The sequence below is a fragment of the Myotis myotis genome, unplaced genomic scaffold (assembly GCF_014108235.1).
Source record: "Myotis myotis isolate mMyoMyo1 unplaced genomic scaffold, mMyoMyo1.p scaffold_m19_p_5, whole genome shotgun sequence".
Lineage (NCBI taxonomy): Eukaryota > Metazoa > Chordata > Mammalia > Chiroptera > Vespertilionidae > Myotis > Myotis myotis.
The window spans coordinates 59,838,111-60,126,468 of record NW_023416357.1 but is presented as its reverse complement, the minus strand read 5'-3'; the positions used below and the strand labels follow the sequence as shown (position 1 = coordinate 60,126,468).

The 288,358-nt window shown below is 39.7% G+C and overlaps 2 protein-coding genes across 49 annotated transcripts; one reads left to right on the top strand and one right to left on the bottom strand.

Moving 5' to 3' along the window:
* Positions 1-40,160: 40,160 nt before the first annotated feature.
* NUDT12 (nudix hydrolase 12) lies at positions 40,161-55,815 on the top strand. 5 transcript variants are annotated; one of them, XM_036310172.1, is made up of 7 exons: positions 40,161-40,224; positions 43,153-43,364; positions 43,907-44,493; positions 46,671-46,838; positions 48,635-48,748; positions 51,400-51,599; positions 52,697-55,815. In XM_036310172.1, exons 2-7 carry the CDS (start codon positions 43,159-43,161, stop codon positions 52,805-52,807), a joined length of 1,386 nt encoding a protein of 461 aa, XP_036166065.1. In that variant the 5' UTR covers positions 40,161-40,224; positions 43,153-43,158; the 3' UTR covers positions 52,808-55,815. The 5 variants fall into 5 exon arrangements, with proteins under 5 accessions (XP_036166065.1, XP_036166069.1, XP_036166067.1 ...); XM_036310174.1 differs by lacking the exon at positions 40,161-40,224 and adding an exon at positions 40,225-40,286; XM_036310175.1 differs by lacking the exon at positions 40,161-40,224 and adding an exon at positions 40,302-40,942.
* A 79,772-nt stretch (positions 55,816-135,587) lies between these two features.
* MACIR (macrophage immunometabolism regulator) lies at positions 135,588-285,472 on the bottom strand. 44 transcript variants are annotated; one of them, XR_004967833.1, is made up of 8 exons: positions 285,333-285,472; positions 279,335-279,421; positions 270,610-271,110; positions 239,839-239,939; positions 239,482-239,643; positions 228,186-228,347; positions 212,878-212,951; positions 187,756-187,840 (listed from the first exon to the last, which is right to left on the bottom strand). XR_004967833.1 is itself a non-coding variant. In XM_036311008.1 (8 exons), the coding sequence occupies exons 4-7, from the start codon at positions 271,085-271,087 to the stop codon at positions 212,900-212,902; spliced, it is 879 nt and encodes a 292-aa protein (XP_036166901.1). In that variant the 5' UTR covers positions 271,088-271,110; positions 273,609-273,807; positions 279,335-279,421; positions 285,333-285,472; the 3' UTR covers positions 187,756-187,840; positions 212,878-212,899. The 44 variants fall into 44 exon arrangements, 36 of the variants coding, with proteins under 36 accessions (XP_036166914.1, XP_036166915.1, XP_036166900.1 ...); XR_004967832.1 differs by having other exon boundaries at positions 228,186-228,309; XM_036311008.1 differs by lacking the exon at positions 239,839-239,939 and adding an exon at positions 273,609-273,807 and having other exon boundaries at positions 239,482-239,668.
* Between the last annotated feature and the right edge of the window lie 2,886 nt (positions 285,473-288,358).

Genomic DNA, 288,358 nt, shown 5'->3' with positions numbered 1-288,358 from the left:
TATCAAAAGATCAAAAACACACAATCTCTCAGAAATTCATCAAAACTCTCACGTATGCCTGTGGACTGAGAGGCAGCAACATGGAGACAATAGGGAAAGACTTGATAAAAAGGCCGTAACACCAGCCACAGAATCCTCAGAGAGCAGGCCGAAAGTCAACCTAACTTTCCAGGTTACCACCAGGAGAACACAGCTGGACCCAACAAAGCAAAGGCAAGTGAACACAACTCTGACCATTATCCACTTCCCCTAATAAAGAGACATACAGCTGAGCACCTGGATCCCACCCAGAGAGGCTGTCCTTGTTGAAACAAATGTCCACTTCAACACAAAATGAGCTGGTATCTAATCCTGATTTTACCGATTTGTTCAATTAGGGAGCAAATACTAATTTCCTGACCTAGGAAAGTAAGTTTATGGCATTGCATATTAAAATTCTAGTTTCCTGCATTTTGGAGAAAAAAAATCATCTTATTGACTTTGAATATATTGATATTCATGGTTACTTTTATGAACACAGTGTTGGCAATTCAGGACACAAAGGATAATTTATATAATGTCTCAAACTAACACAATCCTGATCATTTAAAATTTGTTTAATTAGATTTTTACTATTAACTAAATGACTTTAATGACAAATAATTTACTTACTTTGTATCCCAAGATATTATATATATATATATATATATATATATATATATATATATATATATATATATCATATCCAAAAACTGGAGTACATAAACTTAAGCGCAAGTTCAGATCATGAAAATGAAATTCATCTTCATATTATTACCAAGATATAACCAAATATATTTTAACACATTAAGCAACTTATGACTGTTCTAGTTAACTGTCTTTTAAAAACCTAAATTAAACCTTTCTGCCTATTTATCCTTTTGTTTCATTATCAAAGCATTTTGGGGATGCCTACTAGGTTGCAATAGTAAAAATATCTGCTTTCTTCCTGCCCAGTATCACTCAAGCTTTCAGTATTTGGAACATTAACTTTTCAACTCTAAATTCAGCCTACATTAGATGCAGGAACCTAATTTGTACCATAAACACATAGTCCCAAAATTCATCACCAAATCAGCCTATAGTAGCACCTAGACTCTTCTCTTTTTGCCAAAATAGCTATGGTACTTGGTTTCTTGAATCCTAAATATAATAATTGGTTCTGTACCTTTGGCTCAGACATCTAAATTAGAGTCTTGATTCCTTTCCAGATATCTTCTTCTCCTGTCCTATTTACCTAAGATTTCTGTTTTGTCTGGAGCTCAGCTTCATGTTTGCCCCTGAGGTCCACTACTTCATCTGTTCAGGACTGTAACAGACTTCTCTTCTGCCCCTACCACATCCTAATTGACATTTTCTGATCCCAACTAAGACTCAGTTAGCTAAGCTGCAGGACACAGGTCAGATATTAGCATAAGTCATGGCTATGCAAATTACCATGGCTACAACAATAAGGCTCGTATTAATTAGTGATTTGCTTTAACTGATGTTTTTAGGAATAAGCGTTGAAGTTAAAATGCTTTCTTATGAACATCCATATTAAAAGAATGAAAATGTCTTTGAATTTTCTCAAATTTCCAAGTTAAGATATAAACTTTCACATAAAGTAGCCCAAATTATAGTCAACTCTCAATGATCTTGCATGCATATAATCTTTATATAATTCATCTAAGGAAACTATTGATATAGTTGATGACACCTATACTATCCGTATTACTTTAGTTGCTGATATCCCCTTCATCAATAGCTATCATTTACCCCACTCAGTTTCAAGTGAATGCACTGACTCATTTATGTTACCAGGATAATATTCAAAATGTTCTAAAATAGAAGCAGCACTGGCCATGGCTGGGTAGCTCAGCTGATTAGAGCATCGTCCTGATATGCCAAGATTTCAGGTTCAATCCCTGGTCAGGGCACATACTAGAAACAGTCAATGAATGCATAAATAAGTGGAACAACAAACAAAGTGATATCTCTCTCTCTCTCTCTCTCTCTCTCTCTCTCATCAATCAACAAATAAATAAATTTAAAATAGAACTGGCACTAACCAATTTAAATGGAGGCTAGATATAACTTTGGGACACAACAAAATTTTTTCCCTCCTCACATTATACTCCAATTGGGTTCTAAGGATATATTTCTACACTGTGATTCAGAAAGTCAGGCTTCTTCCTTCTAGTGCATTCTCTTCATCATTTGCATCCATCCAAAAGATGAAGAAAGCAAAACATAAGGAATACCTGCTCTTTACCACTTTGGCCTAGAGGTGATATATATCACTTCCACATACATTTCAACAGAAAGAATAAGTTATATGCCCCACCAAAATGCCAGAGGTCTAAGACGTATAGCCTAGAAATATACTCAGTGAGTACAAACCACTTTCTCCACCACGTATAAATTATATTAGAAGATTAAAAGTGCTGGGGGGGGGGGATGAGCAAAAGAAAAAGGGTCACAAATGTAAACAACCCGCTCAGAGTAGGCTTCATTGAATAGGTGACAACTGAGCAAAGGCTTCAAGGTTAAATCAAAGGCTTCAAGGTTATATCCATAGCTGTATTGGGTGGAAGAGCAGCTCAGGAACAGTCAGCTCAAAGGCCAGGATGTGGGACAGTGGCTGATACGTTTAATGAAAATATGAAGACTGTCATGGTGAGAGCAGAGTATTGCAGTGAAGGCCTGAGAACTAAAGGGTACCTGTAGATTTTTGTAAGTTGTTATAGACTAAACATTTGTATCCCCCTAAAGCCCATATATTGAAGCCCTAACCTCCAAAGTGATGGTATTTGGAGGTGAGGCATCTGGAAAGAAATTAGGTTTAAATGAGGTCCTGAGGGTAGAGCCCCATGATGGGATTAGTGCTCTTAAAAGAAGAGGAGAAAACACCAGAGCTGCTTCTCTCCACCATGTGAGGATATAGCAAGAAGGTAGTGGCCTACAAGCCAGGAAGAACTGAATGTGCTGGCATCTCAGCCTTGGACTTCCCAAATAAATAAATGTCTATTGTTCAAGCCACTCAGCTGATGAGTATCTTGTTATAGTAGCCAGAGCTAACTAATATGTAATGCAGCAGTTCTCAACCTGTGGGTTGCGGCCCCTTTGGGGGTGTCGAAGGACCCTTTCACAGGGGTCGCCTAAGACCATCGGAAAACACATGTATAATTACATATTGTTTTTGTGATTAATCACTATGCTTTAATTATGTTCAATTTGTAACAATGAAAATACATCCTGCATATCAGATATTTACGTTACAATTCATAACAGTAGCAAAATTACAGTTATGAAGTAGCAACGAAAACAATTTTATGGTTGGGGGTCAGCACAACATGAGGAACTGTATTAAAGGGTCGCGGCATTAGGAAGGTTGAGAACCACTGATGTAGTGCATTGTGAGGTCTTTTGCTTTGACTCTGAAGAGAATAGAAGTCCTTTGGTGGATCTGAGTTGAAAAGTGATATGATAAGAGTTACATTTTAACAAGACTATTGAGACTATTATTTGAGAATATGCTGCAATATGAAACAAAAGGTATGAAACATAAGAGACCACTTAGTAAATTATTAAAGCAATCCCAATGAAAGAAGGTGGTAGGCTGGACTAGTTAGCAGCAAAGGAGGACTGCGAGCAGTGGCAAAATTCTGAACTTATTTTAAAGGTAGAATATATGTATATACTAACAGAATAGATATAAACTATGAGAGAATAAAAACAGCCCAAGATGACTCCAAGGTTTTTGGGCTGAGCAATTAGAAAATGGGAGTCATCATTAACTGATACGGGGGAACGGTGAGTGAAACAAATTTGGAGGAAAAGAATAGGAATCTATTTTAGACATGTTAATTCTGAAATATCTATTAGACATCTAAATGGAACTGTCAAATAGTCCACTGGATATATGATTCTGGAATAAGGAGAGAGGTCTTGGGCGAAGATATAAATTTAGAAATTGTCAACACATGGATGATATTTAAGCCATGAGGCAGATGAGATCACTAACACAGTAAGGACAGAGAAAGAAAAGGTCCCAGGTCCCAGCCCTAGGCCAAAGAAACATTAAAAGGTGAGGATAAATAAGACAAGCCAAAGGAGAGGTGAGAGAGGAGGGGCAGGAGTAATGTAAAAAGGAATCTAGGAGTGTGGTGTCCTGGGATTAAGTGAAGAAAGAGTGTTCAGGAAAAAAGAATTATCAACTGTGTAAAATGCTGCTAATAGGTCAGGTAAGATGATAACTGAAAATTGGATTTACGGGGCTTTGGGTCTTTGTTGACCTTGATGAGAGCAATTTTGGTGGGATGTGGAGTGGCAAAAACCTGAGAAGAGTGAGTGTAAGACAGATACAAAGAGAGAAATTGGGGGCTGAAATGCAGATAACTCTTTTGAGAACTTTTGGTGCAAAAAGAAGCAAAGAAACTGAGCTGGAAAGTTTTGTTAAAGTGAAAGATTTTTGTTTTAAGATGAGCTAAAACCATGTTGTTTCCAGTATGTATCAGTGGTAAGCTTCTTTAGTCTCAAATATAATCACAGATATACTCAGATTTACACATTTCTTTAGATGCTAGTGATAGTGGCACAATTCTCAGTTCTGCTCTTAGTCAAGAATATAATTATTTTGGTTTCCCTTCAATGATTAACATAGAAAAAAGCTTATTCAACCCTGCTAACAACTTATTACATTTTAAACATAGTCTATCAATTAATGCCTCCTCCCAGTCAACTTAAAGTTAGCACAGTTATCACATTGGGAAAATGTGAAAGGTGTATTTATCTTTTTGTTGTTTGCTGTCAAAATATGTCACACACTAGTGCCTTTCCATTTTTAATATGAATCATCAAACTGTTTCTCTCTTCCAGCCCTTTTGCTTGAAAGCAAGAAAAGATATATCCTCCAAAATCAGAAGAAACTCATATGACTTCAGGTGATTAATCTAAATCTAAAATCTCAGGTCACCCCTCACATGATGTCATCTCATCTCTACCTGTATGTACGCTTAAGGCAACAGAGGACCAGTTGCTGTTCAGCAGCAAGATGCTCCTTGAAAAATGTCTAGCTGTTTCACAGTCTTCCACCCTTAAGAAGAGTTCACATGGCAACAGTGCAATGGACTGTTGACAAGTTTTCATTGAACAGCATAGGACTGAAGCTTTCAAGAACTGATATTAGTAAGACCAGGGGGAAATACTAGAATTCAATTAATATTTACCTGTTTTCCCACAGTAAGCAAAGTCTAACTTTCTGAGCCATTTGGTTTGATCTAGTAAAGCATTCCTGACACCAGAAAGGGTAGGACTGTCTGCAGTCCTGTTGACACTGCATCAAAGCACAACTCCTCCCTCTACTTCCTTCCCTTCTCTTCCATGGTATCCATACCAATATTCTTCCTGTACGCTAATCTCTAGCCCACAGTTTGCATACCTGGGAACCCACTCTCCAACCTCTAACTCTAAGTACAGTAGGATCCAGGTGTTCAAATGATGTTTTCAGTAATCTGTCTCTATCCTTCAGCTCTGCATTAAATTCATTTTAACAAGTCTCATCTCTGTGGTGAAGAGAGGGTTTTAGCTTATTTTACCTAAAACATTTTTCCAAAATCAGTTCTGTGAAAATACATTTCCCTAATAACAATTTTTGTGCTGAAATATTGTAAACAATTTCTAGAAATAAAGTAAGCTCATATGCTATCTGAGGAATTGGTACAAGAAAGCTAAAAATGTCTAGAAGTGGAACAAATATGGCATTTAAAAAAATCATTCAACAAGTGAAAAGTTGTTCTGGTTTCTCACAAAAAAATAATTGAATATATGAACTTGGAAATTACTTTCTAAAAAATGTTACTTAAAATGATAAAATTATTCAAAGTAATATTAGGGAAATTAAAATGACTGGAAATAATTATTGTTATTACTGTAATATACTATATAATTATTTATGTCATATGTGGCACAAATGAAACAAAAATACAAAAATTTGGAGGCTCAAATAGAAATTGGTTAAAAATCCTAAAAAATACATGCTTAAAGTATAACACTAACAAACTGCCTGGCCAGTGTTGCTCAATGATTGAGTATTGGCCCATGTACCAAGAGGGCCCTGATTCAATTCCCAATCAGGGCACATGCCAGGGTTGTGGGCTCCATCCCCAGGAGGCAACCAATCAATGTTTATGCATCAATGTTTCTATATCTCTCTCCTGCTTCCTTACTCTCTCTTTCTCTCTCTCTCTTTAAAATTAATAAAACTAACTAGAAAGCCAAAGGAAAAATCATATTAAATATTAAATTTTACTATTATTTTTTAGAAATAAACTAAAGTTTAAATGCCACATGGAAAACTGGCAGAGGAGCCTGAACAATACCAAGATGCTGATGACATAAAATATGATATTAAATAGATCTGAAGTAAACAGAAATGGAAACAAATTCACATAAAATGCTATTGGTTATTGATAAAGTATTGGTTTCTAAATAGGGAATATGTATTTTAATAAGAAACCTTAGAATTCATCAACTATAACATTCTTTAAAATGTTTACATAAAAAATTTAAACTAAGTATCTTCAAAAGCTTTTAAAAAGCATTCTACCAAGTACAAATATGGTAATCTTTGTTAATAGTTAAAAGAAATAAGATTTTGGTAAACTGGTAGATTTGTCATATAACAAATTTTCATTTGGGAAATTTAATTTCAGAAAATTAGTTTTTGTGGAATTGATTTTCAGGGAGTTTGTCTGACTTCAGCAAGATGGCCACGGGTAGCCACAGTTTTATATTCTACCAAACCAATCAACCATAGCTAAAATGCACACTTATTCCAAGAGTTCCAACTAAACTGTTGGCATTAACATTGACCAAGACAAGACTGCTTGGGCCATGATCTCATTCCTGTGGTCAGTGATATGGAATATGCTGATCATTCAAGACTGATCCTTATGACAATCTCTGGAGCTAGAAGAGCAATCAGGCCCTTCTGAATCACGTGGGCTTTAAACGGAAGAGAGAAAACTCCGGAAAGGAAAACCTGGGTCTATTATCAGAAAAGAGAACATGTTGCTGCTTTCATTCTGAGACTTCAAATAAACTTCTCTCTTGTTTAGCAGCATTTCTCCAACCATTGCTAACGGAACCAAATCTCATCATGGCTTTCAAAGAAGACACCTTATCACACTTTCACCTTTCAATCCACTTGAACTCAGGAAGAGTGCAAATGAAAATTTTTTCAAACAAAAATGTATTTGTTCCCCCATAACATGCTATGAAGGAGAAAAGTTTTCCTTTTTCTCTACTTTATGAGTTCTTTAACCACTCCACATTTTTGCTTGGATTCCAACATTCAAATTAGTATTCTACACTTCTGATTGACAAGAGGGAAGAATGTTCCCAAGTTGAAATAGACACAATTTGATATATGTTTCATATATTTGATAGATATTAGCATTACATACTTCCATTAAATAAAATTTAAAAAATAGACTTCTTGGTACACAGAATTTTCTTTTGCTATGTACTAACATTTTAGTTATTTTGATTCTTTAACATATGAATCATCATTAATTTTCACCATGTTTAATATTCAAATCAATTAACTCTACTCTGGATAATTTAGTTGGTCTATTTGTAATAAAGCAAAATAAGATTACAAGTGTCTAAATTGAGTCTTCAGATGATATTTAAAATGTTCTCACATCCTTCCCTTTAACAATCATTCAATAAATATACATTGTGAGCCAGGCCCTGTTCCAGGCACTAGGAATGTAGCTAAAACAAATGTCTCATCCTCATGGAGCTTACATTTAGCAGAGGAAACAGAGAGCTAATAAATAAATACAACTTATCAAGTGTTGGTAATTGTTCTAAAGAGAAACAAAGCAAAGCAGGGAAATAGAGAGTGAAAGGGGGCTATTTTAGCTAGAATGGTCAGAGTTGGAGGCACTCAATAACACACTTCAGTTCTGTTTCAATTGAGAAAGAAATGAAAAGGCAAATAGGAAATAGATGGCACCTTTTTTGTTAATAACACTGATTTTTGAAAATATGTTTGATATCTGTGGGCAAATAAACTTCCTAATATTGAAGCCCACAATTAGAGAGATCTGCCAACCAGTTTTAGTCAGTGTTGAAAAACTGCAGGCTCCCCCATAGGGTGAGACCCCTCTCACAGCAGCATAGCACCAAGCTCCAGGAACTAACACTTCCTGCAGGCAGCCAGATCCCCAAGCGGGACAAGGGAGATGCTCCCAATTACCCCTTCCAATTGCCCACATAGATAGAGTCACCTCTCCTTAGTATAGAGGGAAGGAGAGGATAGAGACAGAACAAGTATGTTACTAAAGCCCCTCCACATGGAAGGAAACAGGTGGAGGGGGATAAGAAGAACCTTCCTAATATGTTTCTTTCTCCAACTACATTCTGCCGCCAAGGAGGCAGGCAGAGGGCTGGTTGGGCTTAAGCAGGGACACAACCTGATGAGTGGGACAGGAGGCAGGTGTGGGGAGGAGGATGGAGAGAGGGGTGTTGAGCATGTCTGCAAGGTAGTCATTGTAGCAAAGAACCACGGGATATATATTGGATAAGAAGAAAAGCGAGTCCATTAAGCCAGTAATAGGTCATGAATAAGCAGCACAGTAAATGGATTAGATCAAATGTAATCAAATAATGTTGGAGACAGGGAATCACTGACCCAGAAATGTAAGATTTGGTAGAGATCTGAATATGGGCAAGGAGGGAGCAGGATGTACCAATAAATGACATAAATTTCTGGCTGTGAAATGAAAAGCAGGCAAATTCCAAAGTCCAAATTTTGAGGAATAGGTACGCTGCAGCCACCAGGATGGGTCCACGGCAGCAAGGGATTTATTACACGTAACAATTCCCTTCGGTTTATTACATCTTAGAATCATTTTGATATTCCCATCCTGTCTTAGTCAATTCAGGCTGCTGGACCAAAATACCATAAACTGGGTGGCTTAAATGACAGGCATTTATTTCTTAAAGTTCTGGAGGCTAAGAAGTCCATAATCAAGGAGCTGGCAGATTTGGTTCCTGGTGAGAGCCCTCTTTCTGGCCAGCAGAAAGCTGCCTTCTTTCTGAGTGCTCCCCTCACAGAGAGAGAGAAGGCGCTCTGGTCTCTCTTCATCTTACAAAGACAGTAATCCCATCATAAGACCCCCGCCCTCAGGATCTCCTCTAAATTTAATTATCTCCCAACACCCCATCTCCAAATGCCATCACATTCATTTGAATTTTGAGGGGACACTAACGTTCAACCTATAACACAACTTTAGACCTAAGCCAGAATTGAATTACTTATAACACAAATTTAATTCCATACAACTTAAATACAAGATTCTACATGCAGAACAATATGATTTAAAAACAAACAGTTATTCAAAATAATTTAAATATTTAACATTTTAAAATAAAACCTTTTCTCTCAAAGGAAGCCCAAAGTCAAGAGATGGTGATAATAATATTTTTTAAGTTCACCCCATCCCTTCCCCAGCCCACCCCTAAAATAGCTACTTCCCTAAACAAGGATGCTTGTCTCTAACACAAGTTTTATTCTCCAATTCCTATCAATGTATGTCATCTGAAAACTAGCAGCAAGAATGCCCTAGAAGTCCAAATTTACAATGTATCACATTAGAGGAGAATAAAGTACCCAAGATCCAGATAACTTTGGACTTCAGAGTCTGTGGTCAACACCTAAATTTCAGCTGGGATCAGAGCAGGTCACGGAACACTGATGTACATCCAATGGAAACATTAGCACAGCGTGATTATATAGTAATATGATGCATTTCTCATGTTGGTTTCATTAAAATAACATCATATCCACAAAACTTTTAAATAGACCGTCTGTGAAGAGAGTTGTTCAGAATTCTCATCTTATTAAAATGTAACTCCTGCTTTGGTTGCTTTCTCTTGTTTCCTTTAAAGCTCCAAACTATGGTGTATGTGACCAAGGGAACATAGATTATCCCTGAGACTTAACACAGCAAGGCCTTAATATTACACAGAGCCCAGAAGTCTATTTTCCGTGCTTCTTCTTCAAAATGTTTTCCCTTCACCCGACGCCTGTCCACCCTACCCCCAGGGTATCAGTTTCTGAGTTAGGGCTGGGATGACTACTCCAGATTTTAGGTCTAACCCAGCCTCATTCACTTTAAGCCAGCTTTTTTTTTTTTTTTTTTAATCTTCTCTTTTCTGTCACAGAGCCTCAGAGAGTTCTGCACCTGAATGTCATGCCTTGTCATGACCTAAGCTGTGCTCACTGACAGGTGCTTGGGAGAAAATGAGCGAGGAGAAATAGAGGTGACCAGAGGAAAGTCAGAAAGAAAGCTATAGGAAAAAAAAGTGAAAGAAAAGGAGGATATTCTGGAGTTTCTCTCAACCTCTCATTTTCCCAAAATTACATACATTGCCTGACAGCTGTTCTTGCTCTCCTTTCATTTTACATTCACTGGATCATAATGATTCAGGCAGAACACAGGGGAAAGTTAAGGCCGTGACAGGTCATTCATCTTCCCCGTAAGGGGAAAAAAAAATATGCAGCCATCCCCTCATTCTCAGAGTGACCCACTGTAAGTGATGATTTTTATGTCAAACTGGACTTTTCTTCATTCTTTCTTGTATAAATGTATGAGGGCTATTCCACACTGAGATAGGTCACCAGGGTAGCTTATAGATTTTCCTTCCCTTGAGAACTTTAAAGAGATAGATATCAAACTGTCTTTGAAGAATGGCATGGAGTCTTTGCCACACGTTGAGGAATGAATAAAAAACAATAACTTTTTCTATCCCTAGTGCCTTATGAGCTAGGGGAAAAAAACATTTGCTGTAGTCACAATATAAAACAGTTCCTTTTAAACACTAATTCTTTGTTTCCAATATGGTGATTTTTTAAAAATGTCTCTGACATTAAATGTCAAAGTAGCACCAACTGTGTCCAGTTGAGCTACAAAATTAATAGACTACAATGAAGAATATCAATGGAGCATAATGAGCCACAAAAGACCTATATCAACACTAAATTAGAAGACAGATAATAACTGCTCCTAATGACTCAGATATACACAAGTCTGTAGTATCCGTAAATTACTGCAGGGTTACTGGGATGTTTATTAAAAGTACTAGGATATCTAATGTCTTCTTAGTAGACATGGAATCTAAGGTAAAGATAAATTCATTTCTTTAGAACTTTGAGTACTAAGAACTTATTGGTCTTAAAAATAGCAACAGGTTGACCAATGCCTGGGATATAACAGAATGATGAATAAATGCTCTAGAGCTACAATATTTGCTACTTTCATCCTTTTGATCTTTTTTTATTTAATTTTTTTTATTGCTTAAAGTATTATTTTTGATCTTTTTGAAATGACTAGTTACTGCCCCTCACAATATGTTCAGACCTCTCTCTACTTCAGGTATGAAATCTAGATCAATATCTTTGCTTTCTTTTTTATCCAAAGTATAATTGCCTATCTCTAGAGTCCTATTGGCTGGCTCATTTTATACAACTGAGGTTTATGCTATCTTTTGTTATTTCTTGAGATAGGTATGACTCTTCTTAGATCTTCCCAATCATTGCTGAAATACAATTTTTTTGAGAATTCAGAAAGACCATTAATTTTCTTCTCTAAATTGATCTCCTCCATCTCAACTAGAAACTGGAAGGTTGGAATATAAGCTGGATTAGCTCCAGGCATCAATAATAATATCTAACTTTCATATATAAGTCTATGATATTCAGTGATTGTCATTTTATCACCCCAAAATTTATTACAATAATCCTATATAATAAAAGGCTAATATGCAAATTGACCAAACAGTGGAACAATCAGTCCCTATGATGCACACTGACACCAGGGAGCAGATGCTCAATGCAGGAGCTGCCCCCTGGTGGTCAGTGTGCTCCCACAGAGGGAGCACCGCTCAGCCAGAAGCTGGGCTCATGGCTGGCGAGCGCAGTGGCAGTGGCAGGAGCCTCTCCCGCCTCCACAGTAACTCAAAATGTCCAACTGCCGGCTTCTATCAGTCGGATATCCCCTGAGGGCTCCTGGACTGCGAGAGGGCACAGGCTGGGCTGAGAGACCCCTCCCCCTGCATGATTTCATGCACCAGGCCTCTAGTCTACACTAATAAAAGAGAAAAATGGTAATTGGCGTACGACGCTACCCTTTTCATTGGCTAATCAGGGCGATATGCAAATTAACTGCCAACTAAGATTGGCAGTTAACTGCCAACAAGATGGCGGCTAATTTGCATATGTAGGCACAATGCAGGGAGGCGAAAGGGAAAGCAGGAAGAAGCCCCCTGCCACTGACAGTGATCGGAAACCCAGGGGGGAGCTAAGAGCTGGGGGGCAGGGCAAAGGCGGCCCCGGGGCCGCCTTTGCCCTGCCCCCCAGCCATGATCGGAGAATCAGGCACCTTTTCCGCCCTGGCCAGTGATAGCAGGGGTGGAGCCAGCGATGGGAGCTGGGCAAGGTCGAAGCTGGCAGTCCCGGGAGCTAGAGGTCCCTTGCCTGGGCCTAAAGCGAAGCCCACGATCGCAGGGCCGCTGCAGCTGCGGGTCCCCGCTGCCCGGGCCGGACGCCTAGGCCAGAGGCGTTAGGCCTGGGCAGGGGCGGAGCATGCAACCGCGGGGAGCTGGGGGTCCCCTGCCCAGGCCTGACACCTCTGCTGGAGGCCTCAGGCCTGGTCAAGGGGCTGATCCGGTGATTGGTGATCGGAGGGTGATGAGGGTCAACTCCTCTGGCGAAGGCATCAGGCCTGGGTGGGGGGCGGAGCTGGGGATTGGGGGGATATGATGGTCCCCTTGCTCAGGCCTGAAGCCTGGGTCAGAGGCGTCAGGCTTGGGCGGGGGGTGGAGCAAGCGATCAGAGGGAGATGGGGGTCCCCTGCCCAGGCATGATTCCTGGGCCAGAGGCCTCAGGCCTGGGCGGGGGCCAGAGCCAGTGATCGGGGGGAGATGGGGGTCCCCTGTCCAAGCCTGACACCTCTGGCGGAGGCGTCAGGCCTGGGCAAGGGGCCGATCAGGCGACCGGAGGGTGATGGGGGTCTACGCCTGAGGGCTCCCAGTATGTGAGAGGGGGCAGGCTGGGCTGAGGGACACTCCCCCCTCCCCACACCCAGTGCACGAATTTCATGCACCGGGCCCCTAGTTTATATATAATAAAAAGTTGCACTACTGTGAAAAATAGTAGAGATATTGCTGCTATCAGATATCTAGAGATATATTCCAGATAGAAAGAAAGATGGTGATTTTTAGGGGCATCCTGTGGTTCTAAGATCCTGATGATGAAAAAAATGAGGATTACTGTGAGCTTTGGGACATCTCTTGGTATATGACATCCTACAACAAAAAACTGACTTAACATCTCCTGTGAGATTTCATTTCAAAAGTTGATTTTATTTTGAAAAGCTAACATGAACTCACCAAAGAGATTATTTCTAAAGCAGTTCTTTCAGACATAGCCTTAAAACTAAATGTCCAAAAATCATTTATTTTTATTTTCTCTCACAACTAATAATAGAACATACAGTTCTAAATTTTTTTCTAAGGTTATCACAAAACAAACAAACAAAAGATTTTGAAAAAATTTAATCTCATCTAATTGTCCAACTAAGACCAGGCAACAAAAATTTATTAGAACAACTGCTCTAAAAGAGGCACCTCACTTGTTCCATTAATTAACTTTAAATTAATTTTAGGTTCATTGTTTTGTTTAGGTTGGGTTTGTTTCTTAAAATTTGCAAAGGAGTAAATAATCTATTAGAGACAGCCTCACATAATTAAATCACCTAAAATAGGAAGTAATTTTAAGGCCCAAATTAATAAACAGATAGAAACTTTGTTTTGTATTTAGAAGAGATTTTATGAAATTTTTGTCTTTTTCCTAAAATTTTCCCAAAGCTTCTTATTCTAAGAATTAATTTCTAAGAATTAATAAGCTTCTTATTCTAAGAATTAATTCTAAGAATTCTAGGAATTAATTAATTAATTCTAAGAATTACTTTCCTACTCAAAAGTCCCTCTTCATACTGAAAGTGTATAATTAAGGATCTAGATTTCTCTGAAATGGTAATTTATGCCTAAAAAAAACCCCTAGAATCAATTGTTTGAATAGCAGCAACTATAATGATATCCCATTTCAAATACTGCTTTACTGACTTGATCCCATTTAAACTTCTTAAGAATCCAACATAGTGACAACTTGCTCATTCAGAAGATATCAAAAAAAGTAGGATTATACTGAGATGAGCATACACTCACATCATGTTCAACGAAAATGCACTGGAAGCCTTGAATGTTTTCTGAAATGTCAAATATTTCATAATAGACTTCTCTCAGTCACTTCTCATTCTAGGAATAGGGTTTGTTCATTTCTACAATGCCTTTGCACCCTCTTATGGCCATTTCAGGATTTGTTTTATTGGGAGCAATTTACTCAAGGTTATTCAAATGTTTCAAGTTGTAAATTTGAATTTTTAATAGAATGACATTTACACACTCTACACCTTTAAATCCATGATTTTATAATCCCAAATATTAATTGAAGCTCACACTTCTTCACACTGTTGAGAAAACAGAAGTATATAGAGTTGAGGTTACCAGGACAATAATTAGGAAACAATCTGTAATTTCCAATTATGTCTGACATATTAATAAGCTGATAAGAATTTAAGATTCTGCCTTCTAGACACAAAGCAATTCAACAGTAAGGCCATCACTAGGTATCACAGTTCTTATTTCCTTATTTTGAGAAGATAAAGTCAACTTAGAATCTGTTTGGGCCTGTTTATACAAAACATGGAAATGATTAGGACTATTCTATAAAAAGAGCAGAGATGTGGCTGCCCTTCATTACTATATAGCAACAGCAAGATTAAATACACACACACACACACACACACACACACACACACACACACTTTACAGCTTAATTGACTCACACTATCTCAGAACCATTAAATTCATTTAAATCGGAAATCTTAAAAAAAATAATAATAATGGTCAATTGTTATCTTTCTATTATATGCAATTTGACATGCATAATAAAAAGACCGCTCATTCCTTTCTTGACTTAAAATCTCTTTGTATTAGTTATTTAGAAAACGTTTAGAAAAATGTGAAAAGTTTTAATGATTAGCTTTATTTCTGAGTTTGTGCTGCTGCCAGTGATAAGAATACCTACTTTGTGGTGAAGAGAAACAACATTTAAACTGTATATTTGGCAGAAGAACTGTTTAAAGTGTTTATGAGAAGAACTGTTACATTTCCATATAATTTCTTTTCTTTCCAGGCTGACAGCTACACATTTTAAGATATCTTGAAGAGAAGTGTAACTTGAGCATTCTACTGATTTCAAATTCCAAACTTACATTACATTCTATATTTCTGTTAGAAAAGTACTTCAGGACCTATACACATATCTATAAATCAATAACGGTTTCAAAATACATTTTCACATCTGAGTGATTATACATTTAAATACGTTTTTAATGGCACACACACAAAAAAGCACTAATCAAAAGTGCAAGAAATCCCATACTGAGTAACATTTGAGGAGATGGAATATACAATTTCACCAACCCGATGCCATTTAGTATATAGAATGATGCTCCAAATTTTTAAAACATCTATCAATCTTCTAATTACAAATAAAATTTTAAAATAAAGTTTTGGGAGATCCATCTGAAGAATGTAATTATCTCTCACAGTAGTTAATAGCACTTACAAAGATCACCAGTGCCAGCAATGTACCAATCCATAGGTGTCCTGTGTATACATCAGTGTGTCCGATGTGCTGACAGCAAATGCATATTCAGAACATTACAGCTATTGCCAGTCCAAAAAATTCTTTATCCACATTTATACTCTCAAGAAATCTAAACTTCTACAAGTCATCTCGCTCAGAATACTGAATTTTAAATTCCAAATGTATATTGTCTAAAATACCTTGTTCATATTTCATAGAATCTTAAAAATCTGACAGGGAGTTGCCAAGCAAACAACCACCAGCACCGCCTCTCGTATGTGTTCTTTCACAGTAACAATCATTGACAACTGGAATCGCCTTTATAAGTACGTGTATCTTTAAAAAAACAAAAACTGGGTCTGCTTTATGAATGAGCATTGCAAATGCTTGCAATCAAGTGTATCCTGTTCTACAAAAGTCTGATGTGTCTGGTAACTTAAGGTATATTCAAAATATGAAACAATTAAGTCTACTAGCACCAACAACCATTTAGGAATTAGTAATGAGGGTTGTTTGAAAGCTGCATGACCCAGGGGTCCTGAAGTACTTAGCATAAAATTCCAGCCCCTTCAAAATCAGCCACAAGATAATATTTTTTATTTTATACATTTTCACCACTATACATTTTCACATCTGAGTGATTATACATTTAACTAGCTCTACCAGGAATAATTCCCTCTCCTACTAGAGTACATCTATATATATAAAAGACTAATATGCTTAGTGTCCCTCCAACCGGTCGCTATGATGCACACTGACCACCAGGGAGCAGACGCTCAACGCGAGAGCTGCCGTGATGCACGCTGGCCATTTACAAAGAAATGGCGCCAGGTCCACTTGGCTTCCCCCAAGTGGGACACAGGCCCGCCACCACCTCAGAGTGACAGCCCACCAAATCTCAACCAACGCTGCCGAGACCCCATGGCACAAAATGCGGCCCACAGCCCAGCCCAGAAACGGTGGCTATGGGTGCCGGGTAAGGACATCGCGTAGCAATGCCCGGCTTCCTCTCCCTAGTGACTAGCCTCCTTGCAGTTTCTTCAGCCGAGGAACACAACTTGCTTTATAGCCAAGTGCAAACATTTTGCCCTTTAACCAAATGTCTGTGAAGCATTTTCATGCACCTCATCTCATTTGGTCCTCACAGAAGTCCTGGAGTAGGTAGATAGGAGTCATTGAGATTTGAAAAGTTTATAAACTTGACCCAACTGAAAAGAAATGGTTGAACTTGAAAATGACTTCAGGTTTTCTCACTGTGCAGAATAGTCAAACATTGCTGCAATTTAATATTTTACCCTTTGTTCTCTGGGCATGATCTACAATAATAATCTGCTTTGTGTTGATATTTACTGCTGTGTTGCTGACAATTACCTGAAGGAGAAGTTGGGGTGCTTCACTGAGCTGGAAAAAGTTTAGCTACATCAGAAAACAGGTCTAATTAAGCAAGTTTTTATATATATATATATATAGCTCTCGCTAGCACCAATCACACGCGAGTGTTTCCACCTGTCATTGTCCATCGTGAATTTGGTTAACACTTCTAATATAGAGAAAGGGCGAATAGCTATATTAAAATATTTCTTCTAATTAATTTCCTTTCAATGTGCACAAATTCATGCACCAGGTCTCTAATCATTATATATTGGGACTTATCATGTGGGAATGCAAATTATATGTTTGAATGGCTATCTGTCCCAGTAGACGACTATATGAATTGCTTGAAGGCAGGAAATTAGTTTTGTTTTTTTTTTACATCCTCAGTACCTGAAAACTAGTAGGTGACAAAGCAACATGATGCATTTGAAGTCTAAAACATCATTATGAAGAACTGTGTTTTAATTCTAGGCTCAATCAATTAACTTTCCAGTTTCCTTATATTAAAATAAGTAATAATACACCTTTCAGGATTGTTGCAAACCTGAAGATTCCTATAAAGTGACTAGCCCAGTACCTGGCACATAGGAGGCACTGCTACCTGTGCTCAATAAATTTTAGTTAAGTTGATCTTTCCATATAGCTCTTTCCATTTGAGTATTAACTCAAAATCCAGATTTCTCAAAATTTAAACCACTGTCTTATTCCTTTTTACTGTTTCTCATATACCATAATTTAAACATAACCATAGCTATAAAAATAAAGAATTTTACTGTGTATTCAGGCAGTTTAGGCATTTGAGAGCAGTAAGTTCAATTTTTTCCTAAAATAAAATATCCTAAGAAATGTGAACTAAAGTTCAGGGTATTCAGCTTTATTTTTCTCTTCTATTTCTCACCAAATGAGAAAAAAAAATGTTTCAATATTTATAAGTAAGAATAACGGATGTGCATAATTTTGCCTTAGCATACATTCCTGCCTTTTAAACCCAGTTTAAACTCAGTGAAAGGCCAAGAACATAGACTTAATTATGCAGAGAAAGAAAAGATGCTTTAACTGCAGTGCACATTCAATAGACAAAATCCAAAGAAAGCAGTCCTGTCTGAAACGTTTACAAATCAATTCATTATATTGATCTGGAATGAGTTGTGCTGTAATTTAAAACATAGATTACCACAGGCCAAACTTGATAAAGTTCTATTTTTAAGGCACTTTCACTTGGCTATACACTTGACCTGAGAATTTTCAAAAAACACTGATTTGCCTAACCTTAAAAAAAAAAAACTACTGTATGTAAATAACAGGTTTTAAGGTGGTAATAGATTAGGCATTTAATCATAATGAAATTTCAAAAGTATAAAAAATTGTGTGTTAGAGTTAATAACTTCAATAAATCACTGATATTTTATTGAGAACAGGCAATGTGTTTCTATTTGAAAATGATTTAATCCACATACCATTTATAGAATGTTTCCACTTCATTTCCTAGTTCTAATGTAATCTTGGAAGAAAATTTCAAGGTTTGGTTCTGTTTTGTTTGTTTTTCATGGAAAAAGCTGCTCCTCAGGGAATCAGTAATTACACCTAAGAGTCCTTTTGTGCTACAAGTCTCCTGATCACTTACTGTTTTATCCTAATGCAACTTAAATATTTTGTCATTTTTATCATTTATGAATCTTAAAGTGTGGGAATAATAAGAGCTGTCACTACATAGGATAGCTCTTAAAAAGCACAGAAACTAGGGGTTCAGAAAGACTCATCTAATTTTAATTACACATCAAGCAAATGGGGTCATGAAGTCAACTATTCAGTTCATTAAGTGCTAAAACACATGCTTCTTGAAAAAGATAGAATATCTGCTAAAATAATTTTCTTCGTAATAAAATATCAGACCCAGTGGGTTGACACTCCCCATCCTCCACACAACCCTGCCACCACCTCCCAAAAAAACTTGCAGGAGTCCAGAGAATATAAGTAAATAAAATAATAAATTGCAACTGAGTCATTCCTGAACCTACCCGAGAAGCAAGATCCAATGTAGCAAAGTCTTTCCGTAACATTGTCTCCTTCACTGAAATCTCTCCTGGGACTCAGTTTCTTCATATGAGCAATGACCACATGAATTCTCAATTCTACTGTAATTTTAAGTGCTCTGAGCTCTTAATAACTGAAATTAAATTAATAACAGATATCAACTATCCTGCTGTTAGCTAATGTCTAGATGACACATGGACATATTAATATATGAATGTTTAAATAAGCAATATGTAAGTAATTCAAACACATGTACAGATTATTAAAATCCAAGAAACATTAGACAGTTTTAGTTATTGTTTTGTTTTACAAAATGTTTTTATTGATTTTTTTTATTTTTTGATTTTTTTTAGAGAGAGGAAGAGATAGAAACATTGATTGGCTGCCTCCTACACACCCCCTTCCGGGGATTGATGGAACTCACAAGCCCGGGCATGTGCCCTGACAGGTAATTCCTGCAAATTTTAACAGGATTCAAACTACCTAATCTTTCTATTATAAGTATTCAGTTAAAGAATAAGCAAAAAATAAAGATAAAACATGCTGGCTTTCCTCAGTTAAAACAAAATTCAGTCTCTAAACCAGTATTTTTATTTTAAAAATAATCTTACAATTTCAAACTGATTCCTCAAATAATTCTTGATAAAATTAATCGGCAAAAGTGTAAGTCTCTATTTAAAGATTCCTTACTACTTGTATTATTTGTGTAGATTTGAAAGATGTATTCCTTTCCAAGCTGATTATATACCAAATCACAACCTTTGCTAGCACTGCCACCTGCTGTTGACTCTAATTCATTTTCCTGCACATAGAAAGAAATAAAAATAAACGGAATAGCATGAGCAAAATGATCTGGAAAAGCAGCGACACAGATTTTAAAGAGAATTTCTGTGCAAGCCATGATAAAGTTATGTGGGCTCTTTATGGCAACAGAGAAAGTTATATCTATATCATAATAAGCCTCTTACTATAAAAGAGGATATAATGGGTCACTGAGAAGGCCCTTGAGACTTTTTGTTTATTTACATTTGATTGAGGCATATTTTTTACAAGAGTATTATTTATGTGATAAAAAGAAGTGGTTGCAATACCCCACCTCAACCCCCCCCAAAAAAAATTGGAAGTATTAAAATTCTTCCAAGAGGAATTAAGTAATTTCCTTTTAATTGATAAATCATGTCTAATAAGTGAGGGAAGGTTTAAGCATACATGTACGAAGATAATAAGCAAATGTGGCAAAATTTGTAAACCCATCTGAAGGATATATAGGCAATCATTTTTCTATTCTCTCAATCTTCCTTAGATTTACAAATTTGCTAAATAAAATGTTGGAAGAAAAAATATAACCCACTGATATTTTAATCTACTTTATCAGCGAAGCTAAACTTCACAGAATTTAAGATGACACTAAAATTATATGACATTAATTTAATATGTAATTTAAATTCTGACCAAAAAATTGCAATACTTTTATTTAAACAATATTGAGGTTTTTTCCCCTTTCTGTTCCCCCTCCCAGTTCTATTGGAACATGATTTACAGCAGCTGTGGGTCTTACGGGAGATGGCCAGTCACATAGTTGAAGCACAGACCTAACATTGCTTCTTGGGTAAGGCAAGAACAAAGTGTATAAAAGAACATGAGTATACCCATACTTTTTTCTTTTAAAATTTAACAGCGTCAAAGCTAACCTGTTAGGCCACATGCAAAAGAATGACCCTAGACCATTATCTTACAGCCTACAAAAAAATAACTCAAAATGGGATTAAAGACTTGAGTGTAAGACCTGAAACCATAAAATACATAGAAGAAAACATGAGCAGTAAGTTTCTGGACATTGGTCTTAGTGATGTTTTTGTGGATTTGATTCCAATGGCAAGGGAAATAGAAACAAACAAATGGGACTACATCAAACTAAAAGTCTTCTACACAGCAAAGGAAACCATCAACAAAACAAACAAACAAAAACAATCAACCAAATGGGAGAAAATATTTGAAAATTACACTTCCCATAAGGGGTTAATAACCAAAATATATACAGAAGTCATACAACAGAACAACAACATAAAAAAAAAAAAAACCTGATTAAAAAATGGGTAGAGTATCTAGTCATTTTTCCAAAGGAAGATATACAGATGGCCAACAGACACATGAAAAGATGTTCAACATCAATAATTATTAGGGAAATGCAAATCAAAACCACAATGAGGTATCACCTCACAGCTGTTAGAATGGCTATCATCCAAAAGACAAGAAATACGTGTTGGAAAGACTGTGGAGAAAAGGAAACATTTGTACACTGTTGGTGGGATTATAAATTGCTGCAGCTACCACAAAAAACAGTGTGAAGATTCCTCAAAAATTAAGAATAAAACCACCATATGATCCAGTAATTCATATTCTGGGTAATGAATTCAAATAATATAAAAACACTAATTCAGAAAGTTATATCCACCCCTATGTTCACTACAACAATATTTACAAAGCCACAGTATGAAAATGACCTAAGTGTCCATTGATAAATGAATAAATAAAGAACACATGTACATAGACAATGGAATACTACTCAGCCATAAAAAAAGATGAATGTTTGCCATATATGACAACATGGATGAACCTTGAAGGTATTATGCTAAATGAAATAAGTAAGACAGAAAAAAATAAAACCATATGATTTCACTCATATGTAGAACAGAAAACAGAAACACAATCCGTAAACAGTGTATACGGATATCAAATTATAATGTTATATACCTAAAATGTAATATAGAAATCATTTTATTATATTAATATTAAATTATAAATTATTACAAATTATACTAATTAATATTTATATACTATATAAATGTTATTAACCAATGTTACCTAAATTTTTAAAAACTGACCTGTTAGCTGCTTTGAAAGCTTGATTGGTGTGCTATCATTTGCCTATCTATCAAACATCTCAGAACTTCTTTAAAACATGCTAATTAGCATTTTATTACTATTATTGTTATAAAGAAAATTTACTTTAAAGCTGCTTATTTTTTTTTTTTTAGTTTTTTTTCTTTTTTTTTTCTTTTTTTTTTTTTTATTGCTTAAAGTATTACAAAGGGTATTACATATGTGTCCATTTTATCCCCCCGCCCTAGACAGTCCCCTAGCCTCCCCTATCCCCCAATGTCTTATGTCCACTGGTTATGCTTATATGCATGCATACAAGTCCTTTAGTTGATCTCTTACCCCCCTACCTCCTGCTCCGCAACCCTCCCCGGCCTTCCTGCTGCAGGTTGACAATCTGTTTGAGGCAACTCTGCCTCTGTATCTATTATTGTTCAAAAGTTTATAATGGTCTCTATTATCCATGAATGAGTGAGATCATGTGGTATTTTTCCTTCATTGACTGGTTTATTTCACTTAGCATAATGCTCTCCAGTTCCATCCATGACGTTGCAAATGGTAAGAGTTCCTTCCTTTTTAGAGCAGCATAGTATTCCATCGTGTAGATGTACCACAGTTTTTTGATCCATTCATCTACTGATGGGCACTTAGGCTGTTTCCAGATCTTAGCTATGGTGAATTGTGCTGCTATGAACATAGGGGTGCATATATCCTTTCTGATTGGTGTTTCTGGTTTCTTGGGATATATTCCTAGAAGTGGGATCACAGGGTCAAATGGGAGTTCCATTTTCAGTTTTTTAAGGAAACTCCATACTGTCTTCCATAGTGGCTGCACCAGTCTGCATTCCCACCAGCAGTGCACAAGTGTTCCTTTTTCTCCACATCCTCTCCAGCACTTGTCGTTTGTGGATTTGTTGATGATAGCCAGTCTGACAGGTGTGAGATGGTACCTCATTGTTGTTTTGATTTGCATCTCTCGGATGATTAGTGACTTTGAGCATGTTTTCATATGTCTCTTGGCTTTCTGAATGTCCTCTTCTGAAAGGTGTCTATTTAGGTCCTTTGCCCATTTTTTGATTGGATTGTTTATCTTCCTTTTGTTAAGTTGTATGAGTTCCCTATAAATTTTGGAGATTAGGCCCTTATCAGATATGACATTGGCAAATATGTTTTCCCACACAGTGGGTTTTCTCGTTGTTTTGTTGATGGTTTCTTTTGCTGTGCAGAAGCTTTTTATTTTGATGTAGTCCCATTTGTTTATTTTCTCTTTCGTTTCAAGTGCCCTAGGAGCTGTATCAATGAAGAAATTGCTTCGGCATATGTCTGAGATTTTGTTGCCTTTGGATTCTTCTAGAATTTTTATGGTTTCCTGTCGTACATTTAAGTCCTTTATCCATTTTGAGTTTATTTTTGTGTATGGTGTAAGTTGGTGGTCTAGTTTCATTTTCTTGCATATATCTGTCCAATTTTCCCAGCACCATTTATTGAAGAGACTATCTTGGCTCCATTGTATGTTCTTGCCTCCTTTGTCAAATATTAATTGAGCATATTGGTTCGGGCCGATTTCTGGGTTCTCTATTCTATTCCATTGATCTATATGCCTATTCTTGTGCCAGTACCAGGCAGTTTTGAGAACAGTGGCTTTGTAATACATCTTGATATCTGGTATTGAGATCCCACCTACTTTGGTCTTTTTCAGGATTGCTGCAGCTATTCGGGGTCTTTTTTTATTCCAGATGAATTTTTGGAGAGTTCGTTCTAGATCTCTGAAGTATGCCGTTGGTATTTTAATGGGAAGTGCGTTGAATTTATAGATTGCTTTGGGTAGTATGGACATTTTAATGATGTTGATTCTACCAATCCATGAACACGGTATGTTCTTCCATCTGTTTATGTCTTCCTCTATATCTTTTTTCAACGTCCTGTAGTTTTCTGAGTAGAGGTCTTTTACCTCTTTAGTTAAGTTTATTCCTAGGTAGCTTAATTTTTTTGGTGCGATGGTAAACGGGATTGTTTTTATAATCTCTCTTTCTGAAAGTTCACTATTGGTGTATAGAAATGCCTCGGATTTCTTGGGGTTAATTTTGTATCCTGCTACATTGCCAAATTCATGTATTAAGTCCAGTAAAAAGCTGCTTATTTTTTATTAAGAAATAAAGCATAATAGTTTTGGAGTTGTCTGTCTAACCCTCTTTCTGTGGATTTTCCCTCCCACCTCCCCTGTCCACAAAGGTTTAAAGTCAATGACCCTAGCCCAGTGGTTGGCAAACCACGAGCCACATGCGGCTCTTTGGCCCCTTGAGTGTGGCTCTTCCACAAAATACCACGTGCAGGCGTGCATGTACAGTGCGAAGTTGACTTAAAACTTTAAGTAAAATTTATTAAGTTAATTTTAGGGAACGTTGTGGAGTGAAAGAAGATGTAGTGTCGAGGATTGAGAAAGGTATGTTGAGATGGTTTGGACATATAGAGAGGATGAACGAAAGAAGATAGATGAAACAAGTATACAAAACGAGTGTGGATGGGAGAGTTGGAAGGGATCGACCTCAGCGAACATACCTCAATCAGATTGAAGATGTTTTTAGCAAAGGCCAGCTTAGGAGTACCCTAATTAAGTTAATAACAATGTACCTACCTATAAAGTTTAAGTTTAAAAAATTTGGCTCTCAAAAGAAATTTCAATCGTTGTACTGTTGATATTTGGCTCTGTTGATTAATGAGTTTGCCGACCACTGCCCTAGCCGGTCATAACCTACCAGACAACACTTCTCTCTTCTGGGAGAAGAGAACTGGGATTCAAAAAGGATAGTTCAGTCTCAGTGTTTTAAAGTGGTGACAGGTAAACTCAAGCATTATGGGGTTGCCATTGAGAACAAAAGGCATGGAAAAACAGAGAGAAAAGCCCATATACAAAGAGAAAACAAGGAAAAATATGCATAGGAGAGAAAGGAGAGGAGAAAACACAGAAAGGGAGAGATGGAATAATGCCTGACAGCCTTCCATCCCACACGAGCCCAGCAGTGCTTCCTGCCCACAGTTTCCACGACATTCCACTGTATCCACATGGTCCCCATCCCCCATTGTAGTCATACTAGTTTGCCGTGGAATTCTGTTTCTTGAAGCTAAAAGCCTTAACTTCAACAATCTGCTGACATAGGAGATACAGAGAAAATTTTGATATAACAAAAAGATTAGAACTCCCATCTAATAATAAAAACACTGAAAGATGTAGATATTGCCCATGAAATACAATTTTAGAGATAAGCACCCTCCACAGAAAACTGCCATATTTTATCTTGAGCAGAGTCCATACCTAGGACTTTTCATGGCACCTATGGCAGATTGTATTATTTATTCAAAACATTCATTCTTCGTCTTTATAAATGTCCTCCCTAGTGACTCTCTCTATGAAAGAATTATATTTTCTACCACCACAGTCTGAGGCTTGGCCACATGACTTTGGCCTAACCTTAACCCTAATGCTAACCCTTACCCTACACAGTAAGCCCAAGTCACTTGTGCCATTGCCAAATACGAGCTTAAAGGCCATCTTGTCATTTCACAGAGGTTTTCCTTTCTGACTACATGAGAAAGAACAACAAGGTGAGGTTGTTTCAATAATGTGAGGATGTGTTACATGTCAACCTTCAATCTATACTAATAAAAGGGTAATATGCTAATTAGACCAGGTTGACCAGACATCTTCATGTCGTCTGGTCCTCCTTCCAGACAAAGCCATGGTGGCAGGGGCCAAGGCAGAGGTGGCCAGGGGCAATCAGGCCTGCAGGGGAGCAGTTAGGGGCGATTAGGCTGGCAAGGGAAGGCAGTTAGGGGTGATCAGGCCGGCAGGCAGAGGCAGTTAGGGGTGATCATGCTGGCAGACTGAGGGTTTAGGGGCAATCAGGCAGGCAGGCAGGTGAGTGGTTAGGAGCCAGCAGTCCCATATTGTGAGAGGATGTCCCAGATTAGAGAGGGTTCAGGTCAGGCTGAGGGACCCATGCCCTCACCCCATGCATGAATTTTGTGTACTGTGCCTCTAATAGACTTATAACATAATTGAAAAATAAATTCATATTCTTGAGAGTCACTGAAATTTAGAAGTTGGTTGGTACCATAAATAACCTGACAAAAACTGGTGCATGTCTCAAATAGGTTCTCATGATAAATAAGGCCAGTGGGGGGAAAAGTCAATATTTAATTCTTGAGTTCATTTAAATATTGCTAATAAGCTTATATCTTAAATAAATCCTTCTCATTTTTAAAGTTATTCCACTGTTAATTATATTAAGGATCTTTAAACATAATACTAACCAAAGGATAAATTTACTGCTTCTTCCATGTTTCTAAGAATTGCCAACAAATTCATCTAAAAGACATATTTCTTTTAAAAATATTTTTAAAGACACTCTAATGTTAGCATCTGTACTTCACTGAAAAACTGTGACTATGTAAGACTTTTTAAAACAATAATTCAATTGAGAAAAGGTTCATAACAAATTTTATATTCTCTTTTTATACTACAAAAACAACCTGTTACCAAGTATTCTTTCAAATAGTACAAACCAAAAGCAACTGTTAATACCACTCCTATTTTCTTGGTCATTTTATAACACCAATGGCTTTAAGTCTTATATATCCATATATAAATTTTGCTTTTGTTTAAGTCTCTTTTCCTGAGAATAATATGTCATATTTCATAGAGATTTTTGATAACTAGAAAATATGATTAAGTATGAGGCTAACTCTATACAATCTGCCGCTAAGAATAGATGTGTGACCTTAGAGAAGTCATTCAATTTCTCTAAGCTGGTAGAGAGGCTTAGAAAAATGAGGGTAATAGTCAGTGCCTACCGCATAGAGTGCAAACCAACTAACACTATGACTCTTTCCCTAACGTAAGAATGTGGGCCACATGGTCACAACAGAAAAAGCAGAATATAAGGTTACATATCGTTTCCATAAACTTTAGTATGAAGATTAAACTGTTGAAGAATCAAGTAGTGTTGGAGATTACTTCTATTTCTTTACTAAATCACCATTATAACCTACAATAAACTGTATTAATGACAGAATTTTTTTCATGCGATTCACTTATTTATTCTAGGTCATTTGCTGAAAGTCTCCATTTCAAGAAGAACACACTTTAGTTTAAGGGCTTTAATAATAAAGAGATTAAGAATTAACCTCAATTGTTTTAAGGTATATATTAAACAGTTTTTCTAAGCTTTTTACATGTATTTACTCGTTTAATCCTTTAACAATTCTACAAGAAAGTTACTATATATTAATTAGTCCATTATTCAGGTAAGAAAACTGACACAGATTAAGGAACTGGTCCAAAGTCACAGCTCATAATTAGCAGTCAGGTTTTGAATCCTGGCAGGCAGTATTAAAACTCCCTATCAACCAAATGTTACCATACTGATACAAGTGAAGCAACTAGAATTTGGGGAAGAAATGAAATGCCAAGAAAATAATAAACTATTATTTCACACATATATACACCTCAAAAATGTCTTTCAAAAAATTCCATTTACTTAAATTATTGAAGTTTCAAATTGATAGAAATGATGTGAATGCATCTACTAATATAAATGTTGGTCTAAATGCATTACTTCCACTGCAACAATCTCTTTCTTTCACTGTTACTGATGAATCAACTTTGAAAAGCCCATTTTTATTTCAACAGGACTGAGAAATTTTACTCTGTAAGCTAGATTGTGTCCTTAGTAATGCAAAGCTAAGGTTGGAAAAAGTTACATAAAGATGACAATGTAAAAAAGTCCCTAGGAATGACCTGTGTAAATGTATAATAACTCTCTGCAAATACTTAGTGTAAAACACACACACACACACACACACACACACACACACACACACACACTACACACACACACATCTTAGATTGATATTTGAATGTTAAGGACAATTTTTTGTGAGCTATCACTTTTATAAAGATACCAGAGGGCCGGAGCATGAAATTCATGCACGGGTAGGATCCCTAGGCCTGGCTGGCGATCAGGGCCGATCAGATCCTTCCAGCTGCTGGCCGGGGCCTTCCTTCTGGCTGCCAGCCAGGGCCTCCCTTCCCCTACTGCCAGGCAGGGCCTTCCTTCATTCTACGCCACCCCCTGATGGTCAGCACACATCATAGCCAGCGATAGAACTCCCAGTCTCCTGGTTGAATTCCTGCAGGGACACTTTGCATATTAACCTTTTACATATATAGATATATATATAGATGCCACTGAGGAATTTCAACTTGATTTGAGAAATCACTGAATAGCTGAAAAATATTTTTCCAAACTTGAATTGTATTCAAAATCATCAAGAAAGAATCACAAGATTCAGTTTAACTTAAATAACTTAAATTTAACATGTTCAAATAACTTAGAGCTTTTAACTTTAAAGAAATTTTTAAAAATCCTAGCCCCAATATCAAGGAAAGGTGACAAAAAAGGTCATTACTTTCAGGAGAGAAGAGTCAACCTTTTCCAAGGAGGCTATTTAACCCCTTAAAATAACTAATTTGCTATAGTGAGCCAAGTTTTTATAATTGGTCCATTACGAAAAAGTAGATCTTAGGTTCTTATTCCAATTTTTCAAATAAGAAGATTCCAATAGATTGAATACAAAAGAAGAGCCCTACATTTTTACATCTAAATTTGCACAAAGAGAAGATATCAACAGAACAGAAATTTGGTTACATCTAGTGTCACAGAATAACGATTACTACAGTAAGTCAAATAGATAAATATCAGTTTCCGTAAATTCTCAACTTATGGGGGTACAGTAAACTGCATAAAACTAAAACTACTGGGAAATTACTACATTGTAGCTTTCAAGAGGTTTGGTGAGGATCATATTTTTCCCCAGAATGCACCTGTTGCTTTTCTAAGGATATCAATAAGCCCAAGAGCTCATCTACACACATTTCCAAGTTTCAATAACAGCCAAAGCATTAAATAACTAATCCAATATAATGCACTATTCCAAAATACAGTGTTTGGCCAATATCTTCAGAGAGATACTGTAATTGTTTCACTCGATTTTCAATGAATGATCTATAACGAAAGTTGTTTTTTAGGCTTAACCTAGAGCAGCTGTGCCCTGTGGGAAATGAAGAGTCTTTGTAAAATGTGTTACAGTTTACTAATAAGGATGAAGAAGAAGCACAACTGATGAACCAGCAAATCTGCTCTGACTTACTTGGTCTTTGCTGAATGAATTTGAATATCATCAAAATATATTATCCTTATATATAACCTGCTTTCTATGATTCACTGTATCCTCATACTCATTACAAAAGGAACTTTAAGCACTTAAATATTTTAGATACTTGTGCTGGCCCAATGGCAATACATAAAACAATATATTTTCCAAAGGACAAAAATGAAGCTTTCAGTAAGAAAAGGTAACCATGTGAGTATTTAGGATCTGGAAAAAAAAAAAACAGAGAATATTTACATAGCAGTATTTATATTTGATACTGACATGTAATAAACAGAATTTCTCACCTAAAAATAATGCAAAATTACTTTCTCTGAATATTTACCAATCGGCCACTGGGGAACCATGGAGATGTGAATTAAAATTCTACTTATACCAGTAACAAATTGTTTTATCTTGAATGCAGCTGTTAATTTCTCTCTCCCTCTCCACCCCCCTCCTTTCCATCCTTCTTTCTTTCCTTCCTGATTCACTCACGGATTCATTTAACTTTTATAACATGTGCTGGGCATTATGGTTACCTCTAAAGATGAACAAAATAGTTGTTTCCCAAAGGAACTCTTAATCTTTTAAGTAATAGAAATATGTATGTAAAATATATACTATAAAATATTATGAGAGCCGAAACCGGTTTGGCTCAGTGGATAGAGCGTCGGCCTGTGGACTGAAAGGTCCCAGGTTCGATTCCGGTCGAGGGCATATACCTGGGTTGCGGGCACATCCCCAGTGGGAGATGTGCAGGAGGCGGCTGATCGATGTTTCTCTCTCATCGATGTTTCTAACTCTCTCTCTCTCTCTCCCTTCCTCTCTGTAAAAAATCAATAAAATATATTTTTAAAAAAATATTATGAGAAAGGTTTTATTTAGAGTGCTCTGGGAGCAGAAAGGGGATATAATTCAGTTTTTCTAAGATGATGATACATCAACATAGTTTTGAAAAATAGGAATTAGTCAAGAAGTTCTGTGGGTAAGGGGGCAGAGCGAGGCAGGTATTCCTACCAGAAGAAATAGGAGTTCACATGCCACAGGCTCTGCAATTATTTAGTTACAGGTCTAGGTACATAGCAAATAGAGGAATGACAGCATTTCCAAAGTTGGGTTCCTACACCCAGGGGTACATAAGACAATTACAAGAGTACAGGAAGAAAATATTAGAACATTTTTACAATTATTCTTACAACCTCATTTTTCAAAATTCTATTCTATACCTATTACATAATGTACATAATATTTTAGTATTTTAAGCCTTGTACATGTGTATAATTTATAAACAAATAAATATGTATTGGGTATATGTCCTCCAAAATTTTTAAATAATGGTATTATAACTTTACAAAAAAAAGAAAGAACCACATATTCTATATTATCCTAAAGGTGATGCATAGTAATAAAAGATTTTAAGCAAATAAAGAACAATTGGATTTTAACACTCTGGCTATTCCAGGAGGTAAATTAGAAAATGCGATCTGAGACTAGTAAAGCAATTGTGAAGCCACTGTAGTAATTGTAGTGAGAAGACCCTAAGCAATGATGGTGGCACAGTGGAATGCCAAGGAGGAGCAGAGGCAGCCTGGAAGAAAAAAAGATTATAGCCCTAGCCAGTTTGGCTCAGCGGATGGAGCATTGGCCTGTGGACTGAAGGGTCCTGGGTTCAATTCTGGTCAAGGGCACATGCCCGGGTTGTGTGCTCGATCCCTAGTAGGGGGCATGCATGGAGAGGGCCGATTGATGGTTCTCTCACATCATTGATGCTTCTATCTCTCCCTCTTCCTTCCTTCTGAGATCAATAAAAATATATTTTTTTAAAAAGATTATAAACTATAAATCAGATTGACTTAGATCATTCATTACATTTCTTTAAAGTTTTCTTTTATTGATTGATTGATTTTATTGACTGTAGAGGGAGGAAAAGAGGGAGGGAGGGAGGAACATCTATTTGTTGTTTCATTTATTTATGCATGCACTGGTTGATTCTTGTATGTGCACCGACTAAGATTCATTACATTTTGATCCTACCCAATTCCACAAAGATAATTTATACATCCTCCCAAAAGTAGGCTTACAAATTAAGATCTAATGTATTATTATCCTACCAGAGACTCGGTGCACGAAATTTGTGCACTGGGGGGTTGGGAGGGGGGTGTCCCTCAGCCCAGCCTCACCCTCTCCAATGTGGGACCCCTCAGGGAATGTCCAACTGCTGGATTAGGCCCCATCCCCGTGGAATCGGGCCTAAACAGTCAGTCGGACATCCCTCTCACAATCTGGGACTGCTGGCTCCCAACCGCTCATCTGCCTGCCTGCCTGATTGCCCCTAACTGCTTCTGCCTGCAAGCCTGATCATCCCCTTATCACTCCCCTGCCAGCCTGATCGATGCCTAATTGCTCCCCTGCCGGCCTGGTCACCCCTAACTGCCCTCCCCTGCAGGCCTGGACACTCCCCTCCAGCTGCCCTCCCCTGCCAGCCCAGTTGCCCCTAACTTGCCCTCCCCTGCCAGCCTGGTTGCCCACAACTGCCCTCCCCTGCCGGCCATCTTGTGCCCATATGGGGGTGGCCATCTTGTGTGAGGGTGTGATGGTCAATTTGCATATCACCTCTTTATTATATAGTATTTGATGTCATTAAAACTCAAAGATAAAATTATATTCTGATTTCATGACTAGTACTAATATTTGAAAAACAAGGCAATCACTGTCCCAGTTACATCAATCTAGTTTTTCTGATGTAAGCTACATTAAAATCTTGATCACAGGTGGGGGTAAAAGTTACTGGCTGAAATATAGCTAAGATGCTAGGATGAATATGTGATTATTCCATGCTGTCATAATGGTGATGGAACAAAGCTAGTATTGTTTCTGCCTTCCCTCTCTATTTTATGAGATTCCATAGGCCAGGAACTTTTTAAAAATAAATCTGCATCCAATATAGCATAGATTGCCTTTGCTAAGAAAAACAGAAACCAAGCAAAAGAGAATGAATATTAAGATATAACTTTGCTTCCTATTAAGATATAAGTTATGCTTTATCCCCTGGAACTTCAACAACTGGATTTAACAAAATTAGATATGTACATTTTGCATAACTGACCTCCACTAAGCTTAAATTCAGGAAAAGGAAAATATTTGATAATAGAATTTGACTACTTCAAGTATTATTCTCCATTAGCATTTTAAGAACTCTTTACCTGTTTTTGAAGGAATGAATGAGTGAATGTTCCAATTTTATTTCATATCAAAGTACTTGATCCTACATAAGAAGTATCCCATTTATGGTCTTGTTGCCAGAAAAGCTGCAGCTAATTTAAATTTCAAATGTTTTCATCCATAGCAGGTAACTTTTTAACTAGGACAAAATGGACTATTACATAAGGTATCCCTAGTGGCATTTTGTAATAGTTCCTCATCTTGGTTTTTTAAGTATTTCACATGGCCTTCAGTGGCATAGCTCCTCTCTTAAACTACTCTCGTTTTCCCACAGTTCTGTCAGCCCGATTTATATTGAAACTGGCTAAACAGCATAGTGGCAATAAGTGGATTCTCAAGGATATTTCACAAGAACTTAAAATATGTACAGCATCTTTAACATCAATGTTAACAAGTATCACATATAATGTTAAAAATCAGTTTTTTTCATCTTAAAAATATATAAATACCTTTTGGAGTAAAGTGTCTTGTAATATTTCAAAACTAAAAATTTATTGGATTCAGACTGACAGTTCAGTTTAAAGAATAAAAACAAAATGCCAGCCCAGTTTCAAAAAGCGTTTATTAAACATTCTAAATCCATCCCTCATTTTAATGTATTCTGAGAATATTGTAGCAATCAGCAATATATTACTGTTGCAATGATAGCTTTGGAGGCAACAGAAATCCTCTGTGTAACCCTGAAATCAGACAAGTTGGGGGCAGCTGATAGAGCACTTTGGGGGCATTTTGTTTGGAAATCACAGTTAAGGTGCCCTCTAATCATAGTAAAGTCATCTCAGTTTTTCATTCCAGATTTTAGATTTACTTCTGAACTAATCCTCTATGGGGCTCAAATACAGACTATATTCACCTCCAACAGTAAATTAACTGACATGTGAGCACATAACATGTGGCTTTAAATACAGTTCTAAATTATCCATCCTCCACAGAAATAGAATGGACTCTGATTCATAGAGCAGGTAACAAACCTAAGGCTCTCAATCACGGCTGAAGGAATGTACGTGCAGTGCAGACATCCACTCTCGGTAGAAGGTCATCGCTTCACAGCCTGGGAAATAATCCCTGCCAACCGCCTTGCAAAGTGCCTGAGGCATCGCTCCTGAGAGGCGTAACTCCTCTTCTTTCAAGGCTAGAGGTCAGAGCCATGATCACAGCTCAGTCAAATTTTAAGGAAAAAGCATCTGGGGTCAAAAATATCCTAAGGAAAAATACAAGACTAAAACCAAAAAAATAGATACTGTGCTCCTCTGGGCTTCAACATGGTGATGAGAAAAAAAAACCTGTTGCAGAATATTAAATTTAATTTTTTTTTTCCATCGGGTAGCTTCAAAATAACTGAACTAAAACTGAATACAGAACATGACAGGTGCCATGCTGCAATCAGTTTTGAGGACATTTTAAAATGCTACAAATACATTTATAGCCTCATCAGCCTAAGACATTCTACAAAAGAAAAAAAAATCAAGTGTAAGTGACTTAAACACGGAACATGAGCAGCAGCTCGTGATTAGATTACTGAGTCGGTTAACCTGAGTACACAGAGAGAAGGCTGCTCTTTTAAGCATCGTTCCTTCTGCCTCTGACCAGACACCCCCTCACATCATGGCTGCTGCTTCACAAAACACTACATAGGAGGGAAGATCATTTGTAAATAGAGATAAACTGCTATTTGAGAACTCGTTATAAAATACATGAACTAAATTGATGTTTGTGTGGAAAACACTGTCATTTCCTATACTTCTAAAAGTGGAAAACTCTGAAAATTGTTTTTGAAAATCATAAGACGGATGAGATTACCATTAAACTCAACGAAAGTGGCTTGGGCCCCATAGAAATCATAAAGGAGTGTATTTAAAGGTTACGGGCATTTCTGGATGTACACAATGCAAAGGGTAAGGTGTTTTATTTTGGTCATCTCTGCCAACTGCTATTCGATGCTGTCATTTTCAGCAAGGGGAAATGAATTTGCAAAAGAGTGAGCACAACAGGCCTTCAATCAGACAAGTTGGGGACAGCTGACAGAGCGCTGTCCGCGCTCTGCCTACCAGGCCCCTAGAATATCAGGATTTATGGTCTATTTTTCTGACATATCTGTAACTTAGTAGAATCTACAACCTCCTGATCTATTAATATGCTTTGAGCTCTACCTTGGTCCTACCCTGGCAAAAAGGAAAGGAAATGCCCCCCAAAAAAACAGATGTCGTCCTGTCATTGTTCCTGGCTTTTCAAAACTCATTTCGGAGGTTATTGTTGTGTCTTGTGTAACTCTGAATGGATTAAGTCATGGCAAGGTAGTAACTTAACCCCGAAATCTCAGTGGTGTAACCCAAAAGGTTTATTTCTTGCTCCTGCAAAGTCCATTGCGACCCTGGCAGCTCCCCATGGCAGCTCCCTCCCTCCCAAGAAAGAATGCCTTCCTAGCTCCTGGCGCCCTGGTCATCTTCACATTCAATACCTAGTCTTCCATACGAGGTAACAAAGATCTAGAGGGCAATTTACTCTCTCCTGACTGCTTCGGCCCAGAAGAGCACCCCTTGTGTGCACAGTGCATTGCCTAGCTGTAAAGAAGCTCTGGAAAGAGAGGGAATAACACACAGGTAGCACTTTAAGTCTCCACTACACCTTTTCTAACCCTGGCCTGTAAATGTGTTTTCATTTGTCTTCACTCTGTTATAGAGCATGCAATTGTTTATCATCTATTTTACTTCACTAGACAATGAGACAAGGGAACAACTAGATCAATTATTTCCCTGACTAAATTCCATAAACACACAAATAAACATGACCACAGAAAGTTAGATGCATGCCTGCTCAATGTTATGGAGAAATCCTAACTCCCAGGTATGGCAGCAACATCAAAAATATATTTAACTTTATATGAAAACCACCATTTATTCAACATCAACAAATATTCACTTGATATTTCCCATTTACCAATCAAAATTCCAAATACTGAGAAAATAGCAGTAAGTGAGATAAACTAGAGCCTTCTCATGTAGTAGTTCACATTCTAATAGGGAAAAACAATAAATAAGCATCATAAACAAGAATTATCAAAAAGAATGATGCCAAAAATAAGAAAATACTGGTAGGAGAGTTACTGTAAACTGGGTGATCAGAGAAGTCCTCTAAAAATATTTGAGTGATATATGAATGGCAAGAAGGAGACTGCAATTAGAAAATCTAAGGGAAGAGTATTTTTTAGATATCTCCATTTTATTTATTTTTATCACTTACATACAATAAAGTGCATAAATCTAAATTTATAACACATAAATTTTTGAGTGTACAACAAGAAAAAAATACATATATCTATGGCCAGATTAAACCATTCAGGTCAAAATATGGAATTCTTGTAGTGCTCTCAAGAAACTGGGCATAAAGGGAATGTACCTCAACATAGTAAAGTCCATATATGACAAGCCTACAGTTAACATCTAAAATAAAAAAAATCCAAGTTCATAGATACAGAGCACATATTGGTGGTTGCCAGAGGTAAGGAGTGGGCAAAATCAGTGAAGGGAATAAAAAGGTACAAATTTCCAGCTATATAGTAAGTCATGGGGATGTAATGTACAGCATGATTATAGTTAATAATATTGTATCGCATAATAGAAAATTACTAAGAGAATAGATCTTAAAAGTTGTCGTTACAAAAAAATAAAATCTATAACTAGGTAAGGTAACAGATGTTAACTAAACTTACTGCAGTGATCCTTTCACAATATATACAACTATCAAATCATTGTGTATGCACCTGGAACTAATAAAATGTTGTTTGTCAATTATACCTAAATTTAAAAAAGAAAACTGACAAAGCTAATTTATGGAGATAGAAATCAGAAGAGCAGTTATCTAGGGAGGGGAGTACTCTTGAGAGGGGCCCCAGGAAATCTGCCAGAAGAGTATTTTAAAAGGAAGGAAAAGAGCAAACCTGGTGTATTCAAACATGTAGAACTTTGTATGATGTATGTAAACTGTAAATGCCCCTATCTCTAGTTACATGTGAAATTATCTTCTATGAAGGACCGTATGGGGAGCTCAAGATCCCCTCACTTTTACTGAATTCACCTCTCCATTGTGTGGAGTTAAAGCATAGTTCCCAGCATACCTCACCCTGGTCAACCACCAACTGTTAAGTGCCTTTTATGTGAAAAAAAGCAGCTATTACTGTAGAAGGTTTTTAAAATATCTGACACTCTTAATTTTAAATTTTATAATTTATTAGAGAAAAAGGCAAATATATATAAAGCGTTAATACAAAAATTTAAAAGCACTGTGTGGCAAGAATAAGATATACCTCTAAACAGTATAAGGTTAATTACCAAGAAAAATTATCTACATAAACTTTTATTTCTATATTGCCATAAAATCAAGTTTCTTTCTAGTTAAGGGAAAGTGATAATGGATTTTCACTAAATTTGCAGGATAAAATGGTATATTTATTTACATAATGGAACATTACTCGAGTTAAAAAAAAAAAAAAAGAAGGAAATTATGCCTTTGCAACAGCATGGATGGATCTGAAGTGAAATAAGACAGTCAGAGAAAGACAAATACCGTATGACTTCACTTACCTGTAAAATCTAACGGACAGAATATACAAACAGCATAGAAACAGACTCATAGATACAGAAAACAGACTGACAGCTGTCAGAGGGGAGGGAAGCTGGGGGGCTAGAAGAAAAAGGTGAAAGGATTAACAAAAACAAAAGAAAACCTCATAGACACAGACAACAGCATGGTGATTACCAGAGGGAACAGGGAGTGGGGCGAGGTAGAAGAGGGTAAAGGGTGGACAAATGGTGATGGAAAGAGATTGCCTTGGTTGGTGAACACACAATACAATAGACAGATGGTATGTTATAGAAGTGCACATTTGAAACCTATATAATTTTATTAACCAATGTCACACCAATAAATTCCATAAAAATTTTAAAAAAAATTTTTTTGATCCTCACCCAAGAATATTTTTTCCATTGATTTTTAGAAAGACTAGAAGGGAGGGAGGAAGGGAAAGAAAGGGGGGAAGACAGAAAGAGAGAGAGAGAGAGAGAGAGAGAGAGAGAGAGAGAGAGAGAGAGAGAGAGAGAGAGAGAGAGAGAAGTCGATGTGAGAGAGACACATCCATTGGTTACCTCCCGCACATGCCCCACCAGGGCTGGGGATCAAGCCTGCAACCAAGGTACATGCCCTTGACCTGAATTGAACCCAAGACCCTTCAGTCTGAGGGTCAATATTCTAACCACTGAGCAAAACTGGCTAGGGCCAGAATATTTTTAAAAATACGTTTTTAGTGATTTTAGAGAGAGAGAGGAAGAGAGAGGGAAAGAGAGATAAAAACTTTGATGCTAGAGAAACATCGCTGTCTCCTGTACCTCCCTCCCTCCTACTGGGGGATTGAGCCCACAACCTGGGCACGTGCCCTGGACAGAAATCAAACCCATGACCTCTTGGTGCGTGGACAATGTTCGACGAGCCACAATGGCCAGGCAGCATCTGTCCAGAATATTTACAAGATGAATGTAAAATACGTTTTCATGCCAGAAAGGAAGTAAGCTATCAAACTATAGTGGTGTGGTCATAAGAATTTAGCCCACTTGAGGGGTTCTCACTAGCCAAAGAAGAAACAATTTGAACATCAAAATAATAAATATTATTAAAATCCTTTTTAAATAATATCTTCAATGACATAAAAGATACTTAAAATTTTAACATCTATGAATTCATAAACATACTTAAAAACTTGAAGGACAATAAGGAACTAGCTCATTATTCTGAAAACTAGGAAATAAAGGAGAAAACTACACATTTATCCTAATCTTCCTGTATAACTGTACAGATATTTAATGAGGCAAAGTTATTATAAAAGAATTTGTGAGTAAATGTAGAATGAATAATCAAATTGGAATATCATCATTTTGAAACTCTAAATGAAATAATGGACCTATGTGATAATCATCAATGACTGCTTAAACTATTCGCTGAAAAATCCATGAAAAAAATTTATCACAAACTTTATCAGGTTGATAACATCTGAACTCAATAACCAATTATAACATGACAAAAAGAGAGACAACCAGACAGTATTTGCCTCTTAATGTAATACAACAGGAAGGAAATAATAACACCTATGAAATCGTTTTGGGGAAAAAAAAAGGCTTAATCTGGATATTCCTGTAAATTTAATTACCAATTGACAAGAAATACAGCAAAAGGACATCATAGGAATACAATTTGCAAAATTCAGAATGTGGGAAATTCCATAAAGCAAAAGATGATTAAATCATCAAGTGTAATGTGGAGATTTTGTTTAGATTCTGATTTGAGTAAAACATGTAAAATAAAATTTGTGAGATGATAAAATTTGATACTGAATGTCTCATATTACAGAATTATTATAAAATTTAAGTTGCATTAATGATATTGTAGTAATGTTTTTAAATAACTTTTATATTATATATATATATTCATAATTCCAAAAGTTTTATTCTGAAATATTTATTAGTAAAATAACATGGTATCTAGAATTTACTTCAAAAGAATCTAAAGGACTGAAAGATTATATATTAATAATTATTTATGCTATATTATAATATATTAATAATATATTAACTTTTTTTACTAATTTGTTTACTTAACATACGTTGGAATAGCAAGATTGGATATTCCTAGTGAATTAACTAAAACTTAGTATTTCTAACCTCTTGCCTAATCACAGAAATCATTAAGGACTGACGGCAACTATTGACGGACAGAAGCATAAATAAAGCTAAAAAGAGCAGTTGTGAAAGTACAATGTTGACGGGAACAGAAAACTTCACTGTGATAAGCTTCTAATTGATATATTGGGAAGTTAGACAAGAGCAGAGTAGAAAGGATAGGCCAGGTACAGAAGGTCACCAGGGCCAAAGCTCCGGGTGCCTAGCAACAGACAAAACTGGAAACACAGTATTATAGGGTGACCTTTCCTCACCTTGACTATCGCTGGCCGTGTGGTTTAGAACTCCTGACTCCTTAATTGTTGCTGATTGCCCAAGAGACAGTTTAGTAAAGAAAAAATCTGGAAGTTAGAAGACTGCCAACACCTACCTTTGTAATCTCGGACTCACATAACCTCTATAGGTTCTGGAGCAAAATAAACAACAGCGGCAATAATAATTGTGTTGAGGGTCCTAGCTATAGACTTAGCACTGCATGCATTATCCAGTTTAAATCTCACAGCAACCCAAGAAGGTGTGTTGTGGGCACTTGGTGGGCATCAACACATGGCACCATTTTTCACATGAGGAGGCTGAGGTTCAGAGGCCAACAGCTTACTTAGGGCATGTACTGGGAAGTCTTGGTCCAGGTCATATTCCAGTTTTCTTTAACATGAAAGAATGCTTTGAACACTCCATTGCATTGGACTCTATCGACTGGTGCAAACTACTGGAAAACTTAAGTCCATTCCACAGAGCTCGAGTTTCCCAAGCCAGCACCACACTCCACGCATCTCACCTGGAAGACTCACCAGCCCTTCACTTCACTCACCTCCAGGAAGCCTGGTCCTAGCCTGGAAGCCTGTGCGATAGGACTGTCTTCCCCCAAACCCCACCCCTTCTAGGGTGGCGCACGGCCTTGGACCTTCAAACTACATCTCCCATAAAGCCGTGCGAGGTCACCGGCCCTTTACCAAAAGTCAGGAAGTCACCGAGTCACCGGCTCCGGGAAGAGTAAGTGTGTGTTTCCCGCCTCCTGACCACATCCCCTTTTCTGCTCTTCTGGTCTTCGCTGGGTTAGTAGCGGCAGCGGCGAGCCAGGCGGTCGGCCGGGGCGGGGGCCGGGGCCCAGTCTCCATGCCTTCTGCCCCTTCCCCCTCCCTCACCCACCCTCCGAATCGCCCGGCCTGCGGGTCGTGGGGCGCAGCCTCGCCCTGGGCGCGGGCGAAGGAGCGGTGACCCCGCACCCCGAGCGCAGCGCCGCGGGGCCCCTGGGGGCCTTCCCAGCCCGGCCTCTGAAGCGGTGAAAGGAAACGCTGCCTCGATTTGGTTTCACATTAAAAGGACGCTCACAGTAGTGGCGAGAAAATCAACTGTTTCGGGCATTCGACCCTCTGAAGAGACCGGCGTGGGTGGCGCCTGCTGGTTAAAGGGCCGTCCTGGGTGCCAGGAAGGGGGTCGGTTGGGTAGCGGTGGGTGACTGGGGACAGAGCCCCATTGGAGGTCCGCCCTGCCTCCCCTGAGCCAGGGACCGAGTTAGCAACGTCAGAAACAGTGGGTGTTGGTTTGGATCAACTCTAAGACGGTGAAACCTGCGATTCTGTTAGATGGCCTCTCAGAACAGCCCATGCCCCTCGGGAGCGGGGCAGCATTTAGGGAACTGAGTCACCCGCCCTGCCTTCCAGTGCGCACCCCATGGAGGACCTGTCAGTGAGACGGAAAAGTAAACGGGGTGAATAACGGTGCTATTTCTCGGTCGCTTTCATGCCCTGAAGCTAAGGGGGAACGTGTGCGTTTTCAAAGCCTTTCTCCTGAAAACATGTGCTTCCATGAGCCTCGCGCCGGGCTGCTGAGCGGTGCTGTGCTCTGGAGGACAGTTTTGCAGCCCGTGGGGCGGGGGAGGCAGTGAAATACTGCTCCCAGCAAACCTAACTAAAGGACCATATGCTGAGATTTTACAGCACGGAAATTTAAGAGAAAGGCAATGTAGAAGGGAGACGACACATCAGTCTGTGCATAGCAGTGCTTCAAAACAAAGTCCTTAAAAGGTGTGTCTATTAGAATATTTTTAAAGCATTTAGAAAGCTCAATATGAAGACAATGGTCAGGTAAATTTTAAACTAAATCTAAAGAAAATTGTTTTCTAATACCGAAGTCCCTCTCAATTAAGTTATAAACAGATTTTCATTATTAGGTTTTATTCAAATGTTTACATTCCTGTGACTATATTTCACCTATTTATAGTTTTTACCTACTTACAGTGGGGCCTTGACTTATGAGTTTAATTCGTTCTGTGACGGAGCTCGTAACTCAAATTACTCGTATGTCAAATCAACAGTGAACGAGTGAGACACGTGATGCTGGGCTGATGTTGTGGTGTGCACTGTGACGTTCGCTGCGCCAACTAGCGGTGGGGTATCTGAAGCTGGCTCGTAACCCGAATTTTAGCTCACAACTCAAAGCAAAAAATCGGCCGAGAGACGGCTCGTATCTGGAAAAACTCGTTAGCCAGGACACTCGTAAGTCAAGGCCCCACTGTACTTATAAGTAGTACAAAGATACAAACAGGAAAGTTAAACAAAAATAAAGTTACTCTCTTGTCCATTTTCCCCCTACTCATACTATAAAATTAGTCTGCCAAATTTGTAGTGTCAGAACTCTAAAGACAACTGTTTTCAAAAAATATGGATTCTAACCTTTCCTTCTTTTAGCACAGTGGTTCTCAACCTGTGGGTCGCGACCCCGTTGGAGGTCAAATGACCCTTTCCCAGGGGTCGCCTAAGACCATCGGAAAACACATATATAATTACATATTGTTTTGTGATTAATCACTATGCTTTCATTATGTTCAATTTGTAACAATGAAATTGGGGGTCGCCACAACATGAGGAACTGTATTAAAGCAGCATTTGGAAGGTTGAGAACCACTGTTTTAGCATAAATATCTATTGCTTAGAATAGTAGAAACCCAAATATTAACTGCATTTCATAGAAAAAAATACACATTAAAGAAAAGGTACTTTGAGGAATTCATAGCCAACTGAAACATGAACCATTTCCACCAAAAAATAGCTCAGTTTGTGCCCTACCACATTTAACGCATGTTTAGGCAACATTTATTAAGATATGAAACAATTATTTTTTTATATATTTTTTTCTTACTGAAACAGCAGTGTGACAAAGCAGACAAAGTTAAGGGTTTAAAAAGTTTCTGTGATTCAAGGGTAGACAAAGTGACCATTAGAATACTGTCCAATAAAAAAAAAATATGGTCATCTGATTTATGACAAAGATAATACAGTAGTACAAAAGGATAAGATAGTAATTTCAAGAATGAGGCCAAGTCATATGGGTTATTCTATGAGATAAAAATGTATGTTGACCCTTACCTCACACCTTAAACAAAAATCAATTCCAGATAGATTGCAGAATTGTGCAAGGAAAAGCAATACATGGTTTTCATGAGAAACTTAGCTTTTTAATAATTTGTTAAAGGTTCTTAATTTCTCTGAGGATAGGAACCTGTTTCTGGTACCTGCAAATCTAAGGGAAATACTACTTGTCGTCTGCTAAAAACTTCTGCCTTTACTTCTATCTGCTTTAAGCCCTTCTCCCATTGAAGTATGTCTGGTCTACTTCAAATACCTGCTTCTCTTTGTAAAGCTGTTACCTGGTCCCTCTCCCAAGAATATAGCCCCCTCATCTGTATTACCAAAGATCTGTGTTATGTATATATCCCTCATGTTGAATCATATTTAAAATTCCCAACTGATGACAATTTTGAAATGTATGCTGTGATGACAGTTGACTGCTAATTACCTTTTGCTAATTATGTTTTAGAGACCATAATTATTCTAATTATATCAGCACTCAGATAATGATCAATTGTTGATATGAAGAGCAATTGCAAATGAGTTTTTTTTCTATTTTCCTTTTTTTAAGGAAGAAATGTCTTCTATAAAAAGAAATCCAAAGCAAGAAATAGTTTCTCAATTTCACTATTCAGCTGCAGAAGGAGATATTGCCAGATTAACAGTAATACTCAGTCATTCTCCATCTCTACTCAATGAAACTTCTGAAAATGGCTGGACTGCTTTAATGTATGCTGCAAGGAATGGGCACCCAGATGTTGTCCAATTTCTACTTGAGAAAGGGTAAACATTTGAGGCTATATCACCTGAAGGATTATATGGTTTAATTTCTGGGTTACATCTTTTCAAAATTTTCTTGTAGCCATTATTTATATCATCGGACATGTAAATAACTCATTGATCAGTTTTGTGATATAAAAATGTAGCATAATTTCTAACTAAAAGCTTGTAACTTTCTTTACTGAGGAATTAAATTTTCATTCTTAATAGCAAAGCAAACTTAGGAGTTAATCTAATATTTTTTCCAAACAGAAAATGTGAATTTACCCACTATGACTACCATGAATCCCTTGTAAAAGTTTAATATCTTATAGCACATACTGCTTTTTAATTTTATAATTCTCCAGAAAATTGAAATATCCACTATCTATAACTTTTCATCATTTATGATTATTTCTTTTAACCTTCCCACTTGTAAATTATGTAGTAAATGAAAAAAATCTATGTAAGCATTAAATAAAGGAACTATAATATGCATCTGAAAATATTAAGTAAATACTGGAGAAAACATTTTTTTCCTATTATATTTTTCCTTTTATCTATAGGTGTGACAGATCCATTGTCAACAAATCAAGGCAGACTGCACTGGATATTGCTAACTTTTGGGGTTACAAGCATATAGCTAACTTACTAGCTAATAATAAAGGTGGGAAGAAGCCTTGGTTCCTAACCAATGAAGTAGAAGAATGTGAAAATTATTTTGGCAAAACACTGTTGGACCGGAAAAGTGAAAAAAGAAGTAATTCTGACTGGCTACTAGCTAAAGAAAGCCATCCAGCCACAGTTTATATACTTTTCTCAGATTTAAATCCCTTGGTTACTCTGGGTGGCAATAAAGAAAGTTCCCAACAGCCAGAAGTCAGGCTTTGTCAGCTGAACTACACAGATATAAAGGATTATTTGGCTCAACCTGAAAAGATCACCTTGATTTTCCTTGGAGTAGAACTTGAAATGAAAAAAGAGTTACTTAATTATACTGGGGAAGTCCCAAGAGAAGAAGATGGGTTGGTTGCCTGGTTTGCTCTAGGTATAGATCCTGTTGCTGCTGAAGAATTTAAGCAAAGACATGAAAATTGTTATTTTCTTCATCCTCCAATGCCAGCTCTTCTGCAATTGAAAGAAAATGAAGCTGGTAAGAAGTGAACACTCTATACTTGTATTGATGATAATCTGGTCTTTGGAACTCTATTGGAGTTGTATGTATCTACAGTTTCTAGGGGGCATGCTTTTTTTAGTAAGCAATGAAATTAAGCTATATCTTCATTAGAAACCTTGTAAAGCTCTCACCCTAGGGGACTACTCTCCTGGGCAGTTACAGCAGTCTTAATCAGCCAAGACAGATTTCCCCAGAATTAACCCTAAAGCATGATGGTTTCATTTGATTCTTCAGTGAACAGTGAGCACCTGGTGTACAATGAGCATGATGGCAAAGACTTGGACTATTTCGTTTTTTCTGTTGCTGGGTATGCCAGTTCATGTGGGGCCTTTCAAGTCATGATAAGAACCTAGGGATGTTAGTCTAAATTCCATTTAAATATTGTAACCTGACCTATGTTTAAGAAAGAAAAAAAAAAAATCCTCACTTTGGCTGCTTTGTAGATCATGAATTGCAGGCAATTAAGTATGGAAGTCAGTAGTCTTATTGTGAGGTGATTAGCAATTACTGCATGCCAGGTAAGATATTTTATTGGCTTGGATTAGTAGAGTGGCAGGAGAGAGTTTGAGATATTATGGAGGTAGGACTGATAGGGCTTTATCAGTATGTTGAGACTATTATATGTGAGAGGGAGATGATAGTAACTTGGACTATGACCTAAATTAAGGTAATAATATTAGAGATGGTGAAAAGGAGGTACATTCAAGATATATTTTTGAGAGAAAATTAACAGTACTTATTGGAATGAGGATAGAGTATATAATAATGAAGGAAAAGATAAGGAATAACTGCTAGGCTTGAGACTAATAATTTGGTAAGTAGTGATACTATTTATTAAATAAAATAGTATAGGGTGATGAGTAGAACAAGGGAAGCAGGAAAGAGTTAAAGTAAGTAAATCAAGATATTAGTTTTAAGCATGCTAATTTTAGAGGGTATTAGAATCTGGAAAGAGGAGCGGAGAGGCCTGAACTGGTGATACCCATATGGGAGTCATCAACACAAAGATGGTTTTTGAATCCCAGGAAACTACTGAGATTATTTCGAGTTGAGAGCAAGAAAGAAAGAGAATCTCAGAATCGTACCTCAATCCCTCTCAGTTTAAAAGTCAGGTAGAAAGAGAGGAGCCATCAAAAATGGAAACCATGAGAGCAGAGTATTTCTTGGAGGTACTGGTCAAACGGATTGAATGCCGTTGAGAATATGAGTAAGACAAAGACAAAGTTTTTGTGGTTTTTTTAAAAGATCTTTGTTTTGGAGAGTATGACGGTTTAGGTGAATTTGACAAGAGGAGTATCAGTGGAGTGGAAGGAAAGAAGCTAGATTATGATAGAATGAGAAGTTAATGGGAGGTGATGAAGGGGTCACTTGTCAGTGTTCCCCTTCCCTTAGGTCAGTGGTCAGCAAACTGGCCCCTTGAGTGTGGCTCTTCCACAAAATACCACGTGCGGGCATGCACGTACAGTGCGATTGAAACTTCGTGGCCCATGCCACGGGGCCAAAGAGCCGCGGTTTGCCGACCAATGCCTTAGGTAATGGGGAAGGCCCTTCCAAGGATATGAATGTTGTAAACAGCATTATTTTTTTAATATTATGTGCAGTTTCCAGTTGTAAACAGGATAGGTTCCACAGTGACATGGACCAGTAGGGGCTTAGTCAGTCACCAAGGTAGAGATGGGTACCAGCAGTTTGTAATATTGCCTTTTTTGTTCAAGTCCAAGTTAGGAACAGCCTTTGTAATGTATTTTTAGAAAAGTCTCCATTATAAAGTTACTATTTGTAGAGTCACTATACACCTTATATATCCAAAATTTCAAAATCATCTGTAGTAAAAGTCTGAGCTAATACAGTGTGTAAGATGGATGTTAGTACATCTATCTTATATGAGTTATATTTTCTTAGTTCAAATTAAAGTTAAATCTAATTTTCATTTGTCATATGTAGAATTAAATCTTTTACTTTAAAAAAAATGTACACATCATCAAAACAGGAGTACTAAACTCTTGATCACACCGCTATTCAGAAGTATATTCTTTATTATGACTTAAGAACATTTATACCATATGTCTTTATTATGACTCAAGAATATTTTACTTATGATTAATTTGTTTATAATTTTTCACAGAATTAAAACTTTTTGTTTTCTCAAAAAGGAGTTGTAGCTCAAGCAAGATCCGTTCTTGCCTGGCACAGTAGATATAAGTTCTGCCCAACCTGTGGAAGTGCAACGAAAATTGAAGAAGGTGGATATAAAAGAGTATGCTTAAAAGAAGGCTGCCCTAGCCTCCATGGCGTTCACAATACATCATATCCAAGAGTTGGTAAGCCTTTTCTTTTACAGTGAAATCTCAGCCATCTGGAATCTTGAGGAATAAGACATTCTAGAAAGATAAGATTTTCAGTTGCTGAGTGTGGGGAGCCGGCACGGCCAAGGCATACTCAGCCCCAGGCGCCTTATGTGCCATGCCAGCTCAGCCAAGGGTGATCCTGAGTAGGGGGGTGAAAGGATTGAGAAAAGACCGACAAGAGAATGAAAGCTGGGTCTCGGTGGGACACTGCTCCCTGATGAGGAGACAGCGCCAGCGCCCACAAGCCGTGTCTTTATTTTATAGCAGATGCCCCGAGGCATAGTAGGGGCGTGACCACGTTGTTTACAGCATTCTCGTGAGTTTCAGCCTCACTTAACTACATGCACCCGAACTCTATCACAAGGCACTTGGGGCTACGTGTTCGGACCATAGGCTCAAGCTTACAACCACAGCCGTTGGCTATGATTGTGCTGGGGGGGCCCTGCCCTCCAGCTGGGACTTGCATGTGGCAATGAGAGGACCCTGTCCTTTCATTAGTCCGAGGCTTGAGCCTGGCCAAAACACCGTAACCGCGCCCCACAGTTGAGGGGTTGGCCTTTTTGTTAAAAGCATGTTTAATTTAACCATTATGTCTATAAGTATTAAGTTATTGCATACTTTCACGAATTTTAAGTAAAGGACATTGTACATAATTAGCCATTTCTTAACTCTGGGTTAATTAATCAGTATGAATTTGATGTGTTGAGAAACACGATTTCAAAAGCCCACCAGTCTGGGTCCACTTAGTTCAGAGACACCAAAAAAGAAGCCCCAACAATTTAGTACCTGTTTGAGGCATCACCCACGCAGTACAGTCTGGAGCTAGCTTCTCATAACTGCTGGTATCTGCCTATACTTTCTCTGCTCCTAATTGCTTTGAGACTGCTGTTGATGTAGAAATCTGATAACCCAGCCCTATCAAACTGTGGAAAAGAACAGACAGACTAAGTAAGCAACACCTGAAGAGGTCTCCTAGGAGTAAGTAAAGTGCATGGCTTAGTGACATCTATTTTTACTGCTCGGGAACCTTTTACATCTGATTCCTGGATCTCAGTCATGATATAGAGAGGATAATTCACTGGATTAGTGATGTCTGGAGACATGGCTGTATTTAATTTATACGTATATGTATTTTTTAATAGCTTAAATGTAATCACAGAACTACCTTAGCTTTTAAAAACATTTTATTATGGATTAGGATGGAAGGGAAAGGAAAATCCACTACATTTACTAGGGTAAAATTTGAATTTTATTTATGCCATGTATTATCTACTCACACTTTTTTCTTATAAAAAAAATAAGAGCCCTACCTGGTTTGGCTCAGTGGATAGAGTGTCAGCCTGTGGACTGAAGGGTCCTGAGTTTGATTCCCATCAAGGGCACATGCCTGGGTTGCAGGCTCAATCCCTAGTAGGGGGCATGCAGGAGGCAGTCAATCAATGATTCTCTCGTATCACTGATGTCTCCCTCTCCCTTCCTCTCTGAAATCAATAAAAATATATTTTAAAAAAATATGCTTAGCATACCATAAGTACACAATGTTATTAAAATGAGGACAAAATTGATCTTTTACCTTACTGACAGTATTCTATATAACTTCCCTAAAATACTGTCATTAGGTAGAAAGAAACAATCTCTTGTAACTAGACAAGTCTTGTTCTTACAGTAGATATACCTTTTAATTATCCTACTAGATAGTGACTGTATATACAGAATGAGTGGAAATTATTTTTTCCTGTTATTCATACATCCAATTTTTTTTTTAATAGATCCAGTAGTAATCATGCAAGTTATTCATCCAGATGGGACCAAATGTCTTTTAGGCAGGCAGAAAAGATTTCCTCCAGGCATGTTTACTTGCCTTGCTGGATTTATTGAACCTGGTAAGCTTTTTAAAAATAATTTTTGTAATGATTTTTATTTAACATATAATCTCCAAATAAATATTTTAGGCAGCATTTGAGAAATAATCTTTGATAAATTATTGAATAAAATCATATGTTTACATATTTTCTTTGTATTTTAAATGATACAACTTTTGTTTTTACTAATGGAATAATTTTGTGTTTTAAAAATTCAGTACTTGCTCTTTCATATATCTTTCATATATTTCTGTTACCCAAGATATCAGCATGATTTATACCTCACTTCCTTCTGTGCTAGACCCAGCTGTCATCTTTTCAAATATATCTTCCCTGATAGCCCCAAATGCATTCCTTAGCCCCATAGCCTGCATTCACAATTCCTGTTAACCTGCCAGTTTTTTTGCTATAGCACTCATCACCACCTAACATGGTATGTATGTATGTATTTTTGTATGTATCTATAAGGGCAGGGACTTTGTTTTATTCATTGGTGTGTCCCAAACCCTTAAAGCAGTGCCTCTTACATAGTAGGAGTTCAATAAATATTTGCAGAATAAATGAATGAATATATCTATTAATACATGTTTGACCTCAAACTTCCGATATTAATCTGCATTACTAAATAATAATAGTAATAAATATATATTAGAGCCACACTCTGTTCCCAAGGCTTTCCATGTATTAAATCATATGATCCTCAGCAGTTTTATAGATGGGGCACAAAGGCAGAGGGGCTGAATAACTTGCCTCAAATCAAGCAGGTAGTAAGTGATAGGGCAGGGACTTACCTGGGCAGTTGTCTCTGAGTACATGATCTTAATCACTCTGCTGCTTCTCATAGCTCTGGATTACTTTTTCACTGCTGTGTAGTATTCCATTTATGAATATCCTGCAATTTATTTATTCTGCTCTTGGACATTTATTCCAAAGCTCTTGCTATTACAAGCAACACTGCCATTAATATTTTTATACCACTCCTTGTACACATTTGCAAGAGTTATCTAGCGTATATACCTGAGAGTATCATTGTTAGATAGTAGGATATCAGCATCTTAACCTTTGTAGTTATTGCCAAGTTGCTCTCTACAGTGTCCCAGCTAATTTACATTCCTTTTAGTGGTACAAGAAATGTTCAGTTATTCCAAATCTACACCAAATTAGAGTTTTCAAATTTTTAATTTGTCATTCTGGTGGATATGAAATAGTGTGTCACTGTATTTTTCATTTTTATTTCCCTGCTGATGGAGTATCCTTTCCAAATGTATAACAGGCACCCAGTTTTCTTTACTCCTGAGTTGTACATGTTTATGTTGTTTGCCTATTTTTGTTTTTGGTTGTTTATCCTTTTTTCTTATTGATTTTAGGAGTTTTAAAATATGTATTGTTTGCTAATCTTTATTTAGTTATGGTCTTGCAAATATCTTATGCTAGTCAATGACTCATCTTTTCACTCTTTTCTGTGAATATAAGTTAATTTCAATATAGGAAAGGTATTAATCTATTTAAAAAGAAAGCTATATTTAAGTAGCACAATATTTCTAAACTTCCAGATAAACTTAACTTAGAAACCATTCCCTCTATCCTAATTCTCAATTCCAAAAATTCAAAATCTAAAGTACATTTATAGGCATCATTTTATTTTATCAAAGCTGACTCAACAGTCATCTAGAGCAGTGATTTTCAGCCTTTTTCATCTCATGGCACACATAAACTAATTACCAAAATTCTGCAGCCCACATAAAATATATTTTTTGCCAATCTGACAAATAAAGTATGTATACTCTTGATTGATTTACAAAGTATAATAGTAACTACCTATCTTTTTTGCTCCTAAGTGACTTTTTGAAAAATCAGGTGCCTTTACTTGTATATAGTATAGAAGGATTTCTGGTACAAAGAATTAACCAATAAGGCTGAACCTTATTATGCAATATGACCAATAATATGCACCTCTGTTATATGACTTATATATTTATTGTTCAAGACAGGGCATTCACATCAGTCAGCTATTGTTGTGTTGGCTGTTGTCATGTTTCACTTGACAGCCTAAGGGAAAAGAGGTCAGTGCCCCTAACTAAATAGTCATGTATTGCATGTTTTAAAAATTCTTGTAGCACACCCGTTGAAAATCGCTGATCTAGAGGAAAATACTAATGTTAAAAGAAAAATGCTGAATTTCACTTACTGTGGTTTTTAAACTTTTAGTGTTATGTGCTTTCTAACTATTTTGAAAACAGTTATCTGTAATAATTGACAACATAAGAAAAAAAGAGTTGGAAGATTTTAGTGAGGAAAAGACTAGCCATTAAAAAATAGTTATAATTTATAACTATTTAGTAATAATATATTAATGAAATAATATATAAAATGTTTACAGTGTTTAGCCAAATGTAGGTGCTAGATAGTTGTATATGTTATTATTTTTTTATGTAACTAAAAATTTGGACCTTTAAGAAATGAAAAGTTTGTTGGTATTTTGATTTTGTATGTGGTCATAAACTTTAAGAAATAATGTTTTCTTGAACTCCAATCTAGTTTTAGGCTTCTGCTTTCTGATTCTTTGAACTAGGTTTCTGTCCAAAGTGATTTCCAAATGTTTGAACCATTCCTAGCACAGTGTGTCCAGGGCATGTTCATCAGCTGCTTGTTCTTTTGCCCCATTTGATTAGGGGAGACAATAGAAGATGCTGTTCGGAGAGAAGTAGAAGAGGAAAGTGGTGTCAAAGTTGGCCATGTTCAGTATGTCTCTTGTCAACCATGGCCAATGCCCTCTTCCTTAATGATTGGTTGCTTAGCTGTGGCAGTGTCTACAGAAATTAAAGTTGACAAGAATGAAATAGAGGATGCCCGCTGGTTCACTAGAGAACAGGTAAAGTTCAATTTAATTTCCTTCTTCTATTGATTGTTCTCTGACTGTATCGGTTTAAGCATGCAGCAAAGATACTTGTTTTCAGCAAGTTGAATGAATGGCTATGGCCTCTCATCATGCATGGATTACAGTGTAATCAATGTGTCCTATGTTAAGTCATTCTCTGAGATTCTTCTAGTAATGCTGATTCTGTGCCATTTTCTAATCAAATGCCATTCCTTTGGATTAATACCTTTTAATGGACTTAAGGTAGGTAACCATTATTTCAGAGATGAAAAACGGGAATATTGTTTTTAGACATTTTGTATTTTAATTTATAGCTTTAAAACAGTTTTCTCTCAAAAAATCTATAATAATCTATAATAATAAAAGCATAATATGCTAATTAGACTGGACATGCTTCCTTCCTGACAAAGCTGCAGTGGGCGGGGGCCAAGGCAGAGACGGCAGAGGCCCCTGGCCACAGCGGCGGGCGGGGCCTCTGCCCCTGTAGGAATATCGTGTATCAGGCCTCTGGTGTATAAAAAGCTTAAAATCTGTGAAAAATTCTTGTTCAGTTTAAAATATACTTAAGGATAAGAATGAAAAAACTCACAAGAACTTTCTGAAACACCATTAAGTATTATAATGAGAGATAAATTACTTGGCTGTGTTTTGTATAACCCAGAGTATTTGTATAGAAAACAAATGGATATACTTCAGTATTGAACACCTGAAATCCTTCTGACTATGTCTAAATAAAATTAATTTGCTCAACCTCCAAAAGTAGAAATTAGAATTTTTTTTCAGAATTTTGTAAAATGGAACCTATTCCAAAAGTTGACTTTACTTTGAAAATAAGTGTGGAGCATATAACTTAGCTTTTTCATGACCTTATTTACTCGAATATTTTAAAAATTGAATCACAAACTCATTGAAGCAACTAAAGATCCTGTCCTGTACTAAATTTTGCATGTTGAATATGGGTGTTAATCACTTTCTACTGTTGTTATTCACTATAAAAGTTCTCACATTTAAGTTGAATTGTATAAGCATAGAAATAATATTTAAGTATGAGAGTGTTGAAATTCTAATACATTTTATTATGTATATTTTAGGTTGTGGATGTTCTGACCAAAGGGAAGCAGCAGGCATTCTTCGTGCCACCAAGCCGAGCGATTGCACATCAGTTAATCAAACACTGGATTGGAATGAACCCCAATCTCTAAATCAATAACTAGACTTTGAGTACTAATTGATTTCTAATACTACTTATTTCATCATATGATATTAGAAATGTTCACTGCTCTTTAGAATATCACAATACAAAATATCATATTGGGTGTCTAAAATATTTTCAAAGTGTACTTTTCATCTTAACCACAGAATTCTTAACTTTATAAATTATAACATTGCCTCAGATTTTGTTAAATCTGGATCATCCTTCTGTAAAGAGTTTTTTGGGGGTTTTTTTTGGTTGTGCTCCATAATTTTATCTCACAAAACCATATTTCTAATAAGAAAAACCATGTTGTAAAGAACTATGTTCTAAAAATGTAAGTAACCTAAACTCTTGTAAGCATTAGACCAGACATTAAAGACCCAACACTGAAATTAAACATATTCTAAAGGAATTCTCAAATATCAGATTTAAATCTCAAATAGATGTACATCTATATATATATAAAACACTAATATGCAAGTAGACCAAATGGTGGAATAACCAATCGGTCACTATGAAGTGAGCTGACCACCAGGGGGTGCGCGTGGAACATGGCGGGCATTGGCAGCAGGTGGCAAAGCGCAGAACATGGCAGTTGTTGACCACGATGGGATGGTGGAGCAGGTGAGCCAGACCAGGGTGGGGTGCCAGCTGCTCTCATTGGGGCGAGCCTCTGGTGGTTACTGAAAATTCTTTGTTCCCACACACTGCCCTGATCACTCAGTGCCATCAGCGGGTGCAAGTGGCAGCTGCCGGCCCCAATCACCCTTCAGGGCTTCTCCACCTCCCCCTGCTCCTGAGGGGCAAGCAGAGCCGGCAGCCGCCTCTCACACCTACTACCAGCACCAGAGCCGCCACTTGCACCCACTGCTGACACCCAGCACCAGTACCGATTGCTCGGCACCGTCAAAGGGTGCGAGCTGCGGCTCCTGGCCCCGATCACCCCTGAGGGCTTCTCCACCTCCCCCTACTCCTGAGGGGTGATCAGGACAGCAGCTGCCACTCACACCCGCTGATGGCACCAGACCCGCTTGCACCCACTGCTGGCGCCGGCCCCAGTCACTCCCCGCCGACAGCGGGTGCGAGCGGGACTGGCACCTTCAGTGCATGGGAGCAGCAGTGGCAGGAGCAGGGCTGCCAGCAGATGGGACCAGAGGCCACAGTGAGAGGTGCCGGGTGGGGGCATGGAGGATGGGCCAAGACCCGCCCCTGTGCCCACCGCAGCCTCACGGCCCACAGTTCCTTTCAATGTGCACAAATTCATGCACCAGGCCCCTAGTATTTAATAAAAGCTGACTTTATGCCTTATCTTTGAGAAATTAGACAAAATAATTTTAATGAGTTTTGAGCTTGCTTTTTTAATCTTCCCATTACCATAAAGTTTCTTTCAGTTATCAATAGCTGATTTTTTCTCATCTTCCCATTGTAATAAATTGTTTTCTCCTGGTTCCATTGTTCTAGCAGTGGTACAGTTACAGTGCTGCTACTAGTCTATTTCGTCAGTGTTAAGAATTTTCTATTTTGATAACTCTACTAGTGATCAGAATAAGTGAGAGCATACTATTTTATCTGGGACCTCCTCCTTAAACCTAAAATTAACCTATCAATTTATCTGTTAGTTCTACTCAAAGTCTTAAGACAAATCGGGACTCTGTGATTTTTCACTGAAATTAAACATATTTGAAAGGAATGTTCCTTAAAGGTCAGATAGCTTTACATATTTTTAAAAAACACTGGCTTTATGGCATTTTCTGATACGGGTTGTATCTGCATTAACAAAAAATTGTATAACCATTACTCATTTTATTAAACTCAAATATAACATTTTTATTTTTGCCTTAAATCATCACATTCTAAGAAATCTTTGTAAAATAAATATATCTTAGAAATGGATCAGTAAGATTCTAGAGAAAGTATATTGTAGTAATTCACAATTTTGCAATATAGAACTATATTTTACAAGGCTGTTTTGAAATTGTCTTAAAAGCTAATGCTTAAATATATAAATTTATATAATTTGGCTCCATACTATAGTATGTTAGCGCTGGAAGAGAGTTTAAGGACAATATATATAGTTCATTGCCCTTCTTTTATGGATAAGGTAAAAGAAATACTAAAAAGTGAATTTAATTCATTAAAGGTGAATTTAAATAACTCTAATACAATTAATTGTAATTACAATTAAGTAACTTAATTACAACAGTCTATACTGTGTAATCTAGTGCAGGATTCTCCCTCTAATAAGAAGTAGAAACTATTACTAAAAGTATTTGCAGGATGAATCAAAATAACAGATGATAATAAATTTAGTTTACCAAATATTGTTAATTAACATTTTTAGATACTAAAATTTATTAACTTAAATAATTTTATTAGATAAAACTTTATTTTACTGATTAAACAATGGTTTTCTTAGTAATTGATGAAGACTTATTGATAGCAGGACTTTAGACAAAATTAAGACACAGGACATTTAGATACATAATAAAATCTGAACTACATTGATACTTAGAAAATAACTTGCCTTAATTATTATGAAGTATAATGACAAGGTTCAGTTTTATTTCAAGTGTACTTTTAATACATACAGATCCCAAGATTACATAAAAAATTTCAGGTTTCCATAATAGGATAGCAAAGTAAAATACAAAATTATCAACAAAATGTAGTTATAAATTTACTTTTGATATTTAATCCTGTACTCAGGGAAAATCAGTATCTAAGTAAATTATTGTTTTAATAATTATTCTTAAATTGCTAACCTCTGAGAGGTGAATAGCTACATTAAGTAAAAGGAATAGCCAAAAAATGGTAGCAGTTCAAATGCCAAGAATGTATTGTACTGGAAATGAATGTAACAATACATTAAAATTTTTATCTACTTTCTGTTTGGTGTGTTATGTGTGGTTTTTAATGTTTTGATAAATGTCTTCTGAAAAAAATGGAATAAAACAAATTTTAGTCATTATCTGTTTAATCTGTAAATAAAAAGCACAAAAACCTTTTTAAAAGTTATTCTATTGGAAGACTTAAATTTTTTGTTTAAATCTTTTTAATTGTATAAGTTGGGTCATATATATATGTATTGTATTGTATGTATGTATGACACACACTGACCTACATATACATGTCAATAATTTATCTTCACATTTAAAGTTATGTATCTAGTAGTCTAATGTCTGTTTTTATTACTTGTCCAATATTACCAATCTTTGCATTTTAAATTTCTCATTTGTTTATTGTTCAAGGAAGGACTAGAAGAATTAGAAGCCTACATATTTTATTTAGTTGGAAAAATAACTCTTTTAAAGATCAGGTAAGGAATATTGGTAAAGACAGAAAAGAATGGAACAACCAAGGTGAGACCATGAGGTGGAAGGAGAAAGTATAAATTTCTTAATAAACTAAATTAAATATCATATGAAAACAGTACATAGAACTGATCCTTGAACTGTGTTGTTAATGTGTATATAGCAAAATATTAGGGGGAAATGTTCTATAAAGCAAATCTATTATTTAGAATAAAATTTCCACAATGCAAATTTTATTAGGAATGAGAGCATTATTAGGTTCTGAATATTATATATTTAATAAAGGCCCGATGCATGAAATTCGTACAAGAGTAGACCTTCCTTTCCCCGGCTACTGGCCCCAGCTTCCCTCTGACACCCAGGACCCAAAGGTCGCCTGGTCTAATTAGCATATAACGCTTTTATTATGCTACTAGAGGCCCGGTGCATGAAATTCATGCATGGGGGTGGTCCCTCAGCCCGGCCTGCACCCTCTCCAATCTGGGACCACGCGGGGGATGTCCGACGGCCAGTTTAGGCCCGATCCCAGGAATCGGGTCTAAACTGGCAGTCGGACATCCCTCTTGCAATCTGGGACTGCTGGCTCCTAACTGCTTGCCTGCCTGCCTGCCTGATTGCCCCTAACCCCTCTGCCTGCCTGCCTAATCTTCCCTAACTACCTCTGCCTGCCTGATTGCCCCTAACTACCTCTGCCTCAGCCCCCACACCTGAGACCCAGGCATTTCTCCTCTAGCCAGCCACAGGCACCCGGGAACCGGGCTTCCCTCCCTCTGACCGACAGCAGGCACCTGGGACTCAGGCCAGCTTCACCTGGGCCGGCGACAGGTGCCTGGGACTGTGGGCGGTTTCGCCTGGGCCTGCTTTGTCAGGAAGGATGTCCGGGAGGTTGTCTGGAAGACGTCTGGTCTAATTAGCATATTACCCTTTCATTAGTATAGATAGATGCAAATCAACCAAACGGCAGAACCACCAGTCAGTGGAGGGTGGGGCCAGTAAGCAGGCAGCATCAGGCCATCCAAGGCGCGTGCCAGCATGCAGAGGAAGGGGATGGTGATGGGGGGAGGAGGTGGCGGTGACCAGCGGTGGCAATGGGGGGGCGGGGCCATGCTGGCCAGCACCGTCCTCTGATGGGCCACCCAGTTGCCTCCCACAGAGGGAGGCCAGCAGTGGGAGCAGTGGCGGGGTGATGGCGGCGCTGTCCCCTGATTGACCTGCCTGGTTGCCTCCCACCGAGGCCAGACTACAGCTTAGGCCCACTCCCTACAGCAGTGATGGCGAACCTATGACACGCGTGTCAGAGGTGACACATGAACTCATTTTTTTGGTTGATTTTTCTTTGTTAAATGGCATTTAAATATATAAAATAAATATCAAAAATATAAGTCTTTGTTTCACTATGGTTGCAAATATCAAAAAATTTCTATATGTGACACGGCACCAGAGTTAAGTTAGGGTTTTTCAAAATGCGGACACACCGAGCTCAAAAGCTTCGCCATCACTGGCCTACAGCATTTCCTGAGGACTCCCGGACTGTGATAGGGCACAGGCTGGGCTGAGGGACCTCCCCACCACCACCCCAAGTGCACAGATTTTTGTGCACCAGGCCTCTAGTTATAAATATATGTGCATGTATGTGAGGCATGAGTGGGGTGGGCATTGAGTGAAATTTGTGTGTGTGCTACACTTAAAAGGGCCAGTTTTCTTTAGTAGGAAACTAGGACAAAGTAAATTCAAGTCCAAAATTAAGAGTATCTATCTACAAATACAAAAGATCTAGGTTGTGAGACACTTAAAAAGGGATGGAGAGTTTGACTTCAGTGCAGATGGGAAAGGGTGCTCGATAAGGGGGCCAAATGCTTGGGAGCTTTGACACCACAGTGGTAGATGAGAGACAGACACACAGTATATTTTGAGGAGACAAATAATGTTGCCAAGAGCTTCCATCTTCAAAAAGAGTCTCATTGGTCAGGAGACAACTGGAAAGGAATTGTTTGTGAAAATAAACTCAATGCTGAAAATGACTTTTTTTTTTTCCCACACAGCATCTTATCTTCCCCCTGTCTTCCTCCCCTCCCCTTCCCTCTTCCCCCCCCCCCCCCCCCGACTGGGACAGACAAATAATTCAATTTATTTGCCCAAAGTAGAAATGGTCAAAGGAAAGTTAGTCAAGATGGCATGGGGGGAAATGGGTAATTAGAAGCCTGAGTTATTGTTTGAGAAAAAAAAATCTCAACTATAAAATGAATACTTGCATCTATTAATGGGGCAGGCAAGTTCTTAATTCTATTTTCACTAAAGGGTATGCACATGTAATTGCACTCAGTGGAAGCAGCACTTTTCACTTTTCTGTATTCCTTCAGGAATACTCGTTTCTCTTTTGCTGTTAAGCAGACAGCACCTAGCATTGGACAGTGGATATGTCTCCTTTTCACAATTCCCATTATAATGATGCTGTACAGAATAGTGGGGACAGCTATGAAATTTTAAAACACATTTTAAGTTAAAAAATAAACCTTTCGGCTAATGGAAACATTTTTTCTTTCTAACTAAAAGTCTGATAAGAAACAAGCTACAGCATGAAGGATGAAAGCATCCCCTGGCTTCCCATTCCTAGGCTCATGGGAACTATACCAGACCATCCCCTTGTCTCACCCCTGATGGATTAAAAGCAATCCTCTAATCACTTGCGAGGTGGCCTCATACTTAGTAATGTGTAAGTTTCAGCCAGGAGTAGAAATTGAAAATGGTACTACTTATATCTAGTTTAGAACAGAGTAAGTGGACAAGTGGTCCCGTCTGAAGTTTATTTTTGGTTACTTTTTACTCAGCCCATTTTACTTTAGCCCCAAATCATAGTCAGTTGGAGCAGTGTGAGGTTTTGAACACCTCAATAAAATACCTTCTAAGTATTTATTACTGCTTTCAGATAGCAGTAAGCTGAAGTCATCTCTGTCAGTAGGGGCAAAAACGATTTAAAATGCCATTGATCCAACAGCATTGCTGCTAAGAGTTATTTTGCTTTTGATGCTGGGCTTACCTGTTATGAAACAAGTCTGAAAACTCTAGTGCCAAACAGGCTGTATTGTATGGTTTGGAACTCCAAATAAGATGCCCTCACAATGGGTGCAAATTCAAACCTCAGGGGCTGCGATGGTTCTGTCTGCCCTGCGTCTTAGGGCTTCAGTAGGATTGTAGCCATGAGTGGGAAGCCAGGAGGAACTTGGAGTGGGAGATATGCCATCAGTACTAATAAATCGTAAATTTAATTCAACTTCAGATTTCTGAGCCTTGTTAAAATTACTTTTTGCTTGTTCTTTCCGATATATTTCTAAGAACTAATAGATCTCTACTTACTAAGCTCCTAAGAAAATAGAACTCTAACTTATTCTCATAATATTAATACTATTTACATAGGACTTTATATATAGAATGTTGACAATTATTGTTTTTTTAATCCTTAAACAGTCCTATGAAATACTTATTAATACTGTAACATTATCTCCATTTACAATTGGCATAGAGGAGTTAACTTTCTCAAAATCAGCATGTTAATAAATAGGAGAGCCAAAACTTGAACCCAAGTCTTTCACTCCAAATCCTTTCCCTACCAGCTATTTTAGAGAAGTTCCTTAATGCTACATTGGCAAAAGCACATCCAGTCTTGATATCCTCTTTCAATTCCTTAAATTATGGTCATTTTTCAGATTGGGTCTTCTATTATCATCATACTTTTTTTTTTTTTTCCACAACCTCCAACTCCTTATTTGGTTCCCACATTTCTATCTCCAACTGTCTGTTAGACATATTTGTTTGGACATCTCAGAGCCTCCCAAATACTACATATGTAAAATTATCTTTTCTCCCAGGCATGTTCCTGTTTCTACATCCCTATCTCAGAGGTCTTGCAAGGCCATCATGAAACTTTGATATTGTTATCTTTGTCTCTCACCCTACCCTACCCTACAGCCAACCCTTCAACCCTTTTATGTTGTGTCTCTGTCTCTCTCTCTCTCTCTCTCTCTCTCTCTCTCTCTCTCCTCTCTCTGTCTCTCCACTGTCACCACCCTACTCAAGGCTACTCACCTGATTTCTAGCTCAGCTCAGCTTCCTAAATTAATCTCCCTACTTCAAACTTTTACTCCCAATCCATTCTTCACACTGCAGCCAAGGAGATCTTGCTAAAGGGCAATCTAATCTAGTCTTTTACTTACTCTTATTCAGAAAAACTCCTCTGTGGACAAAGGATCAAGTCCAATTTCCTTAGCATAGCAATTTACCTCCAACTCTCTTTCTTCCAACTCCTTATAATTATGTTTTTTGGGGAAAAAGCCACAGACAAGCCTTCTAAAATTTTAAAATGCATAGATAACATTCATTAAGGATCATCTGAATAATTATAACCAATTTCATAAGCTACTGGGTTAAATAGAAGTGTTTCATTCATTCAAAAATTCTAAACTGAATTTCCAAACTATATTTCCATTTGCATACGTCAAAGTATTTAAAAAATTCTAGATCAAGGCCTTTATTATTTATCCCAGTTTTAACAAATAAGCACTTGAGTCTAATAAGTCAAATGACTTCACCAAACAACCTAGGATATGGAAATAGAACTCAAATTTAAATCTTTCTAATGAAAGCCTATAACCTCCACCATACCGTACAACATACTGCTTCTGCCCCGCTATGCACTACACAAAGACAAGTGAATTAGCCAATAAAGAGCCAAACTAGATCATTTAAGTTTTTATTTTTTTCTTGTTTCTTCTCATCTGCACCACGTGAACATCATAGCTGTGTTTCCTAAACGCCCCTACATCCAAGCTCCTAAGCCACAAGAGCACCATTGTGCACTAAAAATATATTTGAAAATAAACAGACTTTAGGAATAGTTAAGATAGATGATAATAGACCGATTAAAGGATGCTAGATCATTCCTGACACTGCATAAGATTAACTATGGTAATCAGATTTTGGATTTAGACAACCCCAGATAAATCCAAAGTAGAACAAGATGAGGTCTTCAAATCTCTACTTCATTTTCTTGCCTTTCAAAATACATATTTGCATTTAATTCATGTCTCCTTCAGAGCTGAGGCATTTATGAAGGCTTTACCCAGGTGAGCTGATTATATGTTCTTTTTACTTTTTTCTTCTTTTCTGTTCTGTTTTGAATGAAGCAGTCTCTATTTTAATCCTTGTTTTCATAAATTAGTTGCTTAGCAAAGGGAAACTTTTTTTAATATTATATATAAGGACACTTTAACAATGTATTTCGTTACAGTCACAGAAAGTCCAACATCTGTTTGTAACTGACTCTGTCATTAGAGAGGATGGATGCATCCTAAAAAGTTCTCAATGGTCAATGTGTCTAGGCTTCTTTTATTTAGGCTAAGAAAGACATCATATGCACAGTTGAATAGCTACCAGCCATATCCTAATTTGGTTATTTGAAATAAATTGTGCATTTGGAAAGCAAGGAAAATGCAATTGACAAGCTAGGCTTCTAAGCATAATTGAAATTCATTCTGAATTCAAGGATGGTCAGTTTCATTTCAAAGCAGTAATGTTTGTTTTGAATTCCTATATTCTGCTTTGTTTCCACTGCAGCATTAATTTACTACCAAATGTAAATTTGATTTTAATAAATCACGAAATGATTTTCTCATCTGGTTTAGTTAGAATTTTTCTTCATTAACTTTACCTTAATTTCACTTACATGTTTTTACTTGATTTTTAAAATATATTAATCACCCAAAACATTGTAATCTGATCTCAAGAAAGAAGACATCAAAGATTACTTTTTCCTATTACAATAATTGCAATTACTCTGAGATTTAAAACAATTTCATAGGCAAATATTCTGGCTAATATTTTTGTGTAAATAATCCCAAATCAAACTTTGCAAAATGATCAGGAATTCAGACAGTCCTTGCCTTCCTCATTCTCACTCAGAATTTAAATATTAGACAGCTATCAATCTCCCTTTTCTTCTTCCAGCATTTAAGCATTAGTTGTTTTTTATTCTAGTGTCAGATTACCCTAAGGTTGAATAAGTACCCTCAAATTATTTATTTGGAAAGAAAGCAAACATAAATTTCTATTGTCTACTTATTATTTTACATATTCCCCCAGTTACTAACAATTCGCTTTTTAAAATTTTTTATATGAAGGCATTTAACTTCTCAAACAAATCTGTAGTACCCATGTGAGTAAATTACAATCAGGAAATCAGCATGCTCATAAATAGTCTTGGTGTTGTTCTTTTCAAGAGGAAAATCATCCAATAACCAAATTTTCAAACAGGTCTTTAAAATGACATACCAGGAACTGAAATGTGATGGGTTAAATTCTCAACCCTCTCAACAGCCACGAAGCCTCTTTCAGAGACTGGTTCCAGATTATTTTTGCAATAGCAATAAAAATTCTCAATATGATCTGACTTGGGAAGGTATACAGTAATTACACAAAACACAATGGTATGTTGCTCCTATCTCATGGGACTGCCCACGCCTCAGTGAATTTGAGAGATGAGATGAAATGTTAGCACTGATTATCTGCCCAATATAAACCCAATCCTAATGTAATTAAATTAACCTGGCAGGTTCAATCTAACCATAATCTATCATTCTAAGCATAATTCTCATCCTTAGCCAGACTGCAATTTACACACTTTTTTTATGATAATGGGCAAAGATACAGCACAGTAGTTCAAGCTATGCAAAAGGAAATCCAGAAAATATCAAGCATAGAATAATGTAAAGTGTCCTACGGGACTTGAGTGAATAGAAATGGCTTTCCCAAGATTGATTCTGAAAGACCCTGTGCTGGTCAGGTCAGAGTAGGAGAAAACTATAATCACAGATTTCTCAGACATAGCAATTGAAAAAAATTCAGAGTAGCTAGCATTCTAATTGCAGTTGAATAGAGTGACTTCTCTTTCTATACTGATATTTAATTTATGCATCATTCTGCATGTGGGATTAGCTAAACTTGCACTCTAATACTCCTTCTAAAACCAAAGAGTAAATTAAGCAAAGCAAAATACACTTCTTTAGGGTTTTCTAGTCTAACAATGTCATGATAATAATACATAGAGTAAGACTGTACCTTCTAAAGTGAGTGACACATACCACTACACTACTGGTATGCAAAGTGGTTTCAGATGGTGCACGATGAAGATATTTTTGTTATTTTTTATTTATTTGTTTTTGTTTTCATGAATATTTGCTACACCCCAGATTTTCACATATAGTACTGTCTAGTATAAAGCTAATGTAAAAAGTTTAATGAATCAATAAACTATTAAGCAAATAACAGCACAGCTATTTCATGGGAGTAGTAAGACTCATGAAAGTAGTACACAAATGACTGAAGTTGGGAACCAATAGTGCAAGTTGCATTCAGTTATTCATTTCTTCATCCAACAAATGTTTATTAACCACTGTGTTCTTCCACATACTAGTATATGGAACAGGAACACATCAAAGTATAAGACAGACAAGATCTTTGTCCTTGTGGATCCTACACTTTGGCCCACATCTCTAGTGCTTCCTCAGAAGAGTAGGACAGTCTGAAGATGTATAGTGTACACTGGGGTGTTTTCTCTCCCTTCGCTGGGCCTCAAAGTAAATTCCCTCTGGAGTTCTGTTGGCTCAAATCAGGTTAACAATGGAGCAGCCAGGGATCTGGTTTAATCCCAGGAAGATAGTCTCACTGGGGGTGCTTCATAAAGAACAATGCCCTATAAATACTGGAGCTCTAAGAAGATGATGGATGCCCTATCATAAAAAGGAAGGTCAAGGTTTAGGTGCCTCACTCACCCCGCCAGACATCCTCCTTCTGAACACTTCCACACTAATCCCATGTACTTGCTGACCATTTTAGCTTACAGACAAAGTCAAACCCAAAATACAGCACAGGAACTCTTTCACTCTGAGAAGCCCAAAGTGAATACAGGGAGACAAGCAGTGAAAATATGACATGATATCTTTCTTACTCTAGTGGCCCTGGCCTACTAGTCTGACTTGCTAAGTCTTTATCTAAGTCATGTTTAGGGCAGATGAAAGCAAGATATTGAGGAATTAACACCTAAGATTGATTTAGGACACAATTTGGGTAGAGCCTCTACACTGGGCTGAGAAAAAATAAAAAATTATCTCTCAAGAAGGTTGTTTTTTCCCCTGTACGTTTGCTGACATAGAAAGAGAATCTTTTGTGCTTAAACCAAAATAATAATAATAAAATTTTAAAAAATAAAATAAAAATTTAAACCTTAGAGGTACTGTCTGGGAGGGGAGGAATATAGAGTGAAAAGAAACGGAATTCATTGAAGGCCTCCTCAAGACTGCCTTAGGCCATTAAATATTTTCTGAATGAGCCTCCATTCCACCTGTTCAAAACTGTTATCTGTTTCAACAGTGTTTCTGAAATCAGAGTCACACGGGGTTGGAGGTTGGGTGCTTATTAAAAATGCCTGTTCCTGGGCCCCACCTCAGAATCTGAATCTACATTTTTAGCAAGCTGCTCAGTGATGCGTAAGCACTCTCACGTTTGAGTAAATCCCTGTGCTAACCTATAAATTCCTTCCCGTTTGTATTATACGTACATTTTTATGTTAAGTTCAGCTCAGAATCTTGAGCCCATAGCAAGCACAGCAGCAAATTCTGAAGGCTACCTCTGTGAGAAGCACGCTGGGGTTTCTCCACTAGAAGTTTGCTCCTTTCCCTTGAATCATTCTATAAGAAAGTGAGAGGGGAAAGGGAGAGTTCTGGAAGCATGTCAGGAAGAGCCTCTACACTTAACACAGTAAAGCAATAAAAACCTGGCAAAAATCGTCAGCAAAAAACATTCCTCACTTTCAGAGGCTTGCCGTGACGGAGAAAGAAGTGAAGCAGCATCTCCGCACTGTTTCCGTGCGCAAGTCATTACGGTACCTCACTCTCAGCTTCCTCTAATGAGAAATGAGGGGTTGGGTAGCGGACCTCACACCTACCTACCCATCCTGTCCAGCAAAGGGTAGACACTTTTGGAAGTGGAAGAGACTCTCATTTTTAGTTCATCCTTCCCTTCCTTTACTGGTATTACTTAATGCATCAAACTTTATTAAATACTGAGTTTAATTTTTTTCTGGTTTACGAATATAAATTTTTACCTAGTTTTTAAAACGTTAATAATAATAGTAATAATAACAATAATATATCCCCACTGCACAATGCTCTCCTCTGTCTGCAATTTATTTCTGCAGGGATTCTGATTTAACTTGTATAAGGTAGGCTTCTTTTTTTAAAATGTTTTATTGAATTTTTACAGAGAGGAAGGGAGAGGGATAGAGAGTTAGAAACAGATGCGAGAGAAACATCGATCAGCTGCCTCCTAACACTCCCTACTGAGGATGTGCCCACAACCAAGGTACATGCCCTTGACCGGAATCGAACCTGGACCCTTGAATCCGCAGGCCGATGCTCTATCCTCTGAGCCAAACCGGTTAGGGCTAAGGTGAGCTTCTTGTTCTTTAAGGATTACCCTCATCTACTTAATTATGTTTGATCCATTATAGGTCAAATGGGGTGATGGCATTCCTCCAAAGCTTATGTTTAAAGATAATTCTTTTGGCCCTGGCCAGTGTTTCTAAGTGGTTAGAGCATCAGGCCTGGGCACCGAAGGGTGTTGGGTTCAATTCCCAGTCAAGGGCACTTACCTGGGCTGCAGGTTCACTCTCTGCCCAGTTGATGTGTCTCACAACGATGTCTCTCTCTCTCTCTCTCTCTCTCTCTCTCTCTCTCTCTCTCTCTCTCTCTTCACCTCCCTCCCTCTCTTCCACTCTCCCTGAAAAGATATGGAAAAAAATATCCTCAGGTGATATCTATTATTATTATTATTGTAATAAAGTGCTTTTATATTTATTTTTATGAATTCTACACATTAACAGATTAATGCTACAATGATTACCAAGAATCTCTTTTGCAGATAGACATGAATATTCTCTGTGAGATTCAACAACTACCCATTGTATGCTCAGGGAGAGGAAAAGTTGGTTTCATTGGACATGAGATTTGGATGTTTCTATTTTAAAATTTTAACCTAATAGATTCTAATATTTTACCAATATGAAAGTATATAAATATAGATATAAAAACAAAAGCTGTTCAGTTTCCAGACACTGGGAAATTTTTATTAATAACTACTGCCTAACAGCCAAGTTCGTTAAGTTTGATCCTTGCATCCCCATAGTGCAAGTCTAAAGTGATGTATGTACAGGTATTATTGAAATAGCTGTTTTCCAACATAACTCTTCTTACGCTTATACATACTTTTTAAAAAAATTTTAGACAAAAAAGAGTAGTTTAAGAATACATGCTATTCAAAAACAGAAATTATAATAGATAAGTTTGTACACTTAAAACATACTTTCAAAAGTAAGTAGAAAATTTACAATTTTCTTCTCTTCAAATATTTTTAAACTTAAACTTTTCATAATTTGTTTTACGCATACAAATTTCTTCTAAACATTTAGTGCAAAGAACAAGGGCTTTGTGATAAAATCATGAAAGTGAAATTATAAAAAAATAGGCAAAAGTTGCTTTCAAATTCTACAGAAAACAGGAGCCAATGGGCATTAAATGCTACCCTGGAAGTTAAGCATGTAACCTTCTGAATTAATTTTGTATTTGGCCTCCTCTAGAATTTTAATAGTGATCATTATTTACAATTTTATGAGTCTTTCTTTTTTTACTGATAACAGAACATTTCCTTTGAATGTTCCAAGGGAAACATTTCAGCTTAGCAATATAATAGAGAATTTTTAAGTAATTTGTCAAAAAAAAAAGTGGCACTAGTAAAATTTCCTAATACTTTAAAAAAAAAAAAAGCACCTTTACATTCTAACAGGTTTCTCAGAATAATGCTATCAATATGTAATTCTGCAGTGGAAGGATATTGTTAGTATTTCCTGTTTACATTTTTTTTCTCATTCTTCTGTGAATTATAGTAATGAGTCAAAGCTCAGTTGGAAAAAAAAAAAAATCCATAAAATCCAATATAAAGGTCTCAAATGTGATAGAATTTGGCTGATATATAACTGCAATCATGGTAACTTTCCTGAGCTTTATTGACAATTTTTCACAGAACAAATAAACATTTATGAAAAATATAAATCCAGGAAATCTGTGGTGAAATTGGTACCTTAATGTATATTCTAAGGCCTAGTGATGATGTATTTTACTGGTGGATAAAATTATACTTTATACATATGTGCAAAAAAAGCTAAAGTGCTTAGAAGTTTGTCAAAGTATAATGAGAGTCCATTAGAGGGTTATAAAAAGGGGATGGCACGATTTAATTTATATATTTTTAAAATCTGGCTCCTATGTAAATAATCTCAAAGGAAGTAAATATAAAAGTAGGAAATCAGTTAGAAAGCCATTGCAGTTGTCCAGATTTAAAATACAAATGAATATATATTTAAACATATTTAAATATATTATAAATATATAAATATATATTTTTAAAGTCTGGACTACCTATGTACATGTACCTGTACACACATATGTATATATGTAGAGGGAGAGGCTTACAATGGGATATTAGTAATGGAGGAAAAAGAAGTAGACATACTAAGGATAGATATTTAAAAACAGAACACAGAAAACTTGCTGATGGGTTTGATGAGGAAAGTAAGTTAAAGAGAAACATCAAGGATGACATCTAGGTGTTTGATTTGAGTGACATAGATGGTGAAACTGTCAACCGAGATTGGAAAGATTCTGGGGAGGAAAGAATTGGAGAAGGCAGGGAACCTCAAGAGCTCTGTCTGTGACATGATAATAGGAGATTACAATTGGACATCCAAGTAGATATGTCAACTTAGCAGTCGAATGTTTAAGCCTAGACTTTGGGGAGGAAGTCTGGGGTAGAATTATGAATTTAGAATCATTTGTGTAGATTATTTTAAAACCACGAAAATGAGTAGGATTTCCTGGGGAGAGAGTTGGTAAAGAAGCAAAAAGAACCCTGAAGATGCCAAAGGTTAGAGACTGAGCAAGAGAAGATCCAGCAAAAGCATTTAAGAGGGAAAAGCCAGTGGAACAAGATGAGGACCGGGAGAGCGTGACGTCAGGGAATCTAAAGGAAGGAGCAGAGTCAGGAGGAGTGCAGTGATCAGTTGCATCAAATTCTGCCTACAGTGCGACTAAGTTGACTACAGAGAAGTGACTGTTGGCTTTGGCAACACAGATGTCACTGTTGATTGGAGGCAAGAGTGCTCTGAGTAGAGTGGTGAGGATAATAGACTTTGTGGAGTGGGTTTGGGAGAAGAATGTGAGGAGAGAAGGTGGAGTCAATATATATAGACGACTCCTTCAAGATGTGTTGCTGAAAAGGTGATCACAGGCATGTGATAATAGATGGAGGGGTCAAGAAATGTTTATATGCCTTTACTAACTATAAACTAATGAATACACAGTAAAAGGGAAAATGCATTTAGAAATACAAGAGGGCACATTTTTGAAAACATAATTAGATAGAGATTGGCGCTGCCTAACCATTTATTCGTGCATATTTATTAGTTGAGATGCCTACTAGGTGTCAGACACTGTGCTAGATACCAGGTACATATTTGACAGCACCTTCTATTTCCTGAAACAAAACTGTAGTGCTCTTTTGTAGCCAAAGTGCAAAGTGATTTAAATTTGTTCTGTGTGATCAGAAACAGTCCCAGGGCATCAATACTGGAAGTGTTGGTTCAGAGAGGAAGTTTGCTTAATTCCTAACAGCCTGGGTTCTCGCCCCGAATTTGCCAATATTAGTGCAATACAGGACGCTAGGACTCTCTGAGTTATCAGTTTTTCTAAAAAGAGAACTTTGGATGAGCTGATCTTGAAAATGTCTATATTTTTGGGGGGGGAGGGGGGTGGTGTCAAAAGGGTTATGGTTTGATTAGCTTTATCTAAGCACTCACTCGCAGCTCTGATATGATGGATAGTCTCTCAAAGTCAGGCACTGCTCAACTCTATGTTTGCATGTATGCTAATAGATTCATTATACTCTAACACAAAGTAAGAATAACAGATGTCATTGACTGGAGTCATCTATAATATAATGTCAGTTGTGTTTCTTCAAGGTGAATCTGTAAGGCGGAATTCATAATTCCATCTTAGGGGCAAAGGCAATTCATCCTACCAGAGACTACAACACTTGCCCAGTAAGCAGCAGAGCCAGACAACAACCCAGAGCTTTTGAGGCAAAGTCCAGGGTACTCTCCATTAAACACAGCACAGCCAGAGGCTGCATTTTGCTATTCAAACTATGTGGGGCCGTAGAGAAGCAATTGATAACCTAGTCAAGTGTCTTTGAACTATATGTCAAATTAGAAAATCCAATATGTGTAAGACAGGGATTTAAGAAAAAAGTAAAATATTAATTATATGTTTGTAATCCTCTCCCAAATCCAACCTCCAAGTTGGCCTTCTAAGAAAATGGATTATTGCTTGCTTAGTCAGCCATAGGAACTTAATTGTGCCTTTTGGAGGCGTAAATAGAAAGGATAATTGGAAGATGCCAGAAGAGTGGCAATTGCTCTCAATAAGAAAGGTAGCCTAAAGAAAAAAAACAATTTTCAGAGAGTTATGAGAATGAGAATCTGTGGAGGAAAAAGGATTTGAAATCAACACTTACTATAATGTAGGAGATTTTGAACTGAGATGAGTTAAGAATTTACATATATTTTTGCAAAAACTGGCCACAAACCAGTCCATTTTATTTGATTTACAGTACAGCAGATAAAAGTTGAGCTTCTCTGCTGAGGTATGTAAAGACACAGACTGCCAAAAATGCACTCACAACAAACTATTTCAGTGGAAGCATTCTCTTTGCATCTTTGCAGACAGTTCAATCTTCTAAAAGTAAAGCAATGGAATCAGGCTTAGCTCTAAGCGTGGGCAGGTCCCTAGTGGATGTGATACCTGGAAAGTTAGGAGGCTGCCTTTCCCCTAAGTACCTCCCCCAAAACACTTTCTGTTGGCTAAGACATCATCAACACAGAAAATAAGCCTTTATTTTGCAATAAATCATATGCATTTAATTCTATATTTAAATATAGTAGATATGATAATAATGTAATTAAGGCAATCTATCTCCTGCTTTACTTAATTTAGCATGGCACAAATCTGATATTAAATTTGGTTCAACTTCATAAAAAATTAGGTATTTCTATTAGGCCAAGAAAATTTGCAATATAAATAATTAATTGAACAGAATGTCATTTTATAATTTGCATCCTACATGTCTACGCATATGAAAATACATGTTTGAATGTTCATGTGGTATAAAATAATGTACTAAATAGTTTGGGGGGGGTGGCGGAATTACACAAAAAGGAAAGGTATAATTTTGATAAAATGTATTCAAAGGAGAACACTGTGGGATATCAGAGAAAGGTACGATGCTGTCAAGTTGCAATGAGTTAAATTAGTAATTTTGAGTGGAAAATAATTTCAAATTTTATGCTTTCAAAGGACGGTGAAAGCTGCAGACCCTCAGCTCCCAAAAATGAGGAGAAAAAGAAGAAAAGCCTATAGAAAATGGAAACTCTTGAATCCCACAATATGTATGTCCAATTCATTGGTTTTATAAGTATGTAAATATGAATTACCCAACTTATGTACTTTCTTCTTTATCACAGGAATGTTTACAAAAGTAGAAAGATAAATGCATATAAATGTTATAAAACTATTTTAAATGTTATAAAAGTATTTAGAAGTTTGATCAATTGTTATTATGTATATATATCTGCATTTACTATTAATGATATTAGTATTGTGAATAAAAATGTAAATAAAATATTTGAGACAAAGGCTATTAAGACCTCTATTCTTAGAAACTGTGTTTAGTACATTGCCATGTAACTATCTCAGTTCTATCTTCTTACTTGCAAAAATTGATGAACCGTCAATTGAAAAAGGCTATAAATTATAAAACTGTAAAGGGCTACAAAGTGAACTGCTCTTGGCATGAGAGTGCTTCTGGAGAATATATTGTAATCTACAGTTCTGGAAGGCAGTTCTATCAGTCTATAAACTGCTCTCATGTACGTGCCGTATTGTAAATGGGTTTTGGAGAGAGTTGTTTCCATGTCTTTTCTCCCAGAACTTCCACATGATAGCTCCAGGTTATAGCCAGACCTGCTGGGCACTGTTTCAGTACTTGTGGTGAAAAAGGCCATTCCCTCGGACTAGAAGAGTGGCAGATGGGAATGGTTAGACTCTTCACGGAAGTCCAGTGCTCTTGGAGAGCACATTGTCAAATCAGAAGTCTGTATACCTCTCCTGAAGTTTGGGAAGTTATGATTCCTAAACCTATGATTCTTTATTTGATTCTGAAACAGCAATTCTTTTTCTGTAGCCCATACTTCTCTGCCACCTCTAGCCAAATTTTAGTGGAATGTTTTTCTTTTTTCTGTTGAAGAGAATTTATGTATTTACTCTTCATATAAGTGTTTATATGTTTGTTTTTATATTTTATATTTAAAATATATAAGTATATATATAAAATCACATTTAAATTAAGAACATCTCAAGTAAATTTATAAATAATCCTTTATAACTTTTAGCTTAATCAATTTATTAAAACTACTAGAGGCCCAGTGCATGGATTCATGCACGGGTGAGGTCCCTCAGCTGGGCCTGCGCCCTCTCGTAATCCCAGACCAAATGATATTTTGCATTCTAAGATAATTGATTTAAAATAAGATGTTTATTAGAAATGCATGTTGTGGGGAATACCATGAAATGTTATTCAAAATATTTACAAAAGATATACACTGAATAGAAAGTTTTCCCCCTGTTTCATCTTTAGGTGAACCTCAGCCTGCTAATCAAGCATGCCAAAAAAATGTAAAAGGTCTGGAAAAGGTCAAAGGAGACACCTCAGAGGCTGTGTCTCATCAAAATAGGACATTAGGGAAATCTAAGGGAAACGGAGATGAGTGTACATCTGCTTCTATGAATGGAAAGCAGAATTCCTCTTTTCTCCCTAAAGATAAGAAGCAACCTCCCTCGGACAGCAAAAGAAGTAGGGAAAAGGAAAATGATGATTCTTCTCCATCCATTTCTCATCAACTAAAGAAAGTCTTACCAGCGATCATGTTTAATGACTGTGAAGGATCATTATCAGGAAAAATTACTCTACAGGATTTCCCAAACACAGTGGAAGGCTCTAAACAAGAAAAAGGCAAAATTATTACAGAAGTAAAATATGGGGATTTTAATGTTCAAGTGGCAAACAAGAGCAGATTTTTCTCTAAAACAGAAATACAGTTCCCAACAAAAAAGAGATGTCCCCAATGTCACCAGTGTTACTCTGTCAGACATATTCCAAGATGTTACTCTTCTAGAAGCTGCTCTTATAAGTACAGGAATATATCGATAGAAGAAATAAAATCAGAGGCTCCATCTAAATATGAAGGAGAAACCGCCAGAACGGAGAGCTCCTCACTGGAAGTCAGCATTGTAGGGAAAGGAATTAAAGTTAAATACATGAGTAAGAAACAGAATATAATAATTAATATCACTCATCCTAAAAGAAGGGGGAAGACAGCTAAATACAGAAACGTTTCCTCTGATCGCACCACTAAAGAACCTCCCAGGTCTTCTGCACAGCCTGGTGCCAGGCTGCCTGAAAAGGGGCGGCTTGGAAACAAGCATCGAAGTCCGGATCCTTTGCACGCCTCTCCTCCTGCTCTGTCTGCTGTCCAGAAGGAGGTGAATCCTGACACAGCTGTGGTTTCTCTGTGCTCAACCCCTGAGAGGAAGAATAAGCCTGACAGGCTATTTTCAGTCTTAGATGGCAAGTTAGAACCTGCCATCTCTCAGCAGAAGGGCTCTAAAATTAACTGGAACACCTCACAAAAGAAACAGTTCTTTGAAGCTGAGGCTCTTCTCAGAAATGTTTTTCCTACTTCACACGATGCCCTAAAGACCACAAGTTTAAGTAACGCAGACTTAAGGAAAATGCCTTTTGAGGATAGAAAAGTCAACTTCGATATCCCAGAAAATATCACAGCAGACTCATACAGGCAGCAAAGCACAGGAGGGAGAAATTATTTGCCAAGTACCATTACTAACATCTCTCCAGTCCAATGTGGCCAAGACTCTGACTTTTATTCTTCATCTTCTCTGAATGGGAAGCACACAGGAGCAAAGGCAGCCAGCATTTATGGCAAAGGCAGCAAAATTCCACCTGCAGACGATGGTGAGAACTCAAAGTGCAAATCTTTCCCTCCCAGTCAAAATACTGTGAAGCCGTCCATTCCATCCCATCCACCCGCCGGGGCCAGCGGACATTCAGAACCTAAGGAAACCCCTGGGCATGCATTTCCCTTTGGTCTCGGTGCTGAGTGTGTGGCAGACGATGAGGAAGAGCACGCTGATGGGACAGGCAGAGACTTCACAACAGCCACTTTACACAGCGACTCTCATACGCACATGCAGCAGCTACTGGAAACGGAGAGTGCTCAGTGTCCAAGTCTCAGCCGTGCGTCCTCTGGCGGGCTTGCCGCTGGGAGCCCACTCAACAGCAGTAGCCACAGCTCTGTGGGATGGAGTCCAACAGGGTCCCAGGCAAGTCATACAGAGATGGCAGCCCCCAGCCACACAGAAGTGTCAGCCGTGACCTCAGTAACTGATGAGTTAGAGCAAAGATTAATTATTCAAAATGATAAAGAAAGCATGGTTGATTCTAATTGTCCCATGGGAATAAAACACCTTAAAGAGTCACCCAGCTTTGGGGGAAATGTTGAAAAAGACGAGCTCCTCCTAAGGCCAGTGGTAAAGACTACATGCCACAGAGAATTTAAAGACCTATCAAACGGTGAAGCCTGTTTTCAAATGAAATTTCCACCGAACACTGCTGAGTTCAGCTCTGCAGTGTATGCTGCAGATAATCTGTTTCTTATTGAGAAACCACTGACCAGTGATGCAGACCAATACAGTGAGCAAGATGAAATAACCCTGGGACTAACCAGCTTTACACAGGAGGCAGCAGAGTGCCAAAGCATTGCATCCACGAGGCCAAATGCTGAAGGAGATAAAAAGGAAACTTACTATCACCAAATGGGCATACTGCATTCCCCTCAGAAACAGAAGGCTTTGAAAGGTGCAGTGCTATACAGAATCCTTGACTTCATTTTTACATGTTTGAGCTTTGGAAAGTCTTAATTTGAGGGCTTTTTTATTGCTTTGAATATTTTTTCTTTATTGCTGAAGATATATTGAGTATTTTAGAGTTAAATGAATATGGGCAAGCATATATCAACCACCCCACCCATAAAAGTGCATAACAAAATTACCAAGGCTACAGTTTAATATAAAGTAAGAAAAAAATCAATTTCTCTTTAAAAGGTTGATGTATTGCCAAATCAATTTTGTAGGAGACATTAGCCTTTTGCCACTCTTAAAAAATCTACCAATTCTTTCCTTCTTGCAAGCTAAGCATGTTTAGAAGAATAGGAAAAATGTGTTTGTGATAAAATGTGTTTTTAAGCCTTGCTGTGGTGTTGCAGAAGTGTGGTACACATGTCTCAGGAGGCCATGTGGAATAGCAATTGAAGCAAAGGACACAAACCAGAAATGGCTATGGCTAATCCTGACCCAGCTGTCCCTGGGGCCTCTGAGCTCAAGCAGACCTCTGACCTCCCTTGTGCATTGGTTGGCCTTGCTCAAACCATTGATAAAACCCAGAAACTCTCCAGGCCTCAAGAGGGCTGAGATGGAAGCTCTTTCCTAAGTATATAATACCGCCTGTCTGCTTTCAATCTTGGGTCCATACTATACCATTTTGGTCACTTCATTAAGACCCCTTGTTGTTTTTCTCAGTAAGTCCAAAATATTTTATATTTAGTGTTAGCATTATGACACATTGTATATTAAATTATATCTTGAACAAATAAACATTTTTATACTGCCAGTAACATTCCTAACTGTTCAAAAATGCAATTTGGAATGATGAAACTTCGAGAAGCCCTCTTTTCTTTGCTATTGTTCTATTCCTAATTTTTAAATAGAATTTAAAAATTTTAGAAGTTAAAGTAAAAATACAAAAAGGACAATTACATAAATGTTGGCATAAAATGTGAAATTTATTGTATGGAGAATAAATGCCTTAAAACAACACAAAATCTATACAGTCACCAGCTTAAGATGAGCACCCTAAGGCAAAGATCCATCAGTTACATGACTGATCCCCAGTGCCAACATACCCTCAGATACCAAGTGAATTGAATGAATCCCAGCATTGGGCTCAGCCCACAATTATTTAGGTCTTCAAGAAGCAGACCTGCAATAAGAGCACTGTGTCTTGTAGAGCAGACACCTGCTCACCTAGATGTATATTCTTCCCATGTGCCTCTTCTTGGACTGCCTCTTCCAGCACAACATACTTCCTTAAGAAGATCAGTAAGTAACTCAAGTCAGAATCCTCCCAAAGCTGATATTGCACCTCACTAGGCTTTGAAATTGTCTCATCTGGTGAACAATTGCTGCGATGGGTTCCCTATGTTACTATGATTCATCAAAAGACTTTCTGTAACTCCTCCTCCTCCAGCTTGAGGTATTCAAGCATTATGCTGATTCAAGTAGTAAACGGGTAGCAAATTTGATTCTGGGAAGTGTCCAAGCTTAGACTGAATGACTACTTTTTCAAAATCCTGTAGAAGTTTTTAAGCATACAAAGGGTGGTTGGACCAAATTACCTTCTACGCTTTTGCAAAGGTGAGATTACACAACTAACAAGCAGGACAATGGGAGTGCTTTGCATCCTGTGGGCATTACAAGCAGTTTTCAAATCAAACTATGAGACATACTGCAGGGCCCATATTTTCTTCTCATGTAAGCAGATATCCTAGACAAACGCTTTTCCCACCACATCCCAGGGCCATATTTCCATCACACACTTCCCTAGGCCCATCAGACTTCTTTTTTCTCCAGCAATTTCAGAAAACAATAAGTTTTAAATGTAAAATATTGACATTAGAAAATTATTCTTCTTATGGATGCCTTCAGAATCAACCTGGACTCTCTATCTCTACAAATAGAGGAACTACAAGGACATTGGAAAAAATAGCCAGAGACCAGTTCTGTGGCCTTTTTTAAAGTTCCACCACTCTGTCAAGCTCCAGAGGATAAAAAGCCATCTTGTTCATAGCTGTAGACCTAGTAGCCAGCACAGTGGAAACTAGATATAGATTCAATTCACTATCAGATTGAAGTATTCAATTACAGTGGAAGCAGCAATAACTATTACAGAATGAATGTCATTTTTCTGTCACCCTATTTCTTTCTAGGGAAGAGGTAGGAGTCAACAGCAGAGTTCTGGAAAATTAGAGGACTGGATAATGACTTTCTCTCCCTTCTGTGTCTTTAGCCCTGACAAGTGAAATTTAAATTATTATGCAAATTGATCACTAATAGTTATACATTAAAATAAAGAAGATGATTTATTCATGGATATATCCTATTTATTATTTAAATAGCTCTGGGAACAAACTTTGATACTGATAAGTTAGAGCTTAATTTATAAAGATCAAGTTTTAAAAACTCCTCTGCTCCTGGGAATAGAATAAAAGTAAAGGTTAAGAGTTGGTCTTTTTTTAAATTGATGTTTACCTTTTCATATAGTACCAAAAAGTTAAAGCAAGTAAAATCTTCACCAATCCCAACCTATCAAATTACGTTCTAAGTATTACATGCTCCGCTATTTGAATACTTTTTATTTCACTCTTTTAGTTACCAGTGTTTTCTTAAATTTTGCTTGTATTACAATTCGTTTATTTGTCATTTTCTTTCTTTTAATTAATACACAGCATTTCAGCTTATGAGGACAGAAGGCAGAAGTTTTAAAGTTATAATTGATATTTATTTAAAAGTTAGTTATCTATTCAAATACAAAATTTTCAAGACTTTCATGCACTCTGGCTTTTTTCCCTCTTTTTCTCATTTTGAACCAACACATGCAGCAAGAAAAGTATCATGAAATTTTTATTCTTGTGATTCATGGAAGTCAAACCATAAAGGACTTGAGTTCAATAGTAAACTTATCATAGATTATCATATAACTAACTCAGGTAATCATATCTTGTCTTCTTATTGAGAATTCAGAGGACATAATTAAGAATTTATTTGCACTTTGCTCCTCCGGAGTAACTAATTAATATAGTATTGTGTATACTACTGCTGCCCAAGAAATATCTGTTAATTGAATCCAACTGAGGCAATGCGTGGTGACCGCCCTTTCCTATGTAACTCGATTTTTCAATTATATGATTCTTCTTTTTTAAGCAATACAAGTTTAGAAAGTGAATCATGAAGAAGGTAAATGAAATTATTCTAATTCTAGTCTCCAGTGACTCTGTTTTAAATATTAGAATATTTGAAATTCTACCTTTTCCTATATAATGTGCTTTAATCTAGATTGGAATTTGCAAATAAATAGCCTCCTCAAGTTACCCCAGGAATTGCCTCCAAGAGGAACAAGGGCCAGTGATGGTTCCCAGAAGGAAGCAATAGACCAGTGGGCCAGGAGGAGGCAGCAATTCAAAGATGGCAAAAGCAGCAGCTCAGCCGGGAGAAGTTCATTCGCCAGCAACATCACAGAAGGATCCAGTGAGTAGACAATTACTTTCTTTTCCAAAACCAGAAGAAACTCAATGACTCACTGAACCTACAGGACTTAGGACCTATCCACATATAAGTTTTCTAGCATTCCTGTCAAAATGGACGTTTCACTATCTCAAACCCACACTAGCAAATAGCTTCCCTTTGCCCCTGTAACTTGCTTTTTCACTTCCTGCCCCAGGAGTCTTACCTCTATGGACTATTTCAACGGGACAATTCATCCTCTGGCTTCCTGTTGGGCTTAATCAACAGAGAAGATCAGCAGGAGCTGGAGGGAGCGAGGAGAGTGAGGTCTTGGACACTGAGGCCCAGAACCACCTATTTCCACACATCTTAGGCTACATTGCATGACCTTATCCTAAGGCTTTTATCAACACAACTTTACTTTCCAGGAAGCTCTTGACTAGGCAAATATTTGTATTGTTCATTGCAGAAACTCGCCCTTCCCCAAAGCCATCAGATTTGCAACAGAAAATACCAACAGATCATTTATTTCCATAGTCTCTTTGAAATCCTTAAAAGCCTCACCTTGCCATGTCTGTAACTCGTGATTCTGGCTCAGTCCTAATCAAGTTCTCACTTTGAAAGACCTGCCTTAAACCCAATTTCTAATCCTCAATAAAATTGGACTTTGCCTCAGACCTCTCCCTGTGGTGTGCCAAGGGCTGTTGGTGTCCCTAAAGCCGCACTGCTGTAAAATGCCCCTCCACGTTGCCTTCTGTGGTTCTGGTTCTGGTCATTGGTACCTGCTCCCTCCCCTTACCTCTTCAGTGTTAAGTGGACTAGTCTTAATTTTACTATATCACACCTGATTTCCTTACATCTTATCCACACTTTGTAAGTAGTATTTTTACTGTCTGTAAATTACTCATTTGAATGTGCCATGTATTTTGTGCCACAGCCTATGCTAACCCAGTGCTCTGTTTTCATATTACAGCAATGACCAGACATCACCAACACTGCGCCAGTGTGCAGACAGAATGGTTTATTGCTTTCAGAGATAAGGGAGGACTCCCCCTCCACAGAGCATTGGAAATGTCTCAGGGGGTGGGAGGGAGGCAAAGTCTATTTTATCGAGAATTAGAGATTTTGTTCTCAGTGTACTCAAAACTTCCTCAGTCTTGAGGTGACTAAGTAGTTGAAATTTCACTAAGATGGATTCCCCAAACTGGATTTCCTAGACAGCAATATCCTTGAAGTGTGTCCTTCAAGTGTTTCTTGACCTTTTGTTTGATAAACTTGCAATCTGGAAATTTTCTGTCTTTTCACCAAAGAATACAAATCTTGTGTTATGCATGTAAGTCAGATACAATAGCCACTAGCCCTACTATTCTGGATCCTCCCCGAAGAATATAGTTACACAAAAGCAATAGTCAGAGAGACAGAGATCTCCTAACGACATCCAAGGAGAGGTTCGGGAGGACATAAATCACATACTCCACAGCAAACAACTGAAACCTTCTTTAGATGCCACAGTACTTCAAAGGCCCGTGTGCTGCGCTTCAGGCACCCAAGGAGGCCCTTATATAGCCCTGCTTTCCTCATATGATACCCGTATTCCTTGAGTTCTATTTTCTCCTTTCTGGGTTTTTCCTTGGACTCTTGAAATTCCTCTCCTTTGTACTGCAGACAATTCAACCGCAGTTCATACCTCTAAACCCATGTAAACAAAATTATCAAAGTGTTCAACAATTAATCAACCCTACAGTAATCAGAACTAAACCATCTTAAAAACTAAGCAGGAAGAATCTGAGGGAAGAACAGTTTGATGATAAATAAGAAAAACAGAAGCAACATTTTACACGGAGAAAACATTTCTTGCTCATGGCAATAGCTTCCATTATTACCTGGAACTATTTATGATTGATCTAAACTAAAAAGACTGAACGGAAGCTTTGTTCAGTCTGATTAACCACAGAGGATCTTCTCGTGGCCTAGAGAAAAGGACCATTTTCCCATGTTTTCAGCTCTTCCTCCTACAGGACCAGTTCTTTCTAGTTCACAGAGTCTGTCAGCTTTCTGGACCCTTTCAGTCCAAGCTCATTTCCTCCTTTGTTTTATGGACAAGTCTGCCTCTACTAGTGCTCTTAGACATTCATGTCCGTTCTGCATTTCTTGACACAAGTGTAGGTGTGCGAGAATCAGCCCACAGTGGTTCACGGTAGCCAACTGTGCACGTTTTTGTGTTTGTTTTTTCTGACACTGCAATTCAGTAGCATCGGGTTGGGAGCTTGAAATGGGCCATGGTGGGAGTATGTACCACAGAAACTGGCAAGCACTACACATCAGGGCTTTTTTATGTTCCTTTTGGGAACTCTAATGTTAAACATTTACCAGTGCCCACTTGAAACAACCCCTGGAATCAGCTGGATAACTTGCACCAATTCAAATTTCAGGCCAAAATTACACAATCATTTTGATTAAAAACAATGATTGTGTTTTCTTTGAGATGACTTCTGTTTTTAATGGAAATTTATACTAACAATTTGTTTTACATTGGACTTAAGGGAATGGAACCATCTGCTATTTTATTTTGTAGTTTATCTAAGCCCCAGACACAAGAGGCATGCTGTATTTCTTCAGCAGCTTTTTAGGAGAGACTGCACTTCACTAAGAGCTGCTGGAGCTAGCATTGTTTAATGTGTGGTTTAAATTTTATCTCATTTATAGAGTCAGGATATGCTACTAATCCGTGACTTGGAACCTGACAGCTTTATCGAGCATCATTACAGCTGGTGCTGTTCAGTCTGTTAATCTCATTCAGCTCTGACTTGCTCCATGATAACTGGAAAAGACATTAGGAATGACATGGTTACGTATGTGGGCACAGCTGATCAATCCATCTAGGCTGTGGGAGTGCTGACTAAGGCTCACCAGGTCAATAACCTGAAGGCTGCAAACTGAAGTCAGAAGGGCCTGCAGGCTCTGATTTTCAGAATCTCAAATGACTCCAGTGTCACCAACAGCTGTGGTAAGAATTTGGGTCTAATTGTGTGAGGCTACTTAAGAGCAATTTTCTTATTTCATCTGTAAAAATTATTATGGAAATGTATTTTCAAACATTAGTTTGCATAGAAATAAGAAAACCGAAGTGCGGGGTGGGGGGACAGAGAAGGAAAGGAAGGTAGGCAAAAGAACTTTAATTTCTAATAATAAGAGCTAAAAATTACATTGTGCTTATTCTTCCAAGTTCTATAACACAATAGCTTATTAATTCTCCCAATAGCACTATGAGCTAAGTACTATATTTTGATCCTAACTTTACCAGATGAGGAATCTGAGTCATGGAGAGGAGAAGTGACTTGCCCAATGTTACTTGGCCATAATTGGTGGTTCAAACCCAGACACCCTGACCAGAGTCTATGCCACTGAACACAACAACTCACTGCTTCTGGTTGGGTCATTCAAATCTGATCATGGTCTCTCTCCAGGGAAGTCCAAACAGGGTCTCCCTTAATCAGATACCAGTTTTTATTATCCTCAAGTAGTACCGTGGAATGAATGAGATATGAGAATGTCTAAAGACACCTGGAACTGAGCTAAGTATTTTATATTTTTTTATTCTGATATCAAAAATAAGGCAAGTATTTCAAGTTCTCAAGAGCACAGAAGTACAAATGCAGTATCAGTAATGCCAACATAATTAAGAGCTCATTGTGTTACTGTTTCATTTATTAAAAAGCTCATCTAGCAAGCCAAATTTTGGTGACAAAGTCACATTTGAGTATGTTTGCTACGTGGCTCAAAGGTCCCCAGAGACAGTTGTTGAGAAATCTAGCAGTTCAAGGCTGCAGCAGGTGTGTGGCTTGCTGCTTCACTGGACTTTAACACAGGTATTATGTCTCAGTTTATGTAAGAGGATGCTGATTAGCTCTGTCTTGGTAACTGAATGAACAGAGAACTGCTCATCCACATAATCAAATCTGCTTGTAAATAAGTGAGCTATTTTAATAGTCCTATGCATGCTGTTAAAAACAAAGATCACTATAATTTAAAGGCCCATCCTCAGACCATAACATAATAGGGGATGATTACATAGCCACCATGGACAGCTACTCCTCAGAAAAAATAAAATAAAATAACATTAAGTCGAGGGGCCCAGGAATGTATGTACATTACAGTCATAAATATTAAAATATAACTGAATATTTAAGGCCAAGTCTATAGAAGATAAATCAAATAAGGGAAGATGCTTTAAATGCCTTTGGGGCTTCTGTAACTTTAGCAACTGCTATGTATGAAAGCATCTTGGATTTAGACTTAAAGCTCAAAAAGATGGGTCAGTAAATTATGATAATACTAGAGGCCCCGTGCACAAAGTTCGTGCATGGGTAGGGTCCCTAGGGGCTGCCGCTGCCAGCCAGGACCTTTCTTCATTTCACACCGCCCCCTGGTGGTCAGTGCACATCATAGTGAGCGATAGAACTCCCAATCAGTCAAACTCCTGAGTGGACACTTTGTATATTAGGCTTTTATATAGAGAGATTTGGGGTTGACATTTCCTACCATATAAAGTCAAATGTCACACTCAGACTTATTCAAAAATAAATGCCAAAAAAAACCCTTAACATATTTTGAAGTATTATGCATGGAAGATGGCATCCCATATCCTGAGTTAAAGTATTCTATTCTAAAGAGTTCATAATTTTATTTCAATAAATAAGATATCCCACAAAATTCTCATATCATTTACATTCCAACTTTGTTAATATGTAATATTCCCATATGTCATCCCCTTTATTTCCACACACCAAAATTATATTTAGTCAGTCAACACGGCCTATCTTTCCAGTACCTATTTCCCCCATAGTAGTGATGGCGAACCTTTTGAGCTCGGTGTGTCAACATTTTGAAAAACCTAACTTAACTCTGGTGCCGTGTCACATATAGAAATTTTTTGATATTTGCAACCATAGTAAAACAAAGACTTATATTTTTGATATTTATTTTATATATTTAAATGCCATTTAACAAAGAAAAATCAACCAAAAAAAATGAGTTCGCATGTTACCTCTGACACACGTGTCATAGGTTCACCATCACTGCCCTATAGCATGTCTATCTTCCTGTAAATGTTGCCCACTCCTCAGGGTCCAGTCTAATGATATTCTTCCTTTAATCGTACCCTTCCCCTATAGCCAGAATCACTACTTCCTCTGAGATCCATATCGTTCTCATCTTTCTATCTCCATTGTGCCTAAAATTGTACCTTGCTCATGACAGAACACTTATTTTAAATTAAATTAATAAATTCATGAATGTACCAGAAACTGTTTAAACTATGGATTAGTGTCAAATGACTAATAAAAATCTTATTTGGTGTACAAACTATAAGAACAAGCATTGTTTCTGACTGCAAGAATCTATGCTTTGTGAATAAACCACCCCTGACCATTTCTACACAAGTTAAACAAATATAGGAGCTAGAAAACTACTGTTACACTTCTGTGTGTCAGGACAACAGCTGGCATTTACACTCTTCAATCCAGTGCTAGGGAAGCAGAAGTAGAAATGTAGGGGCCAGGACAAGAACCATTAGGAACGAGTCTCCAGAGGAACCAGTGAGAACAGCGCCACTCTTCCAGGGGCTGTATCAAACCGACCTGCAGCAGAAGTCCAATGGTTAAGAGACGGGCATAGGAGCAACTACAGTATGCGAGAAGAAATAGAAAGAGAGGTGTTCTTGTTGTTGTTGTTTAAGAAGCATTCTGTGATCTTTAAATCCCACCCTCTTCAAGGGAGTTGAGAAATGCACATAAAGGAGTGATGTTTTGAAATTACATTTTGGTTATGAAATGGAGCTTCTTAATACTGCACCCTTGAAAGACTGGAAGACTTAGGGCATGACTTTATTCATGTTTGAACTCCTGCATGAGGCCACAAAGAAGCACTTGGAAGCTAATATAAAAATGCAATTTCTTTTCCTTAACTGGCACAGTCTTCCACACTATCCAAGAGACTCCCAAATACACAGAAACCCCTAACCTCCTAGGATTGAAATTGTCAGATGAAACTTTATTCTACACATTAAGACCATAGTGAGTTTTTCTAAGCATGTATGGTTATGTTGCTGCACCTTCTTTGAAGCATAGAGACAATAATGATTTTTTTTCCTTGTGCTTGGAATTTTGAAAGGAATGGTAAAGCTTACTCTCAGTCTTGTGTGGCTTTCTCTTGATGCCTAAATACTAATACATGTCTCAACAACCATATTTTCCCATAGTTTTTCTACCAAAATAATAATAATAATAATTTAAAAAAAAATAAGGATTTACTGTGCTATCTGTAGTCTGTTGATTCCTGCAGTGTGGGTCCTCAAGCAATGCCTTCTTCATTTGTGATATCTTCAGATTATGTAAGTTCTTTCCCAGAGAATTGTCTCTCCAGCTTAGCTATTTGCTTCAAGGGTGATGCTCTGCATTCAGCACAGGCTTCGCCCCGCACACATTCATTGGCTGTTTTCTCACTGTGGCCATCAGTGTGTGCTCACCTTCTTTCCAGAGCACAATTCATGGTGTCACCTTTTCTGTTCCTCAGTCACCTCAGAAGAGAGCTGTTCTGTGGACTTTGGCTTTCGAGTTGATATTGAGGAAAAAGGTTTCTACACGGAGATTTTCCATTCAGCAGCCTGGGTTTTTCGAGGGGACGGTGGGAACCCTGAGGACAGCCCCAGATGCCTTAGTAAAAAACCCCGACCTGCAGCTGGTAAGGACTCTATCATTGTGATAAAATGAATGTGTATGTCTTAGAGCAGTGATGGCGAACCTACGACACGCGTGTCAGAGGTGACACGCAAACTCATTTTTTTGGTTGATTTTTCTTTGTTAAATGGCATTTAAATATAAAAAATAAATATCAAAAATTTAAGTCTTTGTTTTACTATGGTTGCAAATATCAAAAAATTTCTATATGTGACATGGCACCAGAGTTAAGCTAGGGTTTTTCAAAATGCTGACACGCCGAGCTCAAAAGGTTCGCCATCACTCTTAGAAACTGTAACCAGGCTTTAGGCAAGTCTCTGAAGTTGGCAAACTTGCACACTGGGTATAGCATTTGGAGAGAAGTATGTGTACTTGAATATATAGACATATATAATGTATTTATTAATAGTGTGAAAGAATCTGAAGCTATTAAAATAAAAACTGTCCTAAGACCTCAGTCAAACATAGAAAGTAATTTCAAAGTTGGAGTAAAGATTACTGGAGGAAGAGTCAAGTCTATTTCATCCTATAAGTAAAAAATACTATTTTTCAAAAATGTACTCAAGAGTATAAACAAGTAACAAATTATAATTTATTGTTCCAATACCAAAACATAACCATTTTATTGTTTCTGCATTGTCTTTTTATTATACACTAGAGACCCAGTGCATGAAATTCATGCATGGTTAGGGTCCCTAGGCCTGGCCGGCAATCAGAGCCGATTGGTGCCTTCCGGCTGCCAGCCAGGGCCTTCCTTCCTGCTGCCAGCCGGGGCCTCCCTTCCCCCAGCTGCCAGCCGGGGCCTCCCTTCATTCCATGCCACCCCCTGGTGGTCAGCGCATGTCATAGCAAGTGATCAAACTCTCGATCGAACTCCCGAGAGGGCACTTGGCATATTAGCTTTTGATATATATAGATAGGTCTAGTCCTGTTTTATTAACATATATGAAATATGCATTTGATATTGTCATGTCTATAGTCTGAAACATAAGAATGTGCTAGTTATGCTGATTGTTATGAAGACTTGAAGTGTTACATATATAAAATGCTTATTTTCTTAACTATGTGATATTGAGAGATCAATAAAGAAGATTGAGATTGGGAGGAAAGGTGATTTGTAGACAAAACCAGTCATTTTTGAACTGAAAAGCATCTTTATTAACCGAATGGTATTTTAAGATGTTGCAGTACTAATTTGTATCTACCAGCATGTATTTTGTGAGAATAAATGTTACGCCTTAAAAATATCCAATTCGTTATTTCCTAAAAGAGCTCTTCTATAAGTTGGAGAAATAGATAAACAAAGGTTTGGATCACTACAAAATTCTATTGCTGGAGCCACAAGAAAAAGTTAGGGTATTTTAACTTTCACATTTAACAAGATGATTCCAAAGTAGTGTTATTTGAGGGGATAAACTACTTGAAGATGAGCCCACACAGTCCCTGAAAAAGACAATAGCATTTATTTGTAGCTTTTCTGCAGATGTGTCATACATTACCCACCAGAGAGTGGCAAGGGAAACCAGGACTATAAATGTTAAAATATGAAAAAATTGTCTTCTGAATGGGGGGAAAGGGAGGGGACATGTTGCAAAACATTTTGATTGTCTTTTCTCCCACAGGAGACTGCTACAGTTGAGTTCACCAGTTAAAGATTTTATTGAATTGTTTATATCTTAACAATTTCATGTTATATGGAAAAACAACAAACAATTTGATTTAAATCAATGGTAAAAATACTTCATTAAACAAATATCTGTTGGGTAATCAATATGTCAAAAGCAGAAGATAGTATCAAGAGGATAACCTATAGGGAGCAAGAAGTTTTGACAAGTGGGGAAGTTAAAAATTATTTCTACAAAGGTCAGAAATAGTTTCCGATTTTCCTTTTTGCCCTGATTAGCTACCAGCCTATTGCAGACTGCTAAAATATACATTTCTGTAGCTTTAAATTTCCCAGTTCTGCTTCTTAAGTTATACTGAAATCCAGTAACTGGCAGCCCAAACAAACATGTAAAATGGCTGCCACAAGGGAAATGTACTAACAAATGATAGAGATCTCCCCAGGAGCATAGAATAGAGCAGAGGGCATAATTTTAGAGCTGGAATATACCAATACCTTCACGGCAACTTGGTATGCTTTTCCAGATGCTGTTTTCAACAACAGAAAAACAGTATTTTTCCCAGGCATTTTGGAAAAACCAACATTCCTTCAGGAATCCACATGAAAAGACTTTATCTTTCCTGTCTTTGTTTGCCAATTTTGGCAGCCAATGTTTATCATGTAAACTCCATGAGAAAAAAGTCTCTTGTCTGTCTTTACCACTACAGTTCTGATGCATAGGAAAACACCTGGGCACATAGTAGATACTCAGTAAATGTTTGTGAAAGACTTCTGCTATTAGGCTACAGGGAACTGTTAAAGACAGAGATGCTTGCTTCCTTGTTGTTATCAGATATTTTTATTCCCTAGCTGACCAGGGAGATGGTCACATCCAATCACATTTGTACAGATTGACTAATCTTTTACTGTCCTTGTCATTTCTTATAGGAAACTGAATTTTTTAAAAGTATTGATTTACCTCAGAATATCTGGGAGGAGTTTTATTAAAATAATGGTATGTCTTCTTACAAATTCTGAAAAATACAATGTAAATATGTAATAACTAGAGGCCCGGTGCATGAAATTAGTCCCTAGGCCAGGGCCAATCGGGGCCTTCTGGCTGCCAGCCGGGGCCTTCATTCATTCTGCACTGCCTTCTGGTGGTCAGCACACATCATAGCGAGCGATCGAATTCCCAGTCTCCCGGTCAAACTCCTGAGGGGACACTTTGCATATTAGTCTTTTATATATATATATACTAGAGGCCCAGTGCACAAAAATTTGTGCACTCAGGGGGGAGGGGAGGTCCCTCAGCCCAGCCTGTGCCCTCTCGCAGTCTGGGATCCCTCAGGGGATGACCACCTGCTGGCTGAGGCCCACTCCCCGGGGGATTGGGCCTAAGCTGGCAATCAGACATCCCTCTGGCAGCCTGGCAGCCATTGGGGGATGTCCACTTGCCAGCAGGGAGCAGGCCTAAACTGCAGTTGGACATCCTTAGCGCTGCTGAGGAGGCAGGAGAGGCTCCCACCACCACTGCTGTGCTGGCAGCCATCAGCCTGGCTTGTGGCTGAGCAGAGCTCCTCCCATGTGAGAGCACCCTGACCACCAGAGGGCAGCTCCTGAATTGAGCATCTGCTCCCTGGTGGTCAGTGTGTGTCATAGTGACCAGTCATTCCCAGTCCTTCTGCTGTTAGGGTCAGTTTGCATATAACCCTTTTATTATATAGGATAGAGTCCTGGTGTGTGGGTGGAGGCCCACTGGTTTGCCCTGAAGGGTGTCCTGGATCAGGGTGGGGGTCCCGCTTGGGTGCCTGGCCAGCCTAGGTGAGGGGATTATGGCTGTCTGCAGCTGGTCACACCCCCTTCAGGGTGGGCGTCCCCACTGGGATGCCTGGCCAGCCTGGATGAGGGGATGATGGCTGTTTGCAGCTGGTCACACCCCCTTCAGGGTGGGGGTCCCCACTGGGATGCCTGGCCAGCCTGGATGAGGGGATGATGGCTGTTTGCAGCTGGTCACACCCCCTTCAGGGTGGGGGTCCCCACTGGGATGCCTGGCCAGCCTGGATGAGGAGATGATGGCTATTTGCAGCTGGTCACCCCCCTTCAGGGTGGGGGTCCCCACTGGGGTGCCTGGCCAGTCTGGGTGAGGGGCTGAGGGCCGTTTTCAGGCTGGCAGGTGACTGAAGCTCCCAACCTCTCCTTTTTTTCTTTTTTCTTTTTTATTCTGGGATTTATTTACCTTCTATAGCTGTCACTGGAACTGAGAGCTGGCTTTAGCTCTGAGGCTCGGCTCCAGCTCTGAGACCTCAGTTGCTGAAAGCAGGTATCTGCTTTTGTTTGGCTTCTATAATTGAAACACTGTTGCAACTCCAACTCTGAGGCTCGGCTCGCTGAAAGCAGGTTTCTGGGGATTGTTTAGCTTCTATATTTGCAACATTGTTTCTTAGACTGCAGCTCAGAGGCCCGCAGTGGTAGGAGGGGAACCTTGGCTTCCTCCTTCACTGGAGCAAGCAAGCCTCCTGCTCGCTTCAGCTGCCTGGCTGCTGGCCGCCATCTTGGCTGGCAGTTAATTTGCATATCTTGCTGATTAGCCAGTGGGAAGGGTAGCGAAGTTACGGTTAATTACCATGTTTCTCTATTATTAGATAGGATAGATAATATATCTCCCAAAGATTAGGGACTCACCCACCTAGAGCACCTGTCAGAGATGACAAGGAAGAGATTCCCCATAAAGTAGAAAGCTGGACTAAGGTCCTTCTCCACTCAAAGTATAACTGCTAAGTCATCTTAAATTCTCAGGATTTTCTTTGACCTCTTGATGGCTTCTAGTTCTATCCATATTTTGTCTACATAGCACATTCTGTAACAGCCTTTAAATATGTAACCTAAAGAGGATGCAACCCTGCAAAGCAGAAATGTTCTTGATATCCAACCCAGAGAAAGATATAAATCTATCTGTAAAATGAGAATCGAAATACAAAAATACAGTAAGTCTAATCTATTCCTATTTTTTAATGAAAGGGTAGTCTAGTAAATTATAATTTTAAGATGATAATTTACCCTGCCCTTATTAATAAATAAGCATTTTTATTTTGTAATTAATTACCTCAGGGAGTTATAACAGGGCTATTACTAATAATTCACTTCTGAGGTTCAGGAAGTTTATCATTATATTTTGTTATGATTCTTTCTTTATTAACATGTTAAGCACCCAGCCTGTTTTGTCTTCCGGATGGAAAGTATAGTGTCAGTCACCAGTGACTGACGGGGCAAAAAGGAAAATTGGAAACTACTTCTGACCTTTGTAGAAATAATTTTTAACTTCCCCACTTAATGTGTTAAAGACTAGAGGCCAGGTGCACAAAATTCATGCACAGGGAGGGGGGGGAGGGTTGTTCCTCAGCCCAGCCTGCACCCTCTCCAATCTGGAACCCTCAGGGGATCTCTGACTGCCAGACATCCCTCTCACAATCTGGGACCACTGGCTCCTAACCACTTGCCTGCCTGATTGCCTCTAACCACCTCTGCCTTGGCCCTTGCCACCGTGGCTTTGTCCAGAAGGAGTCCGGAAGATGTCCATTCTAATTAGCATATTACCCTTTTATTAGTATAGATATTAACAAATGTATACACACACGCATGCACGCATGCACACACACAGAGAGACAAGACTGTATGAGGTAGCAAAAGGAAAGGGGACAAGATACATGGAAAAGCAGACTGAGAAGTGGCTGAGCCACATTAAGTAAAGATCCGTGGACTAATGTAGAAATCCATGGATTCTTACTGTGAAGTCTATGGAACTCTCCACCTTGAAGCCATCACAACTTTACAGTTACAGTTTCTACAGGGCTCAGCCTTTTCTGTTTCTTTCTGAGAAGCTCAGTTGTTCAGCACTCTTGGATTTCTATAAGACCTAAATGTACGGCTAAGAATTCTGTTTTCTTATTTCTACCTTGAAATAAATGTCCCACTATTGACAGATCTGAGTGACAGACCTGTAAGGCTCAGCTGCCTTTTGGGAGTCATGCTGCCTCAGAGTCGTCAGCAGTGTCTCTTCCTCATCCTGTGACTCAGGCGACTTGTTTAACTGCTCTGTGCCTCAGTTTCCTCCTCTCTAAAAATATATTAATAGGCTAATCAGAAGATTAAATTAGATAATATTTGTAAAGTGTTTAAAACATTTTTATTTAGGCCTGGCATGCAATAAACAAGCAGTAAATACTAGACATTTTAATAATCATAATTATGGTACTTAAAGATAAACTCAAAAGGATGTCCTCTTTGCTTCCTCTATAGTTCGAGAGCGAACCCTAAGGCTCTTCAAAGGAACTGATGATTGTCCCTGGGGCTTCCAAATTCAATTCTCCAAACCAATCGTGGTAACAGAAGTGGATGCTAGTAAGTTGTCTCACTCTAGCAGTTTTAATCTAAATAGCCTTTGATATCATAGTCCTGAAAAGCACGCATATGCAATAGAAGCAATTTCTAAATTTCAGTCTATCAGAAACGCATGGTGATTGACAGGTGCCCACAACATGACCAGATGTTTTTTATAAGACATGCTTTCCTGATGGAAAATACTCCTCTGCTATACATAGGGCACTGGTCTCCCTGCCAAAAACTAACCCTACCTGCAAAGAATAACAACCTAGGAGTAGGCTGTTGCTGATTTATTAGTACTTAATATTTTCTGGGAAGCATTCCATTCCCCCTGAATTATTTCCCTACAGCTTTTCAGATCTCCTTATTTCCTAACAAGCAAATTAAGAATTAGTAGGTACCTAGTGAAAGTTGGATCCTTTGCTCCCTAATCTATAACATGAGAGTAATGTGAGATCAATGCTTGGAGGCCAGAACACGAAGACGAGGAGGCATATAAACTAAAGGTGTCCACACCCACATGATGCATTAGGTGAGGCTTAATGAGATTATCACAGAGGGAGGCCCAATGCCACTAGCAGGTTTCTTATTTACATTTCAGTACTTGTCTAGGCTGTGAGTTTCCCAAGGTCAGAAATTATATCTTACACATTATTTTATCCTCAATACTTTCTGCAGTATCCCAAAGGCAACAGAGTAGATGCCCCAAAAAGCTTGTTGAGTGACAGGACGAGCCCTGGGTACCTAAGGGCTGGGGAAGCATAGGGCAGAGAGGAAGGGAGAAGTGCCGTCCAGCAGGATTATGACCCGTCCTGCTTTGTCCTGGTGCTCTAGTCCCTTCTCTGGTGCCCTTATCACCAGGGTCACATGGCGCTTTCCTTGGCCTGTCAGCAGTCAGGTACCAGTCCTCCTCTGCTGTACGCTCTGTGGTTCTACTAGGAGTCAGCTCTCCTATCTGTAAAGAAGTGGCTGGCTACTCAGCTCCGGCAGCTGGGGTGGCAGATGCAGTATATGGAGTTGGTGCCTCCTAGCCCAGCATTTCAGTCATAGGTGGCACCAGTCTGTAGGAAACAATGTGCCCAACCACTATCTTTTATATGAACAGAATTTTCTAATCAAATCTCAGTTCATGGGAATGGAGGCAAGAAATACTGAGTATCTATATAGAATGTGAGATATTCCTGGTGTAGCAACGAAGCTAGGTTTTCTAGTTTTAGGGCCTGCCCTAAGGAAACATCTTACAGGTTATCACTTTTGCCAGGTGCTCAATGGCACAGATTTGGGGTAATCCTGTAGAAGCTTAGTCTCCTTTAAACATGAGGGGATTATCTATGTATTAAGTAACCTGGATATCTATTTCACACTCATTGATGTTTATAAAGAAAGAAATTTACATATTTATAATATCAAAATAGCAATTAAGTGCACGGAAAAGCCTTCAACCCATAATTTAGGACTGGCACCTGTGAAAAGAGAGAGGGAGGGAAGCAGGATTGGGTAGAAAGAACCTCAAACTGCAGTGCAGCTCTGAGAAATTCTGAGACAGACTGATGCGAAGCTCCACAGCAGCGGGTCCCTGATTGAGGTCCCGCAATGGCCCCGCAGCTTGGCTCTAGTATCCTTTCCAACTCACTCACAGGTCATAAACAGTACCTTCCTGGGGAGGATGTAGCCTTAGTGTGAGGTGTGATGCTCAGAAAGTGTGGCAGTTGAAGACTTTTACTCAATTACAAACCTCACATCACATCTCTTGAAGGTGTATGTTGGCAGTGTAGATCCAACACCTCCACGGAGGGTGTGAATAGAAAGCCCTCAGCAAGCAGGAGAAAATTGATAGGAACAATCCGAATAAAGGAGTGACAAATACTAGTTTGAAAATAACAAAATATAGAAAGAAATTTAAGAACATATAAATTAATGGCAGAAAAAACATGTGTATCATTTGTAAATCTTAATGTGTAAAGATGTCAATTCTTCCTTAAATTGATCTGTAGATGTAATCCCAATTAAAATTCTAGTAAAGTAGCTGTTTTAGTTTTTGCTTTTGTGGTAAATTTTCTTAAATTAGATTCTAAAATACTTAAAGAAAGCAAAGGGCCAAGTTATTAAGCTGAAATTTTTTTTTCAGGGAAAAAAGCCTTTTATTCTGAGTTAGATGTCAAAATTCGAATGCATGGATATATTTTTACTTTGAAATGAATGAATTTCAATTAAAGTTTAATCAGTTAATCAAATATTTAAATGATTACTTAACAAATAATTTTCTTATTAAGGGAAGGGAAAGGGAGGAAATTTACCCAAATGTAGGGGGGATTAGGGGGTGGAAGAATGAACCCCAAATAAGTGTGGAAAGGGTAGAATTGGAACATGGTTACAGAACTCAGGTGACAAAAGATAAAGATTGCAAATTTTGTCCAAGGTCAACCTTACTTGGCCCTTTAGTGCCTTTCAAATTAACAAGAACAAAAAACAATTGTGGGATTACTTCTTTATAGACACAAAGACAGGCAACTTTTTATCATCAAGTGGCTTCTGGTTTTTGTCACTACGTTTTTAAAAGGACATCTAGCTTTAAGGATATAAATGTTTATTCATGGGGAATGTATTCATGGATGTTTCTCATCTTCCCACTCCACTTTCTTCTCTCCCCCTCCTCCTCTTACCATTTTTCTCTTCTCTTTCCTTTTCCCCTTTTGCCTACTCTCCTCTTTCTACCTCTGACTTTACAAAATTTGTCTTAAATAAAGAAATAAACTAATTCATAAAGAAAATAAATGACTACCCCTTTTTCTAAAACATCAAATAGGTCTGACTTTATAAGTTTAGTAGATTTTTGCAAACTATCCAAAACCTTGACAGACTTGACTCTGTGCCTGTCATTCTAGATAAAATAACTAAACGCGGTTTCATAAAACGTTATGATCTCTTTAATTTTTGATACCTTTGCAACTGTTCAACTGAAATCTCTGTTAACTGTATCTCATCCATTCAAATGCGAAACAGAAATGTTTGGATTGCAAATGGCTGTATTTAGGAGGCCTTGAGGTTTTGTAATAGGAAAAGCTGCAGCGTGTCTACTGTCGCAGAAATGGTACAATACATAGTTAACCTAGGATTTTATTCAATATCAGAAAGTGCTGCCCTGGCAGGGATTCATGTAGCTGCTGAGTCTACTTCTTTTTTAAAACGTTTCTCAAGAGCAACCTCTGAAACCCATTGTCTAGTCAAATCTACTAAATGAGTGGTTGAGGGACTTCAAAATTACACATATTCTCAGCACTTCTGAGAATCTCATTCACACCACAAAACATTGTTCTGGATGCACCGGAGAGGCTTAATTACACACTGGAGATAAAAAGATAAAGCGGGAGACGTGTAGGTGGGATGGAAGTGATTATCCGTAAGTATAGAGAGAGGGAGCTTGCGTGTAGCTTACATAACTAATTGCCCACACCCACCAGCTGGCATTTGCATGAACATTTTCTATGAAAGACTAAATGCTTGTGCGATCTGTTGGCATAAACAAAGGAACCAGATGTTCCAACTTTGATACCAAGCAAACTTGAAAAGGAAACTATACATTTAGGGATGGACAAACCATACAGGAAATTGTGGACAGGCCCATCTTTCTGGAAGCTCTAGAATTAAAATGCTACCGTTGTAGTACAATTTTTTTTTTTTAATGAAAAGGACAAGCCCCTTTTTTAAATTATAAGGTTTTCAGATTCTGCTTTGTATGTAAATATGCATGAAAGGATAGAGTAGCTCAGCATTTAACTTTTTATAAACCCAGAACTATTTAGTCAAGTATCCTTTTGGAGAAACAAACTTAGAAAATAGTCTTGTTTTTCCACCATGTCATTCCTGCCTGTGTAATATAGGATACACGCTTCTAGCTGCTCCCAAGGCCAAGTAGGGCAACCATCTGTATGGTATATTGCTGGGTCACCTTGAAATAGTTCCCTCCCCCAAGAAGTCCTAATGCCTCAAATTCCTACCATTAATTAGTAGGTAAAGGGAGAATTTGTAAGTTGCATTGCAAAATGGAGCACACATCTATCACTAAAGCTAAAAACAAACTATCAAAAATAATACCGTTACTAGTACAAACAAGAATCCTTTTTACTCTCATAGCTCAAAAATACAAAGATAAATACTGCAACAATTTTTAAATGAGTAAAACATTTAAGTAGACATTTCTCCAACGAAAATGTACACATAGCCAATAAGCACATAACAAAAAATGTTCAACAGTCATCAGGAAAATGCAGAGGACAACCACAGTGAAATGCCACTTCACACTCACTAGGGTGGCTATAATCAAAAAGTCAGAAGCAACAATTCTTGGCAAGAATGTGGAGAAATCCAGAACATGTATGCAATACCAATGGGCATGTAAAATGTAAAACAGTATGACCGCATCTCAGAAAGTTAAACATAGTTACCATTTGACTCACAGTTCCACTCGTGGGTATATACCTAAGACAAATGAAAACATATGTCCACAAGAAAACTTGTGCACAAATTTCCACAGCAGCATTATTTATTCAAAAAGTGGAAACAATACAAATTCCCATCTACTGGTGATGCATAAAAAAATGTTCTATATCCTTACAATAAAATATTTATTCAGCAATTAAAAGAAATGTAATTCATGCTACAATGTGAATAAATCTTTAAAAGAGTTTGCTAAATCAATGACACTAAACACAAAAGATGACATACTATATGATTTCACTTATATGAAATGTCCGCAATAGGCAAATCCATAGAGGAGGAAAAAATAGATAAGCAGTTGCCTGCAGCTGAGAGGCTGGCGGAAATAGAGAGTGACAGCTATTAGTTAGGGAATTTCTTTCTGGGGTAACAAAAATGTTCTAAAATTATATTGTGGTGATGGTAGCACAATTCCAAGAACATAGTAAAAAACATTTAATTATATGCTTTAAATGGGTGAAATATATGGTATGAGAATTAAATCTCAAAGGTGTTGAAAATGAATTATTTCCATATTGGTGGAGCCCTTAAGTCAAAAATTATTGTTTAAAGGCAGAGTTTACTTAGGAGTCAAGATGTATTATCACACACTTATACTTTGATTATAGTAGTTTATGACTTTACCTAGTCAATTATTTAGCAGGTATTGATCAGCACAAATAGCTCTAGCATTTGTCTTCCACTTTCCTCATACCCCTTAAAATTCTTTATCATTTACTTTCCCATCTCCAGAGTTAATCACCTTTCATTGGTTCTTGTTCTTGACTTCTTTAATAGACTGGAATTTAAAAAGCTATTTCTATGGAATGTTTTGTGGTGTCACTGTTGAACTCCATCTTGAAATTCTTCTCTTGCCTTCACTGATCTTATATTCTTGCTTCCATGTTCTCTGGGATCCATCTGCTCCATCTCTATTCTATGTTCCTTTTTGGCTCCTCTTTCCCTCCTCTCCTTAAAGGTGATTATTCATCAAGGATTTGTCCTCAATACTCTGCATTTCTCTCCTTACACTTGTCCCTTTCTTCATACATTCTGAACCCATATCTCAGACCCATCACATATCCTAGGTTTCAAACATATTTTTCTATCAGCCTAATAAACATTTTCAATTTTCTCTTCCATGGTTATTTTAGCATTACCAAAAAACACACATGTTTAGCCAACTTTTTAAATGCCCTACGATGTGCCAGAGATTATACTAGACATGAGAAACACATAGATGGATGGATAGATAGATGATAGATATAGATAAGTAGGTAGGTAGGTAGGTAGGTAGGTAGGTAGGTAGGTAGATGATAGATAGATAGATAGATAGATAGATAGATAGATAGATAGATAGATAGAGAAGATAAATTTTTACCTGCTCTTGAGGTATTCATAGTCCATTAGGTATAGAAAGGTAGATATGCAAATGAGTGAAATGAAGTGGTTTAGGTCCTATGCCAGCATTTTATACCTTCCATTCATTTCCAGTTTGTATTCCCAGAGTCCCATTACAGGCCTGTTTTAATTCTGATAATAATATATCTTCTTCATTTAATCTCTCCCTATTGTAAATCAATCTTCTAAAAACCACTGCATATATATTGTCTGCTCACAAACTTTAATGGCTCTCTATTGTTGAAGGATCAAGTACAAATTCCTCATCTTCACATGGAAGACCCTTTACACACTGGCTAACTTTTTGATCTTCTCCTCCGCACTCACCCTACCCTCCAACAACCTCTGCTGCAGTTGATCTGAGTCACTAACTTTTTGGCATGTCTTAAAACATTCTGCTTGTGTACCTTTGCTCAGAAAACTTCTATTTCTTGGCTTGTTGACTGAGGTTATGCTAGCTTTGGTAACAAAAATATATGAATGGCTTAAGACAATAAATACTCATCAGTCACTCGCATTAATGAGTGACTAGTAGTACAATGTGGATGTTCTTGATTGAATGCTGACTTTGACCTACACAATGTTTCAAGAGCCAGGTGTTTTGTTTTCTTTTGTTGTCGTTCAGTGTTATCATCCCCTAGGGCAGCTGTTCTCAACCTGTGGGTCGCAACCCCTTTGGGGGTCGAATGACCCTTTCACAGGGGTTGCCTAAGACCATCGGAAAACACATGTATAATTACATATTGTTTTGTGATTAATCACTATGCTTTAATTATGTTGAATTTGTAACAATGAAAATGCATCCTGCATATCAGATATTTACATTACGATTCATAACAGTAGCAAAATTACAATTATGAAGTAGCAATGAAAATAATTTTATGGTTGGGGGTCACCACAACATGAGGAGCTGTATTAAAGGGTCGCGGCATTAGGAAGGTTGAGAACCACTGCCCTAGGGCCTTGAAGCTATCTGCATCTGGCAAGCAGATGGGAAAGGAATATGAAGGGTGCTCCCTGGGATGTTTTTGTGGGTCAGGTCTAGCAGTGGCATACATCACTTCTACCCACATTCTATTGGCAGAACTCAATCATACTGCCTATGCAATTGCAAGAGAGTCTGAGAAAAACTGTCCAACTGTTGAGTTCAGGTAGAAGAGGAATTCATTTTGTGAACACCCAGCAGTCTTTGCCACCCTGACCTCCTCATTACTCCCCACTGTGGGGAATCTAGTTCCACCTCCTCTGGAAAGCATTTCTTAACCACTTCAAATGGGAATGAGAATCCCTTTTCTGGGGTTTTACAGTACCTACTGTCTTCGTTACTTACTTTACACTTACCACTCACTGCGTTGCAAATTACTTTTCTTTTTCATTGTGCATATCTTTTCATCCCCAGGGGAATCCTAAGCCCCTTGAATGCATACTTTTGGGCCATTCATTCACTCAATATGTGTTTTATGGACAACCACCATATAGGACTTAATATTTGGTGCCATAGGGAACACAAAAAATGATTTTTTTTAAAAAGTCATTCTGGATCTATATTATCATTTTAGAATTTGATTTAGAATGCATTGACATAACAAGTCCTCTGAGTCCTTTAAAACTATAGAGGAATTCATTTCAATGATCAACCATACCATAATACTTCAATTCATTACAAGGGTGGCATTATGTAAATGAATGGATATATTAAATGTTATTCTTCACTTACCTTTCCACATTGATTGGCCGTAGCTTATCCAAGCAGCAAATACCTTCCCCCCACTACATTGTAAATAGACACAGACAAATTGTGATCATTTCTAAAATTATTCAGAGTCATGTTACCTCACCAATTAAGTCATGCTTTAAGATTAAAAGTCTTTGAGGAGGGTATGACAACCTAGATAAGGACAGCCTGGTAATTCTGCACAATATTCTGCACGCTCATGAACCGTGCACATGCATCCGGCACTGAGAGCTGAGAAAAAGGAAATGGGTTCACACTGAAGTGTAGCAGAAAAAGTAGATTTAAACTGCTGGTGAAGGAATCTTGGTTAAATATATCGAAGATCTTATTAGAAATGAATTAACCTTAAAATGGCTTAAGCCCTCTTTTACCCCTAGAAAATATTAGGTATGTTACAGGAAGTGCAGATACTACAAAACCAGAAGATAAAATAAATAGCCTCTGGCTAGGTCCTCCCCACCCTTCAAAGTCTAAATCCCAAGGCTTAGGCTATTTTTGGTTTCCTTTCAGAACTGAGCCTATACAATGAAAGCAAAAGCAGCTCTTTATTTCTTTTTTTCTTTTTTCTCTGGCTACTCCAAGATCTGTTTTTGCCACAACTTCATAAGTATTTCAATTACTTGTTCCCTCAACAATCCTGCATCGAAGCGCTGCCCCCACCCTCCTTTTTATAGATGAAGATATTGAGGTTAAGTGATTTTCTCAGGGTTACAAAGAGACCTAGCAGCAATGAAGGAATGAGAACTCGCAGTTCAACCTTCTGGTGGATGAATAGATTGAGTTTCTGAGCAGCTGCTATTATATTGCAAAGAGGCCACGTAGATGCCTGGCTGAATGTGCAAAGAAACCGGGTCCAGGAAATGAAAGGGAGGCCGCGAGGACAGCTTTTTCCTTCTTATTAATGATACAGTCCATTGTTTAAAGTTGGAAAGAAAGGCCCTTTAGAGAAAGAGCTTTTTAAAAAGAGGACAAACAGCAGGGCACTCAATTTGGGACCCTGCCTCAATGAGACCCTTGTTGTCTGTCTTCTTGCAGACGGCGCTGCTGAGGAAGCTGGGCTGCAGATCGGAGACGTGGTGCTGGCTGTCAATGGCACCGAGGTCACCAGTGCGGAGCACGCAGAAGCTGTGCACCTTGCGAGGAAAGGTAGGTAGAGCCACAGAGTCTACAGTTAATCTGAGGAAGCACAGAGCCGCACTTCACCAGGGAGTTCCAACAGGTGGAAGAGGCAACGTAATCTTTTCATATGAATAAAATCACATTTCTGCCCATGCTCCTTCTGTAGCAATAGCCAGCCACAATAGTGAAACTAGACAATGGCAGTAAGTCAAATGTGCTCTATTTATTTCCACATATTCAACATATTTCCTTAAATTCCCTCCCTCTATTGTCTCTTTCTTCCTTTTTTCTTACTTTCCATTAGTTGCTAGAGTTAAGAGACTCAGGGTTTAAATTAAAGAGAGAGAGAGAAATGAAGAAATTACAACTTAAAGTTTTTACAGATTCTCCTAGGGCCACTTGAAGCCTGCCCTTAAAGCAATTCTGACACGGATGGAACCAGAGGACAGTAACACATGCCCCGCACCCTGTATCCACTCACATTAAACTCCATGGGAAGGCTAATACCATCTTCCTCTCTGCGAACCAAGTTACTTCCTTTGGTGTGAAGTTACAAATCCTTACCTCCACACAGACCTAAAAGTACGCAGCTGGCAAATGCTTTATTCCATCACCGGCTTCTTTGGTGAGGTGTCCTATGCCTGGCTCCCAAAAGGCTGTATGCATACCTCCCCGCCCCTGGAATATATTATCAGGCAGCGATATTAAAATGTGAGCATTTGAGATAGGCCACAGGTGCCACTTGCTGAGCTGTATCACTTGCCCTTTTTCATGATGCCATTATGCCTGAGGGTTAGCAACAGCAAGAGACTTCTCTAGGGCAGAAAATCACTAACAAATGTTGCCTCCTGATAAGCTATTCTACCTTTTTAAAGAAAAGAATTTAGCTTAGTATTTGGCTACCTCTGAAGGAGTTGTTATGTACTAGATGCACCAGGAACCCAAGGACACGATCAGGTCACATGTGCACAACTACTTGTGAGTCCTACATGTGCAGATGAGGAATCAAGATAACATGGTAATGACTGTACGAATGAATTGGTAGCATCCCATACAATACAGGAAGTTTATCCCATTGCTTTTGGATTTACCTGTTCCTAGGTTCTTTGTCACAAATGATTATTTTTCCAATTTTCTGAGTTAAATAAAACCTGATTTTAGTAATACTTACACTTGTAGGACTTATTTTATTTTCCCCCAAGAAGTTTGATGTTCTTTATAATTCTGAACCATTCAGCCTCGCTATATCAGTTAATGGAACATCTCTAAAACTTGAATGGAAGGTTTTCAGATTTCTAAAAGATGACAAACGAACACTGATACTGAGAGAAGAGCTAAATCTAACACCCTCGCTTGTACTGTTCCTGACAGCCATTTGTAGGATGGGTTTCCCTGCTGCTATATTCTGGCTTCCACCCTACCTTGGTCTCCCTTCCCCAAGAACACACTCACCCTCCCTGTGTCTCCACTCCTTCTCAAACCCAACAGTGGAGATGCTTCAGAAGAAGAAAGGCAAATTGTAGATCTGATGTTCTAAAGTGAGGACAGTAAGAAACTTTTGAGAAGACAATGTCATTGTGGATGTTCGGAGGAGTGGGATCTACAGCCAAGAGCAGAAGAGGGCTGAACACCTCATGTAGGCCCAGCTGGGGGACCCTTTCTTAGTGTTTTCCTCCCTCCTGGCCCCCAGTGGTCAATCCACTATCACTGAAAGCCAGACAAACAGACGCACCTGTTATGGACAGACAGTGGAAACATAAGGTGGCGCATCAGCCCAGCCGGATTAGGGAGATGGTTATTCCTTTCTCAGACTCCATCTCCCACACATCTCTAAGACTAACTGAGAAATAATAAAAAGAAAAAATGCAAATAAACAAAATAAAATAGAAGCAATAGAAAAATAGTTTTAAAAACAATTAAATACTACTTGGAACTATATAAGAATAAATCTGAAAACTAGATAGATAAAAATATTTTCCAAAAACATTTATGGTGCCAAAGTAAGTGCAAGAATAGATAGAAAATTGGTACAGACTATAATACATTTCCATCCTACTCCATCCACCATAAAAAAGCCCAAAATACTAGTCACTTTTATAGGTGAAATTTATTTAACTTTCAAAGAACAAGTAATTCCTATTCTATAGAGTTTTTCCAGAAAAAGGGAAACAGAGAATGCTTCTTGGCTCATTTTATAAGATTATTATAACTTTGATTCCAGAACCAGATAAATATATGATAAAAAATAAAATAATATACCCATTTTACTTATGAAGTGTAAGAACAAAGAGTAGATATCTGAATCAAGCTGTTTATTCAAATTATACATAATACATCATAATCAAGTCAGGTTTAAAGTAAAGATGGCTTATCATAAGAAAATATTTTAACACAATTCATTGCATTAATGGACTAAAGAAAAAACATCACATGACTATCTCAATAGAATAAAAAATCATGTAATAAAGTTCAGCAAATTTATTTAAAATTCTCTAAACAATAGGAACAGAAGTTTCTTTTCATAACTTGATAAAGGGAATCTACCAAAAATCTAACCATGAAAAGAAAAAGTATATGAAAAGAATGTACACAACAACAAAACATTTAATAGAAAAATTTTGGACATATTTTTTTTGAGATTGAGAAGAATAATGCCAATTTTAGCAACCTCTGTTTATCTAATATCAAAGGTCCTGACTTATCCAATAATACAAAAAAGAGAAATAAAGGTGTATTGAAGGAAAGAAATAAAATCATTATTATTTGCAAATTATATAATTATAACAAAATCAATAGACTAATGCTTAGAACGAATTAGGGAAATATTGACCAAACCAAGATCTCCTTATAAAAATCAGTAGTGTTCACCTACACCAGTAATAACCAAAAAGAAAAAAAAAAAGGACAAGAAGATATGATTAAAAATAGAAAAAAAACTACAAGGACTTTGTTTAAAAAAATATGTACAACTTGACCAAAATACATAAAAGAAGACATAAGTATCTGGAGATGTATAGTTATCTTTATAGGTGGAAAAACATTGTAAAGACATTGATTCTCCCCAAATTAATAAAGTGAATAATTAAATTTTATTAAACATATTTGAGTAGCTTGTCAAAGTTATCCTCAAATATATGCAAAAGAATACATGTCTACAAATAATCACATCATTTATGAATGGGGCAAGCAATGGCAAAGAAACATTTTATACAAGATATAAAGGTACATTATAAAACCATAATAATAATAAATAAAAAGTGGTACTGTCACATAAAAACACAAGTGGGATAGAATGGGTTAGAAAACTTAGAAACACACTAAAACAAACTAAATATTTATTAAAACTTGATCTATGATAAATGTATCATCACAAAACAATGAGGAAAGGCCAATTTTTTTTAGTACATCATTTTTATACAGAACTATAAGTATGCTACCTTATACTTTATATCATATACAAAGGTGGACAATAAAAGAAATTGTGGGAGCCCTAACCAGTTTGGCTCAGCGAATAGAGCATTGGCCTACGAACTCAAGGGTCCCAGGTTCGATTCCAGTCAAGGGCATGTACCTTGGTTGCGGGCACATCCCCAGTGGGGAGTGTGCAGGAGGCAGCTGATCGATGTTTCTCTCTCATCAATGTTTCTAACTCTCTATCCCTCTCCCTTCCTCTCTGTAAAAACTCAATAAAATATATACTTTTTTAAAAAGAAAGAAATTGTAGGAGAAAAATTTTGTTAGTGGTCAAAGAAATGCAAATTAACAAGATGACATTTTAGATCCACCAGCTTAGAGGAGGAAATTATAAATGATATGATAGCCAACTTTGGTAAGGATATGAAGAAATGAGAACCCTCATGCACTCTTGTTAGGCTATAGGCATTTCAGAGAGCAATCTGGCAACATCTAGTAAAGTACCTTATCAATCTTTTGCACTAGATTGCACTTCTGGGTTTAAGCCCAAAGAAACTGCTGAGAGGACAAATACAAGGACATTCAATGCAATGTTCTGTGTGGTAGAGAATATTTAGAGGAAGTCTGGTTGACCAATAGATACGTAACATACTTGCATTTCTATGCCACACTTTGAAACAATAAAAGAGATGAGCATTTAGCATCATGGATAGATAGATCCTTTAAAAACGGTTTTGAGTGAAGAGAGAGAGAGAGTAATAGAGTGAGATATTAGCACAATATCATTTATGTAAAATAAAATGACATACACAAAAGAGTGTGCCTTACAGTCCTATGAGTGCCTATTGTGAGGAGCAGAATGTTGGAAGAAAGTTAGGAACAGAGGGAGGCAATAAAGTAAAATAATACAAAACAAAAGGGAGCTTCATTCCAAAGACAATTGTATGCAACAACCTGAGTGTCATGATGGGCTGGGCGGTCTCCACCTAAGTTCAGGAGTGACAGATGAACACCTCCTGAGCAGGGACCCACCCATACACAATTTTACCTCCACCAACATTCTAAAATGTATAGGCAGTAATGGTGAAGGAAGGCAAAAACAAAAGCAAAACTGGATTATTGAGATGCAGTGGGTCTGTGAGAAGATACCAAAAAGAGGAAAAGAAAAGGGAAAAAAATAATAGGAATAAGTTAGTTTTATGTAGTGCTTTACATGTTTGATTTTATTAGCAAGCCTAGAAACTGGTCAGGGTGTCTCTGGAACATAAAATTTGAGACAAGCTTTTGGGTGTCTTCTCTGTGAGAGAAAGTCACCAACTTATCTGTAAAAAGCAATAATCATAAAACAACTGATAGAGCCTTTTGTTTAACTCATCTGATGTATACAGATCTTGAAATATATATTTAAGCATCTATTAAGAGCTTATTTAAAAATCAAAAATAAAATAAAATAAAAATCCAAATGTTTCTGCTTGCCTGTTGTATTTGTTTGCCTAGACTTCTTAAGAGTCTAACTGATATCATTTTGGCTACTATATATTTCTGTACCGTTTCATTCCCATGCATTTGAAATGTTGGTAAAATCCTATTGTATTACTGGTTGCTACTTTGCTTATTTAGACTTATAAACATTAAGTCACTTTTCTCAAAACATTAAATCCTGTATCTAACAGCACGTGAGACCCACCAGAGACACTCTTTTACATACAGAGTTCCTGGTGGCCTGCACATTTGTAGTTTTGACCAGCTCTCCCTGGTGGCTCTTTCCCAGCCAGCTCAGCATCAGTACACAGCCTGGCATTGCGGAGGCATGGCCAGAAGGTGACAGCCATAGATGAGGAGTCTATTTTGTTAGCTTTCTGCGCAGGTGTTACCATATTTCCCTAGACTTGCATTAGAAAGGGGTCCACCGTCTGTTATAAGGTCAATTTTTCAATAATTCTATTGAATAATTCTATTCAGTAATAACCATAGGATAATATAGTAACATATTATATATTACAGACAATCATACTATAAAATAAAAGTATTTGAATAATAATTCTATTTAAAAATGCTACTAATCACACCCACTTGTGCAAATTACCTTAATTGTGCCGCTGGGAAACCCAAAACAGATTTGAGAAAGCATTCAGTGTCACACCGGGAGTGACCATAGTTCCATGTGGATCTTTACCTCATTAAGTCCCTCATATGCTCTAGTTTGGGTTTTATAGAGCTGGTTACTTGAAGACTCACATGGAAGATCTAATGATCAAGGGGCAATGCTGGAAAGACGAAAAGGAGAGGAAAACAATAAAGCTTCATCGCCCTGGAAGCCCTTTGCATCTGTGAGGGCTCCTGGTCTCCCTGTGTGCAGGCTTCCCTGAAAACAGGCAGGGGTGCCCATGGAGCAGGACCTTGGCAGCTGCACCCAGCGCCGCCCACCGAGCAGCCCTGAGGGACCGGAAGGTGCCTGTCTTGCAGCTCTCTCTCCTGCGCCTGCGGGGTGCTGGAGTTTGTCTGACAACAGAGGTGCGACTCTGACACGGTTTAAGATTGGTGGCATAATGGGAAGACAGTGATGCAAGGAGCAAGTGTGAATTAAAAAAAGAAGCCACTTTTCTCTCTCCTGTAGCTGTAAATAACATCACCCACAATTCCTTACTTCCAAAATTCTAGGCCCAAGTGCTACGGCAGTGCTGGCAAACCTTTTGAGCTCGGCGTGTCAGCATTTTGAAAAACCCTAACTTAACTCTGGTGCCATGTCACATATAGAAATTTTTTGATATTTGAAACCATAGTAAAACAAAGACTTATATTTTTGATATTTATTTTTTATATTTAAATGCCATTTAACAAAGAAAAATGAACCAAAAAAATGAGTTTGCGTGCCACCTCTGACACGCGTGTCATAGGTTCGCCCTCACTGTGCTAGGGCATGAGAGTTTGCTAGAGACTTTTTCTTTTTAAGGACATCATCACCAAAGAGCTGTATTTGTTAAAGACGTGATTTTCAAACTCTCCTCCCATGAATAGTTCCCTTGACTATTTCACCTCAAGCCATTCATCTTCCTGTATCCTTCCTCCCACCCACCCCCACACAGCAAGCAAGGTTTCTGGGATGTCTAATAGAAGGCAATGGTTATGTGTGTTCTTTCTCCAGGGTGGAGAGATACTTAGAGAAAGAAGTAACCCATGGAAAAATTAATGATTTTGTGGTTGCAAAATATTGGGGCTGAAAATGAAAGCAGGCAGGGGAAACTAAATCATAGTCAAGCAAAGGAAGAAGCATGGTGGTTGATAATAAAGCTCTGTTTATGAGCAGAGCCTCTCAGCAACTGAGAGAAGCCTGGGGACTTGCTACTCAAACTGTGGTCTGACACCACCTGAGAGCTTGTTACAAATGCGTAATCGCAGGCCTCATCCCAGACCTGAATGAGGACATGCACTGCAACAGACGCACCAGGTAATCTGCATCTGCATTTAGCCTGAGAAGCCCTGAGCTGGGACATTTTAATATTTTAGTGTCCCAGTAAATTAATAGACAAATAATAATAAAACCAGGAGGTTTTAATTGTTTGTACTTTACATTGAGTTTACACACACACACACACACACACACACACACACACACTACAGTAACTACATAAATCATCTAATTTGGAGAGGACATCTAAAGTCTAAAATCTCTGTGAATGCCTGGGTCCCCTGGCCCCTGATGGAATCTGCAGAGGATAGCACCACCATCATCCAGCAGCTGTTTGGAACTCAACAGCTCCCCACGCGTCAGGATCACGTCCTAACTCTGAACGTGAAAAGCGGTATAGATGGCACCATGCTGCAGCAGCACCATTTGCATCCTTGCCCCTGAGAGAATGTTTTTGGTGCACCGAGTCGTGTTGATGGCTGGCTGAAGCTCAAGCTTAGCCCGATCAGCATCAGAGAACCCCACATGCAGTCTGTGTAAGCAAGAGGAACATGACCCCCAGGGCCACCCACTGCAGCAGCACATAAATAAATGGGCAGATGTGTCGATGAGGCACATTAGTCCAGGAGTGCAGCTCTTTGGGGACTGAAGTCCAAAGACAAAGACATTTGTAGTTGCCGGTCAACCTGGAGCATTTCTGCTAATTTTTCTGGATGTGTTTTTGACAGGAGCTTAAGGGCAACTCAATAAATTAAAATGTATTTACATGGCAATGAAGAATTATCTTGACACACAGAGTTATTTAATTACCAAAATACTTTGTGTGCTGCTAAAGTTAAGACTATGTCAGCCTTTCTGGAACAAACCTTTATTTTCAGGGCTGTATGGCTCAGCCAGGAATGATCCCTGAGGTTGGAGCTTGTCATTTGTATAAGAGGAGTCTCCTCACTGACCCCCATTTCCATAAACAGCTCTAAACAGATCAGTAATCTCAATGTCAGACATCATGATGAAGTCAGCACGGCCAAGGCCAAATGTCCCCCTTCTGGGACGCGGACTGCCTCTCAGAGGAATTGTAAATGAAGCCATACCCCATTTGCAGTCTTCAAAACATGTCAGGGTTGCTGTCTGTCTGAATGACATTCAGAGAATTTTCTTGAGGCATCAAGAGGTGGGCGTACGTTGCAAGTCTGTGTCCACGCTGGCAGCATCAAAGCAGTTGTAAACAGTGATCTCATATTACCAGGGACAATTTCCCCTAAGCTATGCACCACCCTGATTCTATTGGAAAGAAGGCCCAGGCTGGAAGGAAGGCACTCTGAGAAGTCGAGGACCAGCACCTGGAAGCTCAGGGTCCAATCCTCAGCACTAAGTTTGGTAGAATTTCTGTCTACTTCCAAGTTCAAAGGTTTGTCATTGATTTTGATCAGAGATAATACTGGTGACAGGTAATATTAGCAATGGTTTAGATCCTCCCTTTAACTAGCTCAGGTCAAGGAGGCTCATTGAATAAAAGTGAAATAGGAAAGCCAAACATTACCTATCTTCCTTCTTAGGATGCATATCAAAATACATTAAAGATTTTGCTTGTCGTTGTTACAGACAGTCAAAATCACTTGAGTGATTCATGATCTGACCCAACTAGGCTGATGGTTGAATAGAGAGAGTTCTGCACCAGAAGTAAGGAAACCTGGGTCTCCCATCTGATTCAACCCCTTGTGAGCAGTGGGGACTCACAAAAGTCACTTTACCTCCCCAGCTTTCATTTTCCTCATCAACGTGAGGGGCTGAATTACTAAAGAACGCTGATTCATTCCAATTGTGGGATTCTATTTCATTTAATCCATTTGTGAAAACGATAATTTCTTTTTCATCCATTTTCCCCCATGAAAAGCAGCAATCCTTCCAGCTGATTGAAAGATTCAGCCACTGAACTCTCCCAAATTCATTCCCCTAGGCCCAGACATCTTGACTCTGGTGGTGGGATCTGACATCAGCCGCTGTCCCAATACCCCTCGGCCCACCTGCCGCAGCTACCTCCATAAGAGGACTCACTCTGGCTTCGTGAAGGGTTGGAGGAAGAGGTGGTTTGTGCTGAAGCATGACGGCTGCCTCCACTATTACAGACATAAGAAGGTAAACTGAGGGCAGGTGTAAGGGTTGGCATGGTTGAGCTCAAGAAACCCTTGGAAGTGCGGTCGGTCCATTACCAATGCCTTGTCTTGCAAGGTGGTGGGATTCTGGAAACCATGTTCTGTTCTGCGACTTTCAAAACTTCTTCAGAGGTTCAGAGCATTGTAATTTATTTTCTCTGCTGCCGCATAAATCGAGGTTGGCATACGTTTCTATCTCATTTATTCCTATTTTCAGTTCCTCTGTGAATACTTCCTTATCAAGCCAAGAAAATAAGAACCAAACTGCATACTTAGTGCCTTAGAGAAATCAAGGTGGGCTAAGGCAAAGCGCAGCCAGCATCCCGCTAGACCGCGTGCCTGGGCACTGTTCCCCAGGTTACAGTCACTGCTAGCAGTGACTGGACGCTGATCCCCCGAGAAAGCCGCCTGGAATACCTTGTTTCATTCCCCAGATTTCGTTAGCGCAGTGATTTCTAACTATAGGTGAAGGTTGGAATCATCTGGGGAATGTTCTCCAATGATGCAAAGCCAGTCCTCCTCCCAGATGTTTCTCATTCTGTCAGTTAAGGATGTAGCCTGGGCCTGTTGGTCTGGGGAAAGCACTTCAGGTGATTCTAGAGAGCAATTCTGAAGAACAACCTGCAGGCTGTGTCTTGTCAGCAGACATTTTCTTAGCCCTATGCAGTACGGTGTTTAATGATTTTAATCTGAAGCAAATATAAAATTCAGAGACTTCATATAGAAATCCCAATTTCCAAATTTGCCTGAAAAATTCCTTAACGACATTTGGTGGAAGCTAAATAGCGCCCCTCTCTCCTAGGGAGCACGGGAACTGTCCATTTCAATAAGGGCCACACTTCCTGTGTCTCCCGCCCTGCTGGCCTCACTCCAGACCACATTTTCAACCCTTAACAAGTGTTAGAAACATGAGTTTGGGTTGTTTACCTTTTTATGACACAATCTTATTATTTCTGCCTTTATCCACTGCCCTAGTTTCTTCATTTTAAGCTTTTTTTATTTTATATATATATATATACACATATATATGTATATGTATACACATATATGTATATGTATATGTATATGTATATGTATATGTATATGTATATGTATATGTATATGTATATATATAGCCCATGTTCAAAGGCTGTTAAATTGTGTTGTTTACCCATATCTTCAGAAAAAAAATCACTTCTGTTGTGGTAAACAACCTGCTTTACTATTTATAATGGTCTGGCCCTCTAGCAACTTCAGCGTGAAATTATAGCTAATTTGCCTACAGACATCAGGTGGTCATAATAATCTGGCCACTCAGTGTATACGTATGTATGTGTATATATATATATATATATTGGATGACCTTAATTCTTTCTAGAACAAAGAATCTATCTATATAAAAGGCTAATATGCTAAGTGTCCTTCCCACTTTCCGACCAGTTGCTATGACATGCACTGACCACCAGGGGGAAGACGCTCGATACAGGAGCTGCCATGACATGCACAGAGAAACGGCACCGTGTCCACAAAGCAACACTCGGCTTCCCCCAAGTGGGACACGGGTTCCATCACCACCCTGGAGTGACAGCCCACCAAATCGCAGCCAACGCTGCCAAAACCCCATGGCGTAAAATGCAGCCCACAGCCCAGCCCAGCCCGAAAATGGTGGCTGTGGGCTCCAGATAATGATGTCACGTAGCAATGCCTGGCTTCACCTCCCTAGTGATGACTAGCCCCCTTGCAGTTTCTTCAGCCCTGGAACGCAGGTGGAAACATTTTACACTTTAACCAAATGTCTGTGAAGCATTTTCCCGTGCCTCATCTCATTTGATCTTCACAGAAGGCCTGGAATAGGTAGATAGGAGACTCAGTGGAATCCTATTTGCTTTTCATTAGCCAGAAAACAGAGATTCAGAAAGTTTAGAAACTTGACCCGACTGAAAAGAAGAAGGAAATGGTGGACCTTGGAAATGACTTCAGGTTTTCTCACTGCACAGAATAGAGTCAAACACTGCTGCAGTTAAATATTTTACCCTTTGTTCTCCCTGCGTGATCTACAATAATAACCTGGTTTGTGTTGATATTTACTGTTGTGTTGCTGACAATTACCTGAAAGAGAAGTTGGGGTGCTTCACTGGGCTGGAAAAAGTTTAGCTAAATCAGAAAGCAGGTCTAACTAAGCAAGTTTATTTTATATCTATAAAAGGCTAAGTTGACTCGCACATGTGAGATACATATAAAGCTCTCGCTGGTGCCAATTGCACGCGTGTATTTCGATCTGTCATTGTCGATCGTGAATTTGGTTGACACTCCTATTATAGAAAAAGGGTGAATAATGATACTAAAATGTCTTCTAATTAATTTCCTTTCAATGTGCACAAATTCGTGCACCGGGCCACTAGTATATCAATAAAGAAATCAACACATATTTTAAAGTGAGGAGTAATTTTGCATATTGAATCCTTGTGAAGACTCTCTGTTCTGTGATTATTTCTCACTTATCTGTGACACAGACTAGGAGGTGTCTGCCTTTCGTGGCTATGTGAGCTGCACAGCTACTTTGGAAAAACTTTGTCTCCCTCCAGTGCAGGAAAATAAGATTCTCTGTAATCAGGATGAGAAATGATGGTTCAGCCTTGTTCTCTGTATTCTGAGTATTAGAGGGGAACAGACCAGAAGTGTCCAATCTGGGTGTGCTTCAGAAGCCCCTGAAGAGTTTTCCAAAGTGCACACGCAAACCGTCTCCTTCTCCCTTACCTCCTGAGTGGGTCCTGGAAATTGGGTGTTCTTTCTTAAGCTTTCAAGGTAGTTAGGATAGACCTGATTTGTAACCTGGCCAAGTCCCACAACAAGGTTTATTTCCATCTATAGTCAGAAGAAAAAAACAGGAGGCAAAAGAAAAGCTTGCCAGTTTTTCTTTCATGGTTCTTTATCCTGAGATTTTGTTCTTTCTACCTCTTGGTGATAATTTTCGCTTTCTCTTATGAAATAGTGACAGCAGTAGATGCTGGCTTTTCTTTAATGGCCTTCCTCAGTAAAATAAATCCATAAAAGCAACCTTTTGTCAAGCACCCCATATTTTAAAATTCCTGTTTCTTGAAAGTCAGAATGGTTCCTGGAGCCAGTGTTTTAGGCCTGGGTTTGCCAGGTGGCAATCACAGGACTGGTGCTGCCTGCAGATGTTATGTTTGGCTTGCACAATATTTTTATAAATTTTTAATTAAATGCATTCAGGTGCAGCACGTACTATCCAACTTGCCATAATCCTTACTACTCCTCATTACCCTACTCTGAGCCCAGTCATATAAACTACCCACTAGACCCTGTAGGGATTTGAGTATTTGAATACTGGGGGTAGAATTCATACGAAAAATTAGTTCTGTGGTTGTATAGTGGTAGGAATTAAAATAGATTTTTTTTAACTGCTTCTAGTCCTCTTTGGAAAAGAAATGTGTGTGGATCTTACAGTAAGTTTGGACACAGCTAAGGAAAAACTATTTGAGTAACTGCAGTTGTGACCATCATTGCCACATAAGTTTTAATGTGGAGATGGTTAAATATAAAAACACAGCTTTATTTTGTTTATAAAGGGCCAAAATCAGATCCCTTGTGTGCTACAGATTCCAGAACACATTATGCCTGATCTTTAGAATAGATAGCAATGACTAAAAGAATTAATGGGGCATAATAAGAACATAACAAAATAAATTAGCAGAAAACTAACTCAGCCATGCAGTATTTATTCATGCAACAAATATGTATTGAGTGCTTTTTATGAGCCAGGCATTACGCTAAGTACTGGGAACACACACACACAAAATAACTGCGGATATTGTACCTGCCCTGTTTGTGCTTATAATTCCATAGGAGAGACTAATATTAAAAAGTGGATTCACAAATAAATATGCAATTATGACCCTGGCCGGGTGGCTCAGTTGGTTGGAGCAATATCCCATATACCAAGGTGGCAGTTTCAATTCCTGGCCAGAGCACATACCTAGGTTGTGAGTTCAATCCCCAGTCAGAGCCCATACAGGAAACAACCAATCAGTGATTCTCCCCCATATAGATATTTTCCTGTCTCTCTCTCTCTCTCTCTCTCTCTCTCTCTCTCTCTCTCTCTCTCTCCTCTCTCTCTATCTCTCTCTCCCTTCCTCTCTTTCTAAAATTAACAAAAACATATCCTAGGGTGAGGATTTAAAAAAATATGCAATTGTGGTTGGTACATAAGTAAAATTACGGAGTAGGTGAAGAGAATTGTGGAAGTCTGGATCCAAGAGATACAATGCCATAGTGATTTAAACAAATGAAGTTTAATATAGAACATTATTAAACTATGAGAAAAAAATAACTATAGGCTATAAGAAAACTGCATGGTACTAAGGGAGAGTCCCAGAGGAAGGACAAACAGAAAGAAAATCCCTCTCTAAGGTTGAGGATTCAGATCTCCTTGGGAAATGCAGTGCAACCACTGGATGGCAGGGCCGCTCACTGGTTTGCTGGGTCAGAGCCAGTCTGCAGTCCCAGGGCAAAGAGGAGGCAACCCTTTGGGGCACGGGAGAGGCAGGGAATCGGAAGCTGGTAGCTGGTGCCTGAGTATGTAAAGGGAGTGGGGATGCCGGTGTGGCAGGAGGCCTGCAGCACGAGGTGTCCTGTCGGGAAGGCGTTGTCTAGAAGGCAGTGATGTGGTCAGACAGACCTAGGGGAGAGAGGAAGCGAGCAGAGCTATCAGGCACCGGGGCTGGCAGGAGACCTGGAGCAGAGGACGGCCACCTGGGAAGGGTCACAGGAACGCGATCACCAGGCCACACTGGGGCTGCAAGGTCTCCAGGGACAGCGTGTTCTTGGGTGCATGGCTGGGACAGAGCACCCCCAAATGTCCACACTCCCCACTACAGACCCACACAGAGCACCTGGAAAGAGCAGGAGGGCCCCTTCCTCCTGAAATGTTCCTCTACCGCCCTCTACTGAGAAAGCGTAACACCATGCTTACTGCACAGGAGTTCCGTCCCTCATTGCAGAGCACACATCAGGGCTGAACTTGGAGCTGAAAAGCAGTAAGTGGACAACTGGCACGCGAGTAAAACAGAGGGTCTAGTATAAATTAAGAGGAGTCGTATTTAATGAATTTCTTCTTGAGGATGTAACATTTCAACTGAGGCCTGGAGTTTGAATAAACGTTAGCCAGACAGAAAGTTGGGATGAGCATTCTCCAGGCAGAAGAGATAGCATGTGTGAAGTCCCTGAACCGGAAAAAAAGCTTGGAAAGTGTAAGGAACTCAGAGGAAGTCCCTTGTGGCTAGTTCAGAGTACAAGGGGGAGAGCAGGGAAGGCAGGGTCAGGCAACTCTGGACCCTGGGTCAGTGACAGGAGCTTTGTATGCTCTTCTAACTACAATAAAGAGACTCTAAAACAGCAGTTCTCAACCTGTGGGTCGCGACCCCTTTGGTGGCCAAATGACCTTTTCACAGGGGTCACCTAAGACCATCCTGCATATCAGATATTTACATTACGATTCATAACAGTAGCAACATTACAGTGATGAAGTAGCAACGAAAATAATTTTATGGTTGGGTTACAACATGAGGAACTGTATTTAAAGGGCCAGAAGGTTTGAGAACCACTGCTCTAAAACATCTTAGGCAGGGAAGTGTTGTTTTTAAGGTGCAAGATACCAGTATAAGTATGAATGCTGTTGAGAGTAGAATCAAGCAGAGAGAGAAAAGTTAAAGGTACAGAAAAAGAGGAATACCTAATGGACACATAGCCATCTATCCTAAAAGTTGGGTATGTAGTCCATAGGTACCATCAGAGACACTGAACTTTATGAAGGATAAGACTGAATGTTCAACCAGATTAAAAACAAAAAGACACGTTCTCTGCACATTGTAGCAGAACAAAGCAGTTTTGTTTTGTTCTGTGAAGCTATGTATGCAAGAACCCACATGTGGGTGTGTGGGGGAGAACCAGGGGCTGGGAGACACTTCACACACTGGGCTTCACAGATGCTCAAAGAAGAAAGCAGTGTTATGCCTTCAATAACTGCCTCTATTCAGGGCTTCTGATGGTCACAGCATATTTCCGTGGCTGTGTTGGAGGAGGAGTCCAAGGGGCTGAACGGCACACAATAGTGTGAGAGTCTTCATTTTGAACAAAGAGTAAAATTTGAAGCATGAAATAAGATTAATTATTTTAGTCATGTGGTCTTGAACTCCTTTTCTAAGTGAGACCTGTTGATGTTTTCCTTTCTTTTATGAAAGGCAAGTGAATGATATGCCTTTCCCAAATGGCCAAGAAGCTAACAATTCACTTTTAAAAGCTGCAAAGCCCTGAAACCAAATGGAGGCTGAGTGAAGTAGAATAGAGTGTGGGCTTTGAAGGCCAACCCAGCTTTACAGACTCCAACCTTAGAATATAATGGTCCCCCTGACCCGCCAGGGATTCCTCCCAGGACACCCAATGAATGCCTGACACTGACGGTAGTACCTAGCCCTAATCCACTTCTGCAATTCTGCCAGCAATGTAGCAGCAGCAGCACAGGCAGCCTCTCCAATCATTTTTGTGTTGTTTTTTCAGACCAAACCTAGTTTTGAGTCTGTGTAACCATCCCTTACTTAGTAAATGGCTTGGTGTCACTTGTTCCAGAGATCCCTTGCTGAAATCTCAGTGCTTTCTGGTGCAACACCTTGCCATCAATGAGAACACATTTTTGGTTCATATCTTCCACCCATAAATTTAATGCCTTTTCCATTTTAACTAAGCACTTAAAATGCACTGTGGCTATAACATTTTGCAGCTTGAGGTGCAATAGCAAAACTAGCAGGAATTTCTTTTTTCATCTTCACAATTTCATGGCTGGAAGATTTATTCTTACCATAGATCTTAGCAACCTCACCATAAGATATTTTTCTTTCCTTATTAAGTTGAGAACTTTCACCTTTTCACTTAAAAGAATCACTTTTGTGGTTTCTCTTTGGCATGCCGAATTGCCAGTATCCCCACTCCTGTGTTTGGGCCATTATTAAATAGAATAAGGGTAATTTGAACACAAGCACGTGATTCCACGACAGTCGACCTGATACGAGACAGCTACTAAGTGACGAACAGGCAGAAGCGCCTCCATTGCGGATAAGATAGATGGGCCGGATGGAGCAGGAAGGTAGGAGATCACTCTGCTCAGAACAGAGCACCCCCAATTTCAGACTTATAAATTGTTTAATTCTGGAACTTTTATTTAATAGCTTCAGATCTCCGTTGACCACAGATAACTGAAACCGCAGAAAGGGAAACCATAGGTAAAGGGGGACTAGTGTAATTTTATACTCCGTCTTTAAGTAAACTAAGAGTCACCAGAAAATTGGGTGACTCCTGGGACTTGCCCTCGAATTGACCCAAGAAGCCGAGGAAAACCCAGCCCACAGAATGGGTTTGAACGGGCAGTGTAAGGCATCAATGCAGTTGATTTCTGATGACACCTTATGGCCCTGCTTGTTACCGACACGAGTCCAGGTGACCATATGGAGGAGACAGAATGCTGGAGCTCAGGGGAGTGATCTGGCAAGAGCTGTGTTAATCATTTGCATATAGAGTTGGCACCATATGCCTTGAGGTCACCCAGAAAGAATGTTGATTACAAGAGAAGAGAGCTGAGGTCAGTCTTGAGGATGAGAACAGAGCCAGTCAGAAATCTGGTGCAGAGAAGAGGATCCGGCATTACCGGCTGAATAGGAACAGCCAATGAGACAAGAGGAAAACCGAGGGAGTCTTAAGTTCTCATAAGACAGAGATGAATGTGTTTCAAAAAGGTGAGAGTGGTCAATGGTTGTCAAATGCTGCTGTGAAGTAATGGCCCGCTGGATACAAGCCTCTTAGTGGGAGAGTGGACCTCCCTTGCTATGACTGGTCCTGTGTGGAACTTACTTTTTCCCTATCTAAACGCGTATTGTCTCAGCCATTCTGAGAGGGCAGGGGAAACTGCCTTGAATGCACAGTTTTGGGGACTAACTTTCTATCTTTCTTACCCCTTTCTAAGGCAACATCTTGGAAAGAGTTATCTAACACTATCTTCCTCCACTTTCTTTCCTAATCCACTGCAATCAGGAGTCTACTTTCATTATATATGTGGCTGCTGAAATCACAATCATGCCAGATTATTCAGGAAGAGAGTGTAGGATGAGAAAAATGTTGGGCCACCAACATTTAATGGGACATGATATCATCTACCTGATAAGACTCAGGTGAATTGAAGTAGCACATATAAACTAATAATATAATCAGGGTCAGCACGCAGTCTCAAATACTATTTTTTCTCCCCTTGACCCACTTTACCCTTTTCTACGTAACCTGCCTGTGGTCACGCAGCTAGTCAGTGAGAACAGATCTAAACTCGCGTCTACTTGGCTAAAAAGATCATGTTCTTTCTTTCCATTATGCCAAGCTTCTGTGCCCACCTACAAGCCACCTGCCCCCAGAAACCTCAATCCCTGGCCCGTTTCCCAGGTTCACCCATAGGAGCTTGAACTCACTCTGCTAATCTGCTTCTACTCCAGGAAGCGGCCTCCTCTGGATGCCCATCTCATTTGTCCTCACGTCCTCACTGAGTCAGCCCCAGAACAAGATGCAGCACAAAAGAGAGGCGAACGTAAAAACTAAGTGAGCTCTGTGAGCATCGTTTACTGAACTTACAGGAATGGGGTGGATGCATACCCCACCAATGAACGAGTGCTTGCGGCACTCAGAAAGCATGGAACGAGTCAGTATGTGCATGTGTCCATATAATAGAGGATCTCCAAGTTTCCAATAGTTCATTCCCAAGTCTCAATACCTCATTGGAGCCTTACTTTGTCATTTAAGAGATGCCCAGTAGGTGGAGCAGCTTACTCACAGATGGTTTTTCAGGGACGGCCATGGATAGGATTTTGAATCATACATTTCTTGTTAATTCAGGAGATTGAGAAACAATAGAGACCAACCTCCTCCTTTTCCACAATACAGAAATGAGGACCAAAGATTATATAATTTTCAACAGCATATCCAGCACTTAAACTAGCTGGCTGATGTTCACCTGAAATCCTGTTTACGATCTATGAATCTCCAACTCGGGGTAACATTCTGTAAGAAGGCCACGTCAAGGCACCAAGCGGCATTCTGGGTTAGGAAGACGTACGGACACACAGTGATGCTGTCTGCTGTTAGATGACCTCATTTCTTAGGCTGATACCCTGTTGGAGCTATTTGCCCTGTATTAATAAGTCCCAATTTTTTTAAAAAAAGGACACTTTAGAAAGGGAAGAGTACACCCTTAGCCTTTTTTACTTTCTCCCACCACCTGCTGCTGTTTCCCCTACAACAAAATCCCACCTGCAAAGTGCATGTTCAGGGTGTAAAGCAGAAGAAAGCCCATTTCCTGAGCTGGCTTCCTTCCTTCCTGGCTTCCTTCCTTGGTGGTCCCAGTACAGTACTTGGAATGCCCAGGGATAAAGGTGGGGCCATGTCCAATGTTAAGAGATATTCACATCCATTCAGTCACCGGCAAAACACTTATTGAAAACTTTCTATATGCCAGGAATGGAGCTGTAAAAAGAGCAGACAAAGCCAACAGCTCTCCTGGAATTACACTTTACTGTGGGAAGAAACAGGAAAACCACAAGATAATTCGGATACTGATAAGTATTTAGAATTGTGAATGCCTGAGGGCTGGGTGGGGCTGAGAGATTATTTTCAAGGAATGATCAAGGAAGCTTGTCTGAGAAGATAATATTTAAAACGCAGATCTGGGAGAATGATTTTGGCAGGGGAAACAGCTAATACAAAGACCTGAGCAGGGAGTGTTAAGCTATTTTCAATTAGTACATTCTCCATAAGCATTAGTTCATCAGGCTGAGCTTTTATTTTTTAATCTGTAAGCTTTCACTTTAAAAATCCATAACACATGGTAATATAACAGTTACTCAACGTGGGATGGGTTTGGTCACTGTGTTCTGAATATTTGAAATATTTTATTAAGGAAGATATTCTATTATAAACAGCTCCGATACGAGTCATGAGATGTCATGGATGCCGGGTGGCTACAAGAGTGTTTGGGGACCATCACAGGGATGCTTAAATACAGCATGCTTTCCTCTAAAAACATAGAAAGTTACTTTTTATGGATGAATTGTGTTTCAATTTGCTACCTCCGGATGGGGAAGGTACCAAGTCCCATGGGTCTGAATCTAAAAGACGAAGCAGCTTTATTTTTCCTTCAGGGACCATGGTATCCAGGGTTTACACTTAGGTTTCAAAGCAAACAATTTCTCTAAGGAAAGGGGAAACATAAGAGAGCATTCTGTTGGAATATCTAAATTTAGCAAAGGAAACATGGGCAAAAAGCCCTGTAAAAGGATAACAATAATTTTAACTGAGCAACTTCATCGCAATAATTTCTAGACCAAAAACCTGTCAGTCACCTCAATGAAACCAAGGCCACTGAAATGTGCTTTGAAGGGCAGGCAGATCACTGGAGCAAGTTCTGACATATTCTTGAGAATTAAAAATGCACGGCGCACACACAGAGGAAGGGGGAAGAGGGCCAACACCCTAAAACAGTGGTTCTCAACCTTCCGAATGCCGCGACCCCTTAACACAGTTCCTCATGTTGTGGTGACCCCCAACCATGAAATTATTTTCGTTTCTACCTCATAACTGTAATTTTGCTACTGTTATGAATCGTAATGTAAATATCTGATATGCAGGATGTAATTTCATTGTTACAAATTGAACATAATGAAAGCATAGTGATTAATCACAAAAACAATATGTAATTATATATGTGTTTTCCGATGGCCTTAGGCGACCCCTGTGAAAAGGTCATTCGACCCCCAAAGGGGTCGCGACCCACAGGTTGAGAACCGCTGCCCTAAAATAACTTGTCTATCGATTTTTAGCTGTAAGTTTTTTAATCACAAAATCACTCACCTTCTATCCTGAAAGATGTGCTCGCCTCTCCTCTGGATGGGTGGCCCTGGCGCTGGCAGGACAGAGCACTGGTCACATAGCACTTGAACTTCAAACCCCAAGGACGGCTCGATGCTGGAGATGTGAGCTGCAGGTTCAGCGGGGAACCCCTAGGACGCAGGCCGAGAAGGCGGGCTTCCTTCTCCACCCCGGGTCTCGGGATGGCTTTGCCCATCTCGCGGGTGGGATCCTGGGAACCGCCCTCCTTCCACGCACCTGCACCTGAGGGTCCCGTAACCCGAGTCTCCTCAAGCGAGCGAGGGCGCACCTGGGAACCATGGGGCTGGTCGGGCCTCCACTGTGGCTGAGCCACGCGGGGCTGAGGGCGCACCTGGGAACCTTGGGGTTGGATGGGCCTCCGTTGTGGCTGAGCGCATTGAACTTCTGAGGCTCCACTGCGGTGACAACTTCTGGGGACCCTGGAAGCCAGAGTCCGGGTTTAATTCTCCCGAAAGTCGTCTTTTTCATTCTGAACTTCCACACTTGCTTCATCTGGAGATACTCCAGGACAAAGGGCGCCTTCGTCTGCTGAGACAATTTTTCTGATGAAACTGGTCAAATTTCTCCTCGATTCCATCCTAACGATCTCTTGCAGAGCCTGGAGGCTATACCCGGCGCTGAAATAGCTTTGGCGAGTGACACTGGCTTCCTAAATATTCCAAGATGATTTCCTTGAAAAAGATCAGCTGTGGGCTCAAAGCGGCCTGGGCTCTTTGAACATGGGGAGGAGTCACTTTGGGGCAGCATCTTCCTGCTTTAGCAGCTCATTTGCCCAGGTTTTTGAAAGCCTCGTTTAGACTCAGTTTTTGTTTTTGCTGAAAGGTCTTCTTGGCCGGTGCTGTTTTTTTTTAAACCCTGGGGGCTACTAGGGCTTGCTGGACCCAAACCCGACTCCCACAGGAAATCAGCCCATCAGGATGTGTTTTGGTTTTTTGTGGATGTTTTTGTTTGTTTGGTTGGTTGGTTAGTAACGTATTTTTTAATCTGATCAAATGGTTACCAGTTGCTGTGAGGCACCTTATACTTTATTTTTTTAATCTTTATTGTTGAAAGTACTACATATGTCCCCCCCCACCCCCCCCACCCCCCCGCATTGACCTCTCCCAACTCTCCCAGGGTCCCCACCCCAGGCCTTCACCCCTATTGCCTGTGTCCATGGGTTATGCATATATGCATACAAGCTCGTTGGTTGAGTTCTTCCCACCCACAAGGGTGCTTCTTAAGTGCTACTTGCTACCTGGTATAAAGAAAATACTGAAGGAGCTAAAACTTAAATGAGGGAAGGGAAAGGGATGGTCCTAAAACACAGCAGCTGTGTCTCCTGTTCCCAGCGGGGAGGTGGGAGGCCACTGAGTCCAGCTGTGTGAGGCTTTCTTCAAAGGTGCAGTATTATTTTTTCTCTGGAAGGTGTAATTTTGTGGGCAGTAAGGTACTCTCCCTAATCGCAAGCGCATTGAGCTCTCTCTCCCCTCGTCCTCTTCTGGGGACACGATGGGCAGAAAGTTCCATTCGTGAGATTGTGTGTTGGGAGGAGGCGATTTCAACACCTGTCCGGACCGCAATGAGAACACAGCAAGTGCATTTGGAATGGAGCTTGCTATCCATTCCTCACGTCTGCTGGTATCTTTGTATTCAATTTAGAAAACCATGGCCAAAAGGCAAGAATAATCTGGACGTCTTACTTACCCACCTCCCATCTGTAATTAGGTATTGAGGTGTGCTTTTTAACTAACCCTTCCATTGACCTGAGCCCAATAAACAAACGAAAGGAGCAGGGTTATTTGGTTGCCTGATACATTTAATGCTTGTTTTTTTTTAAGGTTTTACCATCAAAAACTTGAAGAGAACGCCTATGCCTCTTTCTTCCACATATTTTTCTAGTAGGCCACACGCCCAATAGTAGCAACAGCAACAGCAGTTACTAGTACAGCCGCAGGGCCTTTGCAAAGATGTTTCTTTTTCCGGAAACCTAACAGCCTTTGCTTAAAGACTACTCAATCACTATTCACACTCTTCAAATGCTTTAACTGAAATGTCAGAGGCTACATCCGGGTGGAAATTATTTTATGGTTCCATAATACACTATTTTTCTCTGCAATAGCCTTATCTCCTTATTCCAATAAAATATCTGCGAAATATCAGCAAAAGGAGAATCAGTCAATTAAAGTTTGTATATTTGTTCTTCACAGGCAATTCTCTAGTTCCAAGTCCAAGAATGGACAATTAAGGCCAATTATTCATGAACTGAAGTGCCATTTGCATTTTTCCCTTCAGGATACATTTGTTATCATCACTTACAGGGAGAGTATTTGCTTGCAGATCTGCCCTTTTACCTCAGAAGAGAAGATAATGTTTCTATTTAAACTGAGTCATCCTTGTCCTAAATATTGCAGAGTGGCAAGGACTGCCATCTCCTGTTCCCTTGGGCCAAGCATGATGACAAGGCAAACTAGGCTATGGTCCCTACATTTCTTTGCACTCACTGCCATTTTGTGTGGTGGTCAGATGTGTTTATCATATTGCAGAGAATTCTAATACTGGATGAGTTGCATAAAATTCTACCCAAGAAATTTTAAAATAAAATGCTTGCAAATGAAGTGCCTGTTCAAGGTATGAAAAATGTGTTCTGAAAGCACTGAAGGAACATTTGCAACTTGAAACTTTTCATCAGAAATTGAGAGAACTCAAGGTCAGTTTAATATTAATTCTCCCCCAGCTCTTTCATCTAACAGATATCAAGTTGCATGTGAATCAGTAAAGAGATATGAATTTAGGTCAGTTTAGCCTTCAAAGGATGAATTTCTTGAGAAATATTTTGTATCCATCTAGTTAGTCTTAAGTATCACAGGTTATTCTGAGGTAAAAATGACCAAAAACCTGCCTTTTTCATAGAAATGTAAATTCATTTCTGGTAAGTTGAAATTGCTTTTGAATAATTCATGGGGATAGAGAATTCATCAGGTCTGATAACATCAGCAGCCATGAGATTACCTTGTTCTGTAATGGGTGCTATGGGAACTGAAGAGCTGGAGTTGGTTAACATGAGACTTTCTATCCAGAATCTCATACTGGTTAAAGGCAAGCAACATTTAAGGAAAGTAAAGACTTGGCCAAAATGATGTAAGAAGGAACCTTAACAGAAAATTGCTTCACACTGAACTTGTTCTCTAGTCCTCCCTGCCTGATGCTGATATGCATTCCACTGCAGTTCCCAGTCAATATACTAGTTACTAGTACAAGGCCTCCTCTCTTAATAGCACCACCCTCTCCTCCTTTTCATTAGATGGGGTAAGGAAAACCTCCAATTCATTACTGATAAACTCCCTATTTCTTCTACTCAAATATTAAAATTCTTTCTCCCACTCTTTTAGACCTGCTGCTGAATCTAACTACCTTGAATCCCACCTGAAATTAAAAAATGTATAATCAGGGGACTCTCCCAAAAATCCATGTTTAGTCTTCTTGTTCATTCATTTAAAATGCTATATTGGTCATCCTTTGTGTGCAAAAGACACAGCTAATCATTAGTTTAGAAGCTAAGTTGAATAAGACAAATTTCCTACCTTTAGCATGGGTAGAATTTCTGCACATATAATGTGGGAAAGAAAATTCCAGATGGAAGCAACAGCCTGAGGAAAGTCTGGACTAGAATGTGTTGGAACCCCCAAGTGGGCCAATTTGACTGCATCACGGGGTACATGGAGAAGACCAATGGAAACTTTGATTATAAAGATAGAACAAAGCCAAATGCTAATTAACCTTAAATTCAGAATAAAAAGCTATACCCTATTTGGGAGGCATTGAAGAACCCCTGAATGGTTTTGAACCTCAGACGCATAACTGAAAGATAAAGGAAGTTTTTTCTATTTCATGAGCCTTCCTTGATACATCTTCAGAATGCCAATTCTTCTGTAGCCAAGCATAATCTCAATCTCCATTTGTCCTTTTGTTTGTTTGTTTGTTTGTTTCTTAAAGAATTATTTCTATGCTAAATAAAATGCGCTTCTCTTCCTGGATCTAGTTAGTTTGTTGTTGCTGCATACCAGAAGCCAGCAACTTTTAAAGGTGAATGCCAAGTCTCCACTGATTCACTTCCTTATAAGTGGTAGCAGGAGATGAGAGAGGAATTTCCTTCTGGGAAATTAATGCTGCATAAAGCACGTGGACAAACCTATTGACTGTCCAATGACGTGGAGAGAGAGGGCAGGAAGGAAATTGTTGACCAGAAAATAGACAAGAGGGCATTTTCGGGTACAACAAGTGCACCAAACATGAGTTTCCTCTAGAAATGACTCTGACTGCTCCCACTGAGTGATCTTGTGTGTTAAGAATCTTGGCGCATGTACATAAATTGATAACCTCTGTTACATAACTTCTCAAAGGGCATAGGCTTAGGCCTCACACTGAAAATGAAAGCACAGTAAATATTTTCTTTGCTGACATTGTGATGAAACTAGAATAATTTTAACAGATTTTGTTTTTGTGAAAGTTCCTTCCAATTTACCTCATTTCCTATGACTAAGAGATGGCACTGGTGACAGAGAAAAAATACTATATATACTGTACAACTTTGTGGAGGGTTCCATGTGGGTTTTGTTGTTGTTGTTGTTAGGCTTTCTCCTCTTTTAACTTACATATTAAATGACAAGTGAAAATATAGTTTTCTAGAAGATTGTACACAGAATTTTCATCAGTAGTTTCTCCCATTATTGGAAGAAAATAATATTTCAGTTGCTGTATTTGAACATCTGTAACTTGACATTTTCATAAGTAACCAAGGAACACAGGAATGTGAGGTTTGATCAGTAGATTGGAGCAGCAGATGCAAGGATGAGTGGTATCACAAAAGGTAGACTGAGAATTCAGAGACCAAAAGTGTCAAGGGATTAGAGTGGGCCATAGCATCTGCAAAGCAAAACTAAAGTGAAAAATGCTCACTGTCTGGCCACTGGGACATCATTGTTTCAATAAGGATAGCACCAGGGGTGCTTTACCTGAGCCCTGTGCCCAGGAAGACATGAAGGAGGATAAATGTCACAGAAAAGGTGAACATTCATATAGTATTTAAACACAAATTATTAAAAAGGTACAAGGGATATGACATATTACATTTGGAAAAAAATAAGATTATGAGAATTAGGGTGAACAGACCAATGGTGTTCCCTGGTGGTATTCAAAGAGTCCATGGCAAAAAAGAAAAGAAAAAATTAGAGAACAATGTATAAGCTGTTCATAACGAAATTATTTTCATTTTAGTGGTTTGTCCTTTCTTCTGCAATTACATTCTTCTTAATTTTCTGATGTTAAATTGTCTTTTCTTTTCAAAATACAAGTAATAGATGGCAGTCTTTTCTTAAACAAAAAAAATATTTTAAGAATTGAAAAGTATACCCAATCTTCCCAACTTATGTTAATTTTCCACTTTTAGAATGGGTAGTTCAGACCAGTGATCCCTGAACCTACTTATTACATATGTCTTTCCAAAAAATTTTAGCACACATCCCTAGCATATGGGACTTTATAAAGTACATTCATATTCTGCTCTATAATATATATTGGTATTATTAAACTTACACAAAAATATAAATTTAAAAGGATGAAATAAACATTAAAACTTTATTTATTAAAGATTCAAAAGATACTTTATGCTCTCTCTCATTTTAAAAATATTGTTGAGATTCCCTTATTTGATACATCTGATTTTTTTAAAATCTTAGTATAACACTTTGTGAGACAGGAATTCAGTTTATTTCCCCAGTTTATTTTCTACTGGCTGCCATAACTTAACTGCACACTTTACAAAGACAGCAGAGATCCAAATGGAAAAGTGCCTTATTGGTTGTACTTCCTGAATTATGATATTCATTTTTCAGTCCCATCCACCAATTATGCAAAAGCTTTTCCTTTAAATTTGGCTAGTAAATTTCCATCTGCCCTGATGTCAGTCATTCATCCATGCAAACTAACTGGGCAGTGTTGCATTCTCCTATTTTTAACAAATGGATTCAGAACATCTTATTTGGACATTTTTAAAATTCCAAGTGCCTTAAATGTGGAGCTATGAGTTTTATAGGTGAAACCCACTGTTTGTGGCAACTAAATCATTACTAAGAACAGCATTCCCCAAATGCTTTTTTCATGAGTTTCTTTCAAAAGCAGTTCCTTTCTCATCCATTATTAAAATGTGACCTTTACCTTGAAGAGACAGATCAAGTCTGCTTATTTTTTATATATATATATATCTGCTAGGTAACACACTACTGATAGCTACTTGTCATCGCCAAAAAGGTCAGCAAACCTAGCTCATGAGGGCTTTGTTTTGTTTGATTTTGTTTGATTTTGTTTATAAACATAACCAGCAAACCTCTGTGTTGTGGAAAAGATTTTCATAGCCATTGCCTCATATCCTTAGAAAGGATTCTAAAGATATTTTTAAATATAAGGTAATATAATGTGTATTCCTCTTACCCATATGTTAATTTCACATTGCACTATGCTGACACATAGCGTGGCTGAGCAGTCAACACTTCCAAGTGTGGAACTCCCGCTCTGCCCTTGAGAGGTGGAGTCTTGGTCCAGGTCACTAACTTGTAACTGCTGGAAATGCAGGCTACATGATGATGCCTGGGAGATACAGTCAATGTTTATAAAGCTTACTTTATCATGCTTGTAGATAAAAGTCTAAAAATAGAAGTTCTATTATTTTCTTCTTGCATCTCCATCTCTGAGGTGTACATACAATGAATACCAAGGCCTTAGTTGATTTGGATGTTGTGCTTTTTTATTTTTTGAATTGACTGTCAAAGATCAGTAATTTTAATGGAAAAGATTATTAATTAACATTTTCAGCTGTCTCTATGGACATAGTGGTATATTATATAAAGTGTGGTGTCCACAAATTCTTTAAGTTTTCCAAGAACAAGTTAAGTGTAAGGACATGAAGCCTAGAAAATTAACTCTGGATAAATTAAAATAAAGAATTCCTTTTTAATGAACAGTGTTAAAACAAATTCTTTTAAAAAAATCTTTCTCTCCACATCTTTTCTAAAATATTAAACCGCCTGAGATGAAAGGAAATCTATATAACATGTGTTGGAACCAGACTTTCCTGCTAATCCATGAACACACAGCTTCTGTGCCTGAGTTTTCACAATAAGAACCTAAGCACAGCCTTTCCTGGTTCCCTAATGATTACATTCTCCCTTCAACTAAAAGATGCATTTGATTTCTATTACTACCACCTTTATCAGGATCTTGTGATTATTACTCAAAGTAATCAACCAATGGAAATTAAACACAAACAGAAATTTAATTGAGGATTACTAAAAATTATAAATAGCCTGAAACAAATATCCAAGGAATAAAATAATGAAAACATTAGCCTTTGACATTTTGTTATAATTATTTTTTCACTAAATTGTTAGTTTAAAATTAGCAGATTACAACAAAACACTATAAAAGGATAATCAAATGAAATTAGTATCATTGGGCCATATAAATTTACCAATAAATAACAAGTTGCCAGAAATATTAAACAATACTTTCATATTTGCAAAGGTATATATTCTTATGGTGACTATTGATTAAATAATTAACCTATTATATATAATATAACCTATTATATTCATTGTTACAAAGACAAATTTCAAAAGTACATTCAATTCTCATTATTCTCAGTATTAGATTCTATAAAGTAACTGCAAATGCTGAATTCATGAATACTGAACCACTTCTCCTAGGAGAAACACAAGGTTAGGTTCCTGCAGGCCTCTGATCACAGCATTTTCATCAGCTAATCAATACATCATCTTATTTTATATGTGTTTCTTTTTAAATGTACTTAATATATTATTGATTCATTGACATTGGACTCACAGCTCTCGCATTATAACTCATGCTTGAACGAAGCTTATTTACATGCAGATATTTTCTCCATGAGGTACATCACAGTCTTCTTGCCCTTAGGAACACTAGCCAGCAATTCAACATTCTCTTTGGAGACCATTTTAAAAAGTGAAATTGCCAGCCCAAAAAAACATAAAAATACAAAGAACATGGCAATAAATAGACCAGGAGAAGGGCACTTGTTTACAAAATAAGAGCTGAAATGAGAAGAAAGAGCATTGCTTTGTTTGGCCTCAGCTGAGAACATGGGCATTAGACAACTCGATTTTTTTTGAAACTTTACATGTGTCCATGAATGACCATGAAAGTGCTACAAGTATTGATCTGGGGGTTACAAATAAATTTTAGCAAGCAGGTGGATTCACACATACAGAATCCATGAATAATGAGGACCATCTGTTCCTTATAAAACTTAAAATACTAAGTTAATGGAATAGGGAAGCAAAATATGAAAAATCATTCTTTTTTTATCGTCAAGTCTTATTTAAAAATGGGAGGAAAGTATTGTGGTGAAAATGACAAATGACTCTTTTAAGAGTTTTATTATGAACAAAATAAGACCCTGTTAAGCACTTAAACTTTTAATTACAACAAACCACTAAGGTGGTTAACACTGTTATGCCCATTTACAGATGAGGAAACTGAGGCTTAGAAAAGAAAGCAGCCCTGACCACTGTGGCTCAGTTGGTTGAGAGTCATCCCATGCAGCAAAAGGTCACTGGTTTGATTCCCCAGCAGGGCACATGCCTGGGTTGCAGGCTCTATCCCCAGTAAAAAGTGTGCAGGAGGCAGACTATTTATGTTTCTCTTTCACATCAATGTTTCTCTCTTTCTGTCTCCCTCTCCCTTTCTCTCTCTCTAATACATACATACATACATACATACATACATACATAAATAAATAAGTTTTTTTTTAAAGAAAGAAAAGCATATTCCCCAAGCTCACCCAGCTATTAATTGGCTGATCTAGTACTCAATGTAAGCTCAAAGGTCAGAGTGCTCCTTCAACTCTAGGAAATATGGCTTTCCTAAATTTAATTCCAGGCTCTCATTTTGAAATCAGTTGATAAAGTTACCACAATGCCATTTTTTAGCTAGAATGTAGTTGCTTTTTTTAAAGTTTTTCCTTTGTTCATGTTCTTGTAAACATTCTATCTAAATCATTCATCTTAACCATGCACAGTCATTCTGTTGACATTCTTGTAAACTCCATGGAACATAAAAGAGCAAAATGTAACCTTTCAGGTAACACAATCCTGTTTTTCTTGTATTTGTTCAGGAATACACTCTTTTGTACACAAGCTTACAGTACTTGTAAGAAAGGAGGAAATGTGTTCTTTCAGGAACACAGATGGTAAATACTTGTCGCACCTTAAAAATACTGCTAACTCTTCCTTATATTTTGTTATAAATAATAGGGAATGCTGTCATTTTGTTTAACAAGTTTCAGTTATTTCTTACTATACACAGAACAAAGTAAAACTCCTCAGCCTGGCCTTTAGAGTCCACAACATGAGTCCGACTGCCTCCATAGCATTCCTCGATGCTTACTCTGCTCCATCCAACCCATTCAATTTGCTGCCACTTCAAACACCTTTTCCCTCCAACTCCTGGGTCATTCTTTACACCATTCCTTCTCCTTGTCTCTCTTACTTCCCAATACCTCTAGATGCAAAAATATGGTCCCCGCTATACCATCTCAGTGTCTCCGGGTCACAATTAGTTTATTCCACCTTCATAGCTCCTATATGTACTTGTCTTTAAGAAAGTGACTACACATCATAGAAGTCCAACATATGTTAGTCAAACTGAAACGAAAGAGCCATGAATATCTACGACATAGGCATATCTGTTAGGACATCTTTTACAAAGGACAGCTGAGAAATCATTGCTAATTCTTGTTGGGAAATGATTGAACTTTACATGGGGACAGACTAGCTCTGGGTATTTGGTAATCAATCAATAAATCAACACTTTAATATAGCTCTTTGTTTTTGTTAGCTTTCTCTACATCTTCCTTACTGCCTGACCTACCCAAAGATTTTGGTCAATCCAAATCTTGGGCTAGTGAGATCTAGACCACATCAAGAACTCTCTTCTGATCTGTAAGGGAAGCAGGGATAAGTTTCATTTATTATGCTCTTGGGAACAACATATATGTGCCTACATCCTAGAAGTTAACTCGCAGCGTGAGAATGAAGAGTGACTAATAACACCTTTTCCATGAAGTGGGGAGAGGCTTCTGGATTATGCAAGAGGGTCCAATGTCATTACAAGGATTCCTATTAGAGGGAGGCAGGAGAGTAACACTCAGTAAAGCAGATGTGACAAAAGAAGCAGAGATCAAAATAGGGAGGGGCCACCAGGCTAGGAATACAAGCAGCCTCTACAGCTGGGGAAGGTGAGGAAACCATTCTCCCCTACAACCTCTAAAAGGAAGGCAGCCCTGCCAACACCCTGATTTTAGCCCAGTAAACATGATTTCAGACTTTGGGCTTCCAGATCTATAAGAGAATACATTTATATTATGTTAAGCCACTAAGTTTGTGGTAACTTACTATAGCAGCAATAGGAAACTAATACAATGCCATGGCTTCTGAGTGGAGAATGGCTTGGAGGGGGATCAAAGGTAGAACTGGGAGGCCAGCTGAGATGCTATTACAACAATCCAGACAAAGTAGGTCTGTCCAAGCAGAATGGTAGCTGCAGAGACCTGAGCTAAAGAGACAAACTGGGGATCTATTTTGGAGGTAAGGCTGACAGGACTGGCCAAATTCCCATAGCTCCTAAACCATTCTTTGTCTTGGCAGAAGCTGGAACCCCTAGGTACTATTTGGCACGCTAGAGTCATCAGTCTTAGAAAGTAAGTGCTGCTTTATTAGGTGACAGATTTGACAAATAAATAATTTACTCACCGCCAGAAACATCCAGCCAATGAAAAAAAAAAAAAAAGCTCACAGTCCGGACTAAACAAGTTTCAAGGCAAACTCTTGGGTTCTGTGCTGTCGTAAGGAATGGAAAAGCAAGGTCAGAGAGAGCAGCAGGCGCAAAAGCGGATGCTTCAAGGGGAAAACTGTGCTGTGGCCTAACCCCAGGCTCTGCAGAATTCCCTCTTTACAAGAAGAAAAGTTCTTTTCTCCACCATGGAAAAGAGAAGGAAAGTAATAGCCTTTTCACCCCAGTACTATTTGTCAGACCTCCAGTCCATGCCTCCTGCGGGCCAGGACCCCACCTGGCTGATTGCAGGGAGGCCTTCCTAGAGGCAAGAATCCAAGCTGCGGCCTCTGCCCACAGCGCTCTCGCTGCAGCCCAGGGCTGTCTGAAAGCCCAGCTTGAGCACTGCAGGCCCAGGGAAGGGGGACACCCGCAGGAGACCAGCAATGCTGCCCTGTCACACAATAGACATGTTCATCTCGGGGAGAAGACTAACAGAAGCTCTCACTCCACCAAGCCACCAGGACCTTGCCTGCAGGATTTCCCTAAAATCACCTCCCCAAACTAGCCCACCATCCCACATCATCACGCCTTTTCCTATCAGTACCGAGTTCATCTCAGCTTCCCGAGGATGCAGCTGACCCAGCAGACAGGTCTCAGGGCTGCAGCATGACTCTTATTTACCCCACGGTCTGCATCGTTGCGTGTTGTCCCCGTGTGTGCCACGCACTGCCCTTTCCTCCAACACACTCTGATTTTCTAACTCTCCCTAGAAATGAAACCACTTGTCATCACAACACAGAGGCGCCCCAAACCCAGGGTTTTGCACTGTTGAGAGGGGAGGGGAGCATCCTCATTATCACGTGATCCCTGAGGCTCAGAGCCTCCCACGAGGAGCTCTTCTCCACAAGGGAAGAGGGAGTTAGTTGTGCGAACGAGGTTCAGAAGGCTGCACGCCCTCTCCCCCTGCCTGGCTCCAAATCCCCAGCCTCCTGCATAATTGTCCTGTCCTCCAGCGTTTGGAGATCATTTGCAGCTCTAGTCTCTTTTGTTTGTTTGTTTGTTTGTTTGTTTGTTTTGTTTTGTTTTATTAAGGTATTACATATGTGTCCTTATCCCCCCATTGCACTCTTCCCCCGCACCCCGTTCATGCCCTCACCTCCCTGGTGTCTGTGTCCATTGGTTAGGCTTATATGCATGCATACAAGTCCTGTGGTTGATCTCTCCTCCTTACCCCCTCCCTCCCCTACCTTCCCCCTGAGGTTTGATGGTCTGATCGATGCTTCTCTGTCTCTGGATCTGTTTTTGTTCATCAGTTTATGTTGTCCATTATATTCCACAAATGAGTGAGATCATGTGATATTTATCTTTCTCTGACTGGCTTATTTCACTTAGCATAATGCTCTCCAGCTCCATCCATGCTGTTGCAAATGGTAGGAGTTCCTTCCTTTTTACAGCAGCATAGTATTCCATTGTATAGATGTATCTCCACAAGGGTTTAATCTCCAGCATTTATAGGGAACTCATACAATTTAACAAAAGAAAGATAAACAACCCAATCAAAAAATGGGCACTGGACCTAAATAGATACTTTTCGAAAGAGGACATAAGGAAGGCCAAGAGACATATGAAAACATGCTCAACATCACTAATCATCCGAGAGATGCAAATCAAAATGACAATGAGGTACCATCTCACACCTGTCAGAATAGCTATCATCAACAAATCAACAAATGACAAGTGCTGGTGAGGATGTGGAGAAAAAGGAACCCTCATGCACTGCTGGTGGGAATGCAGACTGGTGCAGCCACTGTGGAGAACAGTATGGAGTTTCCTCAAAAAACTAAAAATGGAACTTCCATTTGACCAAGTGATCCCACTTCTAGAAATATATCCCAAGAAACCAGAAACACCAATCATAAAGGATATATGCAACCCTATGTTCATAGCAGCACAATTTACAATAGCTAAGATTTGGAATCAGCCTAAGTGCCCATCAGCAGATGAGTGGATTAGAAAACTGTGGTACATCTACACAATGGAATACAGCTCCAGTCTCTTATCCTAGAGCTTATGCAGCCTCATCTCAACCCAGCTAAGCTGGTCACAGGCCTAGTGTTCTTACCCAGGATAACCAGAACAGATCACTCTACCATTTTTTAATGCACACCATTTTGACTTAATGGTCCCATTTCTGCCCCAAACCTCTCACTTTCTGGATTAATACCTCACTTGACCTTTTCACATCCCCCAGATACCCAAAATGTTTTATGGGCACCTCCATTTTTATTGATAAGGAAAATCAAAGTGCTTTTTATTGATGAGGAAAATCAAAATGCTTTGCTGAAAGAATAACACAGATGCCCCGTGCTCATAGGAAGGTGCCCTCCAGCTCTGGTCCCTCCCACCAGAACCAGGCCTCATTCCTGGCCTCTATTTTGGGAAGCTTTTCATCCCACAGGCCACAAAGGCAGCCAGTTCCCCGAAGAGAATGGCACTGTGAAGAACACAGAGGTCACACTGGATGCCGTGTGCTGCTAGTTGATTACACCCTTTTCCAAGTCCGTCCTTGGTACAGACACACTGAATGCCTGTGATTCTCGTTCCGGCAATTAGTTTTGATCTCTCTCAGGCTTAATGCTGTGTCCAGTTGTTCTGAAAGAGAAAAGAAATGCTCTCTGCCTCTGCACCATTTATTTTTATATCTGCATTCAATGAAGACTTATTGAAGCTGAGGTCTCTCCCAGGCATTGTGAAGGATAAGAATGAATCATTCCCCACCTTCAAGAAGCTAGTAGCATAGAAGAGAGAAAACGGGTAACCAGTATATGACATACAATATACTCCAGTGTTTGAGGGAGAGAAAGGGCCCTTCCTTTTTTCAACAGATAAATGCTGAGCATGGTTTAAGGCAGGGGGATACGGAAGTGAAGAAGTCAAAAGAGGTCTTTCCCTTCATGGGGAGAGATGATCATTTAACCAATAAAAAAAAGTTAAATATACAAAGTTAATTTAAAAAGTGACCAATACAATTACTAGCAGAGGAATGGGATAGGGTGGGATGGAGGTCAGCTTAGAGCAGGTATTCATTCGGGTGGACCTACCTGGAAGGTGAGCTTCGTCCTGAAAGATGAGTGGGTCCCAGCTGTACAGGCCTAGGAAAGGGAGGAAACAGGTGCCAAGGCCAGGAGTGGGCACAGGCGGGGGGCTTTAGGAGAGAAGTTAAATTGGCGTTTTAAAAACACAATGGCATCAGCAAAGGCACAGAACTGGGAAAGCATGAACTGCATTCCCTTGGCAGCAAGCATGGATTTGAATCAAGGTACGGTGAAGCCTGCAGGCAGGGTGTGGCTAGACTATTTACGGAGCCCCCAGGGCCATGCCGTCTTGGTGAGCAGGGGTACAGTCTCTGGCTTGATAAGAATGTGCTTTAGGAAGATTTCTCTGGCCTTCGCGGGAACTAGCTTTGCCTTTGACAAACAAATATCCCTCTGTGCTTGTCGAAGCTTCCTATTTCCTGGTAAATATTCATCTTCATGCCTAGGTTTCTTGTAAGAGGCTGGGCTATAAAACAGTTTTAAGTGTAGTGGCAATACAATTTGTGGGGCCCAGCGCAAAATGAAAATGCCGGCCCTTTGTTCAAAATGCAGTGTAAAAGCTTTTTCCTTTCTCCAGCCATCTCTGTCACAGCTAGTCATGGTGTTTTGTGTCTGTTACTTAATACACAATAACTCCCTCAGGATGTTCATGGGGGCAAGTGCAGCTGGTCACAGGCACCAAATGCCCCCTCCCTCCACCCCCTGCACCCTCTGGAACCCACACCCAGCGCCCTGCAGCAGGGGAAGGAAACAGTGGTCACTGAGGGGGATGCCCACACCCTGACCACAGAACAGAGACAGAAGTGGAACCACATACAATCCAAGGCTCCCCACCCCCGGCACATGCTCCATTGTTCTCCTATTTCACATACAGCACACAACTGAAAGGCACAATCATTAAGAACGTCATGATGCGAATTGCATCCTTCTGCATATGGGGCTTTGGCACATGTGAAGCCCGCCTTAGTTTGAGGCCTGATGAGAAGGTAACTGCATCTCAACATGGATTTTTCCCCCCCTGGAATTTAAACTCAGTGAGCTACTGTCCATCAAAAACAAACATGCTACCCTCGTTCTGTAAGATGTTGCCAGTGGGAGAACTGAGTGAAGGGTACATAGGGCCTGTCTGTTTTGTTTTGTTTGTTTGTTTTTTCAACTCCTTGTGAATCTACAATTATTTGAAAATAAAGGTTATGTATGCAAAGCCCTCACACGTGCGCTATTTTGCTGAAGGCAATAGGAGAGAAAGAGGGATAAAACGAAGGGAGGAATCGAAGAGCAAGATTGAGGGGATGCAATTAAAGCCACTTGGTACTCAGCCGGACATCACTAGTTATCTTGCAACCTTAGCTGGAAATGCAGACCTTGTCCTTGAGCTGGGAAGGGATAAAAGGACAGTGGTCAGGCTCACATTTCCAAAGGTGAAGGCCTAACCCGCTTGTTTCTGACCACACTCCCCTTTCAGCCTATTCAAATCCATCAAATGGTCGTTTACGGATGGCTCACTGTGTGAGGAATGCACCACACTGCCCTGTGCTCTCTGGGATTACAGTATGAGAGAATTGCCTTTTATGCAAAGAATGTTTTCTCAAGAACTGATGGAGTCCAAGAAGAGCCTTGACAGAGAACGGCAGGTACTTCTAGTTACCAGGTGAAGAAGTACTGCCTTGTGGTAATAGAGTGAAAAGAATTCTTTTGGCCCATATGTTTTGGAATTCTTGTTCATTTTTTATTTAATTTGGGAGTATATCTGATTTTGTGCCTAATGTTTGCATAATATGATTGCAAATTTACATAATTCAAATTGTCATAAAAGGACCTACAGAGTTCCTAAAGGCATATTGTTGGAATTAAACTAACATATATAAAGCATCTAAGCAACCTTGGAAACAAACAGGAAGAAAATTAAAGGTAGTCATTCTTATTGTTGTTATATTCAATAATATTCCCAATAAATCACAGTCTCCAATCCCAAAGAATAGTATCTCTAGGCTATAAAGTTGGGACATTTTTTTATCAGTATGAGTAGAATAAAAGTAGAGCACATAGAGTTAAAACATTTCATAGGAAAATACCGTTTAGCATTGAGGTTCTAAGTGTTTTTCCTCTGAAGGGAAAATTAATACCCAGTTAATTCTTTTGTTTCTGTGCTAATGAGGAACAGAGTAACACATCAAACCTACACATCATCCCAAAGCTTTCATCTAATCAATGATTAAGATACATCTTCCATGATGTTATTTTTCTTTGTCCTCACCATGGGGGAAGAATTAGAGATCAGTGAGGTCTCTGAATGAAAGGCCAACAGTGGTAGAAGCATTCTGCAAGGTCATTCTCTGGACAGCCAGTGAGTAAGGTACCCCCTGAGCATCAGAGCAGGGCCAGCGCACCAGCGTTCAGAGCACCCAGCACCATCCTTATGCAATCCGATGGCAGGCTTCCCTTTGGCTCTGGCCATTGTCATCATTGTCATCTGTCCTGCGTAGCATGTCCTCCAGAGCCAGTCTTTTATCTTGGTGGGACCTTGAAGATCAAAAGAGGCCCAAAGTCACCAGACAAATAGCCTTCACACAATCCCAGGGACAGGAAAATTTTTATGAACACAACTAGGGGGACTTATCTCTGGAAAGGTCATATCATTGCTCTGAAGAAATACAATAAAACACTAGAAACACTAGAAAGTTCGGTATCCCTGAACTGATGCTGGGTTCCAGGACTCTGGGCTCCTTAACAGTTGTCCACCCACCTGAGTATTTCCTCTGGATCCAGCACTGTCTTAGCTACTATCTGGGAAAAACGCAATGTCTCCTCAGGTGGAGCTTGTCTGTACCCTGGTCCATTTACCTACACAAAATAGTCCATCTAACAATAGACTGAGAGCACCTTTTCCGGATTTCATAGACTGGGACCCAGGCTTCAACCCTGCAAATCTGCAACCTGGGCAATTCAATGGAGTTTTCTAAGCCTTAGAAAACTATAGGATGGGGCTAATAACAGCCCTGACCCCCCAAGGTGAAGGTAAACATGAGATGCCTTTATGAAATAAATCTGATTTCACAGAGACAGTCTCGTGTTGTGGTTAGGTGAACCTTGGTTCACATCTTGGCTTTACCGCCTATTAGCTGTGTTTCCTTGGTCAAATTACTTAACCTCATGTGCTCCCCCTCCCCACTTCCTTGTTTGTAGAATGCAAATAATGTAACCCTCATGGTGAGATCATTTTATAACCATGCCCAAATCAACAAGGAGTATTAAGACATCTTTCTGGACTTGTAGAAACAAGACGAATCTGCTGCCGTTTTAATCTTCACTCAAGACTAAGGCTAAACAGCATTCAGAAATCACCTACACTGCATTTACCTGTATGCTGATGAAATTTCTTTTCCTTTTTTCAAAGGTCTGAGTCATTCTGTTTTCTTGAGGTTAGCCAGAAGAGGGTTTGCTAGAAACTTCCAGTAAACTCTATGGACATGACGCAGCAACTACTAAAAGAGGGTTAGGTTTTCTGACCCTTTCTATCACCTCCCTGGGGTTTCACTGTGGATCACAGGATGGGTTATCTCACTGGAGGCAGGTTCAGAAGAAAGGCTTCCCTTTATCATTTACTACAAATACTAAACCAACGGGTGGCTATGCTTTTCAGATGCACAGAGAGATTTCTCACAGGAACATGACACATATTATATGTCCTCTCCCTCATTTGTACCTGTCATTTATCTTCTAAAAAGGGTATGCCCTGACCTCATAATCTCTTACTTAAGAACAAGAGACTATCGTTCAACTTTGCTAATTTCATTTGGTTCCAAAGAAAAATAAGAAAAGTTTTTATTATATGGTGACTCTTGGGGGAGCACCTAGACCCATAAAGAGAGTATTTGATGGAGTATCTCCCACAGGAGATGATTAAAAGTGCACACCATAGTGCAGTGTGCATAAGAACGCAATCTCAATAACTATTAGGAAAAAAATCCACATGAATCACTATATAATTCAGCACTCATTTATATGGCACAGGCGTGCTTTGTAGGAACTTCACTACTACAGTTAAGCTTTCCCTGGCTCCCCCCCGCCCATAATTCCAAATTAATATTTCTTGTCTTGTGTGTCAATTTGTGCATCAGCTCTTTCTCCAAGTCTTTGAACCCGAAAGCCACACTGGCCGTGGCCTTTCACAATTGCGGACATTTTAATTTAAGTTAAATTAATTTAAACAGAAGAAGTTTAATATAAAGAACTATTACCCAATGATAGAACAGTAATCCTATATAATAAAAGGCTAATACACAAATCAACCATATGGTGGAACAACCAGTCGCTATGATGTGCACTGACCACCAGGGAGCAGACGCTCAATGCAGGAGCTGCTCCCTTGTGGTCAGTGCAATCCCACAAGGGGAGCACCGGCTCAGCCAGAAGCCAAGCTCATGGCTGGCGAGCGCAGCGGTGGTGGCAGGAGCCTCTCCTGCCTCTGCGGCAGTGCTAAGGATGTCCAACTAATGGGGAGTGGGCCTAAGCCGTCAGTTGGACATTCCCAGAGGGCTCCTGGACTGCAAGAGGGCACAGGCCAGGCTGAGGGACCCCCCCCACCCAAGTGCATGAATTTCATGCACCAGGCCTCTAGTTATAAAAATAAAGAGAAGAGAACTTTGAAAGGTATCTTAAAGCAAAGAGGAAGAGCAACCACAGAAGCACAAGTTTGAAAGTAGAGGTTCAGACCTCATTGGAGAGGGTGGTTGCAGCTGCTGAACGATGGAGGATTTTGCTGGGTTGCTTGGGCCAGAGCTGGTCCACAGTCTCTGGACAAGTAGGAACAACCTGCTGTACCTCAGGTGATCCAAGGCTGCTGCACAGGTGTGCAATGAGTCAGGAGTGCGGAGGGCATCGGGTGCTACTGTAGGTGGGAGGTCTAGAGAGTATAGTGTCTGCATTGGCACAGACACAAAAACTACTGTCCGCCATGTAGGTGAACCAAGGCCAGGCACACAGAGGCCGTTGGATGCTGGGCGCTGGGGTGCCACAGTGCATGCTGTTAGAACAGGGAACTGGAGAGGCCTCCCTCATAAGAACCTCATGTACTTTTGGGTGCTTCTTAAGCCATGGGGGCAGTCTCCTACAGTGGCACCAGACTGAGGAAAGGGTGTGCAGAGCAGAAACCTGAGAGAGAGTGCAGGCATCACTCCTTGGCGCTCCCCACAATGCACCACTCCCCAAACTGAGAGCTGGGAAATCCTGGGGAAGCCACATCCTGCTGGCACTTAGCACTGGAGGGCACCTCACGGCCGAGGATGCGGAAAAATGCAGTACTCTCCAGGTCCCTTTGAGCTCCCCACAGGAGCCAGGAAGAACAGTCCTCCTGCCGTGTCTCTCCAGTGCTCTGTGCTGGCAAAGGGGAGACATTTAGAAGTCCCAGATCTCTTCTCACAAATCAGGCAACAAGATATAAATTAGGGGCAGAGAGGCAACACGTTGGCAGTGGCACCACGGGCAGTGCAGTGGGAGCAGCCCTGTGTGGGCGGTATCAGATGGTTCCAATTATGTTGTCTAGACTTGACTGGCCTCGAGACGCTCAGGCAGGAGGCTGCTGGAGCGATAAAGGCATGAGATGCCAAGGCCTCAGAGCAAAGTGATGTCAGGAGGAATGAACTAGAAGGTGGAGTGAGATATTTCAAAGGAAAAACAAAATTCTTCCTCAGGTTAATCACCCTGTCATAGTCCATTCAGGTTGCTTAACAAAAATACCATAGACGTGGTGGCTTACGTAACAAACACTTATTTCTCCCACCCAGTTCTGGAGACTGGGAAGTCCAACATCAAGGCTCTGGCAGGTTTGGTGTCTGAGTCATAGACAGCTGTCTTTTCCATGGGTCTTCCCGTGGGAGAAGGGGCACTAATCCATTCATGAGGGTTCGACCCTCAGGACATAATCACCTCTCAAAGGCCCTGCCTTCCAACACCATCGCAGTGATGGTTAGGATTTCAATATAGGACTCTGGCTGGGTGGGAGGGGCAAAAACTTTGGTCTATAACACATCCCAAATTTTTAAAAGTAAAAATGTGAGGAATCTGCAAAGAGCTTAGAGACAGCCACTTTTCCTCTCCTTGGCAGTGCTGAGTAGGCCGTCACGTGTACAGACAAACATCTGAATCCACTGAGAGCAAACCACTGCCCTCAGGAGAACCGGGATCGGACAAGCCCGCCAAAGGACCGTGAGGAAGAATGGGCACGTTGGGTTTGGCGAGTTCCCGTGGTCTAAGAACATGGCCAGAAAGGGGCTGAGGAATTGTCAGGACTGAGACCAGAACTCGGTCTAAGGCAAATGCCGTGTAGGGCCTTAGGGTGCAGCACTTCCGGCAGGAGGCACAGACACTCAGTAAGCATTGGTGGGAGGAAGGGAGGACGGGAGGGTGGCGACAGGAGAGAAATCTTTAAAATGTAGAACGTTAATCCAGGAGGGGCGGGGTTTGGCAAAGGTCTGAAAGGCACCCTCACAGTGTGAGAGCATAGAGGAGGCGGAGACAATGATAAGAGCCTGGCTCTCAGCAGCAGGCAGCCTCTACCTGTGGCCTGTGGGAGACTCTCCATCCACGTGTAACCAGAGGCAGGTCCTGGATCTCTGAGGAAGGGGGAGAGAGCATTCGGTGAGCTCTGTCACCTGAATGACAAGAATCCAGGAAGAGAGCCAACCACTCAGATCATCACAACTCCCTTCCAGGATGTGACAGGGAAGTCACCCAGCCTCCCTCCCCTCTGTCTGCTCCCTCAATCCAGATGGGGTAGTGCTGGGAGGAGGGCCTCGGTGGCCTAGGGCAGGAGCTTTTCTCACAGCTGCCCTGAGTCCTAAAGACAATGTAGTGAAATGTAGTGATGCTTCATTTGCACTTAAACTGAAAGTGGACCCCAGACATAGGAAAGAATCTCCATTGAACAGCTATGTGTCAAACACATTACGTAGATGAACTCATCTCATCCTCAAAGGAAGGTGCTGTTACCCCCCTACCCCCCCACCCCCCCCACCCCGTCCCAATTTTACAAATGATGACACAGATTTCAAGAGATTAAATCCTTCCCCTTGTTCATGCAACCTATTGTTTTTGGAGCAAACAAACAAACAAAAATGACAGATAAAGAAATTTAATTTAAATAGAGTTATCCTGTCACCTATATTAAAGCTTCTTGGTAAACTAAATTTTCTGGGTTCTTACTCTTGACTTTCATCAAATTTCTACATAATAATGAAAGCTAACATATGAAGGGCAAGACAGTGTTCTTAATAACATATATACATATATGTGTGTGTTAATTTTACAGGTAAAGGAAAGTGGGGCACAGAGAGGTTAAGTAACTTACCCAAAGTCACACAAGTGTCCTAATAAGTGGTGCATGAGGATTCCAACCCAGCTCGTCTGGGCGTAGAATTCATCCACAAACCAACAGCACAGTGAGTGCAGAGGGAACCCTTGTGGGACCAACATTCAATGGCAGGGCTTAAGATGTAGAATGTCTTGATGTTATAGGTAACTTGATGGTAACTTTTTTAAAACTTGGAACTAGGTCATAAGTATGACTCAGACTTACTATTTCATAGTCTTTCTGTTGTGATGAGAGTATCGCGTGGTAGCTGTTATACTCTAGGGGACAGTTTAGGAGCCAAGGAAAATGGTGACAAATCAGACATGTGATTGAGGCGGAAGTGTCTCTTCAAAGCTGCAGCATCTGGGCAGCCCCGACCTGCATCCTGAGCAACCCTCCACTCAGCTGCCTCTCCAGCAGGAAGCCTGTCAGTGCCCGCGAGCTCCTTCAGCCTTGGAGATGCCTGTGCTTCCTGGAGCCCAGTCTCCCCGGAGCCGGGAGACAATGTGGTGTTGCCAGCACGCATTTGTCACTCCTCAAATCTGGTCCACCACTCCAGGCAAACGGAAAAGAAAAGCACCACATCTGAGTTTGCAGTCAGTTACCTCTGCTGATGCCAGGTAGCAGGCAGCATTAGAAACCCAGGGAAAGAGCAGTAGTACATTCACACTGGAGAGGTGCTGCGATTGGGGGGGTAATGGAATTGCTATCGTCTCAATTTCGTGACGAAATCAAAAGGAGTGATGTTAAATCCACGAAGCTCTGGCAGGGAACATCCGCCACCTACAAACATGCATCTGACTTGCATGCTCGCTTTACTTTCTGTTCTCTATTCTTCATCCTTTCTTGCCTACCTGGAGGGAAGAAAAGAAAGCATCTATAATAATAAAAGCGTAATATGCTAATTAGACTGAACGGACGAACGACCTTCCGGATGAAGCCGGAGCTTGCACGAATTTCATGCATTGGGCCTCTAGACCAATATAAACAATCACATGCCTACATAGATGCATGTAATAGTCATGAGTGATGTAGCGAGGGGCTCGCAGTGCTCAGAGTCAAGACTTCTATTTAATCACAGGATGAAGGTAGCAGAGTCACTACAGGGAGAAGGCACTCTTGCATCTTTCCCTCCTTCTTGCCTCTGCAGGCTTTGCTGCTCTCCTGATCCTATCAGCCAAGACATGGACGGAGGCCATCCTCTCATAGCTATCAAGGAGTGGTGGTTGTCCATCATCAGTGGGGAAGGTGCCTCCAAACTGCTGCCTAGCGATAAAGGGCCCCCGGCATCATTAATAAGGCTCCAAGAGACACTCATCCTTCAATTTTGCTGCAACCTGCCAGCGTTAAATATAGCACTCTAGCTGTATATGTCATGCACCCTTTCCTGTGGTACATTGCTTTAGGACATGCTTTCTTGTCCTCTAAATTTATCTTGGCTCTGGCTTCCCCTCTGAGATTTAGCTATTTTTCATGGCTAAAGATGCCTTTTTTCCTCCTCCTTAGTTTGTGGATTTTCATGACTATGCCTTGAGATAAAATGAAATGTGTTGGTATAGCTTCCCAGCCTTTTCTCTTTTCTTAGACAATGAGGCCTAACAGTAACAATCAAAAAAATAAAATAAAAAATAAATCTAGCATGTTCAAACCAAAACTTTGACCAAAGCAAACTAACTCCAAAACATCTGTAGGGAATTTTATTTTACTAGAGAGCTGAAGTTGCAGACAGACACAAATGTCCTTGTCTGTGTTTTTCTTTATAAGAAATAATTTAAAGTAGAAGCGGATTCACTCTGGGCTGGGTCTTTGTCATTACTATTGTTTACTGTTTCCCTTTGCTGAGCAGTGTGACCTTTGGGATTACTGCTGTAGAAATCGTATTTCCATGATAGACAATGTCAACATTATCCTGGGCCATCTGGCATAAGCAGCCTAAGTTCCTTTATTCTCCGTGGATAGCTTCTGGACTTCTCTGAGCAAATCCCTTCGCCATCCCTGCTATTTTAATCAATCCTGCACACATGAAGCAGCTGGATCTCTGATTTAGCTCAGGAATTTTTAAAAAATGGAGCTAGAGCCTTTTCGAGTCTTGGAAAGGAGAATATGAAGTTCTGGGAAACCCGTACTGACAAAAGTGAGACTTTTGGCAGAGCCAGAGGGGCGGAATCAAACAGACCCCATTTAAGAGTTATTGCCAAACCGAAAGACTGAGTTTTGCTTAAGGGAGGAGTTGAAAACACCAAGGGCACAGTTGTAAGATAGAAAAAGGATCCTAGTTGTTCTTTATCTCTCGAAAACATTCGATTGGGGACCATGGAACCACAGTCAAAGCAGCATCAGGATTAGACTGAATAGAGAACCTTTTCCAAACTCTGTGTCTCCACAAGATTGGAGCCTCAAGGTGCTTGGGCTGGTGAAACCCAAGGACAGAGTCAGGTGAGTGAGCACAGCTGCAGGAGCACCACCCCTCCCACACTGGCTGTGCCTGTGGTTTTCGTTGCAGCTGTTTCCAGGCCACAGCAGGCTTGTCATCGTGGGCCAAGGTGGCAGCAGGTGAGATCAGTGACAATGGAATCTGGGCCAGGACAGAGACCATTTAAGACAAATAGCCTCATTTTCCATCTGGTTTGTTCACTGCCGGGAGCCGGTCCATGCTTGCTGTTTCAAGGGACCTGGCATATATGGCATACTGTTCTTAATATGTTTGCTCACCTTCTTGGCACTATGTGTTTTAACCAAGGTCTCTGAGAAAGGTTGTTTCCCCAGGTAGGGATTTTCCCCTGAAGTTAGGGAGGGAATAAAACCTCTTAACTAAGTGCCAGGCGGGTAATTAATCACTTTAACTACGAACAATCATGCTTAAGCTACATAATCTTTACTCCCTGGAATGGAGATAAGAAACGCCCTAACCTTTGTAATAGAGATTGATAGGATTGAATCAACTGGTATAAATACAGATGTAATAAGACAGCAAGAGACAGAACCTACACACAGAACTAAGAAGACAGAACCTACACAGAACCTACAGACAGAAGAACTTCGCTGGAGAGAACATGGCAAAAGATCCTGGACTGAACCTGACTACAGAAATTGGCAAGAGAACCTGACTAGAACCTGGTGACTGAACCTGGCTGGAGATCCGAACCAGAACTTCGCTGGAGATCCAGACCAGAACTTGGCTGGAGATCCTGGCTAGGCTGCTGATCAACTGAACACTGTCTCCGTGTCCTTCCTTCTTCGCCGACTCCATCCACGCCTTTGGGGACCCCTGGACCCGCTGGGGTTGGACCCCGGCAGTTCACCAATCATGCATTCTCCCCACACAGCCGCAACTTGAGCAGAGGGGAAGAGCCTCAGGCGTGTGTCATATGCCACATGAGTGTACTCTTTGGCATTTTCCAGCAGCAAAGGATGTGGGAGAACATGGCAGCTCCAAAGTGACCTCAGAGGGCTGACTGTGAGACACCAACATACGATATCCTCTGATCTGCATAATGGGCCCAAACAAAAGCAGACCCAGCGAATATTTGCTATAGCAAGTGAGCAGACGAGAGTGTGATCTCTGGGATTTATTTATGCTTCCCTCCTCTCACTCATTTTTCTTTATTTGTTTAAGATGTTCTTGGGGAAGTTATAGAAATAATTAACCGTGACTTATAGTCATCCAAAGTCTTTTTCCTTATTAAAGCTAATGAAAATATATTCTTCTGATTTCTAATGTCATAGTACTGGCCATATACAACTATTATAAGACGTGCTAACTTCCTAATATTTACTAAAACTGAAAAAAAATTTCACATTTCTGTCTCTATTAAAGAAAACCTGATGACTTCAGGAAATACTCTGTCTTTAAATGTTGACTAAACAGTCTTCATGTGTTGACTCTAGGAGTCAGCAGTCTCCCAAACTGCAGTGGCCCAAGAAGGCAGACATGTGAGAGAAGTAGTGTGGAAGACAGAGCCAGAAGACCCGCTTTCTTTCTCTATAAAATGGTGTAACATTAGCTTTCTACTTTATAGAATAGTTGCAAAGAATAAAAAGATAGAGTCCATGAAAATTTTTATAAATTGAAGTACCATACAACTATGATTTATACCTTTAGAGGAAGAATATCTTTGTATCTTTTCACTAATGAGTTGCAAGACATATTTGCATGTGTGTACATGCATGCACACATACATATGTATTTACATACACATGTAGGTATATACACACATACACATACATGTGTATACAGGCACACAAACATGATTATGCATTTTTGGTGGGGTGTTCATAGTTTTCATCAGCATCCCAAAGGAACTCATTTTCTAAAATTGGTTAAGAACCTCTGCACCTGCCAAAACCGGTTTGGCTCAGTGGATAGAGCGTCGGCCTGCGGACTGAAGGGTCCCAGGTTCGATTCTGGTCAAGGGCATAAACCTTGGTTGCGGGCACATCCCCAGTAGGAGGTGTGCAGGAGGCAGCTGATCGATGTTTCTCTCTCATCGATGTTTCTAACTCTCTATCCCTCTCCCTTCCTCTCTGTAAAAAAAAAATCAATAAAAATATATTTTAAAAAAAACACCTCTGCACCAAATGGGATTCCACATTATCAGCCATTAGAAATAAGCAAATTAAAACCACTAGGAGATACCACTATATACCCAGTAGGACAGCTGTTATCAAAAAGACAAGCAATACAGAGTATTGGTGAGAGTGTGGAGAATCCAGGCCACTCATACACTGCTGGTGGGAATGCAAAATGGTACAGTCACTGTGGAAAACAGCTTGCCAGTTTCCTATAAAGTGAAAGCTAAATTTACCATGTGGCCCAGCAATTTTCACTCTTCGTTATCTACCAAAGAGAATGAAAGCATATGTCTACACAAAGAGCTGTACACAAATGTTCTTAGCAGCATTATTCAAATGGACAAAAACTGGAAAGAAAAGTCCCATCAAATTGTGAAGGGATAAAGTAAATGAGGCATAACCATATAATAGAATACAGAGTGAGGCAAAAGTAGGTTTACAGTTGTGAGTGCGTGAAAAAAAGAGTTTATTCTTGTATTATTATTTATTATTGTATTCTTTTCCAAACAAACAACTGTAAACCTACTTTTGCCATGTCTTGTACAGCTCAGCAAAAGATGTGAAAAACTAGTAAGTGCTATAACATGAATGAGGCTTAAAAACATTACACTAAGGGAAAGCAGCCAGTCACAAAAGACCCCATAATATATGTTACTTAAATGGAATGTCCAGAAATGGCACATTTTTAGGGACAAAAAAGCAGATCTGTGATTGCCTTTGATTAGAGGGGCAAGAATAGCAATTGAATGCACATTGGCTCAAAGAAAATTTAGCGGTTGATGGAAAAGTTCTAAAACTACATTGTGGCAATGGTTTCAGGACTCTATAAATTTATTTAAAAAATCACTGAATGGTCCATGCACATGAATGTCTATGATATGTAAAATATACCTCAATATATTTTATAGCTGTTTTTAGAAAAGGGGTAAATAATGGAGAGGATATTTTGAAATATAACTAAAATAAACATAAATAACAAAATATCTGTAAAATGCTTTAGTCTTGCAAACATATCGTGGTATTCTAAACTATTGTCATTTGAAGAAAAGTGTTCTTTATTCTCGCTATACTGCAGTTTTCTCATCTGTAAAATAGAGATAATAAAAGTAACTACCTCCTGGGCATTTGTGAAGATAAATCAGTTAATGTATGTGAAGTATTTAGAAGCGGTCCTGACACACGAGCATGAAATACATGTTAATTAGACACTAACTAGAGATCTCATGTCGCTACCAATCAGATACACTTTATAATATCAATTTCTTTTGATGTTCTTTTTTCTGATAGAAAAAAATGGGCATTAAAAATTAACGATACTTTCCTGAGATGGCATGGGTAAAATGCATATTAATAGATACCCTTCAAAAGGGATATGGGAAAATATCCTCGCTGGAAATTTGGAGTACCATGGAGTATATCATGGAAAACATAATCTACAAAAACTCATTTTGGTTTTCTTTTTATTCCAGAACAAGCAATCAATTCAAAGACTAACCGGAGTCCTTTCCTCTCTCATTTTCTCCCTTATCTGTTAGTTGCAGCGCCCAGGCTGACCCTCTTCCTTATCAATTGCAGGATGAAGGGAAATGCCCCCCTCTAGAGGTAATAAAATTAGAAGGTGCAGAAGTCGACATTGACAGCAGTTTGGGAAAACCATTTGTGTTTAACTGTGTGCCGCAGTCTGGAAATAGAACTTTTTGCCTCTGTGCAACCTCAAACCAAGAAATGAAAAGGTAATTCGTTCATCTTTTATCTTACCAGATTCATTGGAGGGGGGCTACTTCTTCAACAGCAGGCTTACAGATGATTGGGATTGGAACAGCAAATTCATAGCAGGAGTCAAGGAAGTATCTGTTCCTTAGGTATGAGAAGTCTGGTCCTTCACTATCCCCCCAGGCTTTTCTAACAGAATGTCTAACGAACATAAGCATCTTCTCCTAACTTACTTTGGATCTCCACATTTTCCTAAAAAACTTAGTAATGCCACAGTTCATATCTAGCTTCCCCAAAAGTTACCGAATTTATTTATTTTAAGCTAACTCGATGGGTAATCCCAGGCATAAAAGTAATGTGGTATGGCTATAATTGAACACACTACAGTGAGGCGAGCAACATAAATAACAGTGATGTAGCTCGGTGGGGAATGAATCCAGTTGGCACTTGTCAGCATACAACCCAATCAGAGGGAAGACGTATACAGGCATTCTCAGAGGGTGACCTACAAACTCCATTCATTTAGAGACTTATGATCATTATTCAGTGTATCACCTGCTTTAAGGTTTCTAGGAGTATGATGAAGCCTTCAGAAAGCTCTCAACTAAGGCTATGGGGCGTTTATTCCAATGTTTTTAATTCAAAGTAGAAATTGAGAAGTGCTACAGGAGAAGACAAAGGTGGCACAGGAATGAGGGGAGGAGAGAAGGTCTCTGGTGTAGGGCTGAGGGAGGAGTTTATGAACGGTGCAATATCAAATCAGATAAGCAAACAACAGAAGAAATGGAACAGAGGAGGAAGAGGGACTGACTAAGTCAAACTTTTAGACAAAGAGCAAGCAGTATGGTTTGATGGGAAGTTATGTGGTTCAAAAGGAAATTTTAAAAGATTGGCAAGACGGGATGGGTTGGGGTGGACAGGCTGGGCATGGCTAAGGAGACAGGACTAAGAAAATTCAGTTTGGCAAGTAGAGGCACTAACTGCGCCCTAAAGGAGACCACGATGTCCAAGAGACGCTTGAGAGTGGCTATTTACCAGTCTTCCCATATTTTAACAACCAGTGCCTTGCAGTTAACACATGAGTTGCTACCAGCCCTGCCGGTATTAATAAATGCACATACCTTAGTAACATGAACAATGAATGAGTTTGCTCTAAGGCACTAATTAAACTATAGTAGAGAAGAATAATTTATTTTAAATATGCCTGGCAGGTATGGGATTTGCCACTTAGTAACAGTAATTTTGTAAGAATGTGTTGCCCTTCAACCATGAACTTAAGAGAATAAAATATATGTGAGCCTCAGGACCGTTCTGTCTGGATGATGGGTTTCAGGGAGAACAGCCAGCCCCTCCAAATAGCACTTATCAGGGACCCCCCAGGAAAGCACCCCTCATTTTACTGTCTTTCAGGTGGCTTGAGGCAATGCACAAAGCGGCCCATCCTGTCCGCCAGGTAAGTGTTCTCGATATTTATCTTGGCCTTCATTCTGGTTTTCTTCTCAGAGGGGCAAAGGATCAAGTCCACCCTGGGACTCACCAGATCTGCTCTACAAGCTGGGAAAGAGGATTTTAAGTCAACAGGGTTTCCTACTCAGAGTCTAAGGGGAGCTTGCATTCCTGCTGCTCTTTTTCTTTCCAGGAGTGTGTGTGACACTGCTCCCAGTGAGCTCAGTGGGGAGTCACAAACGGGGGTGGAATTTGTTTCACACAGAGCAATCCTGTAGCTCCCCGAGAGGTTAGACACTGCTGCTGTTTTCTTCTCATTCCCCAAGTCCAAGGCGTCGAGGATGGCTTACGCTGTGGGCCGAGCAGCTGATTAGAAAATGAGTGTCTTAGTTCATATCCTTGTTCTGGAGACATATTAGGCCACCTTTCTTTCACTGTCCTTGCTAGTTCATGATTCCTAGCCTTGGAGCAGTATAATTTTTAACTTAGATTTGACCTATAAACTGACAGATAACTTCATAACACCAACAGGTGAGTCATCACTTTAGCCCTAAGGCATTTGATATTCCTTTCTCTGAGCTCATGCTATGACCTGGGGGAGGGGCGTGCCGGGGGGGGGGGGAGTGAGAGAAATTGCTTTAATACCCAACTGCTCCATTTTTATACTCTGTATATGATTTCTAATGGGGTGATAGATACACGTTCATATTTAAACACGCTCATCTCCTCACAAAATGGCATATAAGCAAAAGGCATTTTCAGTTAATTATCTTCTGTACATATTTTGGCTCTTGTCTATTTTGGAACATTTGCCTCATTTGAGCTTGAGTGCACTGCCCCGTGCCCTGGAACTGTCCTTCCAGAACAATCACTGGCATCATCATATGACAAACAACAGGACTCGTGTTTCATATCACCTGGAACACAAAGCTCACTGCACTCACCCCCCTCTTCAATCTGCGCTCCCAGTGAGCGTCAGTATTTTAAGAGGGATCGTTTCTGCTAATGCCCTCAGTGTCCATAGCCAAGTGAAAAAGGAACAACCGAACCCCCAGGGGGCTCCCACTTCACAGCAACGAATAAAGCCAGCTCCACATTCTGAAATCTTTCGCAATGCCTTGTTAAAACTAAAGAGCAAAAATAAAACTAAACAAAGAGAAACTGGCTGGGCGCCAGGCATGGTGTTCTGATAAAGGGATGAAGTCTGTGTCCTATGCCTCGGGTCAAGTTCCCTGGAAGAACCTGCCTCTAGGCCTCTGGACTGAGGACCACCCTCCAGGGTAGAGGGTCTTGGTTTATTGTGGGCCTGCCACAAGAGCCCAAGGCCCGGTCTGGCCTGGGGCATTTAACCTGTTCCACTGCACACATGGGAGTAAAGCATGAACCAGGGGCTGCTATTAGTCACAGTGGACCTACCTGGAGCAGGGCAAACGGGGACCAACCCTTACAGACAGCGCCATTCCCACTAGTCTTTGCGGAGATGCCTGTTTCCACTTCCTTTTTCTACATCACTGGTGTCCTTTTGATTTCCTCACAGTAGAATCCAAAGAGAAGGGCTGTCTTTGGACATGAAAAGGGAGAAATTCTCTATGGCCAAGAGATGAATTCAGGTTTTCTGGCCAGTTGCTCAAGTATTCACATTGCCTTAGCAATAGAATCGCTGAGGACTGTGGCTTCTCTGAGGTCAAATAGCCTGGGTGTGATGCTGCCGGCTCAGGGACTCTCTGGTGCAGGCTGATCACTCAGCCCAGCCCTTTGTGCCGCACCTGCAGAACCATGTCTGGGAAGATGTTACTCTGCACAACAGTAGCCTCCCACCCCTGGCTATCAAGAACCCGGAGTGCCTGGGCCTTCTGCACCAACTGGACAGAAGCACGGACATGTGGGCCCAGCGCTACTGCATTCTGAAGGACGGCTGCTTGTACCTCTACGCCAGCATTCGCTCCACCCAGGCCTCAGGTATGGACTCAACTTTCACATGAAATAACAGTAATTACAATAATAATAGTAATGACATCTTAGCTTTATGGAGCCCTTACCAAGTCTTGTGCTATGTAATTCACCTAAATGAACTCAATTATCCTCCAAAGAAGAGGTAGTACTATAATTTCCATTTTACAGATAAGAAAACTGGCTGGAAAGTCTACGTAACTTGACAAGATCATATGTAGTAAGCAATGAAGCTGAGCTCTGAGCACGGCCAAACTCCAGAGCCTTACCCCTGACCCCATGCTTTTACTGCCTGGAAATGCGAAAAATCAACTCCATTCTTTCAGACACTAAGGACATTCAGAGTCAATGTAGTGACAGGTAGTGACTCCACCCTTTTCTCACAGTATCCCTAATCTTAGATAAGTGAGTAAAAAAAAGAACTTTAGCTGTCAATTTTCCTTAGGCAAGTTCCTTAACTTCCTAAAACTTTCTTTCCTCATTTATAAAATGGAAACTGCTATCTATTTCACAGGACTATCGTTAAGATCAAATGAGATAATTGCCAATGGAGTGACTTAAGCTCTACATAGAAAGCTCTCTACATAAAAAGCTCTCTATTTTATACATGTATATAGATATATATGCATTTATTATATTTATTAAATTGTATATATTAAAAACTATATATACAAAACAAGTATTTAAAAAATACAACTTAATAATAAAATAATTGTGCCTGATTTCTACAATAAAGATTGCTTAACCTTCTTATAATTTTTGACAAAAGAGATCATTAGTGTTTTGTTTGCAGCTGGACTTTTTCCAAAATGAAAAATCCTTAAATAGTTAGCAGTAGTGAACATTCTGCAATCTCGGCCATTTAATTTCTTTTTGTAGCATTAATGCTTAGGTGTAATTAATCTAGAAAGACATGGCAACTGGGAAATGAGTATCTTGTGACAATTTTCTATCTTCTTGGAAGGGTACAAAAGAGGTACAAAGCAAGCCTGGTCCATTTCTCATCATTCAGGATGAACAATACAATGATTCTCTCCACTTAATCGCCCTTTGGTTTTGAGAGTGAAAACATGACCTAGAATATCATTCAACTATTAACAGGTAGAGGGCATCTCTAAGCACTCACAGGACAGCCTGTTCCTATTCAAGTCCAGATCCACAGCTTCAAGCACCCGACACCAGGGTGGGAATGAAGTAAACACAACAAACCTCCAACCTGGTCATTGCCTGGGACTTTGTTATAAAGTATCATTATAAAAATCTGAACATTTTAATTCCCAAATCAATGAAGCTCATTTTCAAGAGACTGTTTCCATCGCTAGGGAGGAAATGTTTAGGATTGAATGCTCAGACTACTCCAAACTGAAATATCAACACAGTGCTGGCAAACCCCTAGGGCCAGAGACAGCTGTTGATTCCAAAAGTTTAAAATAGCCAGTGGCAGCCAGTAGATGGCTTCCCTTAATCTGAAAAGTCAGAGGAGGCCCTACTTAAAAAGTCCTAGTTGGAGAACTGGAAAACAGCTATTAAAAATGGCCATGGCCAAAGTTGCTGGTTCGATCCCCGGTCATGGTACATACAAGAATCAACCAAAGGCCCGGCCGGTGTTGCTAAGTGGTTGGGGTCGGGGTCCTATTCCTGGAAGGGGCATATGCCCAGGTTGCTGGCTCAGTCCCCAGTGGGAAGCATGCAGGTGCAGCTGATCAATGACTCTCTCATCATGGATGTTTCTATCTCTCTCTCCTTCTCCCTTCCTCTCTGAAATCAATTTTTTTAAAAAATCAAACCAGTGAATGTATCAATAAGTGGAACAACAAATCGATGTTAAAGCACCCTGCACCCTACCCAAACATGGTCACATTCTATTTCCTTAGCACACCCTTGGATGTTTTCTGATCCATCTCTTTGCTTGTGCTAATTCTGTCCCCGGAAACAGTCTCTACCTACTGATTCCCTAACACCAGTTGTCCAGATCCTACCTGTCCTTCAAGTGCCTTTTCCATTGTTAGCTGTCTCTGCTATAAAGCAATCCCAGATGGTCCTGGACAAACAAGCATCTCCCTTTTCTGAACTTGCACACTGACCTATTTTATGACACTTATCACCCTCCACTTTGTATTTTTATCTTTATTTAAGCAATCCTGTCTCTTCTAAGGGATTATATGCTCAGAGATATAATGTGTGTTTAATGAATGAATGAATGAATGAATGACCCATATCACCTCAATTAGCCATTATTCCCATGAAATGTTAGAAGCCTGTCATTCCCTCATTTAATAGTAGAGAAAGAGTAGAAAACTGAAAACCCAATTCAAAGGTAAAACCAAAACTCAGGCCTTCCTGCCATATCCCACTCTTTTCAGCTATCATGAATTACCTAATTTCTAATTCCTTTCTAGAAAATATATTATTTTGCGATTTAAAAAATACTTAATCCAAAGCCATCATTCTTCCTCAGCCTTAAGTCTTGAATATTCCTATCTCCACAGGTCATCAATTTCTAGCCCAAATTATCTCAAATATGGATTGAAAGAACATTTCCCTTGCTGAAATTCCAACAGAAATTGTATATCTAGGCCATGTTCTAAAATAGAGGCCTGTGGTTTTTAGTTTTACATGACTCTGCTCTTCCTTGAATAAAAAAATACCACTTGCCTGAGCACATACCTTGTTCTAAACCAGCCCTGGGCAAACTATGGCCCGCGGGCCAGATCCGGCCCGTTTGAAATGAATAAAACTATTAAAAAAAAAAAAAAAGACCGTACCCTTTTCTGTAATGATGTTTACTTTGAATTTATATTAGTTCACACAAACACTCCATCCATGCTTTTGTTCCGGCCCTCCGGTCCAGTTTAAGAACCCATTGTGCCCCTCGAGTCAAAAAGTTTGCCCACCCCTAAACGGTGCGTGTTACTGCCACCCCCTCCCCACTCCCACCCTGGCAGCTGCTGGGGCCTCACAGAAGCTCTCCAAGGCTTAATCAGGCGGCTGTCTCTTCTAAAGTCTTCACCCTTCCCTAGATTTCAATTTTAAATTGAGGTTTACAATCTATTTTGGAGAGTCCTGCTCAACCATTTTGTACATTTTAACTTCAATCATGACCCGACGTTCACAGCCAGTGATCTGGCACAGTAAAACTAAGACAGGATTGACGCATAGCCACATCCCCGGTGGAACAGTCCCAAAATAAATATGCCCGTCCCCAGTGCCCTGGTTAACCACATTTTTTTAAGAGGACTGGACCACACTGCTCTGGTGTATTGAAGTGGGAAAGTTAGCATGTATTATGGGATGCTCCCTATGTGTCCAGGACTGGATAAGCATTTATGTTCATTACCTAAGACTGATATTTGCAAAATATCCCCTGGTATTTCACCATAATAAGTGAGAAACTAAAGCTTAGAGAAGTTAACAATATCCGGTGGTCACCCAGCTAGTAAGTGACAGCGACAAAATGTGAACAAATGCTATCTGAATCCTGTGCCCCAACTCTTAGCCACAGTGCTACGTGTAGTTCTCCCTGACAGAAAGTAGTCTCTGAAAGTAGCACTCAGTCTAGTGCGCTGTTTGTCTGGTCTCTGTGCTCTGAACATCAGCAGTCCAACTGTTTATCACAAGAGCCACAGGACTTGTGAGGACAGCAGAGACACTTACTGAGAATGGCTGAACCCACGATGTGCCATAAACACTGCAGGCCCTCAGATACGCCATTTAACTTAATCATGTTACATGCACGGAATGTGAATCATTATTATATTCATAGAGATTATACAGAGTCTTAACACTCATTTTCAGTTCTTCCAAGTGATGCCAAGTGAGTGGCCTTTGTTCTGGTCGAATCTAAAATCCCTCCTTTACTTGTATTGTCCAAGCTCTGCTTGGCTCTTGCACATCCCACCCTAGCCTGGTTCCTTGTTCTCCAGCCCTGTGAAGGTCATAACCTTGAAATAGGCCATGATTACCATTTATACCAAATTGCAGGTTTTGATCCCATTACTGAGTCATGCAATCAATGTAGTAGGTTGGGACCAGTATTTAAAACTAGAATATAATAGAATTGAATAGAAAATATTATGATATTTTGTTCTAAATGTACGAAACATTTCATAAAATTTTGTTCTAAATGTACGAAAACATGTAGAGGTCTGTTTTTCTCACAGGCAAAACAGTTGGGAAAATACAAAAATACTGTCTCTGAATATATGCTTATTCCATCAGTTTTCGGTTCAGAATTGTAGGGTACTTACAAGGGCTCTTTCCTTTCTGTTATCTTTATAATATGCCAATCATAATAGTTGACTTCTGTGGCCACCACTTCATAGAGACATGGTCCACTGGCTATAGCATCCTTGTTGCTTTACTGTTTCATTTTTATTTTATTTTTTAATTTACTTTATTTCATTGATTTATGTTCTTTATGGACATTTGCTATTTCTCATTTCTGAAAGTTTCTGTAATATTTTGAGCATGTCTTATTTCTTGTAACAGTCATCTGAGATGCTAAGACAATACTGAGGACAAGAAAGGGAAGACAAGAAGAAATAACAGTGAAATGAGAAAGAGCAAGATATGAGAAGCCACACAGCCCCGATTTCCTGTAAAAACCACATCAGATGCTAATCCCACATTTTACTTTCCGCTAGATAAATATGCCTCTAATGTGTATTGTGGGAGTTAGAAATAGCCGCAGACAGTTCCCTGAAGTCCGCCCTTACTGTCAAGGAAAGTGCTGGTACTTTCACAATATGGATTACTGGCTTGCCTGTGCCTGTTAATACTAAAAAGGTATTGTGTGAGGATTCTAGAAGCCCTTTAGTCAAGTGCCTCTTGACAGGCCTGAGCCCTTTGTCATTCACCATATACTTGATTTTTTTCCCCTTTTATCTCTCTCCAGCCAAAGCTGGAAGTAACAAATTGTGACTTTTAACTATGCTTCCTGAATAAGTCACATCAAGGTCTGTGAGCAAATGGAACACGTAATGCTTACATAGTTTTTGTGAGAAATCTCTGTCCAAAACTTTGCCAGCTTGCTATTTATTGCTGCTATCCAGGAGCAGATAGAGACTAGCCCAATGAGGTCACCTCAATGAGGTAATTGGGTTATAATTGGATGTCTTCACTGTCAATCATTTCTACACTATCACTAGTTAGAAAAGGGGTCCGGTAACCTTCCTGTTTGTAGCAGACACAGTTGGACAGCATCTTCTCTCCATTCTAAGAAAGGGTAGGGATAGGGGAGGGTATTCATATCTGCTCAGATAGATGAGAAAGGGAAATCTCACAAGCAGGAAGATGTCAGAAACCAGTGCAGCAACATATAAATGCTGTGTGCGATAGTTTGGAGCAGAAAATTAAGACAGCAAAATTACCCTCTGATATGTCTTTAGGTAACCTAGAGTCTTGAAACATCTACCACATTGCTTATTCCACTTCTAGCATATACCCCCAAAACACATATCTAAGCAAAATATGTACATGAACATTCATAACAACATTATTCATAACAAAACAATGAAGAAAATCCAATTATCTATCAACTAATGAGTATATGAATAAATAAAATGTGATATATCCAAACAATAAAAAGAAATGAAGTACTGACACATGATATAACATGGATGAATCCTGAAAACATCATGCTAAATGAAAGAAGCCAGTCACAAAAGACCACATATTGTATAATTCCATTCATATTAAGTGTCCCAGGAAAAGCAAATCTATAGAGACAGAAAATAGGTTTGGATTGTCTAGGTTTAGGTTGGGGCAGCAGATGGGACGTGACTACAAATGGGTATGGAGTTTCTTTTTGAGGGAATGAAAATGTTATAAAATTAGATTATGATGATGGTTATACAACTCCATAAATACACTAAAAATCATTAATTATACACTAAAAATGGGTGAATTTTATGATGTGTAAATTAAAGTTGACACATATAATGCAAAGGAAGAGGTCACTCTATGATTTTAGCAAAAACCATTGTACTTAATAAATTACTTAAAAACCATTGGTCTACTTAATAAAAAAAAATCTAACCCTTTCTAAAATGAATATTTTCCTAGTAATTCTAAAATTAACTTTTTTAAATGAAAAAATTAAAAAACTTTAATATTATATCTAAATCCCCTTATAAAATAAACAAGTTTTCCCTTAATTTTTAAAGTCCAAAAGCCACTCATTCAGTTGAAAATATATGACTTCCTGACCATGTACATTGGTGCCAGGTTAACCGAAAGGAAAACAAAAGTCACCCATATTCAAAGGGACCAAATTTTCTCTTGACAGTTCCTTACTAATGCATGGGCATGAAATAGTTACCGTGTAGAGTAGCAAAAATCCAAGTTGTATTTTTGTCAGTACAGTGCACTAAAGTGGCTCCTAGAGGGAGGTGGGGCATGAGAACAAGAGTTAGCAAGAGCAAGAGGGAGGTTTAAACATCTCATCATCGCTGCTAATGATGTTGCCCGAAGTCTCTGCATGAGATGCAGGTTACCTCAGAGCAGTGGTTCTCAACCTTCCTAATGCCGCGACCCTTTAATACAGCTCCTCATGTTGTGGTGACCCCCAACCATAAAATTATTTTCGTTGCTACTTCATAACTGTAATTTTGCTACTGTTATGAATCGTAATATAAATATCTGATATGCAGGATATATTTTCATTGTTACAAATTGAACATAATTAAAGCATAGTGATTAATCACAAAAACAATATGTAATTATATACGCGTTTTCCCATGGTCTTAGGCGACCCCTGTGAAAGGGTCGTTCGACCCCCAAAGGGGTCGTGACCCACAGGTTGAGAACCGCTGCCTCGGAGCATCAAGACATCATAAAAAACAAAACACTCAAGCGTTTGATTTTTCAGCACCTTCTACACTGATATCCTCTCCCAAACCCCCACATAATGGAAAGACATTTCATGCCAAGCAATATGTAACCGCTAACATAGATTCAAAGGACCATGGGGAGGAAATTATCTTTTAAAACCAGTCATTTACTCTCATTTTAATTCGAGTTGGCTCCCTCACTTCACCCTGTGGGTTCATATTTTAAATGTGCTTTGCATTAAATATGCACAAAAAGGTAAGAATCTGTGTTGGTTACAGAAACTGCTGGCAGTCTACATTATTCTTCAGAAAGGATGCCTTGCCTGGCTGGCATGGCTCAGTGGCTGAGCATTGACATATAAACCAGGAGCTCATGGTTCAAGGTTGTGGGTTCGATCCCCAGTAGGGGGCATGCAGAAGGCAGTCAGGCAATAATCATTGATTTTTCTGTCTTTCTCTCCCTCTCCCTTCCTCTCTGAAAGCAATATAAAATATGTTTTTAACGAAAGATGCCTAAATAGTTCTGCCCAGCCAATATTATTAAATTTTCCTCTAATGTGATATTGCAGGTGTCATTCTTTGATACCAAAAATTTTATTTCAAAATGTGTTCCCCAGGTAAAGAAGCTAACTTAGTAGGCCCACAGTAAACCAAAGCGCAATACCAAACATACATTAAGAAGATTGCAAAAATGAAAACCAGAAAACCCAAACTTTATTACCAATCCTGCCATTAATCATTAATGGCAAGACTGAAATAGAACAGCTGGACTAGAGTTTCCTTCAGATGCAAGTTCTTTTCTTGATACCTTTTCAGTCTCATTTTCTCTATTTTAACTCTTTCTCTATTCTCCTCACTTGTTTTTTCTTTTCTTTCACCTTCTATAGGTGGCCTCTATCTACAAGGATATAGGGTCAATGAGCAGACCCTTAGCTTCAAGCAATCAATAATTGAACTCAAACCTCCATCTGAAGAATTCAAGACTTTCTATTTCTGTGCAGAAAATAAAACAGAAAACCAACGGTAAGTCAAGATCTGCACATTTCTTCTTCTTTATTAGTCCTGGCAAAAGCCTTCATAGCAAACCCTTATTCTTATTTCCAACTTCAACTCTGATATTCAATCAAATCTCTCCCCTTCTTTGCATAGTCTCTCCATGGTTACTATTGCCCAGGATTCTTTTTCTTTCAATGTATAGAAGGTGACTCTTCTCAAAATATTATTTTCAAATAAAAAAGCAGATTACAATTTTTCCCAAGGCAGTGACTGACTCAGGCTTCAACATAAAAAATATAATACCATAATCTGTGAGGTTGTAATTTACTAATTCAGATTTGCTGTTTCACCTCCTTTCACGTAACTCCTATTGATATGTCCATCTGAATTTGACCTTTTTTTTTTTATTTTGTCATAAGTCATTGAAGGACACGGGACTTATCCATCTAATTCAATATGTTCATTGTACAACTTGGTATATACAAATGGGCACTTGGTTCATAATGATTCTGGAGAAAAAAAGCACTAAAGTTAACAAAGACAAGACCATGAAGCAGAGGAAGTGTGCTCTGGTGTCTAGAACGTCCTCCTGCATATCTCAAGTCTCCCTGTCCTAACTCCAATCCCCAAGACAGCTGTGCCCTCCAACCACTTGGTGATCATTCCTCACCTCATATGGACACTTTCTCTCAACTAATAAAAAGTATCTAATAAAAAATTCACAGTAATTTATTAAAACAGATGATGTAATAAAATTTCCAGAGACATTTACAAGAACTAGATACACTATTTTAACCCAAAGGAATAAAACTCTGAAAGTAGAATTTCAGGATCTCCAGCAAGTGACCATTTGAGGAAGGGAAAAAGGATCTCCCTACACCTTCTCCCATATGTAAATCTTGTCTGTTTCACTCATTCCTAAGGGCAGACTAGAGCAAGAGGAAAATGAATATAGAATTGCTAGATATTTTGCCAAGATTTTCTTCCTTGGGATGGTACTATACAATTTGGGTGGGAGATGAAGATGTTTCCCTTGAAGGTGAAGCTCCAATTGGCATATACAGGAAACAGAGTTAACTCCTATTCGATATAATGGACTGGCTTCTCTGAGAAGAGGTTGAATAGTTGGATCTCACCACCAAATCCATGAGTGGATATTATCAAAAGGAAACAATATGTAATCATCACAGAAATATTTAAAAGCATAAGAGCAAAGTGGTTCATGGAACTCTGGTTTCACAAGATACCTCACTCACAAAAAATAAGTGTAAGAAATGATACAAAATATTACCCTCTTAGGTAATCACAGGGCACACTAACTTATTAATGTTGCTAAGGCACCCTACCCTGATAGAAAGAATCCTGGTTAGTGCTCCATAATTCCCATTAGCCAAGCTTATCTGACCCAAACCATCTTTTTAATAATCCCTATTAACCACCCTTAGAATAAATGCTATATATGCACATTTAAAAAAAATCATCCAAGAAAATGAAAGGAAGGGAGAGGAGAAGAAAGGAAAGTTAACTGCTGTGGTTTCCAAAATTTAACAAAGAAATATTTGCTCTAATGGCAATATTTGATTGCTATATGTGTGGTCAACTAAACTTTATCTTTAAATAGAAACAGAAATATCTTTTAAAGTCTTATAGTTTCATTATTCACCATTTACAAATATTGTATCCTCTTCTGATTCTATTATTTATATGAACACAGTTTTATTTCAGAGCTACAATTGCATATTTCTCATTTGGTGTTTTACTTTTTTGTTCAATCCAAAACCTAAGGAGCATTGTTCACTTTATTAATTTCAAGCTAAATAACCAAGAGAAACAATTAAAAAGTAAATGAAATGATTGTGTAACATTTCACCTTCCTTGAGTGGGATGGTTTTTTAATGACTTGTCATGCACTGTTATTTCTGCAGCTGGATTACAGCTCTGAAAATGTCTATCAAGAAATGGCTTCCTTTGCATCAGGCTATTCAAGACTTCATCAATCGACCCCTAGAGGAGACCAGAATGTAAAAAGAACCCTAATCTTAAGAGAAAATATCCACAAAATCATCACCAGCTAGTTGTGGGGATAAACAAAAACATTTCTCATTATATAGCTTTTCAAATGAATGTTTCTCCAATATAGTAAAACTTTGTGATAAGATTATAGTTTTGTTTTTTAACTAAAGCACCAAAATCGATGTGACATTCAAATAATCCAACTTATGTCAACATCATTAATCCCCCCCTCATGTTTTTCCCCCTAAGGCTGTACATGTTGGCATCAAAATATACTATGCCCTATCCACCCCGCCCCGTCTTTTGAAAACATAAATACAATAAAGTTGATTTATTTTATTTTCTCTTTTTTATTCTTTTCTAAATGTTCCACTCTGTGCTTTAGCTATAGGCTTCTTAGAATGCCTACAGGCCCTGATGGTGGGAAGCTGATATTTGGGAAAATTAAAATCATGGAAATAAAGTGCCTTAAATGATGAATAAATAATTCAGCTAAACAAGGTCCTCTCTGTTAGGTCATCTTATAATCAACTGACTCAAGTGACTCCTAGGACTTCCCACATGAAAAAAAAAAAAAAAAAAAGTAATATTATTGTTATAAAAATTAAATGAGGAAAGAATTAGACTAAATTTAGGGGAGAAAAATGCAAAGGCATAGGTCTTATTATTACCTGAATATTTATCATCCTATAGGGGGCAAACACAAAATAATTAAAAATGTCTTGCTCTTGATACTGACAGTAAAATTCAGAGAAATTGGAAAGTGAATTCTAATCATTGGGCTAATTTCTCAGGGGAACAATTTTTAAGTGTATCCAAGATGTCAGGATGCATTTGGAAGTCCTATGCCTTCACTAATGGAACACGAAACACAGATTCCAGGGAGTTCAACTACCAGATGCAAGTGCTCTGCAGCAGCTCAAAAATGAAAAAAAAAAAACGAGAAAAAAAAACTGAAATCATGTCTTTTCATAAAATCATAGTATTTCAGAACTCATACGGGCCTTACAATGCAACCCCTTTTCTTCATGGCTGAGGCTCAGGGAGGCAGTAGTCTGTTGAAGATCACATTGGTTGTTACTGGCAGAACTAAAACTGAATCCTGGTCTTCACCTCTCCATCCACTGCTGCTTCCATTCATCCCACGGCTCCTCACTGTGCTCACGAATGCGGTGTATTTTCACAAAAACAATGTGACCACTCTCTCCCCAAAGTTATCAAAGACTTCTAGTCGTTGGCTGAGAACTGAAACATGTCAATCCCAGCAATGTTTGTATTTCCGCAATCTCATGGAAGACTGCATCACCTTTCAAATTATATCCTTTTCCAGCGAATCTTAAATGTGAAAAATATATCAACATTTGAGTCATTTTTCCTATACTCTTCACCGCCACCGCGCGCCCCTCCCGCCCAGCGAACTCTTCAAACAGATGGCTCCAGTTTGCAGCTGCCTTTCAGCAACTCAGATAAAGGCGGCCTGTGAGTAAGCATGCGCGGCTCAGCTGCCATATTAAGAGAAGCGGCCCACAGGAACTCATGCCCAAAACAACACTGTAATACTCTGGCCAACTTAATACCATAATCAAAAATATCCAATTAACAATAACAGATCGCCCTCTGTTCTGAGAATGGCCCCTTTGTTCTCCGGGTATTGACCATGATAATAATGAGGCCTTTCAGCGGGGGCGTCATCAGTAATGCTCATGTCAGAAACCTGGAGCTCACACATATCCGCTCCCAGCAGGGTGCTCTGCGGTTCTGGAGCCGCGCCATGGAACGCAGAAACTGCACAGCCAGCAGTGCCCACAGCCAAGGGCAACACTGACCGGAGCTTCCCCACAAGGAGAGAAACAAGAGCAACTCCCTCAGGAAAGTGTGAATACGATTTTACCTGAATTAAGCAAGCACTCATATACCTTGCTTGCAAGTGAAGGGTATCAACATTCGAAGTTCCAAGTCACAGCCCAAAAACTACTGTTGTTAGTCCTGGAAGGTTCTAGACATCTAAACAATCCCGGACATCATACCAAAAAAATAAAAATAAATGTGCTGTGTATTTTTATGTGGAGAGGATTCTAAGCTTTTATATGGTTTGCAAGGGATATGTGACCCAGAAAAAACTTATTAATTTTAAGATTAAGAACATTTCCCTGGATCCATAGGTTTCCATCTCCAATAGACCCAATGCAGAGGGAAAAGGGTGCAGGGCCAGCCTTCTACATATGCACCATCTGGCTGCACATTTTAACATTAGCCCACCTTTTGGCAAATCAAGAAGAGTTCCCTATGAGCCCGATAGTCACAGAGTCAATAAATGTTCATTGGGCACCTACTGTGGGCCACTGCGGGCTGCCACCCGGCCTACCTTTAAGGAGAGGCAGAAAGAATTGTTCAAAGCATGCACTCTGCAGCCCGAGGGCCCGAGGTCAAATTCTAGCTTTATCACTTCTGTCCATCACCTTGGTTTAACTCTCCCTGCTTTAGTTTCCTCATCTACAAATGGATATGATTATAGCATCTGTCACATGTTTATGAGGATTAAATGACTGGTCCATGAAAAGCACTGAACAGTGAGCAGCCCCAGTGAACTCTCGATCTCATTAGCAAGGATTGCCAGCTGGTTCTATGCAGACCTCCTCCTATCCCTGTGGACAGCTCCAGAAGGAATGCATCTTGCCTCCTTCGCCTCACTACCTGCAGAGGGGAGGATGGCGCGTCCCATCAGGGAGGAGCATTGTCTTAAGTGGACTTAGGAGAAGACCAAGTACTAGTATAGTTTCAGGCTTTCTGAGTCATATGCAGCACAGTGTTGCCTATTTAGAACCCCAAAGACTGGCCTACTGTTGTCAAAACTCTGCTATCCCCCAAGTTGATAAACTTGGAAGAGTTTCCATCAGCATTCCTAGAAGCCCTAAACTAAGCCCCCATTGTTCTCAGGCAGTCCCCGCAGGGCCTACGTTAGTGCTGGTGTAACTCCAGTTCTTGTTCTGCCTCATCTGCGGTCTTAATGTGCACACAGTGAGGAAAACCCGTGGACTGCTCTGTACTTAGGAATTACATTTAGGGATGATAAAGTAATAAACATCAAAGACACAATAATTTGTTCCCATGGAAAAGGAACACTAGAAGCAATCGGTCTATTTCCTTACTTGCCTCACCCACTCAGCCTGAGAAAATGATAGCAATGATCCTTTGCCTTCAAATCACTTCTCAAGCTTCTTCCTGGGTTCGGAACAGTCTCCCCAACCCTCAAAATGAGAATAAATATTTTCCCTAAAGAGGTTTGGCTAACACAGAAGAATTGTCTTTTCCATTCTAGACCACCCAACAACCACGTAACACTCATCTCTAAGACATGTTCATAGCAGGATGTATTTTTTCAAATCTGTCTTTTTAGAATGAAACCATTCTTAAGCAAAGAATTTTCACTGTAGTGACTCTTCATAGGCTATGAATGTCCAGGATGCATAAACAAGGTTCTGAATATACTAGTGGATTATTTCATCCTTTTTTGGAGCAGACTAGGAAGAATCTCATGCCTGTAATTACTGGTTTGATGATTTCACAGGGGTAGGAATAGGAATATGTCTGTCTTACCGTTTTCCCTGAAGCTAGCACAATAACTAGCCTACATTGAGCATTTGATATTCATATGGTAAAAGCATAAATAAATGAATTTCAGGCATTTATTTAATCACAAATGAAAACTAAATTTACTAATTTTGTGCTAGGAATTTAAGGACTGCAAATTACAGAAAGGTTTTAGAGATAAGTTAAGCATAAAGGTATTATAATTATTAAGAAACTAGCCCTGACTAGTTTGGTTCAGTGGATGGAGCATCAGCCTGCAGACTCAAGGGTCCCAGGTTCGATTCCAGTCAAGGGTATGTACCTTGGTTGTGGGCACATCGCCAGTAGGGTGTGTACAGGAAGCAGCTGATCAATGTTTCTCTCTCACTGATGTTTCTAACTCTCTATCCCTCTCCCTTCCTCTCTGTAGGAAAAATCAATAAAATATATATAAAAAAAGAAAGAAACTAGTAGCCCTGTGCACGAATCTATGGGCCAGTAGCTCACCAGTAGTTCGCTGCCACCCTCTAGTAGCTTTCCGCCTGCTGCCCCGCCCTCCTGTAGTTCCTCCTGCCCACCGCCCCCCTCATAGCTTGCTATCTGTCCCCTCCTGTAGCTCTCTGCCACCAGCTTGTAGCTCGCTGACCCACCCTCCTGCGGATCCGTGATCCGGTTGTTATGCGGTCGGTCATTATGCTTCATGGTGTAATGACCATTTGCGTATTACATCTTTATTATATAGGATAGTGGCATATGATGGAACCTAAAGGCAAGAATACACCTCAGAGGGATGCAGCCTCAATAGAGATTGTAGCATAAGAAACCCAAGGTATCTTCTCTCTCTGCTCTACTGCTTGCCATCCACCTACCTCATTCTTCTTCCTGCACGTTGACTTTGTTTGATATGGAGAATGAATGCAGGAATTGGAAGTCAAAACCCCAGTGACAGTCATAGCCTCTAATCAGCATCACCCATGAAGATTGCCTAACCCACATATTCATCAAGTCTATGACCAGAGGAGGGGGTAGCCTAGCCTTTGTAGACTCATATCTAGAGTCAGCATGTTAGAGTCTGCATCTCACCAGCAACAGCAAGGGCCTACCGAGCAACACGTAAGGGAGAACCAAACTCAAAACAGGAGCTTTCCCTTTACCAACGAGGAGCTAGAGGAGCCTTCCTAGTGCCAAGGCGCTTGTTCCCACACAGAGGTAAATGCCATCCCTCCACGCTTTCCAGATGCTTGAAAGCTGTCGCACCCTGGATGATGGTACTCAGAGAACTAGGCAGCTGCTATTCCAGTCGAGCTTCTATCACTTGCCATCAGAGTGTCTGGAGTGATTAAGATAGCCACATGATTTAGCTTCCAAATCAGGACATTTTGAGAAAAGACACTATTTTTTTTAATGTTTTATTAATCCTCACCTGACAATATTTTTTCCATTGATTTTTAGAGAGAGTGGCAGGGAGGGGGAGAGACACAGAGAGAGAAACATTGATGTGAGAGAGACACATCTATTGGTTGCCTCCCGCATGACACCAACTGGGGCCGGGGATTGAGCCTGCAACTGGGGTATGTGCTCTTGACTGGAATCAAACCTGAGACCCTTCAGTCCTTGGGCTGATGCTCTATCCACTGAGCCAAACCCACCCACTAGGGTGAGAAAAGACACTGTTAATAATTACACGGAAACAACAGACACAAGCAGGCAGTGTCTCAGCAAAGTGAAACTCATGCCATCTTACGAATACTGGACAAACTGGTGTTCTCTGCTTCATCATCCACAGGGCGGAACATGATTTTAGCTGACAGCTTCAAGTGTGTATGTTCTCAGGTCCAGTTCCCTGTGAGAGAATGATTTCTCTCTTTCAATACCAATCCCAACAAATTGAAAGAGACCAATTACTCATGACCAAGAAGGTGGGCTTACAATATAAAGAAGTAGATTCTGGAAGCTGGGTAGCCTTAACACTGTTTGTTTGGAGTAGAGCAGAGGAAGGAAGAGCTGGATTTCCAGTAAAATGAAGTCTCTGGGAAGCCAAGGGTTGGGATTTTATTCTACTTCAATAAGTTTAATGGTGAGAAAAAAGACTTAGAAGCCAAAGAATTCAAATGACTATACAACTTAATGAATTAGCCTGCCACAGTTCCATGCGTGCGTGCAGAAAACATGGGATTCTTGTGTGTCTGAAACAAGACTTTTTTTACTCAGTCAAAGCACTGTTGTTGCTATAACTTATGACACTGGTTTCAGCTCTGTCACTAGCTAGCTGCATCGCCTTAAAAAAAAAAGTCATTCGGCTTTTCAGATATTTACTCTCATCACCTTTATTTTTGTGCTATGCAGACGCAGGCCCCGAATAGATTTCAAAACTAATTTACTTAAGCAACAGTTCTTGAGAAATATGGTGGAATAGTGGAATTAATTACCCCACACTTTAAAGAAGTTTCTATATTATACAATAAATGAGAATGTAGTTTGAGATTATGAGGAAGGTATAGTAATCTAATTAAAATTATAAATATGAAACAAGAGACCCCTTTTGGGCAGACATTGTTCAAATAACACTGGAATCAAACTTGACCTTTCACAGAGCTTCACTACTGTGTTGATTTAGCAGCAAAGCAATGAAGTGTTATATTATAAGTGTGAGTTTCAAACAGGAACTCTCTTGGGTGAATGCCATTGAACCACACCAAATCCTTTATTTTACTAAAATCTCCCTCTCAGACAACTTTCCAACTGATTATACATATTTGTCCTTTATGTTTCATCAGTTTCTCAACTTGTAGGTATAAATAAAATGTTTTGTTCACAGAATCTGTTCAATTGTAGTCACTGTAATTAAGACTTTCTTTTTAAATGGTTATGCTGTACTTTTCTATGCTGTAAGATAAATTAAAATTTTGTTTGGGGGAATTTTACTCTATTTCTTGTGCCAACATAAGGTGGTAGGATCCAATCATTTTGTCCTATTTTCATACGGACTTTTCTAGCTTCTCTCACCTTCCTCAGGAGTGTTAATTACCTGTGAAATCTAATACTAATTGGACCAACAGAGTTATATATAGCCCCAGTACTTTCAGCAATATTATATTTACTGTGAATTAGTTAATTATGGATTTCCATGAAAATATACTGATGATGGTATTTTCAGGGTTTTTTTTCCCTTAGTCTCATGAGAATATATTCTTGATCTTTGAAAGGCATGTGTTTGTGTTTTGATCTTTTTTTTTAATCTTTGCTAGTACTTCCTAACTATTTTTTATTGCATGACAGGGTTTTAATTTAACACAATGTTCCTTGATTGCAATAGTGATACTGAAGTTCCCCTTCCACAGAAATATATGTCATTAAAAACTGGAGGTTCCTCTGTGCTCCTACAGCAGTGGTTCTCAACCTTCTGGCCCTTTAAATACAGTTCCTCATGTTGTGACCCAACCATAAAATCATTTTCGTTGCTACTTCATAATTGTAATGTTGCTACCGTTATGAATCGTAATGCAAATATCTGATATGTAGGATGGTCTTAGGCGACCCCCATGAAAGGGTCATTCGACCGCCAAAGGGGTCGCGACCCAACAGGTTGAGAACCGCTGTCCTACAGCATCCATTCTTCTGTCCACGACTGTGGTGCTTTTACTTCAGGAACCACTTAAACCTGGTTTCAAATGCAGTAGCAGCTTAGAATCATGTACACACCATTCAGCTGAAGAAGTTATAGGTACTAAAGAGTGCCTTCATTCCTAGAGAGGTGAAATTTTCAAGTTCTTACCGAGAATTGACGAACATGCCATGTCAAATAAGATCATTACTCCATCATGTTCCGCTACAAAGTTTCCATGCTTCAGGTATCAAGTAAAATAAGCATGGCTCCTGAAAAACCTTCATGGAATTATCTTTCTCATGAACACTGGTTAAAACAGCAATAGGCTTTCATCCAACTGGTAAATAATCAATTGATCAGGGGAAAAAATTATGAGCACAGCATCCATATATTTAGTCAAAAGATAAAATCAGGTTTAACATGTATTCAAATTTTTAGCTTCTATGATCATTCATTCATTCTCAGTATGTGTCAGGCCCTGGAGAACAGTTGCCTGGTGCACAAGGTTGCTGTCCTCACTGCAGAGCTGACCTTCTAGTGGAGGAGTCTAGCATTAAACTAGCAATGCAGTAAATCAATGAATGAAATAAGTACAAAAAGTGATGAATGCAACAAAGAAAATAACCAGCTTATTCTGAGAGAGAAGAAAGTGATCATGTTAGTCAGATAGGATGGGCAGGAAAGGGCTCTCTATTAAACAGAGACCCAGAAGATGAGAAGAAGCCTCTTTGGGAATAGCTGGATTTCTGTCAGAAGATGGAAAACAAGTGAACAAAAAAAGGAGGTTGCAGATGCAGAAGAGTTTGCTAATCATGGAGCAGGAGCTGTGGAGGCACAAGGAGCCAAGGGAGATTGAGTCAGCTTGGCAAGCATATTGAGCCCCCTTAAAGAGACAGATACTGAGGCCCTTACAGAGACAAGCTTATTACTATAAAGACCTGGGCGCTTGAGCTTCATACCACTGCTGAGGTAAACTAGAGAGGGAGGCATGATTAAATTAATTATAATAAATTCTTAGTTAAAAAAGTAAGCATTGTTATAGCATTGAAGCATCACACATTTTGCTGGGAGGGGTGACATCCTACAGTACACCAACTGACTAGCTATTATTAAAGCACCACTGCTCAAATTTGTGATGACATAACTTTTCATCAGTATTTTCAACTAATTATAATAGTTTAAAAATAAAATGTGATAAATTTGCATGACATTTTCTTTGCACTACCAAATCCCTATACCTCTTGGTAGGCTGAGTGCTAATGGATTCTGCTTCCCCACCGCACCTGTACTTTTTCACTGATAAGTACACTGTCATAATATAGTGTTAGAATAACAAAGTATTGTGTCTAAATCATTTTTATGTACCCTGAAACTACTTGGCTCAGGTAGTTACTTGCAAGGCTAGTAGATGTTTTAATAGGTTAAGTACCTTCCTGATTGAATTGGCTTTGTTCTCTTCCAATGCCATAAGTCGCACTCTTACTACAGACAATTTCTGAAAAGACCATGTTGTTTTGTTGTTTTTAAAAGTGCTCTGCCATTATAAAAATAACTCCAAGCACAAGTCCTAAAATCATAGGTCAATTGTGTCACGTGCAAAGGACATTCAGTACATTCTCTTGTCATATCGTAAAGTACTTCCTTTGTACTGAAGCAGAGACATAAAAAAGGTAAGTGACTTACTGAGATCATAAACAAAAACGATGATAAAAAAAGAGAGAGAGACGTGAATACCCAGCCCTGACAGTACAGAGGAAGAAGACTCTAAAAGATAAGCCCTGCCACATGCTCACTAACATGACGCAGAAAGAAATGCCTGGCAATTTACAGGTGAATATGTTAGAACAAGAGGATAAAGGCTCAAGGTAACCACAAGTGGTTTACATCTTTCTTAAAAGAAAAAAAGATGGAAAAGAGTGAGTTTTTAAATCCTCATTTTCAAAATAAAGAAGTTGAAGTCTGTTGGAAGCTGAAAAATCTACAGGTTACCCATGAATAATGGAATTAGAGACACCAGATCCTATAATAACATAGAAGCACTAGTCTAAGCAGCAGAGATTTGCTTAGAGAACCCAATGGTTTATGGAGAAACTCCAGTATAATGTAGAAAACAGAGAGAGAAAAGAAAAGATGGTGACTCGAGAAATGCATTAGGTTCCCTTTTATTCTTTAAGAACTGAAGTCAGTTCATTGACAAAGAACCATAGGTGGAACCTTGGCCAACTGAGAGCTCAGTCATTGAGGTGGTGAGTTCTTGATGTGTCTAAAGAAAGATGAATCCCCAGTGGCATGATGATTTGGTCACCTGAAGCAGCAGGTCTGCTATGGGAATGGCTGTATTACATCATACAAGGTTCCCGAAAATTCAAAGGCCACTGACCAACACAGTAAGAGCGTTTCATCATGACACCAAGAAATGAGATCAAGAAAACACTCTGAATTTAGGGTAGAGTAGAGTCAACTGGCCCCAGTGACAAACCTGTTGTTCTCGCATAGGGCATAAGGGCAGGAGATATAAGTTCAGGCAGCACATCTGGAAAATGTGATAAGTAGTAAATGTCTAGTTCTAGAGAACACTGACCTTCTGCCCCATGAAGGAGGAGCAAACGATCATGAATTACTACACTGGCTAGGAAGAAAGAGCAAAAACAGGCCCACTGCATCAAGGATCTAAAAGTTCACCATCCCAGTACTACAAGCATAATGGGGAAAATGTACTTTCCTTGTTATAGTTTCCATGTCAAAATCCAATCCAACTAAGAATGTCTCTGAAAGACATAAGGTCCCCAGGTGGTTAGTACTGAGGAGCTGAGGCTAAACTATATCAGTCAAGAAGTTATACTCAGCGAGAGCCTTTTAGCTATACATGTTTAAAGAGGCTGAAAATTCCATGGTGATGCCAGCCAGCTTCCTGCTACGTGTCACGTCACTGAAAGAAGTGATGTTGACACATTAATTCCCCTTCCATGGACCTTTGAGTTACAGTGAGAGAAAGCAATTAGTACCTAAAGACACAAGACCATCACATTCTGAACCAAAGTAAGTTGTTCTCTCTCTAGTTAGAGCAGCACTGTCCAATAGGCAGCCTCTCCAGCCGTGGGCAGACTACGGCCCGCGGGCCGGATTCGGCCTGTTCAGCTGTTCTATCCAGCCCGCAGAGCCGAAAGAGCGGAGGGTTCTCTTGCTCTCCCCTCCGCTCCTTCACCAGCAGCAGTGTTAACATGTATTAGTTCACACAAACACTCCATCCATGCTTTTGTTCTGGCCCTCCGGTCCAGTTTAAGAACCCATTGTGGCCCTCGAGTCAAAAAGTTTGCCCACCCCTGCTAGCCACATGCGGTTATTGAACACTTGAAATGTGACTAGTGGTGTGTTGTTAGTGTAAAATATACACTAGATTTATTAGATTTAGTACCAAAAAATGTAAACAATTTCACTAATGATTCCTTATATTTGTTACATGTTCAAACAATAATCTATTGAAGTTATTAGTCTAATTAAAATAATTTTTAAATCTTAGCTATGGTAAATTGTACTGCTATGAACATAGGGGTGCATATATCCTTTCTGATTGGTGTTTCTAGTTTCTTGGGATATATTCCTAGAAGTGGGATCACTGGGTCAAATGGGAGTTCCATTTTTAATTTTTTGAGGAAACTCCATACTGTTCTCCACAGTGGCTACACCAGTCTGCATTCCCACCAGCAGTGCACGAGGGTTCCTTTTCCTCCGCATCCTCGCCAGCACTTAAATAATTTTACCACTTTTTTTTTTAGTTTTCTAATGTAGTTACCAGAAAAATTTTAATTACATATGTAGCTCACAATATATTTCTATTGAACAGTGCAGAGCTACAGCTTCCACATTATACTGATAAAAAAACAAACAAACAAACAAACAAACAAAAAACACCAAACTTGCCCTAGCTGGTTTGGCTCGGTAAATAGAGCGTTGGCCTGCAGACTGAAGGGTCTCAGGTTCAATTCCTGTCAAGGGCACATACCGGGGCTGCAGGCTGGATCCCCAGTGTGGGGTGTGCAGGAGGCAGCCAATCAATGATTCTCTCCAATCATTGATGTTTCTATCTCTCTCTCCCTCTCCCTTCCTCTCTAAAATCAATAAAAAATGTATATTTTTAAAAAAACAAACAAACAAACAGCAATGGAGACACGAGTCTCCTCTTCCAGAAGTCTAGGCTGGAGATGAGCTCTGACACAGTATCACTAAGAAGCTGAGATACGGAAGGCTCCACTTTTCCAGCTAAGAAACTGGGAAGTCTGTGATCCTACAAAAATTAAACAAGAGCTATAAAAGAAACTGTCCATGCTGGAATGAGTATAACTTTTAAAAGAATAAGAGAAAAGGTGCTCAAAGAATCATGGGAATAGACCTCATTCAGGCAGATGCACTAAGATAATTAGTGTGAGGATTGTGCACGTTCAGAGGTAGAAACTGAAGAGAGGCATACTCCAGGATGCATTTGTAATTTGCTGTCAGCACACATCCACATAAACCCAACCCCAAACACAGGGCCTCCTGCTGTGACATAGTGAGGATTAGCTTGCTCTACCTCTATTCCAATGCCCTTTCTGAATTTCCTCCTATGGATAGAGCTAGAAAACTGAAGAAAATGGCTTCGGTTTCAGATGATATTTTTTTGGTTCTGTCAGTCAGACGCACAAATAGGAGACCTGAGTTTGGAACTGCATACACGGGGTAAGAACAGAGCAGTAGCATTTATGTTGCGATCTTACTTCCCAGGCTGATAGATGGGAGGGCAAGAGCATCAGCTGGACAGGTGACTCCACTGGTGGCGAGGGCAGCAGCTCCTTGGCAGCTTAGTTTTGTATGGAGATTTGGGAGCCATTCCAAGAATCTCAGTCTAATCTACGTATGTCTCTTCAACTATAGAATGTACACAAAAATGGTCCGTATCTTATAGGCCATTTTGGCTAGTAATAAACTACTGCCCAAATAAATTTCTTTGTAGGGCTGGCATAGTGATCAGCACCTGTTCGCTTTTATTAGAATGTTCATGTTTGTTATGAGGATTTGAATTCGGGGTTTATCGTGAAGGAGGTTTGAATCGCAAGTGAGATTCTGACCAGAGGTAAAACTGATTACGTTTTCCTCCCACGAAGAACCAAGGGGAAAAGTCCTTAATCTAGTCACACATTGAATAGAAGTTGGAGAAGCACCTTCTTCCATAAATTCCTGAGAGAGGATAATAACACTCTCAAGCAGGTAAGAGTAAGAGACCACAGGCATCTGCCAGGTAGCAATGCTTCAGGAAGCTAATTACCTGGGGCTGTTCATGAAAACGTGTGTGGCTGGAGGGGCCATAAAGAGAAACAGCCATTTCAAAGTAACAACACAGAAAGCAAAATAAACAAAAATTCTTTGCTGCTTAGTTCTCATACTAATGGAGAATGTTACATAAAGGTTGAACTAATTTATTTTCCAAGACTACATTGCTGACTTCATTTCCAGAGGGCACCGTTAATTAATTCTCTAAATGGCTATTAAGCCTCCATGTACCAGGCACTGGGGATTAAAATGTCAGAAAGCAAATCAGTGACCTGTAGTTGCCATGGCAAGGGAAGATAGGAGCTGAAATGAGATAGGAATGGAGTTTGACTGGAAAAGCGTAAATCTTGGAGACAGTTCTTGGGATGAGTAGGATTCAGCGGCATAATGTTCCCCAAAAGTTTTTATCTCTTTACTTACACTTTACATCAGCCTTCTTCCACGTTCCCTTGCCCAGAGGACTAACAACCAATCTAGAAGCGATGCTATGAGCTGCTTGGCAAAAGTCAGGGGAGCAATGTTAACTTTTTAAAACAAACTAAAATTTACAAAAAGTTTATAAGTATTGTACAAAGAAACTTATTCCTGAATCTCCTGAGGATAAGTCACTGCCATGATGCGTCATCATACTCAAATACATTCATGTGATTTTCCTACAAGCAGGGGCATTCGCTACACAGCCACAACACAACAACCAAAACCGGGAAGTTAACACTGATACATTGCCACCAGCTCCTCCTCAGACCCCGTCTGAGTTGCACCAGTTGTTCCAATAATGCCCTTTGATAGGATCCACTTCAGAATCCTGGGTTGCATTTAGTTGCCACATCTCTTTAGTCTCCTTCCATCTGCAACAGTTCCTGACTTGTGAACTGGGCACTTTGAAGATTATAGGTCAGTTATTTTGTAGTATTACCCTCAATTTTGGTTATTCTGATATTTTCTCATGATTATCAAATGGCAAACAATCTCTGTTGGCACCATTTTGACTAACATTCACTTTGAGCAAGGTGGTAATCTGCCAAATTTCTCCATTGCAACCTTATTCTTTATCTCCAATAATTAAAAAGGAGTTTGTGGAAAGACACTTTTAAACTACATAAATAACCCATCCCTCACCGATTATTTTTATTTATTCACTTATTTATTTACTAGTATATCAGTATGCACTCATGGTTTCTGATTTTAATCAGTGACTTATAACCCATATTCTCATGACTTAGCTTGATGTTCAGATTGCCCCAGATTTGGCCAGTGGAAGTTCCTTCAGACTGACTCTGTGTCCAGTTAATGTTGCCCACATCATTCTTTGGGCACTTTTTAACTTTCTGGTGTAACAAGATGTTCCAGATTCATATTGTACTTTCCCTGTCCCATCCTGGAATCAGCCATTTCCCTAAGAAGCTTTGGATTCCTTTTGGTTGAAGGTAATAGTATTGCCAGCTGTCAGCCATTTCAGGGAGTGCCTTAGCTACACATAGCGACCTTGCCAAGGTCACACCCTATTCTGAGCAACCCAGTTGAGGCAGGTGTGGAAGTCTGTCTCAGTGTATGCCTCCTGGAAAACTAAAACTAAAACCAAAGCCCAGATCCAGTTACTAGTTGTTTTCTTTGATATTGGGGTGTTGCTACTCCTAAGCCCTCTCAGTGAGCAGAGAGAGATTTTTTGTGTGTGCGTGTGTGTATGTGTGTGTGTATACACGTAAACACATGTATATTTATACAAGGTGGGGCAAAAGTAGTTTTACAGTTGTGAGTGCATGAAACACAGAGTTTATTTTTATACTGTTTTATGAATTATTGTATTATTTTTCATACAAACAACTGTAAACCTACATTTGCCCTACCCTGTATAGCTATGGTAGGTTTAAATATATCCACAGCTGAACTCTGGAACCTGTGAATGCTACCTTATACAGTTGTTGTTTGTAAAGGAGGGAGCCATTGTAGATATAATTAAGTTTAAACAATCTTGAGGTGGGGGAGTTAGCATGGATTCTCCAGGTGGGGCAGTGTAATCCCAAAGGTCCTTATAAGAGAAAGGCAGGAGGGCAGAATCAGAGCATGAGATATGACAATGGAAGCAGAGGCCAGGGTGACACAGGACCACAAGCCAAGGAATGCCGGCAGCTTCTAGAAGCTGCAAACACAAGAAAATAGATTCTCTTCTGTAGCCTGCAGAAGAAACGTAGCCCTGCAACATTTTGATTGCAGCCCAATGAAACTGATTTTAGACTTCTGGCCTCCAGAACTGTGAGAAAATTCATTTCTGTTGTAAGCCACCAAGGTTTTGGTCGTTTGTTAGCAGCCCTAGGGAACTAATTCAACATCTATCACTACATAGAAGCCTTCCTTACCCAGCTCAGACTCTGATGCCCATAGCAGGTCACCACCCCCTGCATCCTGCGCGCTCCAGCATCCTGGAGTGACATCCTCTGGAGGATGACCATCTCCTCCTGCTCAGATTCAGAGACCGCATGCCAGGCCACACTCTGTACAGACGCTCTCCTCACCCCACGGAGGTTCCAGCTTCCCATGCCCCACACCAGGCTGCCTTTCTGTGCATAAGGGATGCATTACACAGCATAGCTTCGTAGCTTTCTTTGCCTCACTTCCCTTTTTTTTTTTTTTTACCTTCCCCTGCCTGAGCTTATACTGCCCAAACAAAGTGTCAAAACAGGAATCCCTGAGTTAATCTGTTTTTAGAACTGTATTAAAATATATTTCATTTTCAAAATTGAGCTATCAGCTGTTAAAGTGTGTATACATTTTTGGGGACACCTTTGTTGAGACAGAAGATTAATTTCCTTTATAAGTCTTCTGATATTACTGATTTTAAAAATTAACTCTGTATATTACTTTCATAAAATAAAAAATAATTTTAAATTATATGATGACTACCATTATATGCAGTTAAAATTGCTCACATACCTTTCATAAGTTTTCCCCATAGTTCGGAGGAACAAGGTAACAATTATTTTAGTAGTATTCTAATAATGTTGACTTAAATCTCTGCATTTACACACATTTTATAGATTTTTGTAAAAAAAAACAAAAACAAACAACCCTTTTATAAAAAATGAAGGAAGATGTCATCATAAGATCAATACCTCCTTGTATCCTGCTTAAAGTGCTATGTTCTTGAAATGGCAGCAAGTGCTTTATGGCAGAACAGCAATAAGTCAATCTATAGACTCATCTTAATGAATTATAGAGGAAAGAGCAGCAGCTAAAAAAAGAAACCATTTTATTTTTACATTGACTGTCTTTTGAAAAATGGAACTGAGGGTGGAATTAATGATTTAATTAAACCACTTAATGTTTTATTAAAGTCAATATGGTCTAGTGTTCCTGTGCAACCATCAGATTATCAATAAAAGCTCATATTTATTTTTGCCAAAGAAGTCATATTTAGTATAAGATGTGCCTGCATTACAGAGCCTCTAATTGTGTTCAGGGACTTTCCATTGGGGGTGGGGGGGGTGTCACAAAATTCTACTGAAAAAAAATCAGGTCAGGCTCTGAAGGCATGATTTATTCAGCTTGGTTACCACTCGCCACGAGGAGCTCTATTTCTGCTCCGTTCAGCAAAATATCGGCTGGACTTTTACAGGAAAGGAGGGACTCAAGGTCACCAGTGCAAAACACACTTGAGGCTAACATAGCCAGCAGCAAACACTGAAGCACAGGAGAGGATTTTCTCACCAGAACCTGTTAGTTCCTCCCCCTTCTTTGGAATATGTCTTTTCTCATCCCCAACTCGCCATTTCTCTAGCCAATGTAAATTACTGAAAGTAAATGGCCAGTTAAGGGTAGAGGAAGATAGCTTAGGAGAGGCCTCCAAGATAATTTACAAACGTGAGCCTATTTTCATTTGAAGCATTGAGATTCTGTGGGAGCAGTCCTGGCAGAGAGAAGAGTGTGCAAATGCAAATCCAAAAAAGAAAGTGATCCAACGTGTATGCCTTGCCTGCACCCTGCCTTTCCCCTGATGTGGCTTCACTTATGCACCTGCATTTACAAGACCTAGGACAGTTAGACCAATAACCAGCTACCGACACCATGTTTTTACGTCCTATTACTTGTTTTGCTTTGGTCTATATATTGCTAGAGGGAAACTTTCCAGACAAAAGCTGCCTTTTAACCAGAAAGAAGTATCTGTTCCTGTAATGCTGACGTGGATGTTCACAGATCAAAGCCTCAGTGGGGGGGTCATGTTCCCACACTCTCTTCTCGAGCCCCTCATTTAACAGAAAACACAGACACACAGAGGAGTGTGTTCATCAGGTTTATGACACACATGCTTCAGGCCGACCCGATGTTACAGACTTGTTTTCTCCACACTTTGGCCCAAGGTATTTTTATAAGATTTATTTGACACAAATTAATTTGTTTTAAATTCACAGGTTTCACATTTTTTTGTTTTTAAAAATATTAACCAACTGGCTTGACTGACTTTTCACATAATTGACTTGCTTTGTGAAACAAATATGCAAATAAGGCTCACTAAATATATATATCTTAATGTTCAGTAAATAATCTTTTCCCCTAAAATATAGAAAAAAACATCGCCTGCATTCCTACAATCCATCCTCAGAATTGATAACTTTTAATATTGAATTAATTGCTCTAATACTCTTTTCTGTATGGATAATATTAAATAAAACTACACAAGCAACTTATGCTTGTATTATCTTAAGAAAAGAAGGGAGGTGGAAGGGAGAGGAAGGGAAGGAATAAAGTTCTCCTTGACAACCACCAACCTCATTTCTCATCTCCCCTCTTTATTCTCTGCCCCATAGGCAACTCCCCCACACCAGGCAACCCATAGCACAATATACATAATTTTTTCAAATTTTCATACTTATATATGTATCCAGAAATAACATACTGTACATATCCTTCTGCCACTTGCTTTTTTATTCAGCATTAAGTTTTTGAGCTCTAGTCCTGATGATTTATATAGATCTAGGGCACTGTCATTCACATCTTTGTCAAAAGTTCCCTTACTACTTGCTAAGAAAGTAGCACCATTTGCTAAGTACCAGGGACAAGCTCACCCCTTCCACCTACATGAAGTGCTGAAAAATAGAAGTTACTTTGGCAAATTCATAGAAGGACAACTTTACAGTAAAGTCCTGATTTAAAACCAAAATGAAAAGCTTTTCTTTGGAAAGCTTAAATAATTTTACACTTGAAAAAAGCATTTCTCCAGCTGGCTAAATTCAGGCACTACAAAAGTTCAATCCAAGAATACTCCTCAGCTTGAATCCGTTGCCTTTACTTGTAGTTGGAAATCAGATACACTTCCTCCCCAAACGCTCTTGCCAATGTGTACTTTTTTCTAAAAGAGTTAAATAAATGTCAACAGGCAAGCCAGCTCCCTTAATATTTCCTTCATTCGGTAACCTATTTTGGTTGAAGCTTTGCATATAGAGATGCATTCAGTCTCTTTGACACATTTCCAGAAAATATGCAAATAAGGTTCATATTCTTCTAAAGTCTTTCAAGCCACTAATGTTCAATATGTAATATTCCTTCTCTCCACTGCCTGAAGCCTCATTATCTCTTTATTTTGATGCCCTCAGAAAAAGGAAAATGTTTTTAAGACGTTCTTCTCTTTCATCCCTTACCCTGTCCTACTAGGGAATGTTTTAGGAACTGTTTTCAGATAGGATCTACCTTGCTTTCCACTTACTTTGCATTTTTAAGCTCTCCACCTGGACTCCGTTGCTCCTTCACCTTTAGAATTTTGAAAAAAACTCCCAGGAAAGCATACATCTGCACAGAGAGTCCGGCATTGTGCATACGTGTACCAGGAGGGTGGTGTCCCTGAATTCACCCAGCCTTTATCAAGCCATACATCATCACCCCCGCCCCCACCTCGCCCCCATGCTCTTTCTGGAACCTCTCACCTGGCAGAAACAGCTATGCCCCTGCTCTTTCCTCCCACTTTCCCAAACTCTTGCAGTCTCAGTCACAAAAGAAAGTATTTCTAACCAAAGATGCAGGCAAGGTTGCTTGGTGGTCTCATTTCAAGAACCATAAAACCTACCCCCTACACCCTCCTGAAAAGTAATGCTGCTTTCAGCTATTGGTGGGGTAAAAATTGGTGTTTTCAGATGATAAAAAGAAGCACAGTGAATGAAAAGAGAACAAAACTACTACATATTGAATGGTACACCGTATCTGTACAGTTAGACACTCTGGTTGATCCATTTCCCCCCAAATGTTTCCTGCCCCTTTCCTATCCATTCTCTACATCATATTGCTGCTCTCTATCCCCTCTACAAGAAGAACTTGAGTGTCCTGAAGGTTAAGGCCTGCAGGTGTTAAAAGAAGAATTGCTGGTCATGCAAGCTGCCAAGAACCAGCTTACTCCAGATACTCGGGGGCATTCAGTACTGAAAACAAAGAAACATGACCTTTCTGTTTGGGGATATCACTTGCTCTATGTATTTTTTTCCAGGCCTGCCAGGAATTTTTGGTGAAGGCAAGTGACAACTGAGGTAATACCTAGACAGACTCATCGTAAGCCCTTCAATGACTCATCTTTGATTCTACCATCTGTACATTAAGAGAAAAAATATAGCATTTCTTAATTACCTCTATGTATGTTATTCTCCTGAAAATTTGATATTTAAGGTGATTTCCCTTCAACATACTTCAGAAGGAAATTCCCCAGTCACCAACTGGCTCATACTGAGAGAATACAAACTTATAATATCACCCTCAGTGAAACCCACTGTGAGAGATGTTCATGTTGCCCAGAACTATAAACTATATTCTTGAGTCAAAGGTACATAATTTAGGATTTAGAAATTCATTTTGGATATTCTGTACTTATACTACTCTCTATCTAATAGTTAGATACTTATTTTGTAAGTAGATATAATATCTGATAAGTGGGTAATTGGTATCTTATTGTTCACCCCTCAGAGCTTCTAGAATGACTGTTTTTAGTATCAAAAATGAAAACCAATATATGTCTGTAGTGTCCTAGTCCACATAATCCTGTCTCTGTGTCAGAGAAATTGTGGTAAATCTTTGGTGGTCTGGATTATGCAGCCTCACACTAGGGTGAGAATACTGAGTCCAACTGCTCAACACCAAACTCGCCACCTTTCAAACACAGCATCTCATGTAACCCACCATACATCTGTCAACAAATCTGGTCAGATATCCCTAAATACCTTAATTGAAGTCTACATCTTTCTGATTCTTACTGTCATTGCCCTCACGGTTTCCTGTTCTATTAGAACATCAACCTTTCTCACTGTCTCCCTAGTCTTATCCATTCTCTACCTGACTGCTGAAAAATCTTCCTAAAATGCCACTTGTATCCTGTTTCCCAGCAGTGATAGGCAGCATAATGTTTCCCAAAGTTGTCCACGTCAGATATCTGTGACATGTCATGTTATCTATAATAACAAAAGCATAATATGCTAATTAGGTCAGACATCCTTTCAGACATCTTTCCAGACGACCTTCTGGACGAAGCCAGGGCTATGAAGCCGGTGCCGGCGGCCAGGGGAAGGAAGGCCTACTCTTGCACGAATTTCATGCACCGGGCCTCTAGTATGACATAAGAGACTTGGCATATATAATCAAGGCTACAGATGTTAGAATAGGGAGATTATCCTGGGTTACCCAAGTAGGCCCAGTCTAATCACATGAGCTCTTAAAAACAGAGAAGAAAGACTCTAGCTACTAGTACTGTTACTGGCTCAAAGATGAAGGTCAAAATGACAAGGAATGCGGTGGCCTGAAGGAGCTAAGAGATGGTATCAGCTGACACTCAGCAAGAAAACAGGCTTCAGCCCTATGGCCACAAGAAATTGAATTCTGCTAACAACCTGAAGGAGCTAGGAACAGATTCTCCCCCGAGGCCTCCAGCTAAGAGCTCAGTCCAGCCAACCCCTTGATCTCAGCCTTGATTTCAGAGCAAAGAAACCAGACTTCTGACCTACAGGACCATGAGATAATACATTTGTGCTACTGTAAGCCACTGAGTGTGTGGTCATGTGTTATGACAGCAGTAGACTAATCAATCCAAACTCTCCCTGTACTTTTCAAGACACATCCCAGTCTAGGCCTGCTCAACCAATCTTAATTAATTTCCCTCTGCTCACACACACCAGCTCTTGGTTTCTGCCAGACCATGCTCAGCTTTGACACAGAGCTTACATTCTTTGCAAAAGGAAAAAGAAAACAGTGAGAAATAGCTAAACATTATAAATTCAGGGAGTTTGTGGCAGATGGAAAGCTATGCTCTCTAGAAACCCTTCAAGAAAGAAGGTGCTGCCCAGCTGTGGGGAAGTGTGGTCAGAAAGCAACTCCAGCTGTCAGCACTTTCAGAACCCACTTGGGGGACAGAGAGCCACCCTTCATATGGCCATACGCTTTCCAAGGATGTTTGCATCTGATGGTTGAGCAAGGGAGCAGGGATAGAGAGGCCCAGCCATGTTGGCTCAACACAGGCCACTCTGACAGGCAGACTTTACCCCAGAGCTTCCCACAAGGCTGGCGGAGGCTTTATCAGGCCCACATCGCAGTTTTACTTCCTCCTGTGCCCAATCCTGCTCCCTGCTTTCTTTCACAGATTAATTGCTGATAAACAACTTGGAACCCAAAATCTACCTCGGTATCTGCTTCTGTTGAATTCACCCTGTGACTAATAAAAAAAATAAGGCAGGTTAAAGAGATACTGTCTGGGATAGCAACTCAGAGGAATGAATAGCTTGTAAAAATTGTCATGCTACGAAGACTCAGAAAAGTCAAACAAAAACATTTTTAAAATTATGGCTAAGGTCATGTGAAAGTAAGAGATATTCCAAAATGCAAGAAACAAAGGTGAAACTAAAAATCAAAATATTAAGAGTGCAAGCTGACATGGTATGAGTACGGAAATAGCTGGACCTGGAAATAGGACTTGATGGCTAGGAGACTTGATTATTATTCACACACAGGGGCAGAAGAAAAGAACTTAGGCCTATGTGAAGCAGAAATTGAGGCTAAGAACTTGCATAAACCTAGCACCCTAAGAGATCTACATCCTCAGTAGAAGAAAAACTCAATTCATCTTCCAATAAAATTATAGAGAAGCTTGTTTTATGAGTAAGAAAAAGAAATATCCCCAAAATTGCCACAAACATGCATTTGGAGTTCCACTTGAACTATAAGAATTTCCTATACTTAGCAATATAAGAATTTCCAGGCTGAGAATTAAAGTAAGTATGTCATGAGCCAAAATATCTCTGGAGAATCAAGCAACAGCAAATCGTCTGCCCTTGAATCCCTCAGAAAAAACAATACCAGCAGAAGATGCATTCACAAGTTATGACACATGTTAGGGAAGGATCCAGGATGTGAGAGGCAGATAGGATGGAATATAAAATAAGCATAATTAAACTAATACAAGAGTTTTAAAAGGTATAGAAGCTACAAGAAAAGATGCTGAAAAAAGGGAAACCTGACAGATTTGAAAACAAAAACTAAAATAACCCCTAAAATAAAAATCTTAATCATTGACTGTGAAACTCATTCATGGTTAGGTTAAACAGCTAATCAAACAGAACTGCAGAGAGAATTAGCAATGTAGAAAATGAATCTGAGAACATTTGCTCAATATTCCCATAGAGGTGTGCCATGCGGATCTCCCTATAAGATATTCTGTTGAAGAGAGCTTAATTGACCAATATCCCCAACTACTGAACTTCTGGATTCACACTGCATTCACTCTGAGGACTACCTAGTCTCAGGGGTACTAGAGTCAGCTCATTCCCACTCAACATACAATCTTCTAATGGGTAACTTTTGCTCAGAACTCCTCATCAAAATATCCCCAGAATGACCCTTCAGGCTAAGCTTCTTCCTATCAAATCTTTCTTTTCTTCTCACCCTTCACAGTTGTCAGTCTTGCATGAGGGTCTGAAGGCTCTGCCTATCTATTCCTGTTCCCTCCCTCTTTGTCTTTTATTTCCTACAATTGATCCCTTGCATACCTAATCCTACCTTGCCTTCTGCTTCTCAGAGAAGCTAAGCTTATACGAAAACTAGAGGCCTGAAGCATGAAATTTTTGCGTGGATACAATCCCTAGGCCTGGCCTACATCAGGGCCATCTTCCCTGGCTGCCTACAGCCAGCCCCTCCCCACACCACCACCCACCTCTGGTTCCCCATTTGCCATCAGGTGATCAGAGGCTGCCAGCTGTGGGGAGGAACCAAAAGGTCAGCCGTTCCCGCCTGCTTGCTGGCCCTGCCCCCACCACGGGACACCCTTTGTGTGTGGGGTGACCAGTGGGGTGGGGGCCTTGGCCTGGCGCCATCTATGTCCCCGCTACCCACCCTTGGTTCCCCATTCACCATCAGGCAATGGGAGCCTGCCGGCCAGGGAAAGGGACCAAGAGGTGGTCAGTGCGCCTCATAGTGACTGGTCGAGCAGTCATTCTGGTTGTAATGCCATTAGGGTCAATTTGCATATTACCCTTTTATTATATAGGATTATTATGTAGGACACAACTAAAATAACTAAGAAACTTTAGCATTGAATATAGGAGGAAGGAATCAATATTAGTATATTTAATAATGCTTTTATTGTATAAAGGCAAGGAGTTTGCCAGAGAGTTTATTAGATTTATATTTTGTTAAGAATGAATATTTAACTCTTAAAGATTACAAATAAGATTCATTATTATAAACCCAGAACGGAGGAGAAACCTATTCGCTGTATGAAAGAAGACAAAACAAAGTAAGAAAAAAGTGAGATAACTAAAAAGAACAATTTAAGATGGCAGAACAATACAAGCAAAGTAATTACAATAAAATACTGAAACTATTCAGTTTATTAAAAATCAAGCTATATGTGATAACAAGAGAAACACCTAATCTTAAGGTTCCCCAAAATAGAAACTAAAATTATGTAGAAAGATGTTCTAACAAAAGACTTCCTAAAAGAGGGCTGCTTTCTTAATATTAGTAAAGAAAACCAAGGTTAAAAAAATTTTTTTTAAGCATTACAGGAAAAAGGAGGAACATTTAATAATGATAAAAGAAATTTACTAGAAATGTCATAATCCTGAACCTGTAAGCACCTCACAACATAGTTTGAAATACATAAATAAAAATAGGAGGAAAAAATTTCCAAGGGAAATGGAAAATTACACAATCCTGATAAGAATTTGATATACTTCTCTCAGGATCTTAGAAATCAAGTGAATAAAAATTATTGAGGACATAGATTTGAATATATAAGTATATATACAATCCAGCACAAACTATTAAAGAATACATGTTCTTTTTAACTACACAAGGAATATTTACAGTAATTGATCACATTTTGTTGAGCAAAACTCAACAAACACCAAAGCATTGGCATAATACAGATCTCATTCTCTGACTACAATGCTATAGTAAAACTAGATATCAGCAACAAAATAACCCCAAGTCCCATACATTTGACTATTTTAAAACACAATAATTAAATCATCTGTGATTCAAAAATTAAACCATAAGAGACATTTTAAAAATATTTAGAATTGAACAGCAATTTTTAAAACACATTATTAATCAGAACTAATGGGATACAGCTGAAGTGATATGGAATTCACAACCTTAAATTCATGTATTAATGGAAAAATGAAAAATAATGAGTCAAGTATCCAATCAAAGAGTCAGTATAATACTTAAAAAGTAAACTCCCCAAATGTCAAAGTAAAACAATAAAGAAAAAGAGAATGAGTGGGTAGAGTAGAAGTGGTTATTTATTTCAGACAAAATGGTAAAAAAAAAAAAAAAAATAATGGACAGGCCTTTTAGACAGAAATATGCCAAAAGAAAAACTTTCAGATATTAATAAAATACTTTTAAAATAACAATATGCACATTTTGCTTTCTGCTCTACCATAGAAGGTGACAGAAAATTGGCTTACCAGACTGCAGTTCACAGCAGGTGTATATATAGAGTGGAAAAATCATGCATCTCTAGGCTCATGAATCCTCCCTTGGGAATGAAGTCATAAATGCAGTAACTGCGATGAGAATAGACCCCTGGAGGAAAGGATGATGACAGACTGTGTGAAGGGTGTTCATACTCCTGAAATTAGAGAGCCTCTCAATTCTGCCACCCAGTTACCCCAGTGAGAATCAGCAGTGGCAACTTGTGTCCCAACCGCACAACACTCCACCCTGACCTCTTACCAGCAAGTGGGACTGCCCTTCCTGCTGGCAGCATCACAGGACTTTGGTGCCTTGCAGAGGCTTGTGCTGCTAATCCTAAAGCACCTTTTGCTTATCCCTTTGCTCTTGTATCCTGTTGATCACCCCATCGAGTCAGCTGATTACTCACATTCTCCCAACAGATGATTCTCCCATCGTAGTCACATCATTATCACCAATGCAGGTCATCCATCATCACCCAGACATTCATCCCCCTCACCCCCACCTCCCACTATTCAGTAGTTCCATTAATTAAGTCCAACTGTCCACACCTCCCAGCCTTTAGAAAATCCAACATGGAACTCCCCATCACATCTGTTTGACTTCTCTACATAGGACTTATCTAGTCATTTTCTTGCTAATTTATTTGATTGTTTCTTTCATGTCTTCCCCCATGAGAACATAATCTCCATGGACTTTCTGTGTCTTTCTTGTTCACCACCATATATGCCAGCTCACAGGAGTGCTTAGCACCTTGTGGAAACATAATGCATTTTTGAACATATGATCTAAAGTAATGTAAGTAATGAATGAATTTCTTCATGTATATCAGGGAATCTTCTCTCCATATGAAGACAAGAGGGAAGATCATTAGCACTAATGTTCACTCTTTAGTATAATCCTGCCATTTCACAATTTGTAAGCAACTGTAGAGATAATGTTGTGCAGCCCCCTCACGTCCATCTTTCTCTGCCTCATGAGAATTATACTCCTGCTATTCTGGTCCCATGCCCAGATTGAAAGGACTATACTACATCGATTTTAGCTGGGCAAGATGCCAACCAAGGACCATTTGGGAAGAATTCCCCACAGTAGGCAGAAAGTGACACCTCCCAAGCAAGCTTAAACTGCTCTCAGCAGCCAGCGATGCTAAGCAGGCTCCATGTGACACTGCGCTGTGGAGAGTACACCTGGGCATTCTGGGACATGACATCAGCAGCCCAAACTGCTTCTGGTATAAACCCCAACTCTGGCAAACCTACTCACACAGCAGGAAACCTATTACACCCTGTTAATCACAGACGGTTTGCAGGCCCTAATTAATCCCTGCCTCTTTGAAGGATTTCTCTCTGGCATTTACTTACTTCAAAGTTGCCTACCAGTTCAACAATCCACAACTCAGGTGATTTTATTTAGATTATTTTTGTTTTTGTCAGCAAAGATGTGTGTAGATGCAAAAAAATAAAATGGCAATTGAGAAAAGGTGGCCCTAGAATAGTAATGGTATCTTAACCAATAATTTCCCTGCCAAATATTCATACTGTGGCAGAAAACTAATTCTAGCGCTTAATGAATCATTTGGTAGAAATTTGCTAAAGACTAAATTTTAATAGGTAAAACTGTCAGAATTTCAACCTACTTGGCTAGCTTTCACTGACCACTGTAAGGCCAGTCACAGTCAAGTCTAATTGGCTACCTTCCAGGCTTTTCGAATCACCTTAAATTTTGCTTCCTCTAGAAAAAAGAAGGTTCTTTACCCCTTCCAAGACTAATTTAAGTGACCCTGTGTGTTGTTCTTATAGAACCTTCTATTGACTCTTGTTAATTTTTATTAACTCTTATTTCCTCAATAAAATATAAGCTTCTTAAAGATAAGGATTGTGTTTTGCTTAGCGCATGGCCTGGGTTAGGATGGGTGCTAAACAAGTGCATTGGGTTGAACAGATAGATGAACAGATGGCTAGATGGACAAAAGGAGTGATGAGTGAACCAGAGTGAACCAGTATAGCAGACTCCTTAGGTACCCGGTATCACAGGGCTCTCTGGTTTTAGGACCTCTACAGTAGACAGTACGAGAAAGCTCAGACTAAACTCTCTCATTGCATTGCACCTCAAACATAATCTGCATGTCTTTCTGCTCAGAGTCTTCTCTGACGCTGTAGGTGTCCATTCAGCCCAGCACAGGCACAGCAGGAGAGCTTACACCCTCCAGGATCCTCAGGCAATGGGGTGCAGGAGCCACTGAATGGACATCCAGCCTCCTACCCTCAGTAGCATCTGGGCATGTCTCATCAAGTCTCAGCAGAATGGAGCCCCTGTTGCCTACAGCAATGCCCTTGATACTACATCCTCATGCTGTCTTTCACTCTTCTCACTCCTTCACATCTGTCCTGGGCTCATCTGCTCCATAAACTGCCTGCACCCAAGTCTTTGTCTCAGGCCTTGCTTTCATGGAAACCCAAAGAAAAGTGTCATAATGTGAGACTCTCAACCTGAGAAAGATGTCCAAGGACCTAAATAATCTCAGACATGACCACCTCAGAGAACATATGTATCATATCACATATGGTCCACCACTAACAAAATCATGAAACAGCCCAGCCGGTGTGGCTCAATGTTTGAGCATCGACCTATGAACCAGGAGGTCATGGTTCTATTACTGGTTTAGGGCACATGCCCAGGTTTCAGACTTGATCCCCAGTGTGGGGTGTATAGGAGGCAGCCTGTCAATGATTCTCTTGCATCATTGATGTTTCTATCTCTCTCTCCCTCTCCCTTCCTCTCTGAAATAAATAATAAAAAATTAAAAAATGTAAAAAGATAATAATGAGAGAAAGCACCAAACATAGTCCCTAGGTCATAGCAAATGCCTGACAAGTTGTTCCGTCCCTCTTTCCTGGTTAATTCCCATCCTTTCTGCATTGCTTCCTCTATAAGCTCCATGGGAACCCAAAGACATGAGCCTCTCAGCTACTCTCACCACCTTCTATGCAAATGTCTCAGAAGGTTTCTTACTCTAAAAAATGAAGGCTCTTGGTGAGTAATTAGAGATCAAGAGAAGTGATCAATGAAAGTTGCAACAGCTCATGTTTAGTGTAAAAAATTACAAATATACTCTAGTGTTTGTATTTAGATCTTCCACTTTTACAGAGAGTAATAATTGATTAATTAATATTATTGGTTAACTAAATGAATAAACTCAATACCATATTACAAGTACTGGAGGATAGCCATTCTTACCTATACAAAGCTTCATTGCTAGATCCATCAAGTTAAATGTAGATGTAGTTCCCAGGATAGTCACATGTAGTCAAGCCTTATAAATCTGACTCCGCAAAATCAGTGTAGACATTGCCACTTCTCCAAATTGCATTTTCATTTTAGGATTTTACCCGAAGATGTGAGATATCTTAGGGTTTCAGGCATCATGGATAACCAGATGAAGAGATTTTTGGGGACAGATTGACCTAAAATCAAATCACATAAGTATTCCACCTGAGACAAGATCTAAACTATTCCCTGATGAACATTACTATTCCTTTGACATGCCAATAATGCCATTCATATAAATATGAAAAATGCTATAATTTTACTATCTCTTTAACACAGAGTTAGAAAAGCCTTGGATTGTTCAAGCAACCAAACTTAAAGTGAGCAAACATCACAGATCCTGTAAACATCTTGTGTCTTAGGAAAGAAATCACAGCACATGCACAGCTCTGATATCACACTTGCAGTTCTCAACTACTTTTTCAAACACCTTGTTTCTGCAAAGATGGAAATCGTTCCAAGTCTAGGAATTAGTGGTGAGTGAAACTGGCAACATTTGAATTCTTCACGTGTCTAATCTTAACACTATATTTTATGCAAATTAAACTTAAAACAGAAACCCTAAATATATTTTGGACAGAATTTATCAACAGTGGTGGCAAAATTGAATTGCAGTCCTACCACCGTCTCTAACAATACCCCAAAGCCCCCAACAAGCATATGGTTAAGTAATGATCTTTATTGGGCTTGCTATGCAAATGAGGCTTTGAGAGGAGGCCTGTTTTCTCATCAGCATCAAAGTCATCTCTGATAAGCATGCAATCTGGGCTTGCTATGCAAACATAATGTCAAAGCCAATTCTAGCTCTTCCTTCTGACCGTATTGTCATCCTAAACCTGCTTTCATAGACACTCAGGGCCCACTATCATCTACCATTTAATTTTCTAAATTTTGTAAGTGAGCTAAAATTTATAGTAACAATAGTTAGCCAATAATAGATTATGTGATTTTTTAAATACTTTGTTTTCTATTATTATTACATGAGATTTTTCAAGAAACTCTTTGAATGTTTTCAGAACATTTATTTTCATTAAAATATGGAAATAATTCTATTGTGAAAATTAACAATTTAATACCATCGGACTTGACGTAGATTTCCAACCAATTTTGTCCAGTGGGCATTCCTGCCAGTTAAATAAATGCTCTGATCAATTCCAGGATGCATATTTTTGGACCTTCAGCATTGGTTTCCCTACTTCAACAAGGACATAAAAGAAAACAAACTGCAGACTTTCCTCTGTGGTGGGTGCTCTGCCATCCCAACACCCAGGGGTGATTAAACTTTGCTTCTGTCTCTCCATTTATAAATGGGAGCCTGGGTTCTGAGTTGTTCACTAGCTTGCTCAAGGTCACAGTGACAAAGGCAGAACACAGACAACAGAGGTTGAAAATCACTTGCTAGAACTTGCTGTCGCTGATGCCAAAGAGAGTTAATTGGATTAAACTACATGTCTCCCTCTGTCTCATCTCATTGGAATTCGAAGAGGAGCTGCTACGATGCCGTGACTACTGTGTACCACATCTTGTTAGAAGATTCTCTGGGAGTTTACTAGAAAACTTCCTTTGAAACCAGGAACTAGAGATGATTAAAATTAATGAGAAATAAGATCATTGCCCAAATGGGGAATAGCAAGATCGAGGAGTGAAAACAGACACACGGAGCTTGTATGACTATAAAACCCTTAGCAGAAAGTGGTAGCACATCCGTCTAAGAGCAGGAACAGAGAGGGTTGGAGTGTGGAGAACAGTTAAGTGGGAGTTCAGAAGCTATGTCTTGCCAGATGGTAGTTTAGTTCAAGCCTGTCAGTGAGTTTCAAACAATCAGAGAAGAGGAGGAGTGAAAACCATCTTTTCTGTAAATTCTTCAAAACGTACATTTAGCACAAATCACAATGCAGACTAAAATGAATGCTGGGTTTGAAAAATAAAAATAAGCTTATTTTTATAAGCTGTTCCAAGAATCAAACTTCCACTAGCAATCAAGGTCACCTCTCTTCAAGGTCTAAAGGCACATGAAGGTGCTGTGAGCAGTATGTGTGAGCATGAGTAGGAAGTGCTCTCAGGTGACACACCTCCATGCTCTCACAGTCAGTGCCCACAGAGAGCGGAAGACCCGCACGGGGAAAGGGATGCGTGTGCCCTGTTTTGTGAGTCCCCCGACTTGAGAAATATTAATTATCTGGAAAAACAGTACAGTGGCCTGAGGACAGGATTAAATGAAACAAAGATTTCTTCCTGGGGTCGGAGTGGCGGGGGAGGTGAGGAGTGGATAAGCCTCCAAATCCTCATTCCTCAAGGCCAAAATATTAACAGCAAAAAGGAACAAAACACGGGCACACGCCCATTGAAAGGAAGAGCACTGGGAGCCCAGGGTTGCTGTAAACAGCTGCATCTTAGAGTTGAATAGTCCTCAGCCTCTTCAGCCTGCCGTTCTCTTTTCACCCAGGAGCTTAATATGAGCTCTGTGTTAATTATACATTACAATTACACAGAGACATGGGCGCGTGTGCACACACACGCACGCACACACACACTGTAATGATCATGCTGCTATTGCGCACCAGCTCTGGAACTTATTCAGGTCACCTCGGCCCCTGTGAATACAACCTTTGCTGTCTAGTACCTCACCCTTGACTTTCCCCGGAGATGACTACCCGGAAATGAGCTTCCTCCAAAGGGCACACTCTTTGTCAAGGTTTTCCAAGGGAACAGATTACAAATGTCGTATGCTACGCAGTGACTAAAAAATGTGTGTGTGGTGACAAAATCAGAATGTCCTGACCACACATCTTGGGCAAGTGTGGCCCAGTGAGCTGGGAGGGCCTTCCCGTGCGTGTGGCAATGCCTCGCAAGGCGGTCAGATCCAGAGCGTGGCTTTTAGGTTGCAGGGGAAATGGATGTTGAAGGCTCTTCCTGTCATCACAGCAGTTTGGGTGATTGCAAGATGGGCCGGGGAACAAAGACTCGGCAGAAATATCCCTGCACTTCCCCCAAGCCCAGCTGCCGGCCCTTGACATCTCCAAACTGGCACTTCAGTGAGCGCTTAGCCCCTGAGAGCAGTGCACAAAATGTAAGGCCAGAAGCATCTATTTATGAAGCGTGGTCACTAAATTAATCTTTCCCTGTGCCCAGCTGTGAAGTGGAGTTAATGAGGATGAAGCAGAAGCTGAACGGGACATAGTTAGCCTTGGGCTGCGCCTCAAGGCCTCACACCCTTGGCAAAAGAATCAGGACATCTCCCTCCTGACATGGAAAGGGGGTGACAGGGACCCACTGGCAGAGAATCCAGGCAACTTTTACTTCCGTCACCCCACCCCCTCTATTACTGAACACCTGGCAATGTGTGTGCTCCAACACAATGTTGCCTCCCAGGTCTGCAGCCTTCTCACCAGAGTTGGGCTTCTCCATTTGTCAATCGGTCAAATAGTCGTTGTATTGACTGTGCCCCTCCCATGTCTGAGCACGGGGCCATGTGCTGAAGACATGGCAGTGAACAAAGCAAACTCCCTTCTCTCAGAGACCTCGCCGTGCAATGCGAGTAACGAACAAGGATGCAAACAAACACACACAGTTTCAGGCTGTGAGGAGGCCTTGCTGGAGGCTGCAGCACAGCTGAAAAGCAACCCTAGCTGGGTGGTGAGGGAAAGCCTCTCTCAGGAAGTGTTGCTTCAGCTCTGCCAAGCCCCAGTGTGGAGGCCCAAGCACACCCTCTGACAAACAAGGGAGGAGAGATATCGAGAGAGTTAAACACAGCAGTGCTTTGATAAGTGCTCTTGCATTTGATCTCCCCAATCAATTACAGAGAGGTAGTTATTATTAGGGACTCAGCTGTGAAATGGATTCAAGTTGTTTGGTCACTGAAACCCCAAAGAGGCCACATGATGTAATGCAAAGAGACCGGCACAAGTCCAAATTCTCAACGTCCCCGTGGCTGGGTAACTTGGAGCATGTAATTTAATTTCTACATGCCTCAGTTTTCTCACTGGGAAGAGTGGGTTGCTACAAGGATTAAATTACCGAGCATGCAAGAATTACCTGGCATCGTACTTGGCGCACAGTAGGCCCTCCAGGAGTGTTCATCAGAGCCGATAGTTGTGTGTGGGCTAGGTGTGAAGGTAAGCCCTTTGCAGACTTTTTAAAACTTAATTCCCCTAATGGACACTATGCTATCACCGTTTTAAAGATGAGGAAGCAGAAGCCGAGAGGACCTAAACAAATTGCTCCACATGTAAAGCTGGTAGGTGAGAAAGCTGGTACTTGACACTGGTTTGACACGAGAGCCAAGCAATTAGCTCACTTCCCTGTTACAGTGTGCCCATACGGGAAGTGTCTAACCCCAAGCCAAGTTCCACCTCTTCACATGGCATCAGAAGCCATCCACTTTAATATTCCACTGCCATCTCATCTTCCTCTGAGAGGATCAAAAGAAAAAAAGTTCCACTCCATTTTGACCTTTTCTTTTCTGGATTCTTCTCAACTGACAATGTCATGAAACTCAAAGACCTTTAGTTTAACTCTCTTTACTAAGAAAATAGGCGAATAAGCAGAGCTGGGGTGAGATTCCTATTGTTCTGTGTGGGTTACCTCTCTCTCGCTCGATCTCTCTCTCTCTCTCTCTCTCACACACACACACACACACACACACACACACACACACACACACACACAAACTGTCACACATTAGGTCCAGTGATAGAAGTGGCCCATGAACAGTATACCATTTTGCCACTTATCTCCAAAGGAAAGCTGTCTCCATAATGATGAAAACTTTGTCTGACAAATCAGAAAAATGCAAAACAGCAAAAGTTTTAATGAGCTTGTCCATGAAAAAAATCCTGCTTTATTCCATATTCCATTGAGATTAAGAATATACAAGGAATCAGACACTCAGATACACATTAACAAAAATAGGGGAGACAAACCAAGAATTAGTTATTTTAATAATAATAACAACTGTGATGGCTCAATGAGAGTTTAAGGAATACAAAAAGTATCTTGAAAAGTATATGGGTTTTCATTCATTTGACCCACAGAAATTTATTCCTGCATATTATATTCCTGGCACTGCTCTAAACACTGGGGATACAGCAGTAAACTAACCAATAAAAATAGATACCATCAAAATAATAATATCAACAATAAATGCCCACCATCATGGAACTTTATTTGTGCAGATACTGAATATTATACAAATATTCTTCATTTTTTGTTTCCTTTACTTTGAAGTTGACTTCTACTTAAATGTAAATATCTGACAGTATGCTCCTTTAATTGGTTACCAGTCGAGTCAACCTTACCCTTTCATGAATTTCCTGGTGGAAATAAAAAGGAGCGTGTAATGTGAGGGCAGGAGGAGTTTGTGCCAGGTGAGGTGGGGGACGGGTGAGGAAGGAGGAGAATGGTGCCTCTCATAATTTTGCCTACCAAAAACACTGGCAACACAAAAATAATCTCACTATTATTCTAATTAAAACACCGGTGACTGCTTTCAAAAAGGAAAGAAAAAACCTCACATCACACATTTCAAAGTCAGAAACAATAGTTGTATGGTCTGAATTACTATTCCTCCCATTAGCATGAATAATCAAGTTTACTATGTGTTCAATCAAAGCGAGCCCCAAGTGAGTCCTAAAATATAGCATTTGCATAGATTCTTCCCACTCCTGCCCTGCATAATGGGTCCTGAAGGCAAAAGAGTGTTCAAACAGGCAGATGCATAGTTCTAAGTGCGTGGGTAAATCCATAAAAAGTGTAGCATTTTACACTAGGTAGGAGAAAGGCAGGCATGGGTGTGCCCTTCCCTGAAACACCAATAGTCCCTTTTTGGAGGAAGGAAGATGAAGCCAGAGTGACAAGATGAGATCTGATTGGTTGGTTACTCTTTCATCCCCAAAAGAAAATTTCAGGGGATTGAGACCATAGACTAATCCAAATGTCAAGTATTAGTTAGTCAAAAGAAATGTGTGTGTGTGTGAGAGAGAGAGAGAGAGAGAGAGAGAGAGAGAGAGAGAGAGAGAGAGAGAAGAATAAGAAGGGAGAGGGAGAAGGAGAGGAAGAGAGGGAGGGGAGGGGAAGGGAGGAAGAGGGGGAGGGAGGGGGGAGGAGAGGGAGGGAGAGGAGAGGGCGTGTGGGGGAGGCCCTGGGAACTGTCAGATCTCTGGGATAGGAATGGCACCATTATGCCTGCATTTTCAGAAGTGGCCCTCCTCTTATCCTAGTTTCAAAAGAAGCCCCTCTATTCACCTTCTCATTAAAACAGCCTCCAGGAAAAATGCTGAGACCACACAAAGCAGGGCATTCATCACTAGGGCAACCCATGTACTCAATGAAAGCTGGCAAGCACAAAAGGCTCGCTTCAGGCTTTGCAGGGAAGCTGGGTCTCTCTGCTTCAGATCATATTTCAGATTTAACGTTGAACACAGATAGGAAGCATATTCTATTTGGGGGGGGGGGGTTGTACTAGGAGTACTTATGAAGAATGAAATCATCCTTTTAATCTAATTTCACTTTTAAAGCAGGCAACTTCTTGGATAGTATTAAGGACCAATTTTTTTATTTACCAAGACACTACCACCAGCTACAACCCATCCATTTTATATCCATCCCGTATATGCCATCTAAATTTAATGTGGCTAATTGTCTCCGAGGATGGCCTTGAGACTAAATCTTAAGGGCCATTCAGATACACTTCTCAGCTTTGCCCCTACCTGCCCACCCCCACCCCACCGTCACAGTGACTTCCACCCATCCACCCTGCCAAAGACCACACACACACACACACACTCCTCAAGGTCAACAGGAGCCTCTCAGCTATAGCTCAAATATAATGTGTGAAATGACACCAGAGTCTGGATACAGCATTCTTCACACATATAATGGAATTTAATACAAGTCATTTTTTTCTTATATATTCTTTTTAAGGACTTTGAGATATTAAAGTTACCAAAGAAATCTTCATTCCTTGGAGGCAAGGGGCAGACTGTCTTACAGTAAAACCATCATAAACTAAGTTTCAGTTAGTGTATGCACCTGAACAACCCTGCTTTATTCCTGGTCCTCCTTCAATGTCTTTCTTTTCCTGGAGATGGAATAAAATTACGACATTGGGCCGGAATAATTATACTGTATCTCAGCTGTATTTTAATTTGCTGTTGACAGAGCTTCTTCTCGGACACTTTTCACAAATAACATCTCCTAAGAAATCACTTTAGCATATTAGAATCTCAAGCAGAAGTTCCATTGTGGACACCTGGGGCAATTTTCTCAGTGATAGTGCAGACTTCAGCTGGAGTGTGAAATTTGACCCTTTTTTTCTTGTCTTTTTCATGTGTTTTGAGGAGTGGGGCGAGTTGATTTTGTACTCCTGTTTCATAACCTATTCTTTCAGTTTGTTTTAAATCTATACAAATCAGCTAAAAAAGAAATTTGAAAAGAAACTCAGCTGAAATACTAGCTAACTCTTCCATTTACCACCAGAGAATTAAAGAGATTGGGAAAATAACCAGATAGAGTAAATAATAACCTCCCTCCTCCTCCCCCCACCGCCCCCACCCCCCCACCCCCCACCAAAAAAAGTGTTAAGTTCTGAGTCAGGTACCAGGGATTGCAAGATTAGTAAAACATAAATTCTGCTCTTGTGATGTTCATTCTAGGCAACAGAGTATTTATCCATCTGGGAAGAGAAGGTAAACATCTCAGAATAGATAATACCTTGTGGCTACACACATAAACAAGAGCTGTTTGAACTCCTCTATAAGTTTCAAAATTCTAAAAGGGGTCCTGAGATCAAAATGCTTGAAAAAGGCTCTTCTAGGAAATGAGGAAACAGACAGAGAGTAGAAACAATGCTTTCAGGAAGTTTAATGGGAAAACAACAGACAAAGGATTATTGTTAGAAGGGAGCTTTGGGGTCAGAGATGGTGTGTGTGTGTGTGTGTGTGTGTGTGTGTGTGTGTGTGTGTAGAGACAGTATTTAAACTTGAGCATGTTTAAATACTAAGGGTAAATGCCCATTAAGAAGGGAGATACAGCCTGGCTAGCATAGCTCAGTGGTTGAGTGTGGACCTATGAACCAGGAGGTCACTGTTCAATTCCAGGTCAGGGCACATGCCCAGGTTGTGGGCTTGATCCCCAGTGTGGGGCATGCAGGAGGCAGCTGATCAATGATTCTCTCTCATCATTGATGTTTCTATCTCTCTCTCCCTCTTCCTTCCTCTCTGAAATCAATAAAAAGTGTATTAAAATAATAAAAAAAATGAGATACTGTGCAGTTGGAGGATATTGATGTAGAGAAAATAAAATACCTTAGAAGAAATAGAGACTGGAGAATTAGACTGGAGAAAGGATGGCTTAGTCCTTTTAACAGGAGAAAATTAGAAAAGAATTGCTTCTGATGTTGAGAAATTTTTGTTTTTGTGGCAGGAGTGTGAGAAAGCTCTCATCTTATGGCTGTTGATATGCTCTGCGAATTAGAAGGTAACGTTATGTGCTAAGGAGGAGGAGAGGGGTTGGGAGCAGGGGAGGAGTAGGAGTTTGGAGAGAATGTGGAATATTTGAAAGTGTTCCTCTAGAGAATGTCAGGAACATGACGATGAAAACCCAGGCAAGATTGCCAAGAAGTAATGAAAATCCTGTTGCCCTCCCAGGAAGCTATCTAGAATCTACCTTTAATCTCCTCCAGCCTTCACACTCTCCCCATCCCCAGGCCAAAGAGGGCCAGGCCCATGGACACAGAGGCATTGGCCCGTGATTTTCATGGTGGTTGCCAATACTGCATCCCAGAAGCAAAATAACAGACCAGCTCATGGAAAAAGGATTATGGCCACCGAGTCTGAATATCCACAAACAGTCCTGCCAAAAGGCAGATATATTCCTAGACGTGCAACTGTGGATACTACGTGAGATGACCAGTGGAGAAGACTGTTTCTTTTTTAGTTTTTTTATTATTTGATTTATTGAGGAAAACTGTTTCTGAGGAATGTCCTTGCACATCAGCGCTCAAAAACAGGGCCAAAAGAGAATAACAAGGACCACAACCAAAACCACAACAGGCTGCAGGGGCAAAACAAAAGGCAATGCTGCAAACACCAACACACCCTGACACACGCACGCCCGTTCCCACGTCCCCACATCCCGGCAGGGTTCCCAGGAGTTTAGGTTGGCATTAGTCATTGCTCCTAATTCCTGTCATCCAGAGCCCCCTCCAGGTCAAGGCATCATCCCATGACACACGATGTCTTCCTTTATAATGAATGCATTTTCAGTTTTGCCAGTAACAGAATCTGCGGCTTTGGTGTTCTTTTACAGAAACACTGATCGAATTACCCTGGGACCTTTTTGTGTGTTCTGGGTTACTGGGCAGAATTCCAAAAACAAACGCTAACATTATCCTCAGATACAATACCTAATTTTTAAAGACTACTCAGAAGTAGATATTTCTCAGTCATTCCAGGCTTGGCCATTGATAAAGGCACAGTCCACTTGACATCCCGTTCTCTGGCCACTGGGTTGCACAGGCCACGTATAATCTTATAACCTGTAAAACAGTTCCCGTAAAAGCTCTTTGTAGCCAGAGCATCCTATGCTCTGCACTGGAAATGTAAACAGGACGCCTTTCTCTTAGTCTACTCCCTGCACAGTGCAGACTCGTTTCCCAACCTTATTACGTCTCCTTGTTGTTTCCATTCCATTCAATCAATTCACTTAAGAAATTTCTGCCTATTTCATCAAGTGCTCAGGAAAAAGAATCACCTCCTTTTTTCTCCAGTATGTTTCAGCATTGTGCAACATTTTAGAAGTTCTTTCTAGTGGCATCCAGAAAAATCTATCATTTAGAATAGAAATAAGAGTAAAGTCTATGACAATTATGTCGCTTGTCCCCCTAATTTGACAGTCGGAGAAACTGAACCTACAGTTTAAATGACTTGTCCAAGATCAACAGTGTCAGAATCAAGTGCCGTATTCATTCTAGTGGTTTCCTACCATATCCCCCGCATCTTAAAATCTGAACTTTTTTATTTGCTTTATGCTGCCAGGATTCCTATAACTTTTCCTTTTCCTACAAACACTGCTGATTACATGCTTTGCCTGCATCTTCACCAAAAAAAAAAAAGAAAACAAAAAAAAAAACCCAACACATCTTTTTTAAAAATATATAGGACTAACAGAAGCTGACAATTGAATATACATCATGTCAATTTGACCTTGAAGCGTCAGTGTTATTTAATGTGAAGCTATCAAGATGATAGCCCAGCAGATGCTGCCAAATGAAAATTTTGCTGCAATGAGCTTTTTATGAAATATTGAGGCTAAGCAGAGAACCGGTGCCTCTGACAAAAATATTCTCAGTCACTCCCCTCATTAAATCACGATATGGAGTCTGCAGCGACTCTGGGCTTTCCGTGGCCAGCAATGACATCCTGAATGTGCTTCGCTGGGAAACACCCAAGATCAAGAGATAACCTCTCTATTGCAGATTGTGAGATCATCTTCATTCCCATAGACTTACATTCAAGACAAAGGTTTTGTTTTGTGGGGTTTTTTAAAATTAAATGGTATTCAAGAACTTTGTAGGAAGTAAAAAAAAAAAAAAAAAAATACCTCCTACTACCCAGCCGGCGTGGCTCAGCAGTTGAGTGTCAACCTATAAACCAGGAGGTCATGGTTCGATTCCCGTTCAGGGCGCATGCTTGGTTTGCAGGCTCAGTCCCCAGTAGGGAACTTCCGTGCAGGAGGCAGTCAATCAGTGACTCTCTCGCATCCTTGATGTTTCTCTCTCTCTCCTCTCCGCCCCTCTCTGACATATACCCTACTGAGCAGGAAAGGAAGTGGCGGACTTTCTCACTATGGCTGCATCTTGGAAGCATCTTCTCACATCTTGGAAGCACACTGTATTCTCTCTCTGCTGCTGCAGTCCCAGTCAGTCGCCACTCTCCCCTCAGGTGGAGAATCTACAGCACACTTGTAGAGGAACGCCTTTGACCCACTACCAGTGAGGCCAGCTAGGTTTAGAGCAACGGTTCTCAACCTGTGGGTCTCGACCCCTTTGGGGGTCGAACGACCCTTTCACAGGGGTCGCCTAAGACCGTCGGAAAACACATATACAATTACATATTGTTTTTGTGATTAATCACTATGCTTTAATTATGTTCAATTTGTAACAATGAAATTGGGGGTCACCACAACATGAGGAACTGTATTAAAGGGTCACGGCATTAGGAAGGTTGGGAACCACTGGTTTAGAGGAAGAAAAGGAAGTCCTAACTAGAGATGCTGCACTGGGACAACCAGGATGTGCTGCTGTAATAAGGAGTGTGATGGTAAAGGCTTCCTGAGGGGCTCTTCTTGTGTCACCTGGTGGGGACTCTACATCAGATGACATTTATTAAGCAGCCAGTCACTGTTCTGCTGAGGGACAGGTTTAGGAGATAAGGGGTAGGCTGCATTCCTCCACGGATACAGAAAGCCAAAGGTCTCTCCATCCGATGCATGGAGCAGGGACTGGGGTGGAATAAGGCATACAGTCCAGCTACTGTTCAAGGACATGCCCTGAAGACACCATGGTAACCTTTAGTTTTACTGACTGCTATGGCCTCACTGTTCTATTCCTGGAACAATGCTCACTGCTGGCCGGGATTCATTCCTCCCAATTCAGTTCAAGTTGGAGTCACATAGTAAAATGCACAGTGACAAGATTTCCTGAGGCTTTCAGGCGCCCTCGACCTGGCAGGCTGTGAGTTGCTACATTTCTAGATCCAAGGGTTAAAGGAAGGCGCCCATTGATCCTAGACTTCATTTGGAATCCAAACAGATGCTGTCTAGTATTAGCTATTCAGGAGGCAGTTAAAGATCATTTCATTCATTTATATGACAAAATACTTTTAGAGTACCATGTCCCAGGCATTATGCTCAGCCCTGGATGATACAAATATAAATAAGACACAACCAGGAGAGTCAGTCTCCAGGTATGTGAGGGAGAGAGAGAAGTACACATGTAATACAACACGGTGAGTGCAAGATTAGAGATATGTGCAGGGTCCTCAGAGAAAGAGCATCTAATCCAGTCTGAAATGGATAAGAAGACTTTGTTAAGAAAGTCTGGCCAAAAAAAAGGAGGGAAAGTGGGTTAAAGAGCACGGGTTACAGGCAAAAAGAAAAATATAAGCAAAGGGAAGGGCATATATATATATGAAGCAGAATGCTTTGTGCACAGGGTTGCCAAGGACAAGTCATCCAATGTGCGTGCGAGACAGGGATGGCGACCAACCACTAGCTAGGAATTCAGGTAGAGGCCAGGTCAGGAGAAGTGTATGTGCCATGTAAGGAGCTGTATACTATAGGCACTGAGGAGCCATTGGAGGCTTTGAGATGGGGAGGGACAGCCCATTAGCACTCCTGAAAGGTCACTCTGGCACCAGTGTGGAGGAGAGGTCTGGGGCTGAGACTAAAGGGAGGGAGAACAGTTAGGAGCTTATTTCAAAAGCTGAGGTGAGTAACGAGGGCCTGCCTCTTGACCTCTCAAAGAGCTGACCACCACGTCTGGAAACCACAGACATGCCCATTTATGCACAGAGCACAATCAGCATTAAACCCACTGGAGCAAACCTACTGTGTGAAGTGTGGCAGACTTAACCTTCGTATGTCCTCCTAAAGCAGATGGAAGCCAGGGGAGAAAAGGTCCAGACATTTCATGCACACCCTACTCCCTGCCAGTCTCTTTCCCAGTTGCTTAGGCTTCAGGCCCCATTTCCTGAATGCTCAGACCGACCCACACCCGGCTGTGGCCTTGCTTGCTTCTGTTACACAGGGTGCCTCTGCCACATCCGGGTCTGCTGCTCGTTTTTCCTGCCTCTGTTAACTTCTGAGGACTTGCTTCTCATCTGTCTTATGGTCACTGTTATTTCTGCCCATTTCTAAATAAACCTGCTGAGTTGGCCCCTCCACACCAGCTCAGTTCTATGGCTGCTGAATAAAGGCACGGTGGCTACCTCCAATGACATGAGCACATGACCATTCAGTTAGATATGCCCCAAGGTATTCTAAGGGCTGCACCTCTGGCAAGCCCATGACTTATGTCCCAAGGTATTCTGAGGGCTGCACTTCAGGATACACATGACCTATACAGGCTGCAGCTTGCATGGAGAACACTCTGGCTTGGAGGCCAATATTTTTCTTTTCGGGAGATTTGCGATCCTAGGCAAGTGTCCCCGAATAGCAGGTTTAAAAAAAAAAACTAATCAAAAGAACAGAAAATTTTGCACTGGAAAGAACAAGAAAACATGTGCACCCTCTGATAAGAATTCAGCGTGCACTGGAGAGATAGCATCCATGGTGATCTTCAGTGACCAAGATTTGGGCAGATGCTGGATAAAATTGCAAAAGGCAATTTGCTCTCATGCCCTCTCTTTTCCCCACTGGCATCATTTTCATGACAGTTCCCGCCGTGGGGCGCATGACATTGGAAATCATTCACAGCAACATGGAACTTGTGGGGAGATCAGGAATGTCAAGTTACCTTAAGCCTGGCGTGAAGCCAAGCACATGGATCTGAACTGGGGGGACTATCTCAGCTGTACCCAGACAGACCCCATGGTGTCCCACGGGCACAGTTAACTTTAGGCATGATTTAGACAATAATTGGCATCAACTCAAATCTAGCATTTAGGGGAGATTGACTTCTGGCATGGCAGAGTGAGGAGCTCTGCTGACCTACTCCCCAGTGAAACTGGTGAAAATTATTAAAAACAACACACCAACAATCATTTAAAGCCTCTGGAAATGGCCCTACGAGTATACCAAATAGCAAGCTCCCACCACCAACCTGGCTCATCCTAACCCCTTTCCTGCTTTCTCTTTCTCCGTAGTACTTGTTACTACCTGACATACTATATATGTACTTGCTTGTCTGTTAATTGTCTCTCCTTAATAGAATGCAAGTTCTATGAGGACACAGGCTTGTGTTTTTTGCTGTTATATCCCTGGTGCCTAGAACATTCTAGACCACAGTCTCTGCTCAATAAAATATTGTTGAATGAATGAATGAATGAATGAATGAATGAATGAATGAACAAACGAAAGAACCAGGATTCAGTAGCCATAACTGGGCCACTGAATCCCCAGCCTGAGAGCGGACCTTTATATTATGATCATTACTTAATAAGACTGAAGCTGATGCTTGCATCCATAAGAGCACCATACGCTCCTACCCACCCCATTGCTACTCTATATGCATTGCTTCCAGCTGATTTACATTGAACCACTGCTAAAATAATTAAATTGTTATTGGCTAGGTTTAAGGTATAATTCATTTAAGATGTCTATGCATTTTTATTATATCCAGTAAGGATTTGCTGAGTGTCTAGGATATAAGTTTACTATAGGATTGTGCCAAGAGCTTTGGAGCTTCACATATTAGAATAATGATGAAGTTTATAATCTCATCTACAATATCCAGAAAGAACAGCTGGGGATTTAAATGCATTCAAAACTCAAAAAAAAAAATGCAATTATGGTCAAATCAGAGATGGTGGAAGTTTGATCTATAGTTATATATAAATTTATACCCACACCCCCAGTGGTAGGCTAGAGCTGGCTTATATTAGCACCTGAAAGCCAATTGAATTTTCAGAAATTTTGCAAGCCAGTTGTTAAATACAACCATTATTAAAATTAAATTATTTATCTTTAATTAAAGAAATAATATTAAAAAGAAAGGTAGTAAAAGTACATAAAATTATCACTTTCTTATGATTTTATTACATCTTGTTACCAGGTTATTTATATCTATTCTAATGGTGAGCTACTGACCATCTCTTCCAGACTCCACATTCCATGGAGGCCTGAAATCTGCCATGGTGAAAGTGTTCATATCATGCCAATCAGTAAATTGTTACAAAATAGGGCTTAAGTTATTGCTTTGTTGATTGTTGAGCCTTAGGAAAGTGATGGAGAATATGTTAATAGTTTTGATTAAAATTAAGATTGTGACATATCTGCAGCTGTTACATTGTGAAAACTCAAAATGTTCTTCTAGTGTTTGAAATCTATTAGCCGAGTTAATGAAAAGGTAGCTCACATCATTGAGAAATCAGTAAAATTTCAAAATACATCTTTGTTGCTTCACTTAATTCATGTCATAATATAACATTCATGTTATAATTATACATCATCATAATTGATGAAGGATACAAATGTTTGACAGAAATTAATGAAAGCATTCTAAATATATGGCATTTGTAATAAAGAGTTGTATATTTTATTACTCATAATGTAATTTCTTTATAGCAGAAGAAAATGATAATAAACTTATGTATGTATAAATTTGCATACCTTTTTTTCAGCAAGCTGGTTGTTAAATGTTTCCAGCACATTACTTTCCACCCCATCTTCTCCCCTACATTATAATTAAGTAAATTAACTCACTTTGTGTAACATAATAAGAAATATATGTTCAATCTCTGTCCTGAGTTCCTGGCATAGAGCTCCTAAAATCTTTGTAATTTCCTGAAGGATAGGGGGTGAAAGGAGCACCTTTTGTCATTGTAATTGTTCTGCATCCCAGCTTCCTAACACAAGAGCTTCAAGATCCTTGGAATCTCTGGAGCCCCAAGAGTATCTTTTTGTTTGGTCATGAGATGGCTGGTGGCTGCAGGCCCGGGCAGCTTCAGGATGGGGGCAAGGCACAGAAAACCAAGACATGCTTCGAGGGTTGGAACTTTTAGGCCCAGCTCCGGACCTCTACAGCGGGGAAGGGGCTGGAAATCGACTTGATCACCAACGGCTGATGGCTTAATCAATTGTGCGTACATGATGCAGCCTCCATCAAAACACTAAACAATGGGGTTTGGAGAGTTTCCAGGTTCGTTCCCACATGCCGGGAGAGTGGCACAGCCTCTAACTCCAAGAGACAAAACTCTTGTACTGAGACCCTTCTGGACCTCGCCCTGTGTATCTCTTCGTCCGGCTGCTCATCTGTATTCTCTGTTGCATCCTTTACAACAAACCAGTAAATGTTAAGTGTTTCCTTTAGTTCTCTGAGCCATGATAGCAAATTACTGAAACGGAGGAGTGGTTCAATATAAGATGAGCGACCTATAGAAAACTGATAGCCAGATGGTCAGAAGTACAGGTGACAACCTGGGACTTGCAGCTGGTATCTGAAGTGAGACAGCCACTTGGGACTGAGCCCTCAACCTGTAGGGTCTGCGCCAACTCTGGGTAGTCAGTGTCAGAATAAGTTAAGTAATAGATTACAGGACATTCAGTTAGTGTTTGCAGAGAACTGGAGAATACTTGGTGTGAAAAACCAGCACATTTGGTGTCAGAAGTGCTGTGAGTAGAGGAAAGGGTTTTCCTTTGCTTTGTAACTGATTTTACATAAAACCTTCTATGTGAGGCATTTTCTAATCTACATCTATGAGTCTACATAGAATTTTTACAGAAATATATCATAGGATTATCCACATAGCAAAGAGTGTGAATAGTTTGTAGTGGCATATTTTCTCTCCTGCTACATCTGACTAAATCAACTTAAGTGACTTATTAATGCATTTGCATCTGCTAATAACCCTTTCCATTTAGACTTGTAACAGTTCTTTTTGTGATAAGTTATAGTGAATACAAAATAAAAAGACAGTGTATGACTTTCTTACAATTCACACTTTTATAATGCTGCACTTGGAATGTGTGCAACCCTGCACAGAGGCATCATCGGCACAGTGTGGGTCAATGTGTAAATCAAGTAGGTGCCTGAGCATCTCCGGCTCTGCTTTACGTCTCTACAAGGTCATTATCATGAAACACCAAATGAAGTAGCTTGCTTACAATTAAAAGCAATAGAACGTGACACGGTAACTTTGATAAGACTTCAAAAATCTGTTTTGCTTAGCACTCAAAATGGGTCATTAAATGTGTTTCAATGTATATAACTATTAGGTCAAAGCTGTTTTATTTATTTTTTTGTATGATAGGAAAACATTTGCACTTTAAATGCCTTTTTAAATAAAAAGGCACAAAACATTTTTATTCTATCTTCCAATATTTTCAAATAAAACTAAGAATCTTCTGGCCTAGTTTATTGTATAAGCTTTTCTTAAACTATTAGATGTTCACTTTGAGGTCCTTTCCTGATACACCCACATCGATTGAGCAACCTATACACAAAATTATTCTATATATTGTGAGAGGCATCTAAGAAATAAGATTGTGCAGGAATGAATCCTCCCTTATTATCTATACTGCTTGTCTGGGCTTAGTGATGCACTGGCCAGACATTCTGTCCAGCAATTCATAATAATTACCAATTGACTGGTTGTTCAGTCCAATTGTTTGACTGGCTTGAATGTACAGAGCTGGCATGATTTCTCTCAAAGGAAGTTTTCTGGTTGAATTTTCCAAAAATTAGAAAGCATTTTCCTGGAAAGTATTGTGTGTGTCTGGACTTTATTTCCTCCACAATTTTGACAAAGCCTGTGGCTGCTAGACTTCCAGGCACCAAGAACACAGCATCTTTCCAGGCTTTCTGTGTATCTCCAACATATTGCAGAGATGACCTTGGCTCTGGAATATCTCTTCATCTGTATCTCCATGATGACAACCAGCAAAAAAGGGAGAAGTTAAGTCAATCAGCTGATTGTTGTTTTTTATATAACCCCAATAGCTTTGGTAGATTTTCTTCCCCCTGTCTTGGCTGATTGCTTGGAAACTATCAATAAAGAGTTTGCTAAGTGTGAGATTGAGGATTATAGAAGTGACTAGAGGCGCGGTGCATGAAATTCATGCATGGGAAGTGAGGGGGTGTCCTTCATCTCGGCCTGCACCCTCTCTAATTTGAGACCCCTCAGGGGACATCCCTCTCACAATCTGGGACTGCTGGCTCCTAACCGCTGCCTGCCAGCCTGAATGCCCCCTAACTGCCCTCCCCTGCAGGCCTGATAGCCCCTAACTGATCTCCCCTGCCAGCCTGATCGCCCATAACTGCCTCTGCCTCAGCCCCTGCCACCATGGCTTTGTCCGGAAGGACATCCGGAAGATGTCTGGTCTAATTAGCATATTACCCTTTTATTAGTATAGATTAACTTTAATATGATTATGAAAGTCTACTTAAAATTATTTGTACACTGTAGTGTACAAATAAAAAATAACATCAAAATGACTACTATAGGCATTGTAATGAGGAAGAAAAAAAGCAGGAGACTGAAGACACAATTTTTCTTTGTCTTCCATGGGGCATCTTTTTAAAAGACCTGTCTGCACATCTTTCATGGTGGCTGTTAGACTTTCAAAATGATGGTCTAAAAAGAGGACTAGCAACTTGATCTGTTCACTCTGGGCACCAAAATCTTGCCTTCACTCACAGGTGTCCAACTTGGTTGAATCTCTTTTGCTAACATAAAAAGAACTTTTAATGAGTCTTTTAAAAAAATTAAAAATGGTTAGCTGAGAAAAAAATAAACTTCAATAAGGAACAAGAAAACTCTAACTATAGACTATATCTAATAATAATAATGATGGCTGTAATCATTAATTTTATGTATCAACTTGACTGGGTTATGGGGTGCTCCAATATAAGGTCAAACGTTATTCTGGGTATTTCTGTGAGGGTGTTTTTGGATGATATTAACATTGAAACCAGTAATCTGAATTAAGCAGATTGCCCTCCCACTTCGGATGGGCCTCTTCCAATAAGCTGAAGGCCTGAATAGAACAGAAGGCTGGCCCTCCCATGAGTAAAAGGAGTTCTCCTGCCCGACGGCCTTCCAATTATAACATCAGATCATCCTGGTTCTCCAGCAGCTTCCAGCCTTCAGATTTTAACTGCAGACTTGGCCTGACCAGCCTCCATAACTGCATGAACCAACTCCCTATATTAAACACCTCTTTCTCTCTCCTCTCTCGATAGATAGGTAGGTAGATTGGTAGATAGATAGATAGATAGATAGATAGATAGATAGATAGATAGATAGAAATACAGATAGATCCTGTTTCTCTGGAGAAGCCTAACTACTACAATGGCTATAATATACTGAGCACTTACTGTGTCTCCACCACTGTTACGGTTACTACTCTACCATTTCATTTAATTCACACAACCCTGTGAGCTGGGTTTCACACATTATGCCCATTTTACACATGATGAAACTGATTCAAAGCAGATATATTACATTCAGGGTCAGTGAACTAACCCTGGCATTATAGCCAGGGCCTGAAAACAGATGCATTGCTCCCAATCTTGTATTTTTACGTATTTATTATTATCCTATTTTTTAATGTGGCATAAACGATTAGTGCTCACCTAAAGTCCATGTGCTCCTCTACATTTCCCAGCCTTCCTTTCAGTTATGTTGGGCTGTGTGAATAGTGCTGCTCAATGAAATATGTGTGGATGTGACATGTGACCTTATGGAGTAGGCAATTAAGAGCTGATATGGTACCTTCATTTTTCTTTCTCTGATTATTCAACCCTGGAGGACACCTGTCCCAGCTGGCATAGTTACAAGATGATAGCAGCCCAGGTCGCTGAGTCATCTTTTGGATAAGAGCCACACAGGAAAGTCATCTAAGCCACATAGAACTTTGAGTAGGAAATAAACTTTTATTGGGGCAAGCCACTGATATTTTAGTGTTTGTTACCACAGCAAATGTTACACTATTAAATTCCAATTTATACCATTATGAGATAATATAAAAAATGATCAGCAATGGAACAGTTTATGAATTTATGTATATAACAGCATAGCACGGCTTTGGAACCTGGCTACCTAATTCAAATCCTAATTCCACTAAGATTTGAGCTGGGACAAGTGACTGACCTCGGATGAGTTACTGAGCTATTCTGTGCTTCTCATCTAAAACAGGAGTTATTATAACAGGGTGGCTGTAATAATCAGGTGGGTAAGTATGGGCATACTCAGAGATACTGCGGGTTTGGTTCCAGACCACCACAATAAAGCAAACATCTCAACAAAGCAAGTTGTAATCTTTTTTGCTGATGGAAAGTCCTGCCTTGAAACTGTAGAAAACACAACATCTGTGAAGCACAATAAAGCAAAATGCAGTAGAATGAAGTATACCAGTATACTTAAAGCTATATGTTGGTATATATGAAAAGTATAAAATATGAGATATATAAGTAAACAGTAATATACATTGCCAGTGTAAAACAACTTTTTACTACTATTCACTCAAGTTTATCAAACAAACAACAATATATTTAATAAAACCATACAGCCAACACTAAACTAGATTCTGGGGGTAGGAAGATGAATGAATGAAACATGTTTCTATTTTCCAGAGTTCACAACATATTAGAGGAGCCATGTGATTAATATTGCAATTCAATAAGCACCATAAAGAACCATTTTCTGGACTTCACAATTATGCCTTTGTAAAAAATATTTCATTTCCAGTTTGAGATTTTTGGCATGAGTAACCCAGGCAATATTGGTGATATGGTAGAAGGAACACATCTCCCAAGTCACCTTCCAGATTCGATTTCCTCTCTTCAAATCACTTTCTAGACTGTCTGCTAGAACACAGATTTGATTGAAAATGCTACTACTTCTTTAAAGTCTTTGAAGAATCTCTATTCCCTATAGAATAAAGTATTGGAGAGTAGCAAGATGCCCCTGCAGCTCTCCATACTTGCAGCTAACATCCTCTCATGTAGAAGAAGAATGGGTGAGAAGTCATATAAAGAGAACTAGGAACCCTGAAGACAGGCCTAAATTCTACCTCTTATTGTCTTTGAATCCAAACTTCTCTAGATCTCAGCTTCCCCATCTATGAAAAGGAGATGTTACCTGTTCTTATATTTAACAAGGTTGCTAAGAGTCAGATGACATTGTAAATGTTAAAGTGATTTATGATTTATCATACACACACACACACACACACACACACACACACACACACACATAACTTCAGGGCAGGAAAAATATTCTTTCTAGGAAGTTTTTAAATACATATTCACCCAAGTGCTTTCTCCAAAGATCTTAATTCAATAAGTTAATTTGATTTTTTGCCAGACAAGCCAAGTGATTCTGAAACTGGTAGTCAATGGACCACACTATGAAAAATGCTGATGTAAAGTGTCATAAAGTCCAGAAAGATGAGTCCTAACGAACATAAATATGTTTGACCCAACAAAAATATATCTTGGTTAATATCTATTTTTCTATCCTTTATCATTCTAAAAATAGAAATTGTTGTCAGACTACTAGCAAACTGGAAATGGATATAATTATTGAGAAACCCAGAAAGTTTCATAGGCTTTCCCCTCATTTTAGGCCTTGGAAAAAATAAAAGTCTACAGTTATAGTCCAAATTGGTAAGACTTAGATGTGGTAGAAATCTCTAGTGCCATCTGGAAAGGCATTTGAGACTTTTAAAGCCTGAGTAGGATGGAGCCAGAGCTGGCCAGAAGCCAGACTTTGTGGAAGCTCTTGAGGTGTAAAGGTGGCTACTATCAGTGCTGATGAGCTTCAATTCGCAAATCGATATTTTCCCATTACCACTCTGCCTCCAGATTTTGTTGAATCTGAAACATTAAAAATATTGCCTCTATTGTAGTTATTCCTCATTTCCCCAACGCAGCTCGTGTATATGGTAGAATGAAGGCCACAGCTATCCTTAAGGGAGCTAGCCGCATCAAACATTAAGAGACTAATGGCAATAATACTCAAAGTCACTTTCTTTGGTAAAACTCCAAATAAAGCTCCATTCCATCTCAATTGTGAGAAATGTACATAAGGAGCTGAATATATACAAATTTCTTAAAAGCGTTTACTAATAGCCCTTTGGCAAAGATAAAATTAAGCAATCTAAAGCTCTTACATTCTTGCCAGCCAATTATCTTGTTCTTCCTTTTGTTTCTGTTTTTGTTTTTAAACTACTAATATAATAAATGAGAAAGGATCATAAAATTTTTCTGCCCCAAACACACAAAAGTCCTAGTAAAAAGAGAGAACTACCTCTCACACATAGTTTATCTTAATATTACAATTAATAGCTATAATAAAGCATTCTGAAATTCAGAGGGGCATGATGATTGGGGAAAAAATATTTTTATATATAAAAAAATAATAAAGCCAAGATAGTTTTAAGTTCAAACAAACCTTTGTGTGACTTAAGGGAAGCATCATATTTTTATTTACTCCTTGGTATCTGCTTGAAGTAAAGTGGTAATAATTCATTAACAGAAAAAAATTTCAGGAAATGGAGCAAAATAATAAGAAAAACAGAAAAATATTTTAAAAGGAGGAAAAATCCTGTATACTGTTTGTTCTATAGCCCACTATCCACAGATTTTTTTTTAAATATATTTTATTGATTTTTTACAGAGAGGAAGGGAGAGAGATAGAGAGTCAGAAACATCGATGAGAGAGAAACATCGATCAGCTGCCTCCTGCACATCTCCCACTGGGGATGTGCCCACAACCCAGGTACATGCCCTTGACCGGAATCGAACCCGGGACCTTTCAGTCCGCAAGCCGACGCTCTATCCACTGAGCCAAACTGGTTTTGGCCCACAGATTTTTTTTAAAAAAACACAAAAAACACCACTAACAGATGTGCAGCAGAAACAGAGAAATTCTTGCTTGCACTAATCTGAACTAACAGCTGTTATTAGGGCTGACTCTGAAATACTTCTGTCATCACTTCTGAAAACGAGCTTTTCAAATGTGGAAAGGGGAATTTGCAAATATGAGAGGGAAACTTCAGGGATATAAATTTGGCTTTTATCGGTCCTGAAGTTCATCACCTTTTAAACTCACAATCAATATTTTTCCATTATAAGCTCTGCCTCCAGACATTTTTATATGGAAGCTTGAAAATATCACTTCTATTGTGGCTATTCCTCTTCACTATATGGACCACATTTTGAAGGAACTAATACAGAAGTTTAAAATGCTTGCACTGCACATAAACTTCATATGAATATATCTCAACATGTGCATGCTCTGGTGACGCAACCAAAGGGCACTGTGATACAGTGACAAGTAAGTAGCATAGGCTTTACATGCAGATGGCCCACATTTAAATACCACCCTCCCCACTTTGTGACCCTGGATAAACAATGCTAGCTCTTTGCACCTCTATTTCCTTCTCTGACAAATGGTATCTATTAGTAGGTACTAGTATCTACTAATGCCAAGGATGCTTTGAGGATTAAATATTATATCTATGTATATGTATATGTACATGTACATTTGCATATGTGAAGTATAGGTATGTGGGGGGGGGGTGGCTTAAACCCATGCCTATCACAATATACACATTCTTTAAGTGTTAAATGCCGCTGTTGCTGTTATTTATTATTAGTGTCATTATAAAGCTACTATACTGCTTAACCTATAAATCAGACTGGGGCACTGATTAATTCAAAATCTGTGTCTGTAAAACTTAACTCATGAGAAAAGTCCAACTAAACACATTTCATTTTTTTTTTCACTGAGAATTGTTTTTGAAGAACTTAAATTTACTGCCTGTTTGGTGTGGCATACACACATGGAGAATATGGCCGTGATTCATCTCAAAGCTGTTTTCTCAAATTCAGTTCTCAGTCACGAATCAGTTAGAGGGCATCAAAGAGTTTTATGATTTCACATTCAATTGTGGCAACCAGGGGGGTTTGGGTGGGTTAGTTACCTTACCGACACATTTCAATTTGTGCTTATCTAGTATTTTAGCATAAGGTAGAATTTTCTGCTGCATTGTTTGGTGAGGGCTCTCCTGAGGCTGGCACCAAATTGTTAAGTCTCTAAGTGGGCTTGATAGTTAATATGGGGAGTGAGGTGTTGTTTTCCAAGTGAGAGAGATTGTGTTTTTAACCATTTTTTAATAGAAACCAAAGAGCCCTATTCTTTTAGCGTTAGCAATGTAATTTCATTTTAACTTCAGTAACAAAAATATATAGTTTGTATATAAAAAAAAATTGTTACAGGATCATTATTCTTTCTTTTTCCTATTAAAAAATCCCAATTCTTTTTCTGACATACTCTTCTCCAAATAGCTTTTCTAATTCTGCCCTTTTAAAATCGTCTATCAGACATTGATTTTTTTCATCATTTAATGGAATGAAAATTAAGAGGACCACACTGTGTGTGTGTGTGTGTGCGTGTGTGTGTGTGTGTATATGCGTACTTTTTTTAAAAACCCTCACCTTTGAGCTCATTATTTTGATAAAATATGTTTTCAGACACCAATGTATTCAGGTGTGTTAGCTCTAGCTTTGGAAGAAATATGATTTTTCATTACCCCCTTCTAAGTCAGGGGTGGGCAAAGTTTTTAACTCGAGGGCCACAATGGGTTCTTAAACTGGACCGGAGGGCCAGAACAAAAGCATGGATGGAGTGTTTGTGTGAACTAATATAAATTCAAAGTAAACATCATTACATAAAAGGGTAGGGTCTTTTTTTTTTTTTTAGTTTTATTCATTTCAAACGGGCCGGATGCGGCCCGCGGGCCATAGTTTGCCCACGGCTGTTCTAAGTCCACAGGGAAAGGACTGAGTATGAACTTTTACAGAAACTACCAAATATGTGAATTCTTGTATTACTTTTTACATTGTTCAGTAACTCAGTGGTAAATTTTTCCAACTCAATATCCTTAAGTTGAGCCTTGTCTTGAGGCTAAAATTTCAACCGTGGCTCTTTATTTGCCTTGTCATTTTACATATTTCAACAATGCATTAGTTTCAGTTGATTAACAAAAAGCAACTGAAATGCAAAGGATAATAGAATAATAAGGCAATTGATAGCATTCTTCCTGCCAGATAAACATGCCTCACAGAAGGCTTAACTGTTACATACCTACAGTTTCAGCTGTTTGAGAGTTTTGATAATAGCCTGACATGTCAAAATTCAGCTGCCAACACCAAGCTGTCAGCTTTCAAAACGTTCTATGGAGTGTTTGTCCCTTAGGGCATAAATTCCAAGGAGCAACTGAGCTGCCCTACAACTTGACAGCTATCCTAGTTCTGGGAGAGCCTTGCATCTGTGCAAATCTAGGAAATGTAACTGCAGCTTGAAGATGAGGATCTGTGATTGGAGCACAACTGCTCAGAAAATAGCACAGAGGCCATTTGGGTGCTAGCTAATCAAAGGGCTTTTGAGGTCTCTGGAAAAGAAGCTTACTTCAGCTAACTAGCTAGTGCAGCTGGACAGAAAGCACTTACGCAACTGCTTCGGCCAAGATTCTCAAGGTGGAAAATGATATCCTGGAACCACTCTTCCTCTGCTGGTGACCCTGCTAAGTAGAAGCAATTTCCCATATTATGACGGCAATTTCTCATCAAGCATTACATAACCCCTATCATTTCATCTTCCTAAAATAAATTATGCATGGCGTTTGGGAATTCATCTGGGAGTTGCAGGTCAAATGCCCCATTTGCTGCTAAATTACTGTTAACATTTTTCCTTTTCTTCTGAATTATTAGCTATTTACACAGAATATTGCTTGGATATAACACATATTTCCTCAGTGCAGTATTTCTATGAAAAAGCAAATCTTTATTTTCCCCCCAAGGTCAACTTAAGGACTATCAGTGGCCCTGAAAAATAGTAGAGTACCATCCTCAAAAGATTCACATCATCTACAAAAAATTTCTCACCTGACACTTCGAAGTTTTGATGACATAAAATGGCTGTTCTAGGAAGACAGTCTAATGGAAAGTAGTCTGACTGTGGGATTGGTTATCCCAGCTCTTCCATTTCCTGGCTGTGTGACAAGAGGGAATTTATTTCCAACTCTTAGCCTAACTGGTGTCATCACTAACATGAAAATATTGTTAGCACCAGTTTTGGGAACCATTGTAAAAATCGAGTTAGTGAATACATAGAGCAGGGGTGGGCAACCTTTTTGTGAGTGCATGCCAAAACCAGCAAAATCTCTGACTCAAAATTCTTCTGTGTGCCAACCCTAACTTTTTGAGAACATGTTACGCCTACTTGGTATCTCTTAAGGTGTACGTATGTGAAGAACCTTGAAGAAATAATAAAATTCATTCGAGCGACAAAAACACAGTATATGATGATGAAAAATACATTTATTTTTTAATGTATACATGTGCACTGATAGCATTCTTCCTGCCAGCTAAACATGCCTCACAGAAGGCTTAACTGTTACATACCTACAGTTTCAGCTGTTTGAGAGTTTTGATAATAGCCTGACATGTCAAAATTCAGCTGCCAACACCAAGCTGTCAGCTTTCAAAACGACAGAAAACTTTATGAGTCCGTTTGATATTATCAGTGGGACTTTTGCTGCTGCATCACTGATGACAGAGATTTTACATCAGGTTTCTATTTCGTGACCTTCAGAGATATGCACGAGCTACTACTTTCATCCATCAGGCTACTCCTATTATGAGACTTAACAAAATCCATCACTGAGAACAAAGATTCACAATTGTAAATGGAAGATTATAAGAGAGGGTGTCTGTCGCGTGCCAGCAAAAGTTACTGGCGTGCCATGTTTGGCACGCATGCGAGGGGTTGCCCACCCCTGACATAGAGTGTTTATACCACTGCTGGATTTAATTATGCTTGTAAATATTAACTATTATTTTGTACATGCTTAAATTGCCACATTATCCTGACTTGATCTTTCAGGATTCATTATTTTTAAAAAATGATAAATTAGTGAGTCAGCAAACAGCACAATAATGTTGCTTGTGGAATGCGTGTTCCTAATCTAGCCATGGAATCTGAACCCTAACCTACAGGGATTAGTACACTAGATGTCCATGCACGTACCTAGGAGAGGGGGAAGTTGCCCCCTCACTAGGAACAGCAGCAATATAGATTCCTGAGTCTCAGTTCTGACCTACCCAGATGCACATCCTCTGAGGGCCCACCCAAACATCCCTTCTTGTTTATTTCTTGGTTATTTCTTTCATAGATGTAAAAGTATCTGAAATTATCACTTTTTAATTTTTATTTATTTGCTCCTTTATTTGCTGACCACACCCACACATTTTTGACACATTTCTATAGTTCTACTTCTTTTTCCTTTCCACAATATTCGTGGGAAAACATTCCTTCTGCCCATCATGTCTCACCACCTTGCACAAAGGAAGCAATGCATACAACAAACAGACTCTTTTTTTTTTTAAATATATTTTATTGATATTTTACAGAGAGAAAGGGAGAGAGATAGAGAGTTAGAAACATCGATGAGAGAGAAACATCGATCAGCCGCCTCCCGCACATCTCCTACTGGGGATGTGCCCGCAACCCAGGTACATGCCCTTGACCGGAATCGAACCTGGGACCTTTCAGTCCGCAGGCCGACGCTCTATCCACTGAGCCAAACCGGTTTCGGCAACAAACAGACCCTTCAGTGTTCTCCTGCTGCCCATGTGAAGCATCAATGCAAATATGTGTGGCTCTAATCAGAGGAATCAGAACGGTAACAGTTGTCAACCATCATTGTTACATTCCACATTTATGCACCACCACTGTAAACATGTAAAAGATGGCTGAAAAAATGGTATTTCAGCTCTTGTCTCTTGTTCTGAGAATGTTATTCCAGACATAAAAATGTACACTCTAAAACAAGACTATTATTCTGATATTCATCTGGGTCATTCATTTTTAATTAATTAAAATACATAAAAGTAAATATTTTCCTGTTAAATGTGAAGATTTCTAAACATACTGGTCTCCATTAAAGGTATTTGGTCACTGTTCTGTATCCACAGGTGCCTTGCATTTTCTATCTGCCACAAATTTGCTTCCTTTTTTTATGATATTAAGTGATAGCATAGCGATCATCTTTGGCCTTGGATTCAGACACAAAATTATTCCATGTCAACTATGACAACCAGGTGCGATCCAATTTGTTGATCTGAGCATTTTCATGTTGAGCATAGCAAGTTCTTTATGCTGAAATTACTGAGGCACTCCTTTATTTGGTTAGCTTTCATTTGCAAGAGTCCAAATTTAGAAAATATTTTTACAACCATCACTTTTGCATGGGATTGACCAAGGTCATTAGGTGGTGTTCAGTTGGCAGATGAGAGATCCCAAATGGATTCACTCACATATCTGATGCCACAATAAAAGTGGCTGCAAGAGGGCTGTTGACCAGAGTGCCTCTGCAGGGCCTCTCCAGCATGGCAGTCTCAGGGCAGTCTGCATGTACAGTTGCTATTCAACATATGTTTTCTCAATAAATAATGAATACAGTTGTCACATTGATTAAATTTCCATTGGAGCACTCAACTAAGGTTTAAGAATGAGCAATAATGTATCTCAGTGCCCTGAAGTAAAAACCTAGAGCCACAGGGAGCACTTCCTGTCCATACAAAGTACAAGACCCTCTGGTTTGGAGAGCAGTCCTTGAAGGTCCTGCTTGCTTGCTGACTCTTGCAGAAAACCTGCCAGAAGATGACTGAATGGTGGTAATTTACCGTAAAGAGCCATTACCTGTGCACAGCACTGGAAACATTTCTGGTTGGTGGGAAGGAGAAACATAAGGATGCTCTTAAAGACACTGAGCTGGCAGCCAATGACCAAACACATGAAGCTCACTAACTCTCAGGATCACAGCTCTAATATATACTGCGATAATTCAGTGCAGAATCACAGGATGTCGTTTATAAACAGTGGTAGAGGGCAAAAATAAAACAATACTTTGAAAACACAAACTAATTGTACTTTTGGAATATACACTGAGTGGCCAGATTATTATGACCACCTGACATTTGTAGGCAAATTAGCTATAATTTCGCGCTGAAGTTGCTAGAGGGCCAGACCATTATAAATAGGGAAGCAGGTTGTTTACCACAACAGTAGAAGTTATTTTTTCCTGAAGACATGGGTAAACAACACGATTTAACAGCCTTTGAACATGGGAGATATATATATATATCTTACTAAAAGAAGTGTATTCTTTGACAAGATACTTAGCATGAATTTCAGTCCACAATTCTAGGTGTGTAAATAATTCTATATTATTCCTGACTCAAAGCACCAATTCTTTGAGATTGTGAACAACTTAATACCAGCTGTCTTTGCGTTCCCTCTTTAATAGGGTCTGTCAGAGTTCTAGGACCTTTGCCAAGCCAAGGCATGGAGAAGAATGTGGAGAGTAGAGTACCCTGTCCTCAATCACCATTCAGACAGGTTGCTTGTGAGGTATATGATAGCCTTTCAACAGGTTCTTAGGTCTTTGCTGCTTCTGTGGGGAAGCTATCGATGGTTCTCTCTGCCCAGACAGCTTCTCCCCACCCCTACCCCCCAACACCAGGGGATATCAAAAGTAAAGCACAGGTCCTCTTTCAATCCCAGTAGCCATGGATTTTCCTCTCTTCCTCTCATCAGGCTGGGAGCACCTCTTTATCTAAAAGCATTTTCTCTAAACCTATGACTCCTACGCCTGAACTAGGGTGTAGTGGAAATCGCATAAATGGACATTTCATATGCAGATCACTTTTCTGATCATTTTGTACCTAGGGGAAATCAAGCCACTTTTGGTTGATTTGCTAGTCAATTAAGTCTATATTACCAGGACTTAATCTTCAAAATGACTCTGTAAAGGCTGGCTCATGCTTACAGCAACCAGATCGAGGAGGAAACAAGTGTAAGATGCTGGCTGGAGAATGCAGAATCTAAGGGGTGTGCTGTCACTCAGTCCAGACCTGTGGTGAGATCATCCAAATTTCAAGGGATGCTGAAGATTTTTGTGTTAAAGCTCTTAGATTTTTAAAAGCTGACTCATTTGTTGTAACACAGTATGTTCATACATAGTGTGGGCTAAATAAAATACACCCCAAGGTAGATAGACCCAGCCCATGAGCTACCAATTTGCATAATCCAGATATAAGTGTATCACTTGGTCAAAGAACTACTGTACCCAGTAGTATAAAGGATTTCTTTTAATCAGTGATTTGTAAAACTCAGCTCTTTTTCCATTTTATAACAAAACTCAAATTTCTGCTGCTACCAGTTATAAAGGCAGGATGTAAGATTTACTATCATTATAAGGAAATGTGGTATCTCTGGCTCTTTGGACATCACCATAAAGATAAGGAATCTATTTTCTTGGCCTTCTCCTTCCCTTTCTTATCATTGCCACTTTCTTAACCCTTTCAGAACATCACCAGCACAACCCAGTCCTTACTCAGAAACAGAGCCCCATTCCCTCAAGCCTCTTTCAGTACATGTTAGTAACTGCTATGATCCACAGAATCATTTAGAATCAGACCAAAGTACAAAATTGCACCATCCACACAAACAAATCCTTACAGTTACTAAACTGATGATATTCTTTTCCCAGAAACCAAGAATTCATATATATATATACACACACTAATAAAAGACAAAAATGGTAATTGACCATACCTTCACTACGCCCATCAGCCAATCAGAAGAGTATGCAAATTAACCCAACAAAGATGGCCGTTAAATTTGCATACTGCAGGTGGGGCGGGACAGCGCGAGCCGCCACCCACCGTGCTGCCATCCGGGCCTCCCGTGTGCAACCCAGGGCGGCGCAATCTGCCACCCACCCCACCGCCATCCGGGCCTCCCGTGTGCGACCCGGGGCGACGGAGCGGGACAGCGCAATCCGCCGCCCACCCCACCGCCATCCAAGCCTCCCGTGTGTGACCCGGGGGGGGTGCGATCCACTGCCCGCCCTGCCACCATCCGGGCCTCCCTTGGTTAAGCCAGCAGGTGGTCATCCCCCGAGGGGTCCCAGACTGCGAGAGGGCACAGGCTGGGCTGAGGGGGACCCCCCCCTCCCAAGTGCACAAATTTTTGTGCACCAGGCCTCTAGTATATATATATCATATAATCATCCAAAACTTAATCTCTTAAAATGATAGTGATTTAGTATTTCTTATCATTCAGTGCAGGGCTCAGCAGTCCCATCTGGTTGTGCCTGGACTCACTCATGTGCTTTCACTGGGCCAGAGGGGTGGCCAGGCTAGAAGATCCACAATGGCCATACTCACATCTGAGAGTGGGTGCTAGCCATCAGCTAGCTTGCCTTGGTTCTCCTCAGAATAGAGAGCCTGAAATACATACACACAAATATAATACTACTTCTCAACAATGAAGCAAAAGCAATACAAGGGAGCAAAGAGAGACTTTTCCACAAATGGTGCTGGAACAACTGGACATCCACTTGCAAAAAAATGAATCTAGACACCGACCTTATACTCTTCACAAAATTTAACTCAAAATTAATCACAGATCTATATATAAACCACAAAACTATAAAACTCCTAGATGGTAACATAGAAGAAGACCTAAATGAACTTGGGTATAACAATATCCTTTTAGATACAACACCAAAGGCATGACTCATGAAAGAAATAACTGATAAATTAGACTCCATTAAAATTAAAAATATCTACCCTGCAAAAGAGAATGTCAAGAGAAAGCAAAGACAAACCACAGACTAGAAGAAAATATTGGCAAAAGACATTTAATAAAGGACTGTTATCTAAAATATGCAAAGAACTCTTTCAAGTCAACAAAAAGAAAACAATCATATTTTAAAATGTGCCAAAAACCTGAACAGACACCTCACTCAAAAAGAAAAGATGTCCAACAACATATATCATTAAAGAACTACAAAATAAAATAATGATATGCTGCTGCATAACTATTAAAATGGCCCAAATCTGGAACAGTGATAATACCAAATGCTGGCCAGGATGTGAAGCAACAGGACTATCATTCATTGCTGGTGGGAATACAAAAGGTTCTAGCCACTTTGGTGGTTTCTTTCTAAAGACACTTAACATTTGATCTGGCAATTGTGCTCCTTAGTTTTTACCCAACGGTGTTGAAACTTATACACACGAAGAACCTATACATGAATGTTTATAGAAACTTTATTCATAACTGTCAAAACCTGGCCACAACCAAGATGTCCTTTGGTAGGTGAATGAATAAATAAACTGATACATCCAGACAATGGAATATTATTCACCACTTAAATGAAATGATCTATCTATATATATAAAAAGCCAGTGACCAGAATGCTGTAATGAACAGAATGACTGGTCGCTATGACACCCACTGCAGCTAGCAAACCAGCTCGATCTAGGGGTGGGGTCAAGCCGGCCAACCTCCCATGGCCCCTCCTCCAGCCAGCACCACCCATGATTGGCCTCTCCCACCCCAATAGGGGGTGGGCCTGCTGACCAACCTCCTGCAGCCCCTCCACCCAGCCAGCCCCGCCCTCAATGGGCCCCCACCACCCTGATCAGCCCACAGCCCCTCCCCCCAGATTATCCCTCCCACCCCAATCAGGGGCAGGGCTGACCTGCCAACCACCTGCGGACCCTCCCCTCAGCCAGCCCCAAGCCCAATGGGCCCCCATCACCCCAATCAGCCCGCAGCCCTGCCCCCCCAGCCAGCTCTGCCCCTGATTGGCCCCTCCCACTCCAATCAGGGGCAGGACCAGCTGGCCAACCACCCTTAGCCCCTCCCCCAGGCCGCTGGCTCTCAATCAGTCCCTCCACTCCATCTGGGGGTGTGGCCGTGGCTGGCCCACCACCCACAGCCCCTTCCCACAGCCAGCCCCACCTACAAAGGGCCCCCACCACCCCAATTGGCTCACAGCCCCTCCCCCCAACCAGCTCCGCCTCCGATCATCCCCCACCCCATGCAGGGGCGGGGCCAGCTGGCCCACCACCCACAGCCCCTCCCCATGGCCGGCCCCACCCCCAATTGGCCCCCACCCACCCAAATCAGGGGCGGGGCCTGCCAGCCAACCTCCCACTCTCTCCTCCTCCCAACAGGCTGGGCCCTGATCCACCCTGATTGAGGCCGGGCCAGCCGGACCCCACTGGTGCACCAATTCGTACACTGGGCCTCTAGTCAAGTCATAAAAAGACATGGAACCTTAAATGCATATTACTAAGTGAAAGAAGTCAATCTGAAAAGGCTACATACTATGATTCCAACTCTAAGATATTCTGGAAGAGTTCAGTCACACAGACCAATTCTGGCTCTATCATTTAGCCAGCTACTTGCCTCAAGTCAAGTGACTTAATCTCTCTTCTTTTCTTAAATTTCTCACCCATGAAAGGTGACTAAAGGGTGCCTCCCTCATGGGGTTTATCTGAGATAAAGAAAATAATGCATCCAAATTGATTAGCACAGTGTCAGGCAGAAAGCAAGCCCTTGCCAACTCTCTCATGTCTGAGAAGCATCCTTCAATACACTCTAAGAGATACAAAGAAGAAAAAGCATAAAAGTGCCCTCCAGGAGTCCTAATCTAGTAGAAACTATGGAAAGGTACTGACATTAGTTCACAATAAATTTTGTCATAATTATAAATGTGATTTAATCAGGAGTTAAAGGCCTTAAAAGGGAATTTCAGTTGTAATTTATTGTAAGAATAGAAACCTTCAAACACCAGGGCAAGTACAAAGACTGTCTCAGATATTTTCTGACCACATAGTCTTCTGCAGAGCTAAAATCCTGGTATTAGTCAGCGTTATAGCTTTGATGAACATCACAAACAGGAAGCCACCAACTGCTGTGTCAGTGCTATATTTGGTGCTGGTTTGCCCTTACTTAGAGAACCCTATTCCGTATTGATCCTCCTACCTCAGAAATGATATAACTACCCTTGGGGAAGTGAAAATACACAGAGCTATGTGAGCTAAGCTTAGCTCCAGGATTTATGGCTGCAAGATATGAAATGCTAAGTAGGCAAGAAAGCTCAAGAACATATTTTCATCAAAAAGACATAGAGACTTGCAGTCCCTGCTACACAAATAACTCCCTAACAACCATACTGAAAATATGACCACACAAAAAAGACAATGTATCTGAGTTGTTAATATGATTAAAAATATTGACACCCTTGACCCACTAGAACAGGGGTGGGCAAACTTTTTGACTCAAGGGCCACAATGGGTTCTTAAACTGAACCGGAGGGCCGAAACAAAAGCATGGATGGAGTGTTTGTGTGAACTAATATAAATTCAAAGTAAACATCATTACATAAAAGGGTACGATCTTTTTTTTTTTTTTTTTTAGTTTTATGGCCCGCGGGCTGTAGTTTGCCCACGGCTGCACTAGGACCTCCTACAAGCTTCACTGGACAGAGTAGAAATCAGTGCAAGGGAGATTATTAAGGATAAGACATTAACTTTATCCCAAACCAACTACCATAATTACACTTTTAACACTGATGAAACTTTCTTGGTGTGATTTGAAAGATTATTTAGAGTGATGTTCTGACTTAGTTACATGAATTATTTTTAAGCATCACATGGCAGAAGCGTATTAAAGGTAGAATTTTTACTGGATTCAATGAGTAAACCAGTTGTAAAGAGTCACTATCATGACTTCTAAAGCAACACAATTTAATACAGTGTCTAATCAAGACCTTTTAAAAGGTCTAATTAGATATGGCATTAAATTGTATCAAAATTAAAACAAATTTTTAAAAACTTATTTAAATGACATGACACCATATCTGACATTTTATGTTATGCTATCACTTTTTAGAAGCAAAGAAGGGAATAATGGCATATTTGTCTTGGATCATAATTCAAATAATGTAATTTTTAATCCAAAATTGCTCCAGTGGCAAATTTCCATTTTTGCAGAAAACCCATTTGTACAGAGTATCTATGGTCCAAAATCATTGTTTAAAAACCAACTATTAAACATTGTCTTTTTGGGTTTTGACATTTAGAGTCAAAGTCTATACAAGCATAAAAGACATTTGTAGTTGCAGAATGAAATGTAAATGTTAACTTGACCATGTGAAAGCCAATGTGCAACTGATAGGTGGAGGAGGTAGAAATAGAAAAGGAAAAGTGAGAAAAAAAAGTAGGGGTCCTACTACTTAAATGTACTCGTTTTACAAAGCAAGGAATCAAAAAAGTCTGACCCCCCCCCCAAATGAGTTTATGTTATTATTTAAAAATTACAAAGGCTTAGAAAAACTAAAAATAATATTAATATCAAATTTTAGCATAGGAGATGGGGGTGGGAGAGTAATGGAAGTGAGTTATTACCTCATCTTTCATAAAAGGAATTCTATAGGTGTGGTTTATTGATTTATGGAAGAGTACAGGAATAGGCACATTATCTAAAGTTATCAAGGCAATCTCAAAAAAAAATTTTGAAGTAGCAGCTAAAAGATGTTGTCTTTAGGGAGAATAACTGGGAATGGAGAAGTATGGGTGAGAAACTGTTACTTTTCACCAAAAACTCATCTGTACTATTTGATTATTTATCATATGCATGTGGTATTATAAAAGAACATCTTTTAAAAAAACTATATATGCATATTGGCATTATTTATTATATGTAGAGAGAAATGCAATAATAGGTAACTTTAAAAGACAACATTTACAGAAAATTTTCATCATAAGCCACAATACACTTAAAAAACATTCTGAAAAGCTCAGTATTTTCTAATTTATTAATATTTCCCTGATAAAATATGTACATGACAGAAAACATTCCTTTTTAATAGTTGAAAACGATTCAGCAGTGTAATAGAGAAACAAAGAAGAGACTGCACTTCAGGCACAGCCAGGAGTACATGTGTGACATTGGAAAATTCTACCAGGGCCTTAGTTTCCACTGGATGAAAAGGTTAGGCAAAAAAGGCCTTGAAGGCTACTTCAGGCTTGACCTTATATATAGAAAAGCAACTCATTTCATGTAATTAGAATCAAAAATTTCAAAGACTGGAAAAGAGCTTAGAAGTCAGTCTTTCAACCTCATTCTGCAGAAAGAAAAGTGAGGTCTCATAAAACTTCTAGAGCCGCAAGAGCTAAGGGTGGTGGAATTAGAAATAGAACCCATATTCCTAGACTCTCATGCTGCCATAACAAATACCATAGAACCAAAACACCTTTTCTGGAAGTTACAAGTTCGAGATCAGGGTATTGGCATGGTCGGGTTCTAGTGTGGACTCGCTTCTGGGCTTGCAGATGGTAGCCTTGTCACTGTGAGCTCATATGGTCTCTCCTTGGTGCACTTACATTGGAGAAAATCTATTTCTCTTCCTCTTCTTATAAGGCCACCAATCATGTCAGATTAGGACCCCACCCTGTTACCTTGTTAACCTTAATTGCCTCCTAAAAGCCCCTTCTCTAAAAATAGTCACACTGGGGGCTGGGACTTCAACATATGAATTTGGGAGGGAACACAGTTCAGTCCATAGCATCTTCTTTCATAAAATGTATGACACAACTTTTTGTTGTTGTTGTTAATCCTTCCATTGATTTTCAGAGAGAATGGAAGCGGGGGGGGGGGGAGACAGAGAAAGAAACATCGATGTGAGAGAGACGCAATGATTGGTTGCTTTCCACACGCCCTAACCAGGGTCAGGGATCTGAGTCTGCAACCAACATACATGCCCTTGGCCAGAATCAGACCCAGGACCCTTTAATCCCATGGCCAACGCTCTATCCAATGAGCCAAACCGGCCAGGGCAGGATGACACAATCTGTACATATCTCTTCTCCCTGCCAACATAACACAACAACTCTTGTCTATATATTCCAATATGAGAAAATTATACTTGACTATAAAAAAGGAAACTATTTCACAGCTTGATATTGTTTCTCGTTTCTTAGTGATGACTTAAGGAGACTAATTGCATAAAGATTTGCATGTGATATAGTTTGCACTTTCTCTACATCGAAGTGTAAATTCAAAGACACAAACGTAGAGGTGCTAAGTTATCCTGTGATAGCCTTCCATACACACTTATCAGTTGCTCTGACAATATCCCCAAGAGCAAAATATACCCATTAAAGATAATAGATTTCTAGGAAGAAAAATGTTTTGTACTTGGTTGAACATTTCCTTCACAGTCCAGTTTTGTGAAATAAAACCCCAACTCTTCCTTTCAAACCGACAAAAGCAAACAATACAGTCAACATCTGGGTGAGGTAAGGGTTATATTTTCAGTTCAGAGTTGAGGAAAAAGAGCTCATTTGCTAATCATAAAAAGCATATGAAGTTATTGAAATTCCAAAATAAGGAGCTGAGAATAGGAAACTTAGTTTTAGAGGAAACAACTACTTAAATTACAGCGTGTCTAGAAATGGGAAGGAATGCATAAAACCCATGAGGTTGCAGATAGTATAATTTGTTCACTAAAAAAGATTAAAAAAATAAGAGAAAAGGGTGTGCACCATAGATCAAGTAGAAAATACTTTGGGTGAGGTTTTAGAGACAACTACAAGGAGGTTTATATGACTTCATACTCACAGGTCATGTGAGAGGAGATGGTGTAGTCATCCACTAAAACTCCTTTCCAGGGCATCCCCACCCTCTTCCTACTCCCTCTGCAGAGTCAACTAGCCCCTCCTTAGCTCCCAGAGCACCCGGGGTAAACACCTTTGCTGTAACCCTTACATATCGCCTTGCAGTGTTTTTCCCAGTGTGGTTCTCACACCATCTGCATCAAACTCACCTCCACTAATCCCCAGCCCGCCCATCCCTGCATGCTTATTAAAAATGCAGATTCTTTGGCAGCTCTGTAGAGAACATCTCTTTGAGAATGAGCTCAGGAATCTGCATTTTATCCACCTGATTAAACGTATACTACATTTTGAGAATTGCTACTACATGTTAGCTATTAGCTTGTCTCTCACCAAACTGAGAGTGCCTTTGATGACAGGTGCTGTGATTTATCAGCCTCTTTATCAAATGACAAGCTCGAGTAGGTCCTTGATAAACACATGTTGACTGGGACCCTAAGGAGCACCTCCTAGTCAGCAGAAGGCAGGGAAGTGGAACTCACAGAATGACTGACCAAATCTAAAAACTGGCACTCAGTCCTCAAAGTCGAGATGAAATAAGCAAGAAATGATGTTGGGTTCCGATTCAGAACTGACTCAATACTTTGCAAACTGCTTTCGAAATATTTACTAATTTTGCTCTGTGGGAAACCACGTGAGGGCTAGCTGAGGCTCCGAGGAGTCCTGCCACTTGCGTGCAGTGACTTAGGCAGGACACAGCAGTGGTACCAACGGATGCCAGTGAGGAGCAGCAGGGAAGAGGGTCAGCGAAGAAGCCAGGAAGTCCCTCACTTCTGGGGAGTGCCGAGAAGGATTTGCAGCTGAAATTTGAGGTTGAGTCGAAAACCACATGAGAAGCAAGGTGTCGAAATGAAGCCTCTCAGACTCACACAGGAAGCCACACACCAGAGGCTGACCTGGCCATCAAGCTGACTCCTACCGTACATCTGCACTTGGGAAAGTACTCATCGCAAGTACAGATCAGGACTGGGAGCGACTTTTCCAGAAAGAAGAACATTGGGATGACAATTGGTCAGTGGAAAACTAAAAGGGGAATACTGAGATCTTTGTTGAAAGCCGTGAAATCTTGCCTCTCACCTGAATAGGGAGGGCGTAGGGTTAGACTAGGCACCTACTGTAAAAGAACCTTCAGGCTTGCAGAAGCAGAATATGTTACTGTCCAAGGAGAAAAGCTACACAATATAATATAAATGCTAGGTCATGTCCAGTTTTTGTGGTCATGTTGATCAACCTAATTATGATACCAACTTTAAAAAGGACTTACATTTAAGTTTGGTTTCTGGGAAAAACATGCTTGAACTCATTGTTTTGTTTTTATTTGTTGGAAGTCCTACAGGTAGAAAATGTTTAGTCTTTTACAAAAGTCAATGTGTCAGCCTCAGGTACATTCTGTCTATGCTGAGGCTTAAATTCAGATAGCAGCTAAGCGCTGGTGAGCAGTTCAGAATGGAAATAACAGGAGAGGTGTCTCTCACATCTAAGTAGCTAAGAGCACCTGGAGAGAAAAAGCTACCCAACCTTGCCTTCTGATAGCCTGGCATTTCCTCCTATGTCTCTATTCTGCTCCTGCTCATAATTCCATCATAGTTATTCCAAAGCATCTTCATAAGTCCCTGACCCCATTGCTCTCCTTATCACTTTTACATGATGACTTCACTTTGTAGATCACAGAGGAAATAAGGTGCCAGTGATAAGAAGAGCTTCTTCACTTTCCTGCTTGCACTGGGCCCCCACCCAGAAAAGAAACTTATTCACACCATCCTCCTCTCATAAACATCACGTACACACATCTGTCTTACAATGTTTGCCCTAGTATTTGCTTGTGAGACATCCCAATCAGTCTGCAGGGCACAGAGCAAATCCCGCTTCTCACCCCTCTGCTTCCCGATACATAAATGCTCTATAAGTGTTCATGGAAGGAAGCAGACATGAGAAAGGCAGAGGTATTTGCCACATGTTTGAGAATGTTTAACATTCAAGGTGAATGGTGGGATAGTGCTAATTAAAGGAAACATTTAATATAAATTTAAAACCAATGAGACCACTTTAGACTACCTACATAAGCACTTACCTATGGCCTCATCAAACCATGGGTAAGAATAAGATCATGAGCCTCATTTAATGATTTTATTTTTAACTAGAGGCCTGTTGCACGAAGAGATTCATGCAATAGGCCTTCCCTTCCCTTGGCTGCTGGCACCGGTTTTCCTCCGGCACCCGGGACCCAGGCCTTTGCTCTGGCTGGGCTCCGGCTGGAGCCGCCCCGGAGCCCTCAGGCTTTGCTGCTCGGCAGGCCCCGGAGTTTTGAGGCCTCGCTGCTCAGCCAATCTCGGGGCCGTGAGGCCTCGCTGCTCCACCGATCCCGGGGCCATGAGGCCTCGTTGCTCTGCCAGCCCCGGGGCCATGATGCCTCACTGCCCCGCCTGGCGCTGGGGCGTGTGGACTCGCTGCTCTGCCTGGCACCGGGGCCATGTGACCTCGCTGTTCTGCCTGGCGCCAGGGTGTGAGGCCTCGCTGCTATGCCCACCCCGGGCCGTGAGGCCTCACTGCTCCGCCTGGCGCCGGGTGTGAGGCCTCACTGCTCCGGCCCCAGGCCGTCAGACTTCGCTCCACCGTTTGGAACCTAGTTTGCAAATTAACCGCCATCTTTGTTGGCGGTTATTTTGCATATTGTGCTGATTAGCCAACGGGAGGCATAGCGAAGGTATGGTCAATTACCATGTTTGTCTATTATTAGGTAAGATTGTGGTAAAATTCATATAACATAAAATTAGCCATCTTAACCAATTTTTAAAATTTTGAATTACTTTTTGCTATGTTTTTTTCTCTATCTTTTTTATTGAATTCATTGGGGGAAACATTGGTTAATAAAATTTAGATAGGTTTCAGGTGTACAGTTTTATAATACATCCTCTGTATATTGTATTGTGTGTTCACCACCCAAGTCATCTCCTTCCGTCACCATTTACCACCCCCCCCCCCACCCACCACACACATAAGAAAATGCACACCTTAACCATTTTTAAGCTGAGTCGTGTTAAATGTGTTCACATTGTTATAAGCCCATCACTTTTAATGATATAAAATGAGGTTATATCCTCCTTTTGTAAAAAGGACAAATAAAGGCGTTCGGAAGATCTGCCTTAAGAAGACTAGGCTTGTGCCTAAAGCACATGCAGTGACTAGGCAGGCCGCCTGAAGGAGGCACCACTGATTACCTGGCAGCAGCTTCTAGGGCTGAAGGCAAGACTGTAAAGTCACAGTAATTGAAGGGTGTTTTCTTCCAAAGGACTCGAGCTGCAGACGACATTTCTGGTGCTAAACATCCCCTGGGCTTGACACCTGCCAGTGATGATAGCCAGTCAACTTTAGGCCTGGCCCTGATTAACCAACAAACAAGATACTGAGTGATTTTAGAGAAGCAATTCAGATCCAAAATGTACCAGTAAGTAAACAGCACATCATCCCACCTCTTACCCCCCAAAAATGCTTCTTCATCTAGCCCTAAACTCTCTGGACTGGACCATTTGGCAATCTTCCACAGCAGGTGAGTAAGTAAGAGACAAGGAATTTGAAACGTATTGACAGTATCTGAAGTCAGGCAGTTAATAGAGTCATTGCACCAATTCTAACATAATCATTTTGCAGCAAAGGCAATACCCGCCTAGAATCAGGGCAGAGTGTTTTACCTAACAACACAAAGCTTCAACTGCCACCTGAAGGACTTAGAAAAGAAGTCAAAATACATTTTCCACAGCTACTTATTGAGGCTCTCCTATGGACCAGCTGTGTGTTAAACAGTATAACATGAATATTAGCACATTTGCTCCCAAATTTCAGAAATAAATCTTTCAAACTATGAAAAATCTGATCAAAAGTTATATAACAAAAAAAAAGTTATATAACCATGAAGGAAAAATGATAATATTTGCTTCTTCAAAACTTGTAGAGAATACAAACTGACAGAAAATATTACAATGGACTATAAAGGGAATGTCCTAGAAAGAAAGAAACTGGAATATTTGAAACGATTATTCAGAATTGGATGATGATAATTTTCACAATTATTTGATTACTTTTCTTGGTCTGGAATTTATTTTGACAGTAAGAAACAGAATGTGCCAACCTCTTATAAGGAAATAGTGGTGTTTACTAGAAAGATACATGGATACTTTATTGAACCCAAAGGGTAGGAAATACACCTGTGCAGTGCCAGGGAAGGAAACACAGAATTGGGAGTTAGGAATTGTGATTACTCTCACAATTGCCCTGGAAAGTAAGATGCTCCCATTTCCACTTCTCTGTTTGCCTCCTTTATTCTTTTCCTCTGCAGACAGGCTTTCTCTGCCTGGGGATGGCCCAAATATGCAACACCCTCTCCCACCAAAGCCCTGTTATTCTCACCCCCTCACATTCACTAGGGAAGCACTAAAGCTTCTGGGACCTAATTTCAAATTCGTACGTGGAGAAATTGATGAGGATAGCTTAGGCCAAGTATTCACTCCCAGGTGTCTATGTTTTCCAGAAGGCTCTATTTCCTGTGACGCCAGATATAGTACTATATTTTAATGTTCTACCCATAGGATTGCAGCAACTTGATTCATCAGCAACCAAGTGAAGTTACAGAAATGTGAAGCAAGAACATTCTGTGCCAAATGCTTAAATTAACAGATCAATATTGTTGGTTTTCATCCCATCCACCAAAAAGCATGTGCAATTTTTCTTAAGTGAAGAGTTGCAAGCATATCCTTAGGATATTCACTTTGTACTATGCTTCTTTTTTCACAGGAGATAAACTCATCTTTACTTACTGGAAAAAGCAGTCTGTGTGGTTGTTCTCATCATCAGCGTGGGAGCTGCTCTATGAAAGGCTAAGCATTTATCGACTTCAAGACTGTTGCAACACACAGACAGAGAGCATAAACCAGCATTTCTCACCACAGATGCTTTGTCTTAGAGACTGGGAGCTGTGCTTGGTAACAAATGCTGGAAGGCACTGAGGTATCAATTACTAACTATTTACGGACAATGCCATCTTTAGAAAGGAATAACACAATGATAAAAACAGTTGATTCTGTTGCAGGAGTCAAGTATTTCCATACTCTCTTTAGCAAGCCTTTATAATCTATATTTAATCACGACTTTCTTTGGGGATTCTTGCCTAGGGACAGGCTTAAACCATTAATTAAATCACTGCATCTGTGATGCTGGAGTTGTTCCTTCCTTGTCTATAATATACACTTGTCTACTGGTCTGAATGAGGAGAACGGGAGGCAGAGCCCAGACTGTGCCGCCTCGTCTTGGGTTGAATTGTCCCCCTCCCCCCAATTCATATATCGAAGTCTTAACCCCAGTATCTCCAAGTGTGACCGTATCTGAAGACAGGGCCTTTAAAAAGGCGATTAAGCTAAAATGAGACCACTAGAGTGGGCCCTGATCCAGGATGACTGATGTTCGTATAGTAAGAAGACATTTGGACACGCAAAGGGAAGTTTGAGCGCCAGGGATACTAAGCACAGAGAAGAGATCATGTGAGGACCCAGTGAGAAGATGGCCATCTGCAAGCCAAGGAGAGAGGCCTCAGAGGAAACAAACCTGTCAGCACCTTGTTCTTGGGCTCTCAGCCTCCTGAACTGTGAGAAGCTAAATTTCTGTTGGTTAAGCCACCCAATCTGAAATATTCTATTATGGCAGCCATAGCAAATTAATATGCTCCCCTGAGAGAGATTTTAATAGCAGAGGATCCCCTAATACTGTTCTTCAGGTGACCCATTCACAAGTTTAACTGAACGTGAGCTCATTTAAGCGCAGCTCCCACAGTGCATGGCTGCCTTCCCTCATGGCAACAATTGGCTGGGACATGTAGCAACTGCCTCCTTTCTAAGGGAGTTTTACACAGTCCCAAGACGGCCTACTGTCATACGTATAATTGCTCCCCGCATTTACAACATCGCCCTGACTTCTGCAAGCATTTGAGCCGCTGCGATGGTCTGCTCAGAGCCAGGTGCTGAAGTCAGGATGCCTCCATGACGGGGGCAGAGGCGTGGCTCAGACAGCCCTGAGACCCGGCAGCAGCACGCCCACCCACCACTCATGTTTCCTCTAAAGCCAATGACATTGATTTTTTTTTTAATGGATAGACCTCCGAGGACAAAACAGAGTTGCAGAATCAAAGAAGCAATAATTTTTCTCTGGCCATTGTCATTGTTAAAGTGAAGTCACCTTGCGAACAAACCAGATTATGAAACATGGGGAAATCCTCCCCTTTTCCACTTGCTTATTTAAACATTTGTTATCAAAGGAAGGAAGCTGATTATGAGTCCAAAGGGGGATACTATGGTTTAGTACCAACAGGGGTTTAAGTTGTTGCAGGACTTTTTGGTGAAGAGTTGAAAAGATTCATTTCCTCCACGTTGGGGTTGGTTCAAAGGTTGTTCTTTGCTGGTTTGTGATGCCCCCAGTACTGTATTTCCTTGGTCCTTGGTTAATTTATGGAAGTTGCAAATAATCAGGAAAGGCCTCCAGAGATAGTCTGTGAGCCCTGTGACCCTTATTACTCCCCTGGCCAAGGAGAGTCCCCCAGGACAAAAGCCAAAATGTACGAGGGATGCCAGGGCTGCACAGAGCTCAAAAGCAGAGATCTCTCTCGTTCTGTGTCTCTCCCTAACCTCTCTCCCTCTCCCTCTCATTTTCTCCCCCACTCACTCCACTCTCATTCATTCACTCTCTCTTGCTAGAGCAGATTGAAAAGATTTTCAATTAGGGGGTCCCCAACAATAAGAGTTCAAGGCGGGGCTGCTTTTGGAGGAGGCTCAGGACTTGGGACTCACATTAGAATCTTCAGGCACAGGCACTGGTTAGCAATAGACTTTGAAGCAAATAGCATCTTAGCATTGATCTGTGCTCCCCCATAAACTAAGGATGCAAAAGATTCATGTGTTCAAATGACCAAATGTTAATTCAGGACCCTTCCTGGACAGAAGCTAAACGCACACTTCCCACCAAACACACACACCCAGCAACAACAGCCCCTCCCACGTACACACAAGAACCACCACGCTCACACACCACGACAACTAGCACATACACCACCAACCGCCACACCCACACACATCATCAGCCACTACTCACCCACATGCATATCGATAACAAACACCACCCACACACAACGCATCCCACACACAGTTTCACAAGAGGCACTTTACAAAAATGCAGCCCTCATAAATGAGTTAGAGGGAATATGAAAAACAAGAACCCTCAACAACATCATCTCTATTCTCCTCATTGTTCAGAGTCTCTACCTCTGCAATACACTAACCCAGATTTTAACGTTGTCTTTGGAAGGGAAATGTTTAGTACCTTTGATAGTAACCATTTGTTCTATCTTCCCCAAAATGTTTGTCTGGAGTCTCCTGATTCTGTCACTTTAGGCACGAGGGTTTGCTCAGTGTGTCTTAAAAACAAAGGCACAGCTACATTTTATAACCCGATACCAGACCACATTCTCTTGTCATGTCTGCCTCCTTGCCCAAAAGCAATGAATGCTCCTTTACTAACGGAAAAAAATTCTGCGTAAGGTAATCAGGTCACTTTAGAAGGGTGTGGATTATGTGCGTTTTAGGGCATGAGGGGTGTGTTTAGTTTTTCAGAAATAAAAATTGGACATATCACCCTCCTCTAATTTGGAAAGAGATTATTCAAAAGCAGTCAGCTCATGATAACACTAAGCCTAATGTACTTGAGCCTTGTTTTGTTTGTTTTTTTCCCTTCTGCTGCCTACTCTTTCTCATTTTCACTGTTCATTATTTTCTTTGTCAGTGTGTAGACAGAAAGGTCATGGTGACATATAAGTCAATCCCTTTCATTTTATCTTTGTGGCTCTGCAAAAGATTTGGAAGAGGAATAAGCTGAAACCTAAGGATCACCTGAGGATTTTAATTACTTCTGTGCTCTCTGCCCCCCAATTTGTACCATTTAATTGAGTTTTTTTGCATGAGATAAATGTGTCTTTATCTCTCCATCCTTGCCTCAGTACAAGAAATGCTCCAACAAGCAATTTGGCAAATGAAAGTAATCAATAAGAGCCACTGCAAAGGGCTTGTTAACCCAAACTATGATGTCTGTACCACATTCCTCTGCCAACTTCTAGGTCATCCACACCAAAAGGTTGCTAAGCTCCATATCCTCTGGAAGGATTTGACATAAAAGCGAATTGCATGCAAATTGGGTGTATGACTCTGTAATGCTATAACTGCACAGAAAACTGTTGTCATCTCTGGCCACTGATAAACTCTACTTGGCATAAAGAAAGACACCTAAAATGTATGGACTTCAGTAAGCCCATCTTCAAAAGATTCATTGCCCAAATTCATAGTGAATGACTGACTGTGAGTTGTACATAAGGGCTATTCAAGCTGTTCAAGAATTTTAACATTCCATTGTTTGAGAATGATATAATTAATTCATGACTAATACAATCAGTATAATTAATGAATGGTTAATACAATCATTACTATATGACACACTGTATAAAATGTAAATAGATAGGTTGAATGGGCATTAATGTTAATGGAGGACAGTTTGCACTTATGTAATTAGACATTTCATTGTTGGGTGCATAATCAATTGAGATGTATTGCATAGAATGTATTGACTGCTAATTAACTTTAATGATACTTATTCCATTGTTTAAATAGAAAGTATGAAAACTAATCACTGCAGAATTTCCTGAAGCTCTATTCTTTGTTTCAATCAATATTTGCTTTCCCTACAGCGTAATACTTCAGAAATTATCTCAAGCTTGACCAAGAATATTGACTCTGATTCACCACAATTAAAAAAAAACAACCAAATTGTTATAATTTCCAAAATGTTGTCCCTCATTTCTGAGTAATTATTGTTGTTTGTGGTATAATGACTCCACTCTAAAAGGCATGGGGAAAGTAGCTAATCTTTTTCCTGTCTTTAGATATCATCAGGAGTTAAAATGCAAAGTTCTTGGGAGTTCAGGGTTTAGGAATATGTGGAAGGGAGCTGTGCTTTTTCTAAGAATATGTTCTGATTCTGATGATTCTAGCTAACAACTGTGTAGGGAATGTTTCACAGCTTTAAATGAACAGACTTACTCACTAGGTCAATGTCTGAAATCAGATTTTTATCCACTCACAGTAATGATTTAATGTACATGAACAGCCACTGGTTAAATGTATCAAAAATTAATGCTAGTGGGCCAAAGAGCAGTTTTATGCAAATAAAAAAAACCTGACATTGCCATTTTAGTTATTTCTCACTAAGGAGAAAGAATAATAAAAACAATGACTAATGTTAGTTGAGCCTTTTCTAAGTTCCAGACACTACTATCGCAATTGCTTTATATGGATTATGTCACTGAGTCTTCAAACAACTCCATGTTGTAAAATTGAGACATATTAGAGGTCAAGTAACATGTTCAAGGTCACACAATTATTAAGAGGCAGACTAGATCTGAACTAGCATTCTTACTCAAGATCCCCTATTTTAAACTAAGTTACATGGCCTGCAAACTGACTTACACATCAGAATTCTACATAGCCATGCCTAAAACTTTTCTGGATTACCAACAAAAGGACAAATTCTTATCATACCATTACACAGTTTTCCTTCCCTCCACACTTCAACATTCAAAAAAGCACAGGTGATATACATCACCTTCTGAATTTCCTAACTCTTCTCACATCTAGAGCACAGTTCTTTATTTTTCTGTACTAATTGGAAAACAGCATATACAAGAGTGCATAGGATCATGGTGCAAAATAAAGAACCAAATCACACTCACAAGCAAATTCACATTGTGATAGAGTTAACCAATTTCCAACAAATAAGATAGTGTCCTTTAAAATTTTCAACAAATTTAACTCATCAGCTTGTAAAAACCAAATCAGCTTGGGAATGAAAGTGAAGTAACTCTGGCTTGGTCAAGGAAATGAAAAGGAAAATGGAGTCAGGAGTTTATAGTCTTATTTTCTTTCCCCTCAGGTGACTCATATCACTTCAACCTTATCTCAACATACCTGCACACACCCAGTCCGTTCTTCATCCTATGCCCAACACGAAACCTTTTTTTTTTAACTTATGTTTTTACTGATTTCAGAGGAAAGAGAGAGAGAGAGAGAGAGAGAGAGAGAGAGAGAGAGAGACATCAACAATGAGAGAAAATCATTGATCGGCTGTCTCCTGCACTTCCCCCACTGGGGATCGAGCCTGACACTTGGGCATGTGCCCTTCCTGGGAATTGAATGGTGACCTCCTGATTCATGGGTCAATGCTCAATCATTGAGCCATACTGGCTGTGCTTTAAACCTTTTTCAATGAAACACCAAGAACCTATAACACAATTCTCCCTCAAAACCAACAAGCCATTGTTTGCTATTAATTTCAAATCTCCCAAAGTGTAATTTTCCCCATTAATTCATTTAAAATTGATCATTGGAAAGCTATGACTTAGCTATTCTTCATCCTTGATATTGGAGTTCTACAGCTACTTGTCCCAAATTCTAACTAATTAGTATCCACCTACAAGTATACCCTTCAAATGAACATACTATCAAATTTATGTTTTTATAAATTCTTCAGTTTTTCTATTAGACTTCGATGGTGTCTGATATCTTTCAAAGTATCGTCTCATTCAAAAGCTACTAACCCATATCACCATAATATAAGTGTGGGGATCTTCAATTTTCCTCATAATAAAAATATTTGACACCTTTGAAAAGCATATAAGCTATTGATGAGTTAAATTTGTTGAATATTTTAAAGGACACTATCTTATTTGTTGGAAATTGGTTAGCTCTATCATAGTGTGAATTTGCTTGTGAGTGTGAAAGGAGCTAACACACACATTTTCAGTATACATCAATTTGCTTTGTGCAGAATAGCAAATTGAATAGCAATATAGTAGTTTTAATAACACCAAATAACAGCAGCATTGATGGGCATTTAATGTCTTTGTTACTCAGGTAGTTTGTTGTTACTTAATAAGAAAAATTATGTAAACATCAAGTACTTCTAGCTTGAAAGTTGATTTTATTTGTCCTTCCCTTTAAAAATCTTAAATAGGCAGCATATATCTCTTGGAAAGTGTTATGTTTCCTTTTAATGCAACAATTCTTCTTTGAGTGTGTGGTCAGGCAATAATAAGCTTATAGTTTTGTAGGTAAAAAACCTGATCACACATGAAATACTTTTCACATTTTCTCTTGTTCATTTGTCTCCATGGTTAAGATGTATAGATATTTTTAAAGACTTGGAAATACCTGAATACTAACAGAAGAACAGTGAATCCAATGCCCTAACCCAGTGGTCGGCAAACTCATTAGTCAACAGAGCCAAATATCAACAGTACAATGACTGAAATTTATTTTGAGAGCCAAATTTTTTAAACTTAAACTATATAGGTAGGTATATTGTTATTAACTTAATTAGGATACTCCTAAGGCTTAGGAAGACCCACACTCAAGGGGCCAGAGAGCCGCATGTGGCTCGAGAGCCGCAGTTTGCCGACCACAGCCCTAACCGGTTTGGCTCAGTGGATAGAGCGTCGGCCTGAGGACTCAAGGGTCCCAGGTTCAATTCCGGTCAAGGGCATGTACCTTGGTTGTAAGCACATACCCAGTAGGTAGTGTGCAGGAAGCAGCTGATCGATGTTTCTCTCTCATCGATGTTTCTAACTCTCTATTCCTCTCCCTTCCTCTCTGCAAAAATCAATAAAATATATTTTTAAAAAAGAACAATGAATCCAAGAGCAATAAATGATATTGTACCATTTATATGTGTCCATGTTCAATCAAATTAGCAAGCTTTAGATTGCAGGGCAAGGATAGACTAATCGGTTTATTGCAAGCATTTATTCAACCTTTGAAACTATACCTTGTCATAGGTTGCTCCAGGGAAAGACTGAGGAAATGTTTTGTAGGATGTACTTATTTTTCAACACTATGCCTAGTGTCCTGAAAATAACCCTTTTGAAAAAAATACTTCTGCAATTTTGGTCTTCCCCCTGCCCCGCCTCCCCCCTGCTTTACAAATATGGTAACTTGGTAGTTCAGTAGGGTTCTTCACAATATGTTCCAGGAGTACGTAGTTATTTGAAGCTTTATGAGATTAATATAAATACATTCTAAAGACTCTGCCAATTGTATATGCTTAAAAGTTGTTCCACGTGGTTTTTTTGTTTGTTTGGGTTTTTTTTATAAGTTCATCGAGGTCCAGTGTCCCAGGATAGGGTAAAAGATCAATGAAAGCATTAGGGGCTAAGGATTCAGTAAGGTGAAATTATCTGGCATGCTGTACACCCGCCCTGCTTCCACCAATTACAGGATTTCCCTCTGGGAGGTTTCCACACAAGACTCTCAGTTAGAAGAGTCTATTAAAAACAAAGCTTTCTAGACAGGTGGGGTTTTGGGTGTTGTTGGGTTTTTTTGTGTGTGTGTGGTTTTTTTTGCAAGAATATTACATTCAAAACAACCACAGCAAGTCTTTCAATAACTAAGTTTATAATATTTCTGATGTTCAAAATAAATGTCAGAATCATCCATTTTTCATTCAGAGGATTCAGTTCTCAGTCTACTATGTAAGCACACGTCAGGCTAGGAAAAGAAATCTATGCACAGCATGGCCTACTTTTGGTGTACTGAATTTTTTCTTAAAAAGAATTAAAAACTGTCATTAAAAATCCAGACAGTGCTGCATTAATACAATGAATGCAAAAGCATATTTCAATGTAAGTAAGAATGAGCTGTATTTTTTCAAGAGATTCTACAAGCAATAATTTTAGGTATATTTTTCTGTTATATATACTACTCTAAACACTATTAGACTATCTAAATTTACACTCATATCCTCAGTTGCCTGTTCTCGCACATAATTCTTTTTGTAAAGGAAAGAAAAACCTTTATTAAGGTAGGTTCAATTTTGATACTATGCTTATTCATATTTTCATACTATTATGTTTTTCATTTAGACATGCTCAGAGATACCCTTGCCTCTATATTAGAATTTTATTTTTATTACCTAATTCTTCTGCTTTTATTACAAATGCACTCTAAGTTTTTTAAAATTTTTTTCCTAACATGCACAAGAACTCTATGATATATGCATATAGCCCATTTTATAGTAGAGGTTGCGGAGGCTCATAAATAGTAAAGAACCTGCCTAGAGCTCAATAACTAGAAAGGGGAAGAGGCAGCACTTGAACCCAGTTCTGTTTGGCTTTATACTTCTGCTCTTTCCACTACATCAGGTAACAAGCCACATATGCTTCATATAGTTGTAAGCATCAGAAATTATATAATTTTGGCCTATTTTTGACATTCAGTAAATGACACCTACTTATTGTCATCATCATTCTTTTTTATAGTGTCACTTAGCTATGAGCATTCCTTTGCCAGAGAAACACCCTCTAACAGGTCATTTTCAACCCAAGCATATGCTTTTTGTGCCTCTGCCTTCTCTCTGTTACCCTACACAATCCATTGCATAATTGAAATATTCCTCATTTTCTCCTCCACATACACAAGTTCAGGATAGTAGTAGAACAGTAGAAAGAACACTGGCTTGTGAGTCAACTAGAACTCCATTTGACTCTCAGCACAGACCATCTCAAGCTAAGTGGGCAAGTTACTTAACTCCTCTGAGATGAAGATCTTTTCATCTGTAAAGCGAATAATGATGCCTATCTTATAGGGTTTGTAGATTAGAAACAATGCATGCACATAGTAGGTACTCAGTAAATAGTTTTTCTCATTCTCATTTTCATAATTATAACCTATGCTTCAGTTAAATCAGACCAAATACCCACCCCCAATACTGTCTGTGCTTTGCAATTCTTTCCCCATCGCATTGTCACCCAGTTCATTCTTCTTCTTCAATCTTAGTTCAAAAGTCACTTCCATCAGACTTTCCTAGGTCCTACTACAAGAAGAGATCGTTCCTTTATCTGAACTGCTGTAGCACTTGGAACTTGTTTATTAGGTCACTGTATATTGTATCACAATATGTTTATTTTTGCCTATATTTGTTATTAAGCTGTAAGAACCTTGATTGCATGGACAATATCTTAAGCTTCTCTGTTTTCTCCATAGCACTTAGCTCAGTACCTGGCACTCAATAAATGGATGAATAAATCACATATATAAATAAAGTTTTTATGAAATCTGTATTCTTTCTTTAATAGTTTCAAATCTCTTAATTTAAAATGTGTAGAAACTCTTAATAGTTTTCGGAATATGATCTATTTCTAAAGTGATTAAATAAAAAATTATGCTCCTTGACCCTCCCTTAGAAAACATCCCTCCCATGATGGCTATGACTATGTGGAATTTCCAGAGGAGCCTTAGGCACACTAACGTACACTGTAGACATGTGGCCTGAAACAAAGAGAATGGGAAGACTGGAAGAACCAAGATATATATATATATATATATATATATATATATATATATATATATATGAATGATTTATTATAAGGAATGTACTCACATGATTAGGAAGGCTGAGAAGTCCCACAACCTTCGATCTGCAAGCTGAAGTCCCAGGAGAGCCGATTGGTGTAGTTCCATTCCCAGACTGAAGGCCTGAGAAGCAGCTAGTGCTCTGCTTGCCAAGCTCTCCCAGGAGCATCCATGATGATGTAGGTCCAGTCTGAGAGCAACAGAACATTGATGTCCTAGTTCAGTTACCCAGAGAGAGAGGGAGGGGGAGAGGGAAAAGGGGGGGGGAGGAGAGAGAGAGAGAGAAAGAGAGAGAATTCTTCCTTCTACATTAGAGAGGACAATATGCTTTACTTAGCCTACAGATTCAAATGCTAATCTCACCCAGAAACAATCACAGACACACCTTGAAATCATGTTCAGCCAAATAACTGGGGCACTCCATGATCCAGTTGAGTTGACACATAAAATTAACCATCGCAACTCTCAAGTTTAAAAGGATGTGATCTTGGAAAAAAATAAAAATAAAAAAATTCAGCAACCTAAACCAGAGTAATATCTCATTCATCTGCTGCAGGCGAATCATTAAAGACAGGCCCTGGGCCGAGGGAAAAGTAGGCACTGAAACCACACTCTGCCCACCAAGCTTTACCAAGTTGGCCTGGGGCAGCCTCCACCTGGGGGAAGGTGCCTCTTTTTAATTCGCTGAGTTGTTGTGGGCCAGGAGAAGAAAGATGCATTTGATGTGAACCCCTGGAAGGAATTTACCTGCTGAGATGGACTTCCTAGGGTCAATCGAGGACCCAAATTTTATGAATAATAAGTCTCGCGGCCATTTGCTAACAGGGGGTCCTCACATTGAACTCTGGGCTTCCCACATTATTTCCCTGCCTATTTACACTGTTGAGTCAACAACTGCAGGGAAACTCTGAGACCTGCCCACTTACCCAATAGTATATTGTATATTTATTTGTCCAATAGTATATTTATATGTATGATTGCTGTCTTAAAGTATTTTTATAGAACATTCCAAACATATACTGAAATAGAGAGTATTATATAATAGCTCTCAACATACCCATTATTCAGCTTCATCAATGACCTACCCAATTTTATTTTATCTATACCCCCATAGTATAGATTTCAAGGGAAGAGAGAAAATAGAAAAAGTAAAAAGAACCCCAAAGCCGCTGGAATGATAAATAAAAATATTCTTTTTCAATCTATTACTTGGTCTGGTACTCATCACATATTCTGAGTTCTTATGGCAGATCAAGCTTCTAGACCTCAGATCCCTTATTTGTAAAATAAAGGGAACTAAATGGTCTCTAAATCACCTTTGACAGGAATTCTATGAGTTTATTGGGAAAAGCCTAAGAAAGCACAGGAGGGATCTTATTGAATTAGCATTTGCTTGCTGGCATATTTCCATTTCTGGTTTAATTAATTTTAAAACATTTTACATCTTCCAGAAAAAAAATAATAACTTCCAAAATGAGAAAGACCCTTGCTCAGCATTTCTCTGTTGGGCAGTAGATACTCTATAGGAAAAGTAAATCTTTCCTCATTCACATATTTTTGATTCCAGAAAGGAAGGGAAAGAGAGAGAGAGAGAGAAACCTCAATGATGAGAGAGAATCATTGATTGGCTGTACGCCCCACACTGGGGATCCAGCCCACAACCGGGCATGTGCTCTGACTGGGAATCAAACCATGACCTCCTGGTTGACAGGTCCACATTCAACCACTGAGCCACACCCCCAGCCCAGAGGTAAGCATTTTAAAATTTTCCCCAGCAGAGACTTTGCCTTCTGCAAAGAATAAGATCGGCTTAGCTTCTGTGGAAATTACTTGTCTCCTCTTAAACACACGTGTCTTTATTTTAAGCTCCTCTTGTTGGAAATGTTCACTTGCTTGAGAGACAAATCTCAGAATAATACTTCTTTAAAAAAAAAAAATTCAGCTATATTTAGGAATCTCATGTCTGACATGATTCTTAAATGCTATCAGGTGAAAATATATTTGTAGATTTGCAACTAGGAATTTACTTTTATTGATCAGAATAAATTGGTAGGGGGCAAATGGCCTCAAGCAACACAGAGATAGCTACTTCAGCTATAAATCTCCCACTTGCTACCTACTCTCCCACTGTGTCAGAAGGCAAGATACCTAGACAATTAAATAACCCATTTCCCCCCATTATAGTCTCCTCCACAAGAAGACTCACGCGCTGGAAAGCTTGGTCATTTGAAAGACACTATTACCGGCAAGATGACAACACCTCAGTTCTTCTCTTCTTGAAGGAAAGATTTCAATCAAGAGACAAAGTGTAGCAAAGTAAGAACTTATTGGCCACAGCAAAAATATACTTACAACCGTGAAACAAGGAAGGTACATGGAAGAAGTAAAGGAGAGCCTAGGCTGGGCTGCTCTGGCTCACTGGGAAGTCAGAGAAAAGGGGGTTAGCCTGGGATGAGCTGCCACCCTCTGATTGCAAGTCTGCCCCCTGGTTGCAAGTCTCGGGTGGTCCCTTAGAGGGAAGAAAGAATGGTGTGGGTGTGTTCCTCCAGGGGAGAGAGTGGCTGGGTCCTTCATCCTGAGCGTATTTATCTCTCTCTGGTGGAAATCTTTGGGGAGGTCTCAATAGAATATTCATCAGCTTTCCAGGTGTGCTCTTTCAGGGTTCTGGTCACTCCTGATTGGTCAGTGCCAGGGCAGGGGGTCATTAGCCAATGCAGCTGGTCCTGAAGCAGCCATGGCGTCACTTATCTGGTTTTGCTGCTTTTCTGGGCCTAGAGCTGAAATACAACTGAGGCCTAGATGTTATCTTTGGGAGGAAAAGGTCAGGGGGTCTAAACCGCATGACTAGCAACATGGAAAGCCAGGGGTCCAAACCACATGATCAGTGATATGGTAGGTTACGCTGGGGGTGAGGTTCTTGTTTTCCCAGTTTTGCCCCTTGCTAGGCCTCTGGGGCTTTTTGCCCTGGTGAGTTTCTGTACCTGGCCCATCGTTCTTGGTCTGCTCAGGTCTGTCTAACTGCCTATAGCAATACCTTCTCTGATTTCACGGAATCTGTATTTATCTAAGTTTCTGGTTGCAGAGATTCATAGGCTCTTCCTAAGGGACAACTTGACAATATAGATCTGAACACCTTAAAAGTAGGCATAGCCTTTGTGACATCTGAGATGGCTCTAAATGATCCTAACCACCTGGTATTCACTCCTTTGTGTAGTCCCCTCCCACAATGAATCATGGATGTGAGGCCGTATTAGCATTGTTTTGCTGCTGTAACAAACCACTACAGAGCTAGTGGCTTAAAACAAGACATATCTATTATCTTACTGGTTTGGAGATCAGAAGCTCAAAATAGATCACACCCAGCTAATATCCAGGTGTCAGCAGTAAGCTCTAAGGGAGAATCTCTTTCCTCACCTTTTCCATATTCTAGAACAGTGGTTCTCAGCTTTGGCTGCACATTAGAATCACCTGGGAATCTTTTTAAAATCCTGATTTCCGGGTCTCATCCTCCGGAAATTCTGTTTCTTTGTTACTAATGTTGTGGCCTCACCCCATAACAAAGAAATAGAATTTCCGGAGGATGAGGCCCAGAAATCAGGATTTTAAAAAGATTCCCAGGTGATTCTAATGTGCAGCCAAGGTTGAGAACCACTGTTCTAGAGGCTCAGGCCACCTCACCAATTACATCACTCCAATATCTGCTTCTGTAGAGACATCACCTTCTCTGATTCTAAATCTCTTGCCTCCTTGTTTTACTCATAAGGACCCGTGATTACATTGGACCCAACTGGATAATCCAAATAATCTACTCATTTCAAAATCCTAACTTAATAATGTCTGCAGTAACATTCCTTTTGCCAGGAAAGATAACATCTTCACTAGTTCCATTTTCTTAGGTCATCTTTAAGGGATCATTATTCTGCTTACCACAGGGACCAACAGAAAATGGTAGAAATAACAGTATGTGATTTCCTTTGTGTGGTAAAAGGCATTGCAACTTGAGTCAGGCTTCCTAAGTGTTTTGTACTGGGGAAGTCAGCTGCCATGTGTGAGGAGACTCAGCCCTGTAGAGAGATCCAGGTGGAAAAGAACAAAGCCTTCCTATCCATAACAAGCACAAATCACCAGCCATGTGCATGAGCCACCATGGAGTAGGCCAGGCCTTCAGATGATTACAACCTCAGCCAACAACCGACTACAACCACATGCGAGACCCTGCCTAGCCACTCCTGGATCCCTGACCCAATAATAAAGAACTATTTTCACTTGATGCCACTAAATTTCAGGGTGGTATATGTGCAGCATTGTAACTAATACAACTTTGATCCATTCCTAGAAATGGAGGTCAATTGTATGTGAAAATAATTCTGAGGAAAGAACCAGTTATACTGTACAAAGAAGTTACATATGCACAAAAAGTTCTGAATAGAGAAGCTCATTAGAGTTGTGTGTTAGTGAAACATCAAAACCAACTTAAGTATTCAGCTATGGAGGACTGATAAATAAAATAAAACACACCCATATAATGGATGAGTGTGTGTCCTGTTGTAGATCATAAAAAGCATGTTGCAGAAGAGTAGTTTTCAAAATGTTTCTGGTTAGAACAACCGTGGGCAAACTACGGCCCGCGGGCCGGATCCGGCCCGTTCGGCTGTTCTATCCGGCCCGCGGAGCCGAAAGAGCGGAGGGTTCTCTTGCTCTCCCCTCCGCTCCTTCACCAGCAGCAGTGTTAACATGGCAACGTCGGGAAACACGGCCGCAGCTCCTTCTTCTGAGTCCAGCTTAAGAACCCATTGTGGCCCTCGAGTCAAAAAGTTTGCCCACCCCTGGGTTAGAACCTTTTAAGTAAAATTTTAAGAGAAGCTTCACAATAAAAGCAGTCTTTTTTAAAAAATAATTTTTAAGTTGATTTTGAGACAGAGAGAGAGAGATTTGCTTCTCCATTTATTCATGCATTCATTGATTGCTTCTTGTATGTGCCCTGTCTGGGGATCAAATCCACAACCTTGGCTTATTGGGAAGATGCTCTAACTAACTTAGCTGCCCGGACAGGGCTCAAGTAGAGTCTTTCATGTTAATGCTCAGGTTGAGGTAGGTGCAGCTTCCCAGAGCCAGGCCCTAGCAATGGCGTACACCGAGGATTCTGGGAGCACAATTTGAAAGCCACTGTTTAAGAGGATCACTACTGACATATGAATCAATATGCTACTGAAAAGAGAAGATCTGTGGTAATACATTTGCCTATCTCTCCACCCTCACCTTGGATTCTCCACCCTTGTCATCTGTGCTCTGGCCTCTGGTTTCTCAGCTCTCGGCTCAAATGTTACTTCCTCAGTTAAAACTTACTCGCTGCTTCTTTCCTCTCCTCATACTAGCTCAGATGGGATTCGATTCCCTTGTTTGATGTCTTCGCACCCTCTGTACATTTTCCCCTACTATTTATCACCATCATTTCATTATTTTATTGATGCCTTTCTCCCACACAAGGCTGCTAATTTCAAAGTGATTTAAAAAAATAAATATAATATGTATTCATTTGCTAGGACTTCCACAAGAAACTGCCTACCAGCTGAATCTAAAGTGAAACATCTTGTAGTACCAGAATGTAAGGAAGTGCTAAAACATAAACAACAAAAGGACAAGGTTATGTCAAAGGGACACAGAAAGCTACCTGAAAGAGCTTCAAATTGCCAAAGGTGGAATATTTGGAGCAATGAAATAAAGCAGTATTGCATTATAACTGAAAGTATAAAATAAGTATATATAAATCCATACTAATATAAAAAAAAATCTATACTAACAAAAGGGTAATATGCTAATTAGACCAGATAGACTGGACGTCCTTCCTGACAAAGCCGGGGGCGTGGCCGGCCTGCAAACTACCCACGGCCCCTCGCCCAGGCTGGCCCTGCCCCCAGCGGGGACCCCCCCACCATGATCTGGGGTCCCCTTCAGGTCAGGCCATCTGGCCCCCGCCCGTGTACCAGGCCTCTATCCTATATAATAAAAGGGTAATATGCAAATTGACCCTAACAGCAGAACGACCAGAATGACCGCTGAACCAGTCACTATTAGGTGCACTGACCACCTCTGGTTCCTTTCCCTGGCCTGCAGGCTCTGATTGTCTGATGGCCACCGACAGCGGGGGTGGGGCTGGCAAGCAGGCAGGAACAACTGACCTCTTGGTCCCTTCCCCCGGCCGTCAGGCACCAATCACCCGATGGTGAACAGGGAACCAGGGGTGGGTGGTGGCGAGGGGGAGCTGGGGAAAATGGCCCTGATTACAGGCCAGGACTAGGGACTGTACCTGTGCACAGGTACAGACTGAATTTTGTGTGCTGGGCCTCTAGTTAAATACATAAGAAAGAAATTAGGTAAAAGAGACAAATCTTCACAGAAGAGGACATTAATGGAAAAATTGATGAAATCCAAGTACAGATTGGAGTTTAGTTTAAAAAGATAAGTATTTCAAAAGCCCATCAAAAATAAAAACTTTATTCTGATATGTAACTCGGGGAAAAATTTTTTCTCATCATTCCCTAGAAGCAGGTAATTCATATTCTCAATACACAAATGGAAAAAAAGGGACAATAACCTCATCACACCCACAGAGAACGACCCTATTACATTCAAAGTAACTTGTTGGAAAAGTTGGCTCTCATTCCGTGTACATTAGAATCCTCTTGGTAATCTTGCATAAGACATATTCTCAAAATACTGCATTCCCTTCTATTCTCCCTTACACATGCCACAGCCAGAAAGCCAACTCAGCTTCAAACTGTTACATTAAGAAAGTATATTCTTTACTTTTTCAAAAAAAGCTTCAAGTTGATTAACTGAGATCTAAACCCATATATTTAATACCCAGTGCTAATACAGCTTTAATCCTTTTAAGGAAGATTGTCAAAAGGAGCAAAACTTCCAAGAAAAATAAAAAAAGAGTAAATGATTTAATAGAAAGAAAAAAGTCATGTACAATCTTGTATAAACATATCAGGAGAGGCCTTCTTGCAAATTTAAACTAATAAGCAGCAAAATATTCTTTCATTTCAGTGGCACCATAAAAAGCCATCAAATTTAGAAACTTTCCAAGGACTTTCAGGGAGGGAGATACTAAAAAAACCAAACAAACCATGTGAGGACATTGTCTTTTGCTCAGACAGTCTTTTATGCTATCCAAGCTGCTTTACTCTTCTGCCTTTTCCTTTCCTAATTCTTTGAATCCATCTTTCTCCTCCATCTAAAGTCAGAGAGTGTAATTAGAGGGCCTGTGGCTCCACCTTTCATGGAAATAGCTATATCCCTATTTGCATGTGTTTGGAGCCATTACCAGCTGTCCTTAAAAGCAGGAGGGTGACCAGTCCTTGTTATCCAGGAAGATTTTTGTTCAAAGCCAAAGATGAGAGAACAGTGCAAGTGGTAGAAAATAGCTTTTTTCTCTCTGAAAAATACGAGAGCAGTTTAAAGTGAATAGAAATTAGTGGATCAGTGAACTGGAAGAAAACGTTATTGCCTCTGAAACAGCCTTGCTCCCACTCAACTTTGCATAACAATATTCAGGTTGCTATTATGAAGCAGGACTTCCAGTCTGCTTCCCAGCCCAAATCAGGAAGGTTCAGGAAGGTTCCCCACTCTACCATGAGATTGGGGAGAATGAAAGGCACAGTGCAACCAAACATACTTAAATCTTTTGGAGAGGATTTTTTTTTTTAACTCTAAACAATGATTTCTCCATTAACAGGTATAAAATGTCTTCTAACTAGAAACAGCAAATGCACTTTTTAAATATTCAGCACAAGTTGCATATAAATAAGACATTCTAGGAGCCTATCTGCTTCAATTTTTATAAAGCAGATGTCTGCTGTCCTAAGCAAATAGTTCAAGTTGTTTCCAAAATATGGAAGCAAAAGGCAATAGAGGTACCATTTACACACTCATCAGTAAGAGAGGAAATGCATCCGCTTTGCAAAACTGCTGCTCACGAAAAAGCAAATTTCCCTAGCAACGGCTGCATCACACAGCTCTTAGAAGACCATTTCTAAGCTATGAGAGTAATTATAGAAAAATGTATAAAAAGATCTATCAAAAATTTTTTTATCTTTGCCATGGGAACATTTCCCCTAAAGTTAGATATGCCTAAAGTCATTCTATATGATCAAATGAGAGAGAAAGGAGAGAGAGAGAGAGAGAGAGAGAGAGAGAGAGAGCGAGAGAGAATATATAAAAACTGGGAAATGAATGGTGAGGGGATTTCCCACCCGAGGCACCATTTCAGCATGAGGTGCTGTTCGTTTGGTGACTCCTGACTCCATTCTTTTTCTTTGTGACTTTTCTTATTTCCTTCCTTAACCAAAGAATAGTTACAAATCAAAGAATTTCTAATTGGATGATAACAGAGTCAAAAGGTAGAGGCTCTAAATCCCAGAATTCTGTTGATAGTTAATCTCACGCCCCACCCCCAGCTGCCAGAGGCGACCTCAAGGGAGGAGCTGGGCATTTCTTTGGTCATCACTCTCCCTAAAAGCTTTCATTACTCAGAAAGGCATGTAGGATTCTCTCAGACTCCATCCAAATCCAATAGGAAATGTCTTAAATTTTCCAGAAATAAAACCCTATATGGTTTTTTTCACCACAAGTAGGAAATACACCTAAAAATAAAGTGGGATGTCTGAATTTGCCAGCATTTCTGGATTGTTCTGATATGTATACAGTATATTGTTTTAACTGAAATATTGTTTGGGAATATAGCGTATTTTCTGGCAGGGAATTGTTACCTTGCAATACTATATTTGAATGTATTTTATTGTTGATACATGTCTTAATGCCATAAATAACAGTTTGTTTGAAATGTCTTTTCATTGCACCAGGTAATATTTAATACAGCTTATCTGTTCCTAATCATTTTCAGCCCCTGGATCTGAGGGAGCAAGCATGGGAGAGCCAAGATAGTAGATGCAGTCTTCAACCCACCACACTCATGGTACTCTGAGACAGGGAAAAAAAGAAATAAACTAAGGAGTATATGGACTGAAATTCAACTACACCATCCTGCCAAAACCTAGATGAGATCAAGAAAGGAAAAAGGAGCTGAGAAGATCTAGGTTCCTATTCTGTGCCAGGGGTTGTACCTATATTCTCCCTTTGATCTTCGCATCAATCTCCAGAAGGCATTAAAGGCCTTTTCAGATGAGGGGTTTCAAACTCAGAGACGAAATGATTTGGGCAGCATCACAGAGGAATAGTGGTAGAGCTGAGATTCAAACCCAAGTCTGCCTAAAACCAACGTCTGTGCTCTTTCTGTGTATCTCTCTTTACCCTCCTGAAGCAGTAGCTGTTCATTTTTTCACCTGGACTTTTCCTCGGCAGGGGTCACAAACTGTTGAGCCTTTGTTCTTTTTAGACAAAACAGTTTTACTTACAAATGTGAATTAATTGCCAGAAGATTTCATATAAAATTCTGATTTGGGCTTCCCTTGAAAAACAGAGCATAAAAAGCCAGGCCGGTGTAGCTTAGTGGTTGAGCATCAACTTGTGAACCAGGAGGTCATGGTTTGATCCCTGGTTGGGGCACATGCTTGGGTTGCAGGCTCGATACCCAGTGTGGGGCGTGATTTCGTCTCATCATTGATGTTTCTATCTCTCTCTCCCTTTCCCTTCCTCTCTGAAGTTAATAAAAATGCATTTAATTTAAAAAACAAAGAAAGATGGAACAGCTCCAGGATTCTCTCATGGCAACTAACAACTCCAGTTGTATTCTTTCTCCGAGGTCGATGGTCTCCAGGTCACCCCAGCCTGCCACACACAGTTAGCAGCCTGGCTGCACGGTATCAGAGTTTGCCATCCCTGGATGAGTGGTACCAAGTGAAGTCTCCTAATATTCACTGAACATTGTCTACAAGAAGGGCCAGGGCCTTACACATTGGGAATGGATGTGATGGGTGCAGCTGGGTGCTGTAAAACCGAAGGAAGGAAATGGGACTGAAGACCAAACTTGAACCTGTGAATTCATCTTGACCTGCTCATTCTCTAACCCAGGAAGATAATGGGCCCAAGTGTTTAAAAATTTGTCATAAAAATGTTTAAATTTGCCCTCAGCTGAATAATGGCCTTCCATGAATTTCAGCTAAGAAGAGTAAAAGAGCAGGAGTCCAAGAATCCAAAAACTGGAATGCTCATCCTCACTCACTTGCTGACTCACTTTTCCATCAGTAAACAGCACTAAGCATTGGTTGGATTCAGGTGCCATGTCTGTACATGGAAAGAACTGGACTACTGATGGACAGCAGCCATGCAGGTATAAGTACAAGGACACAGTGGTAGGGACTGGGTCTCAACTTCACTCCAGAGACCACTGTCGCCTGGGGGAGTCTGGTGTGAAAGCTGCCAGATTGTCTCACTTTGCCAGAATAGCCACAAACACATATGAGCCTGTGAATGTGTTTTAATTTGAAATGTCTGACTCTTTAAAATATTAACAACTAATTCAAAAATCTTATAATCCTACCTAAGCTAACTCTGGGCAGTGAAACAAAATGTCCCTGGGTTGGATTGGCCTGGAGACCCTCGGTTTTCTGCCTCCGGACTAAACTCTATTTAGCATTAGGATTCTGTGATTTAAAGTACTGAGTAGACATATGTTCGGGAAGAAGAGAGGAATGTAGGTGGGTATGTTTTCAGTGGAAAAGCTCAGAAAGATGAAATGTGTGGCATTCACAAAGTGGCCCATTTTGCCACCCTCCTCTGAATCCTGCATTCTGTGAGCACGAAACAAGAGGTGTGGGCACGTGCACCGTGTGAGCATCGCCTGCATAGGCTGAGTGAGGAGATGCTGCCAGGGAGGAGAAAAGAGAGCCGAAGGTGGACATTACTCTCTGGGGAAGTAGGAGAATTGTACCCAGTCCCTGGAAAGCCAAGAAGGAAGAAGGTAAAAACATTTTTAAACATGTACTTGGTGGTAGATGCTTTATATTTCTTATTTAGTCCCTAAATCTTTTTTAAAAATCTATTTTTATTGGTCTCAGAGAGGAAGGGAGAGGGAGAAAGAGATAGAAACATCAATGATGAGAGAAAATCACCGATCAGCTGCCTCCTGCACTCCCTGCACTGGGGATCAAGCCTGCAACCTGAGCATGTGACCTCCTGGTTCATAGGTCCATGCTCAACCACTGAGCAACGCCAGCCAGGCAAGTCCCTAAATCTTTAAGGTAGACGCTGGTGCTGACCATCATTATAGTGATGACCATGTACTGTGCATTTTTCATGTACCAGGCACGGTGCAAAGTGATTTAACTATGTTTTATCTTACCAGCACCTCGATAGAGATTCCTTTATGGCCAATATATAGATGAGAAAATTAAGCCTTTGAGATTCAGCAATTTGGCCCAAAATGTACAACTAAGGAATTAGCAGTGGGTTTCAAATTCTGTCTACACAGCACTCACTCTTCACTCTTCTGCTTTTCTAAAAAGTTAGGGAACTGGTTCAAGATCCCATTACCAGAAAGCAGTGGAGTCAACATTCTATTGTAACTGTGAGTCCTCAGAGCCTTTGGTTGCTTTTCCTACTATCTGTCCCCTAGTTGGAACAGGCCAGACACAAGTCCCCAGGGTACAATATCCCCTAAATTCTTCTCAAATTCACAAGCTTCCATCCTCTAGATATCTTTTCTGTAACGTAATGCACATAGCCACTGGCTCCCCTAGAAAGTGAAAGCAACACTGAGCTAATTAGACAACATCTAATAATCAATGTTGCTCTTTCTTCAATAAAGCAAAAGACATTAGTGAGAGTAAAAGACACAGTATTTACTTGAAAAGAAACCATAGCACATCTGAAAAAGAGTGCTAGCGCATTGAATATATGTCTATTCGGTATGCCATTTGCTTCCCATGTGAGGAAAATATTGCAGACATTATTTCCAAATACAAACAAAATGCAAAACCAAGCTAAGTAGAGAAGCTGTTTTGAACTAAGTCAAGTCCACACCAATACTGACACCAGTGAGCACATACTATGGGCACTGTGCTAAGCACTTTACATGTATTATCTCATTTCATCCTTGCCTGAGCCCACCTGTAAGATGCAGACACTGAGATACAAAATGGCTAAGGCATATGCCCAAGGTGACACAGTAAGTGATGGAGCCGCTTTCAAGCCCAGGCATGTGTTCCAATACCCTACCGGCTTCTCAAAATGTCAAGTGACAGAAAGCATGGTCTAATTTGGGAAGCATATCATAGCTGGAGAATTTAAAGCTTTCTCTTTCTTTGGTTCGTTCCCATTTTCTAAAAGCACAGGATTCACTTAGAGTGATACAAACGACACTTTTAGTATTTGATCTATACCTATGGAACTCTCTTTAATATGTATTAATTCTTCCAGATCGTTTGGGCCCTAGTAACACAGATACTGAAAACTACAGACTGCTTGGATGGAAGGGGGGTTGGAATTCCACATTTAATAAAGTGTTAACTAAATGGATATATTCAAACCAAGATAGGTACTTATATGAGGCATGGTCACACAGTGTCTGCTTAATAAATATCTGATGGATGGATGGATGGATGGATGGATGGATGGATGGATGAACACTATGTCTCCTAAAATTCATTTACTTATTTATTCAACAAACATTTGGTACCAACTATGCACCAGGCACTGTTCTAGACAATGGGGTACAACACTGTGCAAAAGAGACAAATTTCCTGCCCTTGTTGAGTTTACATTATGATAGAAATAGAAAATAAATGGGATAAGATACTTAATATGTAAGAATGTCCTAAAGGCTAAGAAAAAATACAGCAAAGAAAGTGTATTGGGAGAACTGGATGTAGTTTTGCAATTTTAGATAGGGTAGCAGGGAAAGCGGCCCTGACAAAAAGAGTCATGCTTTTAAAATACTGACCTTGGCAAAGGTTTTTTCACTTGCGATTAAACGTTCAAAATTATAGTTCTGCTATATGTATAGCAAATGTTGCCAAATATATTCAATTGATATCGCTGGATATTTTTTATGTTTGGTATTGATGAGATATGTTTTTCTAGATGATTCCAGAATGAATTTTTGAAAATCACAAAGCATGATAGAAAAATAGTATACATCTTACAAATCACTAAAGACAGGTTTAGATCATTACTGTTTTGCCAATTTATATTGCTGCTTAATACCTCTAAACTGCATGTATTTCCAAATGAAATCTAAACAAATAAGTAAAATCCCACCTGGAGCTTTCTTGAAAATGATCCGCCTTTGCGGATTCCTGCTGCCCTGTGTGACCCACCCCTAGGCAGCACCTGAGGGTGGACTTGATGACCAGGTCAGTTTGTTACCTGCACACAGCCTCTCTAGTGCCAGCAAAGCACATCGTGATGCAAAGCACTCACGGCCACCACGCAGGTAAAGCAGCTTTGTTTTTTTTCTTCCCTCTCTAAGTTGTGAACACTCACTAAAAAAAATCCACTCAGTACTAAAGTAAAATAATTTCACAATACAAGGCCTTGAAAGTGGATACTATGGAATTGGGGTTAACGTTCAGATTGTCACTCAAGACACAACCATCTATAGCTAATTCTAAATGAATGATGAGAAAAAGCCCTATTCACCTCCTCAGAGTTCATCAGTCTTACCCATACAGTCACACCTTAGAGATATTGTGGGTAAAGTTCCAGATCACTGCAATAAAGCAAATATTGCAATAAAGCAAGGAATAATCTTTTTTTCTGGTGGAGGGTCTTAACCTTTAAGTTGTTAAAAAAGTAGCATCTGTGAAGTAGAAAAAGTGAAGCGCAATAATACAAGGTATGCCTGTGCTTAATAGTGTGAAATTGTATTTTGCGCTCACCAAAAATGTTTAAAGTGGGGTGGTTTTTTTTTCAGTTTTTATTATTGTTTTATTTGTCCACAAAGAAACTGTTACTAAGCTTTCAATCCATGAACTTGTCTTCATTTGTTCATTGCTTCCTAAAATGTGTCCATTTTAAAAATAAAGAAATATCTGAAATACGTTGCTTTTTAAAACCCACTAAGTATCAGTCAATATTTTCCTCCTTTGTCACAGATTTTAGATTTTCTGATTTTAAATTCATTTTCACACATAATTGCGGCTGCATTCTGGTAACAGAAAATATGCAACTTAGACATTTTAAAAATATATCCCAAACTTGCTTATCTAACCATGCAGTCTTCTACATTCATTTGAAAAAAGACCATATATTTACTACTTAGGAAATCTATAAAGTTCTCAGTTATATTTAGGCACACAGAGAACTACAAACACATTAGGAGCGAGACCATCACTCAAGTACTTAGCCCTCGCCCCTTCAGCTCTTTCCAGGACGCTTCATCCAGCCTAATAGCTAAATGTCACCGCTCCGTGCCAAACCCATCAAGGGCTTTCCTCCTACTTCAGAATAAGCAATATTTCAGAGTCATCAGAATTAACCATCCACTAAATTCAATTTCATAAGGTTGCATCATCCTCCATATTTCACCTTCATGCGCAAGTTATTATAATTTCATAGGAAAAGCTAAAAAGCTCAGAACACACATATGCTATCAGATTCCTGAACAGAAAAGCCCTTTCTTTTCCCGAGCAGTATTAGACCCTGGATAGCAACTCAGACAGTAACTGGATGTCTTCTCAGGGCATCTGACAGAGTTCACACTGAAAAAGAGATTAGAGACAAAACTGTCAGGATTCACTGGCTGTGAGAAATCCCTGCATTCTCCTTCAGCCCTTCAGTACTGACAAGATGAGAAGCTTCAAACAAGGGTTCCAGGGTTCTTCTGAAAGCGACAGTCCCTGGCTCTCCTGAAGCTCACGGCAGGCGCCGGGGAGAGCGGGGACAGGAACTGCCGTAGGTGCTTTCCGAGGGGGACTGGAAATGCACCTCATCTGCACTTATGTCTTCTCTTTAACTTTCCTTTTTTATTACTCTCAAGAAAGAAAAACAACAGGCACTGCAATGCAGCTAGAAACTGAGGAGGAAAATGAAGAAACTCTAAGTAAGGACTGTCAAGTCAAGTCTAATATTAGAAACACTAACAAGGAAGCAGCAGCATTTTGCAGGCCTCTGGGTAAAATGGTGCCTCTCCGGTTCTCCTAGACTCAGGAGAAAGTTATCTTGAGACGTCCGAGGAAGGTCCTAGTTGATGTAGGTGAGACACATACAAAACTCCCACCATTAAAACACCAGAACTTTAAGGATGGAGGAGGGGAACGGAATCCTCCCCAGGGACTGACTAATTCAGAAGGCTGGTCACTTGCTACCAACGAAATACGCTGGCTGTGTGCTCATCTTATAAAAGGGCGATGTTTTCCACAGGAAAAGCAGAAACCAACCACAAGAGGGTTATTTTCTCAACAGGACACACAGGTGTCTACAGCAGGCAAAAGCCCAGGCCCCTACCCAGCCGGCGGCTTCCAGCAGTGAGGACACGCCGCGGGGCGCTCTCTCCCCCTCGTCTTACACCCTGAACAATAACTCAAATCCATCACAAGATCACTTGTCAGTCCTCCTGGGTTAAATGGGTCTTTATTTTTAGAGAACAATGGGAATTATAGGAAACTGGTGGCCTCACATCACAGAACTATAAATAGCGGCTCTTCCATGCAGCCCTATGTTTTTGTTTTTCAATTTTAAAGTGAAGTTGACATTTAAGAGAGAGTATTCATCTGTTGGTCAGTTTGGGATGCCCTAGTGATGTCATCGTAGGCAGGTGATTAGGGACCTATTTAGTTCCCAATCAGACAAAGCACCAGCTCTCCACAGGAATTTTAATCAGGAAGATTGTTTGCTGTGCCGAGACTGTCTCCAGGGAGCAGAACACGACTGACCTTTTTCCTCTACAGGAAATTTAAATTTGTATCATTTGGCTGGTTAGGATTTCTGCCTTTCCCTGTGGATCAAGATTAGAGATGAACTTTCAGGTTCAGTCATACATTAAAAACACAAACACATAAAACTGTGAAAAGCCAGAAGCAGAACGATGTCCTTCCCCCGATGCAAAGGTCACCGCTGTTTTTTTCTCATTCATTCCAGCCAACCAAAGCTCCCACGCTTACTGCCCCCATTTAGAGAACTCAGATTGAAAAACAGCGGTACGTATGGGTCCTCAGCATGTTCATTACCTAATTGTGTGTACTTAATTTTGCTCTTTCACTTTTTTGTTAAAAGAAGAAGTTCCCTTGTGATAGAGTCGAACTAACAGGACATTTTTCAAAAGATGTGTAAATGAGGTTATATTTATCAGAATAATTCTTGTTTGGTCTAGAAAGCTCCTGACTTGTACCACTAAGGCAGTGGTCGGCAAACTGCGGCCCCTTGAGTGTGGCTCTTCCACAAAATACCACGTGCGGGCGTGCACGTACAGTGCAATTGAAACTTCGTGGCCACACTCAAGGGGCCAAAGAGCCGCATGTGGCTCACAAGCCGCAGTTTGCCAACCACTGCACTAAGGGAAAAAGAAAAAATTTGCAAGTAAATATATCTTAGAAGAATCTGCTGCTCTCTAAATAAGCAATTTCAGGATGCAAACTCATAAAACTGCTGTGTCATCACATATTAAGTAGAATAGGGGGGTCACACAGAAAACAGACCCCCTACCCCAATAGAATAATAAAAAATAACTTAGGAAAATTACTTAACATGATCTCAGTATTAAATTAGCAATTGTTTTTATATTTCTAAAAATGAATTCATAAATTGATATAACTATGAAACATAGCAATGTTCACACAACATTCAATGACTTAGGACTGGGAGAGGTTGGAAGGTCTTACCCTAGAATTATGCCAAATCTGAAACAGATTTAATACCAAAAAGAGACTCGAGACTAAAGCTTTATTATACCTAATTTAAAGGTCATGTTGTTGGCAAGCAAGGTCAGCCTACATTTCCACCTCAACTCTTAGCTCCTAAATTAATTTTCAGTTTAATTTGTTTATCTACACTATAGCATCTGATTCTAAGAGGCTATGCATTTAATTATCACTACACATCAGAAAATATTAGGCAGTCTTACCTGTTGTAACTAATCTATAGTTCTAGGCTTGGAAGCAATTTAGAAATATTTTAATATTTATCTATAAATTATTCCATGAATTTTCAATATTATAAAGTATGCAGATACTTAGTCATGGATGGGCTGTTTTTTTCTTTGTTATTTGTTGTTCTTAAAGATATTTAAATCAGTGGCTTAGGGATTGTTTTATCTTGATAGGCAGGTTTGATTATGCATTGTTTTTATGAATTGTCTTCACCACCAAAATGAATGTGGTATATATATATGAGGGGAAACTCACTTTGGAATTCAGCTCGAAACAAATACACAACTGCTTGACACTCTTCTTGGAAACTCGATTCAGACGACATCAGCCATTGAACAATATCAAGGATAAAAAATATCTTAAATCCTGGCTGGCATGCTCAGTGGTTAGAGCTTGACCAACGCACTGAAGGGTCTCAGGTTCGATTCTCGGTCCCTGTGCAGGAGGCAACCAATCAATGTGTGTCTCTCTCAAACTGATGTTTATCTCTCCCCTCTGTCTCACTCCCCCTTCCTCCCTTCCACTCTCTCTAAAAATCAATTGAAAAAATATCCTGGGGTAAGGATTAACAAGATATATTTACATATATCTTAAGAAAATAACTTATTCTTCATAGCAGAAGAAAATGCCTGAAATTGTTTTTAAACTGAGTGACATGCCAAGGCATTATTAACAATACAAAAATGAAAAATGAATAAAAATGAATGATGCAAACATCCTTAATTATATGCCAAAGGTGAATGATGTCTGTTTCTTTATCATAACTAATCTGGGAGAAAAATCAGTAGCTATTGAACCAGACACTGTGCTCAGCCCAGATTTCAAATCCAGATTCTGTCCAATTTTAAGGCCCGTGTTCTTTCCATTGCATGTTCTGCTGCTTGCTTTCAGGCTCACCCGCTCCTTCCAGTAGTGCATCCATTCAGTGACCGACCAGAGCAGTGCTGAGCAGCTGAACTGCATGCAGAACAAAGATAACTGCTTCCCTAAGTCCACTTTGTTCTTTCCCACCGCCCTCCCCTGAGAATTCTGGGTAGGACTCTCTCTTCCTCTCTCAGTGATTACAGTAAGTGCCCAAGCTGAACAGTGTGTGCAAGAAGATTTTAAAATCATTCTGGCATAATTATCCCAATCAACAAAAACCAACTACAGCTCAATCAAACTTTTGAGAGAAAAAGCCTGCGTGGGAGTTAAATGAATTAAAGCATAAGGTCAGGCTTTTATAAGGTGCTCCAGATTCATCACCTTGCTCTAATTCTTGCATATTTCGGCAGTCACGTTTTTGTGTGACTTCACAGAAGTAACAAGTCATTTTTTAAAAAATCCCGAGATTGCCGAAACCAGTTTGGCTCAGTGGATAGAGCGTCGGCCTGCGGACTAAAAAGTCCCAGGTTCGATTCTGGTCAAGGGCATGTACCTTGGTTGCGGGCACATCCCCAGTGGGAGATGTGCAGGAGGCAGCTGATCGATGTTTCTCTCTCATCGATGTTTCTAACTCTCTATCTCTCTCCCTTCCTCTCTGTAAAAAATCAATAAAATATGTATATATAAAAAAAAAATCCCGAGATAGGCTAGAAAAGTACTGTTAACACACACTGTGCATCTACATACTGGTATATATAGCCCATGGTACTGAGACCATTGGGATAAAGTTGGAAGTCTGCAATTGAAATGTTATTTTTAAATCTGAACCAGGTGGTAATTTTCAAAAACAGAGGTGTTACTGAACCAACTTAGATGTTTTCCCCCTCAGCTTCTACATTGATTGCATTGCTCCTTTCATTTCTGACACTATCAGTTTCCTAAAGGTTTGAACAGATCTAGAGCAATTATCCCTAAACTCTCACACATAGGCTGACTTGAGCATCCTGAGGCCTTTTATCCACATATTTCTTCAAATATAAAGTGATATTATTTACCTATAGATACTTTATCTCTTTTTAGGAGTTTCTTGAATAGTACTTTAGTGGTAGCACATAACTATTAGCAAGTTGTCTCATTAATGGCAAAACTGTCATGACAACCCAACTCCATGATACCTTTGTTTATAGGTACACAGAATAGAACAAGCAATATTTAACTTAAGGAAAAGTCATAGGCTTCTTGAACATTAACTGTCATCCTTAAGAGCCAGCTACTACCTAATCTGGTTTGGAGTCAAAGCATTATGTGCACACAGTAGGTCCTCAATAACAGAGTCTGAATAAACCTAAACACTTTTAATCTAGCAAATGGTCAGAGGAAAAATATATATGGTGACTGATTTCAAAGCAAAACACAGAAAGAATGAGTATGAAGCATGGCCCATAGAAGGCAGGCCTTGAAAAGGGGCCACAGACTTCCCATGTATGCTGAATGCAGGCTGTGAATGGGGAGTTATTCATTAGACAGCCCACATAAAGAGGCTTGTTAGTACGGATTTTTAATGGAGCAAGGACACACACAGAGGGTTGTTACAAAATCTGATTATGTATCTAAATTCGTATGAATGGAGCACTACTTTGAAAAGCCTTTAGAAATAAAATGTCTTGAGAATTTCTTTAATTTCAAAAGATCCAATCACACACTCACAGAGCCCTCTTCCACCTCAATTTTCCATTGCTTCAGCTGTTTTTATTAGAACTAGCAGCTACAGACATATAGTGAATGCAGATTTGAGCCAGACAGATTTTGCCTTTTACACTTGCAACCAAATAAAAATTGATTAAAAAAATTTTTTTTGCCAATCTGTCCATCTCTTAGATATATTATTACAAACCTTAAAAGGAAGAATTAAGACCATTTCATGGCTTTGTCACAGGATGAAGAATTCTACAGTTATACATACAAAAGCCAAATTTGATTTTACTTCAGGAGCTATGAAAAACTAAGCTGTCCCAGGCAGAAGACACTTTTGGAATAAAGATCGAAAGATGGCTAATAATTTCTTTATGAAAAATGAAGACAAGCTGAATTCCCAATAGTCCTTGTCAAAGTCAGTTTGCATCTTGGCTCGACGACAAAAGAGGGCATTGTTAGCAACTCCAGAAAACTCCAGCAGAAATCATTGAAAATTTCCCCTCTGGACTCTCAACTTACCCTAGGCAAAACAAAAACAACCCTAAAAACAAAAACACACACTATAAACCAGGCCAGCCATTGAGATGACAGCAAAACAAGTCTAATAGAGAAATTTAAACATGCAGGTTTTGGTACATGTATTAATTCTTCATAAGGAGAGTAAGGAAATGATAAAAATGGATGCAGGCTGTGAATGGGGATTTCATATTAAATAAAAGTAACATGTAGTAATATCAGACATCTGTCATAGCAATATCTTCACCAATACAGCTCCTAGGGCAGTGGAAACTAAAGAGAAAATAAACAAATGGGACTACATCAAAATAAAAAGCTTCTGCACAGCAAAAGAAACCATCAACAAAACAACAAGAAAGCCCACTGCATAGGAGAACATATTTGCCAATGTTATCTCTGATAAGCGTTTAATCTCCAAAATTTACAAGGAACACATAACAACTTAACAAAAGGAAGATAAACAATCCAATCAAAAAATGGGCAAAGGATCTAAATAGACACTTTCAAAAGAGGACATTCATAAAGCCAGGAGACATATGAAAACATGCTCAAAGTCACAAATCATCCGAGATATGCAAATCAAAACAACGAGATACCATCACATACCTGTCAGAATGGCTATCATCAACAAATCAACAAATGGACAAGTGCTGGCGAGGATGTGGAAAAAAAGGAACCCTGGTGCACTGCTGGTGGGAATGCAGACTGGTGCAGCCACTATGGAAAACAGTATGGAGTTTCCTCAAAAAGTTAAAAATGGAACTCCCATTCGACCCAGTAATCCCACTTCTAGGAATATATCCCAAGAAACCAGAAACACCAATCAGAAAGGACATATGTACCCCTATGTTCATAGCAGCACAATTTACAGTAGCTAAGATTTGGAAACAGCCTAAGTGCCCATCAGCAGATGAGTGGATTAAAAAACTGTGGTACATCTACACAATGGAATACTATGCCGCTATAAAAAAAAAAAGGAACTTTCACCATTTGCAACAACATGGATGGACCTGGAAAACATTATGCTAAGCAAAATAAGCCAGTCGGAGAAAGATAAATATCACATGGTCTCACTCATATGTGGGATATAATGATCAACATAAACTGATGAACAAAAATAGATCCAGAGACAAACATGGAATGGACTGTCAAACCTCAGAGGGAAGGCAGGAGAGGGGAGGGGATGGTGGTGGTGTAAGAGATCAACCGAAGAGCTTGTATGCATGCATATTAGCATAACCAATGGACACGAACACTGGGGCGGTGGGGGCTCGTCTTGGGGGGTGAGAGTCGACGGGGAAAAGGAGACATATGTAATACTTTAAACAATTTTTTTAAAAAGTAACATGTAGCAAAGTTAACTAGGGCAAATAATTGTTTCCGAGGGTGTACTATGCTGTACAGTTTGATGAACACCAGCTGGTCCTAAAGATGGAGAGAGCAATGTGTGGGTTATCCAAAACAAGCTCCTTGGACCACACTTAACTCTGTGCCTAGAGAAAAAAACAGTCAAATCTGGCTCTTAGAAGTTGCATCAGCATCAGGAAGAAGAAAAGGAGAGGGAGAAGAAAAGGAAGAAGCCACTTTCTAGACACTTTCTGTAGTTGGTATTTATCCCTTTGTTGCCAAAGTTTCTGGAAACAGTGTATCAGAACAAAATCTCTCTGCCCCCAGAATACAATTTACCTGTCAGTTCTAGAGAAATCAACCTCTGAAGAGACATATTCTGTAACAGAGTCCCAGGCCAAAGAATGAGATTAGAAATTCTGCTAATATTGTAAAAAAGAAAAAAGTCTTCAAATGATTAGAGATGGCTGTCTGAAAGATTTCTGGGATAAGAAGGAGAAAGTTCTGCAGTGTAAAGTGGTATCATGCATGCTCTTAAAAGACAGGACACTAGTAATCGTAGCAAAGAACACTGTAGGCACAAATAATGGATTCTGCAAATAATGGATTCTTCATGACATGGTTCAGAAGTCCCTGACCAAAAATATGAAAAGTTCACAATACAAACCTCAGAAACCTATTGAGACAGGTGGGTTCTGTTCTGCTATCTTTTATTTCCCAACTTGTATCAAGTCCTTATATTAGGAAATAGAAAGCAAATCCAAGAAATTTTTAAAACTACTACACTGGATAGAAATTATCAGCAAAGAGATGTAGAATAAGAATCAAAATAAGATGTCCCATACACATCTAAACATGCTCTTTATTTTTTAATCTTGCTAAATCTCAAGCCCATGTTCAAACATTTAATAAGATGAAATTTCAAAAAGGTAATTATGTTCAAAAAGAGCATTTTTTCACGTTATAATAGATGTAGCCATTTCCATCAACAATTTCCAAACTCTATGGTCTTGACATTTAAGTTTTAAAGAAGTGTTTATATCTCCAGCATACATATGCTTATTTATATATTTTATGCATTACTCCTACTGGAAAACTATATGTATGACATATACGACAAATAAAAAAATGTAAAAAGATAAAAAAATATTTTAAAAATAGGCCTAGTACTTTCTAACCCAAGTGGATCATGTTTACACCATGTGAAATGTCAACAGCCCATTTCAGAAAACACAAGTTTATCAATTCATTAATCAGATGTGAGAGGCAACACATCTTCATCTGTCACTCCCTCTCTCACATATACACGTTTCAAGGTTTTGCAATATTTTATCCAAAAAACCCTTAAATTTTAAAAATAAACGCACTACTTTTATTTTACTGCTTAGCACCTTTTTAAAGTAGTTGTGGGGTGAATAAAGACATGGGAAACCAGGGGTTTCAAAGATTGCTTTTATTACTGCCAATGGCTACACTTTACTTAGCAACTACTGTGTGACGGACATTTTACATTACATACATTATGTCTAATTCTCACAAGTAGGGTAAAGTAGATATTATGTTTCCCATTTTATAGAAAAATAAAACTAAGGCACATGATCAAACGTATTCCGCACTTAAGTGGTGAAGCCAGGGTGGGTGAGACTTTATCTTTAAATCACACAAAATTAAGATTGTCACAATTACAGAACATTATGTGAAGGGCCAAGCAGTTTAGGTCTTTCAATATATATATTTTTTCATTTATAGCTGGCTCCTTAGAGCAGAGAGAGGAATAGAGAAATAAGCCATGGACTATTAAGAATTCTTTAGATTAAAAAAAACAATAGCCCCCAGACATTTCACCTGTCCCTCTCCTCCAGCTCCCTTCACTAGAAAGAGCATTTCAGACGTCTCTCAGGGCCCAGGGTTTCCAGCTATGGTCCCAAATAGGGCCTGAAACTGGTGATGTGGTCCCCCAAAGATTATTCCTCTTCCAGATGTATGTGCAGCTAATGTCTATGAGAGCTCTGGACTGCCAGGAACCCACAAAAACTGAGAGGGTCCTTGAGGCTGGAGGAGTTATGTAAGGTAAAAAGGTTGTTGAATTAGGAGAAGTGCTAACTGCAAAATATTATTTGGCAGTTTAACTATCATGATTTGAAATGTCACTGCTAAATTCCTCACCAGCAAACGTGGGTCGAACTCAATGACTTCCTTTCTAGAGATTTTTATGTTTGGAAAGATATATGGCATACTTCTGTCTAGGTAGGTTTGGATAGTAGGAGAATGGATGAACCATGAGGCCTTTTCCAGTTTTATACTTACACACAGCATTCTCTTCTGCCTGGGAAGCCCCCACCTTTCTACCCTCCTGGCAAACTCCTGTTCACCCTCCAGGCCCCAGCATAACTTCTCTGGTGATGCTTTCCCTACACTTATGGTGGAATTAGGAACTTTCTCCTCTCTGTGCTTAAGAAAAAAAAAAAAAAAATCTTAAAATCCATGTTTATTAGCAGCACTTATTTTAAAATGCAACTATCTGTTCTTGACCTGGCTTCTGTGTTCACGCACCTTGTAGTCTCATGATTTATCACTGTGGGGGCACAAAATGTCATCACAATAAATATGTGGTGGATGAATAAAGGTTGAATCATGAATTTGAAGGAGCATCAATTTCTACATATATAGTAGCTTGCTTTGGTAGGTGGTTCTATTTCAACAAAAATATGTTTGTTTGTTTTATATACTTTATATAAAATCCCTCATGTTCTCTGAGCATTCTGTTTGGAGCCTCCTAAGATCACACATTTGGTTATCAATATACAAGGAACCCATACTATAGCTCTAGGGCAGTGGTTGGCAAACCACGGCTCTGGCCCCTTGAGTGTGGCTCTTCCACAAAATACATGTGGGCGCGCACATACAGTGCAAAGTTAACTTAAAACTTCAAGCAAAGTTTATTAAGTTAATTTTAGGGAACGTTGTGGAGTGAAAGAAGATGTAGTGTCTAGGATTGAGAAAGGTACGTTGAGATGGTTTGGACATATAGAGAGGATGAACGAAAGGAGATAGACGAAACAAGTATACAAGACGAGTGTGGATGGGAGAGTTGGAAAGGGTTGACCTCAGCGAACGTACCTCAATCAGACTGAGGACGTTTTTAGCAAAGGCCAGTTTAGGAGTACCCTAATTAAGTTAATAACAATGTACCTACCTATATAGTTTAAGTTTAAAAAATTTGGCTCTCAAAAGAAATTTCAATCGTTGTACTGTTGATATTTGGCTCTGTTGACTAATGAGTTTGCCGACCACTGGTCTAGGGTAATGCAAATGAGGTAGCTCTCAGTTTTTCTATTTCACAAATTAGAAACTATTCTCATTTGCAGCATTTCCTGGGATTTCTATAGAGTAACTTGTCCCAGTGGGGAAAGACATGCTTTCAATTGTTTATTCTCTGGTATCTCTAGTCTAGTCAAAAGGATTCTTAAAAAAAAAAAAAAGCGAGGAATGATTTCAAGAAAACATGAAAGAAAAAAACACAGTCCCCATCTATTTCACTTTGAGTGCTTGAGCCAGCAGGCATTTAAGAAATGAATTTCGGGGTAAGGGGCAGAATTTATACCCAATATAATTTTATATGCCCTTTTCCTCTTAAAAAAAAAGTCACTTTGTCACATGTAATGAATATCTTTTGAATGCTGAGTGTAATACCTTATATGACCTAACAAAACAATATTCAAACCTATAATGTCTTAATCCCTTAAACATTTTTCCTTTAACCACATCAATTTATTAGATGAGCATTACACTAAAAATGTGAGAAACGTTAATAAAAAATACAAAACTCAAACTTTATTATAAATATTAGAAAGTAAAATACAGAAATCTACCAACTAATGCAGGGTTCTAATTGGTCATTTCAAAAGATGATCTGTATTAGGGAACTTCTTGAGCAAAATACTTTCCATATAAATTTCTCATACACATTATGTCAAGAATACATATTTTTAAATGTACTTTGGACCTTACATAATTAAAGCAAACCTTCTCTGTCATTCCCACCACACCCCAGGATTAATTGCAGGACAAGAGAAAAAAAAATCACTAAAATATCCATTTACTTATTCCCTCATAACTCTCACCTCCCCTCATCTCCAACTCTAGTATTTCAGCTCTTTAACTATGCCTCCACCTTAACTCTTCTAGAAAGTGGATCAGTCCAACTTAGCCAGCCACCAAGAATAGTGGCAATAACCACTGAACATTATTGGCATGCCCTGCTCCTTCTCAGACTCAATTACTTTGAGATTTCTGCCTTCTCCTATTTTTCATTTCCTAGACTTCCCTATGAAGGTTGTGTTGTTTTTTTTCACCTTCTACACAGATAAACAATGAGAGCACATCCAATAAGTTGGTCAGCCAACTGAAAGAAAAATGAACAAGATAGTTCTTTCTCAGATTTTAGTCCCAGATGATTTAAGATCCTCACTTTCCCTCTCTCTTAAATTACTATTTATTCTACAAAACACTCATTTGGCATTTATCTAATGCCACCTTGCCCTCCTCTTCCTCAAGAAGCATGTCCTTGAAGGTGAAATCAATCTTAAGGGTGATGGTAATGGAGACCATTCTCCTCTGTTCTCTGGTTAGAAGAGAGGACCCAGAATGGTCTCCTATTCAAAGATGTTCAGACTATTTTTCAATTCACACTATAATCCATTGTAGGGGTGGGCAAACTTTTTGACTCGAGGGCCACAATGGGTTCTTAAACTGGACCGGAGGGCCGGAACAAAAGCATGGATGGAGTGTTTGTGTGAACTAATATAAATTCAAAGTAAACATCACTACATAAAAGGGTACGGTCTTTTTTTTTTTTTTACTTTTATTCATTTCAAGCGGGCCGTAGTTTGCCCAAGGCTGCTATAATCCATTGCAGGAGGTGGGGGGAGGGGGGGGGAGGGTAGGTTTTATCTCCAGTGTAATACTGATCAATTCAGTAGCAGCTACTCTAAAGGGCTAGTTTAAGAAAGATAATGAGGCCATATCTGGACTCAGAGTCTGTGCACTGACGGATTAGCCATGTCTGTCACGTGGATTGGTGAGGTGTATGGTGGTATGCATGCTCAGTATCTGCTATCTTGGCTCTAACCACTTAGCCAAAATCTGAATTTCCGTTACTTCAAGAATGTCTTCCTGCATAAGTTCCTATTCCTAATTAAAGTGTTAGGCCAAAGATAGATGCTTCAAAGTATTCCAAATACATGTCTATGTGTAACCCTTTTACATACAAGTTTGGTGAAAATACTCTCCCTTGGTGAGTCAGACCTCCAGGTCAACATCATGAACCCAGTGCCCTCTCCTCTTCCCATGGTCACACAGTAAGAATGTTCTTGAGAGCATTCAGCAGAAACTTTGAAAGTGATGCTAGCTTTTCTACAAAAGCAAAAGCATCAAAGCTCTTCGCTCCAGAAGCCAGCCAGCCAGGATCACTTAAGGATTCCAAGGACTGGAGCAACTCTTTTTCATTCCAATAGAGCAGCGGTTCTCAACCTCCCTAATGCCACGACCCTTTAATGCAGTTCCTCGTGTTGTGGTGACCCCCAGCCATGAAATTATTTTCGTTGCTACTTCATAACTGTAATTTTGCTACTGTGACGAATCGTAATGTAAAAACCTGATATGCAGGATGTATTTTCATTGTTATAAATTGAACGTAATTAAAGCATAGTGATTAATCATAAAAACAATATGTAATTATATATGTGTTTTCCGATGGTCTTAGGCGACCCCTGTGAAAGGGTCGTTCGACCCCCAAAGGGGTCATGACCCACAGGTTGAGAACCGCTGCAATAGATGCTGCATTCTTCTGATTAAAGAGTTCCTTTTCTCACCCTGTGCTCTCCCAAAAATTGGCACATCGAAGACAACCACAAAACCAGGGTTGACAACATTTAGGAGATATGGTTTTAGACTTTTTCTCTTAAAAAAAAAAAATCGTTTCACAATGATGAGAAGACAAATTCAACATCTCCCCTCCATTAGAGTAACAGTGTCCTAGGGGCTCGGCAAACAAACTAATAAATCAAACCCATTCTTGATTCGTTTCTAGTACTGTTCTCCTTGGCCAGAAAAATCCCTCATTTTTCTTATTTAAAGAAGCACATTACAAAGTGAAGTTCATCATTAAGTGCTGACAACCTCCACTTCTGGCTTTCTAATCACATTTATTATATTTCCAAGGCAATCTTCATCAATTTTTCTCTAATCAAATCGTATTGTTTAGAAGCCAACTTTACTTACTACTTGCTATCCCTCTACACTGTAACGCACATCCTTGCTCTCTCTCCACCACAACCCTTCTAGAGTATCCCTGCCATTAATGGGCTTGCCAGTCTCCTACTTTCCAATGACCAAGAACAAACGCTTAGGCCAAGGTCATTGAAGTTTCCTTAAAATAATGTCAATGGTTATAATGGAATAAAAGCCTTTCTGAAATAAAAGTATGTTAGAATGAGAAAATAACTAAAAATAGGTTGCTTTTCTCAAGATCTCAAGAAGTGTTCTTTCTTTAATGAAAAGGTCAGTTTACCTTTAAAAGTTAATGTAGAATCTTCTAAAAAATAAGCTTCCTCAAGCCCCAAATATTAAAATCATTGAAATAAACATCTCAAGGAAGGGAAAAGACGGTGCCCCACACATGGGCATCATAGGCAATGGACAGGACGTGATGGGCCCTGAAACCAAATGTTGGGTTCCAAATGAGTTTAGATTTTAATTCATTCCCTGAGTCTTTTCTTCCCTGACTGAAGGCCAGAGGAGCCCAGGAAGAAGAGGTGCACATGCAACTGGATGGAAGTCAGGGGAGCAAGTCTGAGGCGAGGACTGAAATTCTATAGCTACTTTATGCATCAGCTGGGCCTCTAGAACAGTGGTCGCCAACCTTTCGGACCTCACGGACCACCAGTCGTCCGCGGACCACCGGTTGGTGACCGCTGCTCTAGAACATATTTTTGAAAAGAAAACTTAAAGTTCTGTGGTACTGCAATGTATTTAAGGGCAAATACTAGAAGATAACATCATCAGTCTATATGACCAGAAGAAGTGTGCTCTGTTTAGTATGGAATATTCAATTGAATAAAAATGGTGGGGGGAGTTCAAAAACATAACACATTCAAAGACTAAATGATAAGGGACTTTTTTCATATAAAAGAGACCCAGCCTAACCTTTTTTCTCACTAGGACAGCATCTACCACAGGAGCACCGGGCCATGGAGTGCAGAGAAACCAAGAAGGAATGAAGGAAGGGGCTCTGCAATCACATTTTGAAAACTACTGACCTAGAGTTTCAAAACTTTCTAGGAAATCAAACTTAAAAGTTATGCATCTTTACTAATCAGACATAGCAAATGTGCCATATCTCCAACTTTAACCCATTCATTTTTGCCACAGAGTTTTACTTGTCTTTAAGGGAAAAACAAAACAAAACAAAAAGCTACATATTTTTATTTAGCTCAAGAAATTATTTAGGTGCACAGGCAGAGACAGCTCTCACAGGTACACAGAATACAATCATTGCCATGAATACATCCTTTACCTTGAAATGTGGAGGAGCACCAAAAGTAATTTTTCAAAACAAAAACAGGGCCTAAAAATAAGTGCTTAGGTGGAATTCTTGAACGGCAACCAGCCTATTGATGGTGGACCTCGTTTAAAGCATCACACAACAATGTGTGTTTACATCACCCTTTTATTTCATAGTTAGAAATAATACAGTTCCACAGGGTAAATCATCAATAAATAACGATGTCTAATCATTAAACGTAAAAATCCCAACTCTTTGGCATCTGACAGGATTCTATTTCTTGTCAAACTAATGACTGTATAGAGATGGTTAATCTTAGTGACCATTTGTCAATATGTTACAAAGGTGCAATTTACGTTAAAGTATCAACAGCTGAAAATTTCCAGCCCACCAAGAAATTTGATCAACTCAGTAAGCTATGGGCCAACTTCACCAAGGTTCTTTCATAAGGTCTGCCTCAGTGAAAGCATAATAAATGTTGATTAAGAGTTCCTAGGGGTTTCTAATACTTATTCTGCTCTAAATAGTTTGCCATTCATTCTGGCTAAAGAAAAGTCACAACTGCACCAGGAATGGCCCATTCATTAATTAAAAGGTGTTCTTATTTTATAAGCAAGAGTGCTAACACCCAAGAAACTCACAGCCCCCAAAATAAACTTTAAAATAAGCAGGTCTATGCTGCCAGAAATGCCAATTCAGTAATAAATTGCACCTTCAAGAGTCAAAAAAGAAATAGAAACTTTTAAAAAAGGTAAGTGAGATACATTTTTTTTCCCCAAAATATATTCAAGAATAGTTGAGCTGTATTTGTTACTAAAGCCAGGACAGCATTTCTTTAGCAACAAATTAAACCAGTGCAATTGACATAAATTGTTAAGTAATCCAGGTTTAACCTATTAAATCTGCAGAGCACTTTAGGCTCCTACACTAATCCTAGAAACTGGAATTTCAATGAGTGCTTGCGCGGCAAAAACCTAAAACTGGGATGACCCGATGCCATGCTGAATGGTATCACTTCATACTTTGATTAAGCATTCGATAGTAGAAATCATGAGTTCCTCTATTAAAGTTCCATTCACTTACAGAACATTCAGATGCAAACAGTATTATGCCTATAATCCACAATTAAAAGAATCCTTTCCATTTTAAAGTTCCAGATGAATTTTAAATTAGAAAATAAGCCCAACGGAAACTTTTTCAACTCATGAAAACTTCACATTGGAAACTTTCTGGAAAAGCTTCCCCCTCCCCCCACCTATTGTAAAATAAATACTTTGTATCCCAAATTTAATTTTATTAAGACATGTTAATAACACTATAAAGAAATATTTTACAGCCATAGAGATCAGTAACTTTCCATGCGGAAATAAAAAATTCATTGCTCAATAATATTATTGAGGCAAGTGAAGAAAGCTTATGCTCTTGTGTCAATCGGAAATGTTAGTTGTTATTTTTTTTCAGTGCAAAACCAGTTATAAAATATTTAAACTCAATATTTAAAAATAAAAAGTGGTCCAAAATTCAGCAATGTTCAAGTTCTAAATTTCATAAAACAAATCATGACATACATTGTATAGTAAAATACAGAGGTTAAAGAAGTACTTGAGTACTTAAGATATGAATTTCTAATGAATCATACCATGTCAGCAACAACCGAGCAGATAGCATTCCCAATTCGAGCGTTAGAATCATAAAGATCTTACCGTACCAAGCCTTTTTTCCTAGCTAAAAAGCTATACAAACTAATGGTCAACATTCTGTTTTCTTTGTAGTTGCGTGCTCTAGAATGATTTCTCCCCAAGTACCTGTGATTTTATTTCTGTATTCAAATTTGATCCGAACAATTTTTATGTTCCTGGAACACTTAGCAGATATAACCATCTATAATGTGGAGAGTCCTGTACAGAGTCCAACAGCGGGCTTTTTCTGGCCGAGTGTAGGGTGTCATAAACTGGTTTACACATTCCGCAGGTCATTCATGTGTTATTCCTAGCAAACACACGGTCCCCTCTGAGGGTTAGGTGCTGAAGCTGGTACTGTAGCACTTCTGTGTCAGCTGGCTCCTTGATGCTCATTTTATCTAGATTGAGGTAGTCCAGAGATTTGGAGTGAGCCCTCTTACCTTTAAGAAGACAAAGAGGCAGGGGCCCATGGAGAGCCTTATAAGGTTCGTAAGGTAAAGATTTAGTGCACTTGTCTCCTGAGCTGGGCATCCGCCTTCGCCTCCTGCCATTGACAGCTGGAATCTCATACGGTTGGTAGTACCTACTTCTGGTTTTATATAAACGAGAGGAGCGTGCAAGTCCTGCATCCAGCTGTTTGGAGCGCAAGGAAGGCACGGCTTCTCCCTTACTCTCTTCACCTCCTGTGCACTTCTGGGCCAACTTCAGGAGTTCCTCGCCGGTAGTGAAGCCAACCAAATAGTTCGAGTCCATGTGGAGGATCTGGTAGCCTGAGACCGTCCGGCGCATCGGCGAGCACGGTGTGCTGGAGCAGCGGGGCTTCTCGGCCTCTGCCTTCCCCGGGGAGCTCACCTCAGCCACGGGCAAGGGCAGGGTGCTCAGGGTACTTCTGGCCTCTCCATTAACATCTACTTCCATTTTAGGCACCAGTCTGCACACTCCTAAAAGCAGACAGACAGATTAGAAGAGTGTAACGCGCAGAACCATGGGCCAAGCTGGGTCATTTTAGAAGGCTGAAGGAGCAGGAAGTAACTCTGGCCTGGAAAACAGCCAATGTACATTGGACAGATTTTTATCTGTCTACTACACGCTCCAGAGCAGGCATGAAATGACTACTACTTCTCTGCCTCTAAGAACTCAAGGCAGGTTAAATTAAAGTTGGAAGAAAGGAGAAGCCTACAGATAACAATACTTCTCTAAAACCAGTGCTCCATTCAATCACGCCAAGTTTACTACTTGAAGCGATATTAAGCAAATCAAATACAGATCTCAACATTAAGCAAATAAGAATAATCATACACAGTTTCACAAGAATCTACAAACTCTTTCCAATATGAAAATTAAAATCTTTTCATTTTCCATCATATGATTAAAAATACGTGCTCAGCTCTTCAACCTGCAATTCTTTTCAAATGTGCTTACGGGGCATATAATGAAATCGATAAGAGCTAATTCATTTCTGCAAAGATTCAATGTACAGTGGGGCCTTGACTTACGAGTTTGATTCGTTCCGAGAGCTCGTTAACTCAAATTACTCTGTCAACTCAATGCAAAAAATCGGCTGAGAGACAGCTGGCATCTCAAAAAACTCGTTAGTCAGGACACTCGTAAGTCAAGGTCCCACTGTAGGCCTAAAAAGCTTGTCTTATGGTAAGGCGAAGTCTTAGTGGAAGGTTCCCCCAAACCTTGTAAATATTCCTCCTTCCATGTTCCCAATGAATTACGCAAAATTAACCATTTTGTACTTTAAAAGTTAACCCTAAATACAATAAATCATTTTTAACATGAAACATATATAAAATATCAGATGTTATTTTATTTGAACATTTCATCATAAAACATACCATCTAAGATACTACACTTTTTTTTTTTTTTAAATATATTTTATTGATTTTTTACAGAGAGGAAGGGAGAGAGAGATAGAGTGTCAGAAACATTGATGAGAGAGAAACACCGACCAGCCGCCTCCTGCACATCCCCCACCGGGGATGTGCCCGCAACCCAGGTACATGCCCTTGACCGGAATCGAACCTGGGACCTTTCAGTCCACAGGCCGACGCTCTATCCACTGAGCCAAACCGGTTTCGGCAGATACTACACTTTTGAACTGTTTAATAAATGGCAGAAGAATTCATAATGAATTAAGAATACTAATATTCATCACAATAATCTCATTACATTGTTTGGAAATCTCATTGACAAGAAGTACCACAAATAATGGCCAGATTCTAGAAAATCACAGATAAATCAAATTTTGGAAAATAAAATACTAAGGGAACCTGAATGACAATGACATTTCTGAGAAAGTTTATTTCTACTTGATCCTCAATTAGATATAGATAACACAGTTTTAAGTATATCAGATTGCTTACTATAATCTTGTCATGTAGTAATTGATTTTAAGATTAAATATTTATTGAAAAAGGTTATATTAAATAATTCTTATGAATCCTTTTGTAAAACAAAACCTTTCCTAATTGATGCATTTCCTAAAATTTGGGTATCTGTTTAAAAGCCAAGCAATTAGAGCCCGGCCTATGTGGCTCTGAGGCTGAGCATGGACCTATGAACCAGGAGGTCACGGTTCAATGCCCACTCAGGGCACATGCCCATGTTGCAGGCTCGATCCACAGTTGGGGGTGTGAAGGAGGCAGCCCATCGATGATTCTCTCTCATCATTGATGTTTCTATCCCACTCTCCCTCTCCCTGAAATCAATTAAAACATATATATATATAGTTTTTAAATCCTTACCTGAGGATATTTTTCCATTGATTTTTAGAAAGAGTTGGAGAGAGAAGAAAAGACAGAGAGAAACATCAATGTGAGAGAAACACATCGATTGGTTGCCTCCTGCACGAGCCCCTATCAGGGCCCGGGCCAGGGAGGAGCCTGCAACCCAGGTACATGCCCTTGACCGGAATCAAACCCAGGGGGGACCCTTCAGTCCACAGGCCGATGTTCTATCCACTAAGCCAAACCAGCTAAGGCCAATTAAAAAAATTTTTTTTAATCCAAGCAATTAGAAAACTAAGGAAAGTCACAACCTTATTCCTTCATTTGCATGCTGCACTTCCTTCCTTAGAAAATAAATAAACCAAGACTATGAAGTTACCAGATGCCATCCTGCCCTTACTACAGTCCACATCTATATGTCAGCTGAAAATTAAGTTTAATTCCTGAGATAAAACAAATGCTAAAGGGATCAATATAGTTTTACTTACATTTTACTCTAAATCTTAGACTACTTCCAATTTTAATTTAACCAAAACACCTTAGCCTCTCAACCCTTCTAGATTTAAAGTAATTGGCTTTTTCTATTTTATTAATGTAAAAACAAATTTGTATTTGATTGTGTAATTTATTTCTCTATGGAGAGGATGGAAGTAGGTGACTACTGGCTACTTTGATCTGCACACTAAAACCTAAAGATTTCTCATCTCATAAACTTCAGAGGGCCGTCTGAAGCTTCATCCAACTTTGTGCTGAAGAAACAATTGTTTACTCTAAGCCAAATGACAAACTAACCCTCCCTTTCTCGAGAATTCTGTTATCCAGATAAGAGCACAAGGGAAGAGCTTATTGGAAGGCCTCCAACCTGCGTAACCCGACAGGCAGAAGTGATTCTGATACTTGATTCTGAAAAGACAAGCAGAGGAGAGTCAGTGAGGCCCAAACAACCAGGGCCGTGGAGGCAAGGCAGCACACACACAGACTGAGCGCCCTCCCAAGGAGTTACCCGGGTGGTGACACTGAAGCGTCAGTCGCATTAAGTGGCACTGGCCCAGGTCTCTTCCAAGTCTGGCCAGTCTATGACAGTCCACGGATTCCCACCAGCCACCTTACAGAATTTGCACTTGGTATATTATGAACTTCCTAAAATCCGTGTTTCACATCCCACCCATTCTGAATTGGGTAATAATTCAAACAGAGGCTAGGCTGAAAGTCACTTTTTTTTTCCCTATGAGGGAGAAAAATTGCTAAGCAAGTTAATGGTGTACAAAGTCACAGGAAAGAAGAGTGGACAATAGGATCATCAAAAATGTGTTCCTGCAGGAAGTCAATCCTGCGCATCAGGGCAGACCATCGGGAATTCCTAGAATATCTCAGGGTTAAGGGTAAATGACGGTAGTATACAAAGGTTTGAGAGTAAAAGGCAAAAGTTACATAGCAGCTAGGAAATAAGTACCTAGAAAAGTAGAAAAGTGGAGTGAGGCAATGTGTGGCATGAACTAGATATCACTGTTAGATGAGAACTATCCCTGGTTAAGTCTCCAGCAGCCAAAAACACCAGAAAAAACATTACCTGGTGTGGGTAAAATAACCAAAAGGACCTTCAGGCATCCACCTGACAATCAATGATTTAACCTACATTCTTAATTAGATGTGGTTTAAGAACTCTGGAAATTTCAACCAAGCGGTCTGGTATAAGAAACCAACATACTAGAATGACATGAACAACATACTCCAGGTAGAAAACAAGATTTAACAAAAAAGTTAAAGAAATAAGCACTGCCAATACCCTCTTCACTAATAAGTAACTAAGGTCAATACCCAATGTAAAATTTCTGAACCAGAGTCTTGCTGCACTGGAACACAAAAATGCTCGTTCTAAATCTTTACATATATAGCTGTAATATATAGTGAACATCTCGTGAATAATTCTAAGGGTTGAAAATTTGTTTGCATTTTTTAGCTATAAAGCATCAATACTTCTCTCCAAACGATAGCATAGTCTCAAAACTAACAGATCTTTTAGGTGGTTCCATTGGTCTCTATAGGATAGTCATATGTACAAGAACATCTCCAGCTCCAGATATTGAAGTAGGAATGAGAAGGGTACAACCAGAACTTCTACAAATTGCTTAGATTTTTTTTTTTTTTTAAGATCCTTTCCACTTACATATTGCCTTTCTAAAGAACATCCATTATGTGGAGCCTTGGGTTTCAGACAAGGGAACAATGACTGGCGAATATTTCATTTTGAGCTGGGTGGAATGCTAACTTCTTCAATGTAACTGAAAATAAAAACTTTCTATGTGGTTAAATTCCTGATAATTTCCTGACTGGATTTAAATATTGGGGCAAGAACCTGACAGTAGTTACAGAATCTACTTTCTCAGGTTATCTTTCAAATGGGCCTAAGTGGCATATGTACTGTCCTACCTGAAATAGAGGAAGTCTAGGTATTTTCTAATTCTGGAAATCTACATAAAAAGGGTGATGCTAAAGGTAGTAAAAACCTAATGGTCTCAAAGTCAGCATATCTTGATATATGGATGTCCAATATTTTAGACTGCAAAATTTCTTATTAAAAGTCATCCATCGGGAATGAATGACTACAACTGGAGCTGGCCTGTGTTTTAGCAACAAATTCTTCACATTTTACCATGAAAAATCTGCTTGTAAGTTTTTAACAAACTTATTCACGACTAAGCATTTTGTTTCATATTCTAAAATAACCTTGTATCAAAAAAAGCACGCTTGCAAGATAAATGATTACAAAGCACTCTGGTATAAAATGCAGATATGTGCAACAGGCACCCCCCCACTGCAGCAATAAGAATAAATGTGAACTGAGAAATCGGGTCCAGTGCTAATAACTCAGGTCCAATGCTAACTTCTGCAATGCAGAACACTGAAAGTCAGAAACCAGCAATACCCTATTGCTTCCATTAGTGCCTTTCATGTATAGTTAAAAGCAAAAATAAAGACTGGCAACAGGAAACAGAAAAAGTGTTTTATAATAACAGAAGCAGCAAGATCGTAGTAGATAGAAGAGTCTAAAACAGAAAAAGCAACAAAAGTCAACTTGTAGTTGAACAATGCTTTTAAAACTCAGTTTCTTAAACAAGTGCCAGGAACAAACGTAATTCTTCAAATGACACCTAAGGTTCTTCAATATCATATTCTCTCACAGTCCAATCAGTAGCAGTGATACTGAAGTACATTTACAACACATATGAAAGACCTGGCCATGTTCACAGGTACGACTATAGGTACGACTCTATTTCCTTGAAATATACGAGGATTCAAACTAGACAACATGAGACAAGCAACACTTTAACATTTACCATAAAAATGTACACAGTGCACATTTTAAAAACAATGGGTGCGGCACGCCATTGGGAATTTTGTCTGAAACTAAAGCAAATATCCAAACCTCAGTCCACATCCAGGGGAACCTGACGCACCAAGATGAGCACATTTAAAGCACTGTGACCTGTATGGCAACTGTTCAGCTCCGAACAACTCCCTATACATTTGGCAAAAGGAGCAACATTTTTAAAATATAACCTAGATGCCTTAGTCCTTAGACCATCTCTGAAAATAGCTGGTAAGTTTCACAACTGTTATACAAAGAAGTACTGAATTTTTTTTTAAAATCAGGCTTATCAAAAAAAAAGTCACCCTCAGTAACAACAACAACAACAAAAACTGCTCCATATGCTTGAACTGTTTTTAGAAACCTACAGCAATATCACTTAAGAGAAAACAGATATAACATAACTGTCTAAAATATACTGAACAAAAATGGCATCATGTGAACAGAATTCTGTTCAAGAGGTACCTGAAACAAACTGTTCAGAATAGAGCCAATGCTTGGGAAATGGAGTCTCTTCAGCACGGCTATTATGAGGTTAATAATATCACGAACCATCACACTGTAGTGCAGAACCATCTTGGAGTTCACCTACCTGGAACCTCCGATTACAGAGCAGACAACCCTGAAGGCACAAGGCAGGGATTTGCCCAGAGCCAGGCAGGCAGTCCCAGGGCTGTGCTTCTAACCACCATGTGATTCCAACCCTGCCTTCACTGACATCATCTAAGGAGCTGCAGAAAAACACTGAGGTCTGTGCCCTACCGGATCGTGACTTCATTCCCTGGGCTCTGAATTGTAAAAGATCGCCAGGTGATTACAAGAAACCTTCATGCCTGGGGCCTTGTCAGACAGAAGAATTTCACCCCTGTGAGTTCCGGCCCCACCTTTTTCTTTCTTTTTTTTTTTAAACCAATAGTGTTAGTCATATCAGTGACCATCACATTAGGGACCAATTGCTAACACCTATTCCCAAGGCCTTCAAGTTTACTGTTCCTAATCCACTGTGGGCTTTAAATAAATCTGCTAACCAAACCTGTTAAAACTGGATATAAAATAAAAATAAACCTGTGCTGAATGAGAATCAGGTCCCTCATCTGCATACACTTTGGTGTAGTTATTTTAGCTTCTCAGAAGCCTCAGTTAGGTACAGCCACTTTGAAGAACAGTTTGACAGTTCCTAACAAATTTAAATAAATGATTATTAAACAACCCACGTACTCTACTTGTAGATATTAACCTAGGACACGTGAAACTATATGTTCACACAAAGAACTGAATGTGACTGTTTACAACAGCTTCATTCATAATCATCAAACGTGAAAACAAAGCAAACGTCCACCAACAGGAAAATGGATACACTGTGCTCCGTCCATATAATAAAACGCCACTCGGCAATGGAAAGGAGCAAACTAGGCTTACAGTCAATGAAAGGAGCAGACAGAAAACGCCACATGCTGTGTGGTTCCACGTACATGACATTCTGGAACACGCAAAACTACTGGACAGACATCAATCAGTGGCTGCCTAGGGATGGGGTTGGGGGAAGGGGATGAACTACAAAGTGGTAAAGGGAATTTTGGAGGGTGGTGACAGTATTTTCTATATTGACTGAAGTGGTCAATACACAATTGATTATATCTGTCAAAACTCATCAAACTCTATACCTTAACAGGGTGAATTTTGCTGTATATAAATTATATTTTAGTAAGTCTGACTTTAAAAATAAAATAAGCTGTGACATATTTCCAAGTTTTTTGATGATCCTCTGAATTTTCTATTCCTGTAGCTACAAGAGTGTGTGAGTATGTGTGTGTCTGTATCTACATCTTTCCAGATACATATGTACACATATGTACACACAGTTATAGATGTAGTTATATATGTAAACAGAAGGACATTCTAGCCGAGCTGCCAAAGGGGAAATGAACCAACTCGAGAAGTAGTAAGTGACCTGTCACTTAAGGAATTCAAACATAGAGTGGGCAACCATTAAGATACCTTCTGATTCTGAGAATATACAATTAGAAGAATTTTAGAAATTGGAGGACCAAATTTTGTGCTTTATTTCAGTTTTATGAGCCAGTGACCCAGTCACATTCTTATTTAACATCCTCTAAAAGTACTTTGTACTTCTGATGTTCAAACTTCTTGCTCTTTTCTTCAAAACAAAATATTAGTAATGTTTCCATTTTTTCAATGTTTTAAAATGCATTTTCATAGGTTTGTTAAGCTATATCTACGTAACAAACATAACTGTTTGTGTTTCTCCATTGTCCTTTGACTCATTCTGGGGCTGACTGATCAACTGGAAATCATTTATCATGAAATTGCCTTTTTCAAAGATTATGACCACTCTAAGTAGTTCGAAAAAAGGACTTATAAAGACATTGGCCTAGCAGGATGTCACACCAAAGCATGAACTCACACTAGTTAAGTCTATAAAATGCTAAAGAGTTAGAGTCATTATTAATTTTTTTCCCCTTCAAAGACTTGGAGCCATATGAATAACTGTGTCAGCACAGATACACAGACGACATACTGAAAAAAGACAACTAAAGGAAAACAACAGCATTGCATATTTTTAAGTTTAAATTCATGGTGTGATAAAAGGAATGTCGCACTTGCAGTGAACTGCTATCCGACTAAGTGAAAATGATGTTCTTTCAGTCACCTGCTTGCCATTCTTTATGTACAATAATATACACTAGAACTTTCTGCCAGTCTCTGGAGACTATCGTTTTTACTAAAATTTCCTTGAAATTAGAGCAACTACCTCTTAACTACTATATTATGAAATATCCCATAAGACCTCGTTTATCTTACAGGAATTAAAAAAGGAAATTTTCAAAAATGTTAGCATTTTGCAACAATAATTTCAGTTCTCAATTAAAATTTAATTAAATAAAAATCTAATAATTAAAATGTTCATAATTATAATATACATATTTGCAGTAATATACTCAGATTTCACATTTATCAGTTCATGTAATTCTTAAAACACATTATGATAATATGTTTATACAACTGGTTAACAAACAGAAAAGGCAAAATATAACTCACCAGACTAAATCCCAGAAGATGTCACTGTACAATTTCCAATGAGTCCCAAGGGAACACAGGCATAATTTTTCTGCTCTATTCCAGATACTAAACATGAGATACAAAAATAAACCTTTAATTTAACAAGTAACAAAACTTGTAAAGCAAGTATGCCAATTCTAACAGCAAAACTGGCAAGAAGTACTAATACCAGGTACAGGTTACATAGGATACAATAGCTATTAATTTAATTAAAATAATTTTTAATATTTTCAGCTAAATTAAACCTCAAACGTTTTATCAAGTTTGTTCCTCTGTGTTCCGTTGCTTAAGCTCTACCTGGAGACCACAAGTAGCTATCTGGGCTAAATCTTAGGGATTTAAATGTTGGTTCCACCACCCAACAGACGCACAGTAGCCTATGAAAGAAATAACCCTGAGGCTGGGTTCAAATGAACAGGTCCTAGCCCTAGCCTGACTAAGAAGTCAACCTCACGACCTTGCTTAGCAATGTTTGAATTGAGGACAACAGCATCCTCCCTCCCTCATACTGTAGTTATGTGGATCAAGTGAGATGAGATAGATGAGTGAATGTGCTCTGCATGCTGCAAAGCCTTTTACGATGTGTGATGTTATTATGCAATTAATTTTTGTTATCTACTCATTTTAGCCATAAAATAGCAGCAATAAAATCCTTCGTAAGACTGCTCTGACGCAAATGATTGGAAGGCTCTTGGAAAACATTAAAAACCAACAAACAGAAAAACCTCCACAGAGAACAACTTGAAAAAACACTCCTCTACAGTTATTACATTGCTTAAGGTTTCTAGCATCTCCTCAGTGCCTTTCCCTCTTACCTGGGGAGGTAAAGGTGTAAGAGAAAACTTCCCAAAGTCTTTCCCACCTGTAAAGGTTTCTGGGTTGTTGGGTTTTCTACTGTTGTGTTTAACCTCGGGGGCGGGTCAGAGGGGGGGACACATTTTACCTACATAGGTGCACAGAGCCTGAAGTGGCAACAGTCCAACAGAATACAAACAGCAAGGGAAAGGGAGAGGAGTTTGTCACTGTATTACTTCCCTTATCAGCCCAGAAGAGTTTTATTCAAAGGATATGCACAATCACTGAATTAAAGGCATTTGCTTCTACGGATTGAGAAACTGGAGGAAGTTAATGCATCGCGAACTGTCATTCCAAGAAACTAACACGTTTCAGCCTTTGGAACTTAAGATTTAGGTAACGCACTCCCTTTCATTTCTTTTGCCACAGACTATTCTCAAATTGGGTAACCAAGAAACCTAGATAATTGCGACTTGGTTCTACTCCACCCCTGCAGCCCCTGGTTTTAACATAAAGTGAACTGTAATGTAACCACAATGGTTACCTAATAAGACATTTTATTGAAAATAACCACCCGCAAAAGAATTTCCCCAATACTAATATTATAAAGTTCAAGTTATTTCTTATTTAAGTAAATACACTTTTAATGGGGAAGGGAAATAAAAAGAAACGAATATCTTGAGTAACTTCTATGTCAGGTGCTATACTCAATTTAATATTAACAAATGCTCCCTGAGGAAAACAGTATCCCCACTGTAAAGTATTTGAATACTATCTGGGGGTCAAAGCAGGAATCTGAACCCCAAACCATCTGACTCCAAAGCCCACTGACACGGCTTTAGATATGAAACGTCATTGCAGATTTGAAAGCAGAGAAGCCTTAAAGTCTTTATCTAAGTCTTGCAATGGAGCTGATGTGGAAGTTTAGGAAATGTTTTTCATAGTAAACAAGGTGTAGTAACTGATTATCCCTATGATGCCGGTGCCAAGCCCAAAATAGAATATAAACACAGCGTCCAGGGGAGCCACAGAGGGCAAAGCCAAGGTGTGCAGGAGCTCCTTTCCAGTTCTCGGATTTTACTCCTTCCTGACTCTGCTTACTGTTTTGTCTGTTAACAGCCTGCTAACCCTGCACAGGTGCTAAGAAGACAATGATGAAGATGGTGAAAACAAGAACAAAAATTAAAAGAGCAAGGCCAGAAACTAATAAAAGAATACTCCTTCTTTAAGAGATTGCCTATAAAGGATTCCAGTAAAACATTTTAGTAACCCATCTCCCATTAAGAAACAAAACATTGTGATATTAAAGTTACCCCAAAATACTTTTGAAATAATGTTTTCAGAATACTTTAAAAATCTCTAACACTTGCAATTGATTCTGGCCAATGTTTTGAACACGAAGGCTTGGCAAGATATCAACAGATCTCCTCTCAAAAACAATCAACAAGAAGGAAACAAATTCATGTGAAATTCTTACAAGATGGACTAAATGCTGCATAGAAAAACAAATTCAAATAAACACAGCACAGACTAGAGTATATAATGCTTTCATCTATAAGCAGCTGAAACAAATAGAAAGCCCTGTGGCATTAACCTGTAAGCAATGAAAATAAGAAAAATTAAGTATGGTCAAGAGTTGTCCACAGGCCTCTGGGTAGGGAAACCATGAGTGACTAAGCAAAAGACACCAAGCATTTGACTGGAAATGAGGCTTCTACAAATAGAAAAGTTTGCAAACATCAACTAGCAAGTGTGTCAAATTTCTCAGGCAAGATGATAGATATCATCAGAGGTAAATAAAGAAGAATGTCCTTCAAAAGTAGAATGGCCACATGTCTCAGGTCACAGCCACCAGTGCCCTGGCATAATTATTTACAGCACTCTGTTTATGTCTCAAAAGTGTCCCAGTTGGGCAATTATATTGTTATCTTATTCAAAAGTAATATATGACAATGGAAAGGCAAAGATTGTAGGGAGGGAGGAAGGACCCTCTGCTTGCATAATGGCTTCCCATACAGTATCTGTTTGGGTGTATCCACTCAGCCACTGAGTTATTCATTTACTCATTCAGTCACTCAACAATATTTTAACTCTTATTACACCCCCGCACTGTACACACTCTGGGGCAAATACAAAAAGTGAAGCCTGAGACCAGGCCAGAGGGAAAGACAGACAGATGTGGAAATACGTAAATATAACAGATATAACAGTAAATCTGAACGGCATTGAGAACCAGAGAAGAGAGTGATTTTCCCCCAAATATAGAGAGCGCCACTTGGAAATGTTTAAGCCCACACAAAATCACTACATACAAAAAGCCATAAAAGTCAGACTTCAGCATAGATCCACTAACTAAATAGCAATAAGAAAAAATTTAACAAAATCTGTCACTTCCAAATCATAAGGTTATAAATATGAAGGCTAGCACATAGTCCTTGTGAATTTTGGTAAATAAATTCCACTAATCATTAAAGATTATGTTGTGAAAAATGAGATAAATTTTAGGCAAAGAAAATTGATAGAGTAGAAGGTATGGGTTCTAATTCTAGTTCTCAAAACACAAAGACAAAAATTGAAACAGGTAGTACTTCTCAGGTTGTCTGAGGAAAGACCAATAATGAAAAACCACTTAGAAAAAATTTTTTAAAGTTCTGTTGAGATTAATGAAAATACTTTGCAACCACCAGTCTCAAAGATCACTCTAAAAACACTAGAAGAGAGGATCAAAACATCTCTCCAAAAACAGAACACTGAGCAGAAATAAAATGATTTAACAACACGCACAAACAAAAATGCTTAGCTGTGTATACAGGTTCATTGTACAGTTTACTTTAAAATAACCTTTTTAGTTTGCAACTCATAAAAACAAAATCATCAATAATTTTTAAGAAGCGTTAAGTAGGGTGTGACTTTTCTGAAACCATCCTTGAGCTTACAAACAAATTATTAACCTCACCAACGTTGTAAGACAACCCATAATGGGTTCCGTAAGACAAAAATGTGTTTCTCCATTATCAGTTCTTTTAATAAAAACCCCCTTTAAGTACAGCACCCATTTTCTATTTCTGCTAGAAATTAAAGCTAGATTATCAATTCCTTATCATTAGATGAAATCATCCTTCCACCTATTTTAGGAAAAAAATTCAGTTTCACCACAAATATGAGGGAGGGTAACTAGAACTGCAGGGCTGCATGCAGTCTTTACATGAAACTTGCCTCTGGAAGCATAACCTAAGCGGGACAGGTGTTCACAGTGGAACTGACGAAACTTCCTGATGAAAGCTTAAAACTAGGAGCATATTTTGATAGACTAGTGACAAAATCAGAGTTCTCTCTGGAAAAGAGTTGATCTCCACCCTACCCGGGATAAAAATCCTGTACATAAAAGTTTGGTTACTCCCACCACACTACATCCTTAAGGGTTAATGTGTACAGTACCTCTCCAAAGTACAAAAAATTACATAGAGACAGTAAACAAATCCACTGACTCTATGTAAGATCAAATCAAGAGGTCTCTGGACTGATTAATCCTTGTATTTCATTTTGGTCATTTTTTTAAAGTTTATAATGCATACACAGGTACACAATAAAACACTGAGAAATCTGTGAAACATCCATTGAACATAACTGTGTAAGCATAAATCATGGTCTTGAATTAAAGGACCAAAAGCTTCTGCAATAATAACCAGTGCTGTATTTTAAAATACCTGGGGAAATAAACTTTGGGAAAGGGTCATTTCTATCTCTGTACTGTCTAGCCTGCTCTACAGGGTTAAAATCAAACCAACTAACCATTCTAAATTGTAGGGTGGCTCATCTGAGAAAAAGAATGTAAAATGAAGAGTCTAGTAACGTCAGAAATGTTGTGCAAGAATTGCTCTTTCGGCTAGGAGTAGCAAGCACACTATAAAATGCTTCTGCTTTCGTTCTTCCAATTCCTCAAATGTTTAAAAAGTTCCCAGCTCCAGTTTTAACCTGTGCGCCACAGCCACCCACATTCACACTCAGCATCTTGGCTCGACACAAATTACTAACCCACTGGGTGCAGGCTGGCGCGGATGAAGCAGCAGGGAGACCCTAAGGCTGTGGAACAACTGCAAGGGGAAGGGACGGGGCCGTCATTCCCTTCGTGTGCCCATCTCCTTTCTGGCAGAGATTTGCAGATTCCACCACTAGAGTTTGGCAGCCTCACAATGGGGCCGCCTGCTCAAGGGCTGACTGCCGCCGGCCTGGAAACCCCTTTCCCCCGCTTCCCACCCGCCCCAAAGTCGACCCGCGACAGGTGGGGCGAAGGCGGCGATGCCCAAAGACATCTGCCGCTTTCGCTTCAAGCCAGCACCCCGCGCCGGTCCACACGCGCGACCCCGGACAAGGCCGGCCAGCCGCGCCCGCCGCACCCGCCGCACCCGCCGCACCCGCGGCCCCGCAGCGGTCACGGGCTGCAGGCTCGCGTCAGCCTCGCTCCCCGCCCCGCGGTCCCCTCCGGGTGGCTGCGCTGGCGAGGAGGGCGGCGAGATAAGGCCGCCAGGGCTCGCCCAGAGGCACTATCTGGCCCGGGCAGTCGCACCGGCGTGCGGCCGGGCACGCGGCCACCGCGCAGCAGGCCTGGGAAAGAGCTCCTTCTCAATGGGGCCCCCAGGCCCGCCGCCCCCGGAGCGGCCACAGCAACGGCGCAGCGATGGTGCGCGCCAATGCGCCCCGACTTCCGCGGCGCCGCACCGGGAGAGGCGCTGCCCGGAGCTCCCCGAGCGCACGCCGCGCGCACACGGGCGCACGCCCCCGCACACTCACTCACACGCGCTGCACACTCACGGCGTCTCGGCCCCACCCCTGTGCCAGGGAACCGCGGGCTCCCCGCACCGGGCAAGGGCCCCACCCAGTTCACCATACCCCAGCCCCAGCTCGGGCGTTCAGGGACCTGCTCGCCGAGGCCGGGGGTCCCGGAGGCCGCCCATCCCGGAGGCCCGCCCGCCCGGCCGGCCGGCCGGGGTTCCCCGGCACCGCGAGGTCTCCGTGCGCCCGGCCCCGACACCAGGCAGGGAGGAAGGGGCGGCGCCGCGACTGGAGCGGGCACGGGGAGTCGGGGACGGGGGCACCCCCATCACCACCACCACCCACCCGTCACCACCTTTTCTGCAGCACAAAAGGTTGCAGACGAAACCGCCGTCCCCGTGCAACCTACCGGGGGCTCGCAGCTTCTCCACCTCCGCCGCGCCTGGGGCCGCGGAGCCGGAGACCAGGGCGGGAAAGGCTCCGGGCTGCGGCGCCGAGATCCGGGCAGAGGCCGCCTGCCGAGCCAGCGGGGTACCTCTCGGCTCCCACCGCCCTCAGCGCCAGCAACCGCCCGGCGCAGGCCCCGCCCCGCCTCCGCCCGCCTTCCCGCCCTCCCCCGGCTGCAGAGGCGCAGCCCGCGAGCTGAGCCCGCCTCCCGCGCCCGCCGCACACCCGGAGGAGGGCGGGCCGCAGGAGAAAGGCGCTAAGGAGGCCGATGAAGTGGCCGGCGGGCGGAGCTGTGGCTGCGGAGGGGAAGGAGTTGGAGGAGGAGTCGTCACACCCCCTCGCCAGCCCATCCATACCCGGCACGCCCACTGAGGAGCATGAAGAGCACCAACTCACGGACCTGGTGACACTCGGGTTTCCCCAGTTGCGTGGTGTGGTGCTGTTTGTCATTTATGAGTGGTTCTCAACCTTCCTAATGCGCGACCCTTTAATACAGTTCCTCATGCTGTGGTGACCCCCAACCATAAGATTATTTTTGTGGCTACTTCATAACTGTAATGTTGCTACTGTGATGAATCGTAATGTAATTATATATGTTTTCTGATGGTCTTAGGCGACCCCTGTGAAAGGGTCGTTGGACCCCCAAAGGGGTCAGGGGTCGCGACCCACAGGTTGAGAACCGCTGGCTTAGAGGATTCTGCGCTGAGCAGAAGTAGACAAGGCTAGAATCCCATGAAATTACAAATTATAAGATCAATCTTAGAAAAGTGCTAAATATCTAGTGAAGGAAGGGTGGGGTAAAATTCAAATTGATACTGATCGGATTAGCTATTTATGAATCTTCAGACTTGATCTTTCCCATTCTTGCAAGAAATTCTTTATCAAGATTTTCTCTTCTCAATTCTTGTACATCTCTGCCAAAACAGTTAATAAACTCAGCAATAGGAATATTTACTGATGTTTATTTAGCTCTCACTATGTGCCAGGCCTTTTTCATGTATTTTCACATTTACAGCTCTCAACAATTTTATATCAGTGACCAATAATGATATGTATTTTTAAAATGCAGAAAGTTGAAGTAACTTCTTCGAGTCACACACCTAGTTAGTGGCTGAACTGGGTTCGAACCAAAAAAGTGAAACCTTAGAATTGTTAATACACGTTGTTAATTTATGCTCCAATCTCTATCGAAGAGAGTTTGTTGTTCTTCTTTTTGATTGATTTCAGAGAGGAAGGGAGAGGGAGAGATAGATAGAAACATCAATAATGAGAGAGAATCATTGATCGGCTGCCTCCTGCACACCCCACACTGGGGATCGAGCCCGCAAACCCAGGCATGTGCCCTTGGCCGGAATCGAACCCGGGACCCTTCAATCCTCAGGCAGACACTCTATCTATCCACTAACCCAAAGCAGCCAGGGCTCTTCTCTCTTTTTTTCTTTTTTCTTTTTTTTTTTTAACAAAATATTTTATCTAAACATGGAAGGCATAAACTTGGTGTAAATTAATACAAATTTAGACAAATCTTGATTCAAATTTATAAAATCTTTATATGCCTCTGATAATTTAAGGCAAATAAATAAATCTGAACACCCCTACTTGAACAGCATGATACCTGGAGGCTCCTCAGCTAGAAGACATTTTATACTACTCTGTGTGCCCTAAAATAAGCAAGGGAAGATAGAGGGAGAAGGAGATTTTGACTAATATTCTCTCAAGGTCAATTTTAGAAAACATATATCACTTTATTTCCAACATGGATATGTATGTAACTTCTCAAATATAGAACCTGACACATTATATGTGCTGAATAAGTGATTGGACTTTGGCTTTGCATCAGCAATTTAGGAGAACACACTGAAAGTTATTTCAGATTATAATCTGTTTGACACTGCAGTATATTGTTCTCATAAAACCACCTCCAAAACATTGACTACTTTATATTCAGAAATGTACTTTTATTCTGTCCCGTCTGAAATTTTGTAACCTTTTTAGAAGTATGCCTTGTACTTGCCCTTTGCTCTGAAAGTTTGGCAATGTTCTTTGGCCAAAAGCAATAAAGTTCTGTTTTGCCTGTAAGTTTATTAGGCTCAGGGCTAGCCCTCTTGAGAGGACATTGTCTCCAAATTGCCTCTCTTCCTGGGCGGTGCTCCCATTCTAGCCCTTACTCCTAACTCAATCAAAACTTCAGTCAGTTCTTGAGTGCTCCAATGAACACCTAATAAACCAATTCACCAGGCTGATAACAAACAGCTCTATGTGTGGGCCCTCAGTGACATGTCTATGCCACTAAAGACTCTGAATGGGCACTGTCTTAACTCAGATCAGTTGTGGATTGCGAAAACTGTGTCTGAGGGTATGCGGGTGGTGGGAGTGACGCAGAAGCCCTTCCCAGGGCTTTTCTATGTTCTGTGGAGGTCTATTCAATCTATTTTTAATGGCATGCTTATAAAGAATTGGGAACAAACATAGAATAGTTCTTGTGATCTGAAAGGCCTTCTGGGTATGGAGAGTCACACACTCCAGCTCAAATGCCCCCTGTGTAAGTTACATCTTTGCCTCAAGGCATCCTTCCCACACAATCACTTTAAAAGGAAGATTTCCTAGGAAGGATTATGCTTTTTTAAAATATCTGTCCCCCACTCCTTGCTCTTTGGCAACCATCAGCTTATTCTCTATATCTATGAGTCTGTTTCTGTGTTCTTTTTATTGCATAATATTCCATCATATATATCACATCTTATTTATCCATTCATCTTGATGGACATCTTGGTTGCTTCCATATCTTAGGTGTTACTAGCAATGCTGCAAAGGACATCGAAGTGCATCTATCTTTGCAAATTAGTGTTTTTGTTTTCTTCAGATAAGTACCCACAAGTGGAATTTCTGGATTTTACGGCATCTGTATTTTTAATATTTTGAGGAATCTCTATACTGTTTCCCATAGTGGCTGCACTAACTGACAATCCATTGACGGTGCACAGTGGT

Coding starts and splice junctions, on each gene's coding strand:
- MACIR (XM_036311007.1), bottom strand. CDS start 271,087: ATGGAAGTAGATGTTAATGGAGAGGCCAGAAGTACCCTGAGCACCCTG. Junction 239,669..270,609: donor GCCTCTTTGTCTTCTTAAAG/GTAAGAGGGCTC, acceptor TAACTGAACTAG/GACATCAATGTTCTGTTGCT. Junction 212,952..228,185: donor GCCCTAGAAGCTGCTGCCAG/GTAATCAGTGGT, acceptor GCTTCTACTTAG/CAGGGTCACCAGCAGAGGAA.
- NUDT12 (XM_036310172.1), top strand. CDS start 43,159: ATGTCTTCTATAAAAAGAAATCCAAAGCAAGAAATAGTTTCTCAATTT. Junction 43,365..43,906: donor CAATTTCTACTTGAGAAAGG/GTAAACATTTGA, acceptor TTTTATCTATAG/GTGTGACAGATCCATTGTCA. Junction 48,749..51,399: donor TGCTGGATTTATTGAACCTG/GTAAGCTTTTTA, acceptor CCATTTGATTAG/GGGAGACAATAGAAGATGCT.